Consider the following 230363-nt stretch of genomic DNA (forward strand, 5'->3'; position numbering starts at 1 on the left):
TTGAATGATTAGTAGTAGAGCCTCCCTTGTGAGGGCATGGAACATTTCTCACCTTTCTGTGGACTTAAAGGTGCTTGGTGGTTTAAGAGAGGGTAATCAATGAGTTTTCAAAGTTTTTAAAGGAGGGAAACCTTTTCTTAAATATAACGTTAGGTGGAAGTTTGGACAAAGTGGATCAAAGTGAAGCTGCCTGCTCAGTGTGTCCCACTCGCTCACCCTTTATTTCTCAAGTCATCCCTTAAAGTACCTCTTGGAAACCACTAGAATTCTGAATAGGCAGTGTGGTTTATCTCTCCAAGGATCTTCGATTGTGCTAAGGTTGAGAATCTCAAGTCACATCAAATTGTGCAGAGTTTTTCAAGTCCCAGAGTGGTATACACACACACACACACACACACACACAACACACACACACAGAGGTTTCAAATCACAGATTTCAGCCACTTATTGAGGCAGTAGATGGAATGCTGGCACATAGGGTTTTTAATCACTGAGAAAGGATTCCTCAGACCAAGAAGTCTGAATGTCACTGTTGCACCATTTTCCAAAAAGCTCAGAAGACTCAGAGTTGAGGTGTGAGAAGGATGAAAGCCGGAAGGTGGCAATGGTCTGATCCTTATATCCCTTAAACATGAACATTATGAGGAGAAAAGAGACCACACATAAGTCTCTAAGGCTGGTGTGATGGGTCGGGGCACAGTAGTAGGGTTCTGACCAGGATGTGGAAATCAGAAGACTCAAAAACCCCTCCAAGATGGAGGATACCAGGTGAAGGGCTTCATTTCCCAGATGACAGAAGCAGTTTAGTGATGAATTAGAGATTTACAGCTAAGTTTTCTGGTCACTTCTTTAATCACATGGATATGAGTATACATGCATGTAACAATCTGGGAATAGTTGCTTTCAGGTTCAGATGACTATGTACATACTTTCATTTGACTTTCATGATGACCAGTTCGCCATTTGCAAATGAGGAACCTAAAACCAAAATGGCCTGGCACAGTGGCACACACCTGTAATCCCAGGTACTTGGGAGACTGAGGGAGGAGGATGGAGTTTGAGGTCAGCCTGAGCAACTTAGTGAGGCCCTATCTCAAAATAAAAATTTTTAAAAAGTATTGTCTAAAATGCACAAGATCCTGGGTTCCATCACCCACACCAAAAAACAACACAGCTAGAAATAGCAGGACCAGGAGTCAAAACTAGGTTTGTCTCCTTGGTTGATAGTTATTTAAGTGCCACTGCACACCAGCAATGACAAAGTAGATGTGTGTGTGTGTGTGTGTGTGTGTGTGTGTGTGTGTGTGTTGTCTTCATTGTCTTAGCAGACTATGTTTCAGAGCAGTTTCAGGTACTCAGCAGAATTGAGCAGAAAGTATAGACAGTCCTCATGGACCCCTCCCAGTCTGCCAGGGCTCCCCAGTGCCAACATACTACACCAGAGGGGTGCATTTCGTGCAATCAGTGAGCCTGGACACATCAATGTCACTCAAAGTCAGTAGCTTCATTAGGATTCACTCTTGGTATTGTACATTCTGTGACATGTTTTAGGTTTGGTTTTCATTTTGTTTTGCTTTTATGCCTGGAATTATATCCAAGGCCTTGTGAACTACTACTGAGCCACATCCCCAACCCCACTCTATGGGTTTGACTAGCCATGTTTTTCAGCAAGTTACTTTGGCTCCATTCCCTCTATAAAAATGGGGATCATAGAATCTAATTTATAAATAAAATAATTGTGAGGATCAAATTAAACCAAATCATGAATGTGAAGCAAATTTCCTGCCTGGCATAGCATAAAAGAACCCAATAGTGGAGCTCATATTAATATTCATATGAATATCATCTGGATGAGCCTGGTAGTTTAACCCTCCTGAGTCTTTCCCTTGCTTCCCGTCAGCCCAGAGCCTCCAGTCTGAGTTTAGGTAACTCTGCCAGATAGGATCTAGAGGTTTTGTAAAGGTGTTAGTCCGTGAAGACTCCCTGTGCTGCTGAGAGGAACAGAAATTGCAAGTTCGGTTCTCGGAGGAGGAAGGGCTAGGAAGGCAGGGACAAACTGCGCAGATGCTCCCAGAGCCCTCCCTGTGGGCTACGCACAAAACTCATTCTGATTTGGACTACTCACTGAGGGAGCCAGAGGAGGGGAGAAGGTCCGGAAGGGAAAAAGACAGTGTGGGGTAAGCTGCTGCTGCTGGAACAAAGGTGAAATAAACCTTTTCATCATTTTGAAGTACCTTCAATATTGTGAACTATGGGACTATGCAAAACAGGGGTCAACCGGCACATTCACACCCTTCTCCTGCCTACTGCTTCCCCTCATTCAGGCTCACAGAGGGCAGCTGGGGCGCTCAAGAAGGAGCAAAGCTCCCAGTGTCTTTTCCTTGTGAACAGCTCTGCTGCAAAGGTTTCCTACCAGGTGTCTCTGGTGACTGCTCTGACCAGCTCCTCCCCTGCCCCACTGCTGTTCTCCCACTGAGAGCCGGCTTCACTGTCTCATATTCCACGGGAGGAACGTCCCAGAGCCTTTGGGGAGCAAACACTGTGTTTCTGCTTCTGAGCCCGCAGTGAGCCCAGCAGATGAGCCCGCAGGAGTAGATCTGATTTCAGAAAGAAGACACCCTTTTCCCCAAACCAACTCAGTCGCCCCAAGAGATCCTTGTTACAAAACCCCTGGTAACTCAGCCCTAAGTGAATGGGGCCACAGTGGAGGGGCAGTTTCCTGAGCATTGCCATATTGTGACAGTGACGGCTGTGTGATCTTCAGTGAGTCATTTCCTGTGTGTTACCTTGGCTTCACGTCTGCAAAATGGGGAGGATGCCTTTGTACAGGAACATATGTGTGTTCACTTTCTTCCTGCTCAGAAAAATAATATATACTCATTATAGAAAATGCAGAATATACAGAAAAATTAGGGAGAAAATAAGTCACCCTAAAAGCCACTCAGAGATAAACACTACTTATATTTCAGCTTATTGTTTTTTAATCTTCTCCTTTGTGTGTGTGTGCACCTGCGCATGAGCCTGTGTGTGCGAGCATAATTTGCAGAGCTCAGTGCAAAATGAAAGAGTGGGTCCCCTCCTTCAAAATGATTAAAAGGAGGCAGCAGCAGAGCAGTAAGCTAAGTAGAGAGCCCGGTGCAGGAGCAAGTCTCACAGATGAGGCTGGCTCTTTACAGTCTCCTTTCAAAATAATAAGATCACTTATCACATGGTTTCTGGTTTTTTTTTTTTGCCCCACCTGTACATTTTTATTAAAAAATGTAATGCTGGGGCTGGGGATTTAGCTCAGTGTATCCGTCGCCTGCCTCCCAAGCACAAGGACCCGAGTTCGATCCTCAGTACCAAAAAAAAAAAGTAATGCTTATGTACATATGTGTATGTAATATGCTTTCTTAGAATGATTGATTTAAATATAATACATATTAAAATGTTTGTGGGCAACTTTCTTGAGATGAAGAACCACATAAACACTTCAAACAATCACATGGTTTCTGTGTGTCAAGGATTCTATTTAATTAGTTCTAATTTAATTCAATTTTCCTACCCCTCTACCTTGCAGATAAAAAAATTTGGTGATCAGAGAGTTTAGGGAACTTGCCTGAGTTCATACAGCTAATAAGTGGAAGAGACAATATTCACACTTTAGTCTTTCTAATTACAAGTTCATGCCGTTTCTATTATAGCACATTCCCTCTTTTACTTTTATTAATAAATTTAATTATATTAAATTATTATATTATATACAATAATTAATATGTTAATAATGGTATGATTATTAATTTTAAATAATTAATTGAAATTGAATTATTGTTTTTAAAATAATTAAAATTAATAAGACAAATTATAATGTATATAAAATACATTTTTTTTCAGTACTGGAGATTGAACCCAGGGCCTTTGCACTGAGCTACATCCCTATATCCTAGCTATTTTTATTTTTTAATTTTTTTACCTTTTTATTTTTTATTTTGAGACAGTCTCTAAGTTGCCAGGCTGGACTCAAACTTGTAACCTTCCTGCCTCATCCTCCCAGAGTGCTGGGATTATAGCTGTGGGCCACCACACCCAGCATCTAAAAATGTTATATTGCATTCTTTTTCATTTTATATCACATTTTATTCTGATATGTCATTAAAAACAAGAGAAAAATTGTGGCTATTTATGAGAAAGAGTGAAGTCACAGATGACAACACATTGAGAATAATTTAATTGCAAGATTATATTAGATACAAAACATCAATAACCAAAACAGAAACACATGGCCTGCAGAGACCTGGCAAAGGAGTATTTAACCTATGTCCCCATCTGATGAATAGAATGTGATGATCTCAGGCTCCCTGCTCTGAATGTCCTCCATTCTTAAGAGAACGTCTTTGCATATCCCCAGCAGCCATAAAGATTCTTGTCAAATGTTGCTTTCTACTCTGGGACACCTTTGAACTCACACAATGCCACCACTTTCCATCCTTGTTCCATTCTCTTCCTCTCCCTCCTTTGCCAGTAGTTTTTGGATACACATCTCAGTCTCAGCGTTTGGCCACTTCCTCCCCATCCTAGAAAAGCCTGCAGTTTTCCAGCACTTTCAGCTTTACTTTGAAATACTTACAGATGGGAAAGAACCTTGTACTTTTCTGCCTTTGATTTCTCCCCCTACTTGAGGTGAATGCCTGCCTACTTGAGAAACAGGATTTTCATAATCACAACGGGTTACATTTCACTTTTGGTTCTCATGATTTTTGAATTATTATTATATTATATGTAGTAAAAATATTTGGAGAGTAGAGAAATTTTTTTAAAAACCATGAATAACTCCATGATTCTAACATACACTTACACGTAGTCTATTTTAATAATGTAGATGTTTTAAGAAAAAATTGACTCTCCACTCAGTCTTTTAATTACCGCATTATTTTTGTACTTAGAACACCTTTTAAGCTAGTGGTCCCCTTTCGAGACACTATTGCCAATTCCTGAGCACAGGATACCACTGACTGCTTAGCCTTCACTGATTAGAAGGTGATCACAAATCTAGTTTCGTTTTAAGGGCGAGCCAGCTTATTTCAAAGCATTCTTTTGCCCTCTGTGTCAAAGAAGGCCTGTATGATGCTGGGGATTTAGCTCAGTGGTTCTGCTGCCTGCCTTGCAAGCACAAGGACCTAAGTTTGATCCCTGGTACAAAAAAAAATAAAAAAGAAGAAGAAGAAGAAGGCCTGTATGAGGAAGGCATTTGAACAGCTTGATCTTTGGACAACCATAACTTTGCTTCACCAAATGTGGCCTTATCCAAATCTGGCCATTCAAACATTCCAAGCAATTTAGGCAGGTTCAAATGTCTTCTGTTCAGGGAAGGGCTTACCTTGGGATAAAAGGAACATATAAAGTGCATTTATATATTTAATAAAACCCTCCTTTTTAGCTTTGTTTAAATTTTCCTAGTTAGATGCATATGTATAAAGTCATGATGTTTAAACATAAAATGTTGGAAGTGATGCCAGTGGTGGCTGTGGATGACATGTAGGTGGAAAATTTACCAGAATAACCTTAAGATGACTGCATACGTTAACAGATGAAGCAGAAGAGTCAAAAGGTATAAAGAACTACCACAAACCAATTGGAAAAATATGAACAACCCAACAGGGAAATGGACAAAAAAAGTTTGAACAGATAATGCACCAAAAAGAAAAAAGAACTGAATTGTGAAATAAGAATAATGCTCCATTTTACTAGTAATCAGGGACATGCAACCTTAAATGACAATAAAACACTATTTCACACTCATGGATCTGGCCAAAAGTGAAATAAATGACAATAATAAGCATTGGAGCCAGGTGTGTTGGCATACACCTATAATCCCAGCACTCAGGAGGCTGAGGCAGGAGGATTGCAGAGAGTTTGAGGCCAGCCTGGGCTACATAGTGATTTGAAGGCCAGCTTGATTACAGAGGGAGACCCTGTCTCAAAAAAAAAGAAAGAAAGAAAGAAAAGAAAACTCTTTCATTTCATAGAAGGAAAACAGGAAAATATTGTGTCTTGTACTTCATCAAAGGTCAATCTAATTCTATAGCCACAATCCCTTGCTATAATAATCTTGACTTTAATCCAAACTTGTTACGGGTTACAGTCTTATGAAGATTTCCTGCATTTGTTATAAAGCTACTGCTCAGGACATTGTCCATTATATTGCACAGTAGCCCCTAAAATGTGATCTTTTGTGAGAAAAAAATAAGAATTTAGTTTCTTTAAATTTCAAAATTAATTAATTAATACATTCATTTATTTTTGGTGGCTGGCACTAGGAATTGAATTCAAGGCCTTCACACTGAGCTACATCCCAGCCCTTTTTTGTTTTGTTTTGAGACAGAGTCAGTCTCATTAAGTTGCTAAGATACCCAGGCCAGGCTTGAACTTGCACTGCTCCTGCTTTAACCTTCTGGGTGCACCACCATATCTGGCAGGAAAATCTTTTTTTATTGTGGGTAACTGGTGGGCATCTATTGTCTTATATAACATGTTTCTCCTTTTGATATGGTTGCCAGGAAGCTCTGAGACAATTATATATTCAGTATGTGTGACAGCCTTCCTGGTTTGCTTCCTCTTACTCCAAACAATTCTGCCACTAAGTGTATAATATGCATGTTCTTTGTTCTAAGCTCTCTCAAACCTTTCCGGAAAACAAGAGTGAATACACCTTGGATCCTCCATGGCTCACACCCCCTTTTCAGCTCTGGCTATGGCCTGTGCTGCATTTCTGTGGAAGGGGACCCCCACCTGCAGGGAAACCTGCTCACCACCCTTCATGCAGCCACTGATATGGCCAAGGTGAGTTTGTAACTGGGGCCCAGTTCTGATCTCCCCATTGGAATACTAAAGGCCCTCTCTCTGTGGGTATCTTAGGTCTACTTCATACTTCTAAAGTAGATGTTGCCATCACAGTCACATCCTTCCCATGCACACAGGATTTATACTAAATATCTAAAAGAAAAATAGAATCAAGACAGTTCCAAGGGTTCACAATACACCTCACATGTAAATTAAGGCAAAAGGGGGTGAAGATGTGCTCAGTGGTAGAGTGCTTGCCTAGGCCCTGGGTTCGAATGCCGCCATCCCAAACCAAAATCGCACAAAGGAATCACTTCAGTGCTGACAAGCAGCCTGTGTCAGCAGACAGGAGCTTTCACTGTATTTGCAGGATTGTCACTGTCCTGCTGTACAGCCCAGCCTCTCTAGGATTTGCTTTCTTTTCCAGATAAGGTGATATTTCTTGTCAATCTTTTATTTTTTTAAATGAGAAATGATTAGCTTCTGGTATTATTTTAAGTCCTCAAAATTTAAAAAAAGAAAAATTAAAAATAAAGGAAATTAAGAACCATTTAAAGGGTTGAAATACTACACCTTAATTAGCAAACCTATGATCAAATATAGGCTGTGGAAGAAATCAATTTTCCTAGGCTTGCAGTAGTAAGCGACACAGGAAAGAAATCCTGGTTGTCAGAGTAGACTAGGGTGATGGAGGAGTTACGGCTGTTTCATATTTTTGAGGTTTTTTTGTTTGTGTTAGTAAGCAAGAGCAACCTGCTTCTGTGAGAGATTAGAGGGTAGAATTCACGATAATATGGCCAACAAAGTTCCTGTTTCCCAAGCTAGTGCTCTGAGGAACACCATCTTAAGAATCCCTAAGTAGGAGCTGGGCATGGTGATAACATCTGTAATCCCAGCACTCTGCAAGGCCGAGGCAGGATAACTGCAAGTTTGAGCCCAGCCTGGATAACTTAGTGAGATCCTGTCTCAAAACAAAAAATTAAAAGGGCCAAGGTTGTAGCTCAGTGCAAAGACACTGGGTTTAGTCCCTAGTATCACTAAAAAAAAATTCCTAAGGTATACTTAATGGTCAAATTTGGAAAATGATATATACTCTATCTCTACCTGTGATTTATGGGGCATATTATTTTATTAACATTACGAAGTCCCACAGAAATCTGTTTTAACTTTGCTTGAGTTGATGTGCGCAAATTTATTTGAGACACTTCTTTGCTCGCCTTTGCTAACACCTTCCACGTCAACACAAGGAATGTTCCCCAAGGCACTGCCTTGGCCTGTGAACCCAGAGCCGTGGATTCTTGCTCTGTAGCCCTGCTGAGTACCCAGGTCAGAACTGTTAGGGTCTCGATTCCTATCCCTGAACAGTGAGGTGACACCTGTCCACAATGAACAGAGATGTAGACAGTGTCCAGGAGGGCTTTGAACACCCGGGAACCAGGCTCTATAGAAATAGGGCCATTATCTCAGCCACACAGCGAAGTGGGGTAACAAGTCACATCATTAGGTACTGCAAACCCAGCCCGAGCAGATGCTCCCCACCTAGCTCTCTATGCCTGAAGGGATTCATATACACTCCCTATACTGGAGTAAACAAAACCATCTCACACCACTGTCAGTTTCAAACAAATTGGGAAGGGAAGAAGGGAACTAACGAGGAATAGGTGAAGCAGAGAAGTTAAGAGTGTACTATGAGGATTTAGCTCAGTGGTTTCACCACTTACCTGGCAAGCAGAAGGACCCAAGTTCATTCCCCAGTACCAAAAAAAGAGCGTACTATGAACAACCCAGCTCCTTGGGAGGCTGAAGCAGGAGGATTCCATTTGAGTCTGGGAGTTCAAGGTCAGTCTGGGCAACATAGTGAGACCCTGATTCTTATCACTAAATAAACAAATAAATGTATCCCCTCACCAAAACTCTAAGGAAGATACATTTATGGCAAAATTGGAATTTAGAGGGTGTTAAGTGTCTGACCCAAAGACACTTGTGAGGGAGAGCTAAGACCTAACCCGGATATGTCTAGCCCCCAAACCCATACAGTATAATTCTTCTAAGGTGATATCCATAAGATAATCTTTGGGAGTAAAGAACATTTAAAAATTTTTAATAGTTTTGCCTTATTTTTTAAATTTTTCTTTGGTACCGGGGATCAAACTCTGGACCTTGCACTTGTGAGGCAGGTGGCGGGACCACTGAGCTAAATCCTGGCCTTTTGCTTTATTTTTGAGATAGGGTTTAGCCAAGTTGCCCAGGCCAGCCTTAAACTTGCAATCTGCCTGCCTCAGCCTCCTGAGTAACTTGGATCACAGGCATGTGCCAAGGTGCCCAGCTAATACTTTTGCATTTTAATGTATGATATTCATGGCAAACCCATGGTGCTCACATTCATGAACATCATTGGTGAAGATAAGGAGGAAAAGTATATTTTGTAAATGAAGAAAATATTAGTACAGATGGTATGTGGCAGTGTCAGACAGCACAAGGGTGGTATACTGGTGCCTGAAGCCGGATCAGTACATCCTCCTGCCTCCCAGCAGGGAAGTCACAGGCAGAAAGCCAAGAGCAGTGCACTTCACTTTAACAAGGCCACCAACCAGACAAGTCTCCCCAGCTTCTTCAGAAGGAAGCGGCTGAGAGGAAGTTCAGTGGAGGCTGAGGGCAGACACTGCTGTGCTTACCTGCGTGGGGGAGCGGCCAGATAGAAATAGCTGTGAGCGTGATCTCTGATTTGTGCAAAAGTCACAGCCTGACAAGCACCATCCCCTCAGAGAAGGCAACAGTGCCTCCGAAGCCTCGGCAGCACTCTCCCCGCTCCCGCCAGACCGGGTGCAGTCACCCCAGCTCGGTTTTTAGCTGTGTGGAGAAGAGGAGGGTCTTAGTCAAGACTTCTTGGTTGCAAAAGAAACGCACTCAACTGGTTCAAGGTTGGGGGAAATAAGGAAGGAAAAAAAGGGCTCTGGTGGATTTCCTGGGTTTTACACAGATCACACAGCGGGGAGACCCTAGAGTGGGATCTGGCCTGAGCTTGCTGTCTGGTTTTGGGGTCTCTCTTTTCCAAGGTTCTGCCTCATTCTCAGCTTCAGCATGATCATCTGGGCCCTAGCTTTTTGCCACTTCATGATGTAGCACCTACAGAGCAAGGAGTGGCATTTGTGGCCCTCAGTTCTAAATTACCCAATAGAGTCCTGTTGGCCCAGCTGGAGTTGGGAGTCCATTGCTGCCTGGTGTCACAGCCACGGTCGGCACAGAACAGGGCAAGCAATTAGCAGGCCCGACTGAAGGCCAGCACCTTCACACTCACTGGCTCCTGTGACTTTTACTAGGCAAGAGTTGAGCCAACTTTCCCGTTATCATTGATGGTCACTGTGGTCCCCAAGCTTTCCTGCTCTTTCCATTCAGCAAGTTGTGGTTTGATAGTTGAAGTTTCAGATGAAGTCCTGGGCTTTCTCCATGGGTAGTGATGCTTCTTCCCTTGTCCCAGCTCTGGGCTCCATGAGGCAAAACGATAATGGACACTCACAGGGCGATGAAACTTGTAATCATTTGGATATAAAGAAAGAGAGTTAAAGAGCTGGGCAATCAGTAATGGTTACTTATCGCTGAATGGAGAAGATGAGGAGGGAGAAGAGGAAGAGGATGGTAATGGTGATAAAAGAAATGAGAAGAAAGGGCCTTATGAAAAAAACATAAGAACACAGATAGAGAAAAGAAGCACAAACAGATCTTTCCGCGTAGTAAAAAGAATCTTGAGCTTAGGACTCCAAGAAAATTGGGTTCTGGCCTTGTTTTGTCCCTCAACTAGCTTAGTGATCTCAGCCTAACTGCATGGTTAGTTGGGATCTTTACCTATAAACATTGAAATGTTCCTCTAAGCCAAATATTTCCACGATCCGACCGTCTATAATCCCATTCCTGGAAGAGAAAGAGGATCTTGGAAGAAAGGGGGTGAGTGGAGCCAGATAAGGATTACCAAAGTCTGGTTTCCTAGAGGAGATGAATCTTCAAAAGGGTTGAAAGATTCAATGGCCAGCTTGCATGGAAAGGAAAGGGCAGCTCCACGGTAGTAGGGAAGGCCTGAAATAATGGCTTAGGAGCAGGGACAAGGAGTGTGATGTTGGAGAAAGAGATCTGGATCCAAATGTGGTCTGGGTCAATCACTTCTCTTTCTAGGTCTCAGTTTCCTCCAGGATAATTTTTCAGAAGACTCTCCAAGGGGAAAGAAATGGCACTCACATTTGCCTAGCTGATGCTGAGTCTAATTTTCAGTATTAAAAAGAAAATGAAGGTGCGTTGGAGTGAGAGGAAGCCTGGGGAAGCATGGTGAGGTATCTTGAAACCCGTGTTAAGAAATTTCCCTGGCTTAGAACAGGGCAATTGTGGGGTTTTTTAACCATTAAAATCCCATTTTTTTACCATTAAATTTCCAAGACTACAGTCCTCTTTTCCTCTTTGTAAATGTTTGCAAACCTGTGCTCACAGTGAAGGAATCAAGATTAGAACAATTAGGTTACATGGTGATGGTCACAGCAGGTCCACGAGCTGACTCCAGGTGAGTTTAAATGCAGGACAACAGACTTCCTACACACAGCCAGAGCTGCACTTCAGCTCTACGAGGAAACTGTATTCATCAGTTTTCCATTGCTATGATAAAATGCCCACGTCTGGGAAACTTTATAGAAAGAAGAGGTTTATTCAGTTCATACTTCTGGGGGTTTGAGAACATAGTGCTGGCTCCACCTCAGCCCCACAATGGCAGAAGCACAGAGTAAGAGGTCACTTTGCAGGAGCAGAAGCCGGAGAGACTGGGCTGCCACAGTCCCTTCTGAAGCACAGCTCCAGGTGATCTAGGGCCCTGCTTCTTAAAGGTCTCACTGCCTCATGAGGACCAATGCTGAAGACTGACATGTGGGCTTTGGGGAGCACAATCAAATCACAGCCAAACTAGAGCAGGAACCAAATCAGGTCATTTCAAAGGAAAAAAGCCTACCATGGAGAATTTCAATCTCTGGACACAATGCTCTGGATTCTGCTCTGATTTTAATGCATGGCTCAAGGTAGAGGGCTGGTAAATCGAAATCTGCATTTTTCCTCAGTGACACGTGATAATATAATTGTTTCTTCTGAGCTGGCTGGAGTTTCACAGGCCTGTAATCCCCGCTACTCAGGAGACTGAGGCAGGAGGATCATGAGTTCGAGGCCAGCCCAGGCAACTTAGTGATACCATCTCAAAAGAAAAAAGGGGGTGGGGCTGCGGAGCTCGGCCTGGTGGCTCAGGGCTATAATCTCAGAACTCTGGGAGGATGAAGTAGAAGGATCACAAGTATGAGCCCAACCTGGACAATTTAGTGACTTAGTGAAAACTTGTCTCAAAAAATAAAAAGGGTTGGGGATTTAGTTCAGTGGGAAGGCCTTGGGTTAAACCCCCAGCACCAAACACACGCACACATGCACACACACACACACACACACACACACACACACACAAATAGGGAACCAGGGATATAGGCCAGTAGCACAGCTCTTTCCTTGCATGTAAGGCTCTGGGTTCTATCTCCAGTACAGGAAAATAAAACTTTCCTCTGAGATAATACCCTAAGCTCCATTGGAAGGCCGGAAAAACAAAACAAAACAAAACAAAAATGCCCCCCTTGGAATTTTTTTTCTTCATGCTTCATGTCTTATTCAGGAAGGAATAATGAAAGGGGGGGGGTAATGCAGGCATTTGCTAAGGGCCTTTATCCACTATTTCTTCTCATCTCTACATTTTTACAGATGAGGAAATGGAAGAGGCAGGGTATTTAAGTAGCTTAGGGTTTCCCCGATACAGAAGGCAGAAGTGAGACTCTTCTGTCAAGCCTGGCTGTTTCCACAGCAAGAAGTCAGTCAAGCCTCTTGCAGCCCATTAGGGATAGAGGGACCAGTGAGGTGGGTGACTTACAGCAGAGTTCTCAACCTGGGCATCCCTCCACATCTCTTCAAAGGCTTTGAAAATACAGATCGCTGGCCCTCTCCCCAGAGCTTCTGATCCTGTAGGTCCAGAGTGGGGCCAGAAAATTTTGCATTTTTGACAAGGTGGTTCGGATGCGTTGGTTCGACAAGGCCAGACCTCAAAAACAACTGGCTGAGAGCAAATACACTTCCATGAATGGGTAGTGTTTCCTTATCCATGCTCTGATGACTAGACTAGGGAATGTGGCAGTGTCAGTCGTATACGTATGTGAAGGCTAACATATCCAAATGTGCTTTCTTTCTTTCTTTTTTTTTATAGTACTGTGGATTGAACCCATAGCCTTCATACTCAGCTATATACCTACCCTCTTTAAAAACTTTTTTTTTTTTTGGTATTTTTATTTTTGGGACAGAGTCTCATTAAATTGCCCAAGATGGGCATAAACTTATGATCTTCCTGATTCAGCCTCCCAGAGTGTTGGGATTACAGGTGTGTGCCACCATGCTTGGCTTCACAGTGCTCTTATAGAATTCTCCATGTTCTGAGAGTTGAGCGAACCATGTTTTCTTGATTTCTGATTCCATTGCAAGATTTTACCCATAAAATATTCTCATCCACAAGGGTGCTTGATTAGTCTTCACTATGCCTGAGTCTATATTTGAATATTTGCCAACTCCTTAAAATGTATTTGTCACCCCAAAATCCATCCCCACAGTGTTTTTGCAGTCATTCACGGATATGGACAGAGAAGTGAGAAATCTGAGTCACCAAAACATGGTGACAGATGGCCTCAGCTGAGCTCAGACAGCTCCTTCTTGTTTCAACTTGCTTGTACCATAAACAAGTGTCTTTTGGGGGCCAGGGATTTAACTCAGTGGCACTGCGCCTGCCCTGCAAGTGCAAGGTCCTGAGTTCAATCCCCAGTATCAAAAACAAAAAATAAAAACAAGTGTCCTTTGTATCTGCAGTATAGTTAGTGCTAAGTTTTTCATCTTTGTGTGCTCTTTGTTCATTTTTCCATTTTGTTGTTGTATTTATTTGTTTGTCTATTAGGGCTGGGGATCAAACCCAGGGCTTCATGCTGCATGCTGAGCACATGCTCTCACACTGAGGCACATCCCCTGCTCTATTAGGCTGTTAAAAGTGGCCCCCAGGGCTGGGTGTGTAGCTCAGTAGGAGAGCACTGGCCAAACTTGCAGGAGGCCTGGGCTCCTTCCTCCGCACCACAAAAAAGGAAAACAAACTAACAAAATGCTCCCTAATTACAGTGCTGGAGAACTGTCTAGCTTTTGCCAGGTGCAAGAAGATTATGATGTGCTTCATGGAGAAAATACATGCATTAAATAAGCATAATTTAGGCATGAGTTAGAGTGTTATTGGTCATAAATCCCATGTTAAAGAATCGACTGTATGTGTTAAATAAGATATCTATATATCTATAAATAAATGGAAACACACATACTGGTTGATGAAAATATTGTGATTATTGATTCAGTATTCGTAGTAGATTCCTAGAGATCATAATCATTGTAAACAATGAGAATCAACCATAAATTGTAGAGAAGCTGAGGGTGTAAGATGCAGGAAAGAACAGAATTCAAAATGAGCAAAATGACTCAGACTTGGCAAATAAATATATATGTATTGTGAAAACCCATATTATTTTTCTAGTTATTTCAATATGCCAGAATACAATAAATGATTAATCATAGCAACTATGGGCCAGGGATTTAGCTCAGTGGTTCTGCCGCCTGCCTCCAAAGCACAAGGTCCCGAGTTCAATTTTCAGTACCAAAAATAATAATAATAATAATAATAATAGCAATTATTGTAGTATTTCAGGATTCTTCTACTATTTTTTTTCAGTGTTTCTGAGGCTGGGTCTCGCTTTGTAGTCCAGGTTGACCTTGAACTCACTATGTAGCCCAGAATGGCTTTGAACATGTGGCAATCCTGCTGCCTCAGCCTTGTTTAGTTTTTGTTTATTTGTGATACTGGAGGTTGAACCCAGGGTCTTTGCACTGAACTATATCCCCAGCCTTATTTATCTTTTTAAAAAAAATTTATTTCATGAGACAGGATCTTCCTAAATCACTAAATTGCCCAGGCTGGGCTCAAAGTTGAGATCTTCCTGCCTCAGCCTTCCTGAGTACTGAGATTATAGCCGTGTGCCAACTCACTCAGTTCAATACTATGTTGCTTTTTTTTTTTTTTTTTTTTTTAAAGTGAATCTAATAGCTGGGTCTGGTGGCTCATGGCTGTAGTCCCTGCTACTTGGGTAGCTGAGGTAGGAGGATTACTCAAGCCCAGGAGTCTGAGACCAGGCTGGACAAGATTCTGACTAAAACAAACAAAAATGAGCGGGGCGTGGTGGGACACACCTGTGATGCCAGCACTAGGGAGGCTGAGGCAGGAAGGTTGCCATGAGTTCCAGGACAGCCTGGGCTACATAATGAGTTCAAGACAAGCCTGAACTACACAGTGAAACCCTGTCTCAAACAGACAAAAAGCAGCAACAAAAAATTTGAATTTTATGCTCCCATCCTTGTCAGTGGTGTCCTTTGAGAGCTCTCAAACCCCTCTGTGCTAATAACACCGGCTTTTCATGTTCATACTCAGGTCTAGCAAGGAAGGGAAGGGGCTTTGCAGCTGCTATTGTGCTCACTCCTATTGTAACCAGAGAACAATGGACCCTGCTAATGAAGGCTTGAGAATAATGCTCCCACTGTTGGCTCAGTGGCTAAAATTGGGCTCTGACTTGGGGGACAGTTCTTGGCCCTCTCCTTTGGTTCCATTATCTGGGGCTCCAGGAGAGGAATCACGTGTCTAGTTCCACACAGAACCATAAATATACCCATGGAGCATGCAGATGAGTGGCCCAGAATAGGAACCGTAGTTTTGCTGTTGTTGTTGTTGCCCTGCTCTGCAACCTGACAAGGCCTGGGGAAGCAAAGAAATGCTCAGAGAGCATTTCAGTGGCTGTGGCCCAAACCTCAAGCATTCCCAGACATTGCTGGTGAGACAAGATCTCATTATGCAGCCCACGATGGCCTCTAACTGGTGATCCTCTGCCTCAGTCCCTCGAATGCTGGGATTATGGACCATAGTTATTGAACAGCTGGAACTCCATCCTCAACAGGCCTGGGTAGGATGAGTGCTGCAGAATCCTAGTCCTCAGCGTAAGCACAGCAGAGCTCAAATGTTTGAGAAGTCCAGCTCGCATGGATGCAATAGTGGTAGGACCATCATTCAATCAGAATAATTAAAGATCATTGTCAGTTACGTGTACAACAATAGCCTACTTTTTCTTTGTTCTTACATTCTCCTTGAAAAACACATGATTTTTTAATACATTGCCAAGATCTTTGTTCTGTCACAGAACCCAGCCTGACTCTGTATGCCTGAGGGTTCTATTAGACTCCTGCCAATTACAGTGTTTTCCCACTGGGGCACCTGGTGGCACAGTGAGACATGGGCTGGAGTGTCCCTTTTCTCCATGTCATGCTCATGGGTTTGCACACTCGTTTCTTCTCTTGCAGCACATTCTGTTTGCCTTCAGTCACTAGAAGATGGAATAATGAGCTGGGGCACATCTTTGGTGTATTGATCTTGTCTCTTCTCTTGTTTGATCTGCTTCATGGCAACTCTTGTGTCCTGTTAATAGAGGGCATATATTTGCATTTGAAATGTGTCCACAATGACAATGCTTCGGAATCGGTCAGTTGGGGGTGGGGCTTGAACCAGTGAACAGGAGGAAGGTGATGTACACGGGGACAGCCAGAAAGAGGAGTGAGTGGGAATCCGAATCAATTCTACTGCAAGTAGGATTCTGTAAACATTCTGAGAAGCAACTCCCCAGCTGTGATCTCTGATTGTCTCATCTGTGGCCCTTTGATTTTAATGTTCAGTTGGACAATTTTTCCATCATTTTCCTTATTTTCTCCAAGTGTCTTATTTCTCATCCTCCAAGGCTTCCTTGCTCAAGGCTTCCAGAATCCAGCCTGAGTCCTATTCATAGGAAGGAGTAGAAGGAAGTACAGGAAGGTCAAGTAACCTGACCAAGATCACTCAGCTCAGAAGTAGCAGAAGCAAGGATTCAGATCCAGCAGCCTGGCTTGAGACTGTGTTCTTAGCAACCAGCCAGATTCTCTAACTCGTAGTGAATGATGTGCTGTGTAGCAGAGCTGCCACATTCTGTTGCCTGTGGCTCATGCTTCTCCTTTGTTTTTTTTTTTTTCTTTTCTTCCTTTTCTGTACCAGGGGTTGAATCCAGAGGTTCTCTACCACTGAGCTACACTCTGAACTCTTTTTATTTTATTTTGAGATAGAGTCTCACTTAAGTCTCCAGACTGGGCTTGAACTCATAATCTTCCTGCCTCAGCTTCCCAAATATCTGGGATTACAGACATGTACCACCATACCCAGAAATGTTTTGTGCTTCTGCAACTTCTCTTACTAGGCTTTTGTGAAAGGTGATGCAGTGGCCTGACAAAATGTTGCCTAGACCCCCTTTACAGATGGGTCCAAAAGGAAGAAAGGAAGGAAGGAAGGAAGAAAGAAAGAAAGAAAGAAAAAAAAAAGAAAGGACAGAAAGGAAAGAAGGGGACTCAGGATAAACATTAAAGATAGCAGACTTATCATCTTGCATCACATTAATCTAGTTTCTTCCACTGATTATTTCTGGGTGATTTTGTTTTTCTCTAAAATTTTAGTGTAAGGGTATAGTAATTCCTTGAAAAAATTAAAAATATAATTATCATGTGATCCAGAAATTCTACTTCTGGTTATATATCTGAAAGAATTGAAAGCAGAGCCTCCAAGAGATATTTGTACACTCTGATTCATAGCAACATTATCATAATAAGATAAAAGAAAGCTAAATGTCCACGGATGGGTGACTGATAAGCAAAGTGGTGTACACACAGCAGAATATGATTCGGCCTTCAAAGGCAAGGACATCCTGACATATGCCACAACTTGACAAAACCTGAACACATTATGCTAAGTGGAATAACCCAGTCACAAAAAGACAAATATTGCATGATTCCACATACGTGAGGCACTTAAGGTCAAATTCATAAAGACAGATTGTAGAATGGTGGTTGGCAGGGCCTGGTGAGAGAGAAGAAGAGAAACTTCCTGCCCTATGGGTAAAGAGATTCTGTTTTGCAACATGAAAAGAATTCGGTTCTGTACTTAAAAGTGATTAAAATAGACCCATCATGAGAAGCAGCTACTGGGGGCATCAGCCCAAACAGGAGTGGAGATGATGGTCCAGGACATTGCCACCAGGCTGGGGACTGGGGAGATGGTGGGGACTGACCCCAAGACCATGCAGGACCTCTCCGGTGCTGCAGACACTTTGCAGCATAAACTTCAGACCATGTCCAACTGGGTTACTGGAAAACTTGATGATATGAGTAGTCGAATGAATCATTTGGAGAAAAACCTCACAGATCTCAGATACAGACTGAGAGGGAAGAACTGAAGGGTGAAAACAGAAGAGTTGAAAGTTGCTGATAATTTACACTGATGTCTGGAACACCATTTTTCAAGCCCAGAGAAGACCCAATGGGTTTTTGCAACTACTATATGAAAGGTTTTATATTATAAAGTGTGCCCTCAGAGCTGGTAATGTAGCTCACTGGTAGAGAGCTTACCTAGCATGCATGAAGCCCTGGGTTCAATACTCAGCACTGCAAAAACCATAAATAGATAAATAAATAAATAAATAGTGTCTCCTTACCACATCCTTTATAGTTACTTTACATAGTAATTTTCCTCCCAGTTTCTCAGATGTGATATCTTCATGTCTTGGAACCTAGTTGTTGTGCCCTTAACTATTAAGCACTGCAACTTTGGCAGTTCCTGCATTAAATTGTTAAATTTTTAAAAAATGATTAGGATGGCTACCTTTGTGTGTGTGTGTGTGTGTGTGTGTGTGTGTGTGTGTGTGTGTTGCTGGAGGTTAGATTTAGGGCCTCATGCATGTTAAGCATATGCTACACCAGTGAGCTACATAAGATAGATTTTTTGTTATGTGTATTTTATCACACTTTAAAAAATCCCACAAAACTTAGGAAGCACTTAAGAATATTTCTCAAACTTGTTCCCGTATGCAATGGCTTGAAATTCAAGATCCTGCCCAGTGTAATCCTTGAAAGGAGAAAGGTCAGTCTTTCACCAAAGTATGTGACCAGGGAAAGACAAAGCCTGTGGAAGCATCGAAAAGAACAACCAGAAGTTCTCAGGGGAAGCAGCACAAGTTCAGGAGAGGCCACCACAGGCACTGCTATGCGGTGGCTGTGGGAACAGGGACTGTCTGTGTCCTGCAAGGGTGATCTAAAGGCAGGAGGACGAAGAGAGTGGAGAGAGCCCTTGGGTCCACTGACTAGCTAGAGCTGGTTGTGTCCCACAGCCCAAGGAAGCTGGAGGGAAGAGCCATCTGTGGACTCTTGGAAGACAATTGCAATTGCAGGTGCCAAACAGGAAGAACCAGAAAAACAGTTCTTAAAGCCCCATTCAGTAGCTCTGGAGAAAAATGCCCAGAAGGGCTCAAAGACTAAAGTTTTGAAGACTGAGATGAAGGTAGAAACAATAGGCAGGAATCAGCCTGAGGGTTCTGACAGTCTGGGACAGAAGTTGCGGAGACCCTGTGATATCAGATCAAAGTCTCTCCTGAACCCTTGGGTGCCAGGTGATGCCCTGGCCTTGGCCTTGGCTCATCACAATGAAAGAGGAGCCAAGCAAATGAGTCAGAGGAAAACTCAACCTTGTAGAGGTTCAATTTATAATTTTATAATATATAAATGTAGATTCCTCCCTTCCATCCAATCCAGTTCTACAAGCATTTATCCATGCCCTTGCTTTTTTTTTTTTTTTTGCGGTACCTGGGATCTTGTGCTTGTGAGGCAGGCGGCAGCACCACCGAGCTAAATCCCCAGCCCTACCATTTTAAATTTAAACTACATCCCTGGCCCAGTTTCTTGCAATTGGTGACACTGGACTAAAGAATTTACTGTTGGGCCAGCAATGGTGGCCCATGCCTGTGATCCTAGCATTCCAGAGGCTGAAGAAAGAAGATTGCTATGAGTTTGAGACCAGTCTGGGCTACATAGTGAGTTCAAGACCAGCCTGAACTATATAGCAAGACACTGTCTCAAAAAACAAAAACCCAAACCAAAAATAAACAAATAAAAAATTTCCTGTTGGGATCAGTAAAGATTTGGCTATGTGATAAAGATAGAAATACTTGGTTTCTGTAGTTGGCTGAGCAAAGGAAATAGACTGAAATTGACGCTCTATGGGACCAACTATTTTGAATTCATTGTCAGTTGAGCGGGAGCTGTAATTTCTCCTGTCATTAGAGTCCCTCTTCATAATGCATTCCTCTGTGTGGAGAGCTGGGTGACACTTTCACATATATAACTGTGTCATACTTCTCCCTTTTGATCTACTTTTTAAAAGGGTTTTTGGGGGGATTATTTTAAAAGTGTATGCTTCAGTAGATTTTGGTATATTCACAATGTTGCACAAAAACCACCACTACCTAATTCTCAAATATTTTGACCACCACCAAGAGAAAGCCATATTATTAGTAGTCACTCACCACACCTGAATTGATGGAATCATAGCATATGTATGTGGTCTTTTGTATCTAGACTGTTTTACTTAGTAAAATATTTTTAGTGTTTTTCCATGTTGTAGTATGTACCAACCTTCTGAGGTTCTTTGTTCCGGACCTCTATTCTCTCACAGTAGGTGAGTGCCTGTGATTGAATTCAATTCTGACACTAATTTCTGGAGTTAGCATCAAATCCTACAGGGTAAGGGCTGAGTCCCACAAGATGCTAGCTACAAATGGGATGCTTAGACTACTCATAGTTCTGATTTCTTGGTGATAGCCATTCTTTCTGGAGTAAGATGAAATCTCAGTGTTGTTTTAATTTGCATTTCTCTAACGGCCAGCAATGTTGAACATTTTTTCATGTGTGTATTGGCAATTTGTATTTCTTTTAAGAATCATCTGTTCATTTCAGTTGCTCGTTTTTTGATTGGGTCTTTTATTTGGGGGGGCTAAGCTTTTTTAGTTCTTTATATATTCTAGATATTAGTCCTCTATCTGAGGAATAGTTGGCAAAATTATTTTCCATTCTGTAGGTTGCCTCTTCCCTCTGATAATTGTTTCCTTTGCTGTGCAGAAGCTTTCTTTGGGGGGGGGGTACCAGGGATTGGTGCCACTGAGCTAAATCCCCAGCCTTGCTGTGTAGAAGCTTTTTAAGTTGATATGGTTCCATTTGCTGATTCTTGGTGTTACTGTATCCCTTGTCGAGTTGGGGTTCTGTCCACAAAATTCTTGCCTATGCCTATATCTTCAAGAGTTTTACCTATCTTAGATGCAGAAAAAGCATTTGACAAAGTTCAACACCCATTCGTGATAAAAACAATACAGAAAATTGGACTAGATGATCTTTATCTCAATCTGACAAAAGCCATCTATGATAAACCAACAGCCAACATCATACTTAATGCACAAATACTAAAACCTCTCGCTCTAAAATCAGGAACAAGACAAAGATGTCCACTGTCACCACTCTTATTCAATGTAGTTCTGAAAATATTAACCAGAGCAATTAGACAAGAGAAAAAATAAAAGGAATAAGGATAGGAAAGGAAGAAATTAAATTATCTGGGACTGGGGATTTAGCTCAGTGGTGCCACACCTGCCTGGCAAGCACAAGGTCCTGAGTTCTATTCCCGGTACCAAAAAAAAAAAAAAAGAAAGAAAGAAATTAAATTATCATTATTTGCGGATGACATGATACTCTACATAGAAGATCCCCAAAGATTTCTAGATTTAATAACCAAAATTCAGTAGTGTAGCTGGATACAAAGTCAACACTCAAAAATCAATAGAATTCCTGTACACAAATAAACTCACTGAGAGAAAAATTAGGGAAACAACGCCTTTCGCAATAGCATCCAAAAAAGAAATATCTAGGAATCAATCTAATGAAGGAAGTAGAAGGCCTTTACATTGAAAACTGTAGTACTCTGAAAAAGGACATTAAAGAGGATTCAGAAAATGAAAAGATAAGAGCAGCCTCTGGTCAAGCAACTCTGAGGAGGTGGCTGGGGCAGAGGACCCGCTCCCATGCTCAGGACCTCTCCAAGGGTATTAAATGGCCAGTAAAGCTTAATACAGAAAATGAGTTTTAAATCAATGGGCCGGGGATTTAGCTCAGTGGTTTCACTGCCTGCTGTGCAAGCGCAAGGACCCGAGTTCGATCCCCAGAACCAACAAAAAAACCCAAACAAACAATAAATCAATTAGTTTATGGCCCTGAGCCTGCTTGCCATTCAGCCGCCACGACCGCCCGACTGCCTGCCATCAGCAGTGGGCCCACCCACAAGAGCAACGGCCAAATCCAGACATCAGCAGAGAGCAGAGAGACCATTGTTCTGAGCTTGGGAAGATGGCAGAATGGTGAGAAGCAGAGAGAGAGGACCTCTCTGAGGCTTGTGGCTAAGAATTGAAGCCCACCATGAGAGTAAAGATACCCACTGCAATAAAGACACAGCAGACTACATCGGCTGGTGAGTGGTTAGGATCAGCACCTCCTACCGGAGCCCAGACTTGCTGGGGGGGAAGGGCTACTTGAAACTGCAGCAGAATTGTGCAGAGTTCAAACCCACAGGAGGTCAGGGAGCTCACTTCCGGCCTCGCAACCAGAAACTAGCCTGAATCTCAGTGGACTATGGCTGACTCGCAGAGAATAAGTGACTCGGATCTGCACGCTGCTGCCCACATTGTCTATAGATGACAGCAGAGACATACCTTGAAGGGGACTGTTTTCTCTTCTTTTTTTCTTTCTTTCTTTTTCTCTCTTTTCTTTTCTCCTCCTTCCTACCTCTTCTTCATTTCTCTCCTTTCTTGTTCCTGTTTTTCCCATCTTGTTTTTTCTTGATTGTTCTTACTTCTATAAGAGCATATATATAGTTTCAAGTTCTCCTGTTGCCATTAGATTGTTCTAGTCTTGCTTTTGTTCCTTCCTTCTCTCTTTTCCTCCTATCTTCACCAGTTTCCCAAAATTTACATGGTCTTATTGCATGCTCTAGCTCTACTTCTAACTTTTCCCTCTCCTTCTACTTCTCTACACCCCCGTCCCCCAACTCCTTCTAAGTCTTCTTTCTGAAAGGTAAACTCACTATACTGGAGGGCTTATTTACTGCAAACATATTTTTGGTTGGTCCTAGATTTTGATATATAACCTCAACTCTAGTTCATGTGGTGGAGAGTGACAGATAATTAGCTACCACAATTTGTCATTTTCTAAGCTGTGTTTGATGCTATTGTCGATGCTGATTGTATTACTTTGGCCAAGGTAATGTGATTGCTCTAGTAAGCTGCTCTTCCTGGTATACCAAGACTGAGATTGCCTAAGGGTCATTACAGATTCAAAACCCAAAGTCTAACTGTACCCAGAAGACACCCCTGAGAAGTAGTCATGCCCTAAGGGCTCTAAATACTGGCAATAAAGATACTCACAATAAGCAATATAGAAGCATCAAGCCAGGAATTAAACCAAAAGCATTAACAACAAAAACAACAAAATAGAAATGAGAAGACACCTAAACGAGATGCAAACCCAGAATTCTAGATCACCAAAAGCAAATTCAGGGGACACCAAGATGGACCCATCTGAAAGCCAACCATCTGGACTCCCTGAATTGGTTAAAAAGGGAGGTAACAGGGCCAGGGATTTAGCTCAGTGGTTCTGCCACCTGCCTTGCAAGCACAAGGACCTGAGTTCGATCCCTGGTACAAAAAAAAAAAAAAAAAAGGGAGGTAATGAAAGAGGCTCTGGAAAATATGAAATCAGAAATAATTTCTCAGATAACAACAGAGATGGTGACCATAATGAAAGATATGATTAATAACTCTAGAGCAAATACAGATTAAAAAAAATAGAGGAGCTGAGGAAAATGATGGAATCCATGAATACCCAACATAGGAAAGAATTGGAAAACATAAAACACATCCAAGCAGATATCCAAGAAATTAAAAATTCCACTGAAAGTTTCCACAGCAGAATAAATGAATATGAAGATAGAATTTCAGATATAGAAGACTGGGTGGCGATTAGCAAACATTAAAGATTTCTTAAAAATAGCAAGGGACCATGAGAAATCAATCCAACAGCTACTAGATGATGCAGAAAAGAATAACTTAAGATTGATTAGAGTCAATGAGGGATAGGAGATAGCACAAAATAAATAAACTTTCATAAAATAAATAAACTTTTCACAGAAATAATCACAGAAAACTTCCCAAACAGGGAAAAAGAATTTGACATAAAGATAAGTGAGGTATATAGAAATCCAACTAGCCATGATAAAAAAATATCTACACCTAGGCATATAATAGTCAAGATTCCAGAAATTCAACACAAGAACAAAATGTTAAAAGCAATTGGGGAAAAGAAACAAATTACATACAAAGTAAAGTCCGCTAGAATCACAGCAGACTTCTCAACACAAACCCTCAAGTCAAGGAGAGCCTGGAGTGAAATATTTCGAGCCCTAAAAAGAAAACAACCTTCAACCCAGCAGATGGATGTATCCTGCAAAACTCTTTCAAAATCAATGGAGAAATAAGATACTTTCACGACAAGGAACACCTGAGGAATTTCACGAATACCAAACCAGCACGGGAAAAAGTTCTAAACAATGTCCTAGGAAAAGACAGTGAGATTCACAACTCCATGAAGCCCAACAGAATGAATTTATCAGGCAAGACAAGAAATTAAATGCAAAAGGGGGGAAGGAATCCAACAATAGGAAAAGATCATGACAAGGATAAATCAATACATATCAGTTATAACCATTAATGTTAATGATCTCAATTCACCATTCAAAAGAAATAGACTAGTAGAATGGATCAAGGAGCAAGATCCAACAATATGCTGCATACAAGAAACACACTTAATTCAAAAAATTCATAGACTGAAAATCAAAGGATGGAAAACAACACTCCATGTGTCAGGAGCCCAAAAAAAAGCAGGGGTAGCTATCCTATTTGCCAACAAAGTGGATTTCAAACCAAAACTAATTAAGAGAGACAAAGAAGGTCACTACATCCTTGTAAAGGGAAAAATCGAAGAGGAAGAGATGACAATCATAAATATATGTGCACCAAATACTAGTGCACCCAACTATATAAAACAAATATCAACAGACATGAAAAATCAAATATGCACCAATACAATGGTAGTGGGGGACCTCAATACCCCAGTCACAAATAGACAGATCAACTGGACAAAAAAATCAACAAAATACTAGAACTCAACCCAACTCTTGAACAAATGGAGTTGATTTATGTTTACAAAGTGTTTCATCCCACAAAACCAGAATACACATTCTTCTCAGCTGCACATGAGTTGTTCTCCAAAATAGACCACATAGGGCCAGGGATTTAGCTCAGTGGTGCCACTGCCTGCCTCACAAGCACAAGATCCTGAGTTTGATCGATCCCCAGTACCAAAACAAAACAACAACAACAAAATAGACTACATATTAGCTCATAGAAAAGGTTTAAGTAAATGCAAAGGAATTGAAGTTATCCCATGTATATTATCAGATCATAGTGCAATGAAATTGGAGATCAGTAGCAAAAGAAAGTTTAAGAACTTCATAAACACATGGAAGTTGAATAACACCCTCTTGAACAATCAACAAGTCACAGAGAAAATTAAAGAAGAAATTAGACAGTTTCTACAATTAAATGACAATGTCAATACAACATAACGGCATTTATGGGATATAATGAAAATGTTCTTATGAGGGAAATTCAGAGCAGTGAATACCCAATGTTAGTAAAACAGAGAAAGCTGGCTCGCTGGCCGTCCTGTGGACGGGCAGGTGGCACTGGGCGTGGGGCCGGCGCCTGTGGCCATGGGAAATCCAGGTATCAAAATTGACTCCAGAAAAGACAGCCTAACAGACCAGTAGCAATGGAAGAAATTGAGAAAGTTACCAGAAACCTGTCATTCCGTACAATGCAAGGCTCAGCTGACGTCACAGGTTAAAAAATCCTTCATGAACAAGAGAGATCAGAAGCAACATGAAGGATTCAGAAGCTCATGAAAAGAGGCCACCAATCCTAGCATCTTCAAAACAAGACATATCACCTCACATTACCAGTGTTGGTGAAATGAAGCATTATTTGTGTGGCTGCTGTGCAGCTTTCAGCAATATAGCAATCACATTCCCAGTTCAGAAGGTCCTCTTTCGGCAGCAGCTTTATGGAATCAAAACCCGGGATGCAGTACTTCAGTTGAGGAAGGATGGATTTTGAAATCTGTATCGTGGAATCCTTCCCCCATTAATGCAGAAAACAACTACCCTGGCACTTATGTTTGGTCTGTATGAAGATTTGTCTTGCCTTCTCCATAAGCACATCAGTGCTCCAGAGTTTGCAACCCGTGGTGCGGCTGCAGTACTTGCAGGGACAACAGAAGCCATTTTCACTCCATTGGAAAGAGTTCAGACATTGCTTCAAGACCACAAGCATCATGACAAATTTACAAACACTTATCAGGCCTTCAGGGCGCTGAAATGCCATGGAATTAGAGAGTATTATCGAGGCTTGGTGCCCATTCTTTTCCGTAATGGATTCAGCAATGTTCTTTTTTTGGCCTTCGAGGTCCCATAAAGGAGCATCTGCCTACTGCAACAACTCACAGTGCTTATTTGGTTAATGACCTTATCTGTGGTGGTGTATTGGGTGCCATGTTGGGGTTCTTGTTTTTTCCAGTTAATGTTGTAAAAACTCGCATACAGTCTCAGATTGGTGGGGAGTTTCAGTCTTTCTCCAAGGTTTTCAAAACAATCTGGCTAGAACGAGACAGGAAACTGACAAATCTCTTCAGGGTGCCCATCTGAATTATCATCGGTCCCTCATCTCTTGGGGCACAATCAATGCAACTTACAAATTCTTGTTAAAGATCATATGAAAAAAGTCACCAGTGAAGTGCCATGTATCAACTGAAGAGACCTGAGAAAAATGCAGTTTGACTTAGGTTCAAATTGGCTCCAATACAAGTTGGTGTCATTGAGTCCAGGCCACAGTGAATTATGGGAAAGCCATTTTCCCTGAGCATCAACAAAAACAGAATAAAAGGTTTCAGTAGGAAGCTTTTAAGTCATTTTTTTCTTTTGTTTTTAATTTTTTATCATTACCAGAGAGCTTTAGGCTAATTGCTAGTAAATAGCTGTTTATCTGATGGTCTTTCACAGGGTATCCTAATAAGCCAGACATGATTCTTTTCCCCAAAATAGCCTTTAAGCCTTTTGTATTGAAGCATATAATGGCCATAACCAGCCAGGGAAAATGCCCTCAGGGCCCTAGGACTTACCAGGCTTACTTTGTTACTCCATTTCTTCTTTGCTGTCAGGAGCAGTTGCGAAGGGTAGTCTTCACTAAACTCAAGCATATTATGTGGCAGGATACGGGCAGAACAGAAAAGAAAAACAGCTTATTTGGTCAATCTTTTATTTGGGGTTTTTTTTTTGCGGGGGTAGGGTACAAGGGATTGAACTCAGGACCTTGCACTTGTGAGGCAGGCATGTGCCACCGAGCTAAATCCCTGTCCCCATTTGGTCAATCTGAATTGTTGGTGTTAGTTTTGATATTAAGCACCTGTTGGGATAGTCATAATCCAGACTGTTTTCTGTTTAGATGCGATAGATGAAATCATGCAGCTAATGAAATTTCTCATTTTGTGTTCTGCCTTTGGACGTTTTCTTTTTTTTGGTACTGGGGATCGAACTCGACCTTGCGCTTGCAAGGCAGGCAGCGGAACCACTGAGCTAAATCCCTGGCCCTGAATGTTTTCTGTTTAATTCTGAATGTGATCTTAAGCCCTTCCAAAATATCCTCAGGTTCATTTTACTGATTTCATTGCCAAAAGATGGAAGATTTTAAATTTTTATAGGTGTTTGTTAAGTTGTTAGTTACATATAGTTCCTCTTCTCTCTAGCTTGGTTTATTTGAATTACTGGCTCCAACTTAACAGCTTTGGAGGTTTTTTCCCCCTTGAGTAGTAATTCGTCATATTTGAGCATCCTGTTTTCTGGAAGCTATACTTTTAAAAAATAAAACACTTCCATACATTTTAGGAGTCTGTTAATATCCCCGGTGTTTGTTTGTTTGTTTGTTTCTCCTTCTGGTTTCTAAATGTTATGGGGGGGAGGCTCAGGATAACTCTTGCCCCACAGTGTTAGCTATCTTTAATTTATTCTTGGAAATTGAGACTCCTCTAGGATTTCACATTTGGGGAACCCAGTTTTACCATTGTGTCATTAAAGCTAGATTGGGAGCATATGATCCAAATAAAAACATTTGAAAGGTTATGTTGAATAATAGAGGTTGGTGCTAGCTAGATAGCCTACTTGTCCCTTACAAAGCTTGTCACAGAATCAGAATATTTGCATATTTTTTCCAGGTTGGTGAAGCAAAATGACTTATACAGCAATTGCATAACTAATGAAAACAAGAAACATCCTGGAGAAATGGTTAATGAATCTTTAAAAATCTATTTGTAAATATATGTACTTAAGATTGCTTCCTGCTGTCTAACAAGAAAGTAGATGTGTCTTTTTTGTGGTTCCAGGGATTGAACCCAGGGCCTGTCGTATGCCTAGGCCAGGGCTCTACCACTGGGCTGTGCCCCAGCCACTCTCTTCTCCCTTCTTAAAGGTAGGTTTTTTGGTTATCAGTTTTTTCATTTTTCTGGGTAATTGCATGTGAATTTATGCATATACCAACCAAAAAATCAGGGCCTCAACCGATTGTTTACTCAAAGTTTCCGGGCGATAGTCCAAAACAGCTGTTTACCTCGAAATGTGCTATGGCCTTTTAAATAAAGTGAATATCCTTTTTCTAATTGTAAAGGATTAAGCAGCATATTAAGCATTAGCAAGATAGTAATGAACCTAAGCAGCTTAACAGCAGCTCTACTTAACAGTTTTGTGCTAGATATAGCAGTTTAGAGATCAAGGTGCAGATGTTAGGATTTCAGAAAACAAGAAGTTGACACCAAATAGCTTTCAGTAGTATACTTTGGCCTGTTGAAGAATCAGGACTAGAAGGGAGTTGCAGGAATGAATGAAGATGGCACCTGGGTTTCTGGACCCCTCACTGACTTGTGGAAGTTGAGCACCTGTAGGCATGTCTAGGAGCACAGCACAGGCCTGGCTTCTCACCATGGGGCATGGGACCATTGTCCTTCCTGGCCTGAATTTAAACTTCTGAGGGGATTTCTTTCCAGCCTGCTCTTTGTCCAAGGCTGTCTGCCATGGCTGTCTCTCACACAGTCACTGTGGGAGGGTAACACTGGAAGCTCTGAAGTGAAGTTGTTTTTTAGTTGTTCTGAGTCCTAGATTTAAAAAATCAACCTATTCTCAAAATGGCACCTGATCAAGCACTCTCTGGTAATGTAGTGGGTGCTCACACTTGAATCCCTCTCTGGCTGTTGCCCACTGTGTGGAAGGAACCTCCTTGGAGAAAGACCCCACATTGTTTTTGCAATTCACAAAAGCCATGGGCACCACTGCCATTTCTCCCTGGATCTTCCAGCTCTGAGTACTTACGTTGCTTCCAGGGAGCCTCATTCTGCTCCCTGCAAGCTTTGAGAGCCAGGGAGAGACTCCAAATTGTTTCCTTTTTTCCTCTGTGTTGTGGACCATCTTTCCAACTTCTCTGTAGCTTCTAATTTTTCTGTCAGTCCCTTCCCAATTTCCTGTGACCTGCTTCTCTTTTTTTCTTGGACAAGTTGGTATTTTCCGGTGTCTGGGTTCTGTATCTTGGAGAGGCTGAATTTTGCTACCAATCACCACTCCACCATTTTCTTTCCCCTCTTCCTCATTTTAAGACCTTTCTTCTTTCTTTGAAGTTTAGATAAATAGCTTAGTTTCAGCTTGGTGACATGGAACTCAGTGTAAGTGACTTCATATTTATCATAAGCATGGTTTGTGCATGAGTTTAGTTTAAAACAATGACCTCTTAGAGTTTTTATTTAACTCTAGAAAGGGAATTGCTGGATCAAATAGTAATGCCATCTTCTTGAGGTACCAAACTGCCGATTTTTTTTTTCCAAAATGCTTATAGGTTTTTTGTTTTAAATTTTCACTATTTAGGTCTTTACCTCCCAATTAACTTAATAAACTTCTTGATGGAAGGAACAGTTTCTACTTCCCCATATAAGGAACAGTATCTATCCTAATGTCTTGCTTCTAGCAGGAACTCAATGAATATTTGGATGTGAACACCCAATTAAGATAATATATCCTTTATCCTGAGAGTCAATACAAAGTCTTAGTGTCCACTGGTTGGTGGATATCTGTCTATCTATCCTTATATAACACGTGAAGAAGTCAGATAAATGTTGGTGTGTATATGTTGTGGGAGATGAACAAAGTAAGAGAATGTGGTGATGGCGATGTTAAAAGATGCTGCCCCTTTAAATAACTTAGTGTGCCTTCAAAGTTTATTTTATTTTTAAGATAAGGGCCTTCAGAGAAACTCAGAGGAACCAACTCAAACCCCGGAGTCAGAGTAAAGTATTTTTCATTCATTATAATACACTTAGGCATTAGGATCTGCCATTTTCTAGAACATATGATATATGACCTCAAACTGAACATGCTCAGGAATGTACCTGCCTCTACTTGTAAAGATGAGTCTTTTCTATTTGAGTAAGACTAAGTTTCCTCAATAAAAGCCCCTTGCTTTCTTTGTTGAAGTAGACCTGACAAAAGAAAGTTACCTCCAGAGGCAAATAATATGCCTCTCACCACTCTTTTATCTTCTGGTTGAGTTTATTGGCTTTGCACTCACCAAGAGTGAAGCCCATTGCATTTGGTATTAGGATTAGAAAGAATGGTTTACCCAATTCTTCTGGTCAAGTGCTCATACAGATTCTCAGAGAAGAACAAGAATCAGCTCTTACTCAAAGTGGTATGTGCAAATTATACTATATTTCCTGGTACCTTGGGACTTTGCCAGCAAGAATACCATCACCAGGTGTGAGCCCTGGACCCTTCAGAACCTTGACCTTGAATATACCTCTTTACTTTATGATATACCCGGTATGCTGTACTATGTAGTTAGTAACAGAAAATGGAATAATACACTAACTTAAGTCATGAAAAGAAAGGTGAGGGAGGTTATTGGCTATGCTTATCAGAGTTCCTAAGCTTCGGCCAAAGCTGGGTCTCCGGTCATCAGATTGCATGTGTTACTTGTCTTCTGGTGCTGTCTTAGCCTGACTTAGCTTTATTCTCAGAAAGATTCCACAGTAGGATGTCCCCTGGCAGTTCTTTGCCTCTCATTTTTTCTGATAAAAAGTCTAGGAGTGGGGATGTAGCTCAGTGGTACAGCACTTGCCTAGCACATCTGAGGACCTGGGTTCCATCCCCAGTATGGAAAAAAAAAATTCTAGAAAGCAAGGCAACTATAAGGAGCAAAGTTCTATTTACCAACCTGCTGGTGACAATCGCAGCCTAACATCAAATTGAACCGAGTTCTTCTTAGAGTGGAAACTCTAGAGATACCCTGAGAGTGATCCACCACAACAGCAACCACTGCTTCTCTTCCCATCACGACCTCCTTGGAAAATTCCAGGTTGATAACATGCACACATCTCACATTCAGTTAGCAAGCACCTAGTCCGGTCTACTCTCATGATCTATTTAGGTGGATGTCACCTATAGACCAGTTGGATGTCCACTTTGTGTGGCGCGCACGCCTGTAATCCCAGCACTCTGGGAGGCTGAGGTGGGGGGATCAAAAGTTCAAACCTTGCCTGTGCAAATTAGTGACTTAGCAAGACCCTGTCTCAAACTGAAAAAATAAAAAAGGGCTGAAGCTTACTACATAGCTTAGTGTGAAGGCCCTGGGTTCAATCCCCAGTACTGCCATGATAATAATAATAACAATAGTGTCTTGGGGCCCATTCTTCAAAACTTCCTGCCATCCATGCTGATGGCATACACCTGTGTGTGTGTGTGTGTGTGTGTGTGTGTGTGTGTGTGTGTTGCCCATGAAACACTTTTGGTTGTTTGAGAAACATTGGAGCATTTATCTTCCTATCAAAAGTCAGTCTCTCCACACAGGTGGGACCAAGTTTTGCAGCAGTCCGAAGTCCATGTAATTTAGAGACCCTCTTTAAGGAGAGTCATACAAGATTGCAAGTAAAACTTGGTTGTTGGGCCAGGTGCAGTGGCGTCTGCCTGTAATTCTAGTTATCAGAAGGCTGAGCCACGAGGATTGCAAGCCAGCTTGGGCAACTTAGCAAGATGCTCTCTCAAAATAAAATAAAAAAGCACTGAGTGTGCAGCTCAGTCCTTGACCAGCATGTGAGAGGCCCTGGGTTCAGTCCTCAGGGTGGCAGAAAGGAAGAAAGGGAAGATTAGTTGTTGAAAGGGGCCCACACAAGTGAGGAGCCCGAGTTTTGTCAGCTTTGTGATAGATCTTCATTTCCTTGTACTCTAGTCCCAGGGTTCTCTCCACACTTCTCAAGGATTCCTGGAGTCATTCATTCACTCCATCTCATCGCTCTCACACCCCTGTCCCTCTGCCTCACCTCTCTCCAGGTGTCTTCCATGGCTGGCATCTCCACCTTCCCTTCACTCTTCATCCTGCTGTCCTCTCTGGTTTGTGAGACAGCGTTGCAGAGGGCTGGGGCAGGAAAGGAATTTGCCAAGATCAGAATAAGAAAAGACCAAGAACTTATTCAGATCAAAGTGCACTGTCATGAGGGACAGTGGGTTAATTAATTAATTAGGGTTTTTTGTTTGTTTGTAGAACCAGGGATTGAACTCAGGACCTTGCACTTGCCAGGCAGGCGCTGGCACCACTGATCTAAACCTCTGGCCCTTAATGAGGTTTTTTGAGACTGGGTCTTGCCATATAGTCAGGCTGGCCTTGAACTCACTTAAGCAGCATAGGCTGACCTCAAGGTCATGCTGATCCTCCTACCTCAGTCTCCAAAGTGCTGGGATTACAGGCGCGCACCACCGTACCTGGTTTGAGTGGGTAAATTTATGAGAGGAATCGGGCTGTCACCGTGAGATATAGGTTTTTCTGTGTTTTGTGTTTTTCCAGTGCTGGGAATTGGCATCTTGGGCCTTCACAATGAGCTATATCCCCAGTTATTGTTTTTTTGCTATTTTTATTTTGAGACAGGATCTTGAAAAGTAGCTAAATTATGCAGGCTGGGCTTGAATTTGCAATCCTCCTGCCTCAGACTCTCAGAGTGCTGGGATTACAGGCGCCCATCACCACACGTGGCACGATTGGGGTTTTATAAGAGAATGAAGACATAGGAAGAGGCTTGACTTAGTAAATGTAGATCTCTTAGAAATGCATTTTTATTTTGAGTGCCTTGTTACTTGTTAACCTTTGAGGATAGTAACATTTTATCTAAAGCTGTACATCAAAGGTGGAAATTGCCAACTATATTTACAACGTCTCAGAGGAGGCCCTTCTCACTGGGAGAAAGTTTTATTTTTATCTCCCGCTGTTTTTGGTCCCTGTTAGTGCATTATCTTCGCTGCTTTCTTAGTACAGGCTGAGCAGGACTGCTTTAACAGTTTTAATGGGGGAGTTTGGTGCTGAGGGCTTTAACTCTTTGGATGTCAATGGATAATCACCACGCCCTGGCTTCTATTTCTGCCCCTCCACTGAAAAACAGCCGGTCTCATCCTTATCAACAATGCATGGCTCATGTTGCTTGAGCCTATGAATGACGTCCTGCACTCAGCACATCTGCAGTAGCGTTGACTTCTTGGCAACATTTGCCATCGTCAAAGGGAACTGTCACTTTTTCAAGTTCCCGTCTTGCATTCAGCGACACCACAGCTCCTTGTTTTCCTTTTCTGTCTCTGGTTGGTCTTCCTACTGTCTTTTGCAGACTCCTAGTATGACATGTGAATGAGCTAAACCCCACGTGGCTCTGTCCTCGGGCCCTCTTCTCTGTCTCCTGGGTCTTCCTGACCTTGGTGTTGCTCACATTTGCATTAAGACTGTAAGAAGGGGAGAAAATGGGGCTGCCTGAGGAAGGAATGCTCCAGGCACTGAGGAGCCAGGCCATTGTGGCTGGAGCAGGGTGAACAACAGGGAAAGAGGCAAATATGGTCACAGATATGGAGGCTCGGTGAACAAATTGCACAGAGTGGAAGAGAGCCATTGCAACTGACTTTGGTTCTTTGTTTTTTTAGTTTTGGGGTTTTTTTTCCTAATACTGGGGATCGAACCCAGGGCCTTCCCATTGAGGTACCTTCCCAGCCCTTTTTTCACTTTTTATTTTGGAACACTTGAACTCTGGAGATAAAATCATCTGGTTGCTGGTGAGACTGGAGGAGGACCCAAAGCAGCTCCTGTTCCAGGAAACCTGACCCTTTTCAGTCGAGCCAGACAATGACACCCTTGGCCTGAGAATGTTAGGGAAAACTGCCAAGTTCACCGTCAGCCCTCTCGGGCTAGGCAACTTCTGGGAGAGGAGTATTGCTTTTGAATTTGCAGAAATGAGACCAAACAGCAGGGAGAACTAACATTTCTCATTAGTATAAAACACAGACTGTGTCAAAACGTGTTGCTGAATCTATTTTGTTCTAACTATGAGAAAGCAAGACAGCCATAAACGAGAGAAGTTATAATTGTGGGGTGTAGATTTTAAGGAGCTCCAAAATAGATCCTGTAGATAAATTTGTCTCTACTAATCATTGTTTGCATCTGTTGTATTCTTTTTTATCCATATATGTGTCTGAATGTGTGTGTGTGTGCACACGCGCATGCATCTATGTTGGAGATTGAACCGAGCCTCATACTTGCTAAGCGTTAAGTCTACCACTGAGCTACACCTTCAGTCCTATTTTTTCAAATAAAAATGAATTTTCCTGGTCATAAGAATATCATGTAGGTCTGAGGGTTGTAGCTCAATGGTAGAGCGCTTGCCTAGCATATGCAAGGGCCTGGGTTTGGGCTCTAGCACAGGGGGGAAAAGCACATGTACATTGTAAAAATCACAAGCAGTAAAAACAGGGCATATTATGCTGTCTCTCAATAACATAAATAAAATAGGTTCTTCCTAAATTCATCAGCTAAAAGCTAAGTGTGCAAAAATAATGATAACGTCCTGAAATAGTAAAAGAATAGATGTAGATATGCCTTTGAAGGTTAAAACACATTATAAAAGAATCATAATGAGAAGTTTGGAAACAAGGAGCTAGACATGTAGAGATGGGAAGGGGATTTGGAAATGGGGAAGATTGAGCAGAGGGATGGAAAGGGGAGATAAAAAGGATCAAGGTAATATTATATTGATATATTGATATAATATAATATATATATATATATCAATCCCCACAATGGATGTGTGTATTGTGTATCACAAGCACATTCTAATTAAAATAGGGGAGGGCCTGGGATTTAGCTCAGTGGTTCCGCAGCCTGCCTTGAAACCACAAGGACCCTAGTTTGATCCCTGGAACCAAAAAAATAAAGGGGGAAAATAGAAGTTTGGTAGTGGCACAGAAACAGACATTATTATTGGTAAAATATAGTTTCCATGAGACTTGAATCTAAGAAAAAAGGTAGAATTTTGAGATTTGGGGGGAAATGATTCATTCAGCTTACTAACTGGAAAAAAATTAAACTGAATCTCTATCTCATTTCGTTTCTTTCTTTCTTTTTTTTTTTTTTGTACCGGGGATTGAACTCAGGTCCTTGCGCTTTTGAGGCAGGTGGCAGAACCACTGAGCTAAATCCGAGGCCCCCATCTCATTTCTTATACCAAAACAAATTCTGGATGGATGATTGATTGACTGATTTATAGATATGATCAGCAGATGAGAGAGGCAGAGTGAGAATTTCTTCTCAGTCCTCCAGAATCAGGTACACACACACACACACACACACACACACACACATGGCATACTCAACTGACGTTAATTCTCAAGCTCAGTACAATTTGGGGGCTGGACATATGGCTTAGTGGCAGAGCACTTGCCTAGACTGTGCAAAGCCTAGGTTCGAGCCCCAGCCCTACTGCAACAACAATAAAATTCAGGGCCTGCTTGGATTAGAATCCTGGCACATTCTCTGTGTGGGACGCTGTCAACCCTCTTCTTTCTTCCTGTCCTTATACGGTAAGTGCTACCTGAACTAGGAGCAAGGGCCTGTAAGAGCTGCCTGACTGATGGCTGCATGGAGGACCTGGAGTAAATGTAAAATAACTCCCTCTGTACTTGAAGCCAAATCGTGTTCCCAGACACACATAGCTGAAAGGGAAAGAGGAAATGGGAAAATGTCTGATCCACTCACCTAAGAACTTCCTCCAAGGAGTTAGAGAGAGGTAGGGCAGGGGTTACGTGCCTTGCTGGGGTGCAGAATGTAAACATTTATAATTTGAATTTTATTTATAGTCAATCTCAGGTAGTAGGATTTAGGATGATTTTGCTTTTATTTTACATAATTTTCTGTATTTTCTAAACTTTCTACATTGAACTTATATTGCTTTTATGAACAGGAAAAAGAGTGATAAATGCTATAAAAATCAGTTAATATGTCCGTTAAGCTTGTCTTCCTGAGTAAACTATAGAAACTCCCTGAGATAGGGTTCCCGTTTGTGTGTGGAGGAGAATGTATTCCTTCCTATGCCTACACTTTGAAGTTCATGGTAGGCACCCTTGCTGGCACCCATTAATTTGGAGCTAGTCCCAATTAAGGTCACTAGACAGGAAGTCTTGCCGGAGTCAAAATGATCCTACTGGGGAAGCAGATCTGTTGGCTGTGGGCTATATTGATCTTACAGGCCGGTCAGCACCGAGCCTCACAGTACTGAGTTCCGGGCTCTGTACCAGGAATTTGCGCTCTCTCTCGCTCTCTCTCTCTCTCTCTCTCTCTCTCTCTCTGTCTCTCCATATTACACAGGCTGACCCTAAATCCTTGGGTTCAAGCAACCCTCCTGCCTCGGCCTTCCAAGTAACTGGGATTACTGGGAGCCATTGCACCTGGCTTTATCTGGCATTGTTTTAAACTTTGGTTGGTGTTTACTGGTTTACAGCAGTGTTACAATTCACAGGTTTAACACTGGGTAGTATGGCTATCATCCAACAATTTGAATGTTATTTCATCCAAGTAGCCTCCTCTGATTTCATTACCTAGAAATAATTTTTCCTTCCCCAAATTTTATTATACATGATTTTACCGCCACATCATCCATCACTTTCTAAACTTGTATTATACTTATTTACAAACATAGCTTCTCTCCTCTCCCAGACTTGGGATTTCCTGAGATCCAGACCCAGTCTTTAGTTACTTTATTTGTCCTGTACTAAGACAAAGCTACTGTTACTCAAGTGGTTACTAGCCATGTCCTCCACAAGGACAATCCATTCAAGCCTTACAACTACTTCCCATTAAGTGTTTTATCTTCATTTTACATGTGAAAAACTGAAGGACCAAAAAGATTAATTTCTAGTATAAGGTCATGTGGCTGCTAAGTAATAGAGCCTGGACTCAGACCTCAGAGCTCTGCTCTTCATTGCTGGGCCCTAGCATGCCCAGTAATGTGTCCTGCACACTTTAGGCAATAAAGATGCAGTGAACATCTCTTTCACAAATTCATGAATAAGTTAATCAATGAAACAACAGGAATGTCAGGGAGCTGTTTGTAGACCATCCCAGTTTCAGATGTCTCTTCTGACCTAAGCATTAGGACCACTAAGGCTGTAAAAGATTTAAAGTAAAATAAGTATCACCACTATCAAGTTCTTCCAGGACGATTAACCTCACTACCTTACAATCTCAAAAGAACCAGCTGTGTCTAACCTCCTAAGGAGGGATGGTTCCACAGTGTAAGGAGCTAAACTACAGAACCCTTTGACTCTGCTATTCTGTGTCAGGGAGAGGGGGCAGATATATACACCTTGGAAGGCTACTGTGAGATTTAATGAGATAATGTGAAGTACCAGAGTCAGTGCTTGGTACATCATCCTAGGAACTTTCCGTTCTCCACATGAGTAGGAATTACCATCATTTCCACTTTGCAGCTAAGCTGAGAGAAGGCACAAAGCCAAGAGGAGAGATGAATGGATGACAGCTGGCAGTAAGAGGGATGTTAGTCAAATTCCACAGGATTCAGTGATTGTGAATCTGAAGTGTCAAGTCTACTCCCAAAATACCCAACAGCAGCTTTCAGTTATGCAAGAAAATCTAGGCAGGAGAGGGATAAATGAAAAGCCTAAAGGAAGAAGGAGAAAGTAATTATTCCTACCAGAGGGTGAAATTGGTTCTTGGGATTCCCTCACTGTAATGAGAAATGATTTTGTGGGCCAAGGTTGGATCCACTTATAAAACTTTCAAAGATCTGTAGAACTCCATGGGCTGTCTGCCTTTCACTGAGAAATGGGAAGATTAATTGCAGGCACCTGCCAGTCTGGTCATCCCATTTAACGTAACCAACCCAGCAAAATTCCTCTCCCATTCCAGAAACTGCTCAGTTTCCTGCCTCTGTGAAGTTTGCATATCTGTCTGGAAAAAGGCAATTCAGACCCTCTTTTTCCCAAGCAGTAGAAAAAGCAATCAACTAAGCTTGAAGTTTGTCCTAAGAATCTGGAAGTTTACTTAAAAGATATTTCATCAACTTATGTCTTAGGTAAGGCTCCTCAGAAAGAGATTACAGACAAGGATATTCTGCAAAATTCATTGGTTAGTTGATCATGGGGAGTTCAGTGGCTGCCTGTGGAGGGTAAGGGACACAGAAGTGGGCAGACGGAGAAGTTGAAGTGCAATGCTGTCGCAGTGAAGACATCAGCTAAACTATGGAACTTTGAATGGCAGCGCAGAGTTGCCCACAGTGCCAGGCGTGCACACTTGGTCCCCTACTGAGCAGTCATTTGATGCTGGCTGCCCAGGAAAGAAGTATGACCTCATGTGGGCAGCTCCTTGCTGCAATTATTCCAGAAGAGGGACTCAGCCTTGAGGGACTCAGCTAGTGCTGCAGCTGTCAGGATCAGGGGATCTGCCTGCTGGGGAGCTCTGAATCATGTGTGAAGCTTAACAACCCAGGAAACATTTTGGTTTGTTGATTTCCAGAGAGTAATAAAGGAGGGTTAAGCACTCATCTAGGAACTGAGATTTGGGAAGGGAAAGAGAAAAGGACTTTTGTAGTTGGCAACTTTCTGTAGTAGAGTTGCTCAGAGCAAGGGGCTAGATGATCCTGAAAGTAGAGGCCAACAACATCAGGGGTGGTTCATGAGGAAAGATGTACGTTTCTTTCTGACTGTAGAAGGTAGAGGAGTAAATGGACCGCTGTACCTGGAAACTTACCACAGTAAGCCTAGAAGACAACTGCACAGAGCAGTAAGTGTGTGTGTGTGTGTGTGTGTGTGTGTGTCTGTGTCTGTGTGTGCTGTTAGGCATGAATCCAGGGGCTCCTGGATGAGTGGCAGGTACTCTAACCCTTGGCTACAACCCCAGCCCATCAGTGTCTTTCTGAATTGAATTGCAGGGCATTAGCATAGAGTGACCCATTGTCTCTCTTTGTGGAAAGTAGGGGGGACATTTTTCTTATAGTGTATTGGCACAAATGAGCTCACTTTGATTTAATCTTACAGGGATCTATAAGTCTACTTCTAAAGTTTGCCAAGTCCTTAGAAGATAATGTGAGAAGATGAATGTTTATTAGACCCTGACAAAACAAAAAACAAACAAAAAAACTTCAAACACCACATCATTGCCTCCTTCTGTGGCTGATCCCTTTTATTCCCATAGCATTTCCTTTGTATATGTCACTTTAGACTTCTGGAGAGGAGAATCACAAAACTTATTCCTTTCTCTTCTCACAATGAGGGATGATATTCAAAATAAATCACACCCAAGACAGCATAGACTCCCAGGACCCTGGTGGACACAGGTCCTACACAGTTCACACATCCACACTGCGTATACAGCAGAATGCTTGTTCTCACAGGCAAAGCATCCAGTGAACTATTGAATCAACTTCTTTGGTTTAGTAGTCCTAAGTTTGTCATCTCATGGCCTTCTATTAGAAGTCAGGTAATTTCCCCTGCCAAAATATGATCATAATAATTTTTTCCTCCTACAGGAGGATTCTATAGGAGTCTGTTAGTAACTTTGAAGAGCTCTGCAAGAAACAGGACACTCTGTACCCAATATGGTAACCACTAGACACATGCCAAACAAAATGTTGGGCACCCAGTTAAATTTGAATTTCAGTTAAAAAAGAATAACTTTAGCGTGTAAATGTATTGCATGCAATATTTGGGATGCACTTAACTACAGAGTTATTTGTTGCTTATTCAAACTTAATAGTTTTCTGGGCTTTCTATATTTTATTTGTTGAATCTGGTAATCCTATGCTAGCTATCTAAATTTAATTTCTTGGTCTCTTAGGTGTATTTCAAGTACTCAATAGCCACATATGTGGGTAATACTTATCCTTCTTCTTGTTCCTTTTTCTTTCTTTTCATAGGATCTTACTGTGTTGCCCAGGCTGTCCTTGAACTGCTGGGCTCAACAAACCCTCCTGTCTCAGCCTCCAGAGTAGCAGGGACTGCAGGTGATGTGCCCTATGCCCAGCTCAGTTACCTTTTTTTTGCCATGCTGGGGATGGAACTCGGGGCCTTGCACATGTTAGGCAAGTGCTCCACCACTGAGCTATACCCCCAGTCCCTTATTTACCATCTTAAACACCACACATAGAACATTACATCATCACAGAAAGTTCCACTGAATCTCGCTTTTGCCAAGCAAAAAAAGTAGAAGGAAAGTATTGTATATTTTACAGGTTATAAAAAATTATATTTAGGGTGGGGAAACTGCCAGCAAACCCTAGAAAGCCCCTCTGACATAGCCAAGAAGCCAGTCTTCCCATTTCAGTTTGTTATTCTTGCTGCATTTGCAGGGTATTCGATTAAAAGGTAAAAGCGCTTTTGTTCCAGATAAATGACTCAATGAAAACAGGCAGCTCTAGCAGATCTACATTGGTGGAGGAAGCTGTTCTTTCTTCTGAGACTGCTAGGAAGTAAGCTGGCCATCTGATCAAGGCAAATATTTTTAAAGGTTCTCAATGAGAAACGAGTGTGCTGTTATTTGACTTATTAGCATCATTATTCAATAATGCTAAATTGATAATTAGAGAGTATCCTCAACAAGAATATCTGCTTATAACCTGAGTTGTTGATGAACTTGGTAAACACAGAAGAAGTACTACCTCTCTTAATTAGCCTTTTGGGAGAAACCATGTTTTGAATTGCTGCCTCCAGCCCTGGGAGTTTTGCAAGATGAAGGAGTAGCTTAACCTCTAGAAGAGAAACGTGCCACAAGTTGATTTTTACGTATGGCTTGAAAAATGTTGAACAGAAACTGCCTGACATGCTGGGCATGGTAGTGCATGCCTGTAATTCCAGTACTGAGGAGGCTGAGGCAGGAGAATCACTGGGAGTTTGAGAGCAGCCTGGGCAACATAGGGAGTTCAAGGTCAGCCTGAACAACATAGAAAGACCCTGACTAAAAAAAAAAAAAAAAAAACTGCCTGACATGCCAAATGTGAGTAACTGAAAAGTATGTGGAGCCTGCATCAGCATCAAAAGCAGGAAAAGATTGACAGACTGGGCACAGAGGTATTCAAAAGTCATATCAGGAAGGTACACAAAGTAAAATAAAGGCAGATGACTTTTTAAAGTATTGCTACATGCAGTGCTGTTGGTACTCAGCAAATATAGCCACTGTGTGAATAAGTGCCTGTGACAAATGTTAGGCTTCAGGACTAATCAAAGAACCGCAAATTAAAATAACAGTGAAATATCTTTTTACCTGTTGGCTTAGCAACAATGAAAACACAATAATGCCTAGTATGGTAATTCTGAGAGGAAATGTACTATATTATATGCTGTTGATGGGGGAGTAAAGTGGGATAAACTTTCAGATAGGCAAGTTGACAACATGTGGAAAAAAACTATCCAAAATCTTTGATACAGCAATTTTATTTTTAGGAAGTTAGGTCAAGAAAATACTTACAAGTGCCCAAAGCTATGTGTACAATAGCAACGCAGATGATACATGATACATTTTTCTTTTCTTTTTGCAGTACCAGAGACTGAACCCAGGGCCTTCACACTGAGCTACACCTAGCCTTTTTATTTTTTGGATTGTATCACATTTATTAAAGACAATTACTTATAGTTTATGAAAATATTGTCTTGATAAACACAAAAATTTCCTGATAATGGTAATTAAAAACAACTATTCCTACCCCTCTTATGTCCACAGCAATATTCAATCTAAATTGGTTCAATCTTGAAGTGTAATCCAGTAAGACTGAAGACCAAACACTTCAGATCCTGGACAAGATAATAAAATACTTGTAAGCCTTCTGGGTCCTCGGACTGATTGGTATCAATAAGAGAAGCAATTTTGATGTTGTGAAAGAAATGGGTTTATCTCCTAGGATGATTTCAAGCTCCTACTGCCTACTCAGGAGGAGGCCACAAAGCATCATGCTCTTTGGTAATTTCACTGTCATCAATTATTCTCTTCAGTTCCTCCATCACACTTTTATGTACATTGGCCCCTTTTCTGATCATATCATCATTTCTGTAATTGCTATTGTTGGTATATCTCAATTTCCCATAAGACTGGAACTAGAACTCCAGGAACTGGTGACAGAACCTGCCTTTGTGACCCGCATAGTAACACAGATAAAAGTCACTCTCCATAGTTCCCCAAGGACATCCGAGACAGAACTTTAGGACTAACCTGCACTATTGAGGTCCATGCCAGACACTACCCTTAGCCTTTTTAATTTTTTATTTGAAGAGAGAGTCTTGCTAAGTTGCTAAGTTGCCCAGGCTGGGCTTGAATTTATAATCCTTCTGCCTCAGTCCCCCAGACTGCTGGGATTATAGGCATGTGCCACCATGGCCAGCTGATGCATATTTTCTATTTGTTTGTTGGATTGATCCTTGTAATGTAGCCTCATGAATTTAGTACCTGGTGTAAGACATAGTCATGGGATTTATCCACATTCAGCCCCTCATTCTGCAGTGTCAAATTTTACAAAGGAGTTTTGTCTTTGCTGTGGGCATTCTGGCCACAGACGTGGGACTGTGAAGGAGAGAGTGTCAGTGGCCATGCTCTCCACTAGAATATGTCCAACATATAGAGGTAGAGATGAGCTGGAGAGGTGGAAGGAGAAAGAGAAAGTGTTCTGGTGTAATATGAGCTGAGAGATCCAGTTAACCTTGAGACTGGTGTAGTTTCTTCCTTTCTATGGTCAGATTATGTGAGCCAATTACAGCTACCTTTTTGCTAAGCACAGCATGAAGTGGACTTCTACTTCTGGCCAAGATGGAATAACTGAACAAATTTACCCACTAATCTGAAACAAATAACAACCTGGACACAATATCTTTTAAATTTTTATTTATTTTTTATTTGGTACTAGGGGTTGAACCCAGGGTCTCATGCATGCTAAGCATGCACTCTTACACTGCCATTTTTTAAAATAACTTTTTTTGAGGGGACAGGGCCTCACTAAGTTGCCCAGGCTGGCCTCAGACTGGCGATCCTCCTTGCCTCAGCCTCCTGTGTAGCTGGAATTAAAAGTTGTGCTCCACCACACTTGGCTTTAAATAACTGTTTCAAAGACACTGGACGTCAGGTCATGAAGAACAGGGATCCCTGAGAGATGGGAAACAGATGAGGTGAGCCCTGTGACCATCCAGCCTACAGCCTAGTTTCCAGGTGGTAGCACAGAAAGGTAGGCAGAGACTGGCAGATTCCCTGAGATGAGATGAAGCTGAAAGTCTAGGGAGAGCCAGACAGCTAAGGCTTGCAGGACAGGTAAGACAAAGCCAGAGGGAGAGAGGGGCAGAGGGGGAGAGAGACAGAGAGAGGGAGAGGGGAAGAGAGACAGAGAGAGACAGAGACAGGTAGGCTAACAGCAACCAAATCTAGAGATCTAAGAACCCAATGCTCTAGGATACTGCTCCAGGCCAGGGAAAGAACCACCTGTAAGCACTGTGGGAACAATAGCTAGAACTCACACCAGGCCAGACATAGTGTCTGTCCCAATTAGCCAAGTCAGAACTCTTACTATTCACAGGACATTAGGGAAAATTCTCAGAATGGTCTTGCTTCGGCTTTGGGGAAAAAATTGACCCTTAGACTAAATGTGGTTCTTGTTCCGCCAAACAAATTATAAAAGTAAGCTCTTAAAGGATCAAACTGTTCCAAACAACCATGTCCTAGGGCAAACTCAAGAATATTGATGAAATTGCAAAAATATCTAGCTTCAGGGCCGGGGATTTAGCTCAGTGGTTTCGCCGCCTGGTGTGCAAGCGCAAAGACCTGAGTTCGATCCCCCGTACCAAAAAAAAAAAAATCTAGCTTCTTACAAAGTGAAATTACAATGAATGGCATTAAATAAAAAAATTACTGAGCGTACAAATAAGTGGGAAACTACAACCCATAATGAAGAATCAAACTGACCCAGAACTGATGCAGATATAAGAATAAGTAGGCAAAGACAATAAAATAATTGTAATTCTTTTCTACAGGTTCAGAAAGGTAGTGGAAAGATTGAATATGTTACATAGACATGGAAGATATTTAAAAGACCCAATTTAAGCCAGGCATGCTGCTGCATGCTTGTAATCTCAGGCCTCTGGAAGCTGAAGTAGGAGCATCACAAGTTAAGTCCAGCCTGGGAAATTTAGCAATTTAGAGAGAATTTGTCTCAAAATAAAAAATAAAAAGAGGCTGGAAATGTAGCTCAGCTCAAAGGCCCTGAGTTCAACCCCGAGTAGCACATAATATACACATGCATTAACTTCTAGAAATGAAAACTATAATGTCTGAGATGATGGTTATACCAGATGGGATTAATGACAAAGTTACGTGAAATGTTTTTAAAATATATCTATGTTTTGGCACTTACCAATACTTCATTCTTTCAAATGTCTAAATAGTATTTAATTGTATAGATTTACCACACTATACATATCTATTCATTAGTTGATGGGCTTTTGGGTTGTTTCCTTTTTTTTGGCTATTAATGTTAGCCAGGCATGGTGGTGGTGCACACCTGTAATCCCAGCACTCAGGAGGCTGAGACAGGAGGATGGCTGAGAATTTGAGGCCAGCCTAGCCTCCATAGTGAGACCTTGTCTTAAAAAAAAGACCAGGGGCTGGAGATTTAGCTCAGTGGAACCATGCCTGCCTCACAAGCACAAGGTCCTGAGTTTGATCCCTGGTACCAAAAAAAAAAAAAAGACCAGGAAGGCATGATGGTGTTGTATACCTGTAATCACAGCACTTGGGAGGCAGAGGCAGGAGGATGGCCACAAGTTTGAGGCCAGCCTGGGCTAACAGAGCAAGTTCAAGGGCAGTCTAAAGCTAGACTCTGTGTCAAAAAAAAAGAACAAAAATTCACATACAAGTTTTTTGTTTGGGCATATGTTGTTATTTCATTGGGCATATATGTTGCAATGGAATTGCTGGAATTGCATGGTAATGTCTTAGTTACTTTTCTTGTTGCTGAGACAAAACACCTGGCATCTACAAATTAAAGGAGGAGAGGTTTATTTTGGTGCACAGTTTGTAGAGGTTTCAGTCCATAGTTAGCCAGTTCCAAGGCAGGGTGGCATGGCAAAAGCACATTGCAGAGGAGAAATGGTCCATGGCAGAGCAGGCAGGAGGCAGCAAAGAAGCAGCAAGCAAGCCTGCTTTCTTTCTGTCCCTTTTATCCTATCCAGACTACAAGCCCTTTGGGTGGTGCCACCCACACCCTTGGTGAGGCTTCTGTCTTCAGTAAATCCATTTAGCAACACCCAGAGCAATGCTAAGTCAATTAGTGGACTAATTAAGTACTATACCCTTAATCCCAGTATCACATGCCTTAGCTCCTAAAAAACCCACCTATGAGCACAGGAGGCTTTGGGGGGACATCTAGATACACTAAAAGCCAATAACAGTAACCCTGTATTTAATCTTTCAAGGAAGAACCAGAATGTTTCCCAACCAGCTTTACATTCCCACCAATAGTAAAAGAGGATTCTAATTTTATGATATCTGCATGAATATTAGTTATTAGCTTTATTTTGTATCAAAGTCATCCTAGTGGATGTGAATAGAAGGTATCTCACTGGCTTTGATTCCCATTTCTCATATAGCTAATACTGTCACCATCTTTTCATGTGCTAATTAGTCTTTTTTTCTCCCCCTTGTACTGGGGATTGAACCCAGGTTCTTGACATGGCAGGCAAGTACTCTAACATGAGCTATATCCCCTGTCCTGTAATTGGTCTTTATATATATATTTTGGAGGGGTGTTTATTCAAATCCTTAGTCTATTTTTAATTGAGGTATTTGGTTTTTGGTTTTATTTATTTAAAACATCTTTTTATTGAGCCAGGGTCTTGCTCTGTAGTTCAAGCTGGTCTTGAACTCACTGTGTAGCTCAAGCTGGTCTTGAATGGTTAGTGATCCTCCTGTCCCAGCCTCCTGAGAGCTGAGATTACAGGTATGTGCTACCACACCCAGCTGTTTTTTAAAATTTTTGAACAATAAGAGTGCTTTAAATATTCTGGGTATGTTAGGCATGGTGATGTACACCTGTAATCTCACCTACTTGGGATGCCAAGGTAGGAGGATCATTTGAACCTGAGTTCCAAGCCAGCCTGGGCAACTTAGTGAGATCTTATCTCAAAAATGAAAAATAAAAAGGGCTGGGGATGTAGCTCAGTGGTAAAGTGCCTCTGGGCTCAATCACCAGTATTGCAAAAAAAGAAAAAAGCAAAAGGAAAAAATTCTGGATAAATGTTCTTTGTTAGATATGTAATTTGTAAATATCTTCTCCCGTTCAGTGGATTGTATTTTTATTTCTTCTCCAGTATTCTTTAAAGCATAATTTTTTAAACTTTGTCTTTTTTAAAAAACTGCATTCCCAGCCCTTTAAAAAATTTCTTATTTTGAGACACAGAGTCTCACTGAGTCACTAAATTGCCCAGACTGGTCTTAAACTTGTATCCTCCTGCCTCGGCCTCCCAGAGTGCTGGAATTACAGGCGTGTGCCAACATGTCCAGCCCCAAGGTGTTTATTTTTGGTTGCTGTAGTTCCTTATACTTTTCTTATCATCTCTAAAAACCATTGCCCAACTAAAAGTCACAAAAATTTACTCCTATGTTTTCTTATACATGTTTTATAGTTTTAATTCTTACATTTAGGTTTGTAATGTCTTTTGAGTTAAATTTTGAGAATGTGTGAGGTGTTGAGTTTTATTTGTTGCCCTGTGGCTAATTGTCTCAGCCCTATTTGGTAAAAAGACTATTTTTTCCTGCATTGAATGGTCTTGTCACCTCTGTTGGAAAAAAATTGATCATAAATATGAGGAATTGTTTCTGCCCTCTCAATTCTGTTCCGATAGTCTATACATTGCCAATATCACACTCATTTGATTACTATAGCTCTATTGTATGTTTTGAAATCAAGAAGTATGAGTGCTTTAATTGTGTTATGTTTCAGGATTGTACTAGCTGTTCCCTTGCAATTCCACACAGTTTTAGTATCAGATTGTCAAATTTTTGCAGAGAAGCCAGCTAGGGTTTTGAAAGGATCATGCTGAATCTGCAGTTTAATTCAGAAGTAGCATTGCCCACTGAGTAATATTGTCCAGTCAATGAACATAGAATTTTTCTCTGAGATAGGGTCTCTCTATAAGTTGGCCATTCTGGTCTCAAACTTGTGATCCTCTTGCTTCAACCTCCTGAGTAGCTGGAATTATAGGCCACCATGCCTGACTAGGGATTTTTTTCCCTTTTAGGACTCCTGTAATTTCTTTCCACAGTGTTTTCTAATTTTGAGAATGAATTTTATTTTTCTTGCATTAAATCTATTTCTAAGTATTTTGTTCTTTTTGGTTCTATTGTAATTTGAATTGTTTTCTAAGTTTCTTTCTTTCTTTCTTTCTTTCTTTCTTTCTTTCTTTCTTTCTTTTTGGTTCGTTCATTGCTACTAAATAGAAATACAATAGATTTTTGTACATATATTGTTCTTGAATCTTGTAAAATTACTGAACTTGATATTAGTTCTAATAGTTTTTAGTGGATTTCTTAGGATTTTCTATATACAAGATTATGCCATCTGCAAATAATTTACTTCTTCCAATTCCTTTCCAATTCTTTCTTTTGTGCTTGCACTGGCTTGAACTTCCAGTACAATGTTGAATATAACTGGCAAAAGCAGACACTGTCCCCTTGTCCAGGTTTTAGAGGAAAGCACTCAGTCTGTTATTATTGAATGTGATGTTCTGGGCAGGGATTTAGCTCAGTGGCACTGCACCTGGCTCGAAAGCACAAGGTCCTGAGTTCGATCCCCAGTACAGTTAAAAAAAAAAAAAGAAAGAAAGAAAGAAAAGAAAAGAAAAAATAAAAAAGTGATGTTCTGGGAGTTTTTCTCTCCCTTTCTCCCTTCCTTCTTTCTTTCCTCTTCTTTTGTTTTCTCTTCTTTTCCCTTCTCTTCCCTTTCCCCCTCTCTCCTTCCTTCCTTTCTTAGGGCTAAATCCCTGGCCTCTCCTTCCTTCCTTTCTTCCATTTTGTTTGTGTGTGTGTGTGTGTGTGTGTGTGTGTGTGTGTGTGTGTGTTGTGCTGGCAGTCAAACCCAGAGTCTTACCCATGCTACGCAAATGTTCTGCCACTGAGCTATGCTCCCAGGCCCTATTTAAAAAAAAATAAGCATTGGCTAAATTCTTCCCGGTCCTTCACCAATATTTTACACATACTTTGGAATTTACTAATCTCTCAATAACCCATTGATTTTTTTTTTTTTTTTGGTACCAGGGATCGAACTCAGGTCCTTGCACTTGCGCAGCAGGCAGCGAAACCACTGAGCTAAATCCCAGGCCTTACCCATTGATTATTTAGAGTGACTAATAGATAGCATAATTTTTATAATCTCCTTAATGGCTACTGGGATAATCATGATGCCTTGCACACAGTAGATTCTCAATAAATATGTTGTATTGTTGTGGGTTAATTGATAATGGGAAAAGAGATAATGTGGAAAAAATAATGTAAAATAATAACCCCAAATCTGAATTTTAACCAATTTTTTACCAATGTACCACCTAATTTTAACCAATAATTTTTCTATCCCAGCACACCTCCTCCCACCAAGTTTTTTTTCCCTGAAGCTTCTTTCTCTTTTTTATCTTCATTTAGCAAATAAATAAGCAGCCTAAGAGACGCGAAGACTCAGAGGAGAAAAGAGGGGTCTGAATGAATGATCTACTAGCAGTTCACCTGGACCTGGAGAATGGAAAGGGGCTGTGGTGCAGTATTGAGATTTTTCAAACGCTTTCTACCAGGAACACTCCCCTAGGCATCTGTGGAGGTTTGGTATTTCTTTGTTTGTTTGTTTGGTGGTGGTAGGCGGGAGCCAGATACTGAGGACTTATTCCAGGGCTTCACACATGCTAGGCAAGCACTCTACCACTGAGCTACACCCCCGGTCCGTTTAATTTTATTTTGAGACAAAGTCTCACTAAGTTTCCAGGCTGGCATTGAATTTGCAATCCTCCTGCCTCAGCCTCCCAAGTAGCTATTACAGGCCTGTGCCACCATCCCTGGCTTTTTTTTTTCTTTTTTTTTTTCGAGCCTTTTAAAATCAACAAACATTTGCCTGTTTAAAGAGTAACACATTCTTCTGGGAGCCTGGCTAGCAGAAGAATGTCAGGATTGCAGGTCCATAATTTTGTTTCCTTAGGCCTACTTTTTAAAGTTTCCTCGTCTATTTTTTGAAAAGGGGGGTGTTGCTGCAAATAGCACTAGGTTATCTGTAAGAACTCTTCAAATTTCTCCTAAGACCTGGTTTTATGATTCTGTTTAAGTCTTTCTATAGGATGATACTATTTTATATGTTCCATTAGACATAAGCAAATAACAAAGAAACATGATAGTTATAAAAATACGTTTTATCCTTACTTGAGGATGTGGGGCGAGACCTCATTCCTTCCAACCTACTTCCAATCTGAAGTTTCCCTTCGTATCACTGACTATGCTCAGTCACCAGCTTGTGCCTGAACATGTCCTACAACAAGGAATTCACCAGCTCATAGGACAGTGGATTCCAATTCAGGGCAGCTTTAATCATTAGCAAGTTCTTTCTTACATTATACTGAAATCCATCCCCCTGTAACTTGCACCCTTCCTAGCCCAGTTTACACATCCCAGTCCTTCAGATACTGAAGAATGTTACCATATTCCAACACTAATTTTCTTCTCCATGCTATTTAACCAGGTTTTCATTTTCTTTTCTTTCTTTTTTTGGTCTTTTTGTTTGCTTGTTTGTTTTGGTTTTGTTTTTTTGAGACAGGGTCTCGCTTTGTAGTTCAGGCTGGCCTTGAACTCACTACATAGCCCAGGCTGGCCTCGAACTCACTACATAGCCCAGGCTGGCCTCAAACTCACTGTTATTCTCCTGCCTCAGCCTCCCAAGTGCTGGGATTACAAGTGTGTGCCACCATGCTTGCCTCTCAGCTGTTTTCATAGGATAGGATTTCCAAGCCTTTAGTCATCCTGGGAATACCTACCACATATTTTGATGTTTTGTCAACATCTTCATAAATACAGTGGTCAGAGTTGAACACAATCTTAAAGGCCGGTGGTTCTTCAGCTTGGTGTGTGTGTGTGTGTTTGGGGGAAGGTTGAACACACCTAGGGGACTCCAGTGAAAACTGTGCACCTGCGTCCCAAAGGAATGTAACACAAAATTCTCCACTATTTAGACCATTTGGGGAGTTAGACCCCAAATTAAGTAGTATTTAAAGAGTATAATAGTACTTGTAATTAGTGTTTATAGACTGTCCTACTTTAATATTTGATAATGTCTGTGATTTCTTTTAACCCAGGTTTGTTCATTTGCTTAATTAGCTTGTTAATTTTGGCAAATGATGGCAAGGAGACTGTGGCCTAAGGAAACAAAATTTGTGCAGATGAGTACTTACAGGCAAATTTTAGGAGTTTTATAGGTCTCTCTAATATTTTATTTGGGTCACTTTATCCCATCATTCCAGCCTGTTGGGATCTTTTAAAACCTTGGTTTTATGCTCATGGTATTAATCACCAGTCCCTCCTAGGCTGTGTCATCTGAAAATGCAGTTGGTTTTCTTTTTGTTTGTCAAAGTGATTAAAATATCAAATAGAACAGGCTAAGGTCAGAGTTTCATGGCATGTATCTGAGAACCTCCCTCTAATATCATAGCTGCACTTTAAAAAATATCTTCCAGCTCTTCCTCCCTTCTTCTTCTCTTCCTCCTCCTTCTTCCTTCTTCTTCTTCTTTCTCTTGGTCTCTTCCTCCTCCTCTTTTGCTCCTCCTGCTCCTATTTCCCCACCCTCTTCCCTTTCCTCCTTCTCCTCTTCTTCTCCTCCTTCTTCCCCTTCCTCTTCCTGCTTCTGCCTCCTTCTTCCTCCTCTTCCTCTTTTTCTTCTTTGTGATGCTGTTTGGGCCACACTGGGTGAAGAGAAATTTCTTTGACCATATATAAGATATATAATTATAGTTAATGCCTAAGTGTGGTGTCGCATGCCTGGAATCCAAGCACTTGGGAGGTTAAGGCAGGGGGATTGCAAGTTTGAGTCCTGCTTGGGTGGGCTAGATATCGAGACCCTGACTCAAAAAACCAAAATAGATAGATAGATAGATAGAATGTATATATGTAATAAAACTTCCTTTTTTATATTTTAACTTAGAAAATAACACAAGGCCAAGTTTAATAATTAAACAAGAAAATTTAGCTGGGTATGGTGTAATCCCAGCACACAGGAGGCTGAGGCAGGAGGATCACCAAGAGTTCAAGGCCAGCCTGAACTGCATAGTGAGACCCTATCCCTCCCCCCAAAAAAGAAAACTTATGTATCTGCTTACTAACAATAAAGAGTGCACACACAGGTAGGTAGGTTGAAATATTATTATCAGTGATCACTGTGTTTTATTCACCAAGTTTCACAAGCACACATAACATCTGATACACAGGAGCTCCTATCTCACTGACTCTGTAGTGGGCTGGGAGATGGAGTTAGCCCTGCCCCCTCTGTTACACACCTTCTGCTCTCACCTACCTAGTGCTGGAGCACGGTGCAGTCCAGTCAAAATCACAGTGTTAAAAGTTGATGATCTTGTGGGGCTGCATTCCTAGTTGTCCAGAGCTGTGGGTTGGACACACCTGGTCTAGAGGATTCAGGTGCATGTACAGCCTTGTATTTTTAAAACCCCAGGTTTAGCATAAGGAACATTGAACCTTTGACAATCATGTGCAAGTTTAGTTGCCTCTCTCAGGATTTCTACCCTATGTGGTAATCACAAAGAATAAATAGAGCAACTTCAGACTTGCTGTTTGCCCAGCAAAGTATGCTTTATGATAGGCCGGCTTGGGGCTGGGGTGGAGCTTGGCAGTACAGCATGTCCTTAGCATGTGTAAGGCCTTAGGTTCAAGCCCCAGCACCAAAAATAAATAGCTAGTTAGATAGATAGGTAGATAAGTAAAAGATAAGTTTCTTTTTACCTGTGAATATGGGAGAAAGCAACACTAATATTCACTCACATGGGGTTTAATTGGAGGTTGTATAGTATATGGAATTAAGAGAACGGTCACTGGCTAGGTGACCCTAGAGTCCAACTCTTCCCTTTTCAGGGTCTTGGGTTCCTCTATTGGTGGTACTGTCTTTTCCTCAGATGGGTGATGGATGATAGGAGAATAATGTATAACTATATGAAGACCTTTGGATGTGAGAGAGAGAAACTAGGAAAATACAAGGGTGCTATTAGAATTTATCTGTCCTGAACAATAATCCATTAAAGATCAAATAATGCACTTTAAGAATTAAAGCACCAGGGGATGGGGATATTTTAGATAGATAGATAGAGCAAGTGTGTGCATTACATCACTTTTTTTTTTTCTTTTCTTTTTTTTTTTTTTTTTGGATACAGGGTCTCACTATGCAGTTCAGGCTGGCCTTGAAGTCACTGTGTACCCCGGGCTGGCCTTGAGCTCTTGGTGATACTCCTGCCTCAGCCTCCTGAGTGCTGAGATTATGGGCATGCACCACCACATCTGGCTTGCACCACTTTTTAAAAGCCCAGCTAGGCTGGGCATGGTAGCACATACTTATAATTCCAGCACTCAGAAGGCTGAGGCAGGAGGATCATAAGTTTGAGCTTGCCTGTGCTAATAGCAAGGCGAACTTGGAACATAGTAAGACCTTATTTCAAAAAAAAGTTCAGCTAAAAAATTGTTTAATCTTAAATTAAATTTACATGAAGTCATATGAAGCACCAGCTGTACATTCCAGCACTAGTATTGATGAAGGATTTTAACTGGGGTGGACTCTTGTCCGGGGGCAGACAGGTCAGTCTTCATTGGACACAACATTGACTTTCCTTAGTGTCTTTATTTTTCCCTGAAAAAGTCACAAAAACTGGAAAGGCCTTTAAAAACACCACTTAATATTATATAAACGCTAAAAATTACAGTGCATTAGAAGCTGACAAGGTATCACAATATCTAAATGGATTTTCTGACCTTTAAAATGGAGCTTGGCTCTCATGTCCATTTGTGATATTTTCTTACTTATTTCCTTCCCCACCTTTTTCCTATTGTCAACTATTGTTATTCTCAGTGGTTATGGAAAAAAAATAATGGTTTGAGAACCTTAACTGTGACCAAAAACAACACAGACTGGCGGGTCATCTCCCCTTCCTACTGGGTTATTTCTAACTGGCCTCATTACAGAGCTTCTAACAGTAAAAATAAAGACTTTAACACAATGCTTGTACTCACAAACAATCTCATTAATAAATTCATTTAGGCTGAGCATGGTGGTGCATACCTGTAATCTCAGCACTTGGGAGGCTAAGGCAGGAAGATCACGAGTTTGAACCTAACCTGGACAATTTAGCAAGATCCGTCTCAGAGCAAAAAAAAAAAAAGAAGTTCATTTGAAGTGCTGGGCTGTAGCTGAGGGGTAGAGCATTTGCCTAGCAGGCAGGAAGCCCTGGATTTGATATTTATCATGAGGAAAAAAAAGTAAAAAAGTTCATTTAGGCCCTCCACCTACTCCTCATGAAAATGCTCTAATGATTATATTTAGTCCAATTATTTATGTCCTACATGTAATTAAAATGTAATAGGATTATCAGACTGCATAAGCTTTGAAATGGGTCTTTTTAATGAAATAAACTGTCATTAATATTAGCATGAAACAAGCTGGGCACAGTGGCACAGGTCTATAATCCCAGCATTTTGGGAGGCCAATGAAGGAGGATTGCATGTTCAGACCCAGCTTGGGCAACTTAACAACTTAGTGAGATGCTGACTTCAACATTTAAAAAAAGAAGGCTGCAAAGGGAACCAAGAGATGGGGGTGGGAGGAAGGGGATGTAAAAAGAATGAAGATGTGTTATGTACATGGACCAACTCCCCAAAGGAATGTAGTCATTATGTACTGCGAACATGTACTAATAAAAATTAAAATTTGAAAAAAAGATTTTCAAATGCATCGCATTTATAATAGTGAAATATTAGTACTAATTTAAAAGCCCCTAAGTGGGGGAGTACTTAAGTAAGTTTTGTAAATAAAGTAAAAATAAAGGCTAGGGACATGAAATTATTATATAGGTAATTAGAAAATGATAAGACAACTATGTTCATTAAAAGAAAAAGATCACAGGTACCAAGTTCCCATAATGAATGCAATCATGTTTTACAAACAGGTACCAAAAAAGAAAAGAAAAAGAAAAGAAGAAAGGATCCAGGTGTGATAGCACACAACGGTAATCCTAATCCTCAGGAGGCTGAGGTAGTATTGAGAGTAATGTGACCCTGTCTCCAAAAGAAAAAAAAGAAAAGAAAAGAAAGAAAGAAGGAAGGAAGAAAAAATTGGAAGAAATACTGTGTATCAAGCATTAATGTGTGGGACGGGGCTGTTGCTCAGTGGTAGAGCACTTGCTTAGCACGCACAAGGCCCTGGGTTCCATCCCAGCACCATGGAAAAAAAAAAAGGGAATGTAGTGACCCCTCTGTGGTAAAATTATGAATTGTTTTTATGTTTTATTTTTTGGCTTATTTTTATTTTCTAAAAAGAATACATATTATTGCTGAAATTAGAAAACAACACATTATTTCAAAAAGACTATAACACAGCTGGGCGTGGTGGTGCACACCTGTGATCCCAGCACTTTGGAGGCTGAGGCAGGAGGATTGCCATGAGTTTGAGGCCAGCCTGGGCTACATAACAAGACCCTGTCTCAAAACAAACAAACAAAGAAACAAACAAACAAAGTATAATAAAAATGGTAACTTTCTGGCCCTGGAAGAATAAAATAATGTAAATTTTAAAAATGTCTTTTACTATTATGGTGAATGGAATTCATTAAAACCCTAGGCTGTAGGTGTTGTTGTCACTGTTGTGTGTATGTGTTTATGAATGTGTGTGGGGGTGGACTTGGATACACAGTTAAATTTAGCATTTGAAGTCAATCACACACTTAATCAATATCTACGTCATCCAGGTCTTCTCATAGATTTTGTAGAGGATGAGGTCAAAGGTGAGCATAGACCTGATTCTCCGTAGGTATCCACTTGACTGTGGAAATGTGGAAATGTCAACAATAACCTGGTTAGCGGGAGGTTTCAGCAAGCTGTTGTACAATGTTCATTAATGTGACTTGGAGACCAGAAGATGTTTCTTGAGAGGAGCCATACACTAAAAGACATCTTAGTAAATCTACTCTAGGATGTTTTCTGTCTCTTTTGTACCAGGGATTGAACTCAGGACCTTGTGCTTCCGAGGCAGGCGTGGTGCCGCTGAGCTAAATCCCCGGCCCCTGATGTTTTTTCTGTCTTTAGGTGATGGCCACAGATCACAGGTATCTGAGGAGATAGACTTTTTCCCATTGTAAGAGTTGAATAGAGTTGGGGATATAGTTCATTGGCAGAGAGTGCTTGTCTAGCATGTGTAAGGCCTTGGGTTCCATCCTCGGCACCAGAAAAAAAAAAGAAAAAAGAAAAAAGATTAATGCCTATAGTCCCAGCACTTGGGAAGCTGAAGCAGGAGGACTGCTGTGAGTTCGAGGCCAGCCTGGGGTACATAGTGAGTTTAAAGCTAGCCTGGACTACATAGTGAGACCCTGTCTCAAGAAACGCCCCCAAAAGAAAGAGAGAGGGGGGTAGATTTGGCAGTAAAATAAGGGCTAGATTTTTATAGGGCTTTTAAAATTTCTTTCTGGGCTAGTGTTCAGCTTTTTGGTCCTCCTCCTAATGAATACCAGTAAGCAAAGACTGACAGATTTCATTTTTATTTATTTATTTTTAAATTTTTTGGTACCGGGGATCAAACTCAGGACCTCACACTTAACAGGCAGGTGCTGTGCTGCTGAGCTGCATTCCTGGCCCCAACAGGTTTTACTTTTCTGATCAAGTCCCCCCTAGCACTTATTTTCTGTTTCTTTTTGGTAACTAATCCAATACTCGAACCTATCGTGGCTTGTTATAGACAGAGACAAGTGATAAGAGTCCCCATCCTATTCTGTCATAATTTAATACCTCTGTCAAAGCTCAGTGATAAGAAATGTAGACATCTGTAGATAAAGAGCTAAACCCAGCCTGGTAGTGGAAATGATCTAATTTGAGAAGCCGCTCCCAGTATGTATCCAGTTGTGAAGATTATTTTATCTTTCTCTAAGGACCTCACAACATTCCTTTCCTTTTCATTTTATTTTATTTTTTTCAGTGCTGGGAATGCTAAGCACATGCTCACACTGAGCTACACCCCTAGCCCCTCTTTCCCTTTGAAAGCGAGGATATATAGCTTATTTTCAATTAGTCCAAATACATACAGACATTTGGGAGATGATAATATTACTGCTATGATGATATTATTAAATTTGACAATCCTTCTAGTGAGAGTGAACTTGACTGTGAATGTTAATTAGGCAAAATATGTCCAGTAAAATAATCAATTTAAGATTAAAAAAGTATGGGCCAGGGATTTAGCTCAGTGGTTCCGGCACCTGCCTTGCAAGGTCCTGAGTTTGATCTCCAGTACCAAAAAAACAAAAATACAAAAAGTAAGCTGGGTGTGGTGGCACATGCCTATAATATCACTGAGAAGGCTGAGGCAGGAGGATTGCCCAGAGTTTGAAGCTACCCTTGGCTACATAGTGAGTTCAAGGACAGCCTGAATTACACAATGAGACTTTGTTTAAAAACAATTCAAAAAAGTATTATTGAATATTAAATTATGAATACATAAATAGCATATAGAATTTGCCATGACTATAATTGACTAAGTAATGTAAGCAAATTTCTCCCCCACCCCACCCCACCCCGTGCTGGGGATAGAACCCAGGACTTCATGCATATTAAGTAAGTGCTCTATGATTAAGGTATAACCCCAACACTGTAAGCAAACTCTTGAGATATTTTAAGTGGAAGCTCATTTTTCCATTTATTGGAAGAACTCAGAAAATTCACATAGTTTGGAATTCTGTTTTTTGGTGGGTACTAAGAATCAAACCCAGAGCCTCATGGTTGCCAGGCAGGTGCTGTGCTGCTGAGCTACATCCCTGGCCCTGGAATTCTTTTTTTTTTTTTTTTTTTGGTACTGGGGATCGAACTTGGGTCCTTGCTCTTGCACAGCAGGCGGCGAAGCCACTGAGCCAAATCCCCAGCCCTAAGGAATTCTTTTGAATATTTTTCCAGACCATTGAAATGGATTAAAATGACTACTTAAGAGTATAAGATGACTTGACTGTATTTGAATAAATGTAGATTGTTGTACATGAAAGAATAAGACAGCCCCTGAAAATAAGACCCCTTGCATCTTTTGAAGCAAAAAATAATATCAGACCTGGTCTTATTTATCCTTACCAACACTTACTATTTACTTTACAATTTTAGCCATCCTTTTGGGAATGTAATGATAGTTCACTGTAGTTTTAATGTTCAGTTCCTTAATGTCTAATGATGTTATTCATCTTTTCATGTCCTAATTTGGCATTCCTTTATCTTGGTTCAAGATCTGTTCAAATCTTTTGCATACTTTATTGTAGTTATCTTAATGTTAAATTCAAGGGTTCTCTCTATATATCCTCTTACAGATTTTTTCAGACATCTAGTTTGCAATATTTTTTCAGTTTTTTTCCTTTCATTTTTGTAGCAGCATTGTTTCCCCCTACCCTCTTTCTTCCTTTCTTTTGGTACCAAGGACCAAACCAAGGGCCTCATGCAAACTAGGCAAGCACTCTACTACTAAATTTTATTCCCAGCCCTTTTTATTTTATTTTGAGACAGGATCTTGCTGTTTCCCAGGCTGGTATAGAACTCGAAATCCTATGGCCTCATCCTCCCAAGTGGCTGGGATAAGGTGTGCACATCACACCTAGCCACATTGTCTTTTAAAGAACAAAAAATTCTAATTTTCATAAAATCTATTTTAACAGTTTTTTATGGCTTGTGTTTTTTTATATCTTAATTTTTTTTTTTTTTTTTTTTGCTTAGCCCTGGGTTACAAAGATTTTCTTCTAGAATTCATGAAGCTTTAGATCTTATTTAGTACTGAAATGTTTTTCTGGATGAATTGAACTCTATGATTATGAGACTTTTAAAACTTTTGTTTTTGTTCTTTTTTAAAGATTTTGTTTTATATGAATATCACCACTCATTCTCTTTTTTATTAGTATTTTCATGGTATATCTTTTTTCATCTATTTACTTTTAATCTGTTTTAAGATTTAAAGTATTTTTTTTTTTAAAAAATAGGCAGCATGTAGTAAGATACTACTTTTTATCTAATCTATCAATGTCTTTCTTTGTACTGGATAGTTTAAAAGAATTTAAACCCTTTACTTTTGGGGGGGGGGTTACAGGAATTGAACTCAGGGCCTGTGCTTTCCAGGTAAGTGCTATACTGCTGAACTACATCCCCAGACCCAAACCATTTGCTTTTCATGTGACTGTAAATGTGATTTAAATGCTCCTTGGTCATGTTTTCTAGTTGTTTCATATATTCTTTTCTTCTGCCTTCTTCTGTTCTTTTTTTGCAGTGCTGGAAATGAGGCCAAGGGTCTTGTGCATGGTAGGCAAGCATTCTACCACTGAGCTACATCCTAACTCTGCCTTTTTTTTTTTCTGCCTTCTTTTGAGTTAAAAAAAAAATTTTTTTTTTCTTGGTTTGGCTCTGTAGTCCACGCTGGCCTTGAAGTGGCTAGATACCTCAGGCTGCCCTTCAACTTGTGAGATCTTCCTGCCTTAGCCTTTTCAGTGCTGGAATTAAAGGCATGTGCTACCACACCAGACTTGAATTAAGTCTTTTAAAAAATGATTTGACTTTATATCTAATATTGGCTTATACATAGATGTGAATGGATGAGAAATAAAGATATGAATCAACACGAGAAAATGAACAAGAACTAGAGAGAAAGAACATGGTGAGAGAAAGAAAATATTTATATTCTTTTGCACCCAAAGGTCAGGATGGCAAACCTCTAAGCTTAATGTATTCACTGTTCTGTGTTCTGGTTTTTCCTGCTACCTCTACTTAGTCACTTGATGTTTTATATCGATGATAGAGGAGTTGATTCCTTACTTGATAATTGAAATGACAGAGTAAGAAAAGTACTTCTAGGGATTATAGCAACGACATATAGAAAAACATCAAATTACTTGTAGGTTGGTAAGCTGTAAAAAGAGAATTGAGCAAATAAGTGTTTATAGTAATAGATTCACAGTACAGAGTATAAGCTTTAAATCTAACCCTTGTACATAATGATTATCCTCGAAATTATATCTGTTTTCATAGTGAGGCTAACATGACCCAAGTACGAAAAGCTGTAGTGTAGGCTAGAGTACTTTAAGTCAACAATTGACTGAATTATTTACAATGAATTTAGGTGTTCTTGGTTGAAAAGACATGTTGACAGGCCATGTTGATTGTTAAAGACTTGTGTCCAATGCAGTGTGACCAAAGTTTCAGGGTTCAGTAAACAGGAATGGGCAATAATAAAATCCTTTCATAACCACTCACACAGAAACATCCTAATTTTTTTTTACAGTGGCAAAAAGGTGAACATTGTGATTAGTTGTCTTATGTTACAAACTTTTTCCTAGTAAAACAACAACTGGGTAACGTCTAAGAAGCACCAAGAGGCACAACAAAAACACACTTTACTGCCATTTCTTCCCTTGCTGACATTAGGTTTATCACTGGAGAAAATCCACTAGTTATAATCCTCACAAGATTTACCGTTAGAAATGGCAAATGAAAAATTTATTCTCTAAAACAATGGAACATTAGTATTTTAGAACTGTACTCTAGTTGCCCCTACTGAATTTTTTTTTTTTTTTTTTTGTACTGGGGATCGAACTCGGGTCCCTGAACTTGTGCAGCAAGCTGCGAAACCACTGGGCTAAATCCCCGGCCCTGCCTCTCCTGAATTTGTACTTTACAATGTTCATAACCTATCAGTTTCACGAAATCTAAATACCATTGGTTTAAAACGAACGTTGTGGGTAAGCCTGAAAGTGTAGCTCTGGCAAACAAAACGAAACAAAGCAAAAAGAGAAGCAGCGTTAGTTTCAGCGTGTCTGATGAGTTTATACAAGCAAGTCTTCTCTAAGCGGCGCTCATCCAGAGAAACTGTGCTAACGAATCTTCTGGCCACTGGTTTCCAAACTACTGCTATTCTCAGCGCGGTCCACAGGCGCGGATGAGAGGCGGAGGCGCATCCACACTCCGAGGCGGTTGCGTGCGCTTAAGCCTTCCCGCTCTTACCCGTCCCGCTAAGACTTTAACTGCCGTCTGATTTCCAAATCCCGCTTCCTGCTCTGTCTGGTGCCCCCTGCTGCTCATCACCTGTGCAATCCCGCGTACTGTTGTAGCAAACTGCTAAGGGAGCCAGGGAGCACAACGATGATTTGAAGCCAAGTATTTCCCGCACTGTGAATTGTATGGATCCAGATTTCCTGGGTCCAGCGCCTTGGTATTAATTATATACGTACATTCATGCAGCTCCAGAGAAAGAAGGGGTGTTTTTTTGTTTGTTTGTTTACTAAGCTCCTAAGCAAAAGAAAGATGGAAAATAAGTTTTAACCAACTGCAAAGGCAGAAGTCAACTCGGCCCTCTCAAGTTTATGGTCAAAGACGCGAACATGTACTATATCTTTATCTTTTCTTGAATCCCTCTCCCCTACCCATTACTCTTTTTTTCTGGCAAAACAAGACAATCCTTGATTTCAGCAGAGGAGCCCATCTTTGCATTCAGAATTTGTCTTGAATCTGGAGCTGAAAATGTGGCCTTAATTGGTCCGCGCGCCGCGTGTGTATATGTATACGCAGGAGGGTGGTGGTGGGGTGGAAGATAATACTGCTTTAATGCTCCTACCCTAACCCATCCAATCAATATTAATCTCATGCACTATCTCCATAAAGTTTCCTAGGAGTGGATGGCTCTTCCGACTCTCAGCTCTCCCCTCCCGCTTTGCCTTCCCCTCCTCCCTCAAATCCCACTCGCTCAACACTACTGCGGCTCTCTCCATTAAAGACCAATAACAGGATCATTTTTCACTGCAAGGCAACCCTCTTGGCAGAGCATGATGGGAGTCTCTCCGCTCTCTCTCACTTCTTTTTTCTTCTTTGCTTCATTCCCTTCGTCCACAATTAATCCCTAAGAAATGATTTTCCTAGCGAGTACTGACTTCGGGAGAGGTTTGAAGGACCCACGATGACTCTCCCATCAGGCTTCCAGAAGGGGCGGTTTCCAAAGAAAACCACAGTTCCCGGGAGGCATTAAAATAAAGCCGCCGCAGGGCATCACGGAAGTTCTAGGCCTCTGTCTCCTCAGTCCTTTTCACGCCTTCCACTAGCGAACTACGAGTCCCAGGGTGCTTGGACCTAGCGCGCCTGCGCTGGAGCTCAGCGCGCGGCGGGGGTGGAGCCGCCCAAGGCGCGGGGGGCGGGGTCCGAGCGGGTTGTGTGGAGGCTTCAGACTCCGGCGCCATTTAGCGCGGAGAGTTTCCCGGGCGGGCGCGGCTCTTCTTCGTGGGCCACTCGCACCTTCATCTTCGGTGACAGAAGGCGCCTGTTGGGGGTGACTGCTCTTTTCTCCTCTCACCCCACCCCCTAGTCCTCTGGGTCTCTCCTCCTTGGTCCGGAGAGGCCGCCGAGCCGGGCCCCGCGGAGAGCGGCCCTCCCCTCCCCACCGTTCCTCCCTCCCTCAGCCCCGGCGCCGGCCCGGAGGGACGAGGTTCGCCAGGCCCGGGGCGGGCGGGAGGCCGCGGGGAAGGGGGGGCCGCTCCTCAGGCGCTGGGCTCCGCAGCTTCGGCCCCTCGTCCGGGTGATGGGCGCCCGGTGAGGCCCCTCCGCTCGCCCAGCCCCGCCGCCCGCCGCAGGATGGACGCGGACCGCGCGGCGCTGACCCCCGCGGCCACGCTCCTGAACCGCCCGCCGACCCGCCCGCCCCGCGCGCCGCAGTCGCAGCCCCGCGCCGCCCTCAGGGCGCCTTGTCAGTGCTGATCGCGGCCGCCGTCCGGTCGCCCCAGCCCCCTCCTCGCTCGGATCCGCGCGCGCTCGCTCGCTCGCCTTCCCCTGCGACCCACCATGTCTGGCGGCGCCGCCGAGAAGCAGAGCAGCACCCCGAGCTCCCTGTTCCTCTCGCCGCCAGCGCCGGTCTCCAAGAATGGCTCCAGCTCCGACTCCTCTGTGGGTGAGAAGCTGGGGTCCGCGGCGACCGACGCCGGCCCCGGCCGGACTGAGGAGTACCGACGCCGCCGGCACACCATGGACAAGGACAGCCGCGGGGCGGCCGCTGCCACCACCACCACCACCACGGAGCACCGCTTCTTCCGCCGGAGCGTCATCTGCGACTCCAACGCCACCGCGCTGGAACTGCCGGGCCTCCCTCTCTCTGTCCCTCAGCCTGCCGCCCCCGCGGCGGTTCCGCAGAGTGCTCCAGCAGAGCCCCACCGGGAGGAGACCTTGACCGCCGCCGTCGCCTCCCAGGTGGCCCAGCAGGCCCCGCCCACCGCTGCCCCTGGGGACCAAGCCGCTTCGGGTCCTGCAGCCCCGACGGTCCCCAGTAGCACCAACAAAGACCGTCCAGTTCCCCAGCCCAGCCTTGTAGGGAGCAAAGAGGAGCCGCCGCCGGCGAAAATTGGAAGTGGTAGTGGCGGCGGCGGCAGCGCCAAGGAACCGCAGGAGGAACGCGGCCAGCAACAGGATGATATCGAAGAGCTGGAGACCAAGGCCGTGGGGATGTCCAACGATGGCCGCTTTCTCAAGTTTGACATCGAAATCGGCAGAGGCTCCTTTAAGACGGTCTACAAAGGTCTGGATACCGAAACCACGGTGGAAGTCGCCTGGTGTGAGCTGCAGGTAAAAGCCCCACCCACTTTCTTTTCTGGTCGTTTGGATCCCGAATTTGGCTCGGTTAGGTCAGTTTATCGAGCTTACCCTCACACATAATTCTCAAACTGTTTGAGTCGGAGAAGTGGCCAATTTTGGAGAGAGGTTGGAATTGAGAGAATGTGGAGCGTGTACTTAGGTGTTTGGAAAAGATAAAAATTGCTGGTATCCAAAGGATTTGCTGCTAGGTAGTGGATGAAAGTCATCTTAGTACAAACATATGGTCTCTTGTTACTGATTTAGTGTCTGGCAGGAAACTTGGAATTAGTCGGGAAGTTTCTGAGGAAAGTACAGAGTCTCCTTGCCCTGTGCTTTTCAGTCTCATCAGCGCCTCTGTAGTGACAAACTCTCTGTGTTAGAAGCCTGTTTCCGTCCATGAAGTCAGGCTGTTCTTTTAAAATAACAATTTTGGGTACATCTACTTGATGGCTGCACAGATATTTAGTATAGTAAATATAAAAAAGACTCTTCTCTGCCCCCTTTGCCTGGGGACTAGTAAGGTACGGTACGTGTTTGCTGTTGTTCTGCTTAATGCTGCTTAACCCATATGGTAACTACCAGTGATCAGACTTTCTTCGTTAAAACAAATGTCTTCACCCCATTCACTCTACAGTGAATAGTACAAGAGCCCATGCAAAATTATTGTAAGCGCTTTGAGAATTACAATGTTACCATCATTGTAGTCTTATCATCTTGTAGTTCTTTTGTTTTCGTGGTGTTGAGGATTAAACCGAGGGGCACTCTACCGCTGAACTACAACCCAAACCGTTTTTTAAATTTTGAGGTAAGATTTGGTTAAATGCCCAGGTTGGCCTCAAACTTTCGATCCTCCTTCCTGAGCCCCTGAGAAGCAGGGATTGCAGGTGTGCGCCACCATGCCTGCCTTGTAAAAGATTTTTAAACTAAACCTTACCAAGAGTCCAAAGGAGTCACAGTGCTTTCTCTTTTAGATGGATTAGGGAGGTTTTCATGTTATAAATAATGGCATGTCATTCTGTTGGATAAATATAGTCTATGTTTAAAAGCTTAAGTTTGGACTACTTGTTGCTGGACCTCCTTTGCAGCTTGCTTGACTTGCCTCACCAGGAAGTGAACATTTGTTGCTGGAAGCAGAATTTCACTGAAGGAAAAATATCAGCTATGTTATACATGAAAAATGCCATTATCAATACTCTTCTTGATAAGAAAATGGACCAAGCTAAATAGGATAGGAAATTAGGTGAATGATCTTGAATCTTACTTTATCCATGACTAATATGTGGGACACAACCCTTTGAATGCCAGCTTCCAGATAACCAAGGCCATATCAGATGTAAAAGGAAGTTAACATAGCATGTGGAAGTAAACTTAAATGCCAACAAGTTCTTTGGAACATAATTTCTTATGTTCTGTACTTCATATGGAACTTGTAAGGCAACGTGAAGTATAAACTACTCATTTTATAGTGGTTTTAAGTTTAGAGTGGCTTAGTGTTAGAAAGGTGACTTTGTTTTTTAATTGTCAAACCGTAACTACTTCTATTGGTAAGCTGTACTTAAAAAGTCATACTCAGACCAAAATATCTGATTTTTTTGGGTGTACAGGTGAAAATTTACAGGCAAACACATTTTTTAAAGTACCAAGTTTGCCTGTTGAAGTCTTTTTTGTTAAAGTTTCAATAGGTGCTTCTTAATTATTTTTTTCTTATTTTTTTTAACATTGGACCCAATTAAGTGTTGAGCATTTTATGGATTAATTTTGTTTCAATTATTTCACTTTTTATCCTTCTCAGAATGTGATTTGTGTTTTTTCCTTTTATCGCCTGGAATTTTCTGATGGCTTATTATGAAACCGGTAATACAGTGCAGAAAACTCAATTTGTCACAATAAAAACTTTGTCTAAGCGTCTCAGCTTTTCTTAGAACTCTGTCTAGGCATGAGCATGAACAACTAAGGAAAACCTTACATCACTTGTAAGCCAGCTCAAGATTTGGCTGCAGAACCAAATGAATCCTAGTTTACTGAGTGGTACTCTGGCATAGAAACTTGCCTGTCATCTGTCCATGCTTCTACAATTTTTCATTTTGGTTTTAAAAAGAGCGATTGTCCTTTCCCGGGGATTGGCTAGTATTTTTGTTTTTTGGCCAGGATGTTTGGAGTAGATACCTAATAAAATACCGGTAGGTCAGTTTTTGAACTTTTGTCTTCAGATATAAATTAAAGGACAAGCCGGAGCATTACTAAAGCATTGAGAAGAAAAGAAAACCTTTTCGCTAAATGTATACTTTTAATAAACATATTTTTCTGTAGCATGACAGTAGAAATATTGTGTTCAGTTGTATAGTTAAAAATTTTAGTTTATTAAAACTGGAAAAAAATCTCAAGCCATCCTGACTACTGACTTGTTTGATAAATGAGGAACCTGAAATTAAGTAACTTGTTTAGATTGATGAAGACCAAAAATTAAACTGGTTAGGATCTAATAATAACTTGGAGGGTGAGTTGGTAATCCATTAGATGGTTAATTACTAATTTAAATGAAGCAGTGCTATTTTGGTGTGGAAGTACCTGTCAGATTTCTGGAGAAACCTAGTCTGTAATGGCACCTTTAAAGTCTCTAAGGATAGCACATTTCAGGCCTCTATTTTGGGTACTGATTTTATCACTTCAGATCCAGTTATAAATAGACTGGGGAATGAGTGAGAGTGGTAGACACAAACAGCTTCTTTCTATTTGTTCTTTGGGACAGGATCTCTCTGTAGTTTGGGCCGCCCTTGAACTCACTATGTAGTCTAAACTGGCCTGAAACAGCAATCCTCCTGCCTCAGCCTGCCAAGTGCTGGGATTATAGGCGTGCTACCATGCCCAGCTCAAATCAAACTACTTTCTGTAAGGTTTATTTTAAGTCACAGTATACATAGCAATCTAGTAAAACAATCATCAGTTAATAACTAATACTAGGTAATACTTTTTTTTTTGTACCGGGGATCAAACTCAGATCCTTGCACTTGCGAGGCAGGTGAAACTAGGTAGTACTTTGATACCAGGGTCTTCAGTAATAATTGAGATGCTTTTAAGTAAGACACTGATTTCTTTCAGTGATTTGTTAGACAAGTATTGTGCCTAGTACTCAGTTGCTTTGGTCAGAAAATATTATTGCTGGGCTCTGCCTTTAGAGTTTACAGGGATCTTGTTTTTTAAGAAACATAGCACTATTTTCTTTTAAAAAAATTTATATACAGCTTTAGTAATGATTTATTTACTTTAAATACATCCTCTCCAGGCGGCTGCTAAAGTGAGAATTCATTAGTTGAATTACATACTGATGAGATTGTTTCCAGATATACGTGAAAGGGGGGAGCAAACCCTAATTTTCCAATCTATTCAGTGCTTCTGTCTCTCGCTTTTACTAAGTTTAAGCTTGTGTCTCTTGAATAAATGGTATTAATGTTTCATGAAGAGTTTAGCAGGGCTACAGAAATGGGATGTGGTTCTGAGACTCAGAAACTATAATTTCTTTGCTATAGTTTTTAAAATAACTCATTGAACTGAATCTCCCCATTTGAGTATTAAGGATTTCCCCCTTTACTTTTTATGTTTGTGCTATGTTCCTTATTTTTTAGGATAAGAATTATTAACTATCTATATTAACTTTCAGCCCCAGGAACTAGATTTTAGTGAGTAGCCTTTGGAGTTTGTTTTTAAATTCTTAGAGTCATTAATTAGGAATATAGGCATACCTTTGCCTTTTACATCAGGGGTAGCCACTTTGTAAATTAAGGAATGATTGGTAATTTGTTCAAAATAATTTTTTGTCCTTTTAAACAGGATAGAATGCAATAGGAGACAAGATGATTTTGTTTAGATAAGATTGTATTTAAAATATATGTAGATTTGTTGCTGTAGGAAAGACCTTGTACAGGAATTGAAAATTACATTTCATTTCTGTTCTTTTTCTTTTTGTGCTGCAGTACAGGGGATTGAATCCAGGACCTTCACACTAAGCTACATCTCTATCCCTCTTTAAATTTTGAGGAAGGATCTCCCTAAGTCTCTAACCTTCCCAAACTGGGCTTGAACTCGTGATCCTCTTGTCTCAGCCTCCCAGAGTGCTGTAATATAGCTGTGTGCCCCCATCCCCAGTTTAGGTTGAATACTTTAAAATTATGTCATTTCTTACTTAGGAGTTTAAATGTTTTCATTTTTTTCTTATTTACCTTTTTTTCTGACTCAAAGTAATACAGTTGTTCCTAGTCTAACAACTTGGAATGAGAGATTGTTTTGTATAAAATAAATTGGGAATATAATACTTCCTGGTGACTGAGTTATTTTTTGACATTAAAATTCAAGTGCAGGAATCTGGTCACTTGAAATTTATTCTAGTTTATCCCTGTGGAAACAGTCAACTAAAACTGGGCTCTCATTATCATAAATCACCCTATACTTGTTACTTAGGTTTTCTAGTAGCTTTTAATTTTTAAAAATAAAACCATAAAAGCAAGAGTAGTTATGTTCAAATTATAATTTCTGAAAATGCTAATGTATGTGAACTAATTCAGATATTATAATTAGTAGGTCTTTACTATACCAGTACTTTAAATTACATTGACAGTGTTGAGGGGGCTAATATTTTAACCAGCTCCCTCTTTTTTTTTTTTTGGTACCCGGGATTGAACTCGGGTCCTTGCGCTTGCAAGGCAGATGATGGAACCACTGAGCTAAATGCCCAGCCCTAAATTACATTGACATATTTTCATTACCTTGCATTTTATTTGAGGTCTTACTGTTTGTTTTAGCATAGAACAGATCTGGTTATTGGGAATAAGTGAGACTTAGTGTGACCTCAGTTTAGGTTTGAAGAGGTCACTTTTCTCCAGTATAACATAGTGGATAAGGTACAGGACTAGGTATGGCTCTGTGATGGAGTGCTTGCCTAAGATGAGCAAGTCCCTGGATTCAGTCTCCAGCACCCCACTCTCTGAAACAAACAAACAAGCAAAACTATACTGCCTAGATACAAATCCTGTCTATTTTACACGATTATGTCAACTTGAGGCAAGCTCTGTACTACAATTTCCTATTTGTAAAATGGGTGTAACATGTACATGTTTTGTACAGTTGTTTTGATTGAATGAATTAACATGTTCTAGCTGGTTTGAACCACTGGTGGTACATGCATGACTGTCCCATCTGGCAGTTTTATCAGTCTTTTTACTAATAAAATTGATAGAAAGCTACCCATTGGGATAGTCATGGATGTATCACCAGTGATTCAAGCCACCAGAGAGCAAGACATACAAATTACGGCCCTCTCGTGAATGTGTTAATATATGTAAAATACATAGGACAAGGCCTGACATATAAGTAGTTTTAACTGTGATGATGCAGCATCTTTCCTTTTTTTCACATTCTTGCTTCTGTTGACTCTTTATTATTTAAATATTTAAAATTTTTATTAGTACATGTTTGCGGTACATAATGATTATATTCACTGTGGGAAGTTGGTGCATATAAATACATAACATACCTTAATTCTTTTTTTGTTCCCTTCCCCTCTGCTTCCCCACCACCTCTTGGTCCTCTTTCCATTTGTAAAAGATCTGTCTCCCTGTTTCCTATCATCTTATCTTTTATTTTGCTCTTTAATTTATTTGTACTTTGGGTTTGTTATATAAAAGAAACTATGCAGCATTTAAGCTTATGTGTCTGATTTCACTTAATACGGTCTCAAGGTACATCCATTTTCCTACAAGTGACTCAAATTTATTCTTGTTTATGGGAGAGTAGTACTCCATCATGTATGAGTACCGCCTTTTTTTTTATCCTTTCGTCTGTTGATAGGTATATAACCTGATGGGTGTATAATAGATTTAGCTGTTATGAGCTGTGCTGTTATAAACATGGATATACACATATCTTATAGTGTCTTTAACTCATTCAGGAAGATATCTAGAAGGGAAATAGGTTAAAAAGGTAGGTTTAGTTTTTGCCTAATCTCCATATTGATTACCATAATAGTTAACTAGTTTACATTCCCACCAACAATGTAGAAGAGTTCCTCCCTTCACCCCCAACCTCAGTAGCGTTTATTACTTGATTTTTTAATGATAGCTGTTCTTTCTAGAGTAAGATGGAATCTCAGTGTTGTTTAAATCTCTTTCTTTTTTTTCCTTTTTTTTTTTTTTTGGTTTTTGGTTTTTGAGACAGTCTATGCTATTGTAGCCCAGGTTGGCCTTGAACTTGTGACAAAACTCCTGCCTCAATGCTGAGATTACAGGCCTACGCCACCATCCCGGATAAATTTGCATTTCTCTAATGGCCAGAGGTGTTGAACATTTTTTCTTGTGTTTATTGGCCAAGGAACTTAATTTGTAGTGCTGTTTTGGTAGCAACACTTGTTAACTGATTGAAGATCCACTAAAATAGTCTGTGAAGGTACTTTGAAAAATGTAAAATGTTTTACACAATGTAACAAAAGGTACTTTTTTTTAAGTTTTAAAACTTTTTGCTGGGCTGGGGATTTAGCTCAGTGGTTCTGCCTCCTGCCTCGAAAGCAGAAGGTCCTGAGTTCGATCCCTGGTACAAAAAAAAAACAACAAAAACTTTTTGCTGTGCTGGGGATGGAAGCTAGAAAAAGACTGTATCATTGAGCTACACCCCTTGTCTGCAAAAGGTACTTTAAATAGTCAGTTTGAAGTATAGAAATTGTCACTTGTTATACATTGTTATATAATGCCAGAGATGGTGACACACTTGGGAGGCTGAGGCAGGAGGATCACCTCCAGTTTGAGGCCATCCTGGACTACATAGCCAGATCCTGAATCAAGAAAAAAAACCTCAAATTATTATATAAGTATTTTAAACTTTTTAGTTAAAATTTGGGTTTTAGGAGGTTTTGGCTTTGTCTTTTTTTTTGAGACAGGGGTTCAGGCTGACTTTGAACTCACTATGTAGACCAGCCTCCAGCCTCAGCCTCCCGAGTGCTGAGATTATAGATGTGCACTACCACATCTAGCCTACTTTGTCAATTTGGGATCTTACTAAGTCTAAAAGAAAAGTTCCCCTTTTCAGACTGAAAAGAAATTATTGGAAGCCCTTAATAATATATTCACTTGGAAGAACAGTATATCTTTGACAGGTGACAGACTTAAATTTTGTGTGGTTTAAAAAATGTTTGGTTATCTATACTTTCTATGTGAGAGGAATATTGTCAGTACTGTACTGTAATCTGCTTGGTTTATGGTTGACTTTAATTTTTTTTTAAGGCATGCAATATAATGACATTCATCCTTTGAAAGTTGACTTTATTGATGATATAATCTTTCTGTACTAATTTATATCAGTTTAGATTTTTTAGTTGGGCTTTCATAAAGAGTTTACTTTTTAGTGTTATGATTTAAATCTTGCCCTTCCAAAATTGTCATATTAAGTAAGCGATGCTAAATGAATATGCCTAATGATTTTTAGAGGTTTTTAATTTTTGTTTTGTTTGTTTGGAGTCAGGGTCTTGCTGTATAGTACAGGTTGGCCTGGAACTTGTGAATGAGCTTGTGTTAATGAGACAAAGACTAATGTGTAAATCAAACAGTGGGAAATGAAACTCATTAGTGAATCAACTCACTGATGTGCACATTTTCTGTTAGCAGATTAACAGATTGGTTATAACAAATTTGCAGTGGATTTAAGGAGTAACTGAGGAAGATCGGGAATTAGTAAGTACTCCATTTCATTTGGCAAGGTTGTATGGTGAGGATCAAGGAAAATTGGATAAGTAGAAGAACAATCAAGAATAAGATGGATTGATGAACAAGGAAAAGGTAAGGTCTAAAAGGTGAAGCATTGAAGCATAGTATTTTATCAGCTTTCTCATAGTATCTATCATAAAAATCTGTTCTAAGCCAGTTTTTTTTTTTTGTACCGGGGATCGAACTGTGTTCCTTGTGCTTGCGCAGCAGGTGGCGAAGCCACTGAGCTACATCCTGGCCCTCTAAGCCAATTATTATTGTAGCTTTGGTTATATGTGGACAGTGAAGCAATCCAAATACATTTTTGTGTTTTATAATGTTTACTCATGAGGTTCCAGAATCTTCACTTAAAACATTTGGTGTAAGATGCTGATTCTTGGCGGGCCTGGTGGCGCATACCTGTGATCCCAGCACTGAGGCTGAGGCAGGAAGATCACCATGAGTTCGAGGCCACCTTGGACTACATAGTGAGTTCAAGAGTGGCCTGAACTACATCATGAGACCCTGTCTCAGAAAAAAAAAAATGCTGATTCTTAAACAGCTTGTTTCTCTGCTGTTCTCTCTGTCATTCATTCTATTTTGCATAATAGTATGGTGATATTTTATAAACTTTCTCTCTTTGAAAGGGCCATCTTTGCGTGTCACTTGAGACAGCAAGATTCTACCTAAAGTTCCATTTCATGGAAAGTTCTGAATTTTTTCTAGGATATGGTCAACATAGACTTAAAAAAAAGAAGAGAAAGCCTAAATACTACATTTACATGCAGGGCTTTATTCAATCCCTGTATGTAAGTAGTGTTTGGAAAGTGTTCCTTTGTAATCTGGAAAGGCATTTGTAATTTTTGTTTATTTGTTTGTTTGTTTTTTTGAAACAGGGTTTCGCTATGTAATTCAGGCTGGCCTTGAACTCACTATGTAGCCCAGGCAGGCCTGGAACTCATGGTGATCTTCCTGCCTCAGTCTCCTGAGTGCTGGGATTACAGGCATGCGCCACCATGCCCGGTAGCATTTATAATTATTAATAGTTACTTACCTGTCAGCCCTTTTTTTGTGACATGCTTTGCCTGCATTACATATTTGTAAACAGTACAAGGCAGATCCTCTTACGTCGATTCTCACTGTGCAGTCCAAGCTGGCCTCAGACTTGACATCTTCTGCCTGAGCCTCCCAAGTGCTATGATTATAGACTTAGGCTACCATACCCAGCTAAGATAGATACAATATTTTCTTAATTTTATATTTGAGGAAACTAACTCAGGTTTAATAATTTGTTTAAGGTTACATGGTATATATCTGAGTTCTTCCACTATTCAGTACTTTTCTATTTAAACCAGAAAGAAAAGAGTTTTAAGTTCTAGTGAAATTCTCTCTTGCACCATTTAGCAGTTATAATTTAGGGTATACCATCTTAGACCTTTCAGACTTTTTCTTGAAATAGATCTCCACTTAAATGGCCTCTTAGGCAATGTTCATATATAAATTCTATGAGGAGGGAGATTTTTTTTTTTTTTTTTTGGAAACAGGGTCTTGCTATGTAATCTGGGCTGGCCTTGAACTCACTGTGTAGCCAGGTTTGGCCTTGAACTCCTGGTGATCTTCCTGCCTCAGCCTCCCAAGTACTTAGATTGCAAGTATGTGCCCCTGCACCCAGCTTATAATAGGTCTGCTAACTTAGTGTGCTCAGAGATTTTTTTTTTTTAATTTATTTTTTTAGTACCAGGAATTGAACTCAGAACCTTGTGCTTGTGAGGCAGGTGCGATGCTGCTACGCTAACTCCCTGGCCCTTCAGAGTTTTTTAGATGTTAGGTTCTAGATGATACTGGTTATCTCAGAGAATGTTATTTCTGTTTTATTATTGTTGTGGGATTTCTGTTCTCTTTTCTTTTCCTTTCCTTTCTTTTCCTTTTCCTTTTCCTTTTCCTTTTCCTTTCCTTGACAGACTCACATGTAGCTGAGGCTGGGCTTGAATTTGTGGCAGTCCTACTGCCTCAGCCTCCCAGGAGCTGGGATAACAGGCTTGCGCCATTACCCCTGGCATTTTTTTTTTGTATTGGGAATTGAACACAGGGCCTTCTCGGTAAGCTACATCTCCATCATCTTTTTACTTTTTATTTTGAGATAGGTTTTCACTTAATAGTTAAGTTGCCTAGACTGGGTTCAAATTTATGATTTTCCTGCTTCAGCCTCTAGAGTGCTGGGGTTATAGGCATGTGCCACTATGCCCGGCTTGTTTTTCTTTTCTTTTTTGAAATCTCATTACCTTTTTTTTTTCTCTTTGCTGCCTACTTTGACATGTAATTTATGCTGTTGAGAAGGTTTTGTTTGTATGATTTCCAAGTGGAATCTCCTTTATTTCAGTAAGTTTTGAAGTTCTCTGGAATGTTTAAGTTGTTCAGTATTGTTATGGGAATAAAATATCCCCTTATCTCTAGTAAGATTTCTGGTGTGTGTGCCGAGGTAAGGTTTCTATATAACTAAAGTTGCAAGATTCTGTATTAACAATTTATTAAAACTCTTAAAATGTGTCATTTCCTTGCTCTTATAAATAGAGGATCTAAATCTCTTCAGAGAACAACTTAAGTACGAGTTATATTAAATACGAATACACTTAGGAGCTGCTTGAGCAATGGGCATCGTACCTATGTATGTATACTCCTGAACAGTGAAGTTTTTGGAAAAATTATTATTGGCTCAACTTCTTATAGTCCAGTCTTGTGTGTCAGTGGTCACTGCTTGCTGCTATTGGTCCATTTGTATCAGTCTCCTTGTCTGATCTTCTCTGCATTGGGCAACTAAATTGCTAGTGTTAGAGTTGTTTGGAATGCAAATTACCCCTCTTCTTCCCCGGTTGGGGATTGAATTTAGGGCCTTCTGTAAGCTAGGTTAGTGCTTTAGCACAGAGTTACATCCACAGCTCTCTTTACTGTATTTTGGTACATGTTCTTGCTAAGTTTCCCAAGCTGGCCCCTAACTTGTAGTCTCTCAGCCTTCTAAGTAGCTGAGATTACAAATTTGGGACACCACACTCAGCTGGTTTTAATGTTTTAAAGGAGACTAGGTATGAGTAAAATTTATTAGCTTTAGCATGTTGTAATTGTGCTGGTCAGGTCATCTTTCTTAGCATTCTGTGTTTGGTTGTTTCTACTAAGTGATATTTGAATAAGTTAGGTATTAATGTGATATTCTGGGATTTGGGGACCTACTTTGATTTAAACAAAAATATTTTTAATATAGACATGACTACTTTTTTGTTGATAGCTAGCATTGGATTTGAAAGATTTTAGAATGTTGGTTAAAGTTTTTTAACCCCCTGAGATAACTCTTTTAAAGGTTACTCATGTTTATAACTAATTTTGGGGGGAGGGGTACCGGGGATTGTACTCAGGACCTTGCTGTTGCGAGTCAGTATCCCCACCCCAGGGTTTGGGATTTCAATTTTGAGAATAATGTAGGTACTGCCTACATGATACTTCACCAGTGAATAATATCAGCTGATATTTATTATTTGCTTGTTTACTCACTAGGTCAGACTTAAAGAGTATAGCATCCAATAGGTATCTGGATTCTTGGGTTCTTTATATCAAAGTGGTTCTTTGAGGTCAGACAGTCCCATCCCCCTTATTTTAGGTGACATTTTGTGTACTTGGATACACAAAATGTCACCTAAAATAAGGTAGATTTCTCAAATCATTCCTCTTGTGGCAGAGTAGATATGTCAGTAGGGGCTTTTTTGGCTTTGCCATACATACCAATCAACCTTTAATTCCCAAGTCTTGATTTAGATGTTAATTCTCCTATCTTTGAAGATGAGTTGCCTTATTGTGTTTATTTCCAGAGCAGGAGAAACATTTCACCTATGGATATCTTGTAGATCATTTAAGTCTATAAGGGAATTTCTGATACATTAAACTTAAAAGGAAGGCTTTGGTAGTCTTAGTTTTCCAGAAAACTTTTGGGCCTTTGGTTGAATACTTCTACATACCTACTCATAGCTCTGTAGTATTTAGTATTATTGGTAGAGACAGCTTTTATCAAGTCAAAAATAGAGCCTGCTGCACCCTTTCTCCAGGGTCTGTTTGCTTTAGTTAAGTGACTGGGAAGGACTGTATGTGTGATTCTCCACAGAATAAAGGAAATACTCCCATGTACCTTGATTTTTTGTTTAATTTTTAACCTGGATAGAAAAGCCACCAGCACTTTTTTTGGGTGGAGGCTAGCTCTTTTTTTTACTTTTAGACGGGGCCTTACTAGGTGACTAAGTTGCCCAAGCTGAGTCCTACTCACTGCTCCTCCTGCCTCAGTCTCCCAGAGTCCAGGATTACAGGTATGGACTACCACCAGCAATTTTTAAATGGTAGACTGTTTAGCTACTATATAGAGCTGCTAGTTCAGATTTTACTTTTGGTGGACAAATTGTTTGTGTTGCATTATGCCAGTTTCTTTCTTTTCTTTTTGACACAGAGTCTCACTGTGTATTCCAGGGTTTCCTTAAACTCATTATAGTCTAGGCTGGCCTGGAACTTGTAAAGATCCACTAGCCTCCTGAGTTCTAGGATTATAGTCCTGAGCCATGATGCCTGGCTCTGTACCAATTTCTTTATGTCTCCATAGATTTCTTCACATGTGGGGGCATGTTGATAATTGCTGGTGATCAAGCATAGTTTGATTTCATTGTTACATAATCTTTCACAAATCTTTACTAAATATGTATTTGGTATGAATACCTTATGCAGTATGTAAGGACAGAGGAGTCCTGTGGGGTGCAGGAGTCCTAAAGCCATGGATTACCCACATATGATTTAGATGTGATTTAGATTTTTTTTTTCCTGGAAGCCCTGCAGCTATCCTAAAAATTAAATGTGTTGTGGAACAGACCTGTGGCCGATGGTGGTAGAGTCTACATAGGACTATGCCCTGTGGTCTTCTGGGAAAAACCTGTTGACTGCTTGGCTATACTCTTCAGTATGGCTGTATAGTCCATTGTGTCTTTGAATACTTTGGTGGTGTTGCGATGTATTCTGGATCATCAGTGGAGCCTACTGTTCAAAATTGAGATACTATCTTTGCTGAAAATCTTAGCTGACATTTTTATGGTATCCAGAGGTGCCAATGGATCATGTTAGAAGGTGATAATCTACAAAATTCTAGATTCCAGATGTATGGACCTATTCATATGGACTAATAAGAGGACACATATTCTTTAAGATTTGGCCTCTGAATGACTTTGGATTTCTGTGAGACAGCCCAAATAGCCAATGGTTTTCTGATGACTAACAAGCATTTGTTCTTCTGACCTGCCTGATTACTGTCTCCTGTTCAAGTGAATTTATTACTGCAGTTGAAATCATGTACTTACCAATGAACTATCTGCTGTTAAAAAAAGGAATACTTTATTCATTTAATTTTTTTTTTTTAGTCCTGGAGTTGAACTCAGGACCTTGTGTACACTTTCCAGGCAGGCACGCCATTTAATGTTTTAAACATTGGCTGTTCTTTTTCATGAGTAAAGCAGACTTCCTAAGCAGCACCAATACTTAGCTAAATATTACATGATACACTTTTTTTCCTTATCATTCGGTGATGGATATAGTAATACTTTAAAAAAAAACCCAAATTTAAAAAAACACTTTTATATGAAATACTTCCAAATAGGATAGTTGCCCCAGATTTTCTAGAAACTGCCTTGTATGTCCTTGTTATTAACCTGTCTATACTTTTTTGATGACATCCTTACTTTCTGCATAGGATGTTCTAGATTTATTTTATTATCACCACAGCCCTACACTAGCCATTTCTTCTGAAGTCCTGGTTTCTTTTAGTGAAGAATGATACTCAGAAAACCAGATCTGGGTAATGCTAGGTATACTCATGGTTATAGTGGGAGACATTTGCTTTTTCTAGATTCTTTTCAATGAAGAATTAGTTGTCTTACTCTTTGTGCTGCTGTAACAGAGTATAGATTGGGTAATCATAGAACAGACATTTACTTCCTCACAGCTCTGGAGACTGGGAAGTTCAAGATCAAGATGCAGATGAAGTGAGTTTTCTGGCTGTGTCCTCATATGGTGTAAGCAGGAGGGCAAGAGAGCAAAGCCACTCTCAAAAGCACTGTTAAAGCACCATTAATTCATTCCTGAGGGTGAAACTTTACCTCTCATTACTCTGCATTGGGGATCAGATTTCCAGCACATGAATTTTGGGGGACATATTCAGACCATAACACTTAGAAAATAAAAATATTCATGTGTGGGCCTGGGGATTTAGCTCATTGCTTCTGCCGCCTGCCTCGCAAGCGCAAGGACCCGAGTTTGATCCTCAGTACCAAAAAAAAAAATTCATGTGTGTTTGTACCTCTATGTGTCTATGTACTTATATTTGTATTATTGGAAGGCGTGAGTTCACATTGATATCTGCAGTTCTGTTTCAATGTAGAGTTCATTCAAGCTTTCCCTTTTTCCATATATATATCTTTAAGAAACTTGATTCCTATATTCTAAATATGTGTACTAATATGTACAATACCCCTCTAAGCAATATCTTAACTCCTCTGGACTGATGTCTACTCCCTCAGGCACCCTACTTATGTGCTTTCTACTATAGCAGGACTGCCATACCTCTTGCTCTAATAGCTTCTTGTCTGGCAGCAGTAGTCTTAAAATTAATTCTCTGTCCTTTTACATTTTATTTTTATTTTGTGAGACGGGGGTCTCACATTGTAGTGCAGGCTGGTCTTGAGCTCACTATGTAGTCCAGGCTGGCCTCAGATTCACCTTGATCCTCCTGCCTCAGCCTCCAGAGTGTTGAGATTACAGGTGCATGCCACCATGCGGGGCTCCTTTTACATTATTTTTGCTGCTGTATTTGGGGATATGATACAGCTTTTTAATCTCAGAGGAAAACATATGAACTTCCATGTATTTATTATTTTGTGATTGCAGGACTAAGATTTCAATAGTGGAGAAAAGTTTTTCCTTACCCTCATCCAAAATCATTCCTTGTAAACACAGATAACTGCTATGAGTCTATCATATTTCAGTATTTTTCTGTTTTAATATTTTTAACTTTCTCCATTGTGTATGTCGTACCCTATTCATGCTGAGTGCCACCTTTAGAAGAAATTTCCATACTAGGGCCAAATGATTCTAGAGTTAGTTTGTGAATTTACAGTGTGTAGTATAGTATTTGGACCTGTGCAGTTCATTCTGATGTCTAATATCCACATGTGGTTATTGAGGGCTTGAAATGTGGCAAAAATTGGCTAAGGAACTAAACTTTAATTTTAATTAATTAATGTTAAAAAACTGACACTTGATTTAATTATTATAAAACTTAAGCTTAGAGTGAGTTAGTGGCTTTTGTGAATCTACTTTATCAATTGTAAATTACATGAAGCCTAAATATAGTTCAAAAAAAATTTTTTTCCCCTCACTACTAAGGATTGAACCCAGGGCCTTCACGCTAAGCTAAATCTCCAGCTCTTTTAACATTTTTTTTATTTTAAGACAAAGTCTCCCCAGGTCGCTAAGTTGCCCAGGCTGAGTTCACCCTTGACCTTAGCCAAAAGGGTGAGAAGCGATGCCCAGGCTATTTAAATTTACCATCCTCAAGGCTCACCTCCCAAGAGTGCTGGGATTACAGGCATGTATCCAGTTCAGGTAAAATATTCTGATGAAAACAGAATATCCAAATTGTGCTGTAAGTAAAATACACACTGGATTTTTGAAAATTTTAGGGCAAAAAAGAATGTTAAAACATTTCAATTTTTAATAAATGGTTTAAAAATTGAAATGATAATGTTTGGAAATATTAGTTAAATGTTAATTTCATCAGTTTCATTTTACATTTTTAACATGGGTACTAAAATATTTAAAATTGCACTTAGTTCCATGTTATGTTTCTGTTGACTATCACTGACTGTTCTGTTAAAATGAAATGTACTGCCACCTGCCTTGCAAGCACGAGGACCCAAGTTTGATGCCCAGTACAAAAAAAAAAAAAGAAATGAAAAAAGAGTTGGAGTTACAGTAAGTTTACTACTTCCTTTTAAAAAGTATCTTAGTACCTCCCTTTTTGTGGTTTCTTTCATTAGCATGCTTTGCAAACTAATTCTTTTGCTGTTGCAAAAAAATTTGGGTTTTTAAAGTATTGTCTTTTTGTTTTGTGGTACTTTTACAACCAGATTATTATGAAAATTGGAGTCCCTGTCCTTTAAGATTTTGTCATTTACCAGCATGTATGCATCAGAAGTGATATTTCTTAGAGTTTTTTTCTTTGAGTATGGTAGTTACCAAAAAAACATATTTAGAAGTCAGTGTTTAATATGAGTAACTTGAAATATTTTATCTGTTTCAGATAAACTGTTAGTGCATGTTTTGATGTATATTGAATGTGTGAACTTGGTCCTTTAAATTCTTTAATTATTTCTGGCCCATTATAGCTCCTTAAACTTACTAAGTAATTTAGTGCTCATATTCATAACTTTTTTCCTGCCAACACTGGAGATTGAACCCAGGCTAAGCAAGCAGTTTACCACTGAACTATATCCCTTGCATTTTATGTATAAATTTTATTTTGAGATAGGGTCTTTGCTGAGTTGCCCAGGCTGATGTCAAACTTGGAGTCCTCCTGTTTCAGCCTCCCAAGTAGCTGGGATTACAGACATGTCCTACCATGCCCAGCTAGTCATATTCATACCTTGATAGTATTGAGAAATAAGTTAAATTGACTTTCGTTATCTTTGCTTAGGAAAGAGAAACTATTTGTAGTTAACTATTTATTTGCATTTTTTTCAATATAAATTTGGTTGTGTTCCTATGGGAAATAAAGGTGAAAAGATATTTGTGAAAATATAATTAACTGCTTTATTTTAATATTTGTAAGATACATATTTGAGATGCCAAGACAAAGCTTTTCAAACTCTCAATCAGTGATGGTGAACCTTTTAGAGCTTTCAATGAAAACAAACAGCTGGCTGCAGCATGCTTGCCATACATTTGCCATCACTGCTATAGGTGGTAATTTAATGACCACAGTATCACTTTTGTGTAAGAGCCTTTAACAGACACTTTATTTATAGCTGCATATTAATTTGACTAAATTATCTGACTTGTCAACTCTTATTTCCACTTCAGTTTTTTGTAACCATTCTTAAATCTTACACAAAAAAGGTTGTGGGTTTTTTGGGTTTTTTTCTTTTTTGTTTTTGTTTTCATTTTTTGAGATAGGGTCTTGCTTTGTCATGCAGGCTGGCCTTGAACTCATTATGTAGCCCATGCTGGGCTCGGAACTTGTAGTGATACTGCCACAGCCTCCCAAGTGCTGGGATTACAGATGTGTGCCACCACATCTAGCTCAAAAAAGTTTTAAACAATTGTAGAAGTACTGCATTCTTACTATAAAAACTAGGAAATTAAAGGGCAAAATGAAAAAGAAATAAAAATCACTTGAAGTCTATACCTTCATCTGGAGATAAACTGTTACCATTTGTATCACGTACTATTCTGTGTGTTTTTATTTTTATACATGTGATAATTTTACTTTATGGTGTGGTACAGCTTGCCTGTTTTACCACATACTGAATGCATCTTCCCATTTCAAATTTTGTTTTTTAGATAAATAGCAAAGTATTTGTACACTTATTTATAGTGTATATACATTATTGTGATGCCCTATGCTATATAGTGTCATAATTTGCTTAATTTATTTCATAGAAAAACTTTCCCATGTTTAAAAACTTGAAATTTTATTTTATTTTATTTATATATATATTTATTGGTACATTTTAGGCATAAAATACATTTACATTTATCGTTGGGTGTTTGTACCAGAACATGATGTATCTTAGTTCTTATTTTTTCTCCCATTACCTGTGCACCCTTCACCCCCTCCACCCTTCCCTATTTACACAGAGTTTGATTCCTTTTTTTTTTTTTCTCATAATTTTTCCTTTCCCTTCTTCCCTTTCCCCTTCCCCTCCCACCATCCCCAAACCCTTGGACCTTTTCTTATTTCAAATTATCAGTTATTCATTTTAATCATTTTCATCCAAAAACTTGAAATTTTAGATTAAAAACTTAGTGGTTTTTGTATGTTCCCATAATTGTTTTTGATATTTTGTGCTACTGTGCACATGCAGTTGTGAAATAATTAGCTTTACAATTTAAGTTTTGATCATGAGGTTAAAGATAGAACACTTGAATTTTTACTTAAGTATATATTATTTTTTAATTCTCAGAAAATTAGAGTATTTGGCTCACAAATGCAAACATTTAGTTAAAACTAAATTTAAGAAATTGATCATTAATGGATTTGATTACTGAGAAAAAATTTTAAAGTCATGGTTAGTATATTGCAAAGCTAATTTTTTTTCAACTTTCAGCCTTTGTTCAGAGATTTGTAAGAAAGTTCATTGCTTCTCAGACAATTTGAGGCACTATGAGAATACTGTAAATTAATAGTTTGGTTTTAGAACAGTATTACTGTGTAGTTCAGAGGTTTGCAAAAAGCCAAGTGCTAGAGGCTTTAATAACGTTGAAAGTACATTGAAAATTCTTTGAGGAAGTATAGTTTTGTATATTGACTAAGCTACTGGGGAGAAAAGCTTAGTGTGCTTTTTCCACTTCCTACCACTCAAGATAACCTTAGTATACTTCCTTTATTTAATTTTTTTAGTGAAGTCTACTCTACAGCATACCAAAGATTTTGAAAATACAGGAAATTTATAGTGCATTTAAAGGAAATTACTTCCTAATCAGTTTTTTTCCAATAGAAGTAATATATATTCAGAGCCATTTTAGGAAAGAGGGAAAAGTAAAAACCAAAATAACCCCACTAAATTTCCATTACTAAAAGACAGCTGATATATATCACCTTGGAATGTTTTCCTTTTGTGTCTCTCTCCACCTCTCCCTCAGGGTAGATTTTATATTTATTCACCTCAAACCCCCTCCACTCGGCAGTACATGGGATTGAACCCAAGACTTTCACTCTAAGCTACATCTCCAGCTCTTTCTCGGACAGGGTTTTGCCAAGTCACTAGTTGCCCAGGGTAGGCTTGGATGTTTACTCTTCCTGCCTCAGCCTCTAAGACTGCTGGAGTTACACACATGCCATTGTATCTGGCTAATATAAATATTTTTAACTGCTGCATAATAGTTTCTTATATGGATGTATGATAATTTACCCCATTTCTCCACTAATGTTAGATGTTATTTTCATATAGAATCTGCCAAAAAAAACTATACACACTTCAGAAAAAGAAAAATTTGCATAAATATTTTTTAAAAATTTTTTAATTTTTAGTTTTGGTACATTTTTGCAGTACATAATGATTACATTCCTCATGGAGAATTGGTGCATATACATAACACATTTTTTTTTTATAACACATCTTTTTTGGGGGGAGGGGGGATCAATCTCAGGACCTTGCACTTTCGAGGCAGGCGGCGGCACTACTGAGTTAAATCCCTGGGCCTTGTATAAATATTTTAATACTAAATTTATTGAAACATCATGAGATTAATACAAGTTACCTTTGGCCGCTACAATTGCAAGAGGTGCTCAGAGTGGTGGCTGTCAGCGTCCATACATTTATTAGTATGGTGAACTGCTGCTTGGGTAGTCTTGGTTATTGAGATTGGTGCACATGCATTTTCAGTTTCTTCTCTAAGGACTGGCAGTATAGTGGGTTTTCTGCAACACACAACATCCTCTAGGGTCCCCTATATGTGGGTAACAGCTTCTGTTGAAAAAACATTGTACCATTTTTCTTTTCCTAAATGTGTATACATTTTTTGGGCAGACTATATATGTAAGATCCATGCCTACTGTATATTTTCATTCATGTATATATTTATGTATGTATATAGTTGGCATGAGTCTTAATCCATATGATTATGACTGTTATATTCTCAATTTACTAAAATAAAATTTAATTTGTGTAATGTCACCACCTAATTTAGTTGGTTATTATGCTTTTGCACAACTCCTCCCCTCTCTGTCCTTTTAGAGCGCCACACAGTTCAGAAAGTTACAAGAGCTTTCCAGTCTTTCACCTACATTTGTCATTAATATCCCTGCTTATGAAGACCAAGTTACAGAATATCTTTAATAACAGGATCTTTTGCAGAATTTTCCAGAGGAAAGTTCTAACCATTATTGCCTCAGCATCATTCTTCCCTGCCCCTGAACCTTCTAGGGAAGATACAGGTATTGATCCTGGTCTGGATGAATCCTCTCACCCCTCCCCCGCCCCCATTCAACTGTCAAATTCCATTCCTTTCATCTCCTCCCTCTGTTGCATGTTCCAGCTGACTGTTTCTTTGGGCTTGAACTTTCTGAAACAGAAGCCAGCTGAAGGGACTGTCTGCCAATTGCTTGTTCTAAAGTAATGCAAAGATTCCAAGTCTAGGGTCCACAGTTTTTGGAATTGGAAAAAGGTTTACCTATTGCCTTTTGAACAAAAACAAGTCAAGCTGGATGTGGTGGTCCATGTCTGTAATCGTGTAGTCGCTGCTACTCAGGAGGCTGAAGTAGGATGATTGAGGCAGCCTGGGTGACACAGTGAGATCCCCATCTCAGAAGAAAAAGGGCATGCACCACTGCACTTGGTTTTGAAAATATTTTTCATTGCTGAGTATTTAATGCCAGTAGTACAGCACTCTGTACATTCAGATTGTTTAGTCATTTTATTTTTAAATTTTAAAAATTTTTCTGGCACCAGGGATCGAACTCGGGTCCTTGCGCTTGGAGGCAGGCGACAGAACCACTGAGCTAAATCCTCAGCCCTGTTTAGTCATTTTAATTCTGGTTTTATTAGTTAGTTTGCACTACTTTTAAGCATAATATGTGTAATCTTCCCTCTAAAGGTGGTAAGTGAATTTCTAATACTGATAATTTTTAATTGATCTGTCTTTGTGGGTACATTTGTTACACTTTTTTGTTTTTTTTTACTTTTTGAGACTTTTTCCTATTTAGTTTAGGCTGGCTTTAAAACTCGCGATGTAGCCCAGGCTAGCCTCCAACTCATGGAGATCCTCGTACCGCAGCCTCCCAAGTGCTGGGATTACAGGCATGTGTGTCACCGTGCCTGGCTTTTGTTATACTATTAAAATACAAATTTTATCTTAATATACTCAGATTTTTAAATGTTTATTACCAGTTTATTGTTTAAAATTTTACTTCTGCACTTAGTTGTATTAGTGGTTATTTCTTCATTTCTATGTTCTGTCTTAGTATTTAGAGATTAAATTAAGATACTACTTACAAGTCAGGCATGATGATACTTGCTTGTATTTATTCCCAGTTAGGTGGGAGGCTGAAGCAGGAGAATTGAAAGTTCAACTCTAACCTGGGCAATTTACCCAGACCCTGTCTCATAATAAAACATAAAGAAGACTGGGAGATATAACTCAGTGGTAGAGTGCTAGTATGAGTGAGGCCATGAACTCAAGCCCTGGTATAGGACGGGGGTGGTAGGGGCACCATAATATGGTTTTCACCATAATATGCCGAGATAAATGGCACATCAAGTACACTGTTTCTGTAACATAAACGTTCTTAAGTTAGATATCTTTAAATTTCTGCCTTGCTATTAGTTGTATTTTTTATGATTAGTTATATTTTCAATAGCAGCTTCTTCTATGGCCTAATGTAAAATTTGATTAAAAGTTCATTGAAAGGTATGTTTGAAGTACTTAGTCTTGAAATACAATTTGACAATAGCATGAAGATAATAGATTTACTATTTATGAATCAGACTTTTATATAATTCTCACTTAATACCTGTGATACATTCCATTTTACAGATGAAGAGTCTGAAATTAAATAATACGCAAAGATCACAGTCAACAAATGATACAAGTGGGAGTTGAGGTCATATCATTCTTGTTTTTTTCATTCTTAGTGAAAAAGCTGAGCATGCTTCTCTTACCTGTTGTAATTACCTTGTGGTGCACATTAAAACTATTAGTTCAACTTGTTTGTAACCCAAAGACTAAATTGATAATTTTGCTGTGTTCATTCTGGTGTTTCATATTAAAATTGTTGACTGAATATTTGCAGACTTATTCACACAGATTAGGCATTCATTCAGAAGTGTTTGGTCATCATAAAGCTCGTTACCTAATTCAACATTAAGCAGTTTTTAAAAATTTGGCATTTTGTTGCTCATTAACAGAATTGTTTAAAGGTAAACAATATTCTTTATTTGAATAATTGGAGAAACTTTTTTGGTCGGTTCTTTGGAACTAAATTATTTGTCTTATGAATATTAGGGAAGAGGGTATAGTAATATGTCTTTGTATAATAAAGCTATGGTAACCTACCCTTCTATTTGCAGCTTTTTTTCCCTTTGTAGAGTATCGTCTTTGTCTATTTCAATTTTAAGTTCAGTGTTCTCTCTCTTTTTTTTTTAGGGTACTAAGGATAGAACCATTTGCACTGAAGGCAAATCCCCAGCCTTTTTCCATTTTTTATTTTGAGACAAGGTCTCAAATTTGCCAAACTGCTCAGGCCATGCACAAACTTGTGATCATCCTGCTTCAGCCTCTCAGAGTGAAATTATAGGCATCACTGCTGTGCCTACCTTCATTTCTTTCAGTCTTTATGTGTTGCTGTTCTTACCAATTCAATTAGTTGGTGGAGATTTATTTATTAGAGGATGAGAATGAAGGGGTTTTGTTTTTTTGGAGACAGGGCCTGGCTGTGTAGTTTAGGCTGGCCTTGAACTTACTATGTAGCCCAAGCTGGCCTAGAACTCTTATCTCTTATCTGACAGTTCTCTTATCTCAGCCTGAATTGTTGGGATTACAGGTGTGTGCCACCACATCTAAATGAAATATTTTCCATATACTTCAAAGTTTTGCACCCCCCCCCAAGACTATTACTTATAGCAAAAGCAGTGCTGTCTTCAAGTTCTAACAGGTTCTCTGTGACTCCCTAGTTCCTTGCAGAGAATGTAAGTTATCCTTGTCTAGGAACGTCACTATGGCCAAAACTGGGTTGTCAGATCTGATACCTTCAGTTACTCCAGCTTGGATTGAGCTTAATTGTGACCCATCTCCAGTTTTGGAGGTTGTGTTTCCCTTGCTCCCACCAAGGACAGTATTTTTCTTTTTAAGTGTTTGTAATCTTTATTCATTTAACATAGATACTTTTCCTTATCAGCACAGATAACAGATGCATTACATTCTGTTTTTAACAACCGCTTAAGTTTCTGTAGAATCAAGGTACTATTATCACTTTTTATAACCATTGTTCTGTATGTAAACATATATATGCATATAATTTTTCACTATCATTAACAATGCTTCAACCACATCTTTGTACATATTTGTCTTTGAATACCTGAAAAGGTAATCCTATGGGATAGACTGGTTAAATTTGAATCGCTGCTAACTTTCTACCTCGGTAGCACAATGGGTCATACTGGAAAGGAGAAAGACTCTTCGTGACTTGCAAAATTTTACTGTTTTGAATGAGACCTCTTAAGATATTTGTGTTTTAATAGTGAGGTACGTAGATTAGAAAAATGTAGCCTGATTTAGATTTTGAACTACTTTGCTTCTAAATTTGGACAAAACACAGAAATTTAAGACATTTCAGTTACATTGTAGCCATGGGTATGCATTTCCAAACCTGTGTGCTGTATTACTGCGTGTAGTGTGTTGCATGCACTACTGAGCATAATGGCGAAAGAAAAGTGCCATAAAAAGCTAAGTACCAAGTAACTAGCTAGAAAAAGCTTTTAATGGGAGAGCTGGCCATGGTCATTAATCTGGTAGAATAGTACTTGAGGAAATGGTTGTATTAATGTGTAATTTCTTTTGGTTATTAGAAATCAAAATAGGAGATTGAAATTAGCACTTAAATGCTAAAGTGGCTTTCTGCAGCCTAATTGAGTTTAAAGAGAGTTAAAATAGGAGACTTGGTTCTAATGCAAACTATACAAGAATGACCTTGAATAAGTCTGTTATCTTTTTAGTGAATTTAGTGGAAGAGTTGAACCTCCAGTCAACTTTAGGGCCTTGCCTTAAATACACTTATTCTTTCATAATCAAAGGAAGGCTTTTACTTTGATTCAGCCTGATTCTAGTAACTCCCTCTAATTTGTGAATGTATAACGTGGTTTACTCTGGATGACTTTGTGATGGCTTTCAAACTTTTATCACTGAGACTCATTCTAAGAAATATATTTTACACTGTGGCCCAGTACATAGACACATAAAGAGCCAAAAGTTTCACCACATACTTTTTTTTAACTTGTAAAAAGCTATATTTTCTGGTCTATTTTCACTTAAAAGAAAAAAGCTATTTACAGCCCACTCTTTTTTTTTTTTTTGGTATCTGGGATTGAACTCTGGTCCTTGAGCTTTCGAGGCAGGTGGTGGAACCACTGAGCTAAATCACCGGCCCACAGCCCACTCTTTGTAGAACATTGCATTTAGAATATAAACCCAAAGCTAGTTTTTTACTTAACTAATTAAACATAAGTTGATAAAAAAATTTGCCACTAAATGAAAATACAGTGGCTATATGAATTTTAGCTCTTGCCTTTATTTGTTAGCCCTGACACAAGCTCTACAATTAGTGTTTATTCTTAGGAATGAATAAATGATTATGATTTTGCATAATAGCTGCAGCTAGCTAAGTATGGTAGTATAAGCCTGGCTGAGACTGGAAGATTGCAAGTTCAAGTCCAGCTGTGCACTTTAGCAATTTAGACTCATCTCAAAATAAAGAATAAAAAATGGGTGAGGGAGCTGGGCATGGTGACACACGCCTGTGATCCCAGCACTCGGGAGACTGAGCCAGGAGTATCGTTTTGAGTTCGAGGCCAGCCTAGGCTACATAGTGAGTTCAAGACTAGCCTGCACTACATGGAGAGACCCTATCTTGAGAAAAAAAAAGAAAAAGGATTGAATGTATAGATCAATTTGGGGAGTAATATCATCTTAACAACATTTAAGTTTCCCAATCTATTAATATGAAATGTTAATGTAAAATGAAATTAATATAAAAAAAGGACTGGGGATACAGCTCAGTGTGAAGGCCCTGGGTTCAATTTGTAGTACTACCAAAAAATTGCTGAATCTGGGTACATGTAAAATTCTAATTGCTAGTTTTCAATGTAGGTAATTAAATGTTTTATTTTTGCTTTTCATTTAATCTTTGTTGACAAACAGTACTGGCATTAGCTACAAAACCAGTGGTCCTAATAATCTTCAGCACCTTTTTGGATTTGAGTTTTTGTAAAGGTACTTTGTGGAGATTGTTGATTTAATTTTAAGATTTATATATGTGTGTGCGTGTATGTGTGTGTGTGTATATACTGTTATTTTTTAACAAATGGGTTTCTTGCTTTTGTGTTCTATCAAAATCTTTTTTTTTCTTTTGAGAATTTCTTGGTCTAATCTAGTCCTATCAGGTATCTTTCTTCTTTCTCCTCAGTGAGATCGAGTTCTCATGGGATTTGTGCCTTTTTAAATCTAAGGATTAAAATGAGGTTTTTCTGGAAATATTAATATTTGTGTGACCCTGACTATACTATTCACTTAATTTATGAGCCTTTATCCTCATCTGAAAAAATGTTTTTGTACTTGACTGGATTATTTTGAATAACAAAAAAAATGCATTACATTCATAGTACATTGTGCAGTCATAGACCTAACTTCAGAAAGTAACCTATTTTTTATCTAACAATACTTAAAAATTCATGACTTAATTATCATTTCATTGAGGCTTGAATTTGAATCAGATTTTGAGAGAAAGTACTGTAGACATAGTTATGTAGCTATTTAATGTAGCAAGTCTATAATAGTGCCACTTTGTTGTGTTGTATATTATTTCATGTAGTTCACTCAGTAACCCTTTTATAACCATCCTATATGTCATTTCTTTCTTCTTTTTTTTTTTTTTTTTGGTACCAGGGATCGAACTTGGGTCCTTGCGCTTGGAGGCAGGCGGCAAAACTACTGAGCTAAATCCCCAGCCCTGTCATTTCTATTTTATAGATGGGAAAACCAATGGAACTATTTGTTGGAATAGTCACTGAGGATGTATCTGAGTAGAGCACTTAGTTGTATGTCATTGAATATATCACTCTAGGGTTCCTAAGTCTATGAAATTAATTAGAATTCAGAAATATAATTGAAATCTAAGGAGAAAGTAATGGAAATAAAGTTGTAATGATAGGTTTATTTTAATTGTATGAATCTCAAATTAGTTAAGTAAATATTGCCCTGGATCAGCACTAATAGAAATATGTGTACCACACATGTAGTTTATTTTCTTATTTATTTTTTGCAGTACTAGTGATTGAATCCAAGGCTTTTTGCACTGAGCTACATTCCTAGCCACCTTTATTTTTATTTATTTTTATTTTTATTTATTTTTTGGTACCGAGGGTCGAACTTGGGACCTTGCGCTTGCGAGGCAGGCACTGGAACCGCACTGAGCTAAATCCCCAGCCCGCCACCTTTATTTTTAAATTTTTATTTTGAGACAGGTTCTCACAAAGTCACTTGCCTAGCTTGGGCTTGAACTTGGAATTCTCTTACCTCAGCTTCCCAGAGTGCTAGGATTATAGGAATGGGCCAGCATACATGGGTCACATATGTAGTTTAAATTTTTCTGATAGTCACATTTTTAAAAACAGGTGGAAATAATTTTGATAGTATATATTTCATATCCCAGCATATCTAGATATCATTTCAACATGTAATCAATATAAAAACTATAAAGATAATGTATATTCTTTTTTTTTCTATTAAATCTTCAAAATCCAATTCCTGTTTTACATATTACATCTCAGTTCACACCAGAAACATTCAGTGAAATACTTAATAATGACATTTGGCTAATGACTACCATTAGCCAAATACTTGAGTATTTCAGTGTTTTACTTCTGAATGCCTCTTGTTAAAATTGTTCTTGAGCAGTGTACCTGCTCAAGATGTTGGTTTTGAGTGTTTTATTTTACCATCAATAGTGAGACTATACTTGCAGGCATACATAGATGAAGTCTGATTCTCTTCAAGTTTTCTTTCTTACCTCAGTTTCAGGTTGCAAAAGACTCCACCTCCACCACTTGTACTAGGGATTGAACCCAGGTCCTTCGCATTGAGCAACATCTCTATCCCCTTTTAAAAATTTTTAAATTTTGACACAACCAAATTGCTAAATGCCCCAGGCTGGGCTTGAATTTGTGATTCCTTCTGTTTCAGCTTCCCAGAGTGCTGGGATTACAGGCATGTACCACCATGCCTGGCTTAAAGGTTTTCATGGTTAGAATTTGAATACTTATTCATACACAGTTTAGAAGATCCAGAGATGCAAAGAAAAACTACCTGTGTTGCCATCATCCAAAAATTAATATGGGCAATATTTTGATGAAATTTCATCTGGTATATACCGTGTGTGTGTGTGTGTGTGTGTGTGTGTGTTGTGTGTATGTGGGTGTGGGTTTTTGTGTGAATCCAGAGCCTTGTGCATGCTAGGCAAGTCCTCTACCACTAAGCTACATATCTGAATGTTTTTATTGTTTTGAGACAGGGTCTTGCTAAGTTGCCTGGGCTGAGGTCAAACTTGTTATTTTCCTGCATCAGCCTCTGGAGTAGCAGGCAGTACAGGTGTGTTGCCACCATGCCTGCTCCCTCATCCCTCCTTCATTGGATTGTAAGCATCTTTTAAAAATAATATTTAATTTAACAGTTACAACAGATATTTGTGTTAATGATATTCCTCTTTATTTAAAATATAGTTGTATTAAGGTAGATTTACGTGTAATAAACCATACATGTATACATTCATGAAACTATCACAAAGATCTCTATTTCCTGAATTCTTTCTCCAGTTGCTTAAATCTCCTGTCACTGTATTAAAACTTAAAGATGCTCTTCTATTTTATAGTTGTCTTTTAGAGATTTCTGACCTTTACCAGTTTGTACTGGTTGCTTTTTAAGTTATTGCTTAGGTTAGAGATCTCCCTTTACGCTCATTTTGGCAATTTCAGTTTTCTCTGACTGATCTTCCATAATGCCATTTCCTTCTCTTTTGAATCTTCTTCCTTATTTTTGAAAGTATGCCTTAGTAGTTTTTTGAAATGGCATTTTGGAGATAAAAATATATTTTGAAATCTTCAACGTCTGAAAATTGCTTTTTTTACCTTTCTTTCCTCCCTTTCTTTTTTTTTTCTGGTACCAGGGATCGAACTCGGGTCCTTGCGCTTGCGGAGCAGGCAGCGAAACCACTGAGCTAAATCCCTGGCCCCTTTCCTCCCTTTCTTAATGGGTAGTTTGGATACCGAATTCAGGATTGTAAATAATTTCTTCATAATTTTAAAAGCATTACTTTATTTTCTTTCAGCTTTCAGTATTGCTGTTAAAGTCTGTACTAGGGATTGAACCCAGGGCCTCCCACATACTAGGCAAACATTCTGTTACTGAGATACATCCCTAGCCCCTTTTAAATTTTGAGACAGAATCTTAATTAAGTTCCCCAGGCTAGTCTGGAACTTGAAATCCTCCTGTCTCAGCTACCATGTAGCTGGGATTATAGGCATATGCCATCACTCATGCAGCACTTTTAGATTTCTTTGCACCCTGTAACCTGTTCCTCCCCCATCTCCCTTCTAGTAAGTTTTCAGATTTCTCTTGTTGACCTCCATGTTTTGAAATTTCACAATGACATATGCCTAGGTGTGGGTCTGTATTCATTGTTGCTGTTAGTGTCTGAAATTTCACTTACCAATTTTGAAAATTTTCCTTCCACTTTTTTTCTTCCTCTATTTTCTCTTCTTACTTTTCGAGGTCCTGTTACATGTATGTTGGTTCTCCTAGACCTATGGTTTAATTTCCTTATCTTTTTTTGCAGTACTGGGGATTGAACCCAAGGCTTTTGTATTAGCTATATCCCCAACCCTTTTTCATTTTTTTGAGACAGGACCTGGAAGAGGCTAAGTCACTTGAACTTGGCTTGAACTAGGCTTGAACTTGCTATCCTTCTGGTTCAGCCTCTGAGAGTGCTAGTATTACCAGAGTGCACCACCACACTTGGTTTCGTTTTTTTCTGTAAGATTTCTGTCAAATTTGGGATCCTCCTGCTCAACTTCATAAGTGGTGGGATTATTTGTGTGGACCGCCACACCCTGCTCTGGAAAGCCAATTTATTTCATCAGGTATTTGTTAATAATTTACTTTGTGAAAGATACTGAAAAGAGCAGATAAAATTGTCTGTGCTTACAGCTTACTTAGCATCAGATATTATACTGAAAGTATTAACGTTAATCATTAATATGATTGTTATGTCATTTAACAATTTTCTCTCCAATTCTAATCTTAAATTGGAGGATGATATTTGCCTTTTTAAATTTTTATACATACGGTAATACAAGAGTGATCATAAGCCCACATTTACATCTCTAGTCTGTGAATAGCAGGTTTATGTTTCCCAAGATCAGTAGAGGGGAGGGCCTATAACAGAAAAGGGGAATAATAGGGTTTCTCAGTACAAACACTTGGTCTTGCCTGCCTTTCTTCCCCTCCTAGGCCTAGGGATAGGAACATTCTTAATTATCTTGGTAGTACCAAAACATTGCTACTCCCGCATCCTACTCCTCAAAAGTTTTCTGGAGGAAGAAATTAGCTACACAAAAGGGGAGAGAGAAGTAATGTATGAGCTGAGGAATAACAAAGGTCTAAAGGTAAAGGAGGTTGGCAAAGAAATTCAGTTAATATGTGTATTACAGTGAACCCTTGAGTTAGAACTGGCCCCACATACAAACAACTTGGGTTACAACCCAATTTTACTTTTAATTTATGACCAAAGTCTTGAGTTATAACCTGAAGGCTGGTCTTTCCTGTATGGGGTTGATTGAGAAATCCTGGGCCAATGTCTGTCCAAGGACACTGAGGTCTGCCTGAAAGAAAGTATGGCCTAAAATTATACAGGAGAGAGACTTTGAAGACTGTGTAGAGGAGCCTGAGCCTTCAGTGTGACCCTGTGGTTGATGACACTGTCTCTATAGCAGAGTCCCTAGGCTTGCAGGTAGATAGTGGTGATGCTGAAGAGCTGGTGGAAGAACACTCAGAGGAATTGTCTACAGGGAAACTTCTGCAACTTGTGGCTGAGCAACAGAGAATAGCAGCTGAAGAGCTTTCTGAAGAGGAGAAGGAGTATCAACAGTCAGTGCAGCAAAGTTCTTCTGAAATCAAGGAAATCCTAAAAAAATGGACAGAGCTACAAACATTTGTAGAATAGACCCATCCACACAGAGAAAAAGCCCATCATTGCATTTATTTGCTTAATGACAATGTTATGTCATACTACGGAACAGTATTAAAGAAAATAAAGAAATAACCTTAGACCAGATTTTAGTTCTGAAAAGGTTTGAGACCTAATGAGCCAGAAGCAGGTCGTAGTGGACTGCAGACTCTCCCCAGGAGAGAAAGGACACCAGAGAGCCAGATTCTTGATGTTCTTATGGAAGGGGACTCACCTTCCAAAGAGTAACCACCTTCCATTTCATCCTCCCTTCCTGAAAGCAAAAGATGTCAGCTCGAATGGTGAGTACAGTATGAAATTGTTGTTTCTGATAAACTAGGCACATTTTATAACTTTTTGGTGAATAAATAAGAAAATTATTGGTGTTTCTGGTAAATTACTCACATTATACAACACTTTTTAGTATGAAAAGGTTAGTTAAGGGTGCTGTGGGAGGTTCGGAACGGATTATGGGTATTTCCATTATTTCTTATGGGAAAAATAATGTTGACTTAAAACCAACTTGAGTTATAACCAGTCCGGGTGAACAAATTGAGTTCATAAATCAAGGGTTCACTGTATTTCTAATTAATATACTTTTCCATTTTTGTAATATTGTTATTCTTGTAAGAAAAGCAGCACAGATTAAGAACACATATTGTCGGGCCAGGGATTTAGCTCAGTGGTTTTGCTGCCTGATGCGCAAGTGCAAGGACCCAAGTTTGATCCCTGGTACCAAAAAAAAAAAAAGAAAAGAACACATATTGTTTGAGATTAAACCATATATATTAATAGCAGAACTTGAAAGTTCTTTCTTGCCTCTACCCTCCTGCTTTTACTCCTTTGCCCAGAGGAAACTATATATATTTATGTGTGCTTCCAGGTCTTCATGCATTTACAAATATATTCTCACATTTAAAAAATTAATAACTTTTATGAGCTTTTAATCCCTTTTATTCATGGAGCTCTTATCCGGTGTAGTGAATTCTGAGGACAAAAGACAAAATTTAAATTCATATACTATTAAGGCTGTTTTCCAGCTAGAGATGTTGCTTAGTGATGGAGTACTTGCTGGCAAGCATGAACTCTCGGATTCAGTTGTACTGCAGGTGGGGAAGGCTCTTTTCTTCACTTGTAAAATGAAGCACCTGTATTTTAGGATTATTGCGATGCGAATGAGAGTATACATGGCCTCAGTAAACTAAAACAGGGTAACTACTATTACTAACAAAGCCAAGGCTCTTCTTTATCATCTTCTTGAATAAAATAAAAACAGAGGCTGATAACAAATTTTTTTAAATGATTGTGGAAATAGAGAATTGTTGGATAATAGTATAGTTTTCAAAGTATCTCCAGAGTCTTAAGTAATGGGCCATTTTTTCTCAATATATGTTTTTGTCTGGCATCAAGACAGAACATGAGATTAGGACCATAGAGTTTTGTTTTGTTTTTGTTTTTTTGAGGCAGAGTCTCATTATGTAGTTCAAGCTGGCTTTGAACTATTGGCCCAGGCTGGCCTTGAATTTGAGGCAATCCTCCTGCCTCAGCCTCCCAAGTGCTGGGATTACAGGCTTGCACCAGCATGCCCGGCTACCATAGGTTTGACTAAATATGGCAGATTTATGATTTATATAATTTTGTTAAATTGCCATTTGTATTTGGAAATATATGTAATGAGATAATTCTTACATTACAGAGTTTATCTGTTTGTACAATTCAGTGGTTTAAAAAATACACCCTGTTGTACAGCCATCATAATGATAAATTTTCACCCCCTTCCTTAGTTACTTTTCTTTTTGTTGGGACCCAGTACCCGACACCCACAACTCTGAGGAGGAAAGATTTATTTTGGTGCGCAGTTTGTGGAGGTTTCAGTTTATAGTTGACTTGCTCCAAGACAGCACAGCATGGCAGAGGGCCATGGGAGAGGAGAAACAGCTCAGGGCATGGTAGCAGGAAGTAGAGAGAAATCAAGGGCAGGAGAGATACACCCTTCCAGGCCACACCCCTAGTGACCCACCTCTTCTAACCAGGCTTCACTTTCCATCAGTCCACTCTTCAGCGCACTAGTTCACTGATGGATATCATGCCACCATGATCCAGTCACATCTCCAAACCCCCAGCTAGAAGCGCATGAGGTTTTTGTGGGGACTTCTAGACATAAAACCATAGAACCCAACTCAAGATCCCCTTTTCCGCCAACCCCTCCATCTGTGGGTAACCGCTACCCCATTTTGTTTCTAGATTTGTCCTATTCTGAGCATTTTATATAAACGATCCATGTAATATATGGTCTTTTGTGACGAGCTTCTCTTCACTTAGCATGTTTTCAGGGTTCACCTATGTTATAACAGTATCAGAACTTCATTCTTTTTTATGGTTGAATAATATTTTATTGTAGGGATAATACCATATTGTATTGATCCATTAGTTGATTGATGCTTGTGTTGTTTCTCCACTTTTTGGTGGAGAAACACAAATTACAAACTTTTAAAATGAACATATATTTTAATTTCTGACAGTTACTGAAGAATGGAATTGTTGGGTTGTATATTAACTATAGTAAGTCTTTTGAATCTTTTGAGGAACTACTTTCAGGTATCTACCACTAGGTCTGGAGTGTATGTACCAGTTTACATCTGCCAGCAGTGAATGAAAATTCTAGTTTCTCCAAATCAAGTGCTCATCAACACTTTTTTGGCCTCATTTTTCTAATGATTGTGATTTGTTTTCCCCTCAGCATTTTTAAATACATAGTGTTTAAAAAATTATTATTTTCCCTTTTTTTGAAATAGGGTCTTGCTATGTAGCCCTGGCTGGCCTTGATTTGCGGTCCCCTGCCTCAGCCTCTGGAGTGCTGGGATTACAGGCATGTGTCATCATGCCTGGCTAGGTTGTTGAATTTGGCCATTCCCTCCCACTGTCCCTCCTGCAGTGCTTGGGACTGGACCCATGCATGCTAGACACATTCTGTCCCACTAAATTTTATATCCTTGCCCTGTGTGGTATATTACATTGATTTTCAGATGTTTAACCAGTTTTGCATTCCTGACAAAAAATCCCATGTAGCCATGGAAATAATTCTTTTAATTTGTTGCTAGGTTGGATTGCTTGTATTTTGATAAGGATTTTTGTGTCTGTGTTCATGAGGAATGTTGGTTTTTGGTGCCCCCCCCCCCCCCCGCCACCTCTTTTCTTTGAGACCGGATCTCCCTATGTAGCCCAGGCTAGCCATGAGCTTGCAGTGATCCTCCTGCCTAACCCTCCTGGGTACTGGGATTACAGGCATATACCACCACATCCAGCAGTGTTTAGTTTTCTTGAGATTTCTTCTATCTGGTTTTAGTATTAGATTAACACTTGGCCTCATAATATTCCTCTCCTGTTTTTTGGAAGAATTTGTGAAGAATTGATATTAATTGATAGAATTCATCAGTGAAGCCATCTGGATCTGGAAGGGCTTTTCATTATGGGAAGGTTTTTTTTTTGGTACCAGGGATTGAACTCAGGACCTTGAGCTTGCAAGGCAGGCTTGGTGCACTGAGCTAAATCCCTGGCCCGATTATGGGAAGATTTTAAGAATTACTAATTTGGTATTTTTTACTTTTTATAAAGTTTATCCACATTTCCTATTTCATCTTGAGTCAGTTTCTATAATTTGTGTCTTTTGGGAATGTTCGGTTTCATTTAGGTTCCCTAATCTGTTGCCATACAGTCTTTCATAGTATTCCCTTATAATAAGGCCATTATATGTGAACAAGATTACTTATACTGTTGCTATCAGTGGTACTGGGGATAAAGTCAGGACCTCAAAGCATGCTAGGCAAGCATTCTACCACTGAGTTGTGTGCCCAACCCTTTAAACTTTTTTTTTTTAATTGTGTTTTATTGTGAAGCAGGGTCTAACTAAGCTGCCTAGGGTGGTCTTGAATTTGCCATCTTCATGTCTCAGCCTCCCCAGTAGTTAGTATTACAGGCATGTGCCACCATGCCCAGCTATCTTTGTTCCACTTTAAAAAATTTTCCTGCTTTTGTCTTTTCTTCCCCACAATGCAAGGTGGGTGGGAGTGGACACAACACGACTTCATAATAATATAAAAAATAGGCAAAGAACTTTATACTAGAAATTTCTCCAAAGATTATGTACAAATGGACAGTATAGCCTATGAAGAGATGTTCAACATCACTAATCAGAAAAATCCAAATCGGAACTACAGTGAGGTGTTTCCTCCTACCAGTTAGGATGGGTACTAAAAAAATAGCAAGGTATTATAAAAAAAATAGCAAATGGTGAGGACATAGAAAAATTAGAGCCCTGGTGAACTGTTGGAGGAATTTTATTTTTTTTAACTTCTCAGCAAGAACTGATTTTTTAAAATAAATTTTATTTTACCACCTCCCCCTGCCCCCCAAGCCTCCTGTGTTGGGGGAATTGTAAAATGGCACAATCACTGAGAAAAAAAAGTATGGCGGTTCCTCAACAAATTAAAAATAGAACTACCATATTTCTAGCAACCCCACTTCTGGTTATATATCTAAAAGAATCATTTGAAAGGACATATTTGCACAATCACATGCATAATAGTACCATTCACAGTAGGAAAGAAACAACTCAAATATCAATAATGGATAAGTAAGTGGGTAAATAAAATATAGCATATTCACACAATTGAATATTCACACAATTGAATATTATTCCAGCTTAAAAAGAAGGAGTGTTGGTTAAGGGATACAAAGTTTCAGTTATGCAGGATGAATAAGTTCTGGAGATTTAATGTACAGCAATGTAACTAGAGTTAGCAATATTATAACATGAAATGTGCTAAGATGGTAGATTTGTTTCCATTTTGAGGACAGTCACTATTTATTAATTGACCAAAAATAAGCTTGTTGATCTGGTCTGCCCTGTTGTCAGCATCTCTACCTCCTACAAAATGAATGGTCTTGTTCTTTTTTCCACCTCATGGAGAAGATAAATTAAAGGGTCAGAGGAAGTTATTTTCTTCTTTGCTGCATTTTAAAACAGTATAGTTCTCATGAGTCAGATCTTCCATGTAGAAGATGCCACATTTTTCCAAGAGGTGGAGCAAAGTGTTACCTGTCAAGGCAGTTCATTTCCTAACGATTTTGCCATAACCATGCTTATAGATTAGTTGATCTACTGACATTAGGTTTGGGTATCCTCATGCAAAATATGACTCCATAATCCTCATCATTTTAATTGAAGCCTTGTTGAGCTTAACAAAGGTATCAAAAATCTGGCAAAGACAAAGTAGCTGCTACACCTTTTGAACCTTTGTGCTCAGATCGCTGATGTCTCTGATCCTGATGAAAAACACCAGTTTGGGCTCTGCAACTACAAGCTTTTCTTGCCATCTAGACACTCAACTTTCAGTTCTACACTATCTGTATTCCTTATAATAGTGCTTAGCTTTTTCGTGAGTAAACTTCCTCCTTCCCTTTCAAAGCATCTTTTGGGCAAACTTCTTAGGTACTTTATCTCCCTCCCCCCCGCCCCCCCCCACCACCACGAGGGATCAAACTCAGGACCTTGCACTTGTCAGGCAGGTGTGGCACCACTGAGCTACATTCAGCACTGCAAAATTCCACCACTTTTAAGGATTTCGGGAATATCAGGAACATTTTTTTTTTTTCCTCTTTAGCACTTTTCTGTGATTCCAGCTGGAAAACAGTCTTAGAGGGTGGATCCCAGAGCACACTGATTCACCTTCTCTGAACTCTTCCAGCCCTATTCATATATAGCTAGCTGGCTGTCCAGGGTGGTAGCCTGTACCCCCACAAGGCCGTGGAGCACTTAAATGTGTTAATGTAAACTTAAGTGGAAGTAGAGCTCCAGGTGAATAGCTGCTTATGAGCGTCTGATGATTCTTACTAACTTCAAAGAAGACTCCTAATTCTTCCTTTTGATCTAGGTTGATATCACTTAGATGTCTCCAGGCTATACATACTGGAATTCTTATCAACAGACATCACTCACAAAGATCAGAAATTGAAGATGGAGTGGCAGAAAATGGTGGGCAGCACATGGAAGGTGATAGAGCATTACTTTGGGGATAAAGGTAAATCAGGTGTGGCCAGTGAGTCCAGGCACTTAGGCCCTTTTCAGATATGGGTTCATGGGCCAAGGCAGCTGCTAAGGAGTAGTGTCATTGTCAGAGGATGTGGTCAAAGCTGTTCAAATAATATATACATCTTTGGTTATAAAAGAGGAAATGACTGGGCTGTGGAGCTAGCTCAGTGATACAGCACTTGTTCAGTGTGCTCCAGGGCCTCCGGTTCAGTGCCCAGCACAATTCTGATATGAGCAGTCTTGCTATGATTGTTCTGGTTCTTAGTGAAAATTTAACAGACCATACTTTCTTGTCCTGGTAGAAGGTCAGGGGCTTGGGGTAGAAGTAACCCTCTTGGGCAGGCCGTTTGGGCTGAAATTCTTACCTGAAATACATCATCTTTCTTCACCTTGTTCCCTGGCTCAGAATAAATGTAGCTGTATCACCTGGGTGCCTCCACTTCATGGTCTCCACAGGCTCCATCAAGGTGTTATTGAACTCATCTAGGGGCCAGATTAGGGTAGTCTCTTTCTTCCTTGGTCTTAATTTAACAGTTCTATTTTAACTCCACCGTTGGCTTAATATATATTTCATTTTTAATATTGTTAGTGGTTGCTTTAGAGTTTGTAATACACATTTCAAATTAATCAGAACCTAACTTTCAAAAATATTCTATACTTTTAACACTAATATAAGGATCTTAACAATAGTAGGTTTTCAGTTCTTCCATCCTATCTTTTGTGCTATTTTTGTTGTACATTTTTCTGAATTCTAGAAACTAGAAAAAGTAGGACATAATGTACTCTCGTTTATGAAGTAGGGAATCTTGGTAATTGGAAAGGAAAGAATAGGAGAGATTATGAAAGGGTGTATTCAGACTTCCTAATAATATTTGAAGTCTGAAATTGAAATCAAATTATCCGTTTGAGATAACAAATTTCTTTATGATTATGGATTGATCTATTTCAAGAAATCTCCCAGCTTCCATTTTTTTCCTTTTCTAAAAATCAAAATGAAACAAATTCTGACACTCAACTTAGATGTGGTTTCCTCCTTTCTGTCTTCTTCATTTTCCATTTCTAATCAATCACCTTGTCTTAAGTGTGCCTCTTCTATGCAATAGTCAGCCAAACTTACTTTCCTTGAGTCTAATTACACTGCTCAAATGTGTTTTCCACACCAGTTCCAGTATGACTTTAGGAAGATGCAAAACTGATCTCTTCTTTTTAAATATTCAGTGGTGCCCTATTTTCTATAAAATAAATTTTAATTTCTTTATTGTGGTAGGAAGTTTTCCAGGATATTAGTAATGTTTATTCATCCTTCTTTCCTACCATATCCTTTTTTGAATTACATGTTTAAACTGTTCCCAACCTTTTTATTTTGAAGTTGTCTGTACACAAGCTGTTTTTCATCTTTTTGGATGTCTAATAAATTCACACTCATTTAAAAATATTTTTCTCTAAAACCTTTTTCTTTTTTGGTTGTACTTCCATGTTCTTGTAATACTGATTGTTTCATACTTAAGTGTGACTGTCTTATTTACCCTTCACTATACAGTTGATCCCCTCCCTCCTTATTTTTTGGTACCAGGGATAAAACTCAGGACCTTGTGTTTGCGAAGCAGGCGGTGGCACCACTGAGCTAAATCCTGGGCCCTCCCCTTTGTTTTTGAGACAGTGTCTCACCAAGTAGTCCAGGCTGGCCTTGAATTTTAGATCCTCCTGCCTCTGACTCCTGAGTGCTGGGATTACAGGTGTGTACCACCTTTGCACCCCGACATTTGACTTTTTAAGGGTGTTACTCTCATCTTTAGATTAATCTTCAGTATCATTTTCCATTTTTATGATTACCTTCTGTATCATGCAAGTATCAGGTTAGTGTCAAAATTTCCTTTTTTTTTTTGTGGTACCGGGGATCGAACTCAGGTCCTTGCACTTGTGCAGCAGGCGGTGAAACCACTGAGCTAAATCCCCAGCTAAAATTTCCTTTTAACATTAAAGTTTTATAACAAGATTTATTTTGAGAGAAAAATGGATTTAAAAATATAGCCATAAAGACAGGATAATAAAAGTATCCTAGTGGTGTTATATAAATTATCAGAATTTAGTTGATTTCACTTTCAACCTTATTTATTGTTCCACCAAATAATTTCTATGTTTTATAAGATCAAGATGATTCTATCCTCATTCCTTCAATTCTGTCTAACCTCTATTATTTACATTTTAGATTATCAGGATGATTAATATTAAACATAGTGACTTCTTTGTTTTAAAATTTTCTTTTAAGTGTGAAGATCAAGTGTTACACATATTAATCTGAGTCAGCTAGGATGCACATTGTTCCTTTTGTACTATTTTCTGGTTTTCTTGTTTCGGTTTGTCTTGATTTTTGTCCTGCATTCATATGTGGGGCCTTTTGGAGGTGATTAGATCATGGATGTGTGATACTCATCAGTAGATTTACTCATCAGTGGATTATTCCACTGATGAGCTTGTAATTAAATGTAATGTTGGGAGTTTAAGCCTGGTCAGGGGAGGTGTGTCATTAGGGGCATGGGCTGGAGGGGTATCTTTCATTTCCTCCTCCCTTTGATTGCTCTTTGCTTCCTGCTGCCACATCGTGAGCTGTTTCTCCTCTGCCATGTCACCCTGCCTTGGAGCCAGCAGAGACTATGGACTGAAAATAAATCTCCGTAGAGTTGTGGGTGTCAGATATTCTCAGTGAGAGAAAAGTAACTAAGACAAACACTTGACACCTCATTGTCCCCTTACCCTAGTCTCTGGTAACCTCTTTTCTATTTTGTTTTTATAAATTTGTCTATTGTATGTACTTCACACAGGTAGAATCATACAATATTTGTCTTTTTGTATCTGGCTTATTTTACTTGGCATAATGTTCTCAAGATTCATCTGTATTTTAGCAAGTATGTCAGAATTTTATTTCTTTTTAATGCTAAATATTTTGTTGTGCATAAATATTTCGTTTACTCTTCATCTGATCATGGACACTTGTTTCCATAGTTCATTGTGAATACTACTGCCTTCATCATTGGTGTTTAAGTATCGGTTTTGAGTTGTTGCTTTCACTTCTTTTGAGCTTATACTTAGAAGTGAAAGTGCTGGACCATACAATAATTCCATGCTTAATTTTTAAGAAACAGTTGTATTCTTTTCCATATCAGCAGCACCACTTTACAATCCCAGGAGTGCATAAGGATTCCAGTTTATATGCATTCTTAGGAATACTTTACTTTTTTCAATAACTATAAAATCAAAATCTGTGATGGTTCAGCCTTGCTGTCAACTTGATTGGCTTGGGAGCTGCCCGAAGCATTGATAAAGCACACTTTTGGATGGATCACGGAGTCATGGCCTTGAGTCAAAATCTGATCCCTGACCCCTTCCTCTCTGGCACTGTTTCCCCTGCTCTGCTTTTTTTTTGTATTAAATTCTTTTATTGGTACATTGTAGGTATACAACACAAATTCATTTCTCATTGGGAATTGTACCTTTATATAATGCATCTTGGTTCTTATTTTTTCCCCATCCCTAGCCCTCCCTTCACGCCCTCCACCCTTCCCTATTTACAAAGACTTTATTTCCATTTTTTCCATTTCTCATCATTTTTTCCTTTCCCTTCTTTCCTTTCCCCTGCCCCTCCCACTACCCCTACCCCTTTGGACCTTTTCTTCCTATTTTACATTATCAGTTATTCATTCTAATAATTGGTACATTTTAGGTATACAGTATAATGACATTCATCAGCCATGTGAACTTAGTGTCTCTGCCCCACCATACCCTCCACCATGACAACTCTGCTTTAGAGCAAGCTGACCATGGACTGAATCCTCTGAAACTTAGCCAAATTAAACGTTTCCTTGTTTAAGTTGTGGCTCTCTGGTATTTTGTCCCAGAGATGAGAAAGCTAATACAAAATATATTTTCAAATTAGTGTTTTTGATAATCGGGGCCAGGGATTTAGCTTAGTGGCCTCGCAAGTGCAAGGTGCTAAGTTTGATCTTGGGTACCAAAAAAAAAGTTAAAATGTTTTTGACAATCTGACCCAAATTGTTGCAGTCTTACTTTATAAGTATCAGTCTTATAAGAATATGTTTTTTAGTTACAAATTATATCTTCAGAAATTTTATCTTCATCTACCAAAGGAATTCAAAGCAAATAGATGACTAGCAAAATATGGTGACATTGTTAAGTATGTGCCAACCTTTCTCTAGCCAAAATGAATTTATTAACAAAATTAATAATATACTGAAATTGCCCCCAGGTTATCATTTTCCTAGATTAATTCAGACACCAAACTCTGTCTGGTGAATTCTTTTGGTCAATTGGATAAGCCAAAACATACATTCATTAATCAATTGCAGTCCTGGGGATCAAACCCAAGGCCCTCATGCAGAGCTACATCCCTGGCCCTTTTTATTTTTTATTTTGAAACGGGATCTCACTGAGTTGGTGAGTTGCCCAGGCTGGGCCTGAACTTCAGATCCTCTTGTTTCAGCCTCCCAAATTACTGGAAATACAGACGTGTACCACCACTCCCAGCACATATATTAACTTTAATTGTCTAAATTAGAAACTAATAGTCCCAAGTTAAGAAAATGCTAAATTCTGATGACTTATTTCACTGCAATGTAAAAATGTCAAAATGTGAATTGTATTCAGGAAATGTATATGGGAGAATAAATCATTGTCAATGGAATAGCCACCATAAATATAATGTTAATTCCTGTAATTTTTTTGCAGTTTTTAAAGCATACTTATATACAGTAGGAGGTATGATCAAAATATATGGTGAAGGGCTGGGGATTTAGCTCAGTGGTTCCGCCACCTGCCTCACAAGTGCAAGGTTCCGAGTTCGAGCCCTGGTACATATATATATATATATAGAGAGAGAGAGAGAGAGAGAGAGAGAGAGAGAGAGAGATCTATATGGTGAGTGTTTAAATTTTTAAAAATTACAATGAAACACACATTGCCATTAATCTTCTTCAGAATACTAACCCTCACTTTGAACACACTTATCCCATTATTTTTTACACTTTTTGAAGCAGTTCTAGAAGACCTCTTTTCCTGATTGCCTTTATGAGGTGTGATCAAAAATACAGTGAATGCTGCTGCCAAGTGACATCCAATGGAAAGTGAGACTTATAAAACATTATGGTGGGTCTATATCCATTCACCAAATCTGGCACCATGAGACTTCCGGCTCTGTCTCAAAGTCAAAATGATCATGAAAGGTAAATGTTTTGAATTGATTCAGGACATCAAAACAGCCATGACAGTGCAACTAAAGACATTACTTATGAATGCGGACTTCCAGAACAGCTTCACAAAGTGCCAAGAACTATGGGATACCATGTGTTTGAAAGTAGGGGATGTATTTTGAGGAAAATTAGTGGCAATATGTTTTTTACTGTAATAAATTTTTTTAAATTTAAGCATTCACTGTATTTGTCTATTACACTTTGTATGTTAGACAAAGTTATCCTTAAGAAAGATGTTTCTATTTTCTGAGAAAGAAATTAAGACTCATGGCAATTATTTTAGAAAAAGAAGTTCAAGAGAAGCAATGAGCATGGCAGATAAATGCAGGAGTTGTTCTTGTCTGGTGGGTTATTTGGGAGAGTGTTGAAAAAGGAAGTGGATTCAAGTGGGTTTGAAATTTGGATTTGATATAATACTGTTTCCCAGACTTGCTGGTCATAAGAAGACTCTTTTCCTGAAGATTAATTCACTGAAGTGAGGGTAGCATCCTAGAATCTTTTTTTTTTTTTTTTGGTACCAGGGATCTAACTCAGGACCTGGCACTTGTGAGGCAAGTGCCGGAACCACTGAGCTAAATCCCCGGCCCCTAGAATCTTTATTTAACAAGTTCCTTCAGAGATTATTATACTTAGCAGAATTGGTTACTTCCACATCCATTATTTTTGAGCAGGGGTGATGGTGTGAAAATAGTTTCTTGGGAATATCTGCTACCTAAAGAGTAGGTTGAAGTGTGAAAGAGTAATCAGACAATGGTAATTTTAATGTGAGAGAGTTGTGATTTTTACCAGTTCCCAGAAATGGAAAAGATGAGAGATATGGGGACTACTGGAATTGTAGAGATTCTTTGGGAAGACAAAGATAAATTAAGAAAATTGAAGTAGATAAGATGATTTTTGGAAGAAATTTTATAGGATTGAGATATATTGAATCTTTTGTTATAAAATTTCTAGTAGACATTTGTAAATATTAATTTGAATTCCAAAATTAATAAAATATTACATTAAAAGGTCAGATCTTGCCAGGAATCAAGATGTCAAGGGTCTAGTCTCAACTCTTGTTAAGGCAGGTTTCATTTTTTGTTGAAATTCGACCATTTTCCTTGTTCTTGAACCTTAAAGTCTTACTCTTTTTCTGGGCTGGCTCTCTATAAATTTGAAATGTTTATTCCCAAGCAAGTAGTATGGAAAAGAAGGAAAGAGATTAAGATTGAGCTGATGAAGATAAGATCTACAAAAAAGGTGATATATAAATTCTGTATTTAAAGTTAATATGAATAGGGAGTGCATGGTCAAACTTACATTGTGTTTTATATACTAGGCTTATTTTCTTGATTTCTTTCCTGAACAAAATAAAACAAATTTTGGATAACAGGCTCAGTGAATTCTTAGAGATGCTTGTCTTTGTGATGTGCAGTACCACATTTGCTTATAGTGGCAGTTTCTTGTAAGATGACCCACTAAATGTTCAGTGCTTATGACTCCATTTGAGTTTTTCAGTTATATTTTGTTAGTCTCCCCTTTGATGACCACTCAAAAGAACTTAAGGAAGTATTTATTTTCCCTCTATCTGCTGCAGAGCAGTCTGAACTATAACATTTTCTTCCTATAATGAGCAAGAATTTTTCCACCTTTATCCTCATCTACATTCACCTTCTCTTTAGCTCCCTTTGTCAGTCTGGTTGCTTTCTTTTGGATTTTTCAGTACAGCATAAGGCCATACCTAAAATAGCTGAAGTTAATTGCCTTCACACTCAAATTGATCTCATGTATTTTAGGGGAAAAAGCTTCAAATTTAAGTGACAGGCTAGGTATTGTTTTGAGTTTTGCTATGTAATAGATACTCTAAGGCATTTAGTGAAAATAGTTGGTCATTTTCTAATAGAAATGTTTCCTTTTTGTGGTTCATCTATTGTACATGTCTGCTGCACTTTTAGCGTTAACCTATATATCCCAAGTTGTAGATCTTTTGGAATTCTGTGTGGTTTTTGTGCCCCCTTCCCAAAGATAGGAGAGAATAGACTCTCTTAGGCCTCAAATTTACGTATTTGTGGCCCAGACTGGGGGTTAAGTGGAGAATGTTTAATCAGTAGAACCTATAAATTAGTACACATCTGATTTGAGAAAACACTCCTATCTTTATTATAAATATATTTTCCTTCATGTTGCTTTAAACAGAAACTTTGTATGGATAAATGAAGTACAAATAAAGACAAGCCATAGCAGGAAAAAGGAACCAATGGAGGAGTTAAAAAAAAACAGGTTCTTTTTTTGAACTGCAACCCCGCCTCTTAGTGGTCTTTTTTTTCAGAGCAATTCTTAAGAAATTCCATGAGAAGCACATTATCATATTTTTTACCTGTAGAGAAAAATTTCTCTAATGTAGACTCTTTATCGGATAGACCCAGGTTCATCTCTAAGGGTACCAGATTGGAAGGTCATAAAAACAAATCTGTTCTAGGAGTTTAATCTGTAGATGTGGCCACAAAAAAATTCAGGAATGATTTTCATACTGTATTTGAAAACACCTTTAAAGGCACACCAGTCTTTTTGTTTAGCAGTTAAGAGTTTTGTTGTTGTTGTTGTTTGAAACAAGGTCTCACTATATAGTCCAGGCTAGCCTTGAACTCACTATGTAGCCCCAGCTGGCCTTGAAATCATGGCAGTCCTCCTGCCTCAGCCTCTAGAGTACAGCATGCATACCCCACAATGTCCAGTAGCAGTTAAAGAGTTTTTGCAGGAGAATTATTTTGCTTCTAGTAATTTTCCCAACTTCCTAGGCCTTTAGTCCCTACTTCAGGAGTTTTCAAGAATAAATTACCCCCCTGGCTGCTTCTGCACAAACCCCAAACACTCTGCACCTATTTCCTATGGTTGTGGAGAGGGAATGAACAAGTAAGTCTATAGAGCAGTTTTCCTTACGGTATCGGTCCCAGTTATCCTAGTGTCTAACTACATCTGTATTATTCTAACAATATTCTCTAATTAAAAGTATTATTTTAAAATTTAAAAAAATAAATTACCTTTAGCTAGTATTTCAGTCATCTTTGAATTGCTGTTATACTATGTAGGCCTATGAGAAATATGCCAAACTTGGTTATTTATATAATATTTAAAATATTTTAAAATATGACGGATTCTTTTTTAAGTTTTGTTTTTTTGTCAGTAGTAACTGAAATCTATACTGTGTTGAGAAGCATTGTTCCAAATTGCTGTATCCGTGCCTGAAGACAAGTTTTTATTTCTACATCCTAATACGAAATATCAATTAGTATTACTGTTAAAAAAAAAAAGTGGAGTAGTTGCTCAGGTCTTTGCTAAGTCAGTGCAGTGTGGAAAGTGATAAGAAAGGAGGACTCTAATATTGACCTAAAATATTTTAATCAAGAAATTCCAGATACTTCTCCACCCATATTTTGATATCTAGACTTATGTGTGGTCTTAATTTAACGGTAAAACTTGGAATATAGCTAAAAATGAAATATTATACAAGTTAAAAAACCTTTAGGACCGGATCCCTTTGGAGTACACTTATCAGCTTATAAAACGAAAATTTTAAGTTTAATTAATGAAAACCAATTTCATTCCTTTAGTCTCAGTATTGATATGGAAGGTTTGCCTCTGAGACAAATAAAATAAGCAGTAGGAAAGGGTAGGATCGATACTTTAGAAAATACTGAAATATGAAGATAAAGAGAGAAGATGTCTGTTAGAGAATGTTTAAGATGAAATAATTTCTTAAAAACAAGGGCTAAAGATGTGCAAATTGTACCAAACATTAGCACTGTGTTTCTCATTCAAGAAGAAATTACATCAGCAAATAATATACTATGTGCTGTTGTTTGGATGGTACTGAGACAGACAATTGTTCTAGTTGTTGACTGGCTCCCCACTCCCTAGCAGTCTGAAAATGTACATCTTATTGGAGGTCATGTGACAGTGCTCTTTGGTTTGTTCATTTAGCCTGTCAAAACAATTTAATGTAGGTGGAAAGAAATGAATAGAATGAGTTAGCTGTAATCAGCTCTTAGTGCTGGAGAAAGTTTCTAAAAAGCAAGAGTGGTTATTTTTAGCTTTCACATTATCAAAAATTAAAAAGATCAATACCTAAAATTGGTAAGGAGAACATGGGGAAATGGTCCTTTAGCCATTGTTGGTGGAAATCCTCCCCTCCCCCCCCCTTTTTCTTTCTCTCTTCTTTTCTTTTACTTTTTTTTTTTCTTTTCTTTTGAGACAGGGTTTTGCTATGTAGTTCAGGCTGACCTTGAACTCACAGCCATCCTCTTGCCTCAGCCTCCCATGTGCTGGGATCATAGGTGTGCGCCACCGTCCCTGGTGAAATATGAGTTTCTATAGCCTTCTTAGGTGCTAGTTTGTTAGGCTCTATTAAAATCAGAGGTGTGCAAACCAAACTTTTTGAACTTGCAGTTTTACTACTGTGAATTTATATGACAAGACACTTCCAATAACATGGCAAGATACATATATAAAGAAGTACATTGTACCAATATTTAACAGATATGAAAATTAAGTAAAAGAAAGTTTTACTATCTTTTGATTTTTTTTTCTTTTGATTATTTTTAAATTTATCATTGTATTCATGGTAGTTAATGGTTGGTAATATTTAAACCACATAGATTCCTTTTATTTGTCCATCAGCTATAATATGGAAAACTACCAGTCCTTTTCAGTAATCTCTAGTTAATACAGAAATACTGTATTAACATGGATCTTCTGAGAAGAAATGATTTCAGAAGCTTGTGAATTTCAGGGCAATACTGAATTTTTCTGAGTATGTTCATCTGTAAAACAAAGTAAGATTACCTAGACGCTCAAAGCAACTAGTTAGTAAATAGCAAACACTTAACACATATTAATTCAAAAACCCAGCCATTCTTGTTGGTCTGTGTGCTTGTGATAGCTTTGATATACTTTATGTTGTCATAGAAGGTTTTTTGGGAATAAAGTTATGTACTACTCTGAGAAACCTTATGGACTATTCTTAGATTTTAAAAAAAAGATTTAGTTAGGAACAAGTTGACAAATTATTGAAAGAAACCTAAAATTATTTGGTTGGATTTTTCCTCTACTTATTAATAATTTTCTGTTCTGATACAACTGTATTTCTAATTTTTGACATTTAGAGCAGGGGATGTAGCTCAGCGGTAGAGTGCTTGCCTACCTAGTATGTATAAGGTTCTGGGTTTGATCACCAATACTGCAAAAGAACAACAAAAATAAACAGCAAAAATTTAAACAAAGCTCTTAAGCCTTTTAAAATAATTCATCTATAGAAAGGATAAAAACCTACATGAAAAACGTAAATCATCCATAGGTTACTTTCAGGCAAAGTTAGAAATCAGGTGATCTTAATGTTGCCATGAACTGTTGGATTGACATTCACTATTCTCAAGGAAAATTAGTTGTAGATTTCTGATAAGGAAGAAGCCCACTGTTCTCTTTTCCTCTTTATTTATACTGTATTGTATATAGTAGTTGGCAGCTTTTTTACAAAGCACTTTCATAAATTATTCTTAAAAATAAAAATTTTGGTTGTGATCTTTGCAAGTTGGTCATGGGTTGTTAGACTTACTGAGATTTAAAGATTCAATTTTCACCTTTTTATTAAGTCATAGAAGTTTCTTTTATTCTTGGAGAAATATTTAACTTCTTGTTAAGGATGATGTGCATGCGTGTGTGTGTGTATACACACACACAAACTTTGGAGGGGAAGAGAAAAACATATTCATGGATTTATTCAACGAATAGATATTGAACAGGACAGCATGCTAAGTTGTCATGTGGTAAAGATAGAACATTGAAAAGTCATTTTGTTACTGCCTTGTCACAATAAAGCTTTTGAAGCCTTAGTCTTTTAGGATAAAACTCAATGTTGCTTGTTATTCAATGCTAAGAAAGAGGTTTGTACTGTACATAGCTCATAAAAAGTATAAATTGAGTGGAGGAGGTCATGATTTAACTTAGAATGAGGAGCTATCAGGGAAGGTGTCCTCAGGGAGCGGACTCCATCTGGTTGAACTGAATGACTGGGCATTAACTCAAGAGAAAAGGGTGATAGACATGGAAAAACATGTAGAAAGAACCTGAGGTAAGGAAGGAGCATGAGGTATTTGAGAATGGAAAAATTAGCGCATCAAGAAATGAGGGTGAAGAATCAGACAAGGACCACATAGAGGACCTCATAGATCACAATGATGTGCACTTTTATTCCAAAGGCTGTAGAAAGCTATTGAAGGGTTTTTAACAGGATTACACTAGAACCCCAATTGTGTGTCACATTCTGATTTCATAGTTGTGAAAAATATGGAAAATGGTTTTTCTAAGATTTAAATAGGCATATTTTAGAATTTATGCACATGGTCATTAAAAAAATATTCTGGCTATAATATGGGCAGAATGGACAACAGACTGTTCAAGGGTAAAAGTAGATGTGTAGAGATAATTTAGTTTAAGGTTATTATTGCAGGAATCCAGAAGAGATGGGATAGTTTAAAACAGGATAGGAGCAAAAGAGAAAAATGTAAGTAAATTACCTTTTCAGCAGACAAATTTATAAGTTTTGTACACTTTAAAACATCTTTGAAAACTTGGAATTGCAAGTATGACAGAAACAGTCTTTAAGCAGACTGTTGTAAGTTAACAATAGGAAATGACTTACACTGCAGTCTTATTTCATATCTAGTAAATTTCTGGCTAAAGTATATATCCCAGCTGAGAGAAGACATTTCACAATTGAAATGCAGTATGTCTTTTAATTATGTAAAGATTTTGTGAAAGCTATATATTATTCAGACTTAAAGTTCACTTCCCATTTGTATAAAGTGATTGTATTCATATAATTTATATATAAGCTATTACTGTTAAGTATGCTGTATTATCTTATATATACCCCAAGGTTCAGCTACAGTGGCCTACTGTATATATTTTCCCGTAGTTTTAAACTATGGGTATATAGATAAATTTAAATCTCACGGTTCTTTGCTACAGTTTTGAGTCCCTTTGTCTCCAGTCTGTACCCTGCATTTCTAAGCTTGCCCTTAGCTAGCATTTTGTTTTTGGTAAACACCGGTTCTTTTAGTCTTATGCATTTTAAGAAGTATGTTGACTTGACCTATAAGCATGAACTCAATCCTTAGAGTGACCCACTGATATAGGCACTTCTCTTACAATGCTAACTCTATCTTGGACAGACTCACAGAGTTGAATCTTTTTTGATGTTCTTAAAGCATCCTGTTTTATCCCTTTTATTGTACTTAGTAAGATCATGCCTCTTCCTCTTACACTGTAAGATCTAGATAGCAGGAGCCTTCATTATAACTTGTCTGTTACAGGGCACCCACCCACACCTTTGTTAGAATTTAAGCAAACACTTAGAAGTATGTATGATAATTGCTAAAACTAAGAGGAATGTTGCATGTTACAAAAGAGTCCTTAGCAAGAAAATAGATTATATGTTAAAGTGTTTAAAATATCACTTTATAGGAGGTAAAATAATAATTCACTTGGCTCATAGGATTATTATTTTAATTATTTTTAACATTGGATTAGATTCTCACAGTTTCTTAAAATACCTTTTCTTAATTCAACCAAACTAAGGTTCAGAAGGTTTAGTAATATGTGAAAGTTTAGTAATATGTGAGAGGCTGAGGTGACTTACCGGAGCTCAAGTCCAGCCTAGGATGCTCTCTTCAGTAGTACATATACTTAAAAGATCAGCCTGGGTTACATAGTGAGTTTAAGTCTAGCCTAAACTACGTATCAAGACCCTATCCTTAAAAAAAAAAGTATGGTAAACAAGATATTTTAAAATGTATATATGGTTGGGCATAGTGGCACACATCTATAATTCTAGTGCTCGGGAGGCTGAAGCAGGAGGATCACCACAAGTCTGAGGTTAGCCTGGGCTACATAGTGAGTTCAAGTTCAGCCTGGACTACATAGTGAGACCCTGTCTCAAAGGAAAAAAAAGTATATATGGAGAATCCCTATTGTTTGTAATGGAAAACCAGATAAGCTGATGAAACACCAGATACTTTGAAACTTATTAAAACTATATAGAAAACTATCCTTTCAAATGAATAGCTGAGCTTGCAATGTATAAGGGTAACTCCAGGGTCTAAAATCTAAGAAGAAACTTCTTTTTCTCAGTGTGGGCAAACTGAATGAACCCTAGGGCTTTTCTATGACAGTTACTAATCTTGTTGACTAAGAGGCATGGTTTTATTGTCTGTCTCATGATAAATGAGATCTTAAGCCCCAGCAGAAATTAGAACTAAGATCTAATGAAGTCATTTTCCTTGAAGAGGTACAACTTTAATGAAAGAACAGACTAGAGAAAAATTCAGTTTCTGAGACTGGGAAGAGAAGGAAACATTTCAAAGTCAGTTGAAGAAGTTTACCCTGAGAATTCATAATCAAGGACATGTAGTCACACATGTATGAGATTCAGATTTAAACCCACTGCAAGGAGTCATGGCCAGGACTAATAATATCCCTGAGCACCAGGCCTAAATAAGCCCAGAGCCTATGTACAGGGTTATACATAACCCACAACTGAGAATAGATGGGATTCTAACAGACAAATCACAGTTTAACATAACCTATTGTGTAGTACTATAAATCACAGGAAGAAGAAACAACTATAAATAAATGTCAGCATACAAAATCTTTGATAAAATCAGGTTCCAGATAAAAGTGATACTGAATTGAACAACTACAGTATGTATATTTTAAGATGGACACCATTTACACTTACAGTCACAGCTACTTAGGAGGCTGAGCCAAGAGGATCACTTGAGCCTAGGAACCTGGGGACCAGTTTGGGCACATTGTGAGGACACCACCTCCACCCCCACTCCTTCATGCAAATATCTTTTCATGAGACAGGGTCTTGCTATGTAGTTCAGGCTGGCCTTGAACTCACTATGTAGTCCAGTCTGGCCTCCAATTTGTGGTGATCTTCCTACCTCAGCCTCCCAAGTGCTGAGGTAACAGGTGTGCACCACTATGCCAGGCCCAGATATCTCTAAAAGAGTTAGAAAGGACTCAAAACAAAATACTGAGATGCTGTTGGGAGTTTTGGTGCAGAGAATAATTGATTTGATAATGAACTAAAATACCCTGAAGTTAAATACTAAATAAAAAGTACTACCTTAAGTCATCTTGCCTCAGGTAGTTTGACTTCTTTTGGCTGTCTACAGAATTCTGGGAAGTACATGTTTTGAGAGATAACCAAGGATACAATAACTCTGCTGCTGTGAACTTGAGTCTTGGTGAACAGGGTTGTAATTTTATGGACAGAGCATATAGCTTCTATTTGAGGGTTAGAATAAAAGTGATGAAGGTTTGTGAAAGGAGATTTTTGTGGAACTGTGAGATCGGACAGTCTTGTAGTGATAATTTGTATATGTGCTGCCGAAGTGAGGACTCAGAATGATAATTTGAAGATGGAGCAAAATCCTGAGAGGGAGGAAGCTCGTAGAAGTGAGGACTCAGAATGATAATTTGAAGATGGAACAAAATCCTGAGAGGGAGGAAGCTCGTAGAAGGGTGCTGGGGAAACTTGTCTGCCCCTGAAGCAGGAATGGAGTGGAGGTTTGAGGGGATTGGTACAACTGTAAATTGAATTATCAGACCTCATCCAAATTCCATCTGTAGAGTTAGTGCTGAAAGAGGAAGGGCAAATCCATCTACAGGCCACACCCCTCCATTGGGCCTGGTGGAGGCCTGAGGAATCACTCTCCCACTGAAGCCTTCAGTATGTGCCTTTTCTCCCCCCCCCCCCGCCCCCACTACCTAGTAAGGAGAGGAGAGACTGGAGTGGTGACTGGAGTTCCTTTTTTGAACCTTTTCAGTGGCCACTTTTAGTGATTGAGTGCTTAACCCTATGGTTTATTTTCTTTACAGCTATCCAAATATACAGGGGGTAATAAATATATGATGAATGTTTTAATTTAAAAAATTTTTTATTATAGTAAAAGACATAGTGGCATTAATCCTCCTAAAAATACCAGCCTTTGCTTCAGACACACTTACTCCATGTTCTTACCACTTTCTGAAGCAGTTCTGAAAGTCCGTGTGTGGGTGTGTGTGTATGATGAAAAGTAGTACAGTGAATGCCACTGCCATGTGCCATCCAACAAAAAGTAGGCTTATAAGAACATTACAGTTTGTCCACCACTTTATTTACCACATCTGGCACTGGGCTACTTCTGGCTCTTCCCCAATATCCAAATGACCATGAAAGGTCAGTGTTTTGAATTGATTCAGGGCATTGAGGCAGCAACAACAGTGCAGCTAAACGACACAAGACTGCCAGACTGCTTCAGAAAGTGGCAAAAATGATGGGAGAAATGTATTCAAAATGAGAGGAGTAATTTGAGGGAGATGAATGGCAGTGTATATTTTACTATAATAAAATTTTTAAAAATTAAACATTCATGATATTTAAAAAAACATTTATTTTGTATATCCCCTCATCTATGTTTTAGCTCTCACAGACTTGGATGGTCAGTTGAAAATATCTGGTTTATGTTCATGTCTCCCTTATTTCTGGAGTAAGGACTGGAGCAGGAGCAGGATGTCTTGCATCCCTGCCTCCTTTAAACCTTGTGGTTCAATTAATAGTAAAAAGAACAAATAAGCTGATTAGGTGTAGTAGCTTACCAGAGAATTATTGAACAAGGTGTAGTAGCTGAGCTTTATGAAACAATGTCTTGGAAGTGCTGAAAGAAAAATAAACCAACCTAGAATTCTAAATCCACTTAATCTGTCATTCGAGAATGAAGATAAATAAACCTTTCATACAACCTAAGGTTCTTCCAGTAATGGATATTTATTGATAGAATTTTGAAAGATATATTTCATTTCAAAGAAGAAAGCTGAGCCTAGAAAAAGGAAATAAGCAAAATGGCACAGAGAACCAAGATTATGTGGGAAAATATAAATAAGCACATTCTGTTATGTAATAACGATAAAAGTAGCTGGTCAAATAATAAGAGAATAAAAATATTAGTGCTATAATGTATGAAATGGGGTAGGGCGATTGGAATAGTGGGTTGTAAAATATGCAAATTATACTTCATTTAAAATTGACATATGCTACATGTGTAGAAAAGGTTTTTGAATAACAGAATATATTTTCTCAGTGTTATTCCAAGTAATGGTACTTTTAATTAAACTTAGTATTCTGTTAGGGGCTTGGTACCGGGGATCAAACGGGTTTGATTTGGTTTTTAAAACAGGGTCTTGCTATACAGTTCAGGCTGGCTTTGAACTCACTAAGAGCCCAGGGTGGGCTTGGACTTACGGTGATCCTCCTGCCTCAGCCTCCCTAGTGCTGGGATTATAACTATCCACCACCTTGCCTGGCATGTTTTGTTTGTTTTTGTTTTCTTGAGACAAGGTCCCATTATGTTGTCTAGGCTGACCTCTTAACTCATGTGCACAAGTGATCCTGTAACCTCAGCCTCCCCAATAGCTGGGGGGCTATAGGCATGCATCACCATGCTGGGCATATTCTGAGTTTTAACTGGTTCATGCTATATTTTACACGTTATGAAAGGATCTCTTCTCATGGGAAAAGAAAGCTAATTTGATTTCAAATATTACATTGGAGAGGATGTAAGAGGAAGTTGCCCTACTAGGCATCCATTGTTTTAAAGCTACAGTAATTAAGAAAATCTGATATTTGTTCTGGACTAGACCATTGAAATAGATTGTAGAGTACAGAAATAAAATTACATTTAAATGAAGTTGACATATGGTGGAGATAAGGCTAGGAAAAATTGTTCATAAAATGAACTGGAGGTACTGGTTGGCATAGAAAAAAACCAACAATCCCTCTCTTATCTAACCAAATAAATCCCTCACTAAATTGATTCCCCAGAGGTAGCAAACAAAACATACTTATATTTTAAAAAGGAAAAAAACTCATGGCCTCAGTATCTTGAAGGACTGAAGGGACACAGTATTTTCTACAGAGTAAAAGATAGATTAAATTATACTGAAATAAAATGTCTGTAAATCAAAAGACGTCATAAGGTGACAATACAAAGCACAAATTGAAAGATCATTGTGACACCCAGGTGTGGTGGCACACACCTGTAATCCCAGCACTCATAGGCTGAGACAGAATAATTGCTGCAAGTTGGAGGCCAACCTGAACTACATAGTGAGACCTTGTCTCAAAAAGCGCCCCCCCATCATTATGACTCTAAAATCAATAAAGAATTACTCTCAGAATATGTAAATGAAATCCTATAAATCAGATAAAGAAACAAATGAAATGTTTGACATCCCATAGAAGAGGAATTTCAATTAGACTAGAAGAATATAGAAAAGATTGCTCATACTTATCCTGAAGTAACCAATAGGATATGATTTTGTACCCATTAAATTGGCCAAAAAGTTCATATCTAATACTACCAACTGCTGCTGAGCCTATGAAACAATGATGGTGACCTTTGTATGGTTACTAGGAGGGTCTCATAGTCCGTTAGGCCTGCTGTAATGAAATGCCTAACACAGGATTGATATATAAATAATAGAAATTATTTATCACTGTTCGGGAGCCTGAGAAGTTGAAGCTTGGATTCCATGTCTGCTTTACTCTGCTGCACCCTCGCACGGTGGAAGAGGCTGAAGGGATTAACCTTCTCTCAAGCCCTGTTGTGAGGTCACTAATCACCTCCTAAAGACTTCACCTCCTAATACCATCATCTTGTGGGTGAGGATTTAATATAAATCATTTAGATAATGACAAAAATACATAGATGTGCAAAAGAAATTGTCGAAATAATTTTCAAAGTTTAAAAAAAAACTAGTGACGTAGTTTTCATCTCTCATACATACTAAAATCTACTGGGAGGTCTAATAGCTAGCTACCATAGTTTCAGGTGATGATTAGCATGAATGATATTTTGAGATAACCATTTGCTATGTGATAGGAATGTATCTAGGTCTGCCAGTGACAAAAGCATGGCTAATGCTGTTTAGGTTTTACATATGTAAAGAAAATGTTAAGTTTTAATTCAAGATTAATGAAAAATAAGGATTTGTTTTCACACAACTTTGTAAATCTACCTTAAAGGTGTTTGTGGGCCACATATTAAGAACTCAGATCCTATAGACTGATATATACATGCCCAAGAAGATTAACATTGAAGCTAGGGGTAGTGGCATCAACTTGTAATCCCAGCACACTGGGAAGCGGAGGCAGGAGAGTTGCACATTCCAGGTCAGTCCAGGCAGTTTAGCGATTTAGCAAGGCCTTGTCTCAAAAAAGAAGAAAAAGGGCTGGGGATGTAGCTCAGTTTGAAGGCCTTGGATTCAATACCCAGTACTGCAAAAGAAAAAAAAAAGCGACAGCATTGCTTTAGCAACAAATGAGGAAGACCCTAAAGATTCCTCAGTAGATATGTGAATTATGATATATGTTCAGATATTTCATACAAAGTATAAGAAGCCATTATGTGTGCAAATCCAAGGTAGTGACTATTCAAGTATAACAAGTAGGAATGAGGAACTAGTTACATATGGGGGCTTTAAGTTAGATTTGTATTGCTTAAGTATTTAACAATATAACAGATCTATTTTATACCTGAAATATTTCATGCTTAGAGATAGTTTCAAATTTAATTCACAGAACAATGAAAAATTGGTGTATGTGGGGTGTTGTCAAAGGGCAAATAATAAATTTAATGTATTCCCCATGCTTCATCTCAGATAAGAGGCCAGTTAACTCCTATGAAGGATCAAGCACTTTAAACGTGATTAAGCATTCTTACTAGATGATGCACACAAAAATCCAGTGAGGCAGTGTTACATATTTGTAAAGAAAATTCTAATTGATGCAAAGATAGAACTCTTAATTTTATTTAGATCTTTCTGCTTCCCAATTCAGTGCCTATTCCATGACCATTAAATTGCCTGTAGCTAGCTATAAATCATCAGTTTTGGAAGTGGCAAGTTAACTCTTGTTATAAAATGAGACTATATCTAAGACACATTAGCAGTAGGGATTCTAAAATAATCTCAAGCATGACTTTACAATCTAAACGTTTCTTAAGCACACTTTAGCCTGTTCTCATACCCTTAAGTCAGGCTACTGAGTATTATACGTAACTTTTGTGTTCCTATTTTAAAGGTATTGCTTATAATTTAACATCTTAATTCAACTTTATGATTGTATTTTATCATTTTAATTCACAGTCTATTTTGATTTTTTATTTTAGGACCGGAAGTTAACAAAGTCTGAAAGGCAGAGATTTAAAGAAGAAGCTGAAATGTTAAAGGGTCTTCAACATCCCAATATTGTTCGATTCTATGATTCCTGGGAATCCACAGTGAAAGGAAAGAAATGCATTGTTTTGGTGACTGAACTTATGACATCTGGAACACTTAAAACGTAAGTTTGTCAACATTATAAAGGCTAACCAAGAAGTATAAGACAATTTCCCATATTTCAGCCCTACCAAATCTACTTTTATTACCCAACCTAACCTACTAAGGAGGGAATAATCCTTTCAACTGTTACTTATACTAACATGTTTCCCTGCCCCGCCCTGCCCCCGCCCCCCCATCAAACTCAGGACCTTGCGCTTGCGAGGCAGGTATGATGCCACTGAGTTAAATCCCTGGCCTCACAAAATCTTCTCATGTGTAAAGTGATTTGGTAATTATTTATTGATAACATTGAATTGAGATGTTATTGCAGAATAAACCTAGTTAAGTCATGTAGATTGGCATTTCTAAACTTCAGTGGCTAAGGGACCAGAAATCAAATGTCAAGGTTGCCCTCTAGTGGTAAAAATATTAAAGTTTGTTGGGGAGCAACCCAATTATTTTATCACATTGTTTTGGTTTTTGGTACATCTCTGCAACTGTTACATCAGCTGCAATTATGCTGTGACAGTTTTCACTAAACAATACTTTTATTGCCATTTCCCATAGCATCATAAATTGAAGCCAAAATAGCTAGACCTGTCATCCCTTTCAGGAAAAAAAGTTACCATGCAGAAATTCCATTACCTATTTTAAAAAGCTTTAGGCAAGAGTTGGAGTCTGCCTTCAGGAACTCATGTCCCACAGAGTATCTGCTTGTATTCAGAGAGGAGCCTGTTGTAAATTACAAATTATAAATTGTTTTTGTGCTTTTCAAAGCTAATACTACTGAATTGATTAATCCCAGATCTTTTAGTCTTGTATTTAGTCAATTGCTTGCAGCTTTGACTCCTCCAGGTTAACATGTGGAAAATCTAACAGATCATAATTTTTCTCCCGCAAACTCTACCAAACTTCTCCAGCACTTTTTTTTTTTTTGGTACTGGGGATCGAACTTGGGACCTTGCGCTTGCGAGGCAGGCGGTGGAACCACTGAGCTGTCCAGCTCTTGTTTATTGTATCACTCTTTTCCTGGGTTTTACTTCCTAGCATTATCTAAATGAATTAAGGAAAAGTGTATTATTTTGTGGGATGTTATTGCATATGGAGTTGTTTTCAGATTGTTAATAGCTAGTATATAGGAATACAATTGATTTTTCCATGTTGATGTTGTACTTGTACAGCATTGGCACTTTTTTTTCTTAGTGTAGGCATATATGCATATGTTACATTCTCTCCATATTTATATGTAGGATTATGTCATTTTGTGACACATTATATCTTTATACCTGTGTGCCCATTAACATACTTATAATTATTGTTTTATTTTTGTGATTTCTTAAATCATGTAGGAAATAAAATTATGAACAAAAATACATTAATATTGGTTTTAGTATTTAGTTATATAATTATCTTTACCAGAGGTTTTATTTCTTATGTTTTCAAATTATTGTTTAGGTTTTACTCTATTCTGAAGGGTTCTTTCTAGCATTTCTTGTACAGCTGCTGTACTACTAAGAAATCCAGCTTCTTTATATGCAAATATCTCAATTTCTCCTTCATTTGTGAAGTACATTGTTTTTTTTTGGTACCAGGGATCGAACTCGGGTCCTTGTGCTTGCGCAGCAGGTGGCGAAACCACTGAGCTAAATCCCTGGCCTGTGAATTACAGTTTTTGCTTATTATGGAATTCTTAGCTGGCAAGATTTGTGTTTTTCTTCAACACTTTATATATGTTATCCTACTGTTGCTTGGCTTCCACAGTTTCTGCCGAGAATTCCCTTATATTCTTATTGAGGTTACTTTGATTTTGATAAGTACTTTCTTGCTGCTTTCAAGGTTTTCTTATAGTCTTTGTCTTTCAACAGTTTGAATATAATGTGTCTTTTTTTTTTTTTTTTTTGGTACCAGGGATCGAACTCAGGTCCTCACTCTTGCCAGGCATGTGCTGTGCTGCTGAGTTAAATCCCTGGCCCTGTAATGTGTCTTGTTGTGGATGTTTATGCATTTATCTTTCTTGGAGTTTGTTGAGCTTTTCCACTGTGTAGATTCATGTTATTTATCAAATTTGAAAGATTTGTGGCCATTCTCAGCTCTTTTCCTTTAGCTCCTCCTCTTCTGGGACTCTGTATATATATGTTGTTCAGCTTGATGGATGGGATTCCACAGGTCTTTTAGGCTCTTGTTCATTTTTCTTCATTCCTTTTTACTTCTGCTTCTCAGACTGGATACATTCAGTTGACCAGTCTTAAAGTTTTGCCTACTTTTTAAAGATAAAATCTTACTATCACTGCCTTGGACTTCCAAGTGCTGGGATTGCAAGTGTATGCCACCATACCCAGCTAAGTTTGCTGCTGCTTCTGTGTGCTCGGATATTATTTCAGCTTACAAATTTCTGTTTGTTTCCTTTTTAAATCCACCCCCCTGCCCCCGCCCCCACCCCCGCCCCGGTACCAGGGTACCAGGGATCAAACTCAGGACCTTGCACTTGCAAGGCAGGTGCATTTCTACTGAGCTAAAGCCCCGGCCCTGATATTTTCTTTTATTTTAGACCTTTAATACTTGGCAGCCATTATCCTCAACATTCAGTTTTCTAGTTTTGGGACTAGTACTATAATTACCTTCATTTAATTATGAATTGATTTAAATATTTCAGCACCAAAATAACTGGTAGCTGGAGCTCTGGTTTTATGAAGGTGGGACTTTTCTCAAAGTGAGTAAGTAAAAATCAGCCATAATGAAGGACCCTATTTCAGAAAAAAATTTTTTTAAATATTTTATATATGCTGATAGCACATACTGTGCCTGGTTGCCACTTTTCTTTCTCTAGATGATTATGGTGATTTTAACTAAAATTGTTTGCTTGCCTTCTTAGTCTCACTGTATTTAGCATCTCTAAATTTGGAAAAATTCCATTTGTGGTTATACTAGGAATATGATCCCTTCTTGTCTATATTCTCTCCTTGCAAACAGTCCTATACTAGTCTTGCTTATTATACTCATGTCCTATAGGCTAGGTCCCTAAAATGAAATGTGAATCAAAGTATATGTGTGATTTTCTTTTTAATAGCAGTTGAAAAAAGGGTACAGTGGGTTTTGCTTTTTTCCTCGTGGACTAGTATAATCTTGAAGGTCTTTACCAAAATGGTAAGATTTAAACTAGGAGGTAAAGGATATACACATTTTCTGTAAATGGAGAGGTGCTATGGAGAAGTAAAATAAAGAATATAAAGTTAACTCTGTAAGCTAACCCTTTTAGTTAAAAATGGGAAATTTATGGGGAGACATAATGACATAAGATTCTCAACATTTCATTATAAAAATTTTCAATTATACAGAGATGTTGAAAGAATTATCAACAGCCACACATTCACCCCCTAGTTGCTGTCATTATTAACTTTTTGCTACATTTGCCTTTTCACATTATAATCTGTTTCTTTATCCATCAACAATGTGTTGTGTTTACTCCAAAATCAATAATAATCAGCATGCTTCACCCATAAACTCTTCACTATGCATTTCATTAACTGAAGTTCCAGTATTTAACTTTTTTCCCCTTACAGTGAAACCTACATACAGTAAAAAGTATAAATCATAATTTTATGGTCCACTGAGGTTTTTACTTTTTTTGTTTGCACTACTAAGGATTGAACCCATGTCTCTTTATCAATGAGCTACTTCCCCAGCCCTTTAAAATTTTTTTGAGTCTTGCTAAGTTGCCCAGGCTGCCCTCAAACTTGCAATCCTCCTGCATGTACCTGCATTTTGACAAAGGCATTCACTTGTGTAACCATCTAAGATACAGAACATATCCATCATATCAGAAAATGCTTATACCCCTTCCCAGGACTATACTCATCTACTCTCCAACGGTAACTTCTGATGTATTTTTTAAGGATAAAAAAATTTTAATTGACATATACAAATTGTACATACTTAAAGGGTGCCAGTGATGTTTCAATATGTATACATTATATAATGTTCATATCAGAGCAAGCATATCAACAGCGTATCATTTCTTTATGATTAAAACATCCAAAATCTTTTCTTCTAGCTGTTTTCAAATGTACAGTACATTTTCATTATCTATAGTTATCCTGTGTGCTAGAATACTAGAACATGTTTCTCCTCTTGAAATACAGTGGGGTACACACTGATCAACCTTTCCTGATTCCTCCTTGTAACCTCTCATAACACTCTTTTACTCTGAATTTCTATGAGATCAGTGTTTTGGTATTACACATATGAGTGAGATTGTGTAATATTTGTTTTTTTGGTGCCTGGCTTATTTCACTTAACACAATGACCTCCAGTCCTATCATGTTGTAAATGACAGAGAATTTCACTCTTTTTAATCATTGAATAATATAATATTCTCATGTCTCTGTGTGTGTGTGTAACATTTTCTTTACTCATCATTTGATATATATGTTTCTTTTTCTAGCCTGTTGTGAATAGTGTTGCAGTAAACATGGCAATGAGATGTGTCTTCAACATACTGATTTTATTTCTTTTGTATCAAATCCCAATTGAGGGATTACTAGTTCTGTATTTAATATTTATAGCGACCTCTATGTTATTTTCCATAATGGATGTACTAATTTACATTCCTGCTAACAGTTTATAAGGATTCCCTTTTCTTCACATCCTTGCCAGCACTTGGATCTTTTGTCTTTTTTGTAATAGTCATTCTAACTAGAATGAGGTGATTATGATTTGCATTTACCTAATGATTAATGACAGTATTTTTTTTTCATGTATCTACCTGTTGGCTGTTTGTATGTTTTCTTTTGCCCATCTTTCAATTAGATTGTTTCTTTTTTGCTTTTGTATTTGATTTCTTACACAGCCTGGAAATTAAGCCTTTGTCATATGTATAGTTTGCAAGTATTTTCTCCCATCCTGTAGGTTGTTCACTTTGCTCTGTAGAGCTTTTTAGTTTGATGTAATCCCCTTTGTCTGTTTTGCATTTGTTGCCTATGTTTTTGCGTCTTCCCCCCAAATCCTTTCCTATTCCTATTTCTTAAAGTGTTTCACTTACATTTTTCTTCTAGTAGTTTCATAGTTTTAGTTCTTACATTTAAGTCTTTAATCATTTTGAATTGACTTTTGGATCTAGTTTCATTCTTCTGCATGTATACATCCAGTTTTCCCAGCACCATTTATTGAAGAGGACTATCCTCCAATGCATGTTCCTAGCCCTTTTGTCAAAGATCATATGCCTATAGATGTATGAGTTTCTTCTCAGCTCCATGTTTTGTTCTATTGATTGGTCTGAGTACCTTTTTCATACCAATATCATGCTGTTTTGATTACTGTAGCTTTACAGAATGTTTTGGAGTCAGGTAGTATAATGCCTGCTTTGTTCTTTTTTTTCAGGATCGCTTTGGCTATTCAGATATTTTTGTGGGTCCATACAAATTTTAGGATTTTTTTTTCTAGTTCTTCAAAGAATATCATTGGAAATTTGATAGGGATTTCATTGAGTATTTAGAATGTTTTAATGCCATGGCCTTTTAGCAATATTGATTCATCATTCTTTGAGGAAAGGGTGTCTATTCTTCAGTACTGCATTCTCTTCAGTTTTTTTTATCAATGTTTCATGGTTTTCATTGTACAGTATAGCAGTCTTTCATTTCTTTGGTTAAATTTGTCCCTAAGTTTTGTTTTGTTTGTAACTACTAAATGGGATTGTATTCTTGATTTCTTTTTCTTAGAAATACTACTGATTTTTGCAGGTTGATTTTGTATCTCACAATTTTGCTGAATTTATTATTTCTAATAGTTGGTTGTTGAAGTCTTTGGAGAATTGCATATCCTTGTCTTGTTCCAGATCTTGGAAAGAAAGCTTTCAGCTTTTCCTCACAGTATGATGTCAGCTGTGAACTTTTCATATATGATCTTTACTATGTTGAGATATATACCTGTGATACCTAATTTGTTTAGTTTTTATCATGAAGGGAAGTTGAATTTAATCAAATCTTTTTTCTGCATTTTTGAGATCATGTGGGTTTTGTTCTTCACTGTGTGGGTAAGGTATATCATATTATTTATATATCTTTGGGCTGAATTCCATTTAGTCATGGTGAGTAGTGTTTCTAATTTACTGTTGGATTTGGCTTATATAGGAGTTTTGCATCTATGTTCATCAGAGATACTGACTGTAATTCTCTCTCTCTCTCTCACACACACACACACACACACACACACACACACACACACATCTGTCATGTCTTTGGTGGTTTTGGTGTCAGATTAATGCTGGTATTGTAGAATGAGTTTGAAAAAATTACCCCTTCAGTTTTTGGAATAGTTTGAGAAGAATTGTTATTAGTTGATCTTTAAATGTTTGGTAGAACCTAGCAGTAAGTTCTTGGGCTTTTCTTTGATGGGAGATTTTTGAATTACCAATTCAGTCTCATTACTTGTTTTAGGTCCATTCATGTTTTCTGTTTCATCATGATTCAATTTTAGTAAGATGTGTATGTCCAGGAATTTGACTATTTCTTCTAGGCCATCAAGTTTCTTGATTTCTAGTTATTTTTAACAACCTCTAATAATCCTTTGTATTTCGGTGGTGTCAGTTGTAATGTTTCCTTTTCCACCTCTGATTTCAAGTATTTTATCTTTATTAGTCTAGCTAAGGGTTTGTCAGTTTTGCCTATCTTTTTGAAAAACCAATTCTTTGCTTCATTGATATTTCATTTTTTTTAAAGTTTGGATTGGGGCCAAGGATTTAGCTCAGTGGCACTGCTCCTGCCTCACATGTGCAAGGTCCTGAGTTCAATCCCCGGTACCCCCCACAAAAAAAGTTTGGGTTTGGTCTGTTCTTGGTTTTTCTAGGTTTTTTTGGCAATACACTGTTAGGTTTTGAATTTGAGATCTTTCTGCATGTTTTTTGTAGGCATTAATTGCTATAAACATAATTTGATACTCCTCCTGCAGTATCCTACAGGTTTTGGTATGTTGTGTTTCTGTTTTCTTTTCTTTTGAGAAAATTTTAAATTTCTTGTTAATATCATCCTTGTTTCATTGGTTGTTAAGAGTAAATTGTTTAATTTCAACTTATATATGCGTAATTTCCAAAGCTTTTCTCTTTTTTTTTTTTCTGGTTTTATTTGATCGTGGTCAAAAAAGATACTCTCTAGTTTTATTTTTTTTTTTAATTTGCTCATGATTTTTAATTTTTCTGTGACCTGCCACATGATGTATTCTGGAGAATGATCCATGTGCTGTATTACAATAATACAAAAAAGACGTTGATTTAGCAGACCACATGTCATTATTTTGCATACAGTTCCTTAAGAGAATCATTAAAATAGTATGAAAAATTAAAATGCAGCTAATTTGTGGTGTAGCAGTTGTAAATGCATATTATATACACCAGCAGTGCGGCACTTGTAAGATTTCCATAGTAAAATTTAGAGAATTAGTTATTGATAAGCTATTCATGAATATTAATAAATTTCTTTCAGTGAAATAATTTTGATTATTATATTTTATTTTATTTTTTTCCGGTACCAGGAATCAAACTCAGGACCTTGTGCTTGCCAGGCAGGCATGGTGCCACTGAGCTACCTCCCTGGCTGATTATTATAATTTTAAATTGATATGAATAGTATTAATATTTATATTTGGGCAGTAATTATTCAAATTCAAGCAACTAAGTAGATTTCATCCACTTAATAGACTTATTAACTTTTATTAGAAAAAAGACTGATATAAGTAATTAGATCTGTTTGTACTACTCTGACTGGTCTGGCATTGCTGAAAGTAGAGTGTTGAAGTTCTGTGCCATTGTTTTATTGGAGTCTGTCTCTCCCTTTAGGTCTATTAATATTTACTTTATATATAGGTTGTCTGGTATTGGATGCATATATAGTTGCAGTTATTATTTTGGATTTATTTTAGTCCATAAAACTCACTTTTGCTATTATTTTTTATTATTCCACCCAGATGAAGTGAGATTTCATTTTAGTTCCACTGTTAGATCTAGTTCTCCTTGTATTTGTTTAAATGATTACTGTAGAGATTGGATTTATATCTTTAAATCTTTACAACTAGCATTGATATTGTATAATTTCATGTAAAATAAAAGATCCTTACATAAGTAGTCATTCTTACTGCCTGTAAAACTTACTCCTCATGCTGTAATTTTCTTTCATTAAGTTTATTGGTACATTTTAGGTATACAGTATAGTTACATTCATCATTAGGATCTTGTACCTTTACATGATGTATCTTGGATCTTTTCCCCCATTTCTCTGCCCTCCCTTTACCCCCTCCACCCTTCCTTATTTATGTAATTTTCATATATGATACATTTACATACTCTACGAACATCCCAATTGTTATTTTCCCTTCCCAATTGTTATTTTCCCTTAATTAGCCATGTATTTTAAAGATACTAAGAAGAAAATATCATTGTTCATATTTGACATTTTTGTACTCTTTAGTTTTTTTGTCTCTGGTACCAGGGATCGAACTCAGGTCCTTGTGCTTGCGCAGCAGGCGGCTCTTCAGTTTTTTACCCCCGCATATTTCTGATGAAATGTGCATTAGGATGCAATCCCTGAACTGTACATCTGAATATCCCTACAGTGGACAGCATCAGAAATCTCTGTTCTGTTTTGTTGGCTTTGGCTGAGCTGTGTGGAATCTGTCTCACATGTGCATATTTCAAAGGTCAGCTAGAGATTTGGGCAAAGAACATGCAGAATGTAGGACTTTCCTTCTCTGCCTATTTTCTGAAATTTTCTTTCAAGAGCCCCTCTGTCCAATTGAACTTTCTGTAGCGATGGAAATGCTCTACAATGGGTACTGACCCAAATGGTACCATTTGCCACATGTGGCTTTTGAGCACTTGACAGACATGTGGTTCTTGCACCTTAGAAACAGAAATTTTAAGTTAATCTACATTTAAATATAGTCACTTTTGTCTAGTGGGTACTTTATTGGACAAACTATCGTTGCAAAAAGTTCTATTGGATAGCACCCTCCTCAATGTTATGGTCATCCCAAGCTCTGCCCTTGTGTCTGGTCTGTGTCATCAGACTGGGGCCGCCTTTTAGTTGAAAAGGTGTAGAAAACAGGAAGCCTCCAGCATTGCTTTCCCTTCATCTTTGTGTGAACTCACCTCCAGTTTATGACTGGTTTTGATTGTTCTCCCAACACTGTCAAATTATTGTTTTGATTATTTTTTTTTTGGTACCGGGAATCGGACTCAGGACCTTGCACTTTCGAGGCAGGCAGTGGAATCACTGAGCTAAATCCCTGGCTGTTTTGTGTATTTTTGACTAGAGTTTATAAATACATCTGCCACTAATAGGAGCTACTCCATCATTTACCAGATGCAGAATTCTGCCTACCTCTTTTTTGGTTTTTGTTTTTTTTTGTACCAGGGATCAAACTCGGGACCTTGCGTTTTCAAGGCAGGCGCCGGAACCACTGAGCTAAATCCCCAACCCTTTTTTCGCTTTTTTTGACAGTCTTGATATGCAGTTCAGGCTGACCTTGAATTCACTATGTACCTCAGGCTGGCCTCCAACTTGTGGTGATAAGTGCTGGGATTATAGGCGTGCACCAACATGCCCAGCTCTCTTAGTCATTTTGATAGTGAACTATTTGAAGGAATTCATTTTTATGCTTTCTGATTAGAATTTTCTTACTGCTAACATAAAATTTTCATCTGTGAATTAAATACTGCTAATGCTGACACAGTCAGCCTAATCTCCTTTTAAGAAAAAAACTACCCTAATTTTATAACCATTTAAATGAAAGTACTTGGAAGATTTATTTTTCTTTGTTTTATAATAGAATTTTCTATTTTGAACTATTGTAGCCCCTTTTTAACTTCACTAAAAGTATTCCTAACTTTTAAGGTTACTGAATCTTAATGTTCTAAATTTGATATTCGCCCCTTTGGTATGCTCGTATTTAATGGAATTCTTCAAAGCAACAAACACATATCACTGATAACCTGTTTGGTGTACCTTGCTTTTTCTAGGTACCTGAAAAGGTTTAAAGTGATGAAGATCAAAGTTCTAAGAAGCTGGTGCCGGCAGATCCTTAAAGGACTTCAGTTTCTTCACACTCGAACTCCACCTATCATTCACCGGGATCTTAAATGTGACAACATCTTTATTACTGGCCCCACAGGCTCAGTCAAGATCGGAGACCTTGGTCTGGCAACCCTGAAGCGAGCTTCTTTTGCCAAGAGTGTGATAGGTATGTTTCAAATGTACCTTGGAGCCTGAGTGGCCTTTTGATGTTACTTTTATTTAGAAATTTGACTCTACCCAAGCTTTTCTGACATCGAATACACCTTCAGAATTTATAATTTGAACCTAAAAGGTGATGAGTTCTACTTATGAAGTGTGGAGTTCTCTATATTTATTCTTCTAGAATCATCTTGAAGACTATTGATGTTTTATAAAGTTAAATAGAGAGAAATAAGGTGAATATTTTTTACAATCTCATATAACAACCTTAGTCATTCTGTTGATATTTAATAGTATGTACTATTTATATAGCAGATACTCGTCTCCTGAATTAAATGGAATCTATATATGCAGTTTGGTTTCTGAAATGTCTGGAAATGTATTCAGATATGCTTGTTAAAATTCTATTTAAAAATATGAAAATAGGACAGTTCATTCTGAAAAGTTGGTTTTACTCTTTTCTTATTCCCATTCTTCAGAACTTATGATATATCTGAAACAGGTTTCTCAACTTTAGTACTGTGAACATTTGGAGCTGGGCAATTCTTACTAGGGACTGTCTTATGCATTGTGGGATTATTTAGTGTATAATCTCTGGCCTCTACCCACTAAATGCCAATAGCATATCATCTGTTCACCTACCCTTGATGATTACAACCAGAAATGCAATGTGGAGGGCAAAATCACCCCCTGATGAGAATCAACGATGTAAAGAATGAGAATGTACTTTCAGACTTAAACTATTATGTTAAGAGTCACAGCTGGCAAAAATAATGTCTATTTTGATAAACTTCCACTCTGAAGAGATTAAATGGGGAATCCTAAGTATTAATATGAAAAGCTTAGAATACTTTGCACACCCTTACAAAATAGCAGTATTCTTGCAATATTGCATAAGTAGGATTTTGGAATGCTGATTTTACATTATTTTATACAGCATTAATAAGAAGAATGGGAAAAAGTTATTTGAAGCTGAATTCTATTTTGCTTTCTTCACATGAAACATTTCTTTCCTTGTCTTTGACATTTTAAAATCTCTGGCCCAAGAGAGTTACTTTCTTTGTTAAGTGATAGTATACAAGCTTGTTCTCTGAAATGCCCTATAATTTGAAGTGTAAAGACAATTATTTTGAAGCATTGCATAACCTAATCTTGTGGAATCGTACATTGGGTGCTCATAATCAGTTTATATTTGAGTTCTATTTGTGTGTGTATGTATTTGTTTTTTGCCTATAGGATGTCCCTCACTATTATTTCCTCTACCTGCAGTAGGTTTATTTATGTACTGCAGGTGGGATGGTAAGTATGTGAAGAAAAAGGCTTTGGTGAGTGGCCTTTATAGGTAATTTAATTACACTTTATTACCTTTAAAAGTATAGTAAACACAGGGTTTTTCACTGCAAGGCCTCCTTAAAAAGTGAAACTGATCAAATGGAGTGTTAATAATGCAAGAGACTAGCTGTAAATGTTGATTTTGCAGCTACCATACAGTAGGGGGCAGACAAGTATTTAATATTTTAAACCCATCATTTTATAGGCAGATGCTATTATATTTGTTTTGTTCCCTGCTAGTTTCTTACCATTTCCTTCCATTTATTTTCAACATGAATTATGTTAGTTTATCTCTTATTCAAGGCTCTGTTTGACATACTTTGTGACAGGAATCTATTTTAAACGGTATGTAATCAGTTACTTGACCCTGTCCGGTTTCTTATAAAGGCCTTGCAGTGGAAGATCTTTTGTGAAATACTTGGTAGAACAGACTGACTAAAATGATTTTTTTTTCTCTTTTCCCCCCTTTTTTCTCTTTCTTTTTTCTCCTCCAGTTCTTCTTCCCTCCCTTTTTCTCTCTCACAGGTCAACCCCTCTGCTTCTCTCCCCTGGTGAGTAACATCTATAGCTTCTGCTCACATTGAGTCTGAATCATTCTTTTAATTTAAGGTACCCCAGAGTTCATGGCCCCTGAGATGTATGAAGAGAAATATGATGAATCCGTTGATGTTTATGCTTTTGGGATGTGCATGCTCGAGATGGCTACATCTGAATATCCATACTCGGAGTGCCAAAATGCTGCACAGATCTACCGTCGAGTGACCAGTGTAAGTCTTCCCATACCTGTTGGTGAGCTTTGGTCACATCTAACAAGGAATATCAAGCTGGACAATATCCTACCATCCATAGGGGATAATATAGAAAGTATTCTGAATAAGGTATTGGAGGAGGAGTATTGAGGTATATGCAAGGTTCATGAAATAATAAGAGTAAAGATGAGTAACCACCAGTTTATCCTGGGTCTAACTTGCATTCGCTTACACTTTTTTTTTTTATAAGATGTGGGTGTTAATTTTTTTTTTTTTTTTACTCAAACTTGTGTCTCCTGCCTGAGCCTCCTGAGTGCTGATATTACAAGCATATACCCAGCCCTGTAGAATGTGTTTAAAACCACACCCCTGTCACCTACTTTTTAGCCCCTGTTAGTTGATAGTAATCCTTTGAAAGTAATCCTTTTAACTTGGGATCCTTTGGCGAAGTAATTTGTTCTCAGACTTTTCTCTGAATGGCTTGATGTGGTATATTATTCAATATATATTATTAAATCATATGAATGTCCACAATATTTAAGGTATAAATTAATACTTTAGCTTAAATTACCTCAGGTAGTTCATGTTTCCTGACAGATACTATTTTCTAGAGCTGTCCAATGGCAACCTAAAATGTAGTTTGTAGGATTCATCATTTTGTTTTACCACTATGTGTTTCATTATGCTCCCCCTTTACTCCCAGTACAGATGGTTTTATACGTAATCATACCATACCATACCATACCATACCATACCATACCATACCATACCAAACCAATAGAAAATTAACAGTAATTTCTGGATTCCATAGAAAATTAACAGAGATTTCTGGATCACCTTATACCCTGAATCTATTCAGATTATTTCCCCCATTGTTTCAGAAATTTCTGTTTATAGTCCATCTTCAGAATAGGCTCCATCAGGGTCCACCAAAGATATTTTGTTATTGTTTCTTAGTTTGTTCCCACTTTCTTTATCTGGATGCCATTGAATCATTGAAATTATTTTCAAAACCATCACACATTTAGAATTCATCTGTTTGCTTCCTGTAGTGTCATTTTACTTATTATTCTGTCTTCCATATTTCTGTTAAAAATTTTTATCTTAGAGTATGTCAACAATGTGAAAATAATTTTTTCTTTTTTACTTCCATTCACAAGTCATGTACAGTGTAGTTTTCCAGAATCTGTATGATACACAGTATTACAAAAGAGGAAAGGCAAAAGATGTGAGAATCCATTTGTCTTCTGTTAAACCATATATTAAAAACATGGCAACAAAATTTTGAATTTAAAAATTTTAACTATTATATGGTATTAACATAGGTTTGTTATAAATTTTAATGAATTAATAAATACTTTTAGATATTCTCAGTTTTACTTCTAATGTAGTAAATCTCAACAGATGTAACACATACAAACAAGGCTGATGGTCCTCAATAATTTTGAGTGCAAAGGAATCTTAAAAGTCTGAGAACCATTGTTCAGAAAGCTTAGACAAAATTTAGGGTAAACTCTGTCACAAGGACTATGTAGTACTGTATATCTTACATTACATTAGATGATACCTAGCATCTCCTTAACCCATTCTTAGTGAGTAAAGCAGTTTCATTGAATTTTGACATATTAAAAGTTGTGACTATTAATTACTTAGATTTTGAACTGATCAGAGTGGAAATTTGGTATTTTTAAAAAACTGATGAAAAACATTTTGTTTTAGGTACACTAGTTTTACATCTTCACAAAGGGTTGGACAAAATCTTTATAATCAAAGATTTATTATAATCATTGATTACACTTGTGATGGAATATTCCTTGAATGTCTTCTTTGTGTATTTGTGAGTCTTCTGTGTGTGATTTGGGTGGAGCTTCCAAGAGTTCGTTTATTTAATTCAACATGAATGTTAAGAAGTAAGATCTTCATAATCAATAAAAATAATAGCCACTGTTTGCATAGAAAGCAGCATTACTCTCAAGTTATTTCTGAATTTATTTATTTAATTTTTTGAGATAGAGTCTTGCTGTGTAGTTCAATCTGGCCTTGAACTCACTGTGGAACAGGCTATCTCAAACTCGAGGTCACCCTCTTGCCTCGGCCTTCTGAGTGCCAGAATTACAAGTGTGCACCATCACACCTAGCTTAACAACCTCCTTTCAATACCCACCCATCTTGTCTCACCGCAGAATTCATGATAGGATTCTAATCCATGAAGCACTGATTCTCACTTGGCCTAGATGGGATCAAAAGAAATGAATTTTATAAAGTCTTCATGTCATTCTATTAAGTACCATAATCATAATTTTAGTTTTGGCTTTTGAACATCAGTCTGGTAATCTGCTTTGCCTGTAAGAGTTCTATACTTTTATTCCCAGTTCAATTTTCTTAATATTTTCCCATCTTCTCCCAATAATTTACATTTTCCTTTTTTTTTTGGTTCATTATTGAACCCAACAAGAATTCAGTCATTCTTGTTGACTGAAATTACAACTAGATACAAAAAGCAGTCTGACATTTTATTAAAATAAGTGACCAAGTAATGAGAGAAAATATAAGCTAATAGATTCAAGGATAAGGGAAAAGGTACCAAAAGTTGCTATGGATCAGAGTTGATTTAAGATGACTATGTTATGAGTGACATTACTAAATAGTAAAACATTTTTATTATGTGACTTTAGGCAAATCACTTCTAAGCCTTAATTTCCTTATATAGATATGATAGTCATTATTGCCAGATTTACTAAGATTGTTGTGAAAAACAAATGCATTGAAATTGTATAAGAAAATGCATTTGAAAAAAATAAGTTTAAGGCTCAGATACATTACATCCAAAATCTTTCATTTTAAAATTTCATTTGGGGGCTGGGGATTTAGCTCAGTGGTTTCGCTACCTGCTGTGCAAGTGCAAGGACCCAAGTTTGATCCCTGGTACCCCCAAAAAATAAAATAAAATTTCATTTGATTTATTCCCTAACTTTTCATTAAAATAGTAAATATATGAGATTATTTCATGTACAAATGACTGACTAGTAAAAATTGAAAGTATAAATCTGATTGGATGGTCAAGTTATAGCCTTTCTTAATTTTTTTTTTTTTTGTGTGTGTGTGGTACAGGGGATCGAACTCAGGACCTTGTGCTTGTGAGGCACGGGTGGTTCTACTGAGCTACATCTCAGGCCCCTTTCTCTTTTTTGTTTTTTTTTAAAATATATATATTTATTGGTACATTTTAGGTATAAAATACATTTACATTTATCATTGGATGTTTGTCCAGAACATGATGCATCTTAGTTTTAATTTTTTCTCCCGTTACCTGTGCACCCTTCACCCCCTCCACCCTTCCCTATCTACACAGAGTTTGATTCCATTTTTTTTTCCTCATAATTTTTTTCTTTCCGGGCCCCTTTCTTAATATTCTTAAAGAGTTCTTTGTCCAGTGAATTTTCTTTTCGAAGTGTGTTAGATGTTTTGTGCTTTTTATTTTTATTAAATCTTAGAGGATCTTTGAGGATTTGATTTGCTGTCTATATGGCATAATGTGCCAGGTCAGAGTCTTGGTTAAGAACAATTTTTTTATTGTATATGCATAATAAAATTTTATTCATGTTTTCAACAGCTTTATTAAACTGGTTCATATGCCATCTAATTTGTCCATTTCAAATGTACAGTTCAGTGTGAGGTTTTGTGTGTGTGTGTGTGTCTTTTAAAGACAGGATCTCCCTATGTAGTTCCAAGTTGGCTATGACCTCACTATGTAGTCCAGTGGCCTCAAACCCCCAGTGATCCTCCTTTCTCAGCTTCCTGAGTGCTGGGATTACAGGCATGCACCCCATGCCCTGCTAGTTCAGTGTTTTTAATACACTCATAGAATATTATATGTAGCCATTACCACAGTTTTAAGAATACTTTGATCACCTGAAAAAGAAATCCTGTACCATTAAGCTATTACTCATACCCAAATCCCTCTAGCCAAAAGCAACCACTAATCTGTTTTTATCTCTATAGATGTTCCTATTTTGGATATTTTATATAAATGGAATCATACAGTATATGAACTATATTGTGACCACCTTCTTTTGCTTAGCATGTTTTTAAGGTTCTTTCATGTTATCGTGTGTTCATATTTCATTCCCTCACCCCCTTGCCATACTGCAGATCAAATTTAGGGCCTTGTGCATGCTAAGCAAGTATTCCACCATTAATTGAGCTGTAGTCCTAGTCTTTTCATTCCTTTTTAGGGCCGAGTAATACTTATTTGTGAGTACACATCAGTTTGTTTAGTCATTCATCCATTATTAAATATTTGGACTGTTTCCATGCTTTGGCTATTGTGAATAGACTTGCTAAACATATTCATGTCACCAGGGATTTAGTTCAGTGGTTCTGCGGCCTGCCTCACAAGCTCAAGGACCCGAGTTCGATCCCCGGTACCAAAAAAAAAAATCCACATAAACATTCATGTACAAGTTTTTTATTGAGCATCTGCTTTTTGTTCTCTCTGGTATATATCTGTTGAAGTGGAATTACTAGATGATGTGCTCTTGTGCATAATCATTTCAGGAGCTGTTTTCCAAATGACTATACCATTTTACATTATCACCAACAAGGTGAGAGGATTCTGATCTCCCATTATCTTTACCAACACTTGTCATTACCTAATTTTTGATTCTAGCCATCTAAGTAGGTTTGAATTGGTATCTCAGTATGGTTTTTGAATTTCATTTCCCTGCTCACTGAACATCTTTATCATATACTTGTTTACTGTATATCTTCCTTTTATTTGGAAAAATGCCTATTCAGATCCTTTGCTCATTTTTAATTAGATTTTTATCTTTTTCTTATTGAGTTCTCTTTGAATATTCTAAATACAAATTCCTTATCAGATAAAAGATTTGTTATTATTTTCTCCCATTCTCCCATGGGTTTTCTTTTCTTAATATTGTCAGTTTAATAATATCCTTTGAGGGCCAGGGATCTAGCTCAGTGGTTCCAGCGCCTGCCTCTCAAGCACAAGGTCCAGAGTTGGATCCCCAGTACCAAAAAAAAATGTCCTTTGAAACACAGAAGTTTTTAATTGTAATGAAATCGAATGTATCTATTTATTGTTTATGTGTGCTTTTGGTGTCATGTCTAAGAATCCACTGCCAAATCTGTTTTCAAGATTACTCCTATGTTTTCTTCTAAGAGTTTTAGTTTTTGTTGTTGTTGTTTTGGGGTTTTTTTGAGGCAAGGTCTCCCTGTGTAGTTCAGGCTGGTCTTGAACTCACTATGTACTCACAGCGATTCTCCTGCCTCAGCCTCCCTAGTACTGGGATTGCAAGCATGTGCCACCACACCCAGCTAAGTTCTAGTTCTTAAAACTAGGCCTTTGTTTCATTTCCAGTTAGTTTTTGAGTATGAGATCAGGATCCAACTTTATCCAGTTGTCCCAGCACCATTTGCTGAAAGGACAAGTTTTCTTTGAATGGTCTTGCATCCCTGCTGAAAATCAGTTGCCCATACATACATGGGTTTATTTCTGAAATCTCAATTCTCTTTCATAGATCTGTATGTCTTGATTGTCAAATATGTGAATTAAATAATTTATCATGTAATGTTATGATACATCAAACTTACCTCACCAAATCTATGCACATTGGCTGATTTTTACCTAATTTGGGGGGAAGGATTGGGAATAGGGATGTGGAGGGACAAGGAAATTACATGCCTTTCAAATTTAAATTTGTTTGCCCAATATTTAAACACAGATATTAGGTTACTTTCCTAGAGTTATCATAACAAAGTTCCATAAATTGAGTGGCTTTAAACAACAGAAATTTTTTGTCTTATGATTCTGGAGGCCAGAAGTCCAAAACAAAGGATTCAGTATGGTCATGGTCCATCTAAAACATGTAGGAAAGAATCTTTTCTTTCTTCTTCCTGGTCTTTACTAGTTTGCTCCCAATCCTTAGTGAGCATTCCTTGGCTTGTAACCATAGTGCTTCAATATCTGTCATCTCATGGAATTCTCCCCTCAAGTTATTGTGTTTCTTCTATTCTCAGAAGTTCATCAGTCATTGGGTTAAATTCCCACTTACGCCCAATGACCTCATCTTAACTAATTTATCTGAATTTAACCTCTGCCATAATCCTATTTCCACATAAAGTCACATTAAGGTATTAGCCGCTGGTTAGAACCATAACATACTTTCTGGAGAACACAGTTCAATTCTTTGGCTCTTCATGTGTTAACTCATCAAATATTCAAGTGTTTCTATGTTCCATATTTTTTTCTAGATCCTTGGTATCAGATATTATTATTGAAGAATACACAATTATTCTAGGGATAGCTACTTAACAAAAGTACACTGGAGTGGTACCTTACTGAGTTTGGAGAGGTTAGAGAAATGGCATTAAAGGAGCATGGGGGCTAGGTGTTGCATGTATAAGATCTATAATTTTATTTGTCTACTGAGTTTGGAAGTAGGAAAAGGAAGAGGTAAAAGGTTAGGGAGGAAAGTTTAGACTTCATTAGAGTACACTGGTAGAACTATTGTCATGCCTTTTAAGTAGGTGTCACACAATCGTACTTAAAAATTTAGAAAGTTTATTCTAGCTTTATAGTGGAGAATGAATTCAAGGAAACTAAAAGCAGGAACCCCAGTTAAAAGGTTGTCACAGTAATTTATTTCTTGAATAGTTCTCTTCCACTGAAATGCTCTGGTAAGGTTAGTTGCTGCTCTTCCTTCTCTCCTAAATTTGAGTATTTTCCATTTTGCTAGGTGAAAATACCGTAGGTGTGTTCAAAAAACTGGATGATTCGCCTATACTGAGTGGGAAATTACCTCCTTAATTACCTAGTAGAACTGTCAGCAGACTTTTTCATGGGATTAGAGTACTGCAGTTTTAGATTAATAATTTGCAGACTTTTATCTAATGTGCACTCATGTACAGATTATTAAAAGTTTTAAAATAACTGAGTAATCAGTATTTGATCAATCATTGTCTTGATTTTTTATTAAAATGTATATTTCTAATCATATTTTTTTAAAGCTGAGAGAACTGATTGAATGTTTATTTTCATGAAGATATTTTTTAAGATAAAGCTTCATAATGGCCTGTAAACGTTGCATATATATGTAGTTTGATACATATTGTTGCATTTGAAAATCTTGTGTATTGTAACTGGTTTTATACAAAATACTGAATAGTGGCAGTTGTGAAATTACAATTGTAATTAAAAGTATTAACTAAGCAAAAAGAAAACTTTAGAACTATAAAACTTACATTTTGTTTTGTTTTGACACAAGGTCTCGATATGTATAGTTCAGGCAGGCCTTGAACTAACTCACTATGTAGCTGAGGCTGACCTTGAACTCAGAAGATTCTCTTGCCTTAGCAGGAATTATAAGCATATGCCACTCACTGTGCCTGGCTTAAATTTACAAGAAAAAAAAAAAGGGCTCTTAACAGAAAATAGTGATAACTCTTGCTTTAAACACATGACCAGAATTTTGTTAAAACACACAACCACATTTTTTTCCCTGGTAAATTCTGTACATAATCTCTAATCTTAAAAAAGTGGCGGTGATTTTTTTTTTTTACTAGAATTAGAATGCATTGCTTGCAGTTCCAGTTAATCTGGAGGCTCAGTCAAGATTACAAATTTAAGACCAGCTGGGTAACTTAGTAAGACCCTGTCTCAAAATTAAAAACTGAAAAAGAGCTGGGGATGTATCTCAGTGTTAGAATGCCCTAGATTCACTCCCCAGGACCACTCCTCCCCACCCAAAAAAGACACGAGAATTATTAGCTATGAAAATCTGTAGGTAATCCCTCTTTAAGAGTAGAACTCTATCCAATCATCTGTCAATGGGAATACAGGTTGCTTCCAGGAGTTAGCTATTGTGAATTGTGCTGCTATAAACATTGGTATGCATGTATTGCTGAGTATGATGTCTTAAGCTCTTTGGGGAAGATAATCTAGCAGGGAGATAGCTGGGTCATATGGAGTTTCTATGAGAAATGTCTGTACTGATTTCCATAATCATATTAGTTTACATTCCCACCAACAATGGAGGGTTCCTTTTTCAGCACAGCCTTGCCAGCATTTGTTATTTTTTGATTTCTTTATGATAGCCATTCTTACTCCTCTCTGGAGTAAGAGGAAATCCTAGCATTGCTTTAATTTGCATTTCTCTAATGGTCAGTGATGTTGAACTTTTTTTTTTTTTCATATATTTGTTGTACTTCATCTGTGAGGGATCTGTTCATTTCACTTACTCATTTCTTGACTTGGTCTTTTATTTTAGGTGGTCTAATTTTTTTGAGTTCTTCATATTATTCTAGGTATTAGTCTTCTGAATAGTAGTTGGCACATTTTTTCCCCATTCTGTAGGTTGTCTGTTCACTCTACTAATTGATTGCCTTGCTGTACAGAAGCTTTTCAGTTTGATGTAATCCTATGTGTTGATTCTTGCTGTTATTTCTTGGACAATTGCAATTCTGTTTAGAAAATCTTTTCCTACACCTATGGTTTCAAGTGTTTTACCTATTTTATCTGGAAGCAGCCTGTGTACTTGTCAACAGATGATTGAATAAAGAAAATGTGGTATCTATATATAGTGGAATACTACTCAGCTATAAAGAAGGGCAAATTCAACACATTTGTAGGAAAATGGATACACATGGAAAATATAATGTTGAGTGAAATAAACCAGACACACAGGCTTAAATATACCATATGGTATCTCTCATTTGAGTAAGGCAAAGTACAAAGAGATAAATACAGGGTGGATAGAAGGAGACAAGGGGATAAATCTCTTGCAAACAAGAGGTACAAGAGATCAAGGACGAGACTGTAAGTTATTGGGAAGGCTTATAGGTAAAGGCTTGACATTCTGTCCACTGAGATTTCTTAAGATGGAATTACGACAGCTATCAAACATAAGTGATTTCGCTTGGTGGCTCAACTGTTTGATATCAGAAACACTTGACATTCTTAAAAATTACTGAGGGCCCCACAAGACTTTTGTTTTCTTATGTTTTACCTACTTTACCATCTAGAAATTAAAACAATTTTAAAAAGTATTTGTTAATTGAAAAATCACAAATCCAGGATATATTAGTATCTGACATTTTTGTGAAAAATAACTTTGTCAAAGCTAATTTTAAAATTTTAATGAAAAGAACAGCATTTTGACATTTTTGCAAATCTAATGCTGATCTAAAAGAAGATAGCTGTATTCTTGTATTTGCTTCTGCATTCAGTCTGTTAGAATGTGTGTTTTTGGAGTACAGTAAGTCTCTGACTTATGAATATTTGAATTGCAAACTTCCACAGGTGTGGTGTATGAGACACTTTGTTGGCTTACGAATGAATCCAGCTTACACTTCTCCTGGAATGGAACAGCAGATTTGACATCTCAGAGCATTTATATTTAATGTAAAATTTTGGTCCAGACCTATTCAATCAAAATATGCATTTTACAAACTTAAGTGTGATTCATATATGCATTTTAAAGTTTGAGAATTATAAGCTGAGTAAATGATCCTTTGTGGTCCCTTTCAGGTTTTTTGTAAGCAAAAAGTAGAATATATATTGTCATACCAAAATGTTAATAATTGTGTAGCCATTCGTGGAACCTTTTGCTAGCATTATGAGTAACTAGATTGACTATTAGCATTTATATAACTTGCATTTTTTCCTGCCTTACTCAGTTGTTACTTTTTTTAAAAAGTACTTGTTAGGTATTGCTGTTATTATCATTAACATCATTATGATATGTTTAGTAATGAAATTAAGTTGTCTCTATTCTCTTAACTAGTAGCATTCAGCACATTGCATCAGATTAAATTTGTTTAATGAATTTCACATAAAGTCAGCCTTTAAATGAGCTAATATTTATTTATAATCTCTTCAGTCACCTTGCAAAGTGCTTTACAGGTACTATCTTATTTTAACTTTTATATTATGGATAAATAGATAAGGAGATAGAATGTAACCATTTAGCCTAAGGACATACAAGAGATAATAGAGGCAGAAATCAAGGAACTTTGACATAGCATTAATACAAACCTTAAAATTTTTACCCTTGGCTTACTCTTTTTAAACATTTTTTCTAGACCTTAAAGGAAAAACTGAGGAAAAAGTTTAGGGTTTATGAGTAACATACAGTATGTGTTAAGAATGGTATTGTAGTTTCGGGCTTCATGTGATTCTTGTCTAACATACAAAAAAAATCCCAGTTACATGCTATACTTGTGATCTGACCTTGTTATCTTGAAAATCTATGCCATTGGTAGTGAGAAGATCCAAGTAAAAACAAGAATATGTGTAGCATAAGTGTCTGCTACTGAAAGAATAAAAACTATAGCACATAATGCCATCAACTTTTTATATGAAGGTGAGTGCACTTGAGATTGGCGCAATACCCAGGATTTCATGTACCAAGAGAGTAATGAGCCTTGGGGAGTCATGAGGCAAGCTAATTTCCTTTGATAGAGCCAGCTCAATTTGGTAGGGCATTTAAACAGCCTTGTTTTCCAATGTGATCAGAAGGTATGTTCAAATTCCTGTAAACTAATGGTTCATTCAGTAAGAATCTGGCTGAATCCAGCCCTATAGCAGCCAAGTTAGAAATAAAGGGGATTTTTAATTACTTTGTTTGTGTAATTTGACTTTATCACTGATCCCATTAGCCTTTGGATTGCAAGGTTTGAACATTCTGTCTGGGAAAAACAGAATGAAAGCCATTAAGGCAAAATTCCTTTTAGTTTTTATATAACAGATTGCAATTCACTTTTTTGTTTTTTTGGTAAGGAACTAGTAAGACTGATTCCTGGTTAGACAGGGTTTGAAATGAGGAAAACTTTGTATTTATTTCTTTAGCACTTAGTTTTTTGGTTTTGTGCTATCCTAGAAAAAAAATTCTCCTGTAATTTGTTGGAGTATTCTTTTTAAATAAATTTTGTGGCTGTATCTGTCCAATAAATTTGGATTGTAAATATAAAGGAAAATTTGATGTATCATGGACTGTCTCTTAGGAACATTTTGCATGAAATTCAGAAGCATTCTGTTACTCTACAGTGATTTAAAATTAAAGGTGACATGGGATATCAATTCCAAATGTTTAAGATGTTAAAGAACAGTTGTGAAATTCTTATTTCAGAATTCCCGAGAAAGCTGATTTTATTCATCAATCCTGATTGACCTTTAATTTACAAGACAGTAGACTATAGAAAAAAAACTGATAGACTATAGGATTGTTTCCATATTTAAATACATGTCAACAGTACTGAGTTTTCCTGTATCTTGGAAATAACCCACATATTGAATGCTAAGAGTCATACTTTGTATTGCTGCATTCTAGAGTGGACTATATGATTTGAGGTATACCCTAAAATATAGGACTCAATTCGCTAAAAAAAAGGAGGGAATTGAAAGAGTATTTTTGTCAATAGAAATGTGCATTAAGTATTCAGTGAAATGCTGCCTATCCAGCAACAGGGAATGTTTTTCCATTTTCTGATATCCTCTTCGCTTCCTTTTTTCCAGAGTATGTACTATAGTTTTCACTAGACATGTCTCAAAAGAAAGTGTACATATGGCCCATAAGTACATGAAAAAATGTTCAGCATTTTTGGCCATTAGAGAAATGCAAATCAAAATGCAGATTCCATCTTAGTCCAATAAGAATGGCTATCATCAAGGACTCAAAAAACAACAAATGCTGAGGAGCTGTGGGGAGAAAGGAACCCTTCTACATTGTTGGTGGGAAAGTGAACTAGTATAATCACTATAGAAATCAGTATGAAGATGCCTCAAAAAACTAGTAATAGAAATTTCATTTGATCCAGCTATATCTCCTAGTTGTCTCCCCTAAAGAGTTAAAGTCATCATATTGGTGGTACATGCATAATCCATGTTTATAGCAGCACAGTTCACACTAGTTAAATTGTGGGAGTGGTCTATATGTCTATCAGCAGATGAATGGGTAAAGAAAATGTGGATTAAATACACTATGGAATATTAGCCATAAAGAAAGATAAATTTGGGTCATTTGTAGGAAAATGGGTGAATCTTGAGACCATAATGCTAAATGAAATGAACAGACACAGAATGTTAAATATTGCACGTTTTCTCTTACAAGAGAAACCCAAAATATAAATAAAGAGCAAAACAAAGGAGAGATAGTATGAAACAAGGACTTTTTGGAGATGGGAAAGGGATCTGGAGAAGGAGATAGAGGAAAGAGTATGGAAAAGGGAAGTAAAAATGAGCAAGATGTCATATGTATATGTACCAATTCCCCCAAATGAATGCATTTATTAGGTATTGCAAACAATAAAAATAATAAATTTCAAAAGAGATGAGATGTTAATAACCAGGAATTTGTTGGTCACAGTTTTAATACATAAATAAATAAATAAATAAAACCAAAACCCAACAACAGTGATTTCGAGAGGTCACAAAGAAGCCAGTAAAAGAGCTTTGACTGGTGGAGGAACAATAGGAATACTAGTAGCAGAACAGTATGCCATCTGTTTTGAACATTCATCTTTGTTTCAGGAGTTCATAGACAATACTCATTCTTAAATATTGTGATAGAAGCAACATCTAAGAATGACTAAGGATTCTATTCTGGACCGTCAAAATATTAATGATGTCATTGAAAGAAATGGGACAAACTCAGAGAAAGGCTCTGACTTTGAAAAAGGAATTAGTTTAGACATATAAACTTATCTATATGTGAATGGTATTTTTATTGTATATATTGAACACTAAATTTATAGAAAAGGTTGCAGTAAAACAGAACCTAGTTATTTGTCTCAACGTCATACTTTTGTTAAAAAAAAAAATTACACCAATTTGGTTTTGGTTAGTTCTTGCCTGGTAGAATTTTAACCTACCCACATCTTTAATACGAGCCAGGAACATCTTTAATATAAGCCAAGACATCTGTTTTCTAGCTCTTTGATTTAGCCAAACCTAGTCCCTAGCAGATTTCTTCATACACTTAAGTTAAAGATAATGGTGTCTTTCTGTAGCACACATTGCTATACTTCTGCCCAACAACTGACATCTTAGACTACTTAGTAATGATGAACTGTGTTGAACCAGAGATTAATGGCAACTACTCTGAAATAGCCTATTAGGATTGGTGTATTTCTAACATTTGGAGTAGAAGTATTCCTACTAAGTAGCTTCCAAACACTTATCTTATGGTACTGTTAGTGATTGAAGCCTTAGTATCCACAGTTTTGATTGGGACTCAAGCTTAATTACAAAGAACAGAATTTCCTTTTGTTATGCATCGTAATTGTGCAATGAGCATTGCTTTTTCTACTTCTTTCTTAATGCCACAAAGAAAAACCATACCTGAATTACTAAACTCAAAGTAGTTTTTATTTGGCCCCGTGAGATCTCCCTAGCAAGTGGAAATGTCTTCATGATTGTTGAGACTTTTAATAGAAGTTAAAAGAAATAAAAAATTTCTTACCACTTTTATATGCTAATTCTCAGCTGTTTATTTTTTAAATATACTCTGAATGATAAGACTGTTCACTTTCATATCACTACCTTTTAAATTAGGTAAAAGGAGCTATTATCCCAACTTTTTAAGTGAGTTTAAGATGTATGGTCTACTTCACACAAACTTAATATGTGATAGGTTGAAAGAGAACTCAACCCTGGTTTTGTGATTCCTTGACCCATGTTCTTTTGGCTACATAATTTTGAATTTATGCTTTGTTCATTGAACTCAACCTCACTACCCCTTTTTTAAAAGCATAGTTCCAACATGATAAAGGTGAAGAGGGAGTTTCAACAAATGGGTTTCTATTACATACAAGTAAGCATCCAAGATAAGTTTTGAAGTCAAGAAGGCAGAACCTGTAGGTATAGTAGGTGGAGCTCTGAGCAAATAAAAAGCTCATTTTGCTTATCCAGGGATCTATTGCTGCTGGAGAAAGAACGGTGGCAGAATAGTTTCCCTGTTGTTCAGCATGTAGTTTAGTCTGCAAGGCTAAGCTAAGTAAATAGATTGTTGGCTGACTGAGCAAACTTAAGTTTAAGAGTTGGGGAAGCATGGCTGTTGCTAAACAAGAATCTATGCCTCCATCTGATTTTGATACTTGTCTTCCTTACGCTGTGGGCTGACTCTGTTAATTTATATCATATCCACTTCCCTTCATTTTTCTCTTAACTGTAACAAGTCTTACTCTTTCTTTTTCGGATGGATTTTACAAAGAAAGATTTTTGCTCAGTATTTGTCATCATAAATTCTCATTGCTGCTGCTGCCCTCAAAAGGTTTCTGTAAGTGAGGTGGGTAAGAATTTCCAATTTATTTTTAAGGCCATATTGTAGCTTTTTTGATGACATTATATAGAAAGTTTCAGTTTAAGTACTGAAATTGTTAATTTCAGAGTGCTTTTAAAAATATTTGTTGTTATGTATTGTATTTTGTGTGAGGAGGAGGTAGCCTTTTCTCAATTCTGAATGATTAGAAAAGGTTTTACTTTAATAAAGAGATAGTTAATGTTATTCTGAATTTAAGCTTTTTAGTATTTATTTTTTCTGTCTATTTATTTTGAGGCAGGGTCTTGCTATGTAGTTCAGACTAGCCTTGAACTCACTATGTAGCCCAGGCTGCCCTCAAACAGCCAGTTAGTGGCTGACTCTGGGTGAATGGAGTGAGAAGATTGTGTTTCCTTAGTAAGCTTTAGTTTTAGTCTATGTAAGATTGACCCAACTTATATACCCTCATACTCTTTGGGTTTTGTGTTTCTTACCCTCATTTGTGATAGGTGGGGAATACTTTGCTTTTTAAAATAAGACTGAGTGGGGACTATATCAAGGAAAAAGAAAAGGATGACATTTGGAGGATTGTCTGGCTTCAATTTGAAGCCATCTCTGAGGTACATAAACTAAAAGAAAGTAAGATAATTTTTGTTATAAAAACATTTTGTTACTGTTACTTTGTTCTTTCTGATGCTAAAAATCATGGCTTAGAATAATGTAGACCAACTTAATTTATAAAAAATACAGAATTCTCATGTCAAGAAGAAGCCCATGAATGAGTATAATAAGTATATAAAAAAACTGTAATTGTTTGTTTATTTTCAACAAGTTTCTATTTTATTTCTCAGTTGACTCCCCCCCAACTGGGAGATTGAACCAGGGTGTCCTCTACCACTGAGCCACATCCCTAGTTCTTTTCTGTTTTTCATTTTGAGAGAAAGTCTTGCTAGGTTACTAGGCAGGACTTGAACTTGTAATCCTCCTGTCTCAGCCTCCCTGAATACTGAGATTATAGGTATATGTTACCATGCTCAGCTTCCCAGCTGACTTTTTCATAGGTTACTTCAGGGCAGTGAAGTTTCATTCCTATTCCGAAATACACCTTACTTGATCATCTTTTTTTGTGGGGGGGTACCCGGGATCCAACTCTGGACCTTGAGCTTTCGAGGCAGGTGGCAGAACCACTGAGCCCAGCCCCTTGATCATCTTTTAATACACAGTTTATAAATTCTTGCTTCTCCCCAACTTACTCAAAAAACCTTTTCTAGGTACTGTATTTGATCATATTGGTTTCTTGATGATAGCTGACTAGTGAAATTTTTTCTTACATAAGGCAGCAGTTGCATCTGAATGTTTTTACTGGTGTATGGAATTATCTGTACTTTAAAAGGTAGTCACTATCATAGCTATAGGTTAAGAGAGTAGCATAACCTAATAGATTTGAGTTAAATTATGTACAATTTTGGCTTTGTGCTGTCTTTTATGTATTTTGTTCAATTTCTGTTCCTACTTGCAGATAGAGATTCTTATTTGTAAAGACAGGAATGTGTAATATTTGCATGAATAGGATTAACAAAAGGGTTATTTATTTAGGAAAGTCAAGAATAAAAGCAAGTTAAAGAGTTTTTATTTTCTGGCTGGGATTTAGTTCAGAGGATCTGGAGCCTGCCTCGCAAGTGCAAGGTCCTGAGTTCGATCCCTGGTACCAAAAAAAAAAAAGACTTTTTATTTTCTTTTTACCCCTAAGTTTTATTATCATTGCCAATTGCCTTTGAGTAGCCTTGGATCAGCAAATCTAATAATTCAAAGAGCTTTCAGCCTAGATAAGACATTTCATTCCCACTTCTGTGAATTTTGGTAGATAAGTTGATATTGAGCCTATGTGTGAGACAGGAAATCTGAAACCCAGGACTACTGCTGCTTTCCTGTTAGTACTGAATTCAAGTCTTCTGTTGTTACATCTTTTTTTTTTCCAGTGTATGTATGCTACATTGAAACAGAAGAATCAGTACATGTTTGCTGTATTAATTTAATATGTAGAATTTTCTCGCCAATAAGCCAAACACATTTCCCTGAAATATATGTATTTGTGGAAGAAGAACCATTTTTTTTTTCATCAAATTCTGTTTTCTCTTTAGCCACTTTTCTGTAGCATTAGAACTGTCTTTACTTGCAAAATTCAATTATATGGGACAGTCCAACCAGTTTACCAAACTGTCAGATAAATTTTTGCCAGTAGTAAATGTTCTACAAATTTAATACACAGCATTTCAGGTAGTTCTTAACCATTATTCTTATAAATAACATTTTTTAAAGTTTACTTTATGAAGTTGTTGGCTTTTTTTTTTTTTTTTGTAGCTTTGTTTCAGCATTGGGGATTAAACCCCGGGATGATTTACCACAGAGCTACATCCCCACCCCTTTTTTATTTTTTTGAGACAAGGGCTTGACAAGTTGCCCAGGTGAGAATTGAACTTGAAATCCTCTTGCCTCAGCCTCCCAAAGCATTAAGATTACAGGCATACACCACAGCATCTGTCTTCACTTATACAGTTTTACTTGTTATTGTAAAAAAGAAACAAATATAAAACAAAATATTCAGCCAACAATTTCATAAAGTAAACTTTTAAAAATGTTATTTATACGAATAATGGTTAGAACTATTGTATTTCATTTAGCTCTAAGAAAGGTTATGTACATTTCTGGGATTTATTAAAATTAAATTGTTACTAATTTTCTTTTACTACAATTTTGACTATATCTGTCACTGAGAACATAGAGATGATTAGAATTTATATATATTCAGTAAACTTTTCTGTGTTAATGGAAGTATAATGTCTATGTTAATAGATGTATAGCACCACTTGGATAATGTATTGGTGTAGCTACTTCACCTCTTAATCCATATAATCACTTAAGTGAAATGGGAAAAAATAATGAGTTTTTCCTTTACTCTTTTAATAGTAGTAGTTTGTTCTCATTTATGCTTATTTTCCACACATTGGTGAAAGTTTTATTTTCAAAAAACTTACCACTTTATGAAGATTCTAAACTATCAGAATGAGCCTCTAGTTATTTTTACATAGAATAGTGATGAATTTTCTTCTGAAAGTAATTGCAATGCTTATATTTCATGTGAGTCTGATATATCACTGTTAATTTTATGTTTTTGTTTTTTTTTCTTTTGGTACTGGGGATTGAACTCAGGACCTTGCACTTGCAAGGCAGGTGCAGTGCCACTGAGCTAAATCCCCAGCCCTTATGTTTTGTTTATGTAAGATAACTCTTCAGCTATTGTACCAAACCAGTATAAGCCTTTAACTCATTATATACTAGTTGAGTTCTTGAAAGAGTACTGCAATCGTATAATGACCGCCAAATTGTGTGAATTCATACTCATATGTGTGTTCACTATTCAAAATAGTAATTGCTGTATTGATTGATATGTTAGCATACAACGTTGAACAAAAGATCTACTAACCACCAGTAGGGACACTTGGGCTTCGTTTTAGCCAGTAACTTCCTTGGGAAAAAGTTACCATCAGTTTAAGTCTTTCATTGCCACAGACGGAAGTAAGTGACCCCACTGTCACACAATTCCTTGTTGTTTTCTTGTGAGAAGCTAAATTATCCACCTCATCCTGCATGGATCTACTCCTGCAGCTTAATCAGAAAAAAAAGGGGGGGAACCCTGTAGAACTTAATTATAAATTAGAAGACTAAGTTCAAAGACCCTGCTTTCACCAATGTGTATTTGTGGCTATTTTTTTTTTTGCTTTTTAGGGAGTGAAGCCAGCCAGTTTTGACAAAGTAGCAATTCCTGAAGTAAAGGAAATTATTGAAGGGTGCATAAGACAAAACAAAGATGAAAGGTAAGTTGCCTCTTTTGACTTGGTGTTGCTTGAAAAAACCCAAAACACAGTGTCCTCTGAATACAACACTCAATCTGATGGGTATTTAATACTTGTGAGTTCTTCTGTTTATACTATGTAATATTTTAAAAGTAGGGCTGTCTTGATTAAAGCTGTTCACATTCTTTGTACTGAAACAGTGAAAATTGTGGGTTAGTGGAGGTTAAGTAAACCAGAACTACCTTAAGCATAGTTTCCACATTTGATGAGAGCTACTTATAGCATTACTATGATTTATAAAACTCAATAGAGTTCATTCCCTAGTACAGCAAACCCATGCCATAGTACTATATCCATTGAATTCTAAAAAGTAAAATAAAATCTTGGTGCTGGTTTCTTTGTTTTTATCAGAGGCATAAGCAGATTTATTTAGCAGAAGCAAAGAAGTACACACTCAGAAAAAACTGCAGCCATCGGAGGAGTGAGGTGCCAAAATTTTGGCTCTTTAAAATTAATTCAACTATGCAGGTCTTGATTTCCCGTCATTTTGCCAGAATCAAAGAAGAGCAAAACATCAGAATTCCTCTGAGTAAAGAGAGGACTTTGCCCAGGGCTTAAGAGGAGATCTGGCTTAGCATTTATACCAAAAGAAGACTTTTCTCAGAGGAGTGGCAAGTACTTGATCTGCCATATAGCTGATTCATAACCTTTTATGCACAGCTGGGGTCCAATATTTGTTTTTGAAAAATAATCTACCTTCACCGTCCCCTCATACCTGCCAAAAAGGAAAAAATACGCCAACCTAGTACAAATACAAATTGTAAACTGAGCATAATCTACCTCCTGAAGAATGGGAGCTAATCAGGTATATCAGCCACATTGAGGAATTCCATATCTTTACTTTTCTAGTTACATATTCTTTTTCATAACTTTGTTATTTGGAAGAACAAACATCATGCTCTTTAAGATATTTTAGGAGATTATTTAGTTTGGGTTTCTATTTTTATGTACACTGAGTCTTTAAATCTGTTTAAAAACTTTTTTCTTATAAACAAAGGAATATTTGTTTTGGATCTTAAAACATACTACTGTTTCTTTTCTGTATGGAACAGTTTACTAGTATTTTGGAATCCTTATATCTAAAGATTATTTTACAATTAGACTTCTGCTTGCCTAATCCACAAATTGTTGAACAAGGAATTGAAAGAATTTTATTAGAATAAATAAAGGTTTCTTTAGTAGAAAGCATCAAAGTAGAAATCAAAACATTTATGATCTTGGTTTGATGCTATCATTTACAAATTTTAAATCTATCAGCAAGGTCTCAACCTTTCTGAGTCTTCATTTCCTAATCATTAGGAGATGATATCTCATTGAATGTTGTTACTCAAGGATTAGATAATGTCATACATAAGAGGATTTATTTATTGTTACTTATAATTGAAATGCTTAAAAAAGGGGGGGGGGCTGGGAATTTAGCTCAGTGGTTCCGCTGTCTGCCTCGCAAGTGCAAGGACCCGAGCTCGATCCCTGGTACCGAAAAAAAAAAAGAAGAAGAAATGCTATACATTTGATTATGTGGTATTTTCAAGCTTTGACAGGCTATGATTTTAAAATGCTCATTATCTGATGGTCACACCTGTGATCCTAGCGTTCTAGAGACTGAGGCAAGAAGATCAAAAGTTCAGCACCAGCCTGGATGACAATAAAAAAGTTTTTTAGAAAGCCATTATCAGTTCTTACTCATAAATCAGATCATTATAATGTTGGTAACTTAAGTACAACTCACAAACCATTCAAATGGAATAATATAGAAATAAATTATAAATCTTCCCTTTTCAGTCTTTTTTTTCTCATGTAACAATAATCAGCCATATTTAAACATTTATCTTTTCAAGCTTTGCACAGCGGTGTGTGCCTGCAGTCCCAGCATTCAGGAGAGTGAGGCTGGAGAACCACTTGAGCTGAGGAATTCAAGACCAGCCTGGGCAACATCTCAAAAGGAAAATTATCTTTTCAAGTTAATGACGTCTTGTTTTTGTTTCTTTTTCTTTTCCTTCTCTTTGGAAGATATTCCATCAAAGACCTTTTGAACCATGCCTTCTTCCAGGAGGAAACAGGAGTACGGGTAGAATTAGCAGAAGAAGATGATGGAGAAAAGATAGCAATTAAATTATGGCTGCGCATTGAAGATATTAAGAAATTAAAGGGAAAATACAAAGACAATGAAGCTATTGAGTTTTCCTTTGACTTGGAGAGAGATGTGCCAGAAGATGTGGCTCAAGAAATGGTAAATTGGCACTAATCTACCATTTAAAAGTTTATGTAGATTTATATACATTGATACTGTTGAGCAAAAAAGTAGTTTATGAAGTGATGTGTGTGGCATATCCCATTAGCATAAAAAAGTCCCTTCTTTGTACTTTTTTTGCATTTTTTTATAATGGATGTGGGATACTTCTTAAAAGCTGTTTGTATTTGAGGAAAAAATATACATAGAGAAGGATGAGATAAAGAACAAATTAGAATTCATTCTAAAGTCATTTTGAAACCCTGTAAGGTCGAATGGTTTCTAATTTGTATAAGACTCTTCAGTTAGAATGAAAGTTATATTTTAAAATATTGGTTAGCCTTTGATGAGTCAGATAAACCCTATAAATAGACACAATTATAAATTATTTTTACTTTAAAATCAGTTATTAATAGGCACCCTTTGGTGTATCGTATTTCAAGTATGTCTTAGGGTCACTTTTTTTAAATGAAACTATCATGTTTAGGCTTGACACAATGTCTAAAATAGTCAATTATTATGCAAAGATACTCATAGAATATCTCTACTAGGATTTATAAGAACCATTCAATAGTAGTTGTCCCTGAGAAGGAGTCAGGTATGAGAGAGATATTTTTTTTTTTGGTACCGGGGATCGAACTTGGGACCTTGCTGTCTGCAAGGCAGGCGGCAGAACCATTGAGCTAAATCCCTAGCCCTGATATATATATTTTTAAATGGTAGTGTTTTGTATTGTTTGAAGTTTTTTGGTTTTTGTTTTTTTAAGGTTTTTTTCCAGGTATTTGTGACAATTGTTTTATCTGGATGGATCAGTCTTTGCCTAGTGAAAGGAAGTAAAAGCAGCATGTGTTAATGACAACATATGAGTCAGAAATACAGTGAATAGAATAAAATATTTTACTTGTTTTAAGCGCTGTGGTTTTAGGTGCCCCATTGTTTTGATTGTCTTGAGTGAAAAGTTATATCCACCCTGGGAGTTTCTACAAAGATGGTGGCAGCCAACCCTGCAGTATCTATCACAGTGTTGGGGAAGTGTGTAATGCAGACCAATAATTGCAGTTTGTTTAAGACCACTACTGAGAGTAGCTCCTTCTCCTCTACTTTTCTACAATGTGATTTTTGTTTAATTTTGTTTGTTTGTTTTCTTTTGATATCCTGGTTTTTTTCCTAATACCCTTTTATTCTGTAGGTAGAATCTGGGTATGTTTGTGAAGGTGATCACAAGACTATGGCTAAAGCTATCAAAGACAGAGTGTCATTAATTAAGAGAAAACGAGAACAGCGCCAGTTGGTACGAGAGGAACAAGAAAAAAGAAAACAAGAAGAGAGCAATCTTAGACAACAAGTTGAACAACAATCAAGTGCTTCCCAGACAGGAATCAAACAGCTCCCTTCTGCAAGCACTGGCATACCTACTGCTCCTGCCACATCAGCTTCAGTTTCTACACAAGTAGAACCAGAAGAACCTGAGGCAGATCAGCATCAACAGCTACAGTTTCAGCAACCTAGTATATCTGTGTTATGTAAGTATTTGGGGAAGTAACAAATATGCTGATGGTGTTCTATTTGGCTTTTTCCCCCCAGTGCTAAAGATCGAGCCCAAGGCCTCATGCATGCTTAGCAAGTACTCTACCACAGACCTACACCCCGGCCCCTAAATTGACTTTTTATCTTGTTTGTTTTGGAGTAGCTTCTTGGTTTTGAATTATAAATTTAACATATAATAAGGAATTTGAAATGGTTGGTATATAGCTTCTTTTGATTCTTATGTCCATGACTAAAGAAGGATAAGACATTGAGGAAATATGATCAGAATATAAGATATTTCAAAAGTTCCAATATCTTGGGAGATTCCAGTTTGTCAATTTCTACTTTTCACAGTACTTTAAAATAAATACAGTTAATGAACAACAAATTTAGCTGCTTAAAATTAAAACTGTTAATCTAGCTCAACTCTTGCAGCAAAGCTAAACAGCATAGAGACTAAAAACTAATGTAACTGGTAGTTATTGACTGAATTAACTGCCTAATATTGAGAGCCCACAGATAAGACTTTGAATGCTGGATCAAACTTAAGGCTTACTCAGAATATTCCATTTTATTTCCCGTGCTCTTCAAGTGATTTAAGATTCTTGATAACCAGAGAATTTTTTTGGTACCGGGGATCGAACTTGGGTCCTTGCGCTTGCGCAGCAGGCGGCGAAACCACTGAGCTCAATCCCTGGCCCTCCAGAGAATTTTTTAAAAAGATATTAGAATTTTTTTCCCAAATGGATCCCTCATTTAAATATAGAAATTTACTTAATATGATTGCTATTAATTTTTTTCTTTAGTTCAGGTTTGTGCAGACAACCAGTTAACCCTAATGTAATGTCTAAAATGTTATGGGAAACGTGAACCTCCTTTTGTAATTTGTCTTTCTGTTTTTTGTTTTTGGTTTTGGTTTTGGTTTTCAATTTCAGCTGATGGGACAGTTGACAGTGGTCAGGGATCATCTGTGTTCACAGACTCTAGAGTGAGCAGCCAACAGACAGTTTCATATGGTTCCCAACATGAACAGGCACATTCTGCTGGTACAGTTCCAGGGCATACAGCTGCTACTGTCCAAGCACAATCTCAGCCCCATGGTGTATATCCACCTTCAAGTATGGTAAGTAAATGGAGAAGAGAATATAATACTACAATGAGAGCCAATAGATAATCTGCTAAATTCAAATGTTTTCTACTATCCAAGTAACAATATAAGTTTAAAGTAGAAACTATACATGTTGTACAGTCAGCCTTCCATGTCTGTGGGTTCCACAGGTGGATACAGATATTAAAATGTTAAAATTTGCATTTGCCCTGGACATGTACAGACTTTTTTGGTCATTATTCTCTAAACAATACAGTATAACAACTATTTACCAAGCATTTACATTGTACTAGGTTATTATCAGTAATTTAGAGATGATTAAAATATACAAGGTTATATGCGTAGATTATATGCAAACACTATGTCATTTTATATACTTGGGCACCCACAGATTTGGATTATGTTAGGTGGGTCTTGGAACCAATCTCCCACTGACACTGGGAGAGTGTACTGATACTGGGAGGACACCTGTATTTCTAAAGGAAATTGGTTTATTATAGAATATAATTGGAGTAGATGAAGCAGAGTAAGTTAGACTCATTGATGTGAGAATTAGCTGATCTGTCTACATGACGCTGTTACGTACAAGGTTTAGACAAGTGTATTTGATTAAAAGTAATCTCTTTTAGCTCTTAGCTAGACAGACATACAAGTGGTTTGGGGATGGGGTGAAGAGAGTTTTTCAAAAGCTTATCTATTAAAATAATTACAAAGTATTTTCTGTAAGATTTCTTACTGTATAAGACACAGGTAAGACCTTCAAACCATTATAGAATGCTGCATGTGAGTGCTCTAGAGTGAAGAAATCCTTTATTTGTATGACCATTTAATTTAGCGCTTGTATTTAATCATCAGTTGCTATGCGTGTTCCTGCCTTTAAAGTCTGTGTTGGATACAAGTCCCTTTCCCAGTATATGTTCATTTGCTTTTCCCTTTATTTGGAATATGTTATATTACTGATTTTTAGAATCAATTTATGGAGGTCATTTCCTGAATATTTTCTATGTACACACACATTATTATCCACTCTTGCTTCTCATGTAGAGAATATGAAGATAGATCATCAGATAATATCCTATGTCTTTTACTGACTCTGCCGTCTTCAGAACATAAAATACCTCATCTGTCTCAGAAAAGACTTAGAACTGGTCATTTTATAGCACTTGTCTAGTGAGATCTTTAAGCAAACTGATTTTTTCCTTCTTCTCAGATAGCTTTGTGTAATTCTTATTCTTCATTAAGTGAAAATCTTTCTCTGCAAACACTTCTGCCTGCTCTGGTCTTTTATGCTACAGCTTGAAATATGAGATTTTATTTGTTTCAGAGTCCATTGATCAGTCTGCTTTGGCTAGAGTCTCAAGATGAATGGCTACAATAACAAGGCAAACTACTAATTTGCTAATTTATTTATTTATTTTGAGAGAGGATCTCTTGCGGTATAGTTCAGGCTAACCTTGAGCTCATTGTGAAGCCCAGGTTGGCTTCAAACTTGCGGTGATCCTCCTGCCTCAGCCTCCCAAGTGCTAGGATTATAGGCATGTGCCACAACACCCAGTGTGCTAATTTTTTAAATTTACTTTCTAACCTTTGACATAATTAGATAGACTAGAAGAACTTTATAAAGACTGCATACAAAATGTATTTCTGTGTTCTGACAAATACTACTTGTCCCATTTCTTACCAGTTTTTATCTTTGTTTTAATTGATTGCTTTCTGAATCATTGTAACTAGATTTTTTTAAAACTATTTTTTAATCCCTTGGCTTCCTTCATTACATGCTTATGAACATTGATCTCTTTTAGAAAAGGAAATGGGATCATCACTTTAGAAAATATTAAATATTTGAGCCACTAACATAGCTATATTATTTGTTCCAAAAGCAGAGACTGTTTCTTGCCTTTTAATGACAATGAAATGTTCTGTGGAGGTATTATGAAGAATTGTTAAGTATTTAGAATTTTAAGGACGTTTATAACTCTATTCCTGTCTCATTCTAGAAACAACTTAATCATGGCTTATAATAATATGCAGTAAAAATTATAAGTGAAATTATGGAATGAAAATAAATAATCATGATATATACTTATAGGCAACAACTTTGGCTCAAAGCATTCTGTTGTCTCAGAGCCAATGTTGGAAAAGAAAATGTAATCACACAGTTCATAATATCTAAAGGGAAATTAACAAACTTGATTCAGGCAGCCTTACAGTGTTAGACTTACTGCTGTGTACCTATGCTAAACCATTTCTGCTAAGGTACCTCAGACTTTGCAAACCTAAGTTGGATCTCTGATATTACTGAAACTTTTAAGTTATTCTTTGGAAATTCAAATTGAAGATATTTTCCTCTTCACTATTAAAAGTACAGAATGTTTCCTATATCCAGTTTTGAGTTTCTTCTAGAAAACTAATCTTTTTTCTACTAGAGAATATTAGCAAGTATAATAAATAAAATACTGTGAGCCAATAACTTTTTTAGTCTGATTCCTTCTAAAATAGAAATAATCATGTTCTCAAGTTTCCGCAACTTTGCAAAATAATCCAGTCTTAAAACTTTCCAATCTTACAACATTCTTCACATTTGCTTGTTTAATCTTACTATTTTCAGAAACTGTAAGCTAATCATTGCTTTTCCTGCTCACTACCTTCAGTCTTATTCATACTCCTAACAGTTGGTGTTTTCTTCAGAATATTTAGATCTTTATTGTGATTGTTCATAAGAAAACTTATAGTTCACCAACAGAGAATACTAGGTGTGCCTTGGGGAATTAAATCTCTCCTTGGGAAAAAAAAACAGACTTTGCAGAATTGGAGAAGGTGGGGCATTTCTTTATGTTAACTATGCCTTGTTATCACTATACATTTGGTTATTTTGTTTTCAAAGTACTATGTTTTTCATGTGTGTTTGTTTTCTGTTTAGCCTCATCGTGGCCGTAGCATGTCGGTTTGTGTTCCCCATCTTTCTCCTGTTCCCCTTCTGTCCTGCATCTCTCCCAGTGCTCCTTCCACCCCACCACCAGTGCTGTCTGCACCTCTTTCTCCTTCCCTCCTTCGGACTGCCCCTGAGGAAACTTTTGCCGAAAAGCTTTCTAAAGCATTGGAGAGTGTCCTGCCTATGCACTCTGCCTCTCAGCGCAAGCATCGACGCTCCAGCCTGCCTTCCCTCTTTGTCAGTACTGTATGTAATTGTAAACTTCCCGGCAAATGACAAATTATTACCAATGAATACATCCAGGCAACAAGAATTGTAGTGAAAATTAAATAGAGAACAGAGCTAAACTATAAATTTGGTTATATAATATGCCTTTAGAATACCAGTTATTCCTATAAGAAACATTTTTGAAATAAGTAATTAAGGGGGAATAAAAGCAAGAAGATAAAGAGAAAATATTTATGTCATTGACACATAACAGTTATATATCCAATAAAATTGAGCTTTTATGTTTTCCTATCTTCCACTAGTGTAAGATTTTGGCATTTTCATATCATAGCAAAATGTGTATTATCTATTTTACAACCAGTTGTTGGCTTAAGCAAAAGCAAACTCTATTAAACATTACCCAAACATATTTTCTCCTCACTTTGTACTTAAAGGATAGTAAGAAAGCTGGATGAATCCATTTTTGTCATAGTCAGTAATGAATATTTGAGGAGTAAAGTTGGTTTTGATTTAATCATTTGTAGAATAATGTCAGCAAACTAAAAGTGTACTAAATGCTTTCCTTGGTTTGAATAAGATGGGACTTTGACTCCAGAGAATACATTAGATACATATATAGTATGTTTGGCTTTCTTTGACTCTATTAATGTCTATTAAAAAGCTCTTTTTCAATTGTTTTAAGTGCTGTGGGACCTTGCTGCTGCTTTTCCAGTCAAACAATATAGTTAACACTCTGGGCTAGCAACTCCAGAGTCTTTAGATTTTTATTTAGGAGAATAATTAACTGTATAATATTTATGGTTTCAGGACACACCTTGAATAAACAACAGTAAAATGAGCATTCTGATTTTAAATAGAAACCCTCTTTTAGGTATTATGGATAGTTGAGCCACTTAGTGAACATGATAGAGGTCTTCTCTACTGGTCGAATGAAACTGATCTCTTTTGAAAAAGAGTCCAGTAATCATAGCGTGTATCATTTGCATTTGGCAATGATAAATTTAGAATTGTTTTAACAAAAAGTGCTGTTAGTGCTCGCTTTGGCAGCACATATGCTAAAATTGGAATGATACAGAGAAGATTAGCATGGCCCCTGCGCAAGGATGACACGCAAATTCGTGGTGTTCCATATTTTAAAAAAAAAAGTGCTGTTAAATCAAGTTCCCTGTTGTGTGTATTACCTGTTTTGCCTAATTTGGAACCCAGCTGTGAGACTCAAAACATTCATGGTGTTCAGCCCTTACCAGTGTTCAGAAAAGTAGATATTTGGAGATTTGGCATCTGTAACATATTTTATGTAGTGAAACAATTAACTGTGTCTGGTTTGAGATAGACAGTAGAGATATTACTGTCATAGTCAAGTAGTTTGTCTTATACTCTCCACCAAAAATCTCTTCTGACTTTTAGTTAAAAGGCATACCATTAGTTGATGAAAAATAACACTGAAGCTTCTTAACACAGCATAGAATAGTAAGAATATAGAATGTGAGACTAATAAATAGTTTAAATTGAAGCATACTTCTTAGCATCATAAAAATATTTGGGCTTACTGCACTTTAATGCTTATTCTTTAACTTTTTTCATTGATGAAAATCTTTAAGTCTTAAGAATAAACATATTAATTGTAGATGTAATAGAATAATCATTTAGTAAGTTTAATTCATCCTTTTACTTTGAGACAGGAAGATTATGGGAAAGCAGCTCTTTATCTAATGCAGAGTCCCATAGATTAATTTTATTGTCCCTGGATGTATTTAATGGATTTTTACTCTGCACATAATTTGCAAAGCATTGCTGTTTATGATAAATTTAATGTAACTATTTTAAAAGGGTTACACAAAACTATCTAGTTGTGCATGTCTGATGTAATTTAACATATGAATGTATGAATTACTTGTCTTATTCATGTTGATACAGCCTCAGTCCATGGCGCATCCGTGTGGGGGGACCCCAACATACCCAGAGTCACAGATATTTTTCCCAACTATTCATGAGCGTCCAGTTTCTTTTTCACCACCTCCCACCTGTCCACCGAAAGTAGCCATTTCCCAGCGGCGTAAGAGCACCTCCTTCCTGGAAGCCCAAACTCGCCACTTTCAACCCCTGCTGAGGACTGTTGGCCAAAATCTTCTTCCACCTGGTGGCAGCCCAACTAACTGGACACCAGAGGCTGTAGTTATGTTGGGTCCTACAGCCAGTAGAGTAACCGGAGAGCTATGTGAGATACAGGTCCATCCTACTATGTCTGAGCCTACTCAAGTTTACAGTGACTATAGACCTGGACTAGTACTTCCAGAAGAAGCTCGCTATTTTATTCCTCAGGAAGCAGTGTATCTAGCTGGGGTACATTACCAGACCCAGGTGGCAGAACAGTATGAGGGTGTTTCATACAACTCACCAGTACTGTCAAGTCATATGAAACAGATACCTGAACAGAAGCCAGTACAAGGGGGGACTACCTCAAGTTCTGTCTTTGAATTTCCATCTGGACAGGCTTTCCTGGTAGGACACCTTCAGAATTTAAGATTAGATTCTGGATTGAGTCCAGGATCTTCCCTCTCTAGTATTTCTGCACCTCTCAGTACAGATGCTACATGTTTGAAATTTCACCCCATCTTTGTTCCTCATTCTGCACCTGCTGTGTTAACTCACAGCAATGAGAGCAGAAGCAACTGTGTATTTGAATTTCACGCTCAGACACCGAGCTCCTCTTCAGGAGAAGGAGGTGGAATTTTGCCTCAACGTGCTTACCGAAATCAACAGGTTGCAGTGGACTCAAATCAGGATGAAACGCCTCCTCAGTCAGTTGGATTACATGGCCACCTGCAGCCTGTGACTGAAGAACAGTGTATTTACCAGACCCCAGAACTGACCATTTCTGTGATAGAGCCTGTCGGACAGAACTGGCCAATAGGAAGCCCAGAATATTCCAGTGATTCCTCACAAATCACTTCATCCGATCCCAGTGATTTTCAGTCACCTCCCCCTACAGGGGGAACAGCTGCACCTTTTGGCTCTGACTTCTCATTACCCTTTATCCATCTGCCTCAGACAGTGTTACAAGAATCCCCACTTTTCTTCTGTTTCCCCCAAGGAACTACATCTCAGCAGGTCTTATCTGCCTCATTTTCTTCAGGAGGATCTGCACTCCAACCGCAGGTTATAGGAAAACTTCCACAGTTCTTTTAAACCATTATACACGATTATATTTAAATTTTTTATCCCTTATTTCCCTGAATCATGGAATTATGAGGAATATTGTTTAATTTTTTTCAGTAGAGTTTCCTCATCTTTTGGAGGTCATAAACTACTTGTATTTAAGAACAAAATACGAAGCAAAAGCTATGTGATTTACCTGTAATACTTGCCAAGCTTTGGAGAAAAAAGAATACCAAAGCTAAAATTTTAATCATGCATCAAAATTAAGTTCCTTTGTCCTTATATATAATATTTTCAAGTAGTGTGAAAATGGCAGTTGTCTGTAGTATAAGACTGATTATTTATTTTGGGTTTTTGTTGTTGTTTTTTGTGTGTGTGTGTACTGGGGATCGAACCTCGAGACCTTGCGCTTGCAAGGCAGGCGGCGGAACCACTGAGCTAAATCCCCAGCCCCAAGGTTGATTATTTAGATATATAATAAATTGAAGTATAAATTTCTTCCTATAAACAAGTTTTTTTGAAAAACAGTACAAAAAAATAACTTTTTCATAGAGTGAAATGAATAGAAAGTAGTGAAAACTTTTTTGGCACAGTATTAAGAATTAATGCACAAGATTTTTTTTAGTGTGAGGAGCCTAAAAAGACAGCAAAAGGAAACATCTTAGGAGTTTGGCTTAACAATTGAAGATGCCTTTTTGAAATAGTGTCAGTTAATCAAGTCAGTGTATCGTGTCCAAATAAAATATTAATCCATAAAGTTAAGGACTGATTCTAATTTTAACTGAGTTAGATCTAATGGATGGTAGATATATTATTTTTTGTTTGAAAAATTTATGACATATGTTGCAAGATCAAAAACATTGGCTATTTCAGGTCTTTTTTCTCAGCAAATTTAAATTTTGTTATTTATGTAAATGAGCGTATATACTCATGCAATTATTGACTAATGTAAATTAAAGAAATAGAGGGCTGGGGGTTTAGCTCAGTGGTTCCGCCGCCTGCCCTGTAAGCGCAAGGACCCGAGTTCATTCCCCGGTACCAATAAAAAAAAGAAATAGTGTTGACTATTTCATATATTCTGATATATATTGGATGTATATACATCTGTAAATGAGCGTATATACTCATGCAAGTAATGACTAATGTAAATTAAAGAAATAGTGTTGACTATTTCATATATTCTTCTGATATATATCGAATGTATATACATCTTACAAATCTGCATAGAAGACTATGTAACTATATTCAAGACATTATTCTAATCTTCTAAATATTACAGTCTTTTATAAGTACTCACTTTCTTCCTATGTTCTTCCCCATCAAAGGTGTAAAGAACTCCAAGAGTTCTTGATACATAAAGTATCAATTATTTAGCATAGCACTAAGAAGCAAAGAGATCCAGAAACTTAAACTATACTGCATGGGTATGCTGTATACTCACATCTGATTCATGTTGGTAGTTTCTGCTATAAATATTAATGAATTAGCAGCCATTTTTTAAAAAACTTTCCAAGGTAAAACTTCAAATGCAAAATAGTTAATTTATAAACATATTACATGGAAGAAATGAATACTTAAGGTTAAGCCACAACAGGATGGGATATATCCACATAAGCTTCAAAGAACCTCCTCTAAATTGAAAAGGAACAACAAAGGTAGTAGCCTTTTGTTTCCTTAACCTACCTAGATATATAATCATATTCATTTCTCATTTTCTCATTTATTTTAATTTAGACCTTTTAATTGGAACAATCTAGTCAGGGTTTCTCAAACACAATAGGAGTGACTTTCAGGATTGGATAATTCTTTGTCATGAGGGAGTAGGTTTTTCCGTGCATTGTAGAATATTTAGCAGCATCCCTGGTCTCTATCAGATGCTAGCAACAGCCATATCTCCCAGTTGTGACATCGGGAAATGGCTCTAGATAGTGACACATTTTCCCTGGGTAACAGCCATTGCTGTAGGTACTGAGCAGTTGATTATAACAGATTTTTGACATTTTTATTAAAAGTTATTATGGCACTATCTACAAGAAGTAGTGAAAAAAACTTAGCATTATCAAATGTCGTTTTCTTTAATTGTTTAGATTAAAAATTCTTTTACATTAATAGTCTTACCACTTCTTTCCTGGTTATTAAACTTTCAATAGCAATTTTATTATGAATCTGACTGTTCTAGCCAGCTAAAATTATACCCTGAGCATCAATGGTAAGTTCAGTTTGAATTATCAGTGGTTTTCTCATTGGATGAGATCAGAAATTTTCTAAGGTATGATCCAGACTTGTAAGTTTTTCTCACCAGAGATACCCCAGAAGCCTCTCCCATACATGTATAATAAGCTAATGTTTTGTTTTGATCAAGCAAACTTCTCAGGAGTTTTTATTGCAAAGTCTGACCTGTATACACATACCTTAGGCTTTCTCTAATTTGTTGTGTTCACTTGTTTCATTCAGGCACAGGGGCAGAGCCAGGGCCAGCCGTCCTCAAGTAGCTTAGCAGGGGTTCCATCTTCCCAACCCATCCAACATCCTCAGCAGGTGAGAACAATGCATTGCTATATTTTATGATTAGTAGTTATGGCCAAAATACTGTTTTACATTTTTTGTGAGTTAGATTCCTGATATAAATGGCTTCCTAAGTTTTTGAAAGAAAAATTAAGGAGCATAACATTTTTGTGTTCAATAGCATTTTAGGAAATCTTGCTTTAGTGTACTCTTGAACAATTTAGTAAATACATGTTAAAATTTTAAAAGAACCATTGTTACTGATATAATTTATCTACTTTCTTAACTGATTATACACATAATTAAACAGTACAAAGACCAGTTTGTTTCTACTTGTAACTTGTCCACATATGTGCACTTCTCATTTTTTTTCATCATTCCTGACTCTAATAATCCTAAATTCTTTTAAAATTATTTCTACTATGTGGAATATAGTATCAGATTTTATGCTAAGAGGCATTGAATGAAAGCCTAAAGAACAACTACTGCAAATATATTGAAAGAAAATTTTTTACAAAATTTCTGATTTTGTGAAGTTTGTTCCAAAAGATCAAAGAAACTCAAGAGATTAGTGTAATGCTTGTATATGTAGTAAAACTGCTCATCTTAAAATTAAATTAGTCCATTACTGATATTAGTTAATAGTGATAATTTGCAAGGTAGTAATGCTTTTTGCCATAATTTAATATTTCTTAGCTGTTTCAAACAATTTATACCACTGTCTATGTAATTCAAACCCCAAGAGTTACGGTGGTGCCCTCCCATAATCCAAACTGCTCAGGAGGCTGAAGCAGGAGGATCACAAGTTCAAGGCCAGCCTGCACAACTTATTAGCAAGACAATGTCTCAAAAATAAAAATTTTAAAAAGAACTGAGGATTGAACTTCACGCTCCCTGGGCTCAATCCCAGTACTGCCAAAAAAAGTTACAGTGGTATGCTGTATCTTAATGTTGTACCAAAAATAACTCTATTCTACTGGGAAACTTTGTGGTTGTAAGCAAGGCTTTGAGCTATCCTAGTAAATAGTTCTCTTCTGTAAGAGTACCTGTAAACAATGGTGGCAAACCTATGGCATGCATGCTGCAGCAGGCTGTTTGTGTCATTGAAAACCTAAAGGTTCGCCATCACTACTGTAGAGTCTTCAGGTATTCTTCCTTTTCTATTCAACTGAGGCACACGTACATTTTGCGTCAAGCAGCCATGGCCAACAGATAATACACAGTGAAAACTGAAGTGGTTTCATGAAGTAAGTTTCTGTAAATCCTGAGGCTGGGCTGCTGTGTTAAACCATACCTTGGCTATAATGATGTTGATTAGCATAAGCAGATCACCATGTTTTTTGGTCCCACCCAGAGGTTCCCCTTCTAAAATACTTTACTGACATAGATGCCTATCATTTTTCTTAAGCAAAGAGTGAGGGAATGTGTTCTACAGTCTTTCAATCTTACTCCCTCCATCCCAAGCTAAACAGTTTTTTTCTTATTGAGTTTAGATACTATAGGTTAATCAAGATGGACTGGATAATGAATGAATGACTGCTCTCAAGGAACCTAAATAATGTACTAAACATATATGTATATACTTCTACAAAGCAAATAAGGACAGCATCTAACATGTACAATGTGCAAGGCATTTTACCTATATTTTATTTAATCCCTATAAAAATCCTATGAATATAGATAGTATCATTATTTCCATTTTGCTAATGGGAAGCTGAAACCTGGAGAAGTTTGAGTAATTTACCTAAACTTACATTGTAGCTTGTAAGAAGTGAAAACAACTTAAATATAGCCTGATTTCACAGCTCACCTAACTACTACCCAGTTATGTCCCCAAAAGAAAAGAAATTAAGACCTCTCTTGAGTGGAAGGGAGATATTGGAAGACTTATAGAGATGGTATGTTAGACTTTGATTATAAGTTAGATTCAGATGGAAGAATAAAGAATTTTTCCAAGCCTAAAAGAAGAGAAGCAATATGAGCAAAGGTAAAACAGTAAGGGACAGCAACAAATATGCATTTATTTTGGTTTAGTTAGAATGTAAAGATATGTAAAAGTGTAAGTTCAAGAAAGAATTGATAAGACTCCAGATTTTGATGTGAACATAATTATAAATTGATAAGATGGGAAAGGACAGGGGTTTTATGATTATTGAATCACCAAATACAGTATAAGATGGGATTTTTTTTCCCTTCAGATTTATTCCTTAGAAGAAAATAACCACGTATTCAAATCTTTATACTCTCATATTACAGAATTCTCCTTGTCCTTTATTTTGACCAACCCCAAAATGTTAATGAAGTTAAGGAAAATAGGTGAGATCAAATGTACCTATAGGAACCTTAAGTCTGACAGAACTATTTTTTTTTTTAAATACTAAATTAAAGTCCCTGTTCTTAGAGATAGGGCATCACTAATCCATGGTTTGTTTTTTTTTGTGAGACATGATCTCACTTTGTAGTTTAGGCTGGCCTTGAACTTGCACCAGTCCTCCTACCTCAGATCCAAGAGTTAGGATTACAGGTGTGCACCACCAAGCCTGGCTCTGTATACCATTATAAATAATTTGTTTAAAGATCCCTTTAAGAAGTTATACAAAGTTTACATGAATATAAACCTATGAGACAAATGAAAAAAATCCAGCTAAACTAATAACATCCAAACACGTACTTATCACTTCAAATTCTACCTCAAGACAACTTAAAGGGAAAGTGCTTTGTTATGCTGGGAAACTGCCAGAGCACCCAGAGTGAAAATAAAGATGTTGATGTCTTATATTTGAAGAGTTTGAGGGAAGGAGAACAGTATTTCTGAATTGATACATTTTACATAACTGATCTAATTAACTAAAAGTTAATGAGTTAGATAATTGTACATATTTCATTCACATTCCTTAATGTTTAAATATATTTATGTTAGCAAAACATATTGTCTGAGCCAGGCATGGTGGCTCACGCTTGTAATTCCAGCACTCAGGAGGCAGAGGCAGGAGGATTGCCTGGGCTACATAGTGAGTTCAGGGGCAGCCTGAACTACAAAGTCAGACCCTGTCTCAAAAAACAAACAAAAAACCCCCAAAATTGTCTGTTTTTTAGTTCCTCTTTTTCAATGGGAAAATGAGGTAATGTTCTGATATGCAGAATTACCTTAGTGTTGTCTACATATGATATCTTAATTTCTGGGGAAATTTTCTATATAGTTCAACAGCTATTCATTCCTGAATGGTAAAGAAAGAATACACTATTAGGAATAATTAAATAGGAACAAAACAAACATGACTGCTATTGCCATTATATTTCAGAATTTTTTTGGTGGTTTGGTAATTTTAATTTATATAGTTAAGAAAGAAGAAATAAATACAAAAGCAAAAATGTTATTCTAGATTATCACTTAACAAATCCAAGACAGACATTGGGTTGACTATATACATGATAAAGACAGAATAAACAGCTTGTCATTATACAAGCAGTAACCAAATGCTGTCGGTTGGAGCATTATTTTAAGTAGCAAAAAAAAAATTCAAACAACCAAAATGTTCATTATTAGCAGATTACTGTTTATGGGATGAGTATGTTTTTGTTTTGTTTTTTTCCAACAACAATAACAATACACCTGTGTATAAATGACCGCTAATATCTAGGAAAAAAATCCATAAAGGTGATGTACCAAACCACAAATAGGATTAGGGTATTTTTATTTAACTTTATAATTAGAAATACTGGTTAAAATATAAACAGGTGCTGGTATGTATTTAAAAAGAAAAAATTAAATTAGTTATAAGTATTAAAGTCTTGAAAGTCAGCTATAAAGCTCAGATTTTTGTTAGGCAAAAGAAGGGCTTTACTTTAGTATTAGAGTGATAGTCCTGTTTTGTCTGCTTGTTTTATTACAAAGTTTAGTATTTGGGTGTAATTACAAGTCAGTACCTATCACATGGTTAATTCCCAGATGTCATTCCTTTTGCCCCACTCTTAAGTAGAATGGTAGTGTTCTTGCTTTCAAAAAAGGAAATTTCATTTTTCTAATAAAACAAGCAATTTTATTTTGTAATAACATGCAGTAATATTCTACCTAGTAAGCAGTAAAGCTAAAATTGGAAACTATTTCGTGGTTCAAAACTCAATACTTTTCTCACTATTTTGTAGCAGTAATTAACATAATTATACAGCTGACAAACTAGGGTAAGGAAGTTGTCTCGACATGATATCTAAATGTCTCTGAAAAGCTAGCTGTTGAGTGGTGAAGGACCAGTGGAGTTTTGGAACACTGGTTAGTTGTAATGATAGCATCACAACGCTAGAGGAGAAACATTAAAGGAAACTTGAGTTTTTGCATGATATCAGCACAGAGAACATCAGAGGAAAACAGATATAAAGGGAATTGATGAATTTGCATTTCTAAATTACTAAAATTATCACCATTTACAAATATTAAAGGCTTTATTTGACCGTACTCCTTAGAAACATGCTATTAATGGTTTGAAATAAAACTGAATCATGAACCACACGTGGTGGTGCATGCCCAAGGGCCAGCTACTGAGGAAGCTGAGGCAGGAGAATAGATTGAGCCCCAGGAGATTAGAGCTAACTTGGGGAATATAGCGAGACCCATTTCAGAAACAAAACTGAATTGTTGTATTTTCTTCTTAGCAGCAGGGAATACAGCAGACAGCCCTTCCTCAACAGACAGTACAGTATTCACTTACACAGACAGCAACCTCTAGTGAGGCCACTACTGCACAGCCAATGATTCAGCCTCAGACTTCACAGGTCTTGCCTCAAGTGTCAACAGGAAAACAGGTAAACTTGATTTCTGAAAAGATGCTAAAAAGGATCTCCATGTAACTTGTCCTCCATGTAACTTCTACTTTTCTAATAGTGAAATATTTATTGAACTTGGTTAATCTCACTGAAATGATATAAAACTTGCTCCATTTGCTCATATATATTGTTTAATGTAAATGAGTATATAATGACATCAATGACAATCAAAAAATATTTCACTTTTAGGATTAACAGTATAAAATAGTTACAGGTATTTAAACTAATGGGTTAAATAATGGTGCTTTAGTAACTGAACCTGTGACATTCTGTAGAAATGATTAGTTGTGTTATGTAGATTTCTGCTGTTTCCTCTCTCATGGCTGACAGTAAGTCATACTGTCAAACTCCTTATGTGGAATGATTTTTTTTTTTAAATAGTTCTGATCACTTTAAAAGTACCCTGTAGGAAGTATGCTTTTCTGAATGACCTTTTTCAATTTTATTTATGAGTACCATTGTGCTTGTATGTGCACAGTGTCTTATTACTGTTATCTTTCATCATATCTAAAATACTGTTGCCTATAAAATGCACCATTATTTTATGTACCAAAGAGTATACGCTGACACATCATCAGTTGTAAGAGATATTCCAGTTTCTCAAATGTTCATATGAGGGGATGACTTTGTCCTAGAATCCATGAAATATGTTATATACCTGCTTTTATAGAACTGTCTTAGACCTAAGAATTGTAGAAATAATAAGGATGAACCCCACTGGGAAAAAAATTTCATTTTAATTTCATTAACTGCTTGAATAGCAATAATAGATTTAATGACAACAGATATGCCAGTGGATTATGGTATATGAAGTACATGCCAAGGAAGCTGTTAAAAACAACAACAGTAGCAATAAACCGTTGCCTGTGGAAACCCTTGCCTATTGTCAATCATGAAATATTAGCAAATTTTTTGACAGTGAAAGGTTTAGAACAGAAACTAGTTTACTAGTCTTTTTTTCTCCTGCTATCTTTTCCTTATTCTTATGTGGCATAATAACTTACACTAATATATGCAGGATTTTGTTTCCTTCTTTTTTTAGCTAAAACTTCTTGCTTTTGGCAGCCTTGCTTTAAAAAAAAAGTCTGTTTTGTTTTTCTTTACTTTCCCAGCTTCCAGTTTCCCAGCCAGCACCAACTGTCCAAGGCGAACCTCACATCTCAATTGCGACACAACCCTCAGTTGTTCCAGTCCACTCTGGTGCTCATTTTCTCCCTGTGGGACAGCCACTCCCCACTTCTTTACTCCCACAGTACCCTGTCTCTCAGATTCCCATATCAACTCCTCATGTGTCTACGGCTCAGACAGGTTTTTCATCCCTTCCCATCACAATGGCAGCTGGCATTAATCAGCCGCTGCTCACCTTGGCTTCATCTGCTACATCAGCTGCAATCCCAGGGGCATCAACTGTGGTTCCTAGTCAGCTTCCAACTCTTCTGCACCCTGTGACTCAGCTGCCAAGTCAAGTTCACCCACAGCTCCTACAATCAGCAGTTCAGTCCATGGGAATACCAGCTAACCTTGGACAAGCTGCTGAGGTTACACTTCCCTCTGGAGATGTTCTATACCAGGTATTGTGTTAACTAGCAAAAAAGGAGGGCATTAGAGGGTCAGACCATCAAGAACTTGAAAACCTAGTAGTTGAGTATCAGAATAACAATAATAAAAGTTGCTGATCTCAACTAGAGAAGCTAACATAGTAAAATTCTGAGAAAGGATAGAGTGGTGATGTCTAATGACTCATCCATTTTTCACAAGATGCAACTTGGGAGAAAAATAATACTCTATATTCATTATAAGCTAGGAGAATATTAGATATGGTTTAATACAGTACATTAGGCTGCATTTGTATATGTAGATGGCGTGAATGGAGTAGAGAGCATGGTATCGATAAAACTTAAGGGTATAGGTTTAGAAGATGAGCATTCCATAATATGACTGGAATGACTGACACCTGCATTCTTCATGTAAGATTAGCTAGAAAATAGATAACCTTTCTAGACGGAATTAAGTCTATCAGTTCTATGCAATCTCCAGAGCTGGGCATGGTGGTGCATATTTATAATCTGAGCACTCTGGAGGCTGAGGCAGAAAGATTTCAAGTTCAAGGACACCAGCCTGGACTACATAGTAACACTGTCTCAAATCCCTGCCCCCCCCCAGCCCCACCAAAAAAAAATCTCCAGAGGAAGGGGGGCAAAAACTAGCAGTTTAAAGTATGATAATTGAGTGCCGTCCCTGGATTGGAACTAATCTACCATTTCAAGAATGATCTTTAGCTTATTAGTAAGAGAATATTCTTTGCTGTGTGCACCCCATCCCCACCTTTTGGCATGTCTTGCTGATTTGCTAGTTTGATGTCCCAACCTGTACCAACTAACCTTCCTCATTTCTGTCACAGGGCTTCCCACCTCGACTACCAACACAATACCCAGGAGATTCAAATATTGCTCCTTCTTCCAACATGGCTTCTGTTTGCATTCATTCTACAGTTCTGTCCCCTCCTATGCCGACAGAAGCATTGGCTACACCAGGTTACTTTCCTCCAGTGGTGCAGCCTTATGTGGAATCAAATCTTTTGGTTCCTATGGGCGTTGTAGGAGGACAGGTTCAAGTGTCCCAACCAGCAGTGAGTTTAGCACAACCCCCCACTACATCCTCCCAGCAAGCAGTTCTGGAGGTAAATTAAATTGTTGCATGTTTTTATATGAAACATATATAAGTGGGATAAAAACGAAAATGATAGGAGAAACAGGCTCCCCTAGTTTAGAACTCATCTGGAGACTATGTCAAACTAATTTCTGAATGACTTTTTCTTCCAGCAGAATGAAATGCCAATGCGGGGGCCTTGTTGCCACTGGCTGTTCTGTTGGGAAGTGAGTGTGCCTTGGAGATAAACCCTATTAGCACTTCACTTCTCTAGCTAGTACTTTAGCCATTATTCTTATCCTTCCACAAACTCTTGCCATGGGCAGTCATAAGAATATCAGCCTGCTGTGCTCTCAGCAATCATTTTTGCCATACTAGGAGAAAGATCTGAGTTCATCTTTGCATTGTTGCTCTGCGTACCCTATTGCACACGTCTGATAAGTTGCTAGCTGCATGGCAAGTTAGTTTCACACTGCCTAGCAAATAGGTTGGCTGACCTTGTACCGTGCAGTCTACACCAGAAACTAGCTTTAAAAACTTCCTTTGGAATTTTGAGATCACTGTCTATAGATGCTTAATATTGAGATTTACTAGTGAATAAATTTACTGCTTCTAGATCTTAAGGGAGGAACTCAAGGGGGAAAAATGGTAAAGAGAGCTTATTGGGGATGGTGAATAATAAATACAGTATATTACCCCCAAGATTTGAATTAGTCTTTTCATTCACAGAGTACTCAGGGAGTCTCTCAGGTTGCTCCCCCAGAGCCAGTTCCAGTAACACAGCCACAACCTATCCAGCCTGTCAATTTGGTTTCCTCTGTAGACAGGTATGTACAATTCACATTCTCCTCTGACTTGTAAGTAGGACAGTATGAAGCTTCAAAATATCAGACCTTTAAACTTCATATTGTAAACTGAACTTTTTTTTCAAAGTGCGCATTCAGATGTTGCTTCAGGTATGAGTGATGGCAATGAGAATGCCCCATCATCCAGTGGACGGCATGAAGGGAGAACAACAAAACGGCATTATCGAAAATCTGTAAGAAGTCGCTCACGTCATGAAAAGACTTCACGTCCAAAATTAAGAATTTTAAATGTAAGTAGTGTTGATTTATGGCCTTTGTATTGTAAAGAAATTTGGCACTCAAAAGAATTTTAAAGACTGTCAAATCCAAACCACTCATTTTATAAAGATATGTGTCATACATAATTTATGTAGCACTCTTCTCATTTAATCTGCACAAACCCTTTTAGTTGAATATCACATTTTTCAGATGGAAAAAAAGTGAAATACAGTTCATCAAGCTGTAATAGGGCCAGCAATTAATATCATTTGAATAATTAAGTCTCAATAAATGGAACAAAGTTTAGAATCCTCTGATTACCCAAATGATGTTCTTAAATTCCATATTTCTCTGGTAAGACACGTTGTCTTGTGTGTGTGTGTGTGTGTGTGTGTGTGTGTCTAAAGTGTAAGACAGGATCTCAGTTCAAACTGGCCTTGAACTCATTCTGTAGCCCATGCTGGCCTGAAACTCATGGTGATCCTCCTGCCTCTGCCTCCTGAGTGCTGGGATTATAGGTGTGTGCCACCATGCCCAGCGGTATTTACCTTTTAGAAAAAAGAGAAATTTCAGTTTATAGAAACCTCCAGACTCTAGTGGAAGATGAAACAGTAGCTGAAAAGCTTATTTCTTCTCATAGAGGTTGGTTTGTTTGTTTGTTTGTTTGTTTTTGCTACCACTTTAAAAGACAGATTTTTGGGCCGGGGATTTAGCTCAGTGGTTCCGCCACCTGCCTCGCATGCGGAAGGTCCCGAGTTCGATCCCTGGTACCAAAAAAAAAAAAGAAAAGACAGACTTTTAGTCCTTCAGGGAATAGTGATGACACTATGCTTCTTCAGACTTAAATTCAAGTGCTAATCTGAATGACTTCTCAAATTCAATAATAAAGCTAAAGATCATCTTTTGAAGTGAAGTACTTTTTTGTTTCTCTTTTTAGGTTTCAAATAAAGGAGACCGGGTAGTAGAATGTCAGTTAGAGACACATAACCGGAAAATGGTTACATTCAAGTTTGACCTAGATGGCGACAACCCTGAGGAGATAGCAACAATTATGGTAAGTTCCATTTGGAGTTGCAGATTTTTCCCTAGTATTTGATCTGAATCCATTTCCTTAGGCAGCTATCCATGTTTTGTGATTCATGTTTATCCCAACAAGTATGTATGTATTCCAGTATGACTATAATAACATTCAGCCTATTGTCCAGAGATGTTTTTGTCTAGGATGTGTCTAAGTATTGAAGTTCTTAAAAACATAAGAGCTGACTTAGGGCCGGGGATTTAGCTCAGTGGTTTTGCCACCTGCCTTGCAAGTGCAAGGTCCCAAGTTCGATCCCCGTTACCAAAAAAAAACAAGAGCTGACTTAAATACCAAATAAGTAATAATACAAGAGATGTGCAGGCAATGTAGAAGTCATAAAAGTGGTAGATGAATGACTTAAAGCTTAACATGCCATATTAATCAGACAGATATCACACTTCTTTTACAGGTGAACAATGACTTTATTCTAGCAATAGAGAGAGAGTCATTTGTGGATCAGGTACGAGAAATTATTGAAAAAGCTGATGAAATGCTCAGTGAGGATGTCAGTGTGGAACCAGAGGGTGACCAGGGACTGGAGGGTCTACAGGGAAAGGATGACTATGGCTTTTCAGGTTCTCAGGTAGGTCCACCATTCACATAATGAAGCTTTGGTTGTTTGAAATATTTCTGTAGTGCTAAATTTATCATACAAAATACAGAAAACAAGCAGATTCTCTTCATATGTGATGATTTGCTTTGCCTAATCATTGCAGTTTCATTTCAGAATGAATTTAATTACTTTTCTTTTTTGTAGAAATTGGAAGGAGAGTTCAAAAAACCAATTCCTGCATCTTCCATGCCACAGCAAATAGGTGAATTTCTTTTTTTTCCTTTCCTTGTTTTTAACCTTTAACCTAAGAAGTTTTGTGCACCAATAATGAAATCTTGCAGCATTGTCTTGTAATAATGTAATAATGATACAATTAAGTGGCTTATTTCTTTTTGTCAAGGTGTTCCTGCTAGTTCTTTAACTCAAGTTGTTCATTCAGCCGGAAGGAGGTTTATAGTAAGTCCTGTGCCAGAAAGTCGATTACGAGAATCAAAAGTTTTCACCAGTGAAATATCAGATACAGGTAAAGACTGATTCTGCTACATACTATGTAAATCCTATAACATCTCTAAACAACAGACATGGAGGAGAGAAATAGATAAATAGGATTAAAGGAAAAGTCAGCCATACTAGATATAACCTATACTAGATACTTTAGTATATGTTTGTTTCTGAATTTAGAACTATGATACATGTTTTCAGCTTACTCCATGTTCATTCTTTTGTTTTCCAAAAATAGATATTCATACAAACTGACTTATTTGATCAAACTAGTATTTGACTTTGCTGTTTTAGAGCCTGTCATTTCCTTGGGAAAATTTTTAAACCTTGATGATTAATAGCATTGTGAGCAGTCCAAAAATAGGTTATTACTACAATCTTCTGAATCTGTCTTTTTTTAAATGGGTTGATTCATATATTTTTGTTTTCCTTTGCAGTTGCTACCCCCACATCTCAGGGCCCTGGAATGAACTTGTCTCATTCTGCCTCGTCCCTCAGTCTCCAGCAGGCATTTTCTGAACTTAAACGTGCTCAGATGACTGAAGGACCCAGTACAGCACCTCCAGACTTTAGCCAAATGGGACCAACATTTCCTCCTTTCTTGGCTAGCACTGCTGGCGGACCGCCAACCACTGCAGCACCCACACCTTCAATATCAGTCCCTATAACAAGCAGCCCTCTTAATGACGTTTCCACATCAGTGGTACAGCCTGAGGTTATAGCACCCACTGAAAAAGGGATTGCTGGAGTTGCCACCAGCACAAGGGTGGTAACTTCAAGTGGTCTTTCTGAACCACCTGTGTCTGAGTCACCAATACTCTCCAGTGTGGTGTCAAGCATCACTGTACCTGCAGTTGTCTCAGTGCCTACAACATCCCATCCAGTTCAGGCCTCCACATCCGGGAGCACTGTTCCTAGTATAGGCACTTTTTGTCCTATAACAGTTCCAACGACTTCAGCCTCTGCCTTGGGCAGTGCAGCTGCCTCAGGCGCCAAGCCTCCAAATATGTTTTCTCAGCAGGCAGTAGGTAGTACTCCTGAGACGGCCACAGTAACGTCAGTTTCTGCTACCACTCTACTCCCAAGTATAGTTTCACAGCCCTCTCTTCTTAGCAGCACCTCTGCTACTACTATAGCTGAAACAGTGGTTAGTGCACAGTTACTAGACAAAACACCCAACAGCAGTGCAACTGGGTTGGCTTTGTCCTTCTCTGCACCATCTTCTTCCTCCCCTGGAATAGGAGTGGCTACTTCTGTTTCTCAGCCTGGTGGACTGCATCCTTTGGCCATCCCATCCTCTGTAGCTTCTATTCCTGTCCTTGCCCAAGCAACAGGTCCTATTTCTACACCTTTATTACCCCAGGTACCTAGTATCCCACCTTTGATACAGCCTGTTTCTAGTGTACCTGCTGTACAGCAGACACTCATTCATAGTCAGCCTCAACCAGCCTTGCTTCTCAGCCAGCCCCACATGCACTGTCCAGAAATAGATACTGATACCCAACCCAAAGCTCCTGGGATTGATGATATAAAAACTCTAGAGGAAAAGCTGCGATCTCTCTTTAGCGAACACAGCTCATCTGGAGCTCAGCATGCCTCTGTCTCACTAGAAACATCATTGGTAGTAGAGACCACCGTCACACCAGGCATCCCAACCACTGCTGTCGCACCAAGCAAACTCATGACTTCCACTATAAGTACTTGCTTACCACCAACCAATTTGCCATTAGGAACAACTGGTTTGTCAGGTATGCCAGTCGTCACACCTGGGCAAGTTTCTACCCCGGGGAGCTATATTTCAGCCCCAGTCACCACAGCATCAGGAATGAAACCTGGAACTGCTCCCTCAAAGGCATCTTTAACTAAGGCTCCGGTAAGATTCTTTTTTTGTGTTTTTTTTTTTTTGGTACCGGGGATCGAACTCGGGACCTTGTGCTTTCGAGCCAGGCACTGGAACCACTGAGCTAAATCCCCGGCCCTCCAGTAAGATTCTTATTTCAAAATAATTAGAAAGATGTGATCACTTCTTTATTCCCCCTAATCACATTCTTCAACTCAGCCTTGAAAATAATGTAGTAATAAATATACTCAGCCTTAAATTGATGTCAATTTTATAATATATGTACCTTGAGCACCAGATTTTTTTTTTTTTTTTTTAGATATGGCAGAATTTGGGGTTTAATTATATTGCACAATTTCCTAAGAATATGTAATTTTCAGGTAAAATACAGGCATGTCTCTAAAATTGGGATAAACCAAAGAAATTTTTATCCCACAAGAGAGCTAAAAGTATCTGTTGGCACAATATCCATAATAACAGTAGTTCACCACCTATTACACCTGAGAATGAAGCAAATGTTCTGCTTTGTTACAGATTCCACATGTGTACAATTTGTGATTTTTAAAAAATTAAAAGTTGGTGATGAAAGTGATTCAGAGGAAGAGGAAATTATCTGATTCTAGGATAAAATAACTAGACTATTTCTAATTCCGCTGTGTTGGATATCTTCTCATTCTGCTATCTTCAACTTTTCTAACCTTCTCCAAAAATAGCAACTCCTTATTATGTCTACTGAATTATATGCTTCAGCCACCTTTCTGCATTGTTATGGATGTGAGATTCTTTTCACAGTAGGGTAATACAGATGTTTCTCAGCTTTAATAGGGTTAAGTCCCTATAAACCCATCCTGAAATTTAAAATAGCAGAAGTCAAAAATGCATTTAATACACTTAATCTACCTGAACATTGTAGCTTAGCAACACAGAACACTGTAGGATATCAGTTGTTTGTCTTTGCGACAGTATGACCGGCTTACTGCCACTGCCCAGCATCACAAAAGACATCATACAATATTTCGTTACCTTGGAGATAGATAAAAATTCAAAATTGTTATAGTGGTGCATGCCCTGTAGTCCCAGCTTCTCAAGAGGCTGAGGTAGCCAGGACTCCAGAGGCTAAGGCAGGAAGATCAAAAGTCTGAGCCCTGCCCAGGCAACTTAGCAACTTAATGAGACCCTGTCTTGAAAAGTACAAAAACAGGCTGGAAATGTAGCTCAGTACAAAGGCCCAAAAAATCTGAGATGGGAGTCACTTGAGCCCAGGAATTTGAACAAGCCCTGTCTTCTTAATTTGATGGACAACTTCTACTAACATCACAAATCAATAATTGAGCCATCATAAGTCAGGGACCATCTGTATAGAGTCTTTACTCGGACAAAATAGAAATTACTTTATAGTATCAGATTTTTTATTTTTTTTTTATCAAGACATACCCCTTGGTTATTTCTAAACCAACCTCTGTTTCCTTAGAAATGTCTTATTTTTCTTATCATAACCCAGATAATACTATATCAAATAAATGGCTCAAAAATATCTGGACTGGCCGGGTATAGTGGCACACATCTGTAATCCCAGCACTCTTTCGGGGCTGAGACAGGAGCCTGGGCAACTTAGTGGACTAGCAAGACTGTCTCAAAGTAGAAAGAATGGTGGATATAGCTCAGTGTGAAGGCCCTGGGTACAATCCACAATACTGCCCCACCCCCAAAAATCTGGACTGTGCCTCTAACGTGCATATAGACTTTGTCCTTTTTCTTTTCCCTAAGCAACAACCTTTTACTCTATTTTACTATTTATTTAATGGGTAGTTCAAAATAACCCATATAATAATATCATTGGTTATGATGTTCTTTATTGAGGACATACCAGACTAACCTATGTGGTAAGCATGCTTTAACTGGATAACATTATATTCTTAAGCTTCTGCATTCAAATTAGTTGATTTGCTCTTCAGTAATACAGCCTTTATTATTAGTGTCTCATAGACTTAAATTTCCCTTCATTGTCCATAGGTGCTGTCAGTGGGTACTGAACTTCCTGCTGGTACTCTACCCAGTGAGCACCTGCCACCTTTTCCTGGACCTTCACTAACTCAGGTGCCCCAAGACCAGGCAGATTTCTTTCTGTGCCCTTACTTTCTTTCACAACACTTGTTTAAATTCTCCATTGCATGAGCTTGGCTTCTGGATCCTTTTGGGCTTGGACTTATTAACACTTTTCTTTTAAAACATTGTGGCTAATGACACAGACACAACTTAAATAAGCTTCATAGTTCCTTTATAATATTGCTTATGGTCATCTAGAAAACATTTGATATTAGGATTAATCAGAGGAACTGAGACTTGCAATGTGAACTTGAGATTCCCTTCTCATACTCAGAGTACAATGATAGTCAGAACTACCCATTTAAATTATTATCCTTTCCTTAGCCTATCCCATTATGAACACATTTAATTGAAGTCCTATAGGAAAATACTTGTGAACCCATGGTAACCGTGAAAAAGCTTCTGACGTGGGACAAACTAATAAACTTTGTAACTAAATTAGGAATTATTTTTGGAATTATATATAAGAAAAATATGACAGACTGCCTACTCAGGAAGCCTAGTACAGATTTATTTCTCCTTTGATCTGATTTTCATTAGAATATAATGTAAAGAATTTGCTACAACAAACCCTAACAAAAACCCCATTCCACCAATCACAATTTTTTTAAAGTCCAATATGTAAGTCTATAAATTCAGAGTTTATAGCTGCGCCAAGTGGTTTTTATCGATAGCCCTGGCACTTGGAGGCTGAGGCAGGAAGATCATTTGAACCCAGGAGTATAAGACTAGGCTGGGCAACATAGTGAAACCTCATTTCAAAAATAAGCATTTAGGGCCGGGAATTTAGCTTCGTGGCACAGCGCCTCCCTGGCAAGCACAAGGTCCTGAGTTCAATCCCTGGTACCAAAAAATAATAATAATAAATAATAACAAAAAATTCAGATTCCTAAGAGAGCTTAAAGTGTAATGAAGGATAGGAGGAGAAGCATAAGTAAAGGCTATATGAGAATAGGTACATAAGAATGGGTTGATAGAAACCAAGGTTGAATAGAGTCTCTAACAAAGGCAAAAATTGTGACACTGAGTTGTATGTTAGAGAGGCATGGTTAACAGGATGGACTGCCCAGATCCCTTTGCTGCCATCTGTAGGACAGAGTATACATCATAAAATCTGAAAAAGAGAGTATTCCTTGTAACAGAACCTATTATTGCCATCTCTTACTCATAGGGATAGGTTCCCAGAAAGGTATATAAAACTGAGAAATAGGGAACATGGGATGCAATTAATCTACCAATAGATATGATGCATTTTTCAGAATATATTTTAAGACAGAAGACAAATTTTCTATCACTTTGAATAATATCATGCATAGATAAGACTATGAAGCACAAAAATGTGGCCAAAGTACTCTAAAGCTTGTTAGACCTGTCATATAATCCTGAGAAACTGATAGATTATCAACACATTATACTAAATCTTAATATTTTATAGTCAGTGAAACAAATGCTACGTTGTAATCTAAAGTATAAAATATACATCTTATATAAGTTGCCTATATGTAGTGGTTCTGAAGGTGCCAAAGAATTTATATCTACCATAACTTTTTTTGCTCAGTCTCAGCAACCTCTAGAAGATCTTGATGCTCAGTTGAAACGAACACTTAGTCCAGAGACTCTTACAGTGACATCTGCAAGTGGTGTAAGTGTTTAAAAAACCTTGGTAGAATCTAGCCTGAATCTATTGTATTTCTGGAACACAAAATGTAACCTAAGTCATCATTAATACTCCAATTCCTAATTTAGAGTCCCTGCTTGTTCTAGTGAACAGAAATGAGATGGGTTGATGAAAGACTGACACTGACTCCGTAGTGTAATTACAGAAAAGATTTGATACTCTTATACTTCTGATTAGATTTTACCGCAGGTTAATCCTATGGATTTTCTATTTATGCTTTGTAGGAGGCTAAACTTTATAAGACAGAAATGATTTGTTTTGGTTTTAGGTTTATCTTAGATATGATCTTGCTATATAGTTTAGTCTGGCCTTGAGCTCATCGTGATCCTACTGCCTCAGCCTCCCTAGCACTGGGATTACAGGCATGCGCCACCATGTCCGACAAGACAATAATGTTTTGATAAAACTACTTTCTGTGAATATGTTACGTTCTTAGGTATCACTATGAGAAAAATTAAAGCAATAATGGCTAAGACTCAAAATTCTTCTTAAAATGAGCTGCCTTTTTTTTTTACATTGGACTTATTTTTAGTTTATAAAAGAAAATTCCCTTAGACATAAGTATTCCTTCAAATACTTATACCATAAGTATTCAAAATACCATAGAAAAAGCAACAGGGCAAAAGTATAAGAATGATTAAAGCTAAAGATTTTGTTGTGTCTATATGTATGTGTTTTACAGCCTGTGTCCGTGGTGGCTCCAACAGCAGCTACAGAAGCAGGAGCACAGCCTCAGAAGGATGGTGAGACACATCCTTCTTTTGATATTACTACTCCCCAGTTCTACGTATAGTTGATAATAAAGTTTACTGCTTCAAAGACAGTCTTGAGAGTGTTGGTACTTTTGAGACTATTAGAACATCTTTATGTGTTTCATGACTGAGGAGCATTGATGATATCTAAAGCATGAAACATGAGCCAGTTAATGAGTCTTACTGGAGCGAGAGAACTGTTATACATGTGTTAATGATAGTTTCTTAGTGTAAGACCTTTTGTTATTATCTAGGCAAGTTCCTTTCTATAAGAAATTAGGAAGTTCTAGCATATTTATAAAAGTCAATTTACTGGTACACTTTTGTGACACTGGATAGGTATATAAAGATCAAGTGGAAAAGCCTGGACATTATATTTGTACAGAGATCCAAATGTAAGATTTTAATCAATTTGAGTGTTTTTTCAAAACAACTGTGAATTGGCTCTCTTTTTTTTTGTACCAGGGATTATTGAACTCAGGTCCTTGTACTTGCGGGGCAGGCAGCGGAACCACTAAGCTAAACCCACAGCCCTTGACTCTCTCATTTTACAGTAAAATAAATACCTTACAAATCAGTAGAATATACTAGAAAGTCTAGAAATGGACAAAATAAAGGAAAATATGGATTGTGAAAGCATATTATAGAACTTAAATACATACAATAAAATTGATAAATTTTACACCAAATAAAAGGTAATGTAGGCTTATGAAAAAGGTGGCCTGTTAAATTGTAGGATAAGATATTTCAATAAATAGGATAGTGGGCCAGGGGTGGGGCTTAGCATTGTTTTAATTTGCATTTCTCTAATGGCCAGTGATGTTGAATATTTTTTTCATGTATTTAAGGGACATCTGTGTTATTATCATTTCAATTGCCCTTTTTTTTTTTTTTTTTGGTACCGGGGATTGAACTAGGGACCTTGTGCTTGTGAGGCAGGCAGCAGGACCACTGAGCTAAATCCCCAGCCCAGTTGCCCATTTTTTGATTGAGTCTCATTTTAAGTTTTTTATATATTTTAGATATTAGTTCTCTGTCTGAGATATAGCTGGCAGAAATTTTTTCCCATTCTTTAGATTGTCTCTTCCCTCTATTGGTTGTTTCCTTTGCTTCATAGAAGCTTTTTTTTTTTTTTTGGTACCGGGGATCGAATTCGGGTCCTTGCGCTTGCATAGCAAGCAGCGAAACCACTGACCTAAAGCCTCAGCCCCATAGAAGCTTTTAAACTTGATGTAAATCCTATTTGTTGATTTGGTGTTATTTCTTGTGCAATGGGGTTCTGTTCAGAAAGTCTTGCCTACACCTATATCTTCAATAGTTTTACCTACTTTATCTTCCAGCTGGTTATTTCTGTCTTAAGACAGTATTTAGATCTTTGATCCATTTTGATTTTAATTTAGTACATAGTGAGAGATACGGGTCTAGCTTCAATCTTCTCCATATATATATAGCCAATTTTCTCAGCACCATTTGCTAAAGAAGCTATGTTTCCTCCAGCATGTTTTTGGCCCCTTTGTCAAATCAAGTGGCTAAATGTGTCTGGAGTTGTTGCTGCATCCTCCGTTCTGTTCCATTGATCCACATGTGTTTTTGTGTCAGTACCACAGTGGTTTGTTTTTGTTCTGTTTTGTTTTGTTTTTAATCACTGCAGCTTGGTAGTATAACTTGAACTTTTTGATCCACTATGCCAGTCTGTCTCGTCTCCTTTTTCTAGTTACTTCGCTCTTCTGTATTTTACCTGTCAGATTTTTAAATGGAAATGATTCAGCACTTCCATCTTTAGTTCATAGATCTATAAGAGACTATATATTATAGCACCTTTAAAATAGCAAGAAATTCTGAGTAATTTAAATGTCCATCAGTGGAAGCTTTGGTTAAAGTATAGTTCATTGAAAAAAAAAATGTATTTGGTACATAAAATATAACATTATGTAGCTATTAAAAAGAATAAAAATGGGGGCTGGGGATTTGGCTCAGTGGTTTCACCACCTGCTGCGCAAGCACAAGGACCCGAGTTCGATCCCCGGTACCAAAAAAAAGAAAAAAATGGAATGGTTTCTAAGATGTCACATGGAAATATAGGTCAGTGTATAAAATTATCTGCTGATATGTGCCTACAATATCTCCAGAAAAAAAAAGTGGGACAGAGGATCTAAGTGTCTTTAAAAGTTGATCAAAACTGCTTATCAGTGATTCTGAAAACTACTGTCCTAAGTATTGCATTGCAAAAATAAATTTAACTGGTTTTGATTTAAAAATGAGTCTTTAATATCATGTATTTCTGGCCAGAGGAAAAAGAAGCTAACTAAAAGGGGATGCTACTTCGTTTTCCTCTTCTGTGTATTTGTTTCAGTTTCTCAAGGCACAGAAGGCCTTGTCCCAGTAACTAGTCCAGGAGCTGGTGTTTTAAAAATGGGACGATTTCAGGTAAGCTGATCATTTTCTTGATCTTGATTTCTTCTCTGAGAGGAGTTATGTATACAATAAAATTAGTACTTTTGTGGGACATAATTGCCAATCTAATGTTATATTTCTTTTATGCAGCACTTGATAACTATCATTTTCCCCTCATAAAGATAAGGCATACTAATTAAAGCAAATATAAAATACTTAGAACATACTTTCTTCCTATTCATCCCCTAGGAATACTTGTTCTCTCTAAAATTGGTCACTGCTTCTCCTCTGAGTGATATTTGTTATCTTTATATATAAAAAATATTTTCTATATTTAGGATAGTTTCCTTAGAATTATCTCTTTAAGTGCTGATACTGATTAAGCATCAAGTGATTCCATATTATTTTAATCTCCCACCTGATCCAACAAGTGAGCAATTTCTAGAGTTCAACAAGCTTTGCCAGTCTTTTTTATCCTGCTTTCACAACTACTTTCAAATTGTTTTTATTATAGCTCTTGGAATTGGGGGTAGCAGGTAATATTTTTCTCATTTATAAACTGAGATTCTAAAACTTTATAGCTGTATCTATAGTATTTATGATATATGCACAAACAAGGACAAGGATCTGAATCCTTTTTCAGTGCCTGTTGGTTGTAGTGATTCTTAAAATTTACCTGGCATTTAACATTTCTTCTATATAATATATTCACAGGTAACCTTCAAGCTTTTAGGACCTGTTGTTACTTATATTTTGACTGAGACATGAATCCTGTGTGTAACATGAGAGATGAAAGTAAATTATTTAGTCAGCTTAACCAGCCACTCAGAATCTGCAACTTAATACAGATAGGTTGTTCTCTATAATGATACTCAATTTATTTCCACATTCAAATATAGAATGACTATGTAGAGATTCAGCCTTTCATGGACTGAGCAATAGAGCGATTTCCTTTTTTGTTAATGATCCATGCTGGAAATTAAATATTGGGGACTTCAGTTTTTAACCTCACTTTGTTCTCTTTTTTTCCACTAGGTTTCCATTGCAAAGGATGATGCCCAGAAAGAGAGTAAAGATAAGTCAGAAGATGCAAAGTCTGTTCATTTTGAGTCTAGCACATCGGAGTCCTCGGTGTTATCAAGTAGTAGTCCAGAAAGTACCCTGGTGAAGCCAGAGCCTAATGGGATAACAATCCCTGGCATCTCCTCAGATGTGCCAGATAGTACCCACAAAACTCCTGCCTCAGAAGCCAAGTTAGAAGCCAGGCAGCCTACCAAGGTTGGACGTTTTCAGGTGACAACCACAGCAAACAAAGTGGGACGTTTCTCTGTATCAAGAACTGAAGAAAAGATCACTGAGGCAAAGAAAGAGGGATCAGAGACATCTCCTTTTAGGGATTTAGAACAAGCTGTTCTTCCTGCCGTGATACCAAAGAAAGAAAAGCCTGAACTCTCAGAGCCTTCGCATCTGAACGGACCATCTTCTGACCTGGAGGCTGCCTTTCTAGGGAGGGATGTGGATGATGGTTCAGGCAGTCCACACTCCCCCCATCAGTTATGCTCAAAGAGCCTTCCCCCCCAGACTCTGAGTCAGAGCCTTAGCAATTCATTCAACTCCTCATACATGAGCAGTGACAATGAGTCAGATATTGAAGATGAAGACTTAAAGTTAGAGCTGCGACGACTACGAGAAAAGTATGTTTTCTCCTGTGAAAGCAAAATGGTAGCTATTATGACCTAGTCCTGCAGGCATTTTTGTGCATACCTGTAATCCCGGCAACTGGGGAAGCTGAGACAGGGGTATCACAAGTTCAAACTCAGCCTGGGCAGTTTAGAGACTTACTGAGAGTGTCTCAAGATTTTAAAAGAATGAGGATATAGCTCAGTGTGAAGGCCCTAGCTAGGTTCAATCTCCAGTACCAAGAAAAACCTCTAGATTCTGGTGCAAAGATTAATAATCTTTCACTGTAATATACTAATATGGCTTTCCTTTTAGTGAGAAGGTGATACCCTAAAGCTAAAGTTTACCTGAATATAGTTCATTTGGCTATATATTGTACTCATCAGGACCCATGTAATTTCTCATTAAGGGATTAATAGCATTTGTTATTAACCACTCCTGGCCGTTTGTCTATCAAATTACTTTTAATGTCTCTGGGATGTATGATTATATTGGCAGGTTTTGTTAATTATATTTGTCACATTGGATAAGAGTTGTGAATTTACCTATCTTTCCTTAAAAGTCAGGAAATCTTTTTTCCCTAACAAATTATCAGCCTTTGTTTGTTTGGGGTCTTTTGTTTTTGTTTTTTGAGTCAGGATCTCGCTATGTAGTTCAGGCTGTCTTTGAACTCAATTTATAGCCCAGGCTGGCCTCGAACTCAAAGTTATCCTCCTGCCCCAGCCTCCATGTGCTTGGATTAAGGCGCGAGCCACCATACCCAGCTATCAACCATTTTTGGTTGGATAGAAACTTGTTGGATAATGGGGACCAGCAAAATGAATTGACAAAATAGAAAATCTCATGGCAGTACATTTGGAGAAAGGTTCATAACTAAGTAAATATTTGAGTGTACATTTAAGAATATAATGTTTGGGGCTGGGGATTTAGCTCAGTGGTTCTGCCGCCTGCCTCGCAAGCGCAAGGACCCGAGTTCAATCCCCAGTAGCAAAAAAAAAAAGAAGAATATAATGTTTGTGGTCTGGGAATGTAGCTCAGCAGCACAGCGCCTGGCTGGTAAGTGCGAGGCCCTGACTTCGATTTCTGGTACCAAAAATATATATATACTGTTTGTTTGTGTATTTGTTTGTTGCAATGCTGAGTGTTGAAATCAGGGCCTCATGCATGCTAGACAAACACTATCACTGAGCTACATCCCTAGCCAATATGTTTTAATCTGTATTTGAACAAAATAGCTATAATATTTTGAATTGTTTATCTTTTGTAGACATCTTAAAGAGATTCAGGATCTGCAGAGTCGCCAGAAACATGAAATTGAATCTTTGTATACCAAACTGGGCAAGGTTCCCCCTGCTGTCATTATTCCCCCGGCTGCTCCCCTTTCAGGGAGAAGAAGGCGACCCACTAAGAGCAAAGGCAGCAAATCCAGTCGTAGCAGTTCATTGGGAAATAAAAGCCCACAGCTTTCAGGTAAAAAGCACTGGCCAAATCAGCCATCTTTTGTTTCTGTCTCCAACTGTTCATGTGGATGTTCTGTGAGAGTCTGGCTTTCCTAATATTCTTGCCTCCTTGACTTCTCTATTCCTCATATTTGTTAAACCTCTTTTTGAATCAATAGAAGTAGATGAATGATTACAATGGCTTCTTCCACTGTAATCCATCTTCATTTATAATTGTTCATAAGCCTAAACATTTAGCTTTGCCTGTTAGTTCATACAACCCACATTTAACCAAACTCTTTGACGTTAGGAAGCAAGTACTTCATCGTCTATTTAGTAAACTTTAGGTAGATTCTTCCTTTTAATGACTGACTTAGTCATAATTGCACATGGGATCAGTGTAAACATCAAATAATACTTGGGTGAGTTTAAGTTGTAACATCCTTGATGAAGCTTTTTATTTCATTTATATCATTTTTTTAAAGGCTAGGGGTATAGCTCAGTGGTAGAGCACTTGTCTAGCATGTGCAAGGCCGTGGGTTCAATCCCTAGTACAGGAGGAAAAAGAAAAAGAAGAGCCTGTATGTTCATTGAGAGAAGCTTTACATGTTTCCCTGTGCCTTGTGACTTTTTTGGGCAGGTAACCTATCTGGTCAGAGTACAGCTTCAGTCTTGCACCCCCAGCAGACCCTCCACCCTCCTGGCAACCTCCCAGACACCGGGCAGAATCAGCTGTTACAGCCTCTTAAGCCATCTCCCTCCAGTGACAACCTCTACTCAGCCTTCACTAGTGATGGTGCCATTTCAGTACCAAGTCTTTTGGGTCCAGGTCAAGGTAAGAAATCAAAACAGCCATCATTTTCCAGAAACATTGCAAATAGAGGTACTGTCGTACCTGGGACAAAAGCCTGATAAGTAACCTCTTGCCACCAGCTAACCAGAACACAGCCCGCTTGTTTGGGGGTTTTTTCGTTGTTTTGTTTTTGTTTTTGTTTTTGTATTTTGGAACTGGGAATTGAACTCGGGACCTTGTGCTTGCAAGGTGGGTGGTGGAACCACTGAGCTAAATCCCCGGCCCCAGTCCGCTTGTTGTACACTGATCAATCTTTGAGCTGAGCAGGGAAGTTGAGTGATAATTAGAATAATTGGATTCACTGCTCCTATTGGGTGAAAGAGCTTTTTTTCAAGGGATTACAGTGGAAAATTACATCTGCAACCTTTGCATAATTCATTTGAGATTTGCAAGTGGGTGGGCTTTAATACTAGACTGAGATTTCCTGGACCAAATTCTAAGGAGTTTCAGTACTTTCTGAAAGCTAATGTGTTCTCTTAGCCAATGTAGACTTTTTAACTTCTAAGTATGGCATTGGCAAACTAAGATGACTAGGCTTACAATATAATTTTTCATCCATATTCTACTTTCCAGATGTAGTTTTGTTTATCTATTACTGCTCAAAACATGCCTGCAGACAAAAGAGTTTCCAGTAACATTATTTTGTTTTGTTTTTTAACAAGTTTTTTTGTTTTTTGTTTTGTTTTGTTTTTTATTTTTGGTACTGGGGATCGAACTCGGGACCTAGCACTTGCCAAGCAGGTGGCAGAACCACTGAGCTAAATCCCCGGCCCTCCAGTAACATTAGAATAAGAATTGAAAGGAGTTAAATAAATAAATAATAAATAATAAAAAGAAAGGAGTTGCATATCTGGGTGGAAAAGAATAAAAAGAAGTATAGATAGCTAAGGTGCTTCTGCCACAATTTCATAGAAATTAAATTGTCTCTTCACAACATGAATGTATTTGACCGGTAAGAAACATAAAGTAGATAGCATTATTCCTATCAGAAAAGTTTCAGCATTGTGCAATAGAGGGAATTGAGGCCTGATATTTTCTGTCTTACTCATCTGACTTTCCACAGAAGCTAGTCTTTTGTGTGCCATCTTAGTACATTTCACCACTCCAGCCTCAAGTTTCTAACACCTTGTAGCTGTGTTCTGTCTCTTCTCCTCTCTCTGTTCTTCCCTGTTTCCCCCTCACAGGCTGTGCGAAGTTTAACTGTGCATCTGAGCAGGTGACATTCAAGCCTGGTGGCAGGAGGACCCGATTTCTGAGTACGCCCTGCTTGGCTCTTTGTGTGTAACACCTTTACTCCTTCCTTGTCCTCGTTTTCTGCTGCTTGGATCTGATATGTCACGCAGTCCATTTTCATTTATCTCTTGTGTATCATCTACTCAGTGGCTTGCTGAATGCTGTTACCCTCAGAAGTTTGGGTCCCCATGTTAATTATAGTAAAAGATGGAGAAATGACAATAGTTCTCTATAGACTTCAAAATAACTCTTGTAGAATTACTTCCGCCTAGATTTGTGGCAGGGTAAATATCAAGGCGCTAGACCATTGATGGTGAACCGTTTAGAGCTTTCAACAAACAGCCTGCTGTAGCATGTATGCCATAGGTTCACCACCACTGCTCTAGACTGTGGGCCATTGAAAGCAATGATGACTAAGTGTGCATTGCTGTCTCCCTACCCTGGCATTGGAAAGGACAGAAAGCATCTTGATCATTAATACTTAGATCCTGGCAGCAGGTAAAAGTTTACCCTGTTTTTTTCTGTTCTCTTAGTGTGTTGAAACCTTTTTTTCTCTGCAGTTAAGCCTTAGCATCTACCAGTTGAAAAGATGCTAGAAATATCTGTCGTCATTAGATCTTTCTACTACTTTGCCCATAACCCAGTAAGGGTTTTTACTATGGCTAAGATAAAGCATTTTTTCTGTTAAAGATCAAAGCCCAGCTCTTACAAGTGAAATCTGACTTTTTGATCTGATTGCTGGGATTTCCCAGCCTCTATTTAAAAACAAGATACAATAGCAAATCACCCCATCCTCCCCATACAGGCATGAGGACAGTGCCTATCTCCTAGGGCTGTTGTACAAATTTAGCTAGCATCTGTACACAAAAGAAGCTGGCATTCTGAAGCATTTGTGGTTTCCCTGTAATTACCCAAGGCCTATCTGGCACTTAGTAGGTGGTCAATAAATGTATGTTGGAAAAAAAATTTTTTAAATAAAAACAAAACTCAAGTTAAAAAAAAATTGATTAGAGTTTAAGTAACAATCTGTTAAGGCCTCAAACTTCTGGTGTGGTTATTTAAGTGCTTTTTAAATGCATGTGCTAAGACCGTCAGTGTTTCTGAGTATATGGGTCAGAGGTCTTTGGACCTCTTCCTGGTGGGAAGAATTTCCTTTGTTCTTTGTAGTGCCCAGATTTCAAGGTACCTTTGCATTACATTTAACTTCATTTCCCTCACTGATACATTTGTAACCTTCTAGTTGCCCTGTTCTTTTCCACCTTAGTTGGTAAAGTGGTCTTTTACCACATATCACTAGTCCAGAGCTATTTAACAAAGGAGGAGGTGGAAGGCATTACCCAGTTAGGTAGTTTTCTAAGCATGTGTGATTTGAGAACACTCAGATCCATAATTTTTCTGGTTAAGCTGGCCTGGACTGTACATATTAGCACCTTCACACTTGAATAAGCATTTAATTTGGATGTCCAGTTGGAAAGATGAAAAGACATTAGTAGGAGGTAAGTGTTTTAATGTACCTTGTCAGGCCTATGCTGAACAGACTGAAATGTTTAAGAAGAAAGAGAGAACACTAAGACCTCTTTTTGTGAAATATAAGATGACAAGTGCCGCTTTATTTAATTCTATCAATTTTCATCATGCTCTTAAAGGTAGTATTACCCTTGTTGTTCAGGTGAAAGTGGTTAGAAATATTAAATCTCCATTTGGGTCTACATGAGAGCCCATACATCTATCTGTTCAAGGCACAGCTTGCTGAACACATCCTAAGAGACAAAATGTAGAAAGAAAACAGGTACTTAGAAGGGTTGAGAACTTACTAGTTTTGGATACATTATCCTATGCTCTCAAAATAGGTAATGGTTTGGAAGCACGGCTTGGCTTAATGCTCTATTTATGTTCAAAGGTTGCTTGTTTTCCACATACTTTTAAAGAGTTTTGTGGAAGGGAAGGGGTTATTATATGTGTCTAGGATGTAGAAATGTAATCACCAATTTAAATTAACTTCAAACTGTAACAGTGGTACTAATTTTATTGGGCTTTATAACAACCCAGCAGGAGAAACAGGAAGTGGGACAGGGTCAGTGAAACACTGCTTGGGTATTTTCATTTCAAGAAGTAAACCAGAGAAACTAGAGTTTCTCCCCCATCCCAGAACTGTAATGCAAAACATTATACTTTTTTAGAAACAAAGACTGGGTATGGAAACTCAGTGTGTGTCAGCCAGGCAACAGATAACCTGTTAAAACTAACGGCCAATTAGATAAACATCCTGTAGAACCATACTTATGTCTAGGGCTACTAGGTCCAAGCCATCTGTCTCCCCTCCTGCTCTCTCTTGCTGGGCCTGTGTGTGCTGTTTGAAGAGTCTAAAGATTTTACACTGATGTTTCTTTAACACACTGCTCTTTCTTTGTGCTTCAGGGAAGATGGTGAAAAAAGTCTGTCCTTGCAACCAGCTCTGTAGTAATTATCTTTTCTTTCTGTTACTTTTGGTCGTTGATTGTGAAGCTTGTTATCCATGACCTCTTTGAACTCTAAAGCCTCATAACTCCCTGATTCCTAACTTGCATCTGTCTCTGCACCCTTTTCTAATATATTCTTTAACATGCTTAATTGCTAACTGCTGACTATAATTCCAAGTGGAGAGATCACCTCATAGTCAATGCTCTCCCCATGTGAGCCTAGCTCTGTAACAGTCATGGATTGGTAGTACCCGTGGTTGGGCGTGGGGTGATTGGGGGTGCTTGACTCCTAGGGAAAGAGAGTTCTTCAGTCAGCAATAATGTGCCAGAGCCGGGCGGTTCCATCCTATAATCACACACTCTGGAGGCAGAGGCAGGAGGATTGCTGTGAGTTCAAGGCCAGCCTGGGCTACATAGTGAGTCCCAGGTTAGCCTGAACTACATAGCGAAATCCTGTCTAAATCCCACTACCACCACTACCAAAACAAAAAAAAAGAAAGAATGTTTTATGTACTGTTCTACACTCTCCTGGGACCTCAGCAATGATTAAACTGTATAAGTTTCTGCCCTCACATTGTGTACATCGTAGGGAGATGGGTACAAGGCCAGTGAGGAGAGAACTACTTTATATAGAGTTTTGCTTCTTAGATGGAGGTTTCTCATTAAAATACAAATACAGTTCAGCAACCCAGCAGGCTACCAGTAAAGGTTTTGGAGAGAGTTATAGTGGCACCTAGTTCACAAACTTAATTCTTTCCACAATTCTGGTTGCAAACCAAATTGGAGGAGAACTGAATCAGATTCATTGGTTAGGTCCAATATTGACCTTATGGGGAAATTTGATTCAGTTCTCATCCAATTCAGTTTGCAAGCAGAATCGTGGAAAGAATTAAGTTTGTGAACCGAGGTACCACTGTATTTGTTTTTGTCTTTTTGGTTTTTGGTACCTGGGATCGAACTCAGGACCTTGTGCTTGTGAGGCAGGCAGTAGCACCATGGAGCTAAATCCCCAGCCCCCAAGGTACCACTGTAACAGGAACACTATACATATTTGGAATATTGGACAATACACTGTGGGCCACAATAGTTGTGGTTACTAGAATCTGGCAGCATGGGAGTCGAGGAAATGGATTTTGACAGAAGAAAATCAGAATTTGGAAGTTGAGGAAAGGTAAGTCTGTAATGTATTTTAGGTCTTTTCAGAAAACGGAAAGACTCAAGAGGTTAGAATGTTTTCCAGGCCTCCCTTCTAGTCAAGTCTATTTTATAGTCCAGCTTGCTTTTCCTAGGGGTTATTTTCTGGTCAGAAAGGAATATTTCCTTTTATTAACTGGAAACCTATTTACAGAACCTAGAATAAAAAAGTTAACGGTGTGGTTGACTCTCCCTTGTGGGGTAAACCCTACTTTCAGAATCCAGTATTGGGTAATATCATTTAGATTGAAAAGTGAATTTGGCTCTAAAGGGGCCTTACAGCATGAAGAGCAAGTCGCATCTGACTAGAGAGGTGTGACAACCCCTACCCTGCATGAGCTCTGTGGATTGGTGTGTCCACCACACTCAGCCCCTCGTGTTTGCTGTTGGACAGCCATTCGCTTGTGGTCATCTCTGTTGTGATCGTTCCACCAACCCTCCACACAGGATGCTACTCTCCTGCATGCCTGTCCTTGCTTTCTGGGTCTCTTCAGCATTGCGGCTGCCCATGCTCACTGTCTGTGCTTTCTACCCTACCTCTGTCTCCTATTTGTTGTCTGAGGAAGACTGTTTCCTGTGCTTTTATACTTTTCCATTTGGGTTTTCTGTACTGGAGGGGAACTCACTCTCCCTTTTGCACCATGAGTGGAATAACGATGCAAGCTGACACTCACATTGCAGTTTCATGTCTTGCCATGGTGGTAAGAAGCATGTGACCTTCCTCACTCTGCAGCTTCACCTCAGAGTTACCTGTCACTGCAGCACAGACATGCTTGTGTGTGCCATTCCCTGAGTGGTAAAATAGAAAAATGACTGACCCAATAGTGATTATAAAGGGCTTTAAGTGGCAGGGCTGCTTCAGCTGTGCTGCTGTGCTCTGGTGTGCTGCTTTGACCTTGAAATCAGAAAAATGCATGCACTTATTCAGGCCCAGCATTACTTGGGATACTGTAAGGCCTCCTGGCTCACAGCTAACTTGACTAGTTCTTACTTATTCTTTAGTGAATGTGAGATACAGTGGGAGGGGGCTTTCAAGAATAAAAATAAGACCATGACTTTTCTTTCCCTCTTCTCTAAAACTTGCCTCTTCGAATAACCTTCAGTGTGCCCTCCAGCAGAGCCGAAATCAGGCAGGACACAGACTCTTCCTTCCTTCTTCATCAGACCATAGAAATAGAATACCTTCATCATATCCTCAAAGCATCCTCTCCCCTCTGCACCCTTGCCTCAGCTGAATTTTCCTGTTGCTTCTACATGGCAGTGCTTGCTGTTCTAGGAAGTCAGGAGAAGGGGTGAGAATCCTTCAATCAGTTGAAACCAAGGTCATCTTCAGGAAAATGTGTCTTCCTGGAGTTGAAAGATTCACTTAGGCACTTCTCTTCCTCCTCTTACTCATGAGAAATTGAAAGGAATTGAAGGCTTAGCACCTTACAAATTTATTTTTATAAATTTATGTTTATGGATCTAAAAAATTTTGAACAGAGCATGCTACTTGTTATGCTATTGAAGAATGGCTAAGAATGTGGCAATATCCACATGGTTTGGGAGCCCCGTCTTTTCCATAGCTAAGCAGTGATCTCTGCATTCCTACTCCTACTTCAACCTACCCAGTGCACAAGAAATCCTTTCTTCTGCCTTGCACTCTGCAGCCAGCCTTTTTTACCATATTACACTCCCTCATCATCAGCATGATGCTAGGAATGGCGCATTGGCAGGAAGTTCCCAATCCGGAGGTGCTTTGAAAGGGGCCCCTGCCCTTCACGCCTGCCATTATCCTAAGTTGATCAGCTTATCTGCAGTTACTGAAGAGAAACATTCTTTTCATTATTCTATTGTTAAAAAACAAATGGCCAAAGAAAACCTTGGAATCTTCCTTTCTTGCATGGCTTCCCAACACCACCACCACCACCACCACCACCACCCGCCAATTCTGTGACTTGCCATTCATCATCTGTGACAAATTCCCTCTTCCTGGAATTATAACCCAAGCTCCTTTTAATGCTAGTATTCTTGTTGCTTATACCTCCAGGGACCAGCAGCACAAACACTGTCGGGGGTACAGTGAACATCCAAGCTGCCCAAGCTCAACCTCCTGCCATAACGTCCAGCAGGAAGGGCACGTTCACAGATGACCTGCACAAGCTAGTGGACAACTGGGCCCGAGACGCCATGAATCTTTCAGGCAGGAGAGGAAGCAAAGGACACATGAATTACGAGGTACGTCTTCCTTTTTTGCCATTTTCCTATTCTTGTCAGTATTACTTAACACAACTGAATCACAGTACAAACTACATAGGCTCCAAGGCTACTGCACCATTTTATGCCATGACCTCCTTTAGTAAGTAGCTTATGAATTTTAACACTTGGAAAAGCAAGACAAAAATCACCCAGGTGCCCTTTCACTTTTTCTTCCCTGAATCCTTAGCTCCTTATTGGTCAGATGAGTTTGTCTTCTCTTTTTCTTCAATGTCCTGAACTGCATGTACACACAAACATACATGGCTTCCTTCCCCTTCCAGTCAGTATAGTTATTTTTACCCCCATGTTAAGTATAGAGCCAGTAAACATTATAGAAGGTGTTGTTGCATTTTGCTATACCCTGTAAGATTAGAACAGTCTCAGTTCTAGAATTGTATTGAGTACCACCCATTTTACATCCATGGGTCTTATACCCTCACCAAACTTTAAATATAGTTGTTTTGTTCTCAGGGCCCTGGAATGGCAAGGAAGTTTTCTGCACCTGGGCAGCTGTGCATCTCCATGAACTCAAACTTGGGTGGTTCTGCCCCCATCTCTGCAGCATCAGCTACCTCTCTAGGTCATTTCACCAAATCTATGTGCCCCCCACAGCAGTACGGTTTTCCACCAACCACCTTTGGCCCTCAGTGGAGTGGGACAGGTGGCCCAGCACCACAGCCACTTGGTCAGTTCCAACCTGTAGGAACTGCTTCCTTGCAGAATTTCAACATCAGCAATTTGCAGAAATCCATCAGCAACCCGCCAGGTTCCAACCTTCGGACCACTTAGACCTAGAGATGTTAACTGAGTAGATCTGGGAACCAGAGATGGAATGCCAAGGGCTGGGGGGATGGAAAAGTAGCCTGTATACTAACTACTAGTGCTGCATTTAACTGGTTATTTCTAGCCAGAAGGGAATGTTTTTAAAACCGCCTTGAGCCCTCAGGATAGAGACTCTCCCTGCCCCTCCACTTACTGGAGTGGGTCAAGAAGGAGAGAGAAATTTTCCTGTGCCAGGGCAGCTTCAGACCATACTTTCCTATTTATCTTTACCACCACTGAGGCCTAGGGATAAAAGAATATCTTGTTATCAGGAAGTTATAGGAGAGCTTAGTGTAAAGCCAAACCTCATGTGTTGTAATTTGCAAGGCGATGGAGTTAATGGTGGTACATAACCCAAATCCTTTACTCCCTCAAAAATTCAGACCATAAGATGGAAAAAATGGGGTTCTCTCCTACTCTGCCCCCACCGTCACCCCCCTCCCCACCTTTAGAACCCAGTGGAAAATACCAGGGGACTGGGGTTGCAACCCTTTCTTAATGATAGGTCATTAGTGCTTTAAGCAAAAGATATTAGCAGCTCTGACTGCAGCATTAGCAATTAGGAAAAAAAAAATTACGTTCCCTGCGGACATGTAACTTTGCCATCAGTTTTGATGTGGAAACACTGTGATATATAAATGTTGTTGGACAACAGTAGTTTTAAGAGTAAAATATGAAAGGTTTAAAAAGTTCACACAAAAAAAGCTAGCTCTGTCCTTTACTCTTGAGACACTTTAACTTTTTCCTTTGTACTTCCATTGTATTAGATAAATAAATGTGAATGTAAAATTGTATAATTACTGTACTTGAATACTTCTGTTCTCCCAGTATTGCTTGCTGGATATTTTAGTGCCTTGGACTTATATTGCTTCTGCCATTAGCATTGACTTACCAGACTCCAGATCAGCAAAGGCGCATGGAAAGAAATCTTAGGTCCCTGTGACCCCAGCAGTGGATATGCCAAAGGGAAATTGAAAGTTTTTTTTTTTAAGTCATTCAACAGCTTTGTCTAGAGCAGGTGTAAAATGAGTAAGGTGAGAAGTTGAGTTGGCATCCATGGTTGAAAGCAGAAAGTTCTGTTTTAGGAGTAGTGAGGTAGGGTGTTAGGACAAAATTGGACAATTTAAAAGATGAAGGGAAGTGTTAGCTGAGCAAACAAAAAAGAAGGTCTAAAGAATGGGGAAACAGATGTGTCTTGAAGATGCGTGCTGCCTGGCCAATGACTGTTGTCTTACTGATTTGAGCTGGGCTTGAACAGATAAGACCAAGAAGAAGTGAAATGGAAAGAGAATAGGGTGGAGGCTGGCTTTGAAATTGGGCAGTGTGATAGTGAAGTCACAATGGAGAAAGTTGCTCTGAGAACCTGTTTGGATTGCTTTCCTATGTTGCACATGCACCATGCATTTCTCAGCTTGGGGTGCTATATTCTGTGCAAAGTGGACCCTCTTCTGAATAATAAGCACTATAGGAAAGGTTTGTTCCCACCCATTTCCTCTGTGATGTCCAAGTGGTTGCAGGTTCATAATCTATTGTGCCACCTCTATTTCCAGATTTCTAAGTAATGCATATTTTCATATGCATTCTCCCCTTAAATAATAACTGCAACCAACCAGTATTATTTAGTGCTATGCCTAGCATTACAGGCAGTTCTATTACTTGCAGAGCTTTCCAGATATACTGTCCTAATTGGCTATGTTTGGGATGTCATTATTCTCCGAAGATAAAGGTTAGAAGTCTTAATTTCTTGAGTGCTTCTTTTCTTGACTTTTAGTTGGGGAATTAAAATATTTCCAGCCTTTTACCCACCTCAATGGCACACTGCAGGAGTCACCACGACAGGAAGAGCCGGTGGCTACCTGAATCCTGTTCGTTCCTTTATGGGTCCTGTTTTCTTTAAGTTGGCCTAGGCCCCAGAGATATAAATGAATGCTGGAGATTTCTGGCAGGTAGAAACAAAAAGGACAGGGGTTTTAAGCCCTGCTTCAAAAGTGTTTTCTGATTTATTCTTTGCTTGCCATTCTTGTGGCAAGGATAAGAGTATGGATAGAACCAAGAAGGTGCCACATAAATGAGAAAAGATCACCTGTGGTGAATGAAACAGTACTTTCCACCAGAGGAATGAGGGAGCCAAATGCACCACGTTCCTGTTTTGTTACTTTGGTTTAGTAATTTTGAGATCTTTTCATTCATACACAAAAATAACTGGTTTTGTTTACTGTTGATTTTTCCCCCTCCTGTGGATGAAACAACTGAAGCCTAGAGGAACGAACTAGTGCTACTGAACTGTTTAAATTATTTTTGTGTTAATAGTACATTTTGAGTATCTTTTTCCACATTAAAAAGAACTTTCTGAATTATAAATGTTTTCCTTACATTATTTAACAATGTACACTGTTTTAAAAAAAGAATAAACAACTCAAACCTTGGGGTATCCCAGCAGCCATTAATTGTACATTTTGCACTAACTCTGGGTGTTGCGCTCCTTGTAAGACTGCGCTTTCTGCTTCAGTTTCTTACCTTTGTAGACTTTAATGAAACGTTCAAATAAACCAAACTTGCTTTTGTTGAGCTGTGGGGTTTTATTTCTAGCAAATACCTTTTTCACATTCTCATTGGCTCTGTTTTGAGATGTACACTGTTTATAACTGGATTCCTAATCCCCCCAGGAACTTATTTTTAATTAATGGTGCTGGGAATCAAACCAGGGCCAGATAAGTGCTCTACCACACAGCTGTACACCACCTCTTCCTCAGAAAGTTTTTTAGCAGCAGTTTTGCCCTGAACTAAGATTTTACTGCTGATTAATTTTGCTGAGAAAAATGGTAAGGACGTCAAAATGAAAGGATGAATACGTGATGAAATCTGTGTAACACGCTAAGTGAGGTTAAAGCTTTTAGAAGACAGGGAAATCAGGGCAAGCTGCTGCTGCTGCTTCATCTCCCAAAAGAACAAAAGGTTGGCTGCCTTCTAGTACTTTAAGGTTGCTTGTCTCAGGTTCACAGCTTCCCAAAAGTGGGTCTATGATCCAAAAAGTTAATATCACTACTTCAGCGTTAGACACAACAGAGCCCAAAATGCACTTAAAAGAGAAAATTTACAAACTCATTTGAGGAGAATTATGAAACATAAACACTGAAAAATCAGTTTATGGTAGAGTAAGTCACATCTCACATCGGAAATTAAAATGGCTGCTGTTTTCTATTTTGCTAATAAGTAAAGAATTTGCTTTCTCAAAGTGCCTTTTCCTTCATCTCAGACCACTGTTTCTTTGGTTTGGAAAAAATACTGGTCTTGAAAGAATGCAAGATTGCAATGTCCTAAACCCATAAATGAGAGATTATAAAGGCCTCCCCCCCCGTCCGCCCCCGTCCATCGTTAGCTTTCCAAGGTTTTTGCCAGAAAGAATTCATCCTTAAGTTGCACGCCACCACTCAAGTGTAATGAAATTGACACCATCCTACCCAGGTCATGAGTCACGCCTTGTTCAGCGCATCCACATGATGCACACCGTCTACTTAGTCAACTTTCAGCAGCCTTCCCAGTTATCAGATCGACTTTTTTGCAGTATCGCAGTGCTTGTGTTCAGGTAAACCTTATTTTACTGAATGGCCCCAGAGCAGACTCACAGTAGTAACACTCTATTTTGGATAGGCCCATAGACTGGGAGGCGGGGGCAGGGACTACTGTAATAGATGGGGGTTGCAGCCTTGATTGTTATACAAAGTTGCAAAGTAGGTAAGAACCACCACTATAGCCTTGTTCTTAAGATAAACTTCCAGACAGCCTTAACCATGAGACCCAAAGGGAGACTGTTCAACAGTTTAACTTAGGCAGCTGCTGAAGGGTGCTTAGGACTAAGGATCCCTGTATTGTGTGAGGGCAGGCAGTTATTGGCAATTCCTAAAAATGTCTATCTTTATTAATATAATAGCTTAGGAGTAAACAATGAAAAACCTCAAGAGCCAAAGGAAAGGTATTTCATCTGTCTCACCTCCCCACCACTGTGTGTGACACGCTGGATATAAAGTGCTTGGCTTTCTCTGCATGAGGTCTGACAGGTCCTCTGATGAGTGAGGTTCAGAATGAACTGGAGATAAAATTCATTCCCCAGGAATGATGAACAATTTCATGACCAAAAGCAGTTTTTCAAAGTCCATTTGTGAGAGTCTAATGATATCCATTGCCTCAGGTTAAGGTGGATCCAATTTCCTTTTCTTCATGTCCTGGCTCTTCCTATGAGATTCACAGTTTCCTGTAGAAGATAAAAAGGCTCAAGTGTACCTACAATGGTTTTACAGTAAGGAGTAAACAGCTAATCATTTCTAGATTGAACTGGTGGATCTATTTCAGACTAAGACCCCAAGAATGAAACTTAAGAGGAGGGCAGCTCCCTCTGTTAACCCAGACCAAGTGGCATCACAGTCCTAACAGACTTACTTTTATCAGGAAAAGCTCTTAATCCAGCCATGCCTCAGCTTCCTACAGCTGTGCAGAGCTGAGAAGGGTTGAACCTCAAGTCTGGAGCCCAAAGGAAACATTCTGGCCCTCAATCTACTTACTGTGTTGGAATGATTCTAGTTTCTTAAAATGAGATCTCTTCCTTCCTTTAAAATTCACGGAATTAAACCCAGGATCTTCCTTTAATTTTTGTTCCTAAACACATGTCTGCTACCTGATATGTGCTGGTTAGTGGTGTAAACTTGGGGTTGCCAGGGTCCAGACTTTTCTTGTGGCTTCTGACAGCAAACGCTGTATGGGATCTGGTGGTTCAGGACTGGGGTGCCAGAGGTCGGGGGTGGTTCTGGTTTAGACAAAGGCTTCACGATGTCCTCTAAGTCTGGAGTCAGATCCCACATTTCAAGGTTGTCTTCAGGATTCTCTGCAGAGATCACAGAGAAGTGTGTTGTCAGCCAACAGTCTCCTCACAGAAAGCACTGGGAAAGCGGGCCTAAGAAACTCCACATCTTAAGACAGATCTTGCAGTTTTCTTTCTTCGACCTCTTAAAAGTACACTGAACAATTTCATTGAGACAACAGAGGAGCTGAAGATGTGCCATCTGTTGGTCAGCCCCATCAATCAATTTTAGGATCTCTTCCCATTCTAAAACTTACGGGGCTAAAAAATGGGTTAAATTATTTTTCTCCCCCCAGTACTAGGGATTGAACCCACGGCCTTGAATATGTTAGATAAGCACTCTTTAACAATCTACAGCCCCAGCCCTTTTTTTTTTTTTGACACAGGGCCTTGTTATTAAGCCCAGGCTGGCCTCAAACTTGAGATCCTCTTGCATCACCCTCCTGAGTAGCATTACAGCCATGTGCCACAGCACTCAGCAAAAATGAAGATTTTTATGATTTTTTAAGATGTATTTTGTGAGTACCAAAAGTATGGAACATGGTAACTTACAAGGATTTCCTGTTTATTGGTTTTTTTAAAGTCATTTACCTTCAAGGATGCCTTTCCCCCTGAGTGGTTCTGAGACAGCACTGATGGGAGTACTATGTGTCAAAGGAGGGACCGGAAGGGCTGCTATGGTTTACACAAGAGAAAGGACAAGTCATCAGTCACCTAACTAAATGGAACCAGAGACAGTCTACTCCCCTTTAGTTATAAGCAGCTTGATGCCTAGGATGTCGGGGGCTCAGCCAGTAAAGGAACTTGATTCCATAGTACCCATTGTACCTCCAGGTCTGAGTCTGTTCCTCCCTCTCACCCAAGTGGGAAAAGCAAAGATTCGTCTCTTCTTTCATGGCAAGAACAGAAGGCTTCTTAGAAGCCAAGCCATCCAGTCCAGCGGCTTGGGCTATGGCTGTGGCTGTCTGATAAGGCTGGGGTCCCCTGGACTCCCCTCCCCCTCCCTGTGAGCTGCTGAAATGGACAGAAGCTAAAATCTGCAATAACTCAACTCAGGACAGGCCTGGGACCAAAAACCTGTTTCTTTTTTTCACATCAATCTCAGCCTGTCAGGGCTGCGAGGATAATAATGACCTGAACACAAAGCATGTCTTCTCAGCCCTCTCCATCATTTGTACAGGATGAACAGGCCAAAGCTCACTAGTCTGGGACAAGCCCTTTATTTTCTCTCTGAGCAACCCATTTCTCCTCCCAACTCCCGATCAGTCTACTACTCCCACTGAATTTGTACCCTGAGAAAAATATATTCAAAGCCATCTCAAAAACAAAGACTTTTTAACGTAGAGAAAACCAGAAAGTTATGTCAAGGCCTATTTGCTTCCCTAAAAAAAAAGATCACAGTCTTCAGAAATGGGAAACTGCATGGCCGGTTTTACCTCTGAACTTGTTGGACTCATCTATTCCACATGTAACTGGAGAGCAGCCCTAGTGAGGTCTGGTCTGGAGCCAGTCACACTGCCACTGGCAGAGAACTGGGCCGCCCTGTTCCCACAGTTCCTCCTGCAGAGCACACCTCCTGGGCCTCTGCTCCCATCCATCTCACCCTCACTCTGCTTTTCAACTGGAGCTGGAGCAAGTGTCTGAACCTGTGGCTGCTTCTCCATCTGCTCCCGGAACTGCTGCTGCAGCTGCTTTTGCCGGAGCTTCCGCTGGTAAGTGGCATCACTCTCCACAGTGGACGAGCTCAGGCTTCTGCATCCCAAGAGCAAAAAGGTGAGTTCCTGAGTTAACCAGGTTAACGACGAGAGATACGGGTCCTGAGGAAGCACACAAACCAACTTGCTGGCTCTGAAGGCAGAAAAGGCAGCAACCTAAGCCACATAAGAAGGGGCAGGAGAGGGAAGGGAGGGACCCTGGGCCCCGTACCGGGAGCTGCTGGCCTTATCTCCTTGTAGCACAATGTGGGGGTCACCCGTGTGGCTTCCTCTGCAAGGGGAGGTCACCTCCTGTGGTTTTAGGGGTCCCAGAGCCATGTTCAGCCGACAACTGTTGTATCTTGCCTGTTCCACAGACGGTTCAAAGTCCTGTCTCTTTGCTTTAGTTAAATCTACTTCAAGAGGCAGCTAATAAGGGAAGAAAGAAAGAAAAAATGTCCTTTTCCCATTCCTTTCTGTTCCCTGACTTGCAAACTTAGATTACTAGAAAAAGGTATGTGACAATCTATCATCATTGCTCCTAGGTCTTAAAACGCCAAAAACTGATGCTGATGAGTAATTATCTGAATATGAAATTAAGATGAATACATTTTTATAATAATATGAAAATGGAAATTCTAGTTGGATTGCTTGTCTACATTGAAACACAGTAGTAGGAATGAGCTTTGTATATTTCCTGCTGAAGCGGGCACAGAAGTGAGCTCTGAAAAGTATGAAAAGGACACCATCGTTGCTGTCAAGGACGTGGCACAGCTGGGACCTCTACACAACACTATGTGAGAGTGTGGACTAGTGTGGTCATGCTAGAAAATTAGAAGAATCTACTACAACTAACCATGTACTTAACCTCTGGCCCAGTAAGTTCTAAGAAAAGTGAGTGTATCCATTTAGCACACTAATAGTAGGTCTATTCAGAATAGCCAAAAGCTACCCAAAAACCCAAGTATCTACTAAAGACAGAAGGGAAAAATAAATTGTTATATACTCTTGCAATAAAAAATTATGTAATAGGGAAAATGTTGCATGTACCATGAATGAATCTCAAAAACATGCTGAATGATACAAAAAGTTTAGACTATATGATTCCAAAAAACATATATAATAATCCAAATAAATGTACCGTTAAAGTGGTTTTCCTTGGTAGTAGAAACAAAAGGAGGGATGGGCAGTGACTGCAGCAAACACAACTGGGAGGCTGAAGCAGGACTGCAAGTTTGAGTCCAGCCCAAGCAACAGCGAGACCGTCTCAAAATTAAAAAAGAAAAAAATTAAAGGGCTGGGAATGAAGCTTAATATGAAGCCCCCAGGTCCAATTCCCAGTACAGAAAAAAAAAAAAAAAATAATAATAATAATAATAATAATAAACCTAACCAAGGAAGTGAAAGATTTGTACATGAAAAATTTAAAAAACTACTAAAAGAAACTAAAGACAAATAAATGAAAAGATATTCCATGTTCATAAATTGGAAGACTTAACATTATAATGTTCATACTACCCAAAGTAATCTATAAATTCAATGCAATCCTGTAAAAATCCCATCAGCATTTTTGTAGAAATATATAAATTGACCTTAAAATTCACATGGAATCCCAGGGGACCCCAAATAGCAAAAAACAAAGAACAAAGTTGGAAGACTCACACCTCTAAAGTTCAAAACACAATACAGAGTTATAGTGATCATAAAGACAGACGTAGAGACCAATAGACTAGAGATCCCAGAAAGAAACCCTTGCGTGTGAGGTCAAACGATCACCAGTAAGAACAGCAAAGCCACTCGGTAGGGAAAGGACAGTCTCTCCAACAAAAGATGCTGGGAAACTAGGTGTCCTCATGCACAAGAATGAGATTTGACTCGAGTCTTACACCACACACAAAAATCAACTGAAAGTTGATTAAAGTCCTAAATGTCTAGAACTCCTAGGAAAAAAACAGAAAATGCTCTGTAACACTGGGTCTAGTAATAATTTTTTTTAATGGAAGTAAGAAAGCAAGTTTAATTTCAAAACATCCCTGATGCACACCAAGCACCTTGTAGTTTAAACTTCTAATGTTCTTTCATGCTTCCTAGCACTGCATGCTCTGTTTGCCCTGAGAAAATCTGAGCCAAGCCCATTCCATTGTTCATGTCTCGCGCTATCACGTCATCTGCTATCGCTCGGGCTTTCCAGGTGACGGTGATGACTACCTTGCTCTTTTCTTCCAGCCTTCTCTCTTCTCTGCCTTATTCCAAATGGCACTATCGACATTTTACTAGGAAAATTTTCCCTTTTCTTTCCTTCTTTTTTTCTTCCTTCTTTCTCTGTCTTTCTGACTTTCCATCTCTGCCCCTCTCTCTGTCTCTGTCTGTCTGTCTCTTTTCTGATAGGGTCTTGAACTCATCCTCATGGCAGTCCTCCTACCTCCGCCTCCCAAGTACTGGGATTCACAAGGATTTTTTAGATACAATGTCAAATCCATAAGCAACAAAAGCAAAAACACAAATGAACTACATCAAACTTAAAAACTTAAGACAGTCTACAGAATAGAAGGGAAAAAAAAAATATATATATATATATAAATTATCTGATAAGGGGTTAAAAGCCAGAATACTAAGAGAACTGGAAATTAACAACAAACATTAAATAATCCTATTAAAGATGGCAAAGGAGGGGCCAGGAATTTAGCTCAGTGGTTCCGCCACCTGCCTTGCAAGCACAAGGTCCAGAGTTCGATCCCCAGTACCAAAACAAAAAAAAGATAAAAAATGGCAAAGGGCTTAAAAATCTCCAAAGATGATACAAATGGCCAGAAGGCTTCTGAAATAATGTTCAACATCATTAATCATCAGAGATATGCAAACCTAAACCACAATAAATTCACACTCATTAGGATGGCTGTTATTTAAAAAAAATTTAAAAGTAGGGTGCAGTGGCACATGCTCTGCAATCCAAGGTACTCAGGAGACTGGGGCAGGAAGATCACAAGTTCAAGGCCAACCTGGCCATTTAGCAAGACCCTGTCTCAAAAAGAAAAAAAATAGGAGGAATGTAGCTCAGTGACAGTGCTTACCTAGCTTGCATGAGGCCATGGGTTCAACTCCCAGTACCACCCCTAAATACAGTATGATCCAGCAAGCCCACTTCTGCATTATATCCACAAGAACTAAAAGTCATGCCTCCTGAGATATTTAAATATCTGTTCACAGTAGCATTTTTCACATAGTCAAGAGGCAAAGCAAACCCAAATGTCCATCAAGAGATGGGTGGATTTAAAAAACAAAGTATACACATAAAACAATATTCAGCCCTAAAAAGGAAGGAAATTCTGACTTACACTACCACATGGATGAATCCTGAAGCATTAATGCTAAGTGAAATAAACCTGGTGTAAAAAGGCAAAAACAGTGTACCATTGATGAGGTACTCAGAGTAGTCAAACTCCTAGAGACAGGAAGTAAATCACAGTAACACCTAGGAGGAAGGAAGAAGGGGGAAAGTTTGTTTTTTCAAGATGCAAATTCTGGAGATCAGTGTTACAACAATGAATATACTTAACACTTCTCATACAGATGCACACTCCTCTACTAGGGGCTCCATAAGAAAAAGATGGTGATGTTGCCCTGGGTGGCAGCATGGCAAGAGCCTCATAGGAGCCAGAGAGGAAGCAGTACCACTCCACGGGTGAAAGGAACAGGCCAGACTCCAAGTAAATGGGCCACGTGTGACCAGGGGTGCTCCTGAGAAGCTCAGATCGCATCAGCACTGAAAGGGAGAGCTGCACTACAAAGACAGCAGAGCTGAGGAAAGAGAAGACTGAGGCTTCCTTGGAAGAGTCTGGGAGTACCTGGGAGGTGACGGTGGGGCTGCAGAGGCCTACGGACTCACTCTGAGGATCTGTAGACCATTCCCAACCCCAGCTCTCCACATGTGAGATCAGGAAGGCGAGTTCTCTAGGCTCAGTTTCTCCTAACACGGAATGATGACGATGCCTGCTAGCACTAACATTCACGGTCTGAAATGAACATCCCAGACCCGTAGACAGCTGCATCTTCACTTATCCCTGCATCCCCCAAATTCTCAACCCATGAAGTGAGAGTCTGCCATAGTATCTCCCTGTACCCCTTTCCACTCACCCACTTCTGACATACCTGGCGTGGAAGCTTATTCAGTGATCTCAGATAGTCTTTGTCCAGAATACAGTTGCCAAGTGCATTCCCAAAACTTCTAAAGGGAAGAGGGAAGAGTGAAGCAGGGTTAAGAATTGTTAGGCTTGACTATCAAAGAACAGAATCGCAGCTTTGTGTTTCTCAGTGGCAGCAGAGGAAAAGGACACCAACATACATTCTCTGATTACCAAGCATTTGCTATGTCCCTGCCCTGGGCTGTGTTCTGAGAATGCAGCAATGAGCATAACCCACAAAGCCCGCGAGACAGTTGACCACCCAAATCCACACAGAAAGGCTTAATCCTGAGGGGCAGTGTCTGGACCCCGTGAGTGATCTGAGGTCACAGGCTGTGTGCCCTGAAAAAGGAGAGGAGACACTGGACGCTTCTTCTCACTCTTTGATTGCACCACGGAATGAGCAGGGCACTGCACCACATGCATGCTGCCATGATGGGCTCATCACAGGCCCCCTAGACTGAAACCTCCAAATTGTGAGCTAAAATAAACTTTTCTCTCTATGGGCTGCTTTATCTCAGAGATCTGTTACAGTCAGAGAAAGCTGAGCACCACTGTACTTTTGTGGAAAAGTCTCCAGGACACATCCCTGAGGGGTAGGGGAGGTGGCACCGCATACATAATACAGTAAGTCCCCAGCTTATGAATGAGTTCCGTTCCAGGAGAACTGCTCCTAATTTAGATTCATTCATACTAACAAAGGGAACCTTATACCATATACCTGTGAAAGTTGGCAACTTGTATGTTTGTAAGTCAGGAACTTACTGTACCTGAAAATAGAAGTCCTCAGCATAAGCACTGGGGCAGTATGAAACAAAGGCGGAAACAGAATAGACAGGGTCAAGGGTAGGGTGAGATTTATCTTTCCCTGTTATTTAGATCTCTGACCCACATGATTACCTCTTCCAAACACTGGTAGGAACTGAGAGCTGGTCAGAGGCAGGTGCGGCTCCAGCCCCTGGCCTACCTGAGAGCCCGCTTCAGGCCATCCGTCACCGCCTCCTTTCTGGCCTTTTCCAGGGACAGGGCCTTCGACTTGAGGCCCTCGCTAACACCATAGCCTACATCTTCATGATAGGAGCCATCCTGGGGGTGGAAAAGGAGTTGGAACTAACATGAAAAGCCGCAGTCCTGCCCTGGCTGCCCTGCTCTTCTTTTCCCGAGCAGCAGTGCTCACTGTGGCCCCACAGAACACAGGGGCCTTGCTGAAGGGGACATGGCACAGACGCCTGTGATACATCAATATCCAGAACTGTTTCCAAGACCTGATCTGTGCTCAAAATGTCAGACCATTTCCCTTCCCCAGCCCCACAGCATAGGAGGGGCACATTTCTAACCCACCCCAAGTCTTTTTCCATGGTGTGTTACCCAGCAGGATGAAAACCTCTAGAAAACCAAAGAAAGGGGCAATTTGAAATCTGTATCTAATGGCCTCTCATTGGATAGCAAATCCTTTCATTTCTAATTAGGTAGTATCCACTTCTTGGCTTCGGCTGTTAGCTATGAGAGAATTAAATATAATGTTTAATGATAGCACTATTTGACTTCTGAAAACAGAAGGCATTCAAAGAAATGAGTCATATTGTAACAAAAGTCCATTCATAACTACTTAGGTGAACAAGGTTTTTCAGTACAATTTATAAAATTAAGATATCAAATAGAATTAATGAATGCTCATTTAAGAAGTATTCAACTGGGCTGGGGATTTAGCTCAGTGGTGCTGCACCTGCCTGGCAAGTACAAGGTCCTGAGTTCAATCCCCAGAACCAAAAAAACCAACAAAAAATTAATATTCAACTATGAATATATAAATACTAACTTAAAAAAAGCAACATCCATCTGACTAAAATATGCAAATGAGGACCAAAATGTATAATAGATAATGTGAAATAGGAAGAAAAGGTTCAAAGGGGAAGGAGAACTAGGGAGGAGGGTGGGGGAAAGGAAAGAAGAGAGAAAAAAAATGAGAAAAGAAGGAAAAATGGAAACAAAGCTTTTGTAAATAGGGATGGGTTGAGGGGTGGAAGGGAAGAAAAGGGAATGGGAAAAAACAAGAACCAAGATATATCATGTACTGGTAGAAAATCCCAATGATGAATGTGATCACAATGTATACCTAAAATGTACCAACAAATTTAATGAATAAAATAAAATTAAATGCATTTTCCATATATTTTATTTGTATTAAATTTTGATGTACTGACATTGTCTCCTCAACATAAACACAGTCATCCGATAATTGTGTTAACAGCAACTATCCTCACACAACCCAGGAGGTATTGTTAATATTTAAAGTCTTAAAGTCACTGGAAGGGTTGGGGATGCAGCTCAGTGATGAAGCACTTGCCCAACATGTAGGAAGCCTTGGGTTTCATCCCTAATACAAGATGAAGGAAAACAGTCACTGGAAATTTTTCCTCCAAAAAAGTTTTTTTGTTTTGTTTTTGTGGTACTGGGGATTGAACCTAGGGAGTATTAAGCTGCCTCCCAACCCTCCCTCGCTTTCCTGGAGGGACCTATTTTTTTGAGACAGGGTCTCAGGCTGACCTCAAACTCACACACTCCCTCATGTAGCCTCAAACTCTCCATCCTCCTGCCTTGGCTTCCCGAGCGCTGGGATTATAGGACATGTGCCACCATATCTGGCCCAGCCCCTTTTTAGAATTTTATTTTGCTAAGTTGCCCAGGCTGACCTCAAATTTGCAAGGCTGAGTTAGGGGGATCGCAGGATGGACACCAGCCTGGGCTACAAAGTGAGTTCTAGGCCAGTCTAGACTATATAACAAGACCTGCTCTCAAAACATTAAAAAAAGATTCAAAGGCCAGGGATTTAGCTCAGTGGTTCCACCGCCTGCTGCGCAAGCACAAGAACCCGAGTTCGATCTCTGGTACCAAAAAAAAAAAGATTCAAGCCGGGTACATGGCACACACCTGTAATCCCAGAGGTCTGTGAGTTTGAGGCCAGCCTGAACTACTTAGTGAATGCTCATTTAAAAAAAAAAAAAATGGTATTATTTCAAAATGTCAAATTTTACACTGTATTAAAAAATATAACCTTTGCAACTACCTACATATGTGAATGTCAACTTAAAAACAGGCAAGAGGCCAGAATTTTTCAAAATTCTTTTGAGGGACCATGTGAATCCCACCCACCATCCTAGGGACACTGGCTGGGACTCTGCTCTCCAGCCAGGCTACACCACGGGCCAGAGATGTTCCTCCTGCTTTCTGTCACCACCAAGCCTCCCAGGCAGCAGCTCTGCCCCGTCACCCTCACCTTCAACTGCACCCTCACAAACGCACAGACTCCCACGTAGAACTTGCCATTGTTGAGGTCAATAAAGTCTAGAAGTGTAAAGAGAACCAGGTGAAGACTGATTCCTGTGGCTCCTGCAGGCCACGGATCCTCCTAGTTCCATCCCCACCCACCCGGTCTGCGAGCAGAGCTACGTGCTGAAGAAGGGAGTGGAGCAACCCCGACCCGGCCACATACTCACCCACGCTCTGCTGCGTGACAGAGTGAGCCCAGCCGTTGTACCCAAACATCTCGTTGGCCAGATTAATGACCTTGTGACCCTCAATGTAACACACCTAGGAAAAGAAATTAAGATAAAGCTATGTTGGGCTGGGGATTTAGCTCAGCGGTTCTGCCACCTGCCTTGCATGCACGAGTTCGACCCTTGGTACCAAAAAAACAAAATAAAACAAAACTAAACAAAACAAAAAAACAAGTTAAAAAAAAAAAAGATAAAGCTATATTAAAATTCCTTGGCACAGGGGCCGGGGATTTAGCTCAGTGGTTTCGCTGCCTGCTGCACAAGAGCAAAGACCCGAGTTTGATCTCCGATACCAAAAAAACCCACAAAATTCCTTGGCACATTTAAACATGAATAAAATTTACTTCATTTATTCCTTGTGTGTTCTGCTAATACTGTTTAATTATAGGGAAATTCTCACTGAATGTATTTCAAAGATCTTCTAGACACAACTAGCTAGAATAAACAGCCTATCTGAGGGGAAGGAATAGCCTAGAGAAGAAATATCTACTCAACTAACAGTTTCCAAAACCAAGAGTTTCTAAAAAAGTACAAATCTCTGGTTAACATATTTTATGAAAAATTAAAAACATAGAGAAATTTAAGTCAGGGTCTAGGGCTGTGGCTCAGTGGTAGAGTGCCTACTTAGCATGGAGGCGGCCATGGGTTCCAGCCTCAGCACCACAAAAGAAGAAGACGGAAAAGGAGAAGGAGGAAGAGGAGGAGGAAGAGGAAAAGCAGAAGATAGTTGTTAAAATTAGAAGCAAATGGCAAGGGGTGCATTTTCAAAAGATAGTGGAAGAATCCTGACATGGCAGTTATACAAGCCTCAAACAAGGCTTGAGCCACTTCAGCTGACAAAGAAGTACAGAGCCCACCCCTCCCACAGGCACTAGGAAACATGAACACTAGGAAACTGTGAACAAGAGCCTTCTGGATCGAGGTACCACAGGGTGGGTGGCAAGAGCATCTAGCAGTCTGCTGCCTGGGCACCCACTTGCCAAGCCAGGAGACTCTCCTACCTTCTGGCCTCCACCAGCCATGCGGCTACTGATGTACTCCGGGCCCAACCTCTGGCGCAGGGCGCTCTGGATGGCCTGGTACTCTTCCGCTGTGTACTGGCACTGTAATCCAGGAGGGAAAACCAAGCTGGCATTTCCACCATCACTTCCATCAGCACCCCTCAAGTACACAATGTCCATAAGTATCAAAATATTGCTTGGGCACTGGAGTGCTACTCAATGGTGAACTTGCCTAGCATGTGCAAGGCCCTGGGTTCCATCCCCAACACCTAAAAAAATAACACCACATGGTATCACCTTACTAGGACGTTTATGTACTAGTTCAAAATGTTTTTAAAAAGTAGTGAGGAAGCCAGGCATGGTGGCACATGCCTGTAATCCCACCACTCAGGAGGCTGAGGCAGGAGGATCACCATGAGTTCAAGGCCAGCCTGGGCTACAGAGTGAGAACCTATCTCAAAATAAAACAAAACAAAAAGTAGTGAGGATCTCCCCACATGAGCACAGAGAGACTTAAGCCACACTTTCCATCGGCCATCAGAATGACACCATCGTGTACACAGCCAGGCACAACTCCGCCATGCCCTGGTGGCAGAGTCAGTGTGAAAGGGCAAACGGTACCTTAGTGATATCAGGGAACTAATTTTACTCTCATGGCTACTGAAAAGGTCTTGTGAACTCCTAGGGGTCCCAGAACCACATTTTGAGAGCCACCTTATTAAACTTTCTAGCAGGTGCTACCATCCTTCAAACTAAGTTTTGAAGTTGGTTCATTTTGGAGTTGGTTGCTTAGCTTTGGTGGGGTTTTGGTTTTGTTTCGTGTAGTTATTCCAGTGCTAATGATCAAACCCTGGGCCTCCTGCAGTCTAGGCAAGTGCTCCCCCAGCCCTCAAAAACTAAACCAGAAAATTAAAGCTGCCACCTCAGTCTATATATGATGGTTACACAGGTTTGAGGGAAGAGAAAAAGCATGAACAAGATAGGAATCTTGTTTCCATTTGTCCTGTCCAAAGTTTTAGAGCTGCTTCTCCAAGTCAACAACTCCCCATCCTACACATATAAAATCCACTACTATTCACAGTTTCTGGTTTTGTCCCCTTGCCCTATTTAAATGAGATAAATACTATACTAACAAATCTCCAGTAAGGACAAAGAGTTTGGTTGGAGCAAGAATCTCTTTTCAACACACAGAGCATTTCCTCAAAGAACGTGACGCCAGTAACTTTGGTGTCCCTCAGAGAGAGAACTGGGTGGCAAGGTGACAGGCGTGACAGGGAAACTGGAAGACTTTTCACAGTCTGTTTTGTTTTGAATTTTCTATCATATAAATGGTAAAATTTTGTCATATGAATAAATTTACATCTAAAGGTAATCCCCTAAAAGTTCCAAAATGTACTTGGAGTTCCTCAAAGATCACCCAAATAATGCATCTAAAGGAAAAATGCAATAAATAGCTTCCATGTGTGTGGTGGTCTACCGATCATTCATCATAACTTTCCTACTTAACCTCATTCTTTCCAGAGAAGAAGAACCCACAGTTACCTGTCCAAAGCATAGCACAGAGTTGCCTCCAGCAGAAGGAGGAAGGCTGTCGCCGCCTCTAAGCACTGCTTCCTCAGTCCCAGACATGGTGGTTCTGGTTGGCCTCTATATAACTAAAAGATTAAAAAGAAGATCTCAAAGAATGCTAAAGGTAAAAGTCAAGTGCCTCTACTGAAAATCAGATAAAGCCCCCATAGGCAATAGCCTATAAGGTACCGTCTGTACTTTCAAGTTCAGTGGTTAGCTATGGTCTGTCAAGCCACTGAAAATCCTACAGGGTCTGCTCTAGCTTTCTGGTGATGTGTGCTACTGTGATGGTGCTTATTAAAAGTGATTTTTAAGGGCCGGGGATTTAGCTCGGTGCCACCGCCTGCTTCGCAAATGCAAGGTCCCGAGTTCGATCCCCGGTACCAAAAAAAAAAAAGTGATTTTTACAATGAAAATATGTTATATTTAAAATTGTGGGGTGGGGAGCACGAGGACGCCGCCAACGCGCGTGCGCGCAGCCGCAGGGCGGCCAGTCTGCGTGCGGGAGTGGGAGGCGGCGGCCTTATCCGCTGACTGCTCAGTGATACGCCTCGCCTCGGAGCCATGAACCGGTTTGGTACCGGGTTGGTAGGAGGTACGGCGACCCCGTAGCCGCCCCGGAAAGCCCGTAGTAATGAGAACCTGGAAAAAATCGCTATGTCTCTGGATGATATTATCAAATTGAATAGAAAGGAAGGAAAGAAGCAGAATTTTCCGAGACTAAATAGAAGACTCCAGCAAACTAGTGCTGGGCAATTCAGGATGAGAGTTCGGTGGGGAATCCAGCAGAATTCTGGTTTTGGTAAAACTAGTCTGAGCCGAAGAGGAAAAGTAATGCCTGGGAAGAGACGTCCTTATGGAGTTACTACTGGCCTTGCAGCCAGAAAAGCAACTGGAATTCAAAAAGGAGTTAGTCCTATGAATCGTCCACCTCTAAGTGACAAGAATATAGAACCATATTTTCCAGTGTTAAAAAGGAAAGCAAACCTTCTGAGACAAAATGAAGTGCAAAGGAAACCAGCTGCAGTTCTCAAGAGACCTAATCAGTTAAACAGAAAAAATAACACTCCAGCTAATTTTACCAGGAGTGGAAATAAATTAAGCCATCAGAAAGACACTCATCAGGCAACTTTTCTTTTCCGAAGAGGCCTGAAGGTTCTGGCCCAGTTGAACACAGAACAACTGTTAGACGATGTAGCAGCAAAGACAACTCGTCAGTGGCGTACTTCCACCACAAATGGAGGAATTTTGACTGTGTTCATTGACAATCCTGGGGCGGTACAGTGCCCAGTAAATCAGAAACCACGATTAACTCGTACTGATGTACCCTCATTCTTGACAAAACGGGAACAGTCCGATGTAAAGAAAGTTCCTAAAGGTGTCCCTCTACAATTTGAGATAGTGTTGGGAAACAGACAGGGAGGACTTTGAATTAAAGATTTGGAATCCTGAAGGAACAAAGAGCCACTCTGACGTACAACAAAGGAGGAAGCCGCTTTGTCACTGTGGGATAGATCCCACGTCAAAGGACCTTTTGAGTGATGACTCTGAGAAGTTGAACTGCTTGAAGAGTTCATCACAGAAATTCAAGAATCTTTTTTTTTTTGGTACCGGGGATCGAACTCGGGTCCTTGCGCTTGCACAGCAGGCGGTAAAACCAGTGAGCTAAATCCCTGGCCCAAATTCAAGAATCTTTACTTCAAAATATTCACAAGGCTAAATAACTCTTATTTTTGAAGTTTTTTTTTTAAACATGTATAAAATAATGCCCTGAAAGGTAACAGGGAATATACCTATCTGTTCTTAAAGATTTCATGGTTGGCCCAGACAGAATAATTTTCTGTTGACTTCCTTGGTTCCTCATGCAGATGAATGAAAGAAAGAAGAAAAGAAAGAAACAGAAAGAGATTATTTTTATGATAGAGATATTTAGGATCTTACACCTTTGCTCACTTTTTAGACTTTGCCATGGTAAAATTTTGTCTTCTGTAATACGAGTAGGTCCCTTTGTTGCTGTCACTTATCCTTTAAAGAGTGCTCATGTACTAAGTGCAGTTGCCTCTTCTTCATTAGACACATTTTTTAAAACCTTATGAGAATTCCAGTTTTGGCTTTTAAGATTTATAGAACTATCTGGAACAGGGTTCATTTTTCAGGTGGTGTTAAGTTAGACCCCTGGAGTTGTAAATCTTTAGTGCTGAACTTTTAACAAAAAAATGTGGTTCTTGGCATTAGTCTCAGTTTAAAATGTTGGTGTATGAAGGCTGTAAATGCACGCTTACAGAGTTACCCGATAGGACACTGGAAGAGGTCCAGTGTGAAAAGCTGAGTTTGTGTTTAGTAATGAAGAAAGCATGCGAGGAAGGAGCAGGTTGAAGGACCAGAAACTTAGGTGAAAAGCTTCAAAACCCAGGTCAGAGATAAACTCTGGATTTAGTGTCGTCTTGAGTCTAGTGTCTTCAGATCCTTCTTCAAGTGATACTTAGAATTTTAGTTTTAAAAAGGCTTTGAATCCCTTACATATTTTGATAGTAAAATTAATACCCTTACAGTCCTACACTTTCTTATTCAAAAAGTTAAAATTTATAAGCTTACTAAATTAATTTATAGCTCCAGAAAGAAAAATATGTCAGAAAGAAAAAAAATGTGTAAAATTACAATGGAGTTACATTGTAAACTTTGTTATATACCTTCCACTCAGATTTTTTGTATGATATAAAATTCATGCATTTAAGCGAGAAAGAGCTTTTCTTCCTGTACTCTGGAGAGGTGGGAGGAGTTAGTCTGTTGTGCCAAGATAGTGCTGAGAGTCTTCAGAAATTGTGTACTACAAATTACAGTAAAATGCCAAAATATAGAAAAATATTCCAGCTGAAAATTAGCAAGTTTGGTCATTTTGAAGCTTGACTTTTTGGTTTATCATAATGTTCAAATTTCTAAGTAGGTGTTTTTCTCTGGCTTATTTTATTAGTGATGACTTTTCCTATAAAACAAAACAAAACATTATCACCCCTGCCTACCTTGCATTGTATACTAGATTTTACTGTCTCTTATGTTCATTGGGTTACTTACTGGTCTATGCTAGCCATGGGAAGCTATCAGTAACAGTTTCATGCTTATACCAAAGAAATCTGATCCTTAATATACGATATTTTGCCAGTACTACACTTGATAAGGGATTATTGGAACCCAGTCACAGAATTTGAAAATAAACTCTACCTCTTCTTAGCAATTTGAATCTTTTCATAGAGCCCAAGGACTCACTGCAAAACATTTTTGCAAATATGAATATTTAATATTTGATCCAAGAACAATATATTTTAGACTGCCTGGAATTACTGGTAGCTTATTTTAAAACAAAGGAAAAACAACTGAGCATGAGTTTGCAGTCTTCAGAACAGTTTTTGAAAATATAGTATAAAAGGGTTTTCATTTTCCTCTTATTTTAAATATTACTATAAAGAGGTATTTTTATGTCATTTTTTAGAAGACCTTAAAAACTGCCCCAAATGTTGACGTTAAGTGCATCAAATAACAAAGTGTCTTTGGTATATTAAACTTTTGCAATTCATGCATCTGTAATTTTCTTTTAAAGTAATTTTTGCCTTTGGTACAAATTAAAACTCTTGAGTGCTAGCATGTTGTATATAAACAAAACAATATACTTTGTTGGGATTCTTCCTTTCTTGGAATGTGGTTGTAGTCATCCTTGTTCAGTTCTTAAAATATTTTTTCTTGCATCTTTTTTTTTTTTTGGTACCAGGGATCGAACTCGGGTCCTTGCGCTTGCGGAGCAGGCGGCGGAACCACTGAGCTAAATCCCCGGTCCAAAATATTTTTTCTTAAATGGGATGCAACTTAAAATTTTCTTTGCATCAAGGTGTATGCAAAACATTGATGCAGTGCATCACAAAGTGAAAGTTTGTATTTAATGAGGAGGTACTTCACACTACTTTTTCGTGTTTTTTGGAAAAGTTACATTTAGCTCTATTCTGAAGCTGTTCATTTTTAACAAATAAAATGTAACAGGTTTCACATGGTTTATTCTTAGCTACAAAGATCGGAGTTGTGGTTTTTAGATTGTTCTGTGTTACAAAGAACTTTGATTAGTGATTATTCATAATTTTTAGAATTTGAAGTTTCCTGCCAGTTGAATTAGTAAAACAACCTAGACTCTTCTCTCAACATCTTTGGTACTGGGGATCAAACTCAGGAGCTGGTTCTTGCAAGGCAGGTGCAGCATCTCACCATCCTTCTTAACTGCTTTCTGGCCATTTCATTCATCGTATCTTCAATTGGAGGTAGAGAGGAAGAATTAAAGAAGAGAATAAAATTACTTAACAATAGAGAATATTACACTAGATGAGCCTTTAGGTATGATCTTCTTTAACCCTGTTTTTAGGTTTTGGTAAAGTGAGGCCCAACATTTTCCAAAACTTGACTGTAGCAAATACGGTTTGAGCCTCAGATCTTATAATTGTCAGATGATGATAAATTGCTTCTTTGAATACCACAGAAAGTGGAAAGGTATGGGCTTGTCACATATCTAAGAAATAATAATTGGCTGTACTTTAGCATTTGTGTCATGGCAAGTAAATCTGCCCTATCAGTGATGATTGATGCTTCATTACTTTGGTATTAAATTAGGAAGACTTACTAGAAAAATGCATTCTATATAATCAGACGTTATGTTATTTTTTTAAATAGGCATAAACTTTTCACCATTTTAATTATGAGCAAATCATAAAATACTTCTATGTATAAGAAATGTATAGTCAGGCCCAGTGCCACACGCCTGAAATCCCAATGGCTTAGGAGGCTGAGGCAGGAGGATTACAGAATTAACCCAGCCAAAAGCTGGGGATGTAGCTCAGTCCAAAGGCCCTGAGTTCAGTCCCCCGTACCACAAAAGTTATAACCTTCATTGCCCACTGGGTACTTTTTGTTAGAATAGGTATGTATATCATATTGCTGCTAGTAGCTTTGTAATTCACATAGCATATGCAATTTCGGGGTAATTTTTGTTTTAATATATTTTTACAGTAAAGAGAAGAGAAACTGGGGATGATAGTGCACACCTGGGAGTACAGCACCTTGGGAGTCCAAGGCAGGAGGATCATGAGTTCAAGCCTATCCTGGGCAACTTAGCAATACCCTGTCTTTAAAAAATCAAAAAAGGCTGGGGGATGTATTTCAGGGCAAAGGCCTTGGTACCAGTCTACCGGCAAATAAGAGGGAGTAAAGTAGCTCACTTGGCACTACTAAGACAGAATTTCATGTATTACAGATACAGGCAGTATTAAAATTTCTAATCAGTAGCTCTTTAAACTTCATCGGGATTATATATGTTTTTATACCACTGTAAAAAAATTAAGCATGTGATTTAAGTGTCCCTTTAAAGAGAGTTCTTTCAGGATATAGTAAGTCCCTGACTTATGAACGAGTTCCATTTCAGGAAAACATTCATAAGTTGGATTTGTTTTTAAGTCTGACAAAGTGAGTCTTATACTACTATACTTTCAATTTGTTTCCATGATTATTGCTTTGCACTTCCTAGCAGTCCCCTCCTCATCGCCACTGCTTTTCCTCTTGCTTCCAGACATCCTGGGCTCTGATTGAGCACTGTACTACTTCCTGTACACTACCACACTGTACAGTAAGCACACAGCAGCACAACTGTGACAGTGTCTAGAAGACACTTGAGCTACTTTCGCAACTTGTTCCCATCTATAAATGTTCACATCTGTGAATGTTCATAATGGGAGGTCTGCTTGTATCTGTGAAAGTTTGCAACTCGAATGTTCCTAAGTCAGAAACTTAACCAGACATCAACTTGGAGTTAGTCTTTTTTTAAAATGACACTTCAAGGGCCGGGGATTTAGCTCAGTGGTTCCGCCGCATGCCTTGCCAAATTCGATCCCCCATACCAAAAAAAAAGCTTCTAAAATGACACTTCAATAAACTTTAGTCATTTGTGACAAGGATTTTGGACTACTGTGAACCACTAATAAGGATTTAAAGATTTGCTTGGAAACCGTGGACTTCTAATGTCTTAATTTCTCCTTCGGCACTTTTCTACTTGAAGTCATTCAACAAACTTGATAAAGCAATATGTGATGCCAAAAAAATTAATTAAATAAATAAATAAATAAAATAAAATTGTGTGGGGGCACTGGCCAGAGGTATGTGTGAGATGAATGTGCAGAAGTAAGGGACATTTGGAGCCACACACCCAAAACCTCCAGGAATGCATGGATAGAGATTAAAAGATAGCCTACAGTAGGCCCACAAGTCACAGTAGGATGAAAACGCATTGCCTTAAGAAATGAATGCTCTGGCCCTCATCATCCCCATACTCTGATTTATTAGGCTGGCCCTAAGGTCAGTCATTTAATCGACCCCCTGACCTTACCCTGTCTTTCTCCTGTCCTTCCCCTTTCCCCTACATGAATTCCTGTACCAACATCCTTCCTTTGTCCTTCATCCTTGCTTCTTGGTTCTATTGATAAAAAGCCACAGAAGCTTCAGTTCAGGGAGGTCCTTATAAGACTCTCACGCTGGGGGGTCTTAAGGGCAGTTCCTCTGGGCCTTCTTGGAGTTTGAACTGGACAGTGATTCTGAGTAATCTTTCATCCTTTGCACCATGCCACAGTCATGAACAGGGACATAATTTTTAAAAATTAAAATTACACAAATGCTCTCTAAAGAAAAGTAAACTACTACTACCTAATAGAGTAACTATGTTAGGTGATGTGTTAAGCAGCTTGATTGTGGTAACCATTTCATAATGAACACACATCAAATCATCACATTGTACACCTAAAATATATATAATTTTGTCAATCATATTTCAATAAATCGAGAGGTAGGAAATACATGAGTCTGTTTTATGGTTATAAAAAAAATTACCTCCTATATCAGCATCATGACTCTGGTCTGTGTGGGGTCAAAACTGAAATATAAGCTGCAATAACTGAACCATTTTCTAGGTAGCTGGAGGGAGGAGACTAACAGAAAGGAAGCAACTGAAAAAAAAAGGAAGACAATACAGAAGACCTTTAACATTCAGGAAAAACAGGATGGCACTATGCCTGACTGGACCCTGGGCAAGCAGCAGCGGCACTTGAAAATGTACTAGAAATTCAGATTTCCAGACCCACTCCATACCTGCTGAATCAGAAACTCTGGGAGTGGGGCCCAGTCGCCTGTACCTCATGAACAGGTGATTCTGCTACATGCTCAAGTTTGAGACCATAGTCTGAGACTATGCAAGTTCATAAAGTCCAAGGAAATAGAATTATCCTCAGAAAAATTACCCACAACTGCTGACCTCCTGCGTGACTGCTCTACACCTGTCTCAATGAAACTGCTTCACAGTTGAGCCTCAGCAAGTTTACATGTTCTAAATCTTAAGATTATTTGCTAACAGAACCCCAAATCCACAGTATTCCATGTGGTATTACAACATAATCTTTGAGTTCAAGTTCCAGTGTAGAATTCTGGCTCCCTCGCCCACTGGGTACTTGACCAAGGAGAGGACGTATCTAAGTGACACTTCCTCACTGGAAGATGGAGATATAGTAGTCCTTATATTTCCTGGGGCTACTGTGAAGATCCAATGTGATACTGCATGAAAAGGCATTAGAATAGCACCTGACATATAGTATGTGGTAAATAAAAGCTATTATAATTTCATGTTAATTTTCTTACATACATTATAATGAGATGCAAAAAAAATTTCAGTGATCATAAAACATACTTCATCTAATGATAAATTTACTTATAATCTAGTACTAAAAAACTAGGATAGAGGCCTCAACTAAGTTAGATAATAATTAGTGGCTAAAATTTTTATTTTTTAATTAATTTTATCATTTGATTTATTACATATTTATTTTGCAGTGCTGGGGATCAAACCCAGGGCCTTGCACATGGCTAGGCAAGTGCCTTATAACTAAGGTACCCCTCAGTCCCTAAAATTTTTAAACAAGAAATAGTGTCTGATGTAATAGTCATGCCAATTACCCTGACCTGATCATTACACATGAATAGAAGGGAATATTATTTGAAACGTCAATATAAATGCTATAAAAGTTATTTAAGTGTATCTGTCTCAGAGATAATGGAACAGTGTGGTTGGCAGGGGCCTCTTCTTTCCAAAACAAAACTTCTGGTACTGTTTGTGTTCATATATGTGTATTATTTTAATTAAAAATTTAAATATCTGTTCTATAAAATGAAGGCCACTAAGCCAAGTACAGTGGCACATGCCTGTAATCTCAGCTACTTGGGAGGCTGAGTAGGAGGATTACAAATTCAAGATCAATCTGGGCAACTTTGCAAGACCTGGTATCAAAATAAAAACCAAAAAGGTCTATGAAGGTGGCACAGTCGTAGAGCACCCTGGGTTTTATCCCCAGTAGAGCTAAAAACAAATTTAAAAATAGAGGCCAGCCAGTTTTGTTTCTGTAAAGGACCAGCTAATAAATATTTTAGTTTTTGGTCACAACTACTCAATGCTGGCATTCTGACATGAAAGCAGCCAGAGAAAATATGTAAATGAAGGGGCACAGATGTGTCCCAATCAAACTTTATAAAAAGATGGCAGATTTGCCCACAGGGCACACTGGGCCAGGCCCCGTCATAAAGCATGCTTTGAACTCTATAGTCAGAGATGGCTCCATAGCCAGATCCAGCAGATATTAATTAAATTGGACAACTGATTGACCTCTCTGCCCCAATTTCCTCATCTGTAAAAGGAAATATTAGTGAGATCCTCCAAAATTTATTATCTTACAATGATATGATAATAATAGCTTCCAGCAAGAATCATCAGTAGATACTAAAAGGTTGTTGGGAACAGGTTATTCTATTCAAAGTCTCAAGTGAGCAGCCAGCAAGCTCTCTGTTGAAGGAACACACTTTGTGTATGTATTTAATGCCACTGAATTATACCCTTAAAAATAGTTAAGTGGTAAATTTTATGTTATGTATATCTTCTCATATAAACAAAAGGGAAGTGGGCCAGGGGTGTGGCTCAGCAGTGGCATACTACGGCGAAAGGGAAAAAGAAAGGGGAACAGCTTAGCTCAGTGAAAAGTGTGCCTCGACCACACCAGGACTGATGCAGTGTGGTGGTCCCGGTCCCTCTGAGAGCTACATCAGCCAGCACAGGTGGCCTCCAAGATCATCACTGCAGGGGTGGAAGAGCTGAAGAAGTCACGCTACACCCAGGTGCCTCAGCCCTGCAGCAGCAGGAGTCACTTCTGCTCACGGTACACTGGAAAGAACCTGTCATGTACACAGCCCCAGCTGACTGGAGAAGGCTGGGAAATGTAAGCAGGCATTTGCACATTTGGTGGGCACTGTACTAGCCAAAACCACTGTTCCTCCCTCTGACATGAGCCCCCGGGAAGACGGGGAAATCCTTCCGATTCCTGGCATCACCAGTGACCAGCATAGACCCTGGCTTGAAGAAGGGGCCAAGAAGCATTTGCTGGGTAGTCATGTTGACAAGTAATTAATACATGAGTGAATTAATGCATGTCACTGGAAGAAACATACAATGCAAGATCTTAAAATTCTTTAGAAACTAATTGTATTATAAGGCAAGTTATAGTTCTCATTTTTGAAAAGCCTTTGTTTTGAGATAGAGTCTTGCTATGTACCATAAATGATCAAAATATACAGTGAATATTTAAATTTTTAAAAATGTATTATATAGTAGGAAACACACTGCCATTAGTCCCCCTCAAAATACCAAAATACCCTCACTTCAAACACACTTATCCCACCATTCTTTGCAGTTTCTAAGCAGTTCTGGAAATCTTCCTTCATGTCTTTATGAGATGTGATTAAAAATGTGCTAAATGTTGGTGCTGAGGACCATCCAACAGAAAGGCGGGCTCATAAAAAGATAAGTGCATCCTCACCCACTTTATTCACTGGATGTGGCACAGTGCCACTTATGGCTCTTTCTCAAAGTCAAAGTGACCCTGAAAGGTGAGCATCTGAATTGGTTCAGGACACGGAGACAGCCACAACAGCGCAACTAAAGACACGCAAGAAAGAGGACCTCTGGAACTGCTTCAGAAAGTGACAAGAACAATGTAAGTGTGTTCAAAGCAAGGGGAAGGACTTTGAGGGAAATTAATGGGAATGTGTCTTTTACTGCATTTTTTAATCACACTCTGTAGCCCAAGCCAGCTTTGAACTTGCAATCTTCCTGTCTCAAAGAGTCCCCAGTGCTGGGATTACAAGCGCACACCACCATGCCCGACTGACTAAGGTTCATCCTTTTGTTGAAAAAAAGACGGTTGGGGATTTAGCTCAGTGGTTTCGTCGCCTGCTGCTTAAGCACAAGGACCTGAGTTCAATCCCCAGTAACAAAAAAAAAGAAAAAAAGAACAATATTGTATCTGCCCATAAAGTAAACACGGAATCTTAATTTTTCTGCAAATTTCTACTTTGTAAAAATTTGTCCCCCCCAAAAAAAATTGTTTTCCCTTCCTTTCTAAAACTGTCCACAGGCATTTTCTCATCACAAAATTAATGTCTTTATTGTGGAAATACTTAAAGAATATGGGGCTGGACCCCGCCACCAAGATAGCTATTGTGTTTTTAATGTGTGATAAGTGTTTTATACATCTGTACAGGTGTATCTATACTCACTGAAGGTGGATCCTACATCTATCAGGCTTATCTTATGCAGCACCTCAAACCTTCTCGACCTTATCTGTCTCTGAAGGCCCCGGCCACCTTCTCCACCCCAGCTGTCCCTGGGATGACCAAATACATGTGGGCCCAACCAGCACTGTGCAGGCACAACCCAGCACAGACCAGAAGCCTCCTGTGCCCACGACTGGCTTCCTTCCCACTTCTGAGGTCCAAGAGCCTGTGACAGGCCACCTGATGTCCACAGGCACACAACCGGGAAGCTCTGGGGAATAAAGGGACCTGGGGCAAATCTTTCTCCAGTGAGGTACACAAACTGCCTTCCCTTCCTTTGGATGGTTGCCTTGGGGTGCAAAACTGTGCACGTCCTCCTGGGAGGCGTCCTGAGGACAGCAAGCAATCCACTGTACCCGAGGGTTGGCCAACTTAGAAATGCGCCTTTCAGTTGACTTACTCTTCCTTCTTTCCTCACTCCCCTTTCCCTCACCTCTGCTTCCTGAAATTGCACTTCCTGAAAATACAGTGGCACACACTCCAGATGCAATTATCCCTTGGGCCCTTGCCACAACAGCGCACCAGCCTGACTTCCACACACCAACATCTGCATCTCTAGCAGAGAGCTTTCTTTGGCATCCAGCACCTATTCAGCACCTGTTCACAGCACACTAGAGGTGCCTGACAAATGATGCCCTTCAGAGGAGCCCTCAAGCCATGACTGGCGGGAGCTGCTGTTTAAATATCCTCTGTTTCTTATCCCTCTATTTTACTTTCTTCTTTCTTTCTTTCTTCTTTCAATTTTGTGGTACAGGGGAATGAACTCAAGGGGTTTCTTATCCTTTCTGTGGGATAAGTAAGCCATGACCTCTAATTTGGCTCCAGAGTTCCCCAGTGAAATTGGGTTTGAGGGGAACTTGCTTGATTCCTACTTTCCCTTTCCTATCTCAAATCTCCCCTCCTGTGCCACTGTGTCCTGTGTGATCTCTAAATAAATTACTTGGACTTGCAGGTAGAGGGGAACAAACAGTACAATGGCAAAATCTGGCAGATACCACCTCAATTAACTTAACCACAATAATAATCACATCACACCGTGTGCTTCCTGATGGGTTCCCGAGAAGGTCACAGCACCCTTAGGTAGTGCTTCTACCCAGCTAACCATGACTCTAATCATGAAGAAACAAACATGCTGGGGAGACAGCACAGTGGTAGAAGCCTGCCAGGAACATGCAAGGCCTTGAGTTTCATCCCAGAACCACAATCAATCAATCAATAAAATAAATTACTCCAAATATACAAGGCAAATGATCTGGACTCTTCAAAAATGACATGTCTCAAAACTCAAAATGAAATAAAAGGGCTGAGGAACTCTTCTTACTAAAAGACACTAAAGAGACATGACAACTAAATACACTTGTTGCAAGCAGGCACGGAGGCCACTCTCGAGGCCAAAAGGCACTCAGGCCACCCCAGGGCTCACAGCAGCCAAAGGGAGACGGCGCATCTGCCAGAATTCCCAGGAGTCGAGCAAGCTCCCAAATGCCATGGTTTATTGGCAAGCGCAAGGTCCTGAATTCGATCCCCAGTACCGGAAAAATTAAAAGTTTCACATTTTGATATATTCAAATGAATCTTTTATTTTTCCTTCTTAGCAGTGTTTTTGCTTTGAGTCCTAAGATACCTTTGTGCACCACCAGGCCCCTAGGACATCAAGATGTTTTTCTATACATGCATCTACCATATGGCCCAAGAATTCTTTTATTTTCCTAAGACAAATAAAATGTGACCAAAAAGATGACTTATGTGGATGTTGGGTAAAGAGCCTGAACTAGGATGGTAAGCCTGAGCAGGAAATGGATGAATTCAAGATCCTAAGAAGGTAGACAAGATTTTAGCAAAAATGTCTTTATTCTCGTCTGTTTCCTTATCATCTAAAAGCACTTCTAAGTATTTATGAAGGAAGGATAAAGTATGAGGAAATGAGGTGTTATGTGAGGAAATGTTCCTCTGTTACATTACCTCTTCTCATCTTTATTTATTTATTTTTAGTTTTTTGAGACAAGGTCTCATGTGTAGTTTCCAGTTGGCCTTAAACTCACAGTGTAGCCCAGGCCGGCCTCAAACTTGAGGCAATCCTCCTGCCTCAGCCTCTCAAGTACTGTGATTATAGGCATGTGCCACCCCACCAGGCTCTTCTCATTCTTTTAAAAGACATAATCACAAAGAATAATATAAGCCACCCCCTTAAAAAGCTTGAAACTTTATTTTGTAAATCATGAGAGAGCAATGAAAAACATTTTTTTCCAGTACTGGAAATCAAAACCAGGAACACTCCACCACCGAACTACACCCACAGACCTTTTTGTTCCGAGACAAGGTTTTGCTAAGTTGCCTGGGCTGGCCTTGAACTCGTGATCCTCCTGCCTCAGCCCCAAGTAGCTGGATTTTCAGGTGTAAGCCACTGTACCCATGATGGAAAATTTTAAACTGAGAATGTTGATTACAGTTATGCCTCAAAAAGCTCTTTGTTGACAGTGAATAACTGAGAGAGAGATCAGTTAGGATTCTCTACTGCAATATCCCAGACAGAAAGCAATAAAGGCTCAACTATACCAACCCAAACATTGAGAAAGGGTAGGCTCTGAATAGGTCTTATAGGAGGCAGAATTCACAAGACTCAGAAATGGGTGGGATTCTGACTATAAGGACCAAGCCTGATAAGTAGGATTTGGTACCAAGGTTCTTTCTTTTATTTTCATTTCTGTACATATTTCTTTTTTTTAGCCCGGGGGGGGGGGGTGAGTCAGGGTCTTCCTGTGTAGTCCAGGCTGGCCTTGAACTCATGGTGATCCTCCTGCCTCAGCCTCCCAAGTACTGAAATTACAGGTATGCACCACCACACCTGGCTTATAATAGTTCTGATACTCAAAAAATAAAATAAAATTAGCAACACCCATGCATTGTAGCACACACTTGTAATCCCAGCTATTCACGATACCATGACGGGAGAATCACAAGTCATAGCCAGCCTGGGCAACTAGGGAGAACACGTTCCAAAATATAAAGTAAAGGTCTGGGTTATAGCTCAGTACTACAGTGCTTGCCTAGAATGCATGGGGCCCTGAACTCAATCTCCACTACTGAAGAAAAAAAATCAGCAACAGAGTAGGAAAACTTTTTAAATTAAAAGCAAAAGGTGGGCCAGGGATTCAGCTCAGTGGTTCCAGCGCCTGCCACACAAGCACAAGGTCCCAAGTTCAATCCTCGGTACCAAAAAAAAAAAAAAAAAAGCAAAAGGTAAATCTCAAAATGTCATCTCTTGTTTTATTACTTCTTTACCTCACCACACTCTAAATCAGTGGTGGCGAACCTATGGCACAGGTGCCACAGCGGGCTGTTTGTATCATTGAAAGCTCTAAAAGGTTCGCCATCACTGCTGTGAACATTCCCACAGCATTTGAAACATACTTAAAGCATGCACACCACAGCCACTTCTCTGCTGCACGACCACCCTCACCATTTGAGAGGGAAGAGGCCTGCACTCCTGTTTGAGTCCCCAGCACTTCACAGAGCCCCCCACCAGCAGAGTACCGTGTGAAGGGCATTTTAGCCTTCTTTTAACTTTTCCCTAAAACTGTAACTGTGGAATTAAAAATGAAAGCTTGGAATAAAAAAAATTAAAAGTTACATACACTGAAAGATATTCACACTAGGCCTTCTGACCTTGAATAATTTAATTGTTTATAATGTCAGTTCTCATTATTCACGGTAGGTATGTTCTAAATGCCACCATGAATACTGAATTAGTGAACACTAAACCACTCCTCCAAGGAAACACAAGGGTGCTCAATAGTCAATATATGTTTTATGTGTTTCTGTGAACTCAGAGCCAACAGCACTCTAACTGGTGCCAGAGCAATGCTTATCCAAAAGAACCTCATCTTTTCCCTGTGAAGCACATCACAGCCTTCCTGCACTCAGCAATGAGACAGCACCTCAGCATTATGCTAGGAGAACATTTTAAACAATGAAACAAAAAAAAAGCACAAAAATACAACAACATCACACTAGGCATACTGCAAAAGTGACACCCAGGAAGGGTCTGAGTGGAAAGAAGGCGGCAAGGCACCCCCGGATTTGACAGAAGCTAGGAACATGTACACTGGGCAACTCAAATATAACCCTGCACACTGGAACCCTGGAAAGTGCCATGGGGGTTATAAATAAATGTCAGTGAATAAGCTGGGTGGGGTGGTACTCGCCTGTAATTCCAGCACTCAGGAGGCCGAGGCAGGAGGATTGCCATGAGTTTGTGGCCAGCCTGAGCTACATAGTGAGTTCAAGGCCAGCCTGAACTACAAGTGAGTCCCCGTCTCAAAAAAAAAAAAAAAAAGTCAGTGAATATTTGAATTTCCAAATATAGAATCTATGAGTAATGAGGATGGACTGTAGTTTTTTGTTTGGGGGGTTTTTTTGACCAAGGATCAAACTCGGGACCTTGCACTTTCGAAGCAGGTGGCGGAACCAGAGCTAAATCCCCAGCCGGACTGTAGTTATTTTTAAGTAAAACCTCTCTCCCACAGCCAAGTTACATGCACTCATCTCTGACTACACCGTTCTATAACAGGGTAACAAATCTCAGCACACATCCACTGTTGCCAGAAAACAGGCTGCTAAAACCAGTCAGCTGCTAACACATGCTGCCCTTCATGAAAAAGGAAGGTGACTCCAGAATCTGATGGTTTCTGCCTTTCCAAGAAAATCTGCTCACAAACACATCTCTGCTATTAATGGTGTGACAGGTGCTGAATAGAATGCCTTTAAAAACAAACTACCCTAGGGCCAGGGATTCAGCTCAGTGGTTTTGCTGCCTGTTGTGTAAGCACAAGGACCCAAATTTGATCTCTGGCACCAAAAAAAAGAAAAACCTACTCTAGGGCCAGGGATTTAGCTCAGTGGTGCCAGGCCGGCCTGACAAGTGCAAAGTCCTGGGGCTGGGGATTTAGCTCAGTGGTTCTGCAGCCTGCCTCGAAAACGCAAGGTCCCAAGTTCGATCCCAGGTACCAAAAAAAAAAAAAAAAAAAGACTACCCTAAAAGATACAGACCGGTGGCCAATCAAATGCCTGACTTGATCCCAGAGTTAAATGATGGTTTCCAAGAATTTAGTTTTAAAATGATTTTGCCTCAGACTGCAAGTTGTGGGCAAAAAAATATACTTTAAAAGTTCTAAAAAGTCATCAATGTCCATCAACTAATGGAGAATCAAAATGTATGTATCCACACAATAGACTATTATTGAGTCTTAAGAGAATGAGGCCGACACATACTATAATGCGGATGAAGGCTGGAAATACTATTCTACATAAAATAAACCAAACAGACAAATATGACTCCACTTATATCAAATACGGAGGTAAACTCATAGACAAGAAGTAGCAGCGAGCTGCTGGACAAAGGGAGGTATGAGTGGCGTCTGATAGCGGCCTTCAGGGTTTCTTTTTGGGGTGGTGGAAATGTTCTGGAATTAGAAAGTGGTGATATTTGCACGTCCTTGCGAATCGACTAAAGCACCGAATTGTACACTTTAAGAGGGTGAATTAAATTACCTCGTTTTTCGAAGGCTTTATACGCGGTAAACTAAATGTCAGAAATTCCTTTTAAACTGATCGTTCCTTTCCATCTTCACCCCCCCCCCTTCCAACTGCATCCAGCTACTGACATCTCCAGTCAACAAACAGCACTGACAGAGCACCTCGCACAGCCGTCCATCCCGGTCAGGTGGAGTCCTGGTGCACGCGCTACACGTGTCCTCGTCCCTTCCTAACCAAACTGGACCCCTGGACCCCTGCGACACTGCACTAAGGAATCAGTATGGGCCGCTGGACTCAGCCCCAGGCTGAGCTCCACCGGAGAGCTCAACCGTCAACCCAATAGCTCGAATCTGAATCCGAGCGACCCCAAGCTCCACAACCCTCAGCCCCGCCGGTGCCACCCCAACCGCACGAGCCCCTCCCCACTTACCAGGCCAGAGCAGCGCGCGGGACACGCAGGGAGCTCGGTCTAGGCAGTAGCCCGGCGGACCGGCGCTTAGATAGATGCCGCAAAGGGGAGACTGGGAAGGAAACGCAAGGGACTCTGGGAAGGAGGTCGAAACCCAACGCTCGCTCTCCGGATGCCCTGAGGGCGGGGTTTAAAAGGAGCAGCCGTAAATCAAGTCGGAGGGAGAGGAGAGCCGCAAAACAATTATTGCTTTGTCCTCGCTCTTTTTCCGCCGCTTCTGCAACCGAGGCCCCTCCTTCTTCCTCCAGGTCAGCAGCGGCCTAGATCTCCACGGTTCCCCAGCGACCTCTTCCGGGTTATGCGGCCTTTTGGCTGTTTCCCGCCGTCCCACGATGCCTTACACAACGCCGATAGGATTCGGAAGTGGGCTGGAGGACCCTCCCATACCTGTCCGTGCACACTTGGGATGTTGCAGTTAAAGAAAGTAGTGCTTTCAAGTCTTCCTAGGAATTCTTTACTACCTGACTACGTTACTGTCCTGACTCCAGGGCCTCGCCCTGTCTGACTGCCTATAATGTTTTTGTCTAGCTTAGCTGACTGTAATAATCATGACCCCAAATTACATAAGATGGTCCTGATTTATACCTTTTAACAATGGGATTAAGTGCCCATCATAAATGAAAGAGCATCTATACTAAGAACTCCAACAAAATCACTCTGCCAGGCATAGTGATGCACACCTGTGATCCCAGGACCTAGGAGGATGAGGCAGGAGGATCGCTGAGAGCTCAAGACCATCCTGGACTACACAGAGAGACCCTGTCTCCAAAAAAAAAAATTCTCTCCTAATTTTCCATATTGTTACAATAACCATCATTTAACCAGAGTTAATGATTTGAGCAATAATATTCCAGGGCCGGTCTTTTGGATGGCTACTCTTCCCAGCAACACCACGGAATGCAGACTCTGAATTCAGATCTAATCCCTGTGTACTTTATTGTTTGATAAAGGTGGTATTTCAAATCAACCAAGAAAGACATGTTTATTTTTTTTTAAATGGTGCTGGGATTTGGGAGAAAAGGTTAGATCTTGTTTTAGAGACGATGCTTCACTACATTGCCCAGGCTGATGTAGAAACCCTGTTCCCTCAGCCTGAGTTCCTGGATCATACCCCAGCTTTAGTTCTTTTATCAAAATACACACCAAAACAAATTACAGTGTAATTCAAGTGTGAAGTGTTAGAACACATATACATAGGAAGCAAGATTTTTTAAACAATAGATGAATATCTGACCTCAAAATGGAGAAGGGTTTTTCTAAGTATAAAATTTGAGAGTTAAGCCAGCTGTGGTGGTACACACCTGTAATGTGAGCACCAGAGAGGCTGAAGCAGGAGGATCGCTGTGAGTTTGAGGCCAGCCTGGACTACATAGTGAGTTCAAGGACAGCCTGAACTACATTGTGAGACCCTGTCTTAAAAATAAATAAATACCTTGAGAAATAGGTCATAAAGTAAAAAATCAGTAAATGTAACTACATAAAACTTTTTATACTCCTGTAAGCAAAAAGAAAAGACAAGGTGCCATGGTACATGCTTGTAATCCCAGCACTTAGGAAGCTGAAGCAGGAGGATTTTGAGTTTGAGGCCAGCCTGGAACATAGCAGACACTTTCTCAGAAAAACAAAGAGCAAATAAAAAATTTAAAGGTAAGTGAGGACTGTGGTGTAGCTCAGTGGTAGAGTGCTTGTTTCAAATGCACAATGCACTGGATTCAGTTTCCAGTGCTGCAAAATACAGCAACAACATAAGAACAACAACAACAAAATGGAAAAGAAAACAATGGAAATATCATTACCACATATGGTAGAGTTGATATATAAGAAGTACAAACAATAAGAAAAATAAATGAAATGAGTAGATATTTCACAAGAGGAGATACATAATAAATATAGAAAAGGCTTAATTTCAACAAAAGTAAAACACATACATATTAATAATGAGACCATCAAAACTGGAGGGATAGCTCAGCGGTAGAGTGCTTACCTGAGACCTTGGTTCAATCCCCAGTACCAAAAGTATTTTTCACCTATTATATTAGGAAATTAAATCATTTCTTCTTATCCAAATATCATGAATACTTTCTTATTGAAAAACTTAAAAAAATAAAGATAAATCAAAACTTTTATTTGCTCACTCATACATTAAACCAATCTGATTCTCAGGTTAACTGTGGTTATCAATTGATGTCTAT

The 230363-nt window shown here is 38.6% G+C and overlaps 2 protein-coding genes, 1 long non-coding RNA gene, 1 other non-coding gene and 5 pseudogenes across 39 annotated transcripts; 6 read left to right on the plus strand and 3 right to left on the minus strand.

Annotated features, from left to right (window-relative positions):
- Positions 1-6370: 6370 nt before the first annotated feature.
- LOC147830209 (uncharacterized) lies at positions 6371-57213 on the plus strand. Its single transcript, XR_015440795.1, has 4 exons — positions 6371-6819; positions 28441-28526; positions 49074-49245; positions 54623-57213. It is a non-coding gene; the product is annotated as an uncharacterized LOC147830209 (long non-coding RNA).
- On the plus strand, positions 25658-26844 carry LOC101701054 (mitochondrial nicotinamide adenine dinucleotide transporter SLC25A51-like; annotated as a pseudogene).
- Positions 41873-42638, minus strand: LOC101702808 (protein mago nashi homolog pseudogene; annotated as a pseudogene).
- Positions 57214-61874: 4661 nt separating the features above from the next.
- On the plus strand, positions 61875-197150 carry Wnk1 (WNK lysine deficient protein kinase 1). 27 transcript variants are annotated; one of them, XM_087186118.1, is made up of 33 exons: positions 61875-63278; positions 118901-119073; positions 129055-129275; positions 131210-131367; positions 149412-149500; positions 151550-151769; positions 152959-153292; positions 154232-154419; positions 157325-157582; positions 159482-160723; positions 163178-163261; positions 167879-168028; positions 169162-169620; positions 170451-170729; positions 171428-171525; positions 171632-171794; positions 172700-172816; positions 173250-173423; positions 173598-173655; positions 173794-173916; positions 174332-175767; positions 177748-177831; positions 179399-179482; positions 180201-180261; positions 182624-182697; positions 183700-184358; positions 185612-185814; positions 186424-186618; positions 187821-187913; positions 190288-190329; positions 192626-192652; positions 193552-193739; positions 194232-197150. In XM_087186118.1, exons 1-33 carry the CDS (start codon positions 62505-62507, stop codon positions 194547-194549), a joined length of 8826 nt encoding a protein of 2941 aa, XP_087042244.1. In that variant the 5' UTR covers positions 61875-62504; the 3' UTR covers positions 194550-197150. The 27 variants fall into 27 exon arrangements, with proteins under 27 accessions (XP_087042244.1, XP_021104901.2, XP_021104894.2 ...); XM_021249242.2 differs by lacking the exons at positions 157325-157582; positions 177748-177831 and having other exon boundaries at positions 194217-197150; XM_021249235.2 differs by lacking the exons at positions 157325-157582; positions 192626-192652 and having other exon boundaries at positions 61876-63278; positions 187821-187892.
- Positions 63285-78501, plus strand: LOC147830210 (mitochondrial inner membrane protease subunit 1 pseudogene; annotated as a pseudogene). Its single transcript, XR_015440817.1, has one exon. The product of XR_015440817.1 is annotated as a mitochondrial inner membrane protease subunit 1 pseudogene (transcript).
- LOC147830211 (large ribosomal subunit protein uL30 pseudogene) lies at positions 97707-98785 on the minus strand (annotated as a pseudogene).
- On the plus strand, positions 158596-158700 carry LOC147830212 (U6 spliceosomal RNA). Its single transcript, XR_015441888.1, has one exon. It is a non-coding gene; the product is annotated as a U6 spliceosomal RNA (small nuclear RNA).
- Positions 197151-198479: 1329 nt separating the features above from the next.
- Rad52 (RAD52 DNA repair protein) lies at positions 198480-228283 on the minus strand. Of its 9 annotated transcripts, XM_021249327.2 has the most exons (14): positions 218756-219173; positions 218349-218464; positions 215608-215728; positions 211413-211525; positions 209871-209972; positions 208810-208903; positions 208590-208657; positions 206280-206398; positions 205281-205356; positions 201364-201560; positions 201041-201189; positions 200029-200112; positions 199255-199461; positions 198480-198834 (listed from the first exon to the last, which is right to left on the minus strand). In XM_021249327.2, exons 4-14 carry the CDS (start codon positions 211497-211499, stop codon positions 198773-198775), a joined length of 1245 nt encoding a protein of 414 aa, XP_021104986.1. In that variant the 5' UTR covers positions 211500-211525; positions 215608-215728; positions 218349-218464; positions 218756-219173; the 3' UTR covers positions 198480-198772. The 9 variants fall into 9 exon arrangements, with proteins under 9 accessions (XP_021104986.1, XP_021104975.1, XP_087042269.1 ...); XM_021249316.2 differs by lacking the exons at positions 218349-218464; positions 218756-219173 and adding an exon at positions 228133-228222; XM_087186143.1 differs by lacking the exon at positions 218349-218464 and having other exon boundaries at positions 218770-219173.
- LOC101706419 (UAP56-interacting factor pseudogene) lies at positions 212004-214317 on the plus strand (annotated as a pseudogene).
- Positions 228284-230363: the final 2080 nt, after the last annotated feature.

Source organism: Heterocephalus glaber, unplaced genomic scaffold, assembly GCF_053883595.1.
Source record: "Heterocephalus glaber isolate CG9 unplaced genomic scaffold, H.glaber_assembly_v1.0 deba00000281, whole genome shotgun sequence".
NCBI classification, from domain to species: Eukaryota; Metazoa; Chordata; class Mammalia; order Rodentia; family Bathyergidae; genus Heterocephalus; species Heterocephalus glaber.

Bases quoted from the DNA above. Each gene is read 5' to 3' on its own strand.
- Wnk1 (XM_087186118.1), top strand. From the start codon at position 62,505: ATGTCTGGCGGCGCCGCCGAGAAGCAGAGCAGCACCCCGAGCTCCCTG. The intron at 157,583-159,481 runs GTATGTAATTGT...ATGTTGATACAG, and splicing joins CTTCCCTCTTTGTCAGTACT to CCTCAGTCCATGGCGCATCC. The intron at 172,817-173,249 runs GTAAGTTCCATT...CTTCTTTTACAG, and splicing joins AGGAGATAGCAACAATTATG to GTGAACAATGACTTTATTCT.
- Rad52 (XM_004837582.4), bottom strand. From the start codon at position 211,499: ATGTCTGGGACTGAGGAAGCAGTGCTTAGAGGCGGCGACAGCCTTCCT. The intron at 205,357-206,279 runs GTAGGCCAGGGG...TCTTCCCTTTAG, and splicing joins GGCCTGAAGCGGGCTCTCAG to AAGTTTTGGGAATGCACTTG. The intron at 201,190-201,363 runs GTACGGGGCCCA...CTTGGGATGCAG, and splicing joins GATAAGGCCAGCAGCTCCCG to AAGCCTGAGCTCGTCCACTG.